Source organism: Dermochelys coriacea, chromosome 6 (assembly GCF_009764565.3).
Source record: "Dermochelys coriacea isolate rDerCor1 chromosome 6, rDerCor1.pri.v4, whole genome shotgun sequence".
In the NCBI taxonomy this organism is placed as follows: Eukaryota; Metazoa; Chordata; order Testudines; family Dermochelyidae; genus Dermochelys; species Dermochelys coriacea.
In genome coordinates, this window is record NC_050073.1 from 129,559,218 (window position 1) to 129,847,575 (window position 288,358).

The 288,358-nt window shown below is 46.6% G+C and overlaps 1 protein-coding gene across 7 annotated transcripts; it reads right to left on the reverse strand.

The window, feature by feature from the left end:
* Positions 1-75,855: 75,855 nt before the first annotated feature.
* LRFN5 (leucine rich repeat and fibronectin type III domain containing 5) lies at positions 75,856-234,068 on the reverse strand. 7 transcript variants are annotated; one of them, XR_005293759.2, is made up of 6 exons: positions 233,762-234,068; positions 92,035-93,442; positions 90,528-91,240; positions 87,687-88,187; positions 82,173-82,226; positions 75,856-76,258 (listed from the first exon to the last, which is right to left on the reverse strand). XR_005293759.2 is itself a non-coding variant. In XM_038407830.2 (5 exons), exons 2-4 carry the CDS (start codon positions 93,420-93,422, stop codon positions 82,213-82,215), a joined length of 2,115 nt encoding a protein of 704 aa, XP_038263758.1. In that variant the 5' UTR covers positions 93,423-93,442; positions 233,762-234,053; the 3' UTR covers positions 75,856-76,258; positions 82,173-82,212. The 7 variants fall into 7 exon arrangements, 5 of the variants coding, with proteins under 5 accessions (XP_038263758.1, XP_038263757.1, XP_038263749.1 ...); XR_006282098.1 differs by lacking the exon at positions 233,762-234,068 and adding an exon at positions 233,327-233,577 and having other exon boundaries at positions 87,687-91,240; XM_038407830.2 differs by lacking the exon at positions 87,687-88,187 and having other exon boundaries at positions 233,762-234,053.
* Positions 234,069-288,358: the final 54,290 nt, after the last annotated feature.

Sequence of the window (288,358 nt, forward strand, 5' to 3'; positions counted from 1 at the left end):
TGCGCTGACTCGAGATTCCCTTGCTTATGCATCCCAGGATGGCATTTGCCTTTTTGGGTATTGGCCTGTCCTTCCCCTGCTGCAGTATCCCCCATGCAGCTCAGCTATCTGGGGCCTTTCTGCTCTCCCCTACATCACGCCCAGTTCACAGTGCCATTTCGGAACAGCCAGCCAAGGACTCCAGGCCAAATCATCCTTGGGTTGGGTGCTTTGTGCCACCTTGCACTCCCCCTACCTTGTGACCTGGCCCTATGGGATGCTGCTGTAGCCACGAATAGCCAGGCCAGATGACTGTACTGGCCACACCAGCTCCTCCCCAACCCTGCCCCTGCACATCCTGCTTGGGGGATTGTGCAGGGCTGGCTATGCCAAGTGTCTCTCTGCTAGGGACAAGGAAGGAAATTCCCTGGGGGGGCGAAGCTGGCATTTACCATGGTGATGACCATGAGGACGACTATCCCATGTACACAGAATACTTTCCCTTTGTTGACAAAGCAGAAATAGGCTGGTGCACAGTGAATTTCTGGATGTGCACAATATGGCATCAACTACCAGTGGAAACATTTTCACCTCTTTGTAAATGCGTGTGTGCGCATGTGTGTGTGTGCATTCGTGTGCTATCTCTGAATGCAACATCTGTCTATTCTTGCCACCTTGTATTGGTTTAAAGCATGATGCAGCAAACAGTGTAATGCTACCTGATTCTCCACAACTCAGCATGGACTCAGCTTGTTGGGGATGAGAGCTTGTCTATATGTCCAGCACCACCGCAATACTTAGGGAAGAACCTACCTATGCTGGCCGGAGAGCTTCTCCATAGGCGTAGAGACTCCACCTCCCCGAGAGGGCTATGTTGACGGGAGAAGCCCTCCTGTCGATGTAACACTGTCTACACCAGGGGTTCGGTTAGTAGAATTGTGTCGCACAGGAGCATGGGTTTTCCACCCCCACCCGAGCAGTGTCATGACACTGATGTAAGTCTGTAGTGTAGAACAAGCCTACGGCAATTCATTCACCATTCTGTAAAACAGGATACCAACAGATCTGGATCTCTAGGACCTACCCTGTCTCTTGTAGATCAGCTTTCAGGTTCCATCCTCTGCATTACACACAGTTTGTGGGACAAGGAAGAGAGGGAGACGATATTGTGTGTTAGTACTTTTCTAGTTCTCACAGGGAAAAAAATATTTGTATTAAAGAGAAACATGATGAAAGAAAAAATAAAAAGCACTCTGAAGAATATTGCTGGAAGGCATAAATTACTACTCCGTCTGCTAGGATTTTATTATAATCAGTGATGTAGCAACTTTGTTAAATAATAGGCCAGGTGTTAGGTGAGTAAGCAGGAATGCACAAAGCTCCTTATAGTTGGCATTTCACACTCCAGTGCTGATATTTCTTACATCTACAACTAATTGTTGGACTAATTAAGAATTTTGTCTGGGTTTTAAAACATTGCTAGGTAATGTCCTAATAGCCTTGGCAAAGCTCCTTTTGGCACCACACTTTCAAAGATACTATTTGGTGCAAACTGGCTTGTTTGAGATGAAGTTAAGCTACAAAAGTGCATGCTCGAAGGAATTGCGTTCACCTCCTGCTTTGGCTGATTACCTAGGTTTGGCATTAGCAGTTCCTTATAAATTCACCCTCATTGTACAAATACAAACATGGTAAGGAATCAGTACAGAGTATTATTGTTACCCAAACACTTGGATGTAAATTCTATACCCAATTTGTATTATTTTATTGTTCAACGCATTCCCAAAGTGACATTTAACAGGGTCGTAAACACAGAGTTTTTGAGCAATGAAATGGCTTTAATCAAAAATACCACAGGAATCTATCTACCTATTTTTTATTTTTTCCAAAGGTCAGAGAGTAGATGGGTCAAAGCTCAGTGGTCAGCCATCTAGCAGGGACCGTTTCAGCATTCTAAACCAAGAGGTCAGCTTTGGCCAGGATTGTCCTTGGAGGTTTCTTACAATAAGCAACAATAAAACACCAAAAATAATCAGTCATCATCTGCTTCTCAGTTAAAAAGAACCTTAATTTCTTCTCCATAGCAGGTTTCCATGTAATATGCAGCCCCAATAATAGCAGTGTACCAGACAGTTATGTATATGTCTCTGTACATGATATCATAATTTACAGAAAGCAGCAGCTGGTGTTACTTTGCTCACCTGTACTGAAATTATGAGCATATGGCAATTCACACAGCAAGATTTATTTCTTAGACTGGAACATAGCAGACAAACTAAGCCTATCGAGAACAGCAAGTTCAAAAGGGTGATGATCTTGCCTCATTAACTTAATTGGAAATAAGTCTGTGCCTCCAGTGGTGTGCCGTCTATCTATGCAATGCATGCGTTGCATACCCAACCAGCTGTGCATTGTCCAACTGGATCCAACCTGTGGGAGGATTCTGTCTGGCCCCTGAACACACATGTAGAACAAAATGTCATCCACTGCACAGCGTGATCTCACAAGCACTGTGCGTGCAAGGTCATGCCACATGGAGAATGCCATTTTGCAGGTCACATCTTGCATGCAAAAAAGTTGTGGTATGCTTACTACAAATGTCATGACACACCACTGTTGCCCTCTCCACCACATGTTAGAGAGTGACGACATGTAAAATCTGTATATGGCATAGATAAGCCCAAATTGAGAAGAATATGACAATGCTGATAACAATGCAGGAGTGTATTAGAATAAATGGATAATCCCTTACCAGGGAGCAGATAATTCAAAAGTGTCTAATATAGACCATACACTATAATTGCATCTTTCTTCTTCAGTCTCAATAGTTTTTAATTACTCTCTGGGGGCCAGAGGAAATGCTCTAGGAAATGCTCAGAGATGGGTTCTGGTACAAAAAGAGAGGCAGAGTAGATTGATAACTGGGAGGATGGCTACGCAACCTGTGGGATTTGGGTTACACAAACTATGCAGGACAAAATTCCTACATTCTGAACATTCTTTAGAACCAAAATCTGTTTGAAAGGTGAGATTTAGGGGGTCATTTGTGCTTTCACCCTAGTTTCAGGGGAAAATTATATTAAATACAAACTATATTCTCAGTTACTCTGATGTCAAGGGGATGGAATGAGAAAATTCATGGAATCCGTCTCAAGCTTCTAGTCAGAAGGAGAGTAAGAGAAAAGGCTGGTTCTGCAAAAGGGGAATAACTATTAGCTGGTCATCCATCCTTTGAAATAATGCTGCCAGGCGTCTTGCCTAAACTTTCACAAACTGTTTCTCCTATAAATCTTCCTTTTCTCTTTCCCTCAGTGATTTTGAACTGGATGTAAATTTGAACTAAGACTCAGGTTCCTGCAAAACAGACTAAGACCTTAATATTCCATAAAGGGAAGAAAATCAAATGGACTTTGTGGTAAAGGAACTGTGAAAAAAGAAGGTATCACACTTTTTCTATCCAACAGTGCTACAGTTACCCAAAAGGTTGTGAATGTGGGAGACCGAGAAGTGCCAGTTCCTCCTGTTTTCCCCCAAAATGTCTATGTGTCTATTGCTTCAAGCAAATGTTGTCACTTTGTCTCATGCAGGTTATAGCATTATGAGGAACAGCCTCTTTGGGGCATCACTATATGATCAATATTTTACTCTGTTGGCACCTAAGGAGTCAAATCATTGTCCTAGGTATCGTCCATACACATGAGATAGTCCAAGTCCCAGAGAGCTCATGATCTAGAATTGTGGACAAATCGCAAGAAGTGAATAAGGAAAAGGGAGGAGGAGGGGACGGAAGGATGAAAATTGTGTTTACCAGGTACTCCCCACTTTAAATATTTTCTTAACGATAAAAAAAGAGTCAGCCGGATCACCAGCACCCTGCTGAGGACTTGTGTCTTGACATGCAGTGAAACCACTCTCCCCAGGATGGCAGCAATGGGAGAGGGCTATGCTTGTATTTTCATACCTGGGAGTGTGTGCGTATGCGCTTTGTGCTATGCCTCATTTGCATACATTAAACCAAGTGAGACATTCCATGTTTCTCAGATTGAACTTTAACCAATGAGCTGGAGTGGGATGAGAATCATCCTTCTTTCCCACCTCCCCTTGTTCCCCATTGGAGTCTCGGTCACATTATCAGGCTGCTCCAGATTCCTGAGCTGCTCAGCAACATGCAAATGAAATTCCCCTCTGATTGTGTTTTTGCACAGAGTGCAAGAAAAGTGACAACCCAGATTTAATGTAAAATCTTGTCAGTGAAATTTCAGGAAATTTCATAGTTTTTCAAACTTCAAGATGTACCTGGAAACTGAAATAGATTTTACTTAATAGATCACAAGGAATGGGGTTGCATAGTTCTATTTCACTAGGCAGAAAGGACAGGAAGCCATTAGAAAGAAATAACCCCCATCAAAAAAAAAATCAGTTGCACTTGTTAATTCCTCCAAAGAGGTCTGAGCATTTTAAGTTCATCCTTTTTTTAAAGGAATCACTGCTGAGCTGGGTTGGATTTAAGGCATGAATCATAAAACGTATTCCCATGAACAGGAAGCATGGTTTCCGATTTTGTGAATCTTGCACATCATAGAAGCTAAAGTGAGAGTGTGAATCAAATGGAAAAATGCTGGAGGTGGAAGAGCTGTGGGCAGTTTCAAAGCAGGGTTCAGGGAGCCATGCACGGCAGGCACTGGATGGTAGGGCTGGCTTGGTCAAAGGAGCATAAGGGAGCGAGGCACCAGAATTCCAGTGGAGGTTGGATCCCAGTCTGCCTGCGTCATTTCTATGAACAAGGCAATGTATGAAATTTCTGAACTGGATCAACACTGATAAAGGCAGAAGCTTTGCTAACAGCAGACAGCCGGGGGGGGGGGCGGAGTTTTATAAATGCTTAGTCTTAGTATTCCCCTTGAATGGAGTAAATGGGCCTAGCTAGGCCAGAGGAAATACTGGCATGTCAGAATAAAAGGGAACTGTGTGAGTATTGAGCAGAGGTCCGAGGATCCTTCGTTTTGGCCGGCATGCCTCGGTTGTTATGGGATAGCAAGTTGATGTCATCTGCAAAGTCAAAGTCCTCTAACTTCTGTGTGAAAGTCCATTGTATGTCCTTGTCTTTCTCATTACTCAATCCACTCCCAGTAAAAAGGTCATGGGTGACACAGACATCCTTGTCTGATGGCCACAGTAACCTGAAATGGCTAAGGCAGTTCATTGTTCTGTATTTCTTAGCATGTTATATTTTCATAGACTCTCTAAATGATGTTCACAAATTTTGGAACAATTCCATAGTGGCATAGCACCTTCCATAAAACGGTTCTTTCCACTGTCTCAAAGCCTTTCTGGAAGTCTGTAAAATTAATGTAAAATGGTAACTGCCATTTGATCAATTAGTAGGGTTGAAAATCAGCAGCAAGAAAACTAAAACCATGAGAATCAACACACAACAAGAAACACCACTAATGCTTTCTGGAACTGACTTAAAAGAAGTCTGATATTTCACATATCTTGGCACCATTGTCAGTACAACAGATGGAATAGCTGAAGACATTTAAGCCAGAATAATGAAAGCCAGACGTACCTTTGTAATCTAAAAATGACCTGGAGAAACAGAAATCTTGCCCTCCAAACTAAACTTCAAATATTTAACACTATTGAAAAGTCAGGCTTACTAGATGGAGCTTAAAACTTATTATGACCTTAATATCTAAACTCCAAGTTTTCATAAACAGCAGCCTGAGACAAATCCTCAATATCAGATAGCCAGAAAAAAAATCACAAATGAAGAACTCTGGATGAGGACAAAACAGAAACCGATAGGACAGAAAATTATGAAATAAAAATGGGAATGGCTAGGACATACATGGAGGAAAGATCTAAATAACATAACAAGACAGATATTGGACTGGAACCCGCAGGGCAAGCGGTGATGAGATAGAGCAAGGGTAACGTGGAAAGTCATAAAGAAGCAGAATTGAAAGATATTGTAATGACACAGGAAGAAGCTAAGACTGCAGCAGGAGACTGGCAAATGGCAGTGGTGCAGGCCCTAGGTTCTGCCTGGGACAGAGAGGCGTGAGAGAGTGAGAGCACTCTGATGTTCTATGATCAAGACAGAGATAAAGCCAAGTCCAGAAAACTTCGCAACTGAGAGAGCTGTCTGCAATGATTGTTAATGCCAGTAACTTGCCTCACACTTCACAAAACTGAGTCTATGAAGTCTCTTATCAGCCGGGCCAAAAAACAACACTGTGTGTGAGCTGTTACGATAACTGGGCCTGCACATTTACCTTAAAAGTGAGCAAAAGTTCATAAGACATCACAATAACCTGTAACAAGAAATGTTGATGGGAAAAGGTACAAAAGAGAGAGGGCCACTCTGAGGACAAGGATATGTGGGCTGAATGAGGGGTTCCTGGTGGAGGGGGGATGCCATCAGGTCTCTGCTGCACTCCAGGGACTTTGTCTTTTGCCCCTGGATCCTGAAAGTCATCACATCATCGTGAAGCCCAGACCCCAGCGAGGATATCTGACCAATGCCACCTCACCAGTGGAGACTCCAGAAAGAGATATGAGAGATCCTGCTGTGTTTCTCCTTCCCTTGTCTGTTCCATTCTGCTCCACTATTTTCTCCTGTCCTGTCTTTCTCTTTCTCTCTTGGATTTTCATCTGATCATGAGGTCAACTGTGCCACACAGCACAACGAGAGGAGACGGCCCATCCAGATCTATCCAGTGCTGCCCATCCTAAAAGAGACCGGTTAAAGAGGAGGGACCATGCCAGCTAGATGATGTCCCAGCTTGTGAAATGAGCCTGAGCCCAGGACAACTGCTGCTATGGTCAACCTGCCAACACAGAGCATCTATCTGTGACAGACCTACTGCCTGGAATCCTGAAAACATCAACAAATGCCACATTTCTCCTGCTTTTGTTGTCCTTTCCCTTCTCCCTTCCATGTCCGTATGTTTGTCAAAGGCAAGAAAAGTGACCATCCTTCCCATCTCAGAGCTGAGCAACAAAACTCACCAAGACGGGTTGTTCAGTGAAATAAAGGACTAACCAATATCCTCTCATATCTTCTCTTTTAAGAGGGATACGTTTGGGTTAAGTTTGTTCTAAATAATCATTCACTTTCAGTTTTAAAGTGCTCTATAATTTGTTTCTCTTGTAAATTGTCTTGAGGCAAGTGCACCCCATCACCCTGGGAGTGGAGTAAGAGTGTGGTAGCCCCATGGTTAAGTCTATGTGGCTGGCCTCAGCCTCAGGACTGTGTGGTCCAATGGTCGGCACCAATGGGACTCCATTGGGGAGTGCGGCCCAATGGCCAGAGTGAGCAGGAGGGGGTGTGGTGGGTCATTCCCCTTTTGGGGGGGTGGCAGGTAGGGGAACGTGGGCCCTCCTTGCTCCACTGGGTCCCAGCCCAGGGGCCTGGTAGTGGAGAAAGGGTTCATCACTAAGGGAATCTGGGGTCCCTGCAGCAATCGGTGGGGAATCTGCCCGCAACACACCGATTGCTGCAGGGACACTGTCTAGTCCCTCCCTGGACTAATTCCTACCGTGACTCCTGCAGTTGACGCTGGGGTGTCTTTGGAGTCTCTGGGCTCCTCTGGAGATGATAGCAATCTTCCTGGGGTACAGCTGTCTGGGTGTCTGGCTGGGCCTTGATGTCTCCTGCTCCCACGGTCTGGGATCCAGACTGCTCCTTCCTCATCAGCAGTCAGCCCAGACTGAACTAGGTCTCCCACAGTATTCTTGCCCCAAGTTAAAAAAGTATGGATTGGATTAATGGATATAAGTTGTATAGAAAGCTGGCTAGATTGTCGGGCTCAATGGGTAATGATCAATGGCTTGATGTCTAGTTGTCAGCAGGTATCAAGTGCAGTGCCCCAGGGGTCAATCCCGGGGACAGTTTTGTTCAACATCTTCATTAATGACCTGGATGATGGGATGGATTGCATCCTCAGCAAGCTCTTCAGAAAAGGATTTGGGGCTTACAGTGGATGAGAAGCTACATATGAGTCAGCAGTGTGCCCTTGTTGCCAAGAAGGCCAATGGCATATTGGGCTCCATTAATAGGAGCATGGCCAGAAGATTGAGGGAAGTGGTTATTCCTCTCTATTTGGCATTGGTAAGGCCACACCTGAAGTACTGTGTCCAGTTTTGGGTCCCCCACTACAGAAGGGATGTGGACAAATTGGAGAGAGTCCAGCAGAGGGCAACGGAAATGATTAGGGGGCTGGGGCACATGACTTACCAGGAGAGGCTGAGGGAACTGGGGTTATTTAGTCTGCAGAAGAGAAGAGTGAGGGGGGATTTGATAGCAGCCTTCAATTAGCTGAAGGGGGGTTTCAAAGAGGATGGAGCTCGGCTGTTCTCAGTGGTGGCAGATGACACAAAAAGGAGCAACGGTCTCAAGTTGCAGTGATATTACCAATAGTCATATATACATTTGGCAGTAGTCAATGGGAGTTAGGCCCATAGACCTTTGCGAATCTGAGCCTAAGTGTCACACAGGAAGCTGGTGATAGGGCATGGATTTGAACTGAGGTTACCCAAGTTCCAGGCCAGCTCCCTAGCACTGACCCACCTTTCCTTTACACCTCTTACAAAATGTAGGTGCATGAGCTGAAAATGGACCTTATAATAGATCTTTCCTTGCTATCATCTCTCCATAACACTGTGTTCACGTGGAGATGGCTCTGTTGTCTGAGTTCACAGCTGCTGGTGCACCTCCCTAAATTGCTCCAGTGAGAATGTAAGGACGCAATAGCCTGGATGCTCCTGGATTCACGGGGGCTGTGAGGATCTCTTGCCGATAATTATTGCCCTAACTCTTCCTGCTGTCACTCATATTTTTCAGGTGAGCAATCAGAGGCTGCAATTTTGTAGCCCATTAGACTATCAAATAAAACTTGTATTTTCACCCAGCAAAGGGATCTGAAAAAACCTGCTATGGAGTGAAAACAATAATAAAAGAAAAAATAACATTTGAAACAAATTTTTGTTAGTGCATAGCATGGTTTACATGGCCACTGAGCAGCCGGAGACCAGAGGAGCTCTGTTTGGTCCACGCTGTGATGCTGGTAGACTGAGAGACGACAGCATTCAGAAGAGATCTGATTTCTAATGTTTCCCATTTGGGTACATGGTGGGACAATGGCTTTGCACACAAATCTCAGATTTCCAATATCCAACTACCCAGTGACCTTTGGGATGCAGGACAAATACAGGGAAGCAATAAAGAAAACCATGACCAAAATCAGCTTGCCTGGAAATAGCCATTCTTCTGGCAGGAAGAGGTTACAGAAATCTTTGTTGCTAGTGTTAGGAGTGCTAGAAATAACGTAGGATTCAGGCCTGTATTTTTGCCCGAGATAGAATTGTAGGTCTTGTTTGCCCATTTGATTCTTCATACACTTATATTCTTAACTAATGTGTGTGAACAGAGTACAAAGACACTGTGTGTGTTGCTTCTGCCTGGCCAGAGGGTTTGTTCATATAATGGGAACAGATAAGAGCAGTTAACTTCATAGTGGGTGTATAACATACAAGTACACACTTGAAGACTGCCTCTACTCCTATCTCAAGGCAAGGTCAAGCAACTGGTCAGGAGAGGAAAAGGGGAATTGTGTGTGGGGGGGTAAAACACTAAAAGGCCAAAGAAATGCATGTCCCTGACTGCAGCACAACTTCACTCTGTACCCCTCCCATGGGGTACAAAAGAGGGGGATGAAGACCCCAGACTCACAGAACATGACCATAAGTTGTAAGGGGTGGGACCGAGGGTGTGCATTTCAGGGATAATTATGCCTGCTAAGTAGCAGGGCAGACAGGACACTGGGAAACAAGGCTCTGCAACATCAGAGTTATGGACATGCTTGCTGGAAATTAACCCCAATAAATATTGCATTGCCAGCACCTCGGACTTGGGGTCTTCTGCTTTCTGTCTGCCTGACAAGAACCAAGGGAGGAGGTGAAGGGAAAGCCTCTAACAGATAGGTTCCCCCTCAAACATTCAGGTGTGCTTGTTTTGAATACAAGTACTTCTAGGTTGTAACCATGAGAAACTTCTCTATGATGTTGGTATTCTCCAAGAAAAAAGATCGTATCATGGGCCCTAAGTTGGGAAGTGTCACATTACAGTGAATGGAAATTGTTTTAGTCATTTCTGCATAACAGCTGAAATTGAGAACAATGGATCGCTGACAGACTTGAGATCCCCAGATGCTACTGTAATGCAAATAAGTACTATGCATTTAGAAATGAAAGCTAAATAAGAACTGTGCTTGATAAAAAACAAAACAAAAACAAAACCACAACCTCCGCAGAATTGTTCCTTATTGTGTATGTCCTACTACTCTGGATTCATTTGCACCTTCTAAGTGCCAAGCGACAGAAATAGGGCTGGTATTCTGTAATATAACAAAAGTGGAGACGTTTTAACCAAAGCTATGATGTGCTGTGTAATGAGCTAATAAACAGGATACTTTTTAAGTACTGAGGGTTGCATTCTGTCTTGTGGTGTTACTTTTGCATTCATTGTGTACACATTTGCTTTCCATACAATGGACTGCACATTCTCTCAGAGGTAGAGATGATTTCCATGCAGTATCTCAAAGGGGATTTCTGGTATGATTTAATGGATCTTTCTCCAAGCTCAGCATCACAGAAACTGTGTTGGTGCAATGAGAGTAGAGACTTTATTCCATTGAACTAGCTTATATTTTATATGCTGCACAAAAACAGTTCCCTGTCCAAGTGCTGCAGAAACAGCTACAATGTCCTCATTAAAAAAAATAAATGAGCAGACCCCTCAGTGCGTTTACCACCCAGTGCAAACAGAGCCACACTTTGGAAGCCTTCCTTTTTCAGGCAAGTATTTTTTTTAACTTGAGTTTTCCTTTACTGCAGCACATAGAAGGCTTTGCATATTTCACTTGGCCACTGTTCCAATTATTGCTGTTCCAGAAACGTTATCAGCAAGAATATTGTTCAAAGTTCATTTTTCTCCACGAAAAAACATGCCCTGGGTTACCTCTGCATATTTATGTGACTTGATCATAAAAAAGTCCATCCTCATGTGGGTATATATATTCAGAAAGAAGATTGCTTTCTGACCTCCATGTCATATGCCTCATGGCAAGAATGTTCATAAGTTTTAACACTTCCATGACAGCAACTCCTCTTTTCCACTGGTTCCAGCTGAATTGCAGTGGACAGTACTGCAAGGGGAAATACTCCAGACAGGAATTTAAAAGAGTAAAAAGGAAAGCAAGGAACAACGGGAACATCTTTGTGAAAACTCTCAGATGTGGAAGCAGCTCAAAGAACCAAGCAGGCCTGTGAAAGAGACAATTAACCCTTCCCTGGCCACCCCCAAAATAAAACAAACAAACAAACAAACAAACAATTTCCTCCAATTTCACCATCTTATGAATCTAAGTATGAGACATTGTGTTCCAGGGAAAGGCCCACAGGACATGGACAGCGGAGCCAAGGAGCTCCAACATGTTCATTGCATGGGGTTTCCTGCACAGTCTTCTTTCAAGCTTGAGAGACATGACTTATCACTCGCATGGAGAGAACTTTGGAGAACACTGCAGCCTTCCTTGTGGACCGGAGCGCCCTTCCAAATCTGCCCTGCTGCTCCCACTACCCCCAGTTTCCTGCTCATGTTATAGAAGGAGCCCTACAGGGGTAAAGCTCCTTAGCAGGTGTAAGCAAGGTTTGAATGAGCTCTCCCCTGACAGCTAGTGATGAGCTGGGGAGGGGAAAAGTCTTCAGGACCAGACTGTATTTACATGAACACATCCACTCAGCCTAGGTCTGAGCAGACACAGCTGTGTTGGCAAAGTGACCACTTTTGACTGGTGTTGGGTTGCGAATCACTTTAGAGCATCTATTTAGAACACATCACCAGAGGCCAGCAATCCCAAGAGAGATGAGCTGGAGTGTCATTGAGAAACAAAGCCAGGAAAGTAACTGAAATACTTCTCTGGTGGATTGTATTTACTGAGGGACAACCTATCCTAAATTCTGAATTACTGAGGGACAATCTATACTCATTGCTGTATTTGCTTTCCACAACCTACTCCTAGTATAACTTTTTATGAGTGATGAACCAGGATATTTGGAAGCTAATATTTTAAATTTATTGTTAAATTTATTAACCTTAATTTGGAATAATAATAATAATGGGGGATATCAACTATCCCCACATTGACTGGGTACATGTCACCTCAGGACGGGATGCAGAGATAAAGATTCTTGACACCTTAAATGTCTGCTTCTTGGATCAGCAAGTCCTGGAACCCACCAGGGGAGAGGCAATTCTTGATTTAGTCTAAGTGGAGCTCAGGATCAGGTTCAAGAGATGAATAGAGCTGGACCGCTTGGTAATTGTGACCATAATATAATTAAATTTAACATTCCTGTGGCGGGGAAAACACCAGAGCAGCCCAACACTGTGGCATTTAATTTCAGAAAGGGGAACTACACAAAAATGAGGAGGTTAGTGAAACAGAAATTAAAAGGGGCAGTGCCAAAAGTGAAATCCCTGAAAGCTGCATGGAAACTTTTTAAAGACATCATAATAGAGGCTCAACATAAATGTATACCCCAAATTAAAAAGAAACATAGTAAGAGAACAAAAACAAAGCTGCCGTGGCTAAACAACAAAATAAGACAGGTTTCAGAGTAGCAGCCATGTTAGTCTGTATTCACAAAAAGAAAAGGAGTACTTGTGGCACCTTAGAGACTAACAAATGTATTTGAGCATAAGCTTTCATGAGCTACAGCTCACTTCATCATAATGCATCCAATGAAGTGAGCTGTAGCTCACGAAAGCTTATGCTCAAATAAATTTGTTAGTCTCTAAGGTGCCATAACAAAATAAGAGACACAGTGAGATGCAAAAAGGCATCTTTCAAAAAGTGGAAGTTAAATCCTAGTGAGGAAAATAGAAAGGAGAATAAAATGAAGTATAAAAATATAATTAGGAAGGCCAAAAAAGAATTTGAAGAACAGCTAGCCAAAGACTTAAAAAGTAATAGCAATTTTTTTTAAGTACATCAGAAGCAGGAAACAGGAAACAACCAGTGGGGCCACTGAATGATCAAAGTGCTAAAGGAGCACTCAATGACAATAAGACCATTGTGGAGAAACTAGATGAATCCTTTGCATTCTTCACAGCTAAAGATGTGAGGGGGATTCCCAAACCTTAGCCATTCTTTTTAGTTGTCAAATCTGAGGAACCGGCCCAGAATGAGGTATCATTAGAGGAGGGTTTGGAACAAACTGATAAATTAAACAGCAATAAGTCACCAGGACCAGATGATATTCACCCGAGAGTTCCGAAGGAACTCAAATGTGAAATTGCCGAACTACTAACTGTGGTTTGTAACCTACCATTTAAATCCACTTCTGTACCAAATGACTGAGGATAGCTAATTTGATACCAATTTTTTAAAAGGTCTCCAGAGATAACCTCTGCAAATACAGGATGGTAAACCTTACTTCAGTCCTGGGCAAACCTAGTTGAAACTGCAGCAAAGAACAGAATTGCCAGACACAAAATGAACATAATTTGTTGGGGAACAGTCAACATGATTTTTGTAAAGGGAAATAATGCCTCACCAATCTACTAGAATTCTTTGAGGGGGATCCAGTGGATATAGTTTACTTAGATTTTCGGGAAGCCTTTCACAAGGTCCCTCACCAAAGACTCTTAAGCAAAGTAAACTGTCATGGAATAAGAGGGAAGGTCCTCTCATGGATTAGTAACTGATTAAAAGATAGGAAACAAAGAGTAGGAATAAATGGTTTTCAGAATGGAGAGAGATAAACAGTGGTGTCCCCCAGGGGTCTGTACTGGGCCAAGTCCTATTTAACATATTCATAAATGATATGGAAAAAGAGGTAAACAGTGAGGTGGTAACATTTGCAGATGATACAAAACTACTCAAGATAGTTAAGTCCAAAGCAGACTGTGAAGAGCTACAAAAGGATCTCACAAAACTGGGTGACTGGGCAACAAAATGGCAGATGAAATTCAATGTTGATAAAAGCAAAATAATGCACATTGGAAAACATAGTCCCAACTATACCTATAAAATGATGGGGTCTAAATTAGCTGTTACCACTCAAGAACAAGATCTTGGAGTCGTGGATAGTTCTCTGAACACATCCTCTCAATGTGCTGTGACAGTCAAAAAAGTGAACAAAATGTTGGGAATAATTAAGAAAGGGATAGATAAGAAGACAGAAAATATGATATTGTCTCTAAATAAATCCATGCTGCATCCACATCTGAATACTGCATGCAGATGTGGTTGCCCCTTCTCAAAAAAAGATATATTAGAATTGGGAAAGGTTCAGAAAAGGACAACAAAAATGATTAGGGGTATAGAACACCTTCCGTATGAGGAGAGATTAATAAAACTGGGACTTTTCAGCTTGGAAAAGAGATGACTAAGGGGGATATAATAGAGGTCTATAAAATAATGACTGTTTTGGAGAAAGTAAATAAGGAAGTGTTATTTACTCCTTCCTATAATACAAGAACTAGGGGTCACCAAATGAAATTAATAGGCAGCAGGTTTGAAACAAACAAAAGGAATAATTTCTTCACATAACGCACAGTCAACCTGTGGAACTCTTTCCCAGAGGATGTTATGAAGGCTAAGACTATAACTGGGTTAAAAAAAAAAAGTAGATCAGTTCATGGAGGCTAGGTCCATCAATGTCTATTAGCCAGGATAGGCAGGGATGGTGTCCCGAGCCTCTGTTTGTCAGAAGGTGGGAATGGGCAACAGGGGATGGATTACTTGATGATTACCTGTTCTGTTCATTCCCTCTGGAGCACCTGGCATTGGCAACACGACAATATCAAACTCGACAACATCACTTTTGTCAGAGGAAATAACCTCAAGCCCTTCCTTCCTGTGTGCTGTCCTGGTCTGCATTTATACAGGGCTACAGACAAGCTTCACGTAAGTACATACATTCCAAGACCAGAAGGGACCATTATGAAAATCTCATCTGGTCCCTTGCCAGGCACAGGCCCCAGAATTTCTGCCTGTGAGTTCTGCATCAAACCCAAAACATGTCGGCTGTTGATGAGAGGAAAGTATTGCCCCATGGTTAGGGTGCTATTCTGGGGACTCAGCCTATGGTTCAAATCTCAGCTCTCGCCCAGGCTTCCTGTGACAGCTTGCACAAGTCACTTTGCCTCTCTGTGCCTCGGTCTCCCATCTGTGAACTAGCGGAGGGGTGTTGGGTGGATGAATAAATCAGAAGGTTGCGAAGTGCTCAGATTTGATGGTGGCGGGGGCCATGCTAGTGCCTTAGGTAGGTAATGAGATGCCGAAGTACATATGCAGACTAGCTGTGGTTTCTCATGGTTCAGTAATTCCCCAATTCCACCTGAGGCCGGTGACCTGAGAGATGTCTCCTGACCTGGGAGAGGCAGGGAATGGCCTGGGGGGTGTAATGGGGACTAGCCGGTGCCTCCCACCTCCACCCCCTTCCTCCGGTTCATAGAATCATAGAATCATAGAATATCAGGGTTGGAAGGGACCCCAGAAGGTCATCTAGTCCAACCCCCTGCTCAAAGCAGGACCAAGTCCCAGTTAAATCATCCCAGCCAGGGCTTTGTCAAGCCTGACCTTAAAAACCTCTAAGGAAGGAGATTCTACCACCTCCCTAGGTAACGCATTCCAGTGTTTCACCACCCTCTTAGTGAAAAAGTTTTTCCTAATATCCAATCTAAACCTCCCCCATTGCAACTTGAGACCATTACTCCTCGTTCTGTCATCTGCTACCATTGAGAACAGTCTAGAGCCATCCTCTTTGAAACCCCCTTTCAGGTAGTTGAAAGCAGCTATCAAATCCCCCCTCATTCTTCTCTTCTGCAGACTAAACAATCCCAGCTCCCTCAGCCTCTCCTCATAAGTCATGTGCTCTAGACCCCTAATCATTTTTGTTGCCCTTCGCTGTACTCTTTCCAATTTATCCACATCCTTCCTGTAGTGTGGGGCCCAAAACTGGACACAGTACTCCAGATGAGGCCTCACCAGTGTCGAATAGAGGGGAACGATCACGTCCCTCGATCTGCTCGCTATGCCCCTACTTATACATCCCAAAATGCCATTGGCCTTCTTGGCAACAAGGGCACACTGCTGACTCATATCCAGCTTCTCGTCCACTGTCACCCCTAGGTCCTTTTCCGCAGAACTGCTGCCGAGCCATTCGGTCCCTAGTCTGTAGCGGTGCATTGGATTCTTCCATCCTAAGTGCAGGACCCTGCATTTATCCTTATTGAACCTCATTAGATTTCTTTTGGCCCAATCCTCCAATTTGTCTAGGTCCTTCTGTATCCTATCCCTCCCCTCCAGCGTATCTACCACTCCTCCCAGTTTAGTATCATCCGCAAATTTGCTGAGAGTGCAATCCACACCATCCTCCAGGTCATTTATGAAGATATTGAACAAAACGGGCCCCAGGACCGACCCCTGGGGCACTCCACTTGACACCGGCTGCCAACTAGACATGGAGCCATTGATCACTACCCGTTGAGCCCGACAATCTAGCCAGCTTTCTACCCACCTTATAGTGCATTCATCCAGCCCATACTTCCTTAACTTGCTGACAAGAATGCTGTGGGAGACCGTGTCAAAAGCTTTGCTAAAGTCAAGAAACAATACATCCACTGCTTTCCCTTCATCCACAGAACCAGTAATCTCATCATAAAAGGCGATTAGATTAGTCAGGCATGACCTTCCCTTGGTGAATCCATGCTGACTGTTCCTGATCACTTTCCTCTCCTCTAAGTGCTTCAGGATTGATTCTTTGAGGACCTGCTCCATGATTTTTCCAGGGACTGAGGTGAGGCTGACCGGCCTGTAGTTCCCAGGATCCTCCTTCTTCCCTTTTTTAAAGATGGGCACTACATTAGCCTTTTTCCAGTCATCCGGGACTTCCCCCGTTCGCCACGAGTTTTCAAAGATAATGGCCAAGGGCTCTGCAATCACAGCCGCCAATTCCTTCAGCACTCTCGGATGCAATTCGTCCGGCCCCATGGACTTGTGCACGTCCAGCTTTTCTAAATAGTCCCTAACCACCTCTATCTCTACAGAGGGCTGGCCATCTCTTCCCCGTTTTGTGTTGCCCAGCACAGCAGTCTGGGAGCTGACCTTGTTAGTGAAAACAGAGGCAAAAAAAGCATTGAGTACATTAGCTTTTTCCACATCCTCTGTCACTAGCTTGCCTCCCTCATTCAGTAAGGGGCCCACACTTTCCTTGGCTTTCTTCTTGTTGCCAACATACCTGAAGAAACCCTTCTTGTTACTCTTGACATCTCTTGCTAGCTGCAGCTCCAGGTGCGATTTGGCCCTCCTGATATCTTTCCTACATGCCCGAGCAATATTTTTATACTCTTCCCTGGTCATATGTCCAAGCTTCCACTTCTTGTAAGCTTCTTTTTTATGTTTAAGATCCGCTAGGATTTCACCATTAAGCCAAGCTGGTCGCCTGCCATATTTACTATTCTTTCGACTCATCGGGATGGTTTGTCCCTGTAACCTCAACAGGGATTCCTTGAAATACAGCCAGCTCTCCTGGACTCCCTTCCCTTTCATGTTAGTCCCCCAGGGGATCCTGGCCATCTGTTCCCTGAGGGAGTCAAAGTCTGCTTTCCTGAAGTCCAGGGTCCGTATCCTGCTGCTTACCTTTCTTCCCTGCGTCAGGATCCTGAACTCAACCAACTCATGGTCACTGCCTCCCAGATTCCCATCCACTTTTGCTTCCCCCACTAATTCTACCCGGTTTGTGAGCAGCAGGTCAAGAAAAGCGCTCCCCCTAGTTGGCTCCCCTAGCACTTGCACCAGGAAATTGTCCCCTACGCTTTCCAAAAACTTCCTGGATTGTCTATGCACCGCTGTATTGCTCTCCCAGCAGATATCAGGAAAATTAAAGTCACCCATGAGAATCAGGGCATGCGATCTAGTAGCTTCCGTGAGTTGCCGGAAGAAAGCCTCATCCACCTCATCCCCCTGGTCCGGTGGTCTATAGCAGACTCCCACCATGACATCACTCTTGTTGCACACACTTCTAAACTTAATCCTCTGACCGGCTGGAGAGCACAGCTCAATGCTGAAGCCTGAGTGACTCCTGGACATGCCCGTGCAGGGAAAGCCCTGCAGGATGGCTGGAACCCCACGCTGGGCTGGGGATGTGTTCATGAAAAAATGAAAGGAAAGTCCCATGCATGAAGCATTCTCCTGTGGAGCCGAGTGGGCTCCTGAGTCTGTCTTGGAGGAGCCAGGAGGAGGAGCTCACTCCCCAGACCCCTGATATCATTAATCTATCAACAGTGGTGGCAGCGACCTGTCCCCACAGGCCAGCATGGAGCACCAGTTCCTGCCTCGGCCAGTTTGATAGGGAGACCCAGCTTTTTCTGCAGACCCAGCCTCTCCAAACCCTGCGCCAGCTCCCCCTGGCCGGCTCTGTTCCCCCATGCCTGCCTGCCTCCCCCTGCTACTTGTACCAGCACCTAACAGTACTGCTCAACTGCCCCACCTCTACGAGACTGCTTCTTCCCCCACCTCTGGCTCAGCTCGCCCATGCCCCAGTCCTTGCTGAAAGCATCCAGACAGACAGCCTTTGCATGGATCGCTTGGGGGTATGGACGTCTCCAAGGCCATCAGGCTATCACAGCTTCTCCCCCTACATGGGAAACAGTGACAAGAGCTAGAGGTTGTGAACACCCCCAGTTGGCTTCTGCAATCCTTCTAGGGCTGCACAGCAAAGCAACTTTGTAGGAATGTTGCAGTCATGTGTGGGGTGCTGATGGTGGGAGCTATGAACAATAAACAGCAAAAGAGCTTGATGTGGAAAAAGTTAATGTACTCAATGCTTTCTTTGCCTCTGTCTTCATGAACAAAGTCAGCTCCCAGACTACTGCACTGGGCAGCACAGCATGGGGAGGGAGGTGAGCATCCCTCTGTGGAGAAAGAAGTGGCTGGGGACTATTTAGAAAAGCTGGACAGGCACAAGTCCATGGGACGGGATGTGCTGCATCCGAGAGTGCTAAGGGAGTTGGCGGATGTGATTGCAGAGCCATTGGCCATTATCTTTGAAAACTCATGGTGATCGGGGGAAGTCCCGGACATCTTAAAAAAGGCTAATGTAGTGCCCATCTTTAAAAAAGGGAAGAAGGAGGATCCTGGGAACTACAGGCCAGTCAGCCTCACCTCAGTCCCTGGAAAAATCTTGGAGCAGGTCCTCAAGGAATCAATTCTGAAGCACTTACAGGAGAGGAAAGTGATCAGGAACAGTCAGCATGGATTCACCAGGGCAAGTCATGCCTGACTAACCTAATTGCCTTCTATGACAAGATAACTGGCTCTGTGGATGAGGGGAAAGCAGTGGACGTGTTATTCCTTGACTTTAGCAAAGCTTTTGACACGGTCTCCCACAGTATTCTTGCCAGCAAGTTAAAGAAGTATGGGCTGGATGAATGGACTATAAGGTGGATACAAAGTTGGCTAGATTGTTGGGCTAAATGGGTAGTGATCAATGGCTCCATGTGTAGTTGGCAGCCGGTATCAAGTGGAGTGCCCCAAGGGTCAGTCATGGGACTGGTTTTGTTTAATATCTTTAATGGTCTGGAGGATGGCATGGATTGCACCCTCAGCAAGTTTGCAGATGACACTAAACTGGGAGGAGAGGTAGATATGCTGGAAGGTAGGGATAGGATACAAAAGGCCCTAGACAAATTAGAGGCTTGGGCCAAAAGAAATCTGATGAGGTTCAACAAGGACAAGTGCAGAGTCCTGCACTTAGGACGGAAGAATCCCATGCACCGCTACAGACTAGGGACCGAGTGGCTCGGCAGCAGTTGTGCAGAAAAGGACCTAGGGGTTACAGTGGACGAGAAGCTGGATATGAGTCAACACTGTGCCCTTGTTGCCAAGAAGGCCAATGGCATTTAGGGCTGTATAAGTAGTGGCATTGCCAGCAGATCAAGGGACGTGATCGTTCCCCTCTATTCCACATTGGTGAGGCCTCCTCTGGAGTACTGTGTCCAGTTTTGGGCCCCACACTACAAGAAGGATGTGGAAAAATTGGAAAGAGTCCAGTGGAGGGTAAAAAAATGATTAGGGGGCTGGAACACATGACTTATTAGGAGAGGCTGAGGGAACTGGGATTGTTTAGTCTGCGGAAGAGAAGAATGAGGGGTGATTTGGTAGCTGCTTTCAACTACTTGAAAGGGGGTTCCAAGGAGGCTGGATCTAGACTGTTCTCAGTGGTAGTTGACGACAGGAGTAATGGTCTCAAGTTGCAGTGGAGAAGGTTTAGGTTGAATATTAGGAAAAACTTTTTCACTAGGAGGGTGGTGAAGCACTGGAATGGGTTACCTAGTGAGGTGGTGGAATCTCCTTCCTTTGAGGTTTTTAAGGTCAGGCTTGACAAAGCCCTGGCTGGGATCATTTAGTTGGGGATTGGTCCTGCTTTGAGCAGGGGGTTGGACTAGATGACCTCCTGAGGTCCCTTCCAACCCTGATATTCTATAATTTTATGATTTTATGATTAATAAGGGCTTCCTCCATTTGTAGCATTCGTTGGTACAATGTCACGTTGCCACTTCTACAGTGGAGACGAAACTTTTAGCTTATGGGTGCAGAGTTCAAAGGGACATTTCCCACTGAAGCTCCCACTCATCCAGACACCATTCGCTCTCACCTGCAAACATTCAACTAAAATAACACTTAATCATCTCCAGCTGCTATCGTTGAATAGCAGGTCTGATGGGCTTCTGCTGTTATTCATTTAGAGAGATAAAAGCAGAGACAACTTTGCACAAAGAGAACACAAAAGAGACCAGTGGCATGGCAGAAATGACTCATCCAGGCACAGAAGAAAAGTGTATATATGGATTCTATCAAGCCAGCCAGGACCAAGTGTGAACCTCTCTCTCCACTTCACTCTCCCAACTTTGTTGTGAGAACTTTTTATTGATTTGCATAAAGAAACAGCCATGACACATAACAAAAGGTAAATAACTTAGAGCTTGTACATGCTTCCAAATAGCACACAATTCACAAGCTCTCCAATAGAATTATGGAATGACAAAATTTTACAGCATGTCAATGCTGCAAGATGAAGCAATACAAAATCAGACAATACTGCATAGACATCTCATATTAGGGCAGGGCGGACAGTGATAAAATAGGAGACGGCATACATGAGAAGGGAGAGGACGGGAAAAGGGGACTGAGGGAAGGAAAGAGGAGCATTAGGTGGAAGGGGGGTCTGACATGCTTTGAGCCATCTCAATATGTATCTGGAAACAGGGACCAATTCCTACAATTGCTCTGTGGCAATAAGCTGTTCTTTCTTTGGCTTCTAACTCAGACAGCTCCGATTATTCTGTTTTATTCTGGGCATAAGCCTCTTCTTCCATTTCCGTAACAGTGTGTGCTTGGTGGCCATTGCAGCCCTCACAGACCAATGTCTTAGTGGGGGAGTTAAACCCAGTTTAGCTGGTAAATAACCTAGGCAATAATTTTCAGTGGAGGTTTGGCTACTGAAGCTGAGCACTATTTTAACTCTTGTGCCCACCATTTCGCACAGCTGTCTGACTGCTGGACAGGCCACAGCATTGGCATCAGGGTTCCCTTTTCCTTTTTACAGCTCCAACAAATCTCAGATGAAAAGGCCTTTTGCTTGTGAAATCTCTGTACTTTCCAATACATTTTGAATGAAATCTTTTGTTGTTTCAAGTGTAGCCTGAAAGCCACAAATCATTTTTAAAATTACAGAGATGTAATTACTATAAGGTGGGTACAGAGCTGGTGAAAGACTGAACTCAAAGATTATTTGTCATAACTATAAAGGGAAGGGTAACTATCTTTCTGTATACTGTGCTATAAAATCCCTCCCGGCTAGAGGCAAAACCCTTTCACCTGTAAAGGGTTAAAAAGCTAAGGTAACCTCGCTGGCATCTGACCCAAAATGACCAATGAGGGGACAAGATTCTTTCAAATCTGGAGTGGAGGGAACAAAGGGTTTGGGCTGTCTGTGTGATGCTTTTGCTGGAAACAGAACAGAAATGCAGCCTTACAACTCCTGCAAAGTTAGTAAGTAATCTAGCTAGAAAATGTGTTAGATTTTCTTTTGTTTAATGGCTGGTAAAATAGCTGTGCTGAATGGAATGGATATTCCGGTTTTGTAACTTAAGGTCTTGCCTAGAGGGATTCTCTGTGTTTTGAATCTGATTACCCTGTAAGGTAGTTACCATCCTGATTTTACAGAGGTGATTCTTTTACCTTTTCTTTAATTAAAATTCTTCGTTTAAGAACCTGAATGATTTTTCATTCTTCTTAAGATCCAAGGGTTTGGGTCTGTGTTCACCTGTGCAAATTGGTGAGGATTCTTATCAAGCCTTCCTCAGGAAAGGGAGCATAGGGCTTTGGGGGATACTTTGGGGGAAGACGTCTCCAAGTGGGTTCTTTCCCTGTTCTTTGTGTAACACGCTTGGTGGTGGCAGTGTAGGGTTCAAGGACAAGGCAAAGTTTGTACCTTGGGGAAGTTTTTAACCTAAGCTAGTAAGAATAAGCTTAGGGGGTCTTTCATGCAGGTCCCCATATCTTTACCTAGAGTTCAGAGTGGGGAAGCAACCTTGACAGTACTTATCAATGGTTCACTGTCAAACACAGAGGACATGTCTAGTGGGGTGCCACAGGGTCAGTCTTGGGTTTAGTACTAGTCAATATTTTCATTAATGACTTGGATAATTGTGTGGAGATGTAGGTTAGATATTAGGAAACACTGCCTAAATCTCAGGGGAGTTAAGCTGTGGAACTGGCTTCCAAGGCAGGGTGTGGAATCCCCTTCGCAGGAGACTTTTAAGAATAAGTTGGACAAACACCTGTCAGGGATGATCTAGGTTCACTTGGTCCAGCCACAGTGCAGGGGGTTGGACTGGATGCTCTCTCAGGGTCCTTTCCAGCCTACAATATGCTCTGCCACTGGGATTCTTTTAAGAGCTGTGATAAGTTCCCTTGCCGTGCTTTCACAAAGAACTCCAGCCGCATGGAGCTCCTCTTGATCAGCCCATATGGGTCTGAGCAGTTAAGCATCTCTAAACTTCCCAGTAGACCTCGGGCCTTGGCCATCCTAGGTCATCCCCCAACCCCAACACACCAAAGGGACCTTCCCCAGCTCCTATGAGGTGCTGCTGCTGTTATCCATGGAAGGACACCTGCATGGTTCAGGCTCAGCCAGGGTTTAACTGGTGAGACTGGGAAGATATGAGGGATGGAGTGAGACCCAGTAGATATCGAGGAGGAGGAGGGAAGTAGAGGGGCTCCAGTGCATGAAGATGGTGATGCGAGGTAGGGATATTCTCCTCCTGGCCACACATAAATATTGGCCTTCAAGACTCTGAGTGACCTGACGAGGAGCCATACGCTGAGTCTGTACTGGGTGGTGTGGAAGGAAGAGGACTGTGGCACAGGAGGTCCAAACCTTTGGGAAAGAAACACCTTTGTGGGTACGGGCACAGATTAGCCTTAATTATGTGTGCACGCTAGGAGGGAGCTCTCCAAGGACTGGGCCCAATTCTGTCTGCATCTGCTGCACTAACAGGCCCTCCCCTGTCAGAAAACTGCCCTTCATGTAGGTGCTTGTAGACTGTGATCAAGTTACCTCTCAAGCGCCTCTTTCTCAAGCTAACCATATTGAGCTGCTTTAACCTCTCCCCGGGAGGTAGGGTGTCCAGACTTCAGATCATTCTTGTGTCTCTTTCCTGAACTCTTTCCAACTTGTCTGAAGGGTGGACACACAGTATTTCAGTAGTGGTCTCACTAGTGGCACACAAAGAGGAAATGCCACCTTCCTGCTCCTATTATTCCTCTCTTTACACATCCACCCATTCCAGTAGGCCCCTGGGCCATCACAGTGGGAGCTCAGTGGAGACAAAGGCATGATACGATCCAAGGGCTGGAAACTGAAATCAGCAAAATGTTTAATACTTAATAAAATAAAACCAGCAAATTGCAAATCAGACAGACATGTTTAATAGTGACAGTAATTAGCCATTCCAACAGCCGTTCCCAAGGGATGTTGAAAATTGTCCACCCCTTGGAGGTTTTAAATTGAAATTGGACACAATTCTAGAAGGATTGCTCCAAAAGCAACCATATGTTACAGGGTTCAGTGCAGGAATAGCCAGGCAGGTTCTCTGGTCTGACCAGCAGAAGAGGAGCTCAGACTGGATTACCACAAAATTCCCTTTGGCCTTAGAGCTGTGCATATAAAAGAGGATGTGACCAGAGTGTCGCAGCTCACCTTCACGGCTATAGAGTGAGAGCTCAGTGTGTTAGTGCCCAAGGAGATTATTTCTGGATGCATCAAGTTTCTCGCTCTCCCGTAGCAAAGGGTCATAAATACAGAGTATTTCCTTGTATTGTTTAACTCTCTGACACGGTCTGGGACACCATGTGGAAGGCATCCCACACAATAAAGTTGTATTCTAAATGATCCGTGTGATTGCTTTAGGATAAGCTGATTTCCCCTCCCCTACAAACGCTGAGGTTCAGCCCTGAGCACGTTTCACAGCTGCCTTTCAAACCCCTCAACAATGAGGTTGATAATGGAAATGCCGCATGATCCTTAACTACAATGGCTCGTCTTGTGCCACTGTAATTATCATCATAAACTGGCAGGTCTCATCCGAGTCACAGACTGAAGCAGGATGGCAAGACAGGCAATTCGTAATGCTCAAGCTAGACCTTACCCTGGGGTTAGCATGGAGGAAATTGGTACTGAATTACCAGTACAAGTAAGACATAGGAATAGCCTCTACCCTCTCTCAGTGTAATAACGTGCTGACACACTGAACACCCTGGAGAATTGTGACATTCTGGGCTGCACGGGTTGGACAAAAGAGGGGCAGATCAACCCACTGAGGCTCCTTTCTGATGCCACTTCGCTGCCTCTTCTCCCAAATGTTCACAACAAAGCCTCATACTCGGTTCATTCTGGTGCAGGTTCAGCTCAGAAGGTTAACTGTCTGGGAGCAGAAGCTAGACAAATTCAGAGCAGAAATAACTGAGGGTAATTAAACATTGGAAGAATGCACCTAAGGACATAATGGAAAGAATTTAAAGACTGGGTGTCTTCTGAAAGATCCACCCTGGTCAGCCAGTAGGTATGGGCTTGATGCAGGAATCCCTGGTTGCGGGTCTGTGGCCTGCATTATGAAGGAGGTCAGACTGAATGATCAATATGGCCCCTTCTGGCCCTAAAATCTATGCATGTGAGAAGAGAGATAAATAAAGTTGCCCTCTTTGACCGCTGAATATCTTCTCTCCACTTAACTTTAAAACAACCCTCCCTTCTGTCCATTTTGACACAGGCCCCCTTTTTTTTTTTACTTTATTCAACCCACCCTCTGTGCCCTCAGGAATTTGGGTGCTTCTTTATTTTTATATTCAGCATCTTCTGCAAAGGCTATATCCTCTCCTCATTCCAATCTCTTCTCAGGACACTCTGTTTCCACGAAGCCTACAGGAAACAGCTCAGCAAATACTGGCTAGGTTGGGGAAATTGGATATAGGGACTGTGTCTCAGAAGTGCAGATAGAAATGTAGATATTTGACCATTAAGGCTATCAATATTAAAGTGCTTTGTTATTGCTCAAGAGTCAGCCAATACTGACAGCATTGGAAGGCAGTGAGGGATAATAAATGGGCCCTGCTCTGGGAGTCACGGCACCTGGGTTCTATTCCTGGCTCTGCAACTGACGGGCTGTGTGGCCCTGAGTATGTCCCTTCCCCTCAAGTCTGTTTAGATTCTGAGCTGTTTGTGGCAGAGACTTTAACTCTGTGTCTGTGAAGCGCCTAGCACAGTAAGGACCCACAGTGCTACTGTAATAACAAACAGTAATCATGCTAGACGAGGATAAATGCTGCAGTAGCAGTAGCGTGTTGCCCATGTAGCAGAATGGCAGCTGTGGCTCCCAAAACTGCTTCCAGGCTGTGGGGGTGGCTCTTTCAGAAGTTATTCTCTCTCGTCCTGCAGTGTGGAGGAGTACTTTTTCCTAAAATGGATTTTAAAAATATCCCTAATTCTGATTGCCTTTCCCAGTCACATCACCATGCAGTGGAATCTCACTCCTTCAGGTTCAAACCTTCTTTTACTTGGAGACGACTTGGCCAAACTAAAACAGCAGTGCTGGTTGGATTTTGGGGAAAAAATCTGTTATCTGGTAAATGTTGCCTGAGTTCATTATGAGTGAAATCTATCCCTGCGCGGAGAGCCAGCATAAGGCCCATTCACCACAAAAGTCCTCAAAATAGGGCTTAAGAGTGACTTAAATAGTGCCTCGGTCTTGCATTAGTCCCTCTGCACAGGAGAGAATTTCACCCCCAGTAGACAATAGTGCTCCAGGAATATTGACCAGTCTGTATAAAATATGGAGCAGTTCACCAAGAACTCTTCTGCAAAGCTAGATGGATTTAGAGTCCAGTGTATAGTACAGACCCCCTCCCCCATCTCTGGTCCTTCCCTGTGCCCTCCCCTCCCTTTTCACACTCTGCTCAGCATTTCCCTCTGCATTAGGACCTGGAGCAACTTTCAGGAAGCCACCTACTTCAGCCTCTTTGGGGCCTCAGCTTGCACCATTTTCTTATTACTGGAGCATCATTCCTAAAACCAGGAAGCTCACCTGAAGGATGATGGGATGGCGTGTATGAGTAGGGGCAAGAGCTTTTCTGCGTAGTTCAGCTGGTCCCCAAAACATCACATCTCAGGGGGTCCAGCCCTCTGGTCAACATGTCTTGAAGTGAATTGACTGGTTATCTAAAAGTCGCCCATAAGCTTTGTAGTCCACCAGGAGCTGACAGCCCGTAGTGGGTTTATATTTTTAAAACATACAAAGTCTGCCAGGGCTCTAGGAGCAGGGAATGCTGTGGAGTCATGTCTGTTTTTCACACATACACACACAAGCAAGAGAAAACACGGGCACCAAGCACACATGCATTAGCTCTCAAATGCTCTTCCCGCTCTGACCCAAACGAGGGCACTGCCCCTGCTTGTAGGAGTAGGAAGGTGCACTACAGAGAGAAAAACAAGTCACAAATGACCTAGTTACAGACAGCCCCGGGCAGGGCATTCAAACCCAAAGGAAGGAAAGGACACCATGCATACTTCAAACTCATCTCCACTACGCAGAGTCCTGGAGTGTGATGAATTGGTGTATTGATTAATTGATGAATTGGTGTGTTGATTAATCTGTTAGACCACTAAGAGATCAATAAGGGTTTGGTCTCCTGAGTGGCTATAGCATCAGGGAGATTAGAAGTATCATTAGAGTGAGAGACCGGAGGAGCACACCAGAAACAGTTGCAATTTATTTTAAGTACTTTTATTAACAAATCCACTAAGTAGCTAAATAATCCCACAAACACTGAAATATCACAGCAGGCAGAGAAATAGAGTTCAGAGTATTTAGCCCTATGTGATAAATAAGGGGGGAGTAGCGCTCTTTGATGGACACCCAGCCAGCCTGTTCGCTGTAAAATCCCTCTTGGTAGCTGTTCTTTACTTGCTTTACCTGTAAAGGGCTAAAAAGTCCCCCAGGTAAAGGAAAAAAAAAAGGGGGCACCTGACCAAAAGAGAAAGTAGAACTTTTTAAAATTGGGAAAGAAACTTTCCCTTTGTCTGTTGTTCTCTGGGCTGGAAGGACAGAGCAGCCATGCTGTAAGCAGCTTAAGCCAGGTATTATCATAAATCATCAGATCATGCCTAGAACTACTTAGGTGAACTCCACATGTGTAAGTAGATCAGAATGTTTAGCTAGACAGGATCAGGGTTATTTCTTTTATTTCTCATTGGCTTGTGAATCCTCTGTGCTAACCCCAGATGCTTTTGTTGGCTTGTAACCTTTAAGCTGAACTCCCAAGAAAGCTATTTTGGGTGCTTGATTTTTGGAATTGTTCTTTTAAAATCAAGCAAAAGCCTAAGTTCCAGATGGATTTTCTTTCTTTTTGATTTTAATAAAATTTACCTTTTTTTAAGAACAGGGTTGTATTATTGATGTCCTAAGAGGTTTGTGCATGTTGTTTGATCAGCTGATAGCCACAGCTAATTTCTTTTGTTTCCTTTCTCAGCTCTTCCTGTGTGTGCCTGTGTGTTTACCAAGCCAAGGTCAGAGAAAAGCTGTAACCTTGGGAGTTTAATACAAGCCTGGAGTGGCCAGTATTAATTTTTAAAATCCTTGCGGGCCCCACTCTGCACTCAGAGTGACTAAGTGGGGATTCAGCCTTGGCACCCTTACAACTGGGATCACTCACATCTGATGCTGGAAGTGTGAGTCATTATCTTCCTCTTCATCGTCATCATCCTCAACAGCAACTGTCACCGTGGTGTCTCTGCAGACACACAGACTGGAGTACAGCTTCTATAACACATTACTGTGATGGGGGGGCTAGGCCCAAAGGGCCCCCCCTTCTGGAAACCTCATGGTCCTGCCACACCCATCCCAGGAGAGAAGCGGTGGCACTAAGTCCTCCAAGCAGCTTATAGAGACTGTGCAAGAAAGCAGCCAATCAGGGGGAGGCTGCAAGGGGCTAGCCAATCAGAGGGTTTCAGGCTAGTATAAAAGGGTCAGAGTCAGTTCCTTGCTAGAGTAAGAGAAGTGCACATGGTGCTTCCAGCTGGTTAAAGGGAACTGTAGCACCCTGGATATCTCATTGTGGGCAAGGGGCAGCAAGGAAGAGCTCCTGTCTGGGCCTGAACATAGATGAGCCCTGAGGTAAGGATGAAGCTTCGGTGAAGGCTGGGGCTGTGGGGAAGTGGCCCGGGGTGCTGAAAGCAGGCTAGTTAAAGGGATTTGGCACTGTGTGGCTGCTATTCTTAGGATCCCTGGGCTGGGACCTAGAGCAGTGAGCAGGCCCCCCCATAAGTTACTGGGGAACTGGCCTACAATTGGACAGGAATAAACCCTCATGGGGATCTGGACTGTTAAGAGGCCGAGCTGGGGCCAGAACAGACCAGAGTCGGTGAAGAGTCTCCAAGGAGGGCCCTGGGTGTATGGCCCTCTGTCACACCCTGACAGCCCCCTCCCTCAAGGAGTCCCCTGGGAAGGTGCATCAGCAATGTATATTGCTAATGCTGTTACTCACGTAGCAAAGCATTTTGGGGAGGGTCAGAAGTGTATGAGTGAGGAGTGGAAGTTTCCTTTGTAGGTATGAGGGGTTGAGGGGGGAGAGAAAGAAGAAAGCTGAGAACGTGTTAATTCAACACTGCAGCTAGCAAGATCAGTCTGAAGATAAGAAGCCGATTCCAGTCTAAGGCCAGCTGCTACCTGCCAAGACAGAAAGGGGGAAGTCCAAGCCCCCCCAACCAGCTGTGAGAAAGGAGAGTTGTTGTACAAAATGCAGGGGCTGGGAAAAGGAGCAAGACGGTGAAGGCCAGCCAGGAACGAACAGAACTGTCTCCCGGCCCTCAAACCAGGTGCTTTGGGAAAGGGAAAGAGAGCACGGAAAGTCGGTTTGGACTGGCACAAAGAGCACCAGGAACAGAGGTTGTGGAATGGAACAGCCCCAAAGGAGCCCAGGACTTAACACCCTCCTGAGAGCTGGAACAACTCAGAGCAGAGCAGATCCTTGGACGGCCTGGGCCAAGGACAGCACTCCTGTCCACCTACCCCATCTTCTTCTGACCAGTCTGGGTTGTGCGTGTGTGAGTATGAAAGTGGGTTAGGGCTTGGGGCATTAACACTTTCTTTCTTCCCCTGAATGACGTTGGAGAGTTCCTAACACTCTCTGCTGTTGTTTTATTATTTTTATTAATAAAGCTTTAAAATGTAGACACTTGGTGTGCCTTGTCATCTCCTCCCCAGGAAGATCCTGTGGCCCCAGCCTCATCAACTGTGGGCCCCAGGCGGATTGGTAATGAAAATCTGTCACACCCCTAGCAGAGCCAGGACTGCTTAAAGACTTTGTTGGACTAATACCTTGGAAAGGATCTGTTTGAGTTGTGTTCCATACAAGGCAGTGCGTGACTCAGCCGGCGAGCTGAGTCACTGAAACCACCAGAACAGGCACCAGAAATGGGGAGAAGTGCAGATGCACGTCACCAGAAGGGGGTGCTCATGAGAGGTGAGTGCTATGCTATTACAGTTACACTGATGCCCACTGGGGTTCATAAATAGTTATGAAGGGTTCAAAACCTTTTCCTTATTTGAATTTCTACAGCCCACTACTTTTGGGGTGCTCTGTTTTGGTTTTATAGGCTAACTTGTTAGTTCCCCTTATACTCATTAACATTTATGTAACTCAATCACCATAAGAACCTGTGGTTACCACACTGCTGATACCCTATGTCACTGTGCCTCCATGGGTCACAACTGAGAACACCAAATTCAAGACAAACTGCTGAGAAATAGGGCAGATATGCCCCAAAACTGGTGTTTATTCTCCCATAAGATATACCAAACCAGCAACAAAAGTGAACATCTGTTTCACCACTCTGGCTAACAGAAGTCAGGAAAGCAGTCTCCTTAGGCATTTCAGTCCCTGTATCATCACCAAAACAAACGTCTCTGGTTGCTTCCAAACCATTGGAAGGTCCTCAGTCCCTTGGTTAGATGCTCCCATTAGTATAAGTTCATAGTCCAGAGGTTTGAGCAGGAAAGAGGCAAAATGGAGATGTTTCTAGAGCCTTTTATAGCTTCTGCCAAGTGAAGGGAAACCCATTGTTCTCACTCTGGAAAATTACAGGTAACAAGATGGTGTTTGGGGTCACATGGGCAAGTCACATGCTCACGCATGATTTCACTTTGTCACAGCAGAAGCCATTACCCATACTCCAGATAGAATGTTCATAGGAAAGTCCATTAAGTGTAGATAGGCATCTCCCATGGTCCATTGTGAGTTGTGTTCCTTGATGGGCCATTCAACTTAAATAGTTCCTTCACAATGGGCTGGCTAAACACCTCCTTGGTGTTTCCACATGAGCAAACATTTGAAATGCAGGTATAGAACCAATACCCATAACTTCAGATACAAAAATGATACATGCATACAAATAGCATAATCGTATTCAGCAAATCATAACTTTTCTATTGACACCTTACTTGACACACTTAATATAAGATCTGTTGCAACAATGGTAGCTACAATGATCTACATGGTCATATTTTAATCAGATAACGTCACACCCTTTGTCTGCAAAAATCCTCAGAATATTCTAACCAGTTTAACTGGTACATTGCGGTATGTATTTCCTAAATATCATCAGCTAGTACATCTGTTCCTGTGACTGTTTCATCTTGTGTTATAGGGTAACTCAAAGGCTGATGTGAGTAGTTAACCAATCTTTAGCCACACAAGGCCTCAGGCCAAAGCTAAATATCTAACAGGCCCAAGGGCTGTGGCCCTGTGTTGCAACATTAAATTAATGCTTATTTTTCACCTCTATATCCTAAACATACCTGATGGATTTTAGCCTTGGCTACACAGGTGGGCTAAAACAGTGGTGACAATATGAACAGTATGATTTTTCCAGAACTGTGCTGAATGGATAGCAGGAGGGAAGTCTCAGTTTCTGGTGTGGGGAGTTTGGGGAAGGAGGTTCTGGAAAGTCAAAATCCCTACTGGAGCAGAGTTAAGGTCATGGTGTGTTGTCCGCAATGTATGGCGGTTACTCTAATGATGAGTGTATCTCTGGCTGGAGAAATAAAAGGCATGTCAGATTAGATGACTTCACTTCTCATTTCCATAGGTTTTGTGTGAGGAATGTTGCATATCGGGAAAAAAAAAACTAACTCGCACAATTTAGTGCTTGTGGGTACAAATTAAAGCCGCTGTATATGAGGCAATGCATCTTTACGGTTTAAGGCCACCCTGAGAGTTTAAGGCCCTCACCCTGCATAACTTTAGTTTGACCCCTCCCCATATTCACTGTGAGATTGGGGCCTAATGGACAAGGTAGTCAAGCCCAGAGCTATTAAGTGAGTTGCCTAAGGTCACAAAAGAGACCGTGACAGAGTTTACAGCTGAAGCTCTCTTGACCAATCTTCCTGTGAGCTAACTGCAGGATTTCATGAGGGAGGGATGGAACCACCCCAGATTAAGAAAGAACTGCACTAAGAACTACTGAGGAAAACCAACTGATGAGGGGAAATGCTTTAAAGTTTGGGCACTATAATATATATTAACCTTTTCATAGAAACATTACAATTGTAGGAGGAACCACTGGGAAAATAATTCAAAACTTTTCTGATACAAACCAGTATCCATAGTGCAGTGAACACTTACAGCATGTATTGCATATTACTATATTTACATCACTTATATAATGGAGAAGAATTAGCCTTACCCCCAGACAAAGATGTCAGAATAATCAGTCTGTTGAAATGCCACCTGCTCTTTGAGTGTGTGTGTGTGTGTGTGTGTGTGTGTGTGTGTGTGTGTGTGCAACTCTAATTACTGAAGGAAAAACCTGGCTAAGGGGTTGGTTTCTCTCAGGTAAAGCATGGTGTGACCAGGGCAGGTTTTTAAATGGCAAAATGAGGCTCTCTTAATCTTTATATAACCAAAGAGCTGACAGCAATTCAGCAGGCTGAACTCATTCTGATGGTGCTGCAAGCCTCAGGGGTGGGGCTGATGACACTTTGCAGCTTGCACTGTCTGTCTTTTATGTGCTGTGCATAGCATGAGTTAGCACAAGACATTTAATCAGGACTCCTAATAGCCCCCCAGACCAGGAGTAAGGCAACACTTTCATTATAGTACAGTCGCATGCATCCCAACGCTCCTTCTCTCCATTCAGCTACCGTTATCCTGGAGTAGGCTGAAAGCAGCGGTGAGGCTTGATATTCCTATATCACAGCCAACATTGCTGCCCCAGACAGCCACCCAGGCTGATGGAGAGAGACATGCTCACTCTCAATGGGTACATCTACACAGTGAAGCTAAGAGCCTGAGTCTACAGACTTGAGCTTGTGGGGCACACTACGGCACAAAAACCAGCCGTGTAGATGCTCAGGCTCTGAAGCCCAGGGAGGCAGGCGGGCGTCCGAGAGCCATCTCCCACCCAAGCTGCAATGTTTAACAGCTATGTTTAGTGCTGTAGCACAAGCCCCAGCCTGTCAACGTGAGCTCTGAGATTCACTGCCACGTACTGCGTAGACTGTCTGAGTCCTTTAAACTAGTGTCAGCTGGACTCACTGCTAAAATCCTCTGGTTTGAAGCCAACAAAAAATGGCCATCCTGTTTCAGCCCAATGGTCCAGCTAGCTCAGTATCCTGTCTTCTGACAGTGGCCAATGCCAGGTGCTTCAGAGGGAATGAACTGAGCAATTATCAAGTGATCCATCCCCACGCATCCACTCCCAGCTTCAGGTAGTGAGATCCTGGCTGTGATTTCCCGGGCCTGAGAATCCCCAAACAGCAGCTGCATGGGTGCCAAATTTCTAATCTGCCCAGGCCCCACTCACGCCCTGCTCCTTCTCACCCCTGCCCCGCCTCTTCCCAATCCCGCCCCACCCCTTCCTGCCCAGTGCCACCCCCTCCCCCGAGTGCGCTGCCCCCTCGCTCCTCCCCTCCACCCCCGTGCCTCCTGACACCGCGAAACAACCGATTCACGGCAGGCGATAGGCGCTGGGAGGGCGGGGAGGCGCTGATCAGCAGGGCCCACCAGCGGGCAGGAGGCGGTGGGGGGAGGGAGAGGCATTGATGGGGGGGGGGGGCTTCTGATGGATGCTCAGCACCTATGAGCTGCTGCATCCTGCCCGCCACCCAAAGTCTGCTGAAATCCAGTGGGCCGATGAGATACTATGACAATAGAGTCATACAAGACACCACCCATGGGAGCTCTGAGTGGAGGATCACCTAGCTCCACCCACTGGTCCAACTACCCTATTTAAGGCAGAAGGAGGCACAGTAAGCTTGTCTGAACAACCAGGTGATTTCCTGTTGTGGCTGCATTGGACCCTGACTACAAGATCTTTCTTGAGTGGTAATAACAAACTTGGATCCCATTCGGAATGCAGAGTTGGGATTCTGTTTTCCAGTATACCTTACTTCGCAGTTATCAACATGGAGTTTGATCTGCCATTGTGTTGCCGAGTCACCCAGGGTTGTGAAATCCCTTTGTAGCTCTTCACAGTCTGCCTGAGACTTAACTATCTTGAGTAGCGGTGCATAGTCTGCAAGCTTTGCCACTTATTCACCCCCTTTTTCAGATCATTTATGACTATGTTGAACCGCACTGGCCTCTGTACAGATCCTTGGAGGACCCCACTATTTACCTCTCTCTATTGTGCACACTGATCATATATTCCTACTGTTAGTTTCCTGTCTGCTAGCCAGTTACTGATCTGGAGGGGACCTTCCCTCCTATCCCAAGCCTGCTTACTTTGCGTTAAGAAACTTTGGTGAGGGAACTTGTGAAAGGCTTTAGAAAGGTCCAGTTACCCTATATCCGTTGGATTACCCTTGTTCACATGCTTATTGACACCCTCAAAGAATTCTAGTGGTTGGGGAGGTAGGATTTCTCTTTTTAAAAGTCATCATGACTCCTCCCCAGTATATCATGTTCATCTATGTCTGATAATACTGTTCTTTATTATCATTTGAACCAATTTGCCTGGTACTGAAGTTAGGCTTACTGGCCTGTAATTGCCAGGAAGGCCTGTGAGCTCTTTTTTTTTTTTTTTTTTTTTTTAAACAATGGCTGTTACATTAGCTCCAGCAATATAGTGCAGAGTCTGATTCAAGCAGTAGGATACCTACCACCGTTAGTAATTCTGCAATTTCATATTTGAGTTCCTTTGGAACTCTTGGGTGAATACCATCTGGTCCTGGTGACTTATTACTGCTGTTTTATCAACTTGTTCCAAAAGCTTCATTGATACCACAATCTGGAATAATTCCTCAGATTTGTCATCTAAAAAGAATGGCTCAGGTTTGAGAATCTCCCTCACATCCTCTGCAGTGGAAACTTAGGCAAAGAATTAATTTAGCTGCTCTGCACTGGCCTTGTCTTCCTCAAGGAGCAGCGAACAGCAGAGAGGCTAACAGAGGGAGTTTGCCTGGGAGTTTGCCCGGGGAGAGCCCACTGAGGCTTACATCTTGCTGGCTTCTCTGAGTAGTTACTACAACTTCTGAGGAAGCTCGTAGAAGGAAGGTAATATGGATGGGGAGTGTTCAGCTGTAGTGACCTGCACTGCATGTGCCATGTTTGCCTTTCTTCCACAGGACAGAGGCGACTTTGTCTGTACAAAGTGCAAGCTGATCTCCATATTGGAAGAGAAGGTTCAAGATCTGGAGCAACAGCTATCGAACCTGCATTTGCATAAGAGAAACTGAAGATTTCCTGGACAGACATCAGGATAGGCTTCTACAGACACAAAGTTCTGAAGATTCAGAGCAGGCTGCACTGCGGGGACAGGAGAATGGTGAAGAAATCTGGCAGCATGTGACCTCCAGAAGAAGAAAGAGGAGCGTCCATGTACTAGCAATGCAGATACAGGTAAGCAACCGTTTTCATGTTCTCTCCACAGGTACTAATGCGGAGTGTGGACTAGATGATACATCTGAGGGAAGGGAACAGAAGGAGACTCCACCGATTGGAAGGCATGAGATGCCCTGTCCTAGGGATGGGGGTTCCACGACCACCGCTCCTAAGAGAAGGAGGCGGGTGGTGGTGGTCGGGGACTCTCTCCTCAGGGGGACTGAGTCATCTATCTGCCACCCTGACCGGGAAAACTGAGAAGTCTGCTGCTTGCAAGGAGCTAGGATTCACAATGTGACGGAGAGACTGCCGAGATTCATCAAGCCCTCGGATCGCTACCCCTTCCTCCTTTTCCACATGGGCACCAATGATACTGCCAAGAATGACCTTGATCGGATCACTGCAGACTACGTGGCTCTGGGAAGAAGGATAAAGGAGTTTGAGGCGCAAGTGATGTTCTCGTCCATCCTCCCCGTGGAAAGAAAAGGCCCAGATAGAGACCATCGAATTGTGGAAGTCAACGAATGGCTACGCAGGTGGTGTCGGAGAGAAGGCTTTGGATTCTTTGACCATGGGATGGTGTTCCAAGAAGGAGGAGTGCTAGGCAGAGACGGGCTCCATCTAATGAAGAGAGGGAAGAGCATCTTGGCAAGCCGGCTGGCTAACCTAGTGAGGAGGGCTTTAAATTAGGTTCACCGGGGGAAGGAGACCAAAGCCCTGAGGTAAGTGGGGACGTGGGATACCGGGAGGAAGCACAAGCAGGAGAACGTGAAAGGGGAGGGCTCCTGCCTCATACTGAGAAAGAGGGACGATCAGCAAGTTATCTCAAGTGCCTATACACAAATGCAAGAAGCCTGGGAAACAAGCAGGGAGAATTGGAAGTCCTGGCACAGACAAGGAATTATGATGTGTCTGGAATAACAGACTTGGTGGGATAACTCACATGACTGGAGTACTGTCATGGATGGATATAAACTGTTCAGGAAGGACAGGCAGGGCAGAAAAGGTGGGGGAGTTTCATTGTATGTAAGGGAGCAGTATGACTGCTCAGAGCTCCGGTATGAAACTGCAGAAGAACCTGAGAGTCTCTGGATTAAGTTTAGAAGTGTGAGCTACAAGGGTGATGTCGTGGTGGGAGTCTGCTATAGACCACCGGACCAGGGGGATGAGGTGGATGAGGCTTTCTTCCGGCAATCAGCGGAAGTTACTAGATCACAAGCCCTGGTTCTCATGGGAGACTCCAATCACCTCGATATCTGCTGGGAGAGCAATACAGCAGTGCACAGACAATCCAGGAAGTTTTTTGGAAAGGGTAGGGGACAATTTCCTGGTGCAAGTGCTGGAGGAACCAACTAGGGGCAGAGCTCTTCTTGACCTGCTGCTCACAAACCGGGAAGAATTAATAGGGGAAACATAAGTGGATGGGAACCTGGGAGGCAGTGACCATGAGATGGCAGAGTTCAGGATCCTGACACAGGGAAGAAAGGAGAGCAGCAGAATACGGACCCTGGACTTCAGAAAAGCAGACTTTGACTCCCTCAGGGAACTGATGAGCAGGATCCCCAGGGAGAATAACATGAGGGGGAAAGGAGTCCAGGAGAGTTGGCTGTATTTTAAAGAATCCTTATTGTGGTTACAGGGACAAATCATCCCAATGTGTAGAAAGAATAGTAAATATGGCAGGCGACCAGCTTGGCTTAACAGTGAAATCCTTGCTGATCTTCAACACAAAAAAGCTTACAAGAAGTGGAAGATTGGACAAATGACCAGGGAAGTGTATAAAAATAGTGCTTGGGCATGCAGGAGTGAAATCAGGAAGGCCAAATCACACCTGGAGTTGCAGCTAGCAAGAGATGTCAAGAGTAACAAGAAGGGTTTCTTCAGGTATGTTAGCAACAAGAAGAAAGTCAAGGAAAGTGTGGGCCCCTTACTGAATGAGGGATGCAACATAGTGACAGAGGATGTGGAAAAATGCTTAGTTTTTGATTCTGTCTTCACGAACAAGGTCAGCTTCCAGACTACTGCACGGTGCAGCAAAGCATGGGGAGGAGGTGACAGAAATGTTTTGGGACTATTTAGAAAAGCTGGACAAGCACAAGTCCTTGGGGCCGGATGCACTGCGTCCGAGAGCGCTAAAGGAGTTGGCGGATGTGATTGCAGAGCCATTGGCCATTATCTTTGAAAACTCATGGTGATCAGGGGAAGAGGGGAGGGATAGCTCAGTGGCTGAAGGATTGGCCTGCTAAACCCAGGGTTCTGAGTTCAATCCTTGAGGGGGCCATTTAGGGATCTGGGGCAAAAATTGGGGATTTGTCCTGCTTTGAGCAGGGGGTTGGACTAGATGACCTCCTGAGGTCCTTCTAACCCTGGTAGTCTATGACTGGAAAAAGGCTAATGTAGTGCCCATCTTTAAAAAAGGGAAGGAGGAGGATCCTGGGAACTGCAGGCCAGTCAGCCTCACCTCAGTCCCTGGAAAAATCATGGAGCAGGTCCTCAAGGAATCAATTCTGAAGCACCTACAGGAGAGGAAAGTGATCAGGAACAGTCAGCATGGATTCACCAAGGGCAAGTCATGCCTGACTAACCTAATTGCTTTCTATGATGAGATAACTGGTTCTGTGGATGAGGGGAAAGCAGTGGATGTGTTGTTCCTTTGCTTTAGCAAAGCTTTTGACACGGTCTCCCACAGTATTCTTGCCAGCAAGTTAAAGAAGTATGGGCTGGATGAATGGACTATAAGGTGGATAGAAAGCTGGCTAGATTGTCAGGCTCAACGGGTAGTGATCAATGGCTCCATGTCTAGTTGGCAGCTGGTATCATGCAGAGTGCCCCAAGGGTTGGTCCTGTGGCCGGTTTTGTTCAATATCTTCATAAATGATCTGGAGGATGGTGTGGATTGCACCCTCAGCAAGTTTGCAGATTACAATAAACTGGGAGGAGAGGTAGATAGGATACAGAGGGCCCTAGACAAATGAGAGGATTGGGCCAAAAGAAATCTGATGAGGTTCAACAAGAACATGTGCAGAGTCCTGCACTTAGGACGGAAGAATCCCATGCACCGCTACAGACTAGGGACCGAATGGTTAGGCAGCAGTTGTGCAGAAAAGGACCTAGGTGTTACAGTGGACGAGAAGCTGGATAGGAGTCAACAGTGTGCCCTTGTTGCCAAGAAGGCCAATGCCATTTTGGGCTGTATAAGTAGGGGCATTGCCAGCAGATCGAGGGACGTGATTATTCCCCTCTCTTTGGCACTGGTGAGGCCACATCTGGAGTACTGTGTCCAGTTTTGGGCCCCCCACTACAGAAGGGATGTGGAGAAATTGGAGAGAGTCCAGCGGAGGGCAACAAAAATGATCAGGGGGCTGGGGCACATGACTTATGAGGAGAGGCTGAGGGAACTGGGATTGTTTAGTCTGCGGAAGAGAAGAATGAGGGGGGATTTGATAGCTGCTTTCAACTACCTGAAAGGGGGTTCCAAAGAGGATGGATCTAGACTGTTCTCAGTGGTGGCAGATGACAGAACGAGGAGTAATGGTCTCAAGTTGCAGTGGGGGAGGTTTAGGTTGGATATTAGGAAAAACTTTTTCACTAGGAGGGTGATGAAGCACTGGAATGGTTCCCTAGGGAGGTGGTGGAATCTCCTTCCTTAGAGGTTTTTAAGGTCAGGCTTGACAAAGCCCTGGCTGGGATGATTTAGTTGGGGATTGATCCTGCTTTGAGCAGGGGGTTGGACTAGATGACCTCCTGAGGTTCCTTCCAACCCTGATATTCTATGGTTCTAAGTTCTTCTGTAGCATTTCACCACAAAATACATTGGCAGGGTGATTGTTATGTCGTAGGCCATATCTGAGCACCTAGACCATGCATTACAAACCCCTCTAAATGCTCACCTCTGCGTTGAAAGCAACACTGGAGTTTTAGGTGACCTTTATACAGTATTAACTCTGTATTTACACCCATTCATGGTGCTACCTGTTTTGGTTAAATCCCTACATCCTGCGTCATTTGGTTACATGAGAATCTTCCCTTTCCTTTAAAAATATGAAACACAAGTTTCTAGCCCTCCTAGTTTTGGAGAAGAGCCTGAAAATCTGGTCCCTAAAGTCTCAAACAAGAAGGGAAGGAAAAAGCCCGAAAGTTATATCTTTAAAAAAAAAAACCCCACAACCCTCCAAGTTTTTAAGTCAATTTCTGTGTACTTGGGGTGTCAGTGGTGTTTGTGGCCGAGGTTCCCCAAAGTACATAGGCACCAAAACCCCTATTTAGGTTCCACTGTGATTTAAAAAAACCTGCTGAGCCCTGTGTGGATCTAACTCCCTCAGCACTTGTGTTTCTGCCTCTCCACATGTGTACCTCTGTCTCCTTCTTGGTGCCCAGATGCCTAAACCCCAGAGCAGTTCACAAACCAGTGTCTAATGGATGTTGATCCATGTAAGTCGCCTGTGGACCACAATCCAATAGGGGCCTGTGAGTATGCCTACTGGTTTGGGCCCCTCTCATGGGTTTACACAAAACAGCCTGTTGGGGAGGCACTCCCTCCTAACTTTTATCCCAGTGGCTCGGGAACTCACCTGGGATGTGGGAGACCCACAGTTCTAGTCCCCCCACCCATGTGCTGAGGATCTGGGAAAATCTTTAAACGTTGAACTACGGGATATTCTGGTTTGGGGCTCCCTCTCCTTTTGAAGCTGTTCCACTCTGGATAAATAAAAAGTGAGTGGTTGGAGCAGGGAGCCTGGATCTGGGGTTATCCACAGCCTGGGCGAATGGTCTAACCGCTAGGCTAGGGAATCACTCATACTTCTGTGTGCTCTGGCTGTCTCTGCCCCACAATGATTGTTTCCTCCTTCCTTGCCCCCAGCTTCTTGCAAAACAGGATAGGCTCCTGACTTCAGAGAGGGCTCCCAGCTGTGGATCACAGCAGCCTGGATTTAGGCACATAACTTTGAGGGGGTGGGGCTTAGCCTATATCCCTTTTGATCAGCATCTCCCATTGGCTGCTTGGGCAGCTCCCCACTGAGCATGCTGCGTTCCGTGAATCATGGTCTAGGGTACCTGTCTCTCCCCAGTCACTATACAGGGAGCCTGGGCACCTAACCCAGGCTTTGAGGACCTCAGTGTGTTCCTGGGGTTTTCTGGGCCTCTAAACATTAGGTGCTTTGGGACTAAGCATCACAACTCCTCACTCCTCTTGCATGTCCAATCTGCCATGTCTTTTTCCCACCCTCCTGGCTATTTTAAAATCTAATCAGATCTTATAGTTGGATCAGGACACTAGCTGGTCTTGCCTTGATATTTTTCTACTTCTGTAGCAGTTATAGAACAACTGTATCCGGGGTAGAAAGATGGATGTCACTAGTCATAACCAGGGACAGGAAAGGTTAGGGAGGTACTATAATAATGCCTGGCATATCTGTTTTAATAAAGTCAAAGTAAAAGCCTCTGACTGCCAGATGCTTGGACTGAAAGACATTCAATAATTGCCTTTTCTGTTCATTCCCTTGAAACATCTGGCACTGGCCCCTGTCAGAAGACAGGATACTCAGATAAACGGACCATTCATCTGACCCAGTATGGCCATTCTTCTGTTCTTAAAGTCTCTATAATACCAATTATAAAGGGAACACAGTTTAGAGTGAGTTACCAAAGAGTCATACTTTGCTGCTCCCTGCCACAGTTCTTGTAATAGTGTTGAAACTGCCTGGAAAGTAAGGGGCGGGGGGCCGGGGAGAGGGGAATCTCCTAAAGCAGCACAGTGGGAAGTGTCAAAAGTAAGAGATTAAAGGAGAATGCTACTACACACTCACATATGTGACAAAAGGGGCTCTGCTCATGCAAAGTGATCCATAGTCTTGCTGAGCTATGTAAGCTCCAGAAGATTGATGAATGCTTCACACCCAGCCTAGTCATCTGAAATAGGACTAGGTTATTGAAACATTTGTGTGTGTAGATCCAGGCAGGGAGGGTTGGAAAGGTTTCGCATAAAATTTCCTACCTAAAGTAAAAGGATCTGAATGTCTGCCTTTGCCTACATAAAGTGGTTATTTTACATAACATGGAGGATTTCCTGAACTACAGTAGTAAATCATGAGTTTCTGAAAAATAATACAGTTTTCTAAAACATATTGTACTGCACACAGCCACTAGGGAAGCCATCGTGATACAGAGAGATGAATAAATCACTAGTCTGCAAGCTGATGGTTGCATAGGAACCAGCGATCATGACCTGATTACATTCAATATAGGCAAGCAGAGGAGAGTCACAACTAGTAAAATATATATGTGGGGGTTCAAAAGGGCTAGTGTCCCAAAGCTAAGGACAATTATGAGCAAAACTTACTGGGAAGAAAAATTTAGACAAATATAAATGGAAATTGGGAGTTCTTAAAGAAGAGTTTATTAAATAGTCAAAAACCCATGATTCTCCAATCAAGAAAGAGGATAACTTTAGCTAAAAGCCCATTCTGGACCTGTGATGAAGTGAAGAAAACAACTAGAAATAATAATAAAAAGCAATATATAACACATGTGAGGTGGGGGGGAATATAGGTAACAATCAATATAAATTAAATGTTATGAAGTGTAGAAAATAAGGGAAACTAAAAGCATATCTCGATGCATTCAGATCAAGGCTGTATGCCTTTCTTGAAGATATAGTCAAGCAAGTTATTAGACTCAACATGGAGGCAAGTGGGTTTCTTTGTCGTGGTTAAACGGAGGTCAGACTAGGAGATCTGATGGTCCCTTCTGGACTTAAGAGCTACAGTATAAACTCAAAGGTCTCTAGTGTGTGTTTGTGTTAGTGTTACCAATTTTGGATGCAGTCTTCCACCGTTGACATCCATGGGATGTCCATCCATCACCAGCAGCAGGGGGGGGGAGGAGGAAAACCTTTCATGGCCACAAGCAAGGTAGGCTAATTCCAGCAGTTAACAAGAATATCAGAAAGAAAAGGAGTACCAGTGGCACCTTAGAGACTAACAAATTTGTTAGTCTCTAAGGTGCCACTGGTACTCCTTTTCTTTTTGCGAATACAGACTAACACGGCTGCTACTCTGAAACCTAAGAATATCAGAGGAACAGTGGGGGGTGGGGTGGGAGGGAGAAATACCATGGGGAAATAGTTTTACTTTGTGTAATGACTCATCCATTCCCAGTCTCTATTCAAACCTAAGTTAATTGTATCCAGTTTGCAAATTAATTCCAATTCAGCAGTCTCTCCTAGGAGTCTGTTTTTGAAGCATTTTTGTTGAAGGATAGCCACTTTTAGGTCTGTGATCGAGTGACCAGAGAGATTGAAGTGTTCTCCAACTGGTTTTTGAATGTTATAATTCTTGACGTCTGATTTGTGTCCATTCATTCTTTTACGTAGAGACTGTCCAGTTTGGCCAATGTACATGGCAGAGGGGCATTGCTGGCACATGATGGCATATATCACATTGGTAGATGCGCAGGTGAACGAGCCTCTGATAGTGTGGCTGATGTTTTCCTCCTTCCCCCCCCATGCTGCTGGTGATGGCTTATCTTAAGTGATCACTCTCCTTACAGTGTGTATGATAAACCCATTGTTTCATGTTCTCTGTGTGTGTGTATATAAATCTCTCCTCTGTTTTTTCCACCAAATGCATCCGATGAAGTGAGCTGTAGCTCACGAAAGCTTATGCTCTAATAAATTTGTTAGTCTCTAAGGTGCCACAAGTACTCCTTTTCTTTTTGCAAATACAGACTAACACGGCTGCTACTCTGAAACTAGCAAAAATATTTTATTTGTGATTAGTGTTAGGAATAGACATTCAGGCCTGTGGGTAAAGGCCTAGACTCTGAGCATGTAGGTGTGTTCTTCTCACGTGGCTAGTTCCAGAGGAATAAAAGAGAGAATCAAAATCACCGTCTGCCGGTGTCAGGGCCTCGTCTCCCCGCGACAGTCGGAGGCCCTGTGCTTAGGCTCAGGCCTTTGGCTAACGGAGGCAGCCATAAGCTGGGAAGCGACCGGTCACCTCGTCCCATTGAAAGAAGGTGCTATGGGGCCGTTAGGATACAATTCTGTCCTGAGAACGCCCATCGCCTCCAGAGAAAGGGAAGTGCCTAGAAGACGGAAAAGGAAACTTAGTTTGGTAGCATCCTGCCTGGCAAGAACGCACTTCTCAATAGCTGGGACGTGAAATCCTCATTTCTGTGTTCTTCTATCACTGTCGTCCCCATTTCCCCGTTGTTTGTCTGTATAATCTCTGGCTGGTTCTGGGATTGTTTCTGTCTGCTGTATAATTAATTTTGCTGGGTGTAAACTAATTAAGGTGGTGGGATATAATTGGTTAAATAATCATGTTACAATATGTTAGGATTCGTTAGTTAAATCTCAGGAAAATGATTGGTTAAGGTATAGCTAAGCAGAACTCAAGTTTTACTATATAGTCCGCAATTAATTAAGAAGTGTGGGGGAAATGGGAACAGGGAATGGGGATGGGGAAATTGGAATCATGTTTGGCTAAGGGGGAGAAATGGGAACAGGGACACAGGTAAGGCTCTGTGGTGTCAGAGCTGGGAAGGGGGACACTAAGGAAGGAAACTGGAATCATGCTTGCTGGAAGATCACCCCAATAAACATCGAATTGTTTGCACCTTTGGACTTCGGGTATTGCTGCTCTCTGTTCATGCGAGAAGGACTAGGGAAGTAAGTGGGTGAAGGAATAAGCCCCCTAACAATTAGTAGCCTGCTGTATCACTCTGAAATATATCCTATGTCTTAAATAACTAGCTTGTGTTTTAGTTGTTCATTTAATGCTGTCTGGAAATGGGAAAAAAAAGGATAATTGTGCACTCTATTTACCTACTATACTGGGAAAGACAAATAATACACGTCAACCCTGTTAAAATACAGCATATTTAATGTTCTGTAGCTAGCTGCTAAAGATTATCAGATGCAAATGACTATCAGTGCAATAAGAACAGGAGTACTGGTGGCACCTTAGAGACTAACAAATTTATTAGAGCATAAGCTTTCGTGGGCTACAGCCCACTTCATCAGATGCATAGAATGGAACAGATAGTAAGAAAAAAAAAAAATATATATATATATATATATATACAGAGAAGGTGGAAGTTGCCATTCAAACTGTAAGAGGCTAATTAATTAAGATGAATTATTATCAGCAGGAGAAAAATCTTTTGTAGTGAAAATCAAGATGGCCCATTTAGACAGTTGACAAGAAGGTGTGAGGATACTTAACATGGGGAAATAGATTAAATATCTTGATTATCACTGTTTCATTCAATGCATCCGATGAAGTGGGCTGTAGCCCATGAAAGCTTATGCTCCAATAAATAAGAAAAGGAGTATTTGTGGCATCTTAGAGACTAACACATTTATTTGAGCATAAGCTTTCGTGTTAGTCTCTAAGGTGCCACAAGGACTCCTGTTCTTTTTGCAGATACAGACTAACACGGCTGCTACTCTGAAACCTGTCAACGCAATAGAGACTAAAATAGGGATCATTACAATTCTGCTTTTTAGCACATAGTTTTTTTAGCAGAGATGACTTGGTAATTGCGGTAGTGGGACATATTCAGTATTTCAAAGCCCTATTCCCCTCACTTCTCATTGTTAGTGAGATGCTCTTGGGGGTCAGCTTACTGGGCTGAAAGCATGCCAGGGCTGTCACTGGTTTAAGGGCTGATGGTGCAAGGAAAATACTGTCTCTTCTTCTGTAGTTACCCAGTTGCAATTCTTGACCCTGCACAAGGGATCCCTGATAGGCCATGTCTAAACCAAAACTAAAAATGAACTTTCCCTAAAACTTAGAACCAATAGAATTCACTGCTGTCTTTTATTGAAAAACCACACATTCTGAAGGCAAGCCAGGTTTTGCCATTATTTATAAATAAGCATTCCCCTAAAGTGTTCCATATCTAGACACAAAAATGGCTAAACCAACTATTCCATGCTGACAGAAATGCAAACACAACTTTTATTTTTAAAATTCTTTTGGTTTTAACAGCCTAAGGTAAGTAAGTAAACATGGTGAAGCAGAAAAACTGCCTGCCAGCACAGCAAAGGTTAAAGAGGGCCTATGGGCCCAACTAGCCCCACTCCATTATACCAGCAACTAATGCCAGGTCTGGGGAGAGCCTGGCTCAGTTCGGGGCTACCTGCCACCCAACTAGCCTGCCAGCCAAGGCAGCAAACATTGTATCCCGAGCCAAGGAAGGCTGCGGAGGAAACCTAAGCACCTCCTGAATGTGAGGTAACTGGGTGAATGAAGCCCAGAGACATTGAAGTTCAGCCTCACCAGTTTGCAGCTGCCCTGCCCAAAGGAGCCTGGTACTACAGCCGGCTGCTACCCAATGATCCGGGAGAGGGCGCTACGGGAGGTATGCCACCCAGCAAATAGGACGAGAGCGACCACGCCCCAAACCGAACACACAGGGGGGATTTGATAGCTGCTTTCAACTACCTGAAAGGGGGTTTCAAAGAGGATGGCTCTAGACTGTTCTCAATGGTAGCAGATGACAGAACGAGGAGTAATGGTCTCAAGTTGCAATGGGGGAGGTTTAGATTGGATATTAGGAAAAACTTTTTCACTAAGAGGGTGGTGAAACACTGGAATGCGTTACCTAGGGAGGTGGTAGAATCTCCTTCCTTAGAGGTTTTTAAGGTCAGGCTTGACAAAGCCCTAGCTGGGATGATTTAACTGGGACTTGGTCCTGCTTTGAGCAGGGGGTTGGACTAGATGACCTTCTGGGGTCCCTTCCAACCCTGATATTCTATGATTCTATGATTCACTGCTAGGAAGTAGCCTAGAGCACTGAATTTAACTCTCTGATGGGAGGGCTCCCCCCATTCAGGGCTTGATACCCACAGGGCCGGGATCCCTCCCCTGCTCTTCCCTTGCCTTAAAGACTGACGCTACTGAAGCAAGCAGGGGGCTGAAAGCCCAGTGCTCCAACCACTATGCCTGGCCCTCCAAGTCCCTTCTTACTGCAAGAGATTTTTCTTTATAAATTTTTTTAAACATGACAGTGTCTCAAGCAAGCCTGTCATTCACATTTTGTTTGCATGTGCAAATATAGCATGGCTGTAGATCCTTTCATTTGCCTACACTAATTGCTCGTGTGCCCAGAACCAGAGGCAGGTTAGTTTCAAAGGTTCTCAAAGCCAGGGAATGACAGACTCTTAGAAATGTAGGGCGAGATCTTAAGAAATCATTTTGTGCAGCCCCCTACACTGAGGCAGGGTCATGCAAGGTTCAACCATCCCTGACAGGAACGGTATCATTGGTGGACATGGAGAACAATTGATCACAGTCCTCTTGATAAACAGCCCTGAACATACATGAACACCATTATCAGCCCCCACCTCTCCAGTCTTTTCTGAAGATGAAACGTGCTCCATTTCTCTAAGCTTTCCTCAGAGATTTGGTTTTCTAACCCTTCCATTGTTTGTACTACTCTCCTTGGGACTCTCTCCAGTGTGGCCACATCTTTCCTACAGAGTGGCGCTCAGAACTGGACGCAGTGTTCCTGCTGATGCCTCACTGGTGCTGAGCGGAGAAGGATAATGACCACCCATGCCTTATGTACAGCGCTCCTGGGAATGCACCCCACAATGACATTAGCTCTATCACAGCTGCATGAGTTTGTTGACTACTATTCAATTTGTGGTCCACTATAATCCCCAGATCCTTTCTCAGCAGTACTGCCCCCAAGCCAGTTATTCCCCACTTCGTGGTTGTTTTTCCCCCCTTCCTAACTGCAGTACTTTGCATTAGTCTTCATTGAATTTCATCTTGTTGATTTCAGACCAAATCTCCAACTTGTCAAGGTCACTCTGAATCCTAATTCTGTCCTCCAATGTGCTATTCCTGATGATACAGTGACCCTCTAGCAGCTGACTGAGCAGATGGAGCAATTTCACAGGCAAGGTGACCCTTTCATAAGGATGGCCAAGGATGGTACTTGCAATGCCACAGGGAATCTGTAAGGAGTTGGCTTACCGAGTCCTTCCTCAGCAACCATTTGCTTTACTGCGGTGGGTGTTTGGTACCCTTGGCCTTCCGGATGCAACAGGGTCCTCCCCTTGCAGGGCTCAACAAGAGTACAAACACCAAAGGTCCCTTCACCCACCTGGCTCCAGAGGTTTACACTCTGCAGCTCCCGGTGGCTGAACTGAGAGCCTGTTCACTGCTCGCACCCAATCCCTCTGCAGAGAAGCAGCATCCACCCCAGCCCCCCTACCAGAGTTGGCCAAAAAAAAAACCCACTTCAAAAAACAGTTGTTTGCCTGTTTCAGGTTTTAAAGCACAGAGTTATAGATTCCCAGGCCAGACGGAACCATATGATCATTCAGACTGACCTGCTGTATCGCATAGGCCAGACAACTGCCCCAAAATCATTCCTAGAGCAGGTTTTTAGAAACAACGGCCAGTCTTACCACCACAACCCTGGGTAAACGGTTCCAGTGGCAAATCACTCTCCCTGTTAAAACGTATACCTTATTTCCAGTCTGAATTGGTCTAACTTAAACTTCAAGCAGAACCACTTTAAACCATTTTTCTCCCTCCGTGTTTCCTTCCTTCACTCTAGTTTCTCTTACCTTCCACAAGTTTTGAAAAATTACTAAGCTGGAAAAGAAAAAAGGATGAGGAAAATAGAAAAAAGTGAAAGTGTAAAAAAACTCCTCTATAATTCACTCTATTGCATTCAGTAGCAAAAAGCACCGAGGTGGGGAAGGGAGAGAGATTTATATTGCTAAAACTAGAAAATAAAAAAATAAAAAATAATCCCCGAGGCTTTTTGTAAAACTTTTTAGTTAAAAATAAAGGGGCATTTTCCATGCCAATTTTTTTTCAAACAAAAATTCAGCCCCCTGGACTCAGTATTCCACTGTCCCGGGGTTACCTTTACACCCGGCTTTCCTATTTCCCTTGTCCCCCTCCACAGACAGCTCCTTTCTAACTGAAAACCCCAGTGCTGGTCCTTCCTAGGCTAAGGTCATCACCCTGCTGGAAAGCTACACCAACAAGCAGTTCTTCTACCCCTTCCCTATGTAAGTAGCTTGGCTTTTATCCCCACTTCTTCTCCCAGCAGGCCCTGCAGAAGTCCCATGGTCTTTGAGGAAACCAAGCACAGCTCATCCTGTGACCGAATCCTACAAATAATTAAATAATTCCACTGATAAGATACGAACACTCATGCTTTACTTCTATACAGCATCTGGAAAGCAAACACCTAATTAAGCCACAGTTTTAGGGTGAAATCCTGGCCCTGTTAACTTCAGTCGGGCCAAGAGTTCACCTTCAACGTATGAAAGCCTATGTAGAGCTAAGAGTAGCAGCCGTGTTAGTCTGTATTCGCAAAAAGAAAAGGAGTACTTGTGGCACCTTTAGTCTGTAAGGTGCCACAAGTACTCCTTTTCTTCATGTAGAGCTAAAACACCCTTCTGTCTGCTTGTTACCTTACACACAGGTGCAGACCCATGGATACTGCCAGACGTGTGGGGAGCCAAGCGCGTGCTGCATGGCAGGCTTGGAGTTCCTCCCTGGAACGGCACAAACCGGACGTTACACGGGAGAGGCTCTTAGCCCACGAGGTGAGGCAAATAGAACAGCCCAAGACTCCCTGCTAGTTTTTTGGGTGCTGACAGAAGTTGCCGACGCACTTGGGTCTGACCTAGCCCGATTGGCCTGCGTTTTATTGGCCCTGCTGCTGTTCTAGGAGCACTTAGGTCACTGCAGAGACGTGCTTAGAGACACAACCATCCAGTGTGTCTCAGCTTTCCTTTGCACATGTGGCAACACATTGTGTGGGGTCATTGCCACTTTCCCTTGTGTGCTTGGTCAGGCCACACACTGACAATGGGTTCTGCTAGCACAGACCCTCACACTCAGGTCATGTCACTTTAGCACCCAATCCCATGAGCCTCCATCCTCCCCTGCAGAAACCTGCTCCTTGGCCTGTCCTGCTCTCTGCACATGCAGCCCATGTCTCCCTCAGCCCCAAATCCACAGTGGGCCACCCCCAAGTTACCCACAGGCTTCTTTCCTGGCCAGGGAGTGGCAGGTCTGGCTTCCGACCCTTCTCTCCCTGGCTGCTAGGGGTGCCTGGCTTGGGACTTCATTGTCCCTATGCACATGCTGGGTAGGAACAAAGCTATACAAAGCACAGAGCTGTTGTGGACACTTTGTTGCAGCAGGTGTGTTAGGCAGACTGAAGGCCAAAGCAATGCAGCCTGTCTCTAGGAGTGCTTGCTGGTGTATCCAAGACCCGCTCTGGGCGGGCCTTGGTCCAGCTGGAGAGGGAGCTGGTGACTTACTGCCAATGTAGCATTGTTACTTGCGCTCCTTGGGGAGTGTCATAGGTTGCACCTCCGGGGCACCCTCGGGGGTGAGTAGCTCTCTCCTCCCAGACATTCCCCTCTGGCTGTAGGTCTTGCTGTAGCGCCTGCCTGGAGCACAGGGTGGTCTCCCAGCTCTAGGTTTTAGGGAGGAAGCTCCCTCTTCTGGACGTGACCCCAGTCCAACACAACAGAAAACACAAAATAATCCTGCAGCCCAGCAAGCAGCCCATGCTCACGCCAGTTCCCTGCAAGGCAGAAGGTAAATAGCCTCTGTGAGAGGGGCTGGGTTCCAAACCCCAAGCGTCTGGGAGGCCCAGGCTGTGCACCCTGGACTCACGAAAACCAGCATGAAGATGGTTCCTGTCCCGTTCCCGGGGGGGCCAGCGGCAGAGAGTCGTCAGCAGCTTTGTGGGTAAGCAGCCCCTGCTCTGTGGAGCAGGGAGCTCGGCGTGCTGATCTGCTTCTCTGTGCCCTGCCCAGCCCTGAGCAGGGGCCCGCCATGTTCACCAGGCCTCACAGGTGCACCGCGGGGTGGGGGGCTGGCTGTGCTAGACAAGGCAGGGAGCGTGCCACGGTTGACGTGGGCCTATCCCAAGGCGGAGCGGACACAGCAAGGCCTGAGGAGGCCTGGCAGGCAGGGCTTGTGTTGCCAGAGGCTGTGGGCTTCAGGGAGTTGAACTACATCAGGCACGCACAAGGCTGCTTCATGCTCAAGGCCCGTGGTAGCGAGGTTCCTCTTGAGCCGGGGGAGCACTGGGAAGGGCCACAGTGGGATTTCACACGGGCCTCCCTATGTGCATATTTGCAGGCTCTGAATTAATGGTGAAAGGATGTATTCTGGCTTATTTAGTTTCTCTCCGAATTAGCAGGTGCTGCACTTTCAGACACTAAGAACTGAGCCAGGGCTTGCCACAGCTGAAAGCCGGGGTCTCTACACTTGAACAAGTAGCCAGGGGCCGTAGCCGGGGCTGTAACAAAGTCGATACGCAGACCAGCGAGTTACATCAGCACTGACCAATGTCTCACAGAGCCAAGGGAGGATGCTGTCTGGGGTTTTCCTGTGTCAGTGAGAACAAGGATTACATGATCCTTGAACTTTCAAGAGTGCTGCCAGCACTGTGGGAATATCCCCATAGCACCACATGTGGAACCGAGGTCTAGTTCTTGATGGGCATATTATCCTTCATTTCTTCCATTTGCTGGTGCCATCCAGCTTCCTAATGTCTGTGCTGCAGGTGGAGCCGGTCCTGAGTGAGGCCTGCCAGGGTCCTGTAGCCTGTATTAACCGAGCTGATGCACTGGGTCCCTGGGGGAAGATAATAACCACCCTGGCAACAAGTGCCCTTCAAGAAGTGTTAATGTGAGCTTCAAAGCAACCTGCTGCCTCTCTCCCTGAGCCCAGAGAAGTGTGAAAAAAGCCACAGGCACAAGAAGAGTGCCAGGGGAAGAGGAATTAGAGGAAGAATCTTTCCAGGACAAAGCCCCTTGAGTTCTGCCTTCATTGCGGGTTTCCACAGGCAGTTCAAACCCAGGCCAAATGGCACCATGGGCCCACCAGGATAAGGTGGGCGAGCTGCCATGCCTAGCTTAACCAGGAGAATGATGAAAAATCTGTGGCAGTGCCCAGCCAGGACAGCATCCAGTGAGGTCCAGCCTGGTAGTGACCTTTACCCTGCTGCTGTTCAGAGAAGTACAGTCCAGACACGGCTTTTCATTCTGCTTCTGCTTCAACCACTGCTGACCGAGCATCTCCCTTCCCCTCTGCACCCTTGGCCTGAGACTGTCTCTGCTTTCCCTGGCAGAAAGAAATGCTGATGTCACCGCAAGATCACAGACACTTTCATTTATCCCTCTTTGCAGGGCCAGTTCTTGAACTGCAATTGCAGCCTGAGGATTTATCATCATCAGAGAGCAGAGCCGTGGAGTAACCAGAAACAATTAGAAGTTGATTTGAGAGACCTGGCAGCAGCATATTTGCCCATTAAATAGAACTGTGTACAGGAGTGAGGTTTTTAGGCTTCTGGCCAGTGGAAAGCAAGTGTGTTGTGGAGGTGAGGCACTTAGTCTGCGGTCAAACCACACGTGTTCTGTGCTGTGCTCAGCAAATGGTAAGTGTGTCAGCTACTTTCCTGGGGAAAAGTGCTGCTACTGCAGCTGCCAAAGAAATGCAGAGAGAGCTGGGGCTGTGGAAAGAGCAAATGAACGGACTGAACAGTGGAGGCCGAAGCAAGGCTGGCAGAAGGAAGTGCCTAGAGCTGCTCAGAACGCTGACAATTGTAACGTTTGTCAGTTAAAATACAGGACACACTTTCTGAAAAAAAAATTGCAACAACTGTCAGGCACGTGCGTGTTTTCACGTGACAAGGTGACACAATATTGATCTTCACAGCGATGTAACAGCTCTTGCATCTCTGCTCTTTTTATGGCTGACAGCGAGGTGCTCTGTCCACTGGCCTTCTGGAGCTATCCCTCAGAGAAAAATGTTAATGCACAGATATTCCAGGCAAAATCTGTATCTTTTCTAGTAAAAGCAGCTTGTGAAATCTTCCCTTCCCTCTCACCAAGGTGGTGGAGAAGGAATGAAGGGTGTGCTTTGATCCGCCCTCCCGCATTGCAGATAACACACAAGCCAGCAGCTTTCCTACCAACCTTTTAGGAGGGACCTGGCCTACCACAGGCACTCTTGTAACTCCTGCATTGCTTGATTTGTACATGCAGAGAGGGAAAGCAGCATCCAGCGGGTCCCGGCGGGGAGCTGGGCAGGGGAGGGGGAGAGCTGGCACTGTTCTCCTTCCCCACCCCATGCCTAACGCTAAGTCCTTCAGCCCTGCTCCCTGAACCTGCCCCTGTGATTCCACTTCTCCAGCCATCACCCCTCTCCCTCCTCCCTTCCCTGCCTTCATCTTCACCCTTTCAGTGCCACCTCCTTTCCCACGCCGGCTGGGTCTCCCCTCTTCTGACTCACCCTTTACTGCCCCCCACTCCCATGGCAAGGGCCTTGAACTGGCCGGCTGCTCCTGCTCCTGCTCAATGTCCTGTCACTCCCCTGAGCTGACTTCTGCCTTCTTCAGTCCACAGAAACTGCCCTCAATACAGCTACTGCCCATCTTTCCTCCCCTTGTTCCCGCGCTCATTCCCCGGGGTGTCTCTGCTCCCGGGGGCCTTGGGCACCATCCTTGGCTCCCTGAGCCCAAATTCCTCTGGGTAATTCATGTTGCTGCCTCTACTTCAGCCATTCCTCCGCTTCTCCCTTGTGTAGACGCTTGCCTGTGCTCTGTCCCAGTCCCTTCCCTTCCCATGCCAATCGCCCCCACCGAGATTCTCAGGTCATTAGCTACCATCGGTATAATGAGGGCTTTCACCCCCAGTCGCCTGCCCCAGGTAGCATCAGTGCTCACTGCTGTCTCTCTGCAGCACTCAGCACCGGTGCAGTCCCTTCCTTACACTCCTAAGAGTCCCAGCAAACTTCCCAGCAAACCGGCTTTGCCCACGAGGAAGCCACCCTGGCCTCCCAAACTCCCCAGCCCAACAGAGTGAGCCAAAAAACTGGGAAGAACCACCCCACTTCTCAGAACCAGTTCCTGTTCCCATCCCTGCACAAGTCTTGAGATATTGGTGCAGCCCTTCCCCGCCCACATACCCTTAGAACTAGGTCAACACATAGGGGACCCTTACCCTGGCATGGCTGCTGCTGGGAATAGAACTATTGTCACTTAATCAAATTAATTACAAATGAACAAAACCATTGTCGCTGTTACCTTAGGTCAGGCTCATCCCTTACCACTCCGTGCCAGCCAAAGGCCTGCGTGCCCTAGCAATGCCGCCCAGAGATATGCTAATCCTGTGTCTCCCTTGGCATGCACATGGAGAGGCACAGAGACCACGCTCCAATGGCCACCACCAGCTCTCAGCACTGGTACCCTGATGGAAGGAACTGGGCCCCTAGTCTGGGTGCCTACAGCCTGATACGGGGAACGGATCCTTTGCATATTAAAGTATCAACCAAAGTGTTAATACCCAGCAAAGGTTTCAGCAGCTAACCTTTGAGAGAGGTACAGTTCCAGGAATGCAATATCCATTTTGATCATATTTGTCCTTCCAAGCTGTGACAGGGCAAGATCAGTCCAGCAGCCCAGATTAGATTAAATTTATTTGAAAATTCAGTTGGGTTTTATGGCTCTAAAGGTCAGACCATTTGTTTGGGATGAGCACTCCTAAATAATGAAGACAAATATTAGACCACTTAAGGGGGAGCAAGCGTGTAAGAGCTGTATAATTACTGTCATCTCGAGGCATGATCAAAGATGTAGCCCCGTATATCTTGTAATCTAAAATAGCTCCAGAAGACTAAATTGTTTCTCAGACAATTAGTAAAGATGCTGCAGGGTCATTAATGTACAATAAAATGTCTGCATTAGAGAGGTGGAATGAACATGCTGATTCCTCCTTATCATATAAACCTTGAACTCTCTTACCTACAGACACCAGCACCTGCATAGTTAATAAGGTTATAGCTACAGTAGCTTCCTTCTCTGAGCCTGATTTTAACATCCATAACCCGTTTATCTGGGTCAAAACAGAGCTGACCCACCTGAAATTTCATATATATGAGTTAAACTTATGGAAGAAATTTTCTGGATAGTGTGGGGCAAATCAGATTAGATGTTTGAAGAATACGGAGGTTCAAAAATGGAGGTAAAGAGCACTCAGGGTTATTTTCCTTTTTTTTCCCCCTAGAAATTCTACATGTCTGTTCATGGTCAGGCTGGTAACTACTGGGGCACCCACTCATCAGCCCCTGTTCACTTTACAGAGCTCTGGCAGCCGTGATGCATGCCATACAGACCCCTAGTCATGGCCCCGCATGCTGCAGAAAACACACCTGGGTAATACAGAATGTGTTAAAGCCAGAGCAAGTCTCAGAAACATGACCTACAAGGAAAGATGGTAAAAACTGGGTTTGTTTAATCTGGAGAAGAGGAGCCTGAAGGGGGGGGGGCATGACCATAATCTTTAAGTACGTAAAAAGCTGTTACAAAGATGAGGGTGATAAATTGTTCTCCTTATCCACTAAGGACAGGACAGGGAGCAATGGGCTTAAATTGAAGCAAGGGAGATGTAGGTTCAACATTAGGAAAAACTTGCTAACTGTCTGGGTAATTAAGCACTGAAACAAATTATCCATACAGAGGTTGTGGAAGCTCCATCACTGGAGATTTTTAAGAGAAGATTAGAAAAACACTTGTCAGGGATGATCTAGATAATACATAGCCCTGCCACAGGGAAGGAGTCTACGCTAGATGACCTCTCAAGGTCCCTTCCAATTCTATATTTCTATGATTCTCTGACCAATTCAGGGGCTCTATATGGAGGTTATGTCCCAAGGGGTGTGTGCTCCTGATGTGCAGCTTGTGAAGGTGACACCCACCTCCTCAAAATCAGCTGCCCATGGCCTAGAGAAACAAGCACAACTGGGAGCCTGTTGGTCCCGTGAAGTCTGTTCCCACCTCTTCTTCTGAAAGGGGTTCACCCTTTGCAGGCATTACTTAGTCAGGTCCCCCTGCAAGTTAAACGTTCATCATTAGCCCCATTCTGCAGCTGGTGCTAAAGCTACGTGGGACAGGGTCTCCAGTCCTCTCCTCTTCAGCAGAGCAAATGTGAGAGAGAACTTCCACAAGTCCCTTGCTAGGAACAGCCAGGTGTGGCAAAGTCTCTAGCTAGTGGAGCCAGGCTATCTGCCCTGCCCCACTCCTGAGTATCAGGGGCCAGGAGGGGCGTGGTCAAGTGGAGAGGAGCAGGCAGGGGTCTACACTGTGGCTAATGCCAGCATTGCCCATAAGTGCAATATGCAAAGGAACTGCATTTTCTGGGACCTTTTCCTCCTTTTGAAATGAATGCTAGCTTCCTGCTGACTGTCTGGGCACTATTGTTTATACCTGCCTCTAGTGCTGCCAGAAATTGGCCAGAATATCATGAGGCTCCAGCCCACGGACCATGCGAACCACAACAATTGCCTTGGCATATTCTGAGGCTGAATACTGAGTGCAAGTGTGGTCTCACAGCAGTCACACTAAACTCCTTGATACTCAACTCAGTAATGCCAGGAACATAGTGACAGGGATGCTCAAATTGACTCTAGTTCGCTGACTTCTGGTCCTATTGCACATCCAGCCTCCACAGATGAGAAGAGCTGCCCAGACATCTCGCTTTCGCAACCATGTCAACACAAACAATGAGGATCCTGCTGCACCATGATCTGCAGAACCCACCAAAGACAAGATTAAAATCCCGCAACCCTCTATGGAACCGCATCAAGACCCTTACACTCAACTTCGATGCTGAGGCTCAATGGAGAGTCACATGGAGCATTCTGACTGCTCAAAACAAACAGCTCCTCACTGACCGTGCCGAGGAGCCCCCGGGTTTTGATTTATGTTGGAGAGACTGGTGCAAATTGAATCACATCAGGACAGCTCGTGGGAAAGGTGACAAACCCTCTTTAAATGGAAAATGAGGCAAACACCTGCCTGCGACTGTGCTCACCAGGCACAAACGATGGAGCACGTCACAGCTGATTGTCCCCTTCGTTCTTTTGCTGGGGGCCTGAAGGACATTCACCAGCTCACTCCTGCAATGTGCTGGCTAGCAAATTTCAATATGAATTTGTAGTTGTTGCTACCTATACCATACGCAAGAAGACATGCTGCACTAGGGCATTGGGCAGGCATTGTGGGCAGTGGCTGCAATTACACTGTTGTCATTTGTCATTTGAAAGCCAATATTACAGGAATTCCCTACCTGAGACAGGCAAGTGGGCCATACCTGGTGCTCTTCAGAGCAACACCAGAAGGATAGTAATCTGAGCACCCTGTCCCTTCCTGATAATGAGACTCTGAAGAGAGTGAAGGTAAATGTAAACTGCTTATTAATGTGTGGGGATGATCCATTCTCATAGGAGTAAGGTGGTTTTTAAAAAAAGAAGCCAAGAGCACTGTGCTGATTGCAGATGGATTTCTGCTAACCATTCTCCATAAGAATGGTTTCGAGTGTACATTGCTCTGGCGACAGCTTCCTCACAGGCTGTCATGCCACCAGTTTATATTTCCCTTTCTTCCCATATACTTCATTTTAAGTATGTGAACTAAATTCAGCCACTGTCCTGTTAAAAGTATTAAGCCTGAATTTTATATTCAGCAGTAATTTTATGAGTGTCAGCACTGGCCACCTACCTATGATGATTCCAGTTGTTTACCTCTGTACAAAGCCATTTAGTCTATTTTTAAGATCCTTTGCCCTCTTTCCTTTTTGTAAGCCAAATAAGCTGTAAGCAACCCTTTCATGTGGATTTAAAGAGGCAAAAACAGCATAGAATCATGGCAGTGTAGGACTGGAAGGGACTGTGAGGGGAGGGCTCCTGCCTCATACTGGGAATGAGGGGCGATCAACAGGTTATCTCAAGTGCTTATATACAAATGCACAAAGCCTTGGAAACAAGCAGGGAGAACTGGAGGTCCTGGTGATGTCAAGGAATTATGACGTGATTGGAATAACAGAGACTTGGTGGGATAACTCACATGACTGGAGTACAGTCATGGATGGTTATAAACTGTTCAGGAAGGACAGGCAGGGCAGAAAAGGTGGGGGAGTAGCACTGTATGTAAGGGAGCAGTATGACTGCTCAGAGCTCCGGTACGAAACTGTGGAAAAACCTGAGTGTCTCTGGATTAAGTTTAGAAGTGTGTGCAACAAGAGTGATGTCATGGTGGGAGTCTGCTATAGACCACCGGACCAGGGGGATGAGGTGGATGAGGCTTTCTTCCGGCAACTCACGGAAGCTACTAGATCGCATGCCCTGATTCTCATGGGTGACTTTAATTTTCCTGATATCTGCTGGGAGAGCAATACAGCGGTGCATAGACAATCCAGGAAGTTTTTGGAAAGCGTAGGGGACAATTTCCTGGTGCAAGTGCTAGGGGAGCCAACTAGGGGGAGCGCTTTTCTTGACCTGCTGCTCACAAACCGGGTAGAATTAGTGGGGGAAGCAAAAGTGGATGGGAATCTGGGAGGCAGTGACCATGAGTTGGTTGAGTTCAGGATCCTGACGCAGGGAAGAAAGGTAAGCAGCAGGATACGGACCCTGGACTTCAGGAAAGCAGACTTTGACTCCCTCAGGGAACAGATGGCCAGGATCCCCTGGGGGACTAACATGAAAGGGAAGGGAGTCCAGGAGAGCTGGCTGTATTTCAAGGAATCCCTGTTGAGGTTACAGGGACAAACCATCCCGATGAGTCGAAAGAATAGTAAATATGGCAGGCGACCAGCTTGGCTTAATGGTGAAATCCTAGCGGATCTTAAACATAAAAAAGAAGCTTACAAGAAGTGGAAGGTTGGACATATGACCAGGGAAGAGTATAAAAATATTGCTCGGGCATGTAGGAAAGATATCAGGAGGGCCAAATCGCACCTGGAGCTGCAGCTAGCAAGAGATGTCAAGAGTAACAAGAAGGGTTTCTTCAGGTATGTTGGCAACAAGAAGAAAGCCAAGGAAAGTGTGGGCCCCTTACTGAATGAGGGAGGCAAGCTAGTGACAGAGGATGTGGAAAAAGCTAATGTACTCAATGCTTTTTTTGCCTCTGTTTTCACTAACAAGGTCAGCTCCCAGACTGCTGTGCTGGGCAACACAAAATGGGGAAGAGATGGCCAGCCCTCTGTAGAGATAGAGGTGGTTAGGGACTATTTAGAAAAGCTGGACGTGCACAAGTCCATGGGGCCGGACGAATTGCATCCGAGAGTGCTGAAGGAATTGGCGGCTGTGATTGCAGAGCCCTTGGCCATTATCTTTGAAAACTCGTGGCGAACGGGGGAAGTCCCGGATGACTGGAAAAGGCTAATGTAGTGCCCATCTTTAAAAAAGGGAAGAAGGAGGATCCTGGGAACTACAGGCCGGTCAGCCTCACCTCAGTCCCTGGAAAAATCATGGAGCAGGTCCTCAAAGAATCAATCCTGAAGCACTTAGAGGAGAGGAAAGTGATCAGGAACAGTCAGCATGGATTCACCAAGGGAAGGTCATGCCTGACTAATCTAATCGCCTTTTATGATGAGATTACTGGTTCTGTGGATGAAGGGAAAGCAGTGGATGTATTGTTTCTTGACTTTAGCAAAGCTTTTGACACGGTCTCCCACAGCATTCTTGTCAGCAAGTTAAGGAAGTATGGGCTGGATGAATGCACTATAAGGTGGGTAGAAAGCTGGCTAGATTGTCGGGCTCAACGGGTAGTGATCAATGGCTCCATGTCTAGTTGGCAGCCGGTGTCAAGTGGAGTGCCCCAGGGGTCGGTCCTGGGGCCCGTTTTGTTCAATATCTTCATAAATGATCTGGAGGATGGTGTGGATTGCACTCTCAGCAAATTTGCGGATGATACCAAACTGGGAGGAGTGGTAGATACGCTGGAGGGGAGGGATAGGATACAGAAGGACCTAGACAAATTGGAGGATTGGGCCAAAAGAAATCTAATGAGGTTCAATAAGGATAAATGCAGGGTCCTGCACTTAGGATGGAAGAATCCAATGCACCGCTACAGACTAGGGACCGAATGGCTCGGCAGCAGTTCTGCGGAAAAGGACCTAGGGGTGACAGTGGACGAGAAGCTGGATATGAGTCAGCAGTGTGCCCTTGTTGCCAAGAAGGCCAATGGCATTTTGGGTTGTATAAGTAGGGGCATAGCGAGCAGATCGAGGGACGTGATCGTTCCCCTCTATTCGACACTGGTGAGGCCTCATCTGGAGTACTGTGTCCAGTTTTGGGCCCCACACTACAGGAAGGATGTGGATAAATTGGAAAGAGTACAACGAAGGGCAACGAAAATGATTAGGGGTCTAGAGCACATGACTTATGAGGAGAGGCTGAGGGAGCTGGGATTGTTTAGTCTGCAGAAGAGAAGAATGAGGGGGGATTTGATAGCTGCTTTCAACTACCTGAAAGGGGGTTTCAAAGAGGATGGCTCTAGACTGTTCTCAATGGTAGCAGATGACAGAACGAGGAGTAATGGTCTCAAGTTGCAATGGGGGAGGTTTAGATTGGATATTAGGAAAAACTTTTTCACTAAGAGGGTGGTGAAACACTGGAATGCGTTACCTAGGGAGGTGGTAGAATCTCCTTCCTTAGAGGTTTTTAAGGTCAGGCTTGACAAAGCCCTAGCTGGGATGATTTAACTGGGACTTGGTCCTGCTTTGAGCAGGGGGTTGGACTAGATGACCTTCTGGGGTCCCTTCCAACCCTGATATTCTATGATTCTATGATTCTATGACTTCAATAGGTCATCTAGTCCAGTCCCCTGCACTCCAGGCAGGACTAAGTAATAACTAGACTAGACCATCCCGGATAGGTGTTTGTCCAACCTACTCTTAAAAACCTCCAGCGACAAAGATTCTGCAACCTCCCCAGGCAATTTGTTCCAGTGCTTTACTATCCTGACAGGAATTTTTTCCTAATTTCCAACCTAAACCTCCCTTGCTGCAATTTAAGCCTATTATTTCTTGTCTGATCCTCAGAGGTTAAGGAGAACAATTTACCTCCCTCCTCCTTGTAACAACTTTTATGTACTTGAAAATTGTTATCATGTCCCCCCTCAGTCTTCTCTCCTCCAGAGTAAACAAACCCAATTTTTTCAATCTTCCCTCCTAGGTCATGTTTTCTAGACCTTTACTCATCTGTGTTGCTCTTCTCTTGACTTTCACCAGTTTGTCCCCATCTTTCCTGAAATGTGGCACCCAGAACTGGACACTCCTAATCAGAGGCCTAATCAGCATATGGGCAGGTATCTTCTAAAATAATAGTCTCCACTGGAAGGACCTTGTCATCGTTCAGAAGTACTGATATAGCCCTTGATCCAGCAAAACACTTAGCATGTGAACTGAAGGCCTTGCGTGTCATCACCTTTGTGTTTAAGTGATTTACTGGACTGGGGCCCAAACTGCCGGCTGAAATCGGGGCAGCATTATCCTATCCACCCACTGGGGAGGGGCGAAGTGATCTGATGTGCGTTTTCCTAAATAAAATATTTCTGCTTCAGAATCCCCTATAATCATCTAGTCCCATTGACCTCCAAAGAGTCTCCTGTGCAGAGAACCATGAATATTTCTGTACCACAAGTTTCAACACCCTCCAAACATCACTCAGACTCCACATTGGACATTTGTAGTGTCCCTAAGGTAACTGGCTGGAGGCCTCCCTCACACCCAATCACGGCCTGGACTGGCTCTGTCGTGACTCCCCCACATTTCCCTCCTTGCAGTTCCACAAGAATTCCACAAAGGAGTATCTGTCTGTCACCCCCTTCTCTATTTTTTATTTTGTTTTAGTTTTCTGGTGCTCAGCCCAATGCCTTACTGCTGTAATTACCGCTGCTGTTTCTGCTTGCTCTGAGCTGATAGGGAACCACTCCCGGGCAAGGTGGCAGGGTAGAGGAGTGACTGCAAACAAGCAGTTGCTATTTCAGCACATGGGAGGGAAGGCAGGGAGCTGTTAACCAGGCTCAGCAGCTGTTTCGAAGCTGGTGTGGAAGTTTTCATTAAGGGGAGATATTCCTGCATGTGCACATGTACCTCTTGGTGAGAAGCTGGAAGCTCCTGCCCAGTTGGTAATGAATTCTCTCAGGGGTACAAAACTGGCAGCAATGCAGAGTGCCAGTGAGATCCAACACAGCCCTGCTGGCAGCTGCCAGGGTAATCCAGACTGAATCTGTGGATTGGATTTCAATACAGTTTCCTGTAATTGTACAGAAGTCAGTGGGATTGAGACAGGGAAAATGCTTTGAAGGAGGAATTGCAGGCTGAAGGCCAATGTCTTTGTGGGCTGCATCACATCGTTGAACCAAAGACACTGTGTGACTAACTGCAACAGAAATTGTCACTTTTCTTTTTTGCCATGGTGTATATGCTCAGTACCAGGGATGCTGAAAGAATTGGTTATATGGTACCACAAAATGTCTTAACCTGTCACTATAATACCCCGGGTGAGCCTACGTGAAAGCCAGACATCTCTGATTGTCAAACTATTTCCCCATGGTATTTCTCGCCCCCACCCCACCCCCCACTGTTCCTCAGATATTCTTGTTAACTGCTGGAATTAGCCTACCTTGCTTGTCACCATGAAAGGTTTTCCTCCTTTCCCCCCCTGCTGTTGGTGATGGCTTATCTTAAGTGATCACTCTCCTTACAGTGTGTATGATAAACCCATTGTTTCATGTTCTCTGTGTGTGTGTATATAAATCTCTCCTCTGTTTTTTCCACCAAATGCATCCGATGAAGTGAGCTGTAGCTCACGAAAGCTTATGCTCTAATAAATTTGTTAGTCTCTAAGGTGCCACAAGTACTCCTTTTCTTTTTGCGAATACAGACTAACACGGCTGCTACTCTGAAACCTGTCAAAAGTGTGAATCCATGTACTTCTTTGCGGAGGTTTCCGTATATATTTTAGAGTTTAGGCCAGTTGGTATATTTCTCACTTTAAAGGGAAATAATAAATCTTGAGTGAGTGATGTTAGTCTAGCTAGGGTGTGTTGTAACTGCTGTGCGAAAACAGTTTGTCTTTGGAGTGACGAGGTAGGTGAGGGAATACCTTTTATTAGACTGACGTTCTGCTGGTGTGAGACCAGCTTTTGAGCTTACACGAAGCTCTGTGTTGCTTGAAAGCTTAAATCATAGAATCATAAAAATGGAGGGCTTGAAGGGACCTCAAGAAGTCATCGAGTCCTGTCAGGTCTGAGGGCTTTTTCTGCAGCCACATTAGGACAGCAGCCACCAGGAGCTAAAAAGCAGAAAATCGCATCCTCACATTCCATCTAAATTACATGAAAGCAATGAAATAGCTGGCTGTAAAGAAAGCACCTGTCCTACTAGCACCCACCATCATCAGATAGAGAAACAGATTTTAAGATGTTTAAAGAAAACTTTGTTTGACAGCATTCTGTCAAGGCAAGGAATCACTTATCAACAATTGTGATTGTAAAATCTGTGATTGTGATTGTAAAATGCTTCTTTATTTTTTTGCATTTATGGTCCCTACTTCCCTATTGTTTAACTCTATGGTTTCTGTCTGGTTCTTTGATTGTTTCTGTCTTTTGCATAACTAATTTTGCAAGGTTTAAATCAATGAAGGTGGTGGGGTCTAATTGGTTAAAGAATTGTTTTGCAATATGTCAGGATTGGTCAAAGAATTATTTTGTAGTACTTTTGTTTAAAATGATTGGTTAAGGTACAGATAAGCAGGACTCAATTTTAATGATATAAAAAGGGGTCCAAAATGAAGTTCTTTGATACCTAATTCCATGACATAGTCCAACATCAGAGCTGCCAGACCTCAACACCCTGCCAACCATATCATGCAGAAGCTGGAGTCCCCTGAATGACCTGATCCTGACTGGCCAGCAGGAAAAGTCCATCTGCCTAATTGGGAGTGGTGAGCATTGTCTGCTTAGCAGGTGCCTTCTGGTTTAGTGATTGTTAATAAATAGAGGTTAAGGATATTATTGTGTAAGGCTCTTTCACTGGTAAAAGGCCCCACAATCCCCCAGAAGATTATGTCCTGAGCCCTAGGAACTGGGTATGGGTGGTCTTTAGCCTTATGAACTGGGTGAGGATAGGTGCCTTTCGCCTGGAGCCCTAGGAACTGGTAAAGGATGAGGATGTCTAAATTAACCGGGTTATGCCTTGAGCCCAGGAAAGGGTAAAGGCAGGGTGCCCTAGAGTGTGAGGGTAACAGTCCAGCCCCAGGCACTGTGGCAGGACCAAGTAAACCTAGACCCCCGACAGGTGTTTTTCCAACTTGTTTATAAAAGCTTCCAATGATGGGGACTCCACAGGGACTCTCTTGGAAGCCTGTTCCAGAGTTTAACGACCCAGAGAGTTAGACAGCTTCTCCTAATCTCTAATCTAAATCCCCCTGGCTACAGATGAAGCCTGTTACTTCTTGTCCTATCTTCAGTGGACATGGAGAACAACTGATCAACACCATCTGTGTGACAGTTCTTAACAAATTGGAAAATTATCAGGTTGCCCTCAGTCTCCTTTTCTCAAGACTAAACATACCCAGTTTTGTTTAACTTTTTCTCATAAACCAGGTTTTCTAAACCTTTTATCATTTTTTGCATTCTTCTTTACTCTCTCCAATTTGTGCCCATCTTTCCTAAATTGTGGTGCTCAGAATTGGACACTGTGCTCCAGCTAAAGCCGAGGAAAGTGGTGTGATTTCCTCCCGTGTGTTACATCCAACACTCCTCCCTTTTTTGCAGCCACAGCAGATTGACAACTCATATTCAGTTTGTGATCCACTATAACCCCCAGATCCCTTTCAGTTGTACTATCACCTAGCCAGTTATTCCCCATTTTGTAGCTGGGCATTAGATTTTTTCCTTCCTAAGTGAAGTACTTTGCACTTGTCTTTACTGAATTTCATCTTGTTGAATTCAGATCAATTCTCCAATTTTCCAGGTCATTTTGAATTTTAAAACTGTCCTCTAAAGTTTTTGCAACTCCTCCTGGCTTGGTGTCTTCTGAAAATTTTATAAGCATCCTCTCTAATCCATTAACCAAGTCATTAATGAAAATAATGACTTTGTCTCCTACCAACAGAAAGTTGGTCCAATATATTACCTCACTCACCTTGTCTCTCTGATATCCTGGGACCAACATAGCTACAACACTGCATATCTTTGGAGTGTCTTTCAGTGAAAAGAAATTTGAAACTACTAATTGTGTGTGAACTGTCTTCTGGTAAAGACTGGTACTGGATTTCTAAGAAGAAAAAGAAATAAAATGAATCCTATTACAATTTCCACTTTTAGCATTTAGAGGGTTCCTATAGCAAATCCAGCTGTAGTTTCTTCCAATAGTATGAATTCATGGTCTGTGCAAATACCCTGAATCAGATAAAGAAGTTTTCTAATACAGAATTGGTAAGTAAATCAGCTTACCTCCACTTGATGTAGGTTACATGTCCGGCAACACCACCCCTTCTTGAGGTCAGTTTATCAATATAAAAGACACTCAAAATTCAGTCTCTTCCTGTCCAGTCTCAACCTGGGCACAGCTCTCCGAGCTCTGTCTGGCTTCACACTCCCAACCTGGGCACAGCGTTTCAGCCCTTCCCAGGCTCTGCTTTGTCTCCTCACAACATGCCCTGGGCTCCCATGGGTCACTCCCTGCTCTCTCTGAGCAGCCACTCCCAGGCCTTGCTCCCAGGGGCCTTTCACAGGCTCATAGTGTCCAAGTGTCTCTGCTGGCCTGACCCTTCCCCTGGGCAAGGGTTTCCTGCAGGGGCCTCCTGTTCTCTGTAGCCTTTGCTGTGGCTTCTTCATTCTTCCTCAGGGCTCTCCCTAGGCCTGGCCCAGTGGAGTCCCAGTCTGCCTGCAACATGGCGCATGTGCTCCACCTGGGGAGGTGAGATCGGCTTCTGCCTCACCTGTGACAAACTATCTCCCTTTAAAGGGCCAGCTACCCTGTGATACCCAGCTGCCTAGAAGACTTAATTCCATGGGAGGGAGTTTGTCCCAGTGGTTAGAGTAAGGACTTAGGACCAAGCTTCCTGGATTCCCTTCCTGACCCAGCTGCTGATGTGCTTCGCATCCTTGAGAAAACCCTTCACTCAGCTGTGCCTCAGGTTTCTCATAAAATAGGTCTCCATCCCTATCTCACAGGGTTAGTGTGAGGCTAAAAAATCAGGTAAAGAGCCTCCTTTGTTAAAAGGTGTCAGTAAAATGCAAGAGTGATTAATTAGTATTATTATTGAAACCAAAGCTGGCAATGGTCCCAGCTTGAATTTTCATTTCATGGAAAGTTCTGAAACTTTGGCTTTTCGTTCAGATTCAGAAGAACAGCGGCAGCAAACCTGAAATGTCAGAGTTGCTTCCAACTCTGCTGCAAATCTGCTGGTGTCATCATACCAGCTACCACATCTGAACCCAGAGGAAGCTGTATGTTGATGATAGGGGAAGTGGTCCCTTGTATATGGGGGCCCATATGCAGCCATAGTGGTGCAGGGAAGTACAAATGACACCCTCTGGCATCATTCTGGCCTCTTGTGTCCCAGACTTTTGCCCTCAGGGTAGGGCAGGTGGTGGAGTCCCTTAGGGGGTACCTACATAGATCACAGCTTTAGTACTTAGGCGCTCCAGACACAGAGGATAATGCATCGCCCAGGCACACTAGCCATGACCCCTCCCTGCCAGCTTCACCCATTCTGGGCACTGCTGTGGCCAACTGTGGCCCAAGCCCTATCTGGCAAGAGGGATGTTGTGGCTGCTTTGTACTGCTCCCTTCCTCTGATGGACTCTCCTTTCCTGGGGGCTGGGAACTGCGATCTGCTCTGGCTGCTGGCGGACACGACTCTGGGGAGCATCTTGGGCAGACAGGGATATGCTGACAGTAGTTAACAGGAGTCTCCCGCAAAGTCTCCTTAGTCTGCAGTGTACCGGGGGCCAGGAGGAGGTCAAGTGCTGTCAGAGGGGAGCCAGGGCACCTGGTCATTTGTTTCCGTCTGAGCCAAGAGCAGGGGGTTGGCCCCCACCTGCAGAACAAGCAGGTCACGCTGCACTGCCCTCACCTGGGCAGGTAGAGTGCAGTGCTAGGAGATGCTCAGTGAGCCAGCAAGGGGCACCGGGGCTCGCCTCCCCTCAGAACTGTGTGCACGTGGTCACTTTACATCCCTGCAGCTGGCTGAAATCTGGCCCATTCCAGGGCAACCAAATGCTCTTCTGACTCATGTGGGAAACAGGGAGCTGTAGCTCCTGCCCAGGCACAGAAATCACCCCGTCCCTCCCCATTAGTAGGAGCATTGCCAGCAGATCGAGGGATATGATCGTTCCCCTCTATTCGGCACTGATGAGGCCATATCTGGAGTACTGTGTCCAGTTTTGGGCCCCCCACTACAGAAGGGATGTGGACAAATTGGAAAGAGTCCAGCGGAGGGCAACAAAAATGATTAGGGGACTGGAACACATGACTTATGAGGAGAGGCTGAGGGAACTGGGATTGTTTAGTCTGCGGAAGAGAAGAATGAGGGGGGATTTGATGGCTGCTTTCAACTACGTGAAAGGGGGGTTCCAAAGAGGATGGATCTAGGCTGTTCTCAGTGGTAGCAGATGACAGAACAAGGAGCAATGGTCTCAAGTTGCAGTGCGGGAGGTTTAGGTTGGATATTAGGAAAAAACTTTTTCACTAGGAGGGTGGTGAAACACTGGAATCCGTTACCTAGGGAGGTGGTGGAATCTCCATCCTTAGAGGTTTTTAAGGCCTGGCTTGACACAGCCCTGGCTGGGATGATTTAGTTGGGGATTGGTCCTGCTTTGAGCAGGGGGCTAGACTTGATACCTCCTGAGGTCCCTTCAACCCTGATATTCTATGATTCTATGATTCCCCGCAGTCTGGTGGCAGAATTGTGAGCAGAGGCCCCTAGGAGCCTGCTTCCACCCATGGCTGTCTGTGAGGCTGAGGCATGCAGGAGAGCAGAATCAGTGCGGATGGATCAAGGCAGGAGAAGTACTTGTTGTCTGGAAGTGGTGGGAAGGGGAATCACAAAGTTTGCTGCATGGAAAGAGATTTTAAAATTGAAATAAAATCCCACCAAACTGCCAGCAAAGCTAGTGCCGGTGTGACGGTGACACAAACCGACCTGTAAAACAGACTGCTCAGTGAGATGCTCTGTTATGACCACTCTCAACGAGGCACTTGCAAGCCTGCATCACCCGTAGGATAACAAGATGTCCTATTTTATAGGGACAGTCTCGATATTTGGGGCTTTGTGTTACATAGGTACCTATTACCCCTACCCCGTCCTGATTTTTCACACTTGCTGTCTGGTCACCCTGCTCACCCGGCACATCTCCTGCATGGCTGAAGAGCAGAAATCATTGTGCAGTGTGACGTGCTTTGGCCGTGTCTGGTTTATAGTGGGTGGGTTGATACCTGGTAAAGTAAAAGCTCCGTTTTGATTCATTAAGGAAGGAAAATCTCCACCAGTGTCCTTGTGATGAGTCCTCTGGCTGGTTCTTTGGCTTTTCCAATAGAACTGTTAAACAGGCAACATGCACACAAGGTGGAGGGGAGAAGCATGAGAACATGTTTTCAAATCTTCCTTCAGGTACAGGATCTGAATCTGAGGGTGCAAATCAAGTTGCTGAGTTAGCAGTTACCAAGTGCCAGGTTTTGCACATACATCCGACCCTTTGGAAAAGTCCCATAGAATTCAATAACAGTGACAACGCCATTATGAAATCCTAGAGGATGGTTTAAAACCCCATGGAAAGAGTCTAATCTCAATTGCATCCTTTAGATTTTTAGAAAATGTATATGGAACCTTGTTACATTTCTATCCACCGCTATAGTTTTCTCATCCCTATTACATTATACAGGACTCATTCATTAGGATGCATATACCAAGCCTATAACTGTTTCCAAACTCAGTCATTTCCCAGTGTTAATCTCATGTATTTGGCCATGCAAAGCTGTGACATCCGTATTTGGATAGGGAAGGTACAAATGCATGTTTTGCACACACAGGAAAATGAAGACTTGCTGAACAATTGGCCTTTGGAGTTAAGGTCACTGTGTTCTGCTAGAAGAGTTGGAGACGTAGTTCAAAGGCACCTGAACATTATTAAAAAAGCCTCTTTTTATTTTTTTTTAAATAAGTTTGGTAGAAAATGGTGGCAGTGCCTGAAGACTCCCCTGCATTCAGTGCTAGCTGCAGCAGCAACATGGCCTCTCCCTTTCGGAAACGCTGCACGAAGGCCTCTCGCATTGGGACTTCTGGGAGGAGCTCCCAGCCTTCGCAGACAAAAGCCCAGCTCTGTTACTATGCAACAATATATTCATCAGCAACTCGTGAATAATTCACAGCAACAGACTAAGAGAAAAGTTATAAGTGAAATCAGTTTGGATCTGTCAGGTTAAACAGCCAGCACGGCCGTTTTCTCCTGCCAGGATTCATTGGCGTCTTCGTCTTTTCTTCTTCTTTGTGGTGACTCTGACCTGCAGGTTGTTGATTGCCCGCTTCCACGTTTGCAGTCGGGACAGAGTTGGAACCTTCCCCTCTCCTGTGGACACCCGTCAGTGTGACAATACTTCCGACGGAACTGGCTCTCGCTTCCTCTGGTTTGCCTGCCCGCTTGCCTGGCAGGCCGAATGCTGGAAGCGAACTGCTCTGCGATTGGCGAGCGATGGCTAGCTCTGGTATAAACCCAGAGGCCAGTTGAATAAGTGGTTGGGGCCAGTCTGGCAGCAGTACAAACCAGGGTCCAGTGGAACAGAGGGTGGCCCTGCTGCCCTTATAAAATACCACAAACGCAGAGACGGTACATGTAGGGCCACCACAAAATAAGCCTGTGGCATGTGACTGGCCACAGTGGTATGTGACTGGTCTTCCAGAAGGGACTCTGTGAAGACGGGTGAACCTCGAGGGGTCCAAGGCCTTGGCACACAGGAGAGAGCTGGAGGCCTCGCAGTGAACCTCTGTCCGCTAGTGACTCACCAGCTGCCAGGATTACTGAGCTGAATGGAGGCCTGGCACTGAAACCCTTTCCTACAAGCACATGGGTCAGTGCTCCCAAGTGACAGACGGTATGGAAATCGCCCAGCCCATTATTGATTACAGCTTTCCTAGCACTGAGCAAAGGCCAGGCACCGCAGCCCACTGCCCCGCCCCAAAGCTAAACATGTGGGCCTGCTCCTGGGCCTCCCTTTGGGAGTTTGGAGCTCAGAATCATTGGCGGGAAGTGGCCCTGGGTGGGGGGCCCAGCAGGAGATCTTAGCTCCAGCAGCCCTGGGCAGGGGACACTCAATGATGAGATTCTGCCCACACTTTCTTAGAAAGATTTTCACACCCTTTCCCTCAGACACACACACACACACACACACACACACAGAACCACCCTTGCCCTTGGGCACACACACGGACATGCATGCCCCCCCACACATATGGACATGCATGTGCACAGACACACACACAGATCTACACACACACAGAGCCATGCACACACACAGAGACCTACACGCGGACATTCACACACACACAGAGCCATGCACACACACAGAGACCTACACGCGGACATGCACACACACACAGAGCCATGCACACACACAGAGACCTACATGCGGACATGCACACACACACAGAGCCATGCACAGACATACACACAGAGCCATGCACAGACAACACACACACACACAGACCTACATGCGGACGTGCGCACACACACACACACAGCCATGTACATACACACAGACTGGCATACACACACACACAGACATGCACACACATATTTCATTGCAAATCAGAGGTCAAACAGCTGGCGCTCAGGAAGAAGGATCGCAGAGCAGCCTTTGGCGTGCATGGCACCAGTGTGATCCCTCACTCCCAGGGCGTGAGCTTTGACTCTCTCCTTCCCCAGACCGTGCTGGCTGGGAGTCTGGACAGCTGAGCCTCCCCCTGCCCAAACCTGCTTGTCCCACAGGTCTGCACTGGTTTAAATTAAGCTCTCTCCCCTTTCCCTTCATCCCATTTCTGGTCCCACCTTATCCAGTTCCCAGCACCCCCGCCCCCTTGTACCCACAGCTCATGGGGCTCTCCTTTGGCTGTACGTGATGTGCGCCCGCCATGCAGAGAGCCTGATGCACCAAGTCATGCATGCCACGAGGCTGCATTGGGCGCCCCCGGGGGGAAGCCCTGACAGGCAGGCCTGTGTGTGTGTAGGGCACAGGCTCGTGGGGCCATGGGATCACTGCTCTTGTGATGAGAGAGTGCCACCAGGCTGTAGCGTGAACACACGCCCACCCAGGGTGCAGGTGCTCGATAGTGCTCAGGTGGCTGTGTTTGCCAGTGTCACCCTGGGCACCTCCAGCCCACAGAGACACCAGGGAACAGGAGGCGAGAGGCTGGCCCCTCACACAGGTGAGTCATGTCACATGCACTCCCACGCTCTCCCGCACACAGCGAGGCAGCCCAGCTCAGGCCCGAGCTCTGAATCACTGCAGGGGGAACCCAAACTGGCACCTGCAGGGACTCTCCACTCTGCATGGCGCGGCTCTGGGCAGCCATAATCGCAGGTCGGCCCGTGTTCCTGGGGCCTGGGGAAGCAGTGCAGGGGCTGTTTGCAAAGCTTGGAGCTGAAACTGGGCCCCCATAGTCTGAGCTGGAGCCAGTGTCGTCACCGCCAGGGCTTTCACTGCTCCCGGTGTAAAAAGGGTGGGGCCGTGTGCTCCCCTCCCGCCCCCAAGAGCCCCCCAAGAGGCGAGATCACTGGAGGCAAAGCCCAGCTGAGAGGCAGCTCCCCATTTCAGCACACGTGACTTCTTCGTAGGAAGGACACAGCTTCCCTTAAGACACTCGATTTTGCAGGTGCGCCAGAGCCGGACTTGACTGATTTGCTGATGGCTGGAAAGCCGCCTGCTCTGCCCGTTGCAGGGCTCCATCGTGCGGCTCTGGTTTTCCCAGAGCTCTTTCGCTGCTCAGTGGTCACTGCTGGGGCCCTCAGCACCGGGGTGCCAAATGCCCCAGGCTGCAATGTCCCAGCCCTGGTGCAGCTGGCTCAGCGCAGGCCCACACCCGGGCTGAGTATGCTGCCGCTTGGTATCTGTGGGTGCCACACGCTGGGTAGTCGTGGGACGCAGGGGGAAAGGGGCTGGCTCTTCATTCGCCCTGTGTAGAGCTGAGCTCGCCACTGGCATCTGATACGCAAGACAACAGCAAATCCCTGTTCCTTCACAGAGCAGACAATGTTTGGAACAATGACTCATCGGGAGCACTTGGTGCCATCCTTTCTGTCTTGAACACTAACTCCCTTGCTTGTCCCTTACCCATCTTATCAATGATCTCCGCTAGTTCTTCTGACCCCTCGCCCGCTGCTGACGAAAGTGTCTTCCCGTTTCTTTGCTGGGGGCATCTGAGTATTGTTGGCACAATAACCACGCCCATACAATGGGGCTGGTTTCACTCCGCCACTCATAAATGAACCCAGCCTAGTATGTAAATAGCTATAGACACAAATTGGAGCCCTGTCCTGCTCCTCAGTTACTCTGTGGCAAAGCCTCCAAGGGTGTGAGATCAGATGTTTCTATGAAAGCTGGTGAATGTTTGGGGATTGACTGACTCACATGGGGCAGGTGGGGCGAATCCAGCATGGGTGACTGACTCAGCCCCAGTGAAGGGTGCTGTGATGACTCTCACAGGCCTGGGTCTTTGCTCCTGCCACATGATGTAATTTGCAAGGTTTGCCAATAAATATGCCACTAAAGGGTTACAATCCACAACAGTGGAGTTGTTCTGTGGTAATCTGAGGAGTGGGAAGATGAGGCCCTGTAACATAAACCCTTGTATCAGAGGCCCAGTATGAGACCTAAAGCAATGGTCAAGACTTTGCTGACATAAAGCACAGTTAAGCTGTGAGCCAGAGGCAGGCCCTGCTCACAGATAAAGGCAAGGAAAGGGCTGATGTTGCAAAAATACACATACCTGAAAGGTCCTGGACATTAGCGATACCAGAACACTCAGATACTTGCACATTCCACACACATAGAATCATAGAATATCAGGGTTGGAAGGGACCTCAGGAGGTCATCTAGTCCAACCCCCTGCTCAAAGCAGGACCAATCCCCAATTTTTGCCCCAGATCCCTAAATGGCCCCCTCAAGGATTGAACTCACAACCCTGGGTTTAGCAAGCCATTGCTCAAACCACTGAGCTATCCCTCCCCCCAAATAACAAGGGACAGGCCGACCCATCCCAAAGACAGGGGCAAAAGGGTAATATGATGGATAGAACTGCTTGTTTTGAACCAACATGTACAAGGTGAGAGGCAGCACCTTGCTACGTAGAGGGGTTGCACCTTGTTACATAGAAAGAAAAGGAGTACTTGTGGCACCATAGAGACTAACAAATTTATTTGAGCATAAGAGATTTATATACATAGAGAACATGAAACAATCTCCCCACTGTATTTTCCACTGAATGCATCTGATGAAGTGAGCTGTAGCTCACGAAAGCTTATGCTCAAATAAATTTGTTAGTCTCTAAGGTGCCACAAGTACTCCTTTTCTTTTTTGCGATACAGACTAACACGGCTGCCACTCTGAAACTTGTTACATAGAGGGGTTGCACCTTCATATGTCAGGAGTGAAGTGTAACCTGTTTGTACCTGTGTATAAGAATCCATCACTGGGGGATGTCTTTGTCTGGCCTAGGGGACAGTGGAGAGTCCCACCATGGACTGAGCCGGTCCATTGCCAGGGGGCACATATTCGTAGTATGCCCTGTAGAGTCTGCGGAGACTATTCCTGTGCTTTGTTTGGCAATAAACCTGGCCTGGTGCCTTCGTACCTTATCAGAGTCTGTGGTCATTGGGGGTTCTCTCGGGGTCTGCTGTGTCAGCGATCTGCGTGGAGCCGGAGCAGCACACAGAGGGAACACAGGCACCCGGCCGACTGTTATCAACATTGAACAGAGCAGAGCACCACATTGGTGACGTCTGACAACATGAGGATGCAGCCCGAATCTGAACAAGTGCCCAATGTGTAGACGTGATTTGAGCCCGTTCTAAACAGCAGCTGTCCAGGGTCACCAGTACAGCAGCAAACTTGCTAATTATTATTTGCCATCAGAATGTGGTCCTCAAAAAAGTGCTTCACATTTCTCCATGCAAATACTGATTCGTGACTCCAGCAAAGCCTGCTGCTACAGAAGGTGGCTTGCTAACTAATACCGAGCTGATGGGCAAGACTTACTTTGACAATTAATTAAACGGCTATAAAGAAGAATCAGCAAGTGAAAAGAAATGCTGCTATGTGCATGAACGCTTGAAATTGAAGCTATGGAACAAGGTAGTAACATGATATTAATGTGAAATGAAACCCTGAGAGCTGAGCTGGCCCGTGCCTAGAGGTCTGGGAGCTAGGGTTTTGCTTGAGTAAAACTTTCAGCAGCTGCACCGTATTGGGGACTGACAGAGAATTTCAAAGGGAGGAAATCCAGGTCTGATCCTTTCTCGAGAAATCAGGACTTTGGAGCAGAGTCCAGAGTTGGAGCCCAGAGCAGCTCCGGAGCAGTGGAGCTGCAGGTTTTTGTCTGGAGCTGGAGCAGAGCCGGAGCACAACTCCAAAGCCCTGCTAGAAATTGTGGGTTTTGGCTCATAGATTCACATCTTATTTAGTGATGCATTTGTCTTGGAGGCTTGAACAGCACTTGTCTCTTTGGCAAAAGATCCTGTGCCCTGCAGCTCCTGCAGTCGTCTCCAATAAGAGATGTGGTGATGTGTGGGCACCAGTTTCTATATTATACAATTTAAATACTTTTCTTGGCAAAATTAACATACTCCCTTTTTCAGACTGGAGACAAGCACACCCAGGCAGTACGGCATCAAACCCATGGACACTTTCTGGTATTTCCCAAGGAACAGGTAAATACCATTATTACAATCCATGTAAAAACGCAGTGTGGGCCGTGACACCGATTGCAAGCGTGAGGGTGGTAGGTTCAATTCCAGACCCAAATTGTAATTACATGTTGCTTCTCTAAATTCCTCTTGAAATGTCAAGTGAATATGGTATTTTTCTGCCTATCCTCTCCTAAAGGCCAGCCCTTTCCATTGTTCACTCTTTGGGGCAGGGACTGTATTGTCAATATGTTTGTACAGCAGCAAGTACAACGGGCCCTGCCCTAGGCAGGCCCTGAGGCATTAGTGCGACACAAACAGGAATAGTACTAGTTACTCGGATGCTTTCCTGAGCTGTCTTCTTTCCTGTGGCTTGTGCAGACACTGTATGGCGTCAATAAGGCTGTTTGAGATTCTTGACAAGAAAGGCGCACGCATCCCGAAATCCACTATTTGAAAAGTAATCCACACCTCGAACCATTCAGTGTCTCAGGGCACCCGCAGCCTGAGCTACTGGCCTGGCACGTGTGGAATGCAGGAGGTCCTGCACACTAGCCCCAGCTCCCCGGCTGACGGGCTGTGTCTCCATGCGGGAGGCTGTATAATAGGCTCACGAGACACCGGGGCATTGGGAGGCTTCTTAGTTAAGCATTCATGTGGAACGTTCAGCAAGTCACGTACACCGCGTGAGCTCGTGGTCTCTGTTGTCAGAGGTGCCACCATTTGGCTGAGATGTAACCCACAGGGCTGACCATGGCGAGAGCAGCGGTGTTAGCCCTGCTGCCCAGGCCACACGGCAACCTTATTTAGTGCATGGTCAGTGGCTTCCTCACTACCTACTTTTCCCCTGCAGTATCGATGGGATGCAGTGCTCTCAGCCCTTTGCAAAGGGAAGGGAGGAGGACTCGGGGCACACCTTGTGCTGGGAAAACAGATGGAAAATACACGACACCCCAGTGCCACCCAAAGCACCAAACAGCACAACAAACGAGCTCTTCTGCAGGCTCTTCATGAGCCAAGGAGAAGAGCTGCTCCTGGCACAGATGGCTCAGTACTGCCCAGAGAGGGAGGAAGGGATCCGCTTGCTACTGAGCGATTCTCCCGGAAAGAGCAAAGCGTAAATGGTGGACAGGTGCTGTAGGGAGATAGGCTGAATTCCAGGGGAGCCAGGCGAAATCCTGCTAGTGCCTCTTTAAATGCAAACACAGGACACGCTTCTTCTCTCTACCTTAAACCGGGCTGTTGTGTTGCACAAACAGCTGCCACGTGCCAGCCCCAGAGGGGGAAGCATACTATTGGGGGGAGGGGGTGAATTGATTACTGTTTATGAAGTTTCAGAGTAGCAGCCATGTTAGTCTGTATTTGCAAAAAGAAAAGGAGGACTTGTGGCACCTTAGAGACTAACACATTTATTTGAGCATAAGCTTTCATGAGCTACAGCTCACTTCATCATCAAAGCTTATGCTCAAATAAATGTGTTAGTCTCTAAGGTGCCACAAGTACTCCTTTTCTTTTTGTGAAGTGTGTAGGGCTCCTTTGGCATCACAGACCTATGACAGTCAGTTAGCATTTACCAAGCCCTGCCTTGAAAAATCAGTCAGCATGCAAACTCTGCCATAGTAAAATGTTTATTTGTTAAGGTGATATAAGTTACTGAGCATTTTATAGTCTGTGAATTCACCACTGGCAACATTTAACACGAGTTCATATGGGAGCTGTTGCCACCATATTATTTATTTAAAAAAATTTTTGAAGGCCAGAAAAGATATTTATAATGAATGTCAAAGTTGGGGGGTAGGGAATCCAGGAACTGGGAAAGCATGTTTATCCAAGGGAGCCAGTCTCCATGTCCTTTTGGTGTAGGCTGTAGATGTCAAATGAGAGTTTCTGCAGGGGTGAGAATTGGTTCAACAGCTTAATCTTCAGTGAGTTGGATCATGTTGTTTTTTTTTCTGAGTGAAAACATCAATAGCAACACTTTTTGAAGGTGGCGTTCTTCAGCTCAATTCCTGCGTCTGTGAAAAGAACCAAAACAAAGGCAATAAGGAGATAAGGGGGTATGGCTTAGCCTGTCAGTTAATCACATGTCCTAAAAATGCAGGGCCAATGGGAGGGTGCAGAAAGACTTTTCTGACAGATATAGTCCAACTACCATCGCATAACCCGCACACCACACTCTGTGCCTGCCATTTAGCCAGCCACAGCTGGCCAGTGCTTTTCAGCACAAGGAGAGGTTGAAAAGAATCCCTCCGGCACTATTATAGGATGGCTGTTTGCAAACGCAAATGCCAACACATGGCAAGCAAAGCCAGGTGAATAATGAAGAAAAAACAATTAATGGAATAAGTTATCCCCCCCCAAATTGCAGCATTAATTGACTACAGTATTTAACTAGCCCCTCGTATTCAACCAGCAGTAACTGAAAGGCAGAAGCCACAGAGTGGTGGAGCCCGCTGCAGTACAGATTACTAGGACAAAACACATTGCTCTGCAATCCATCTTATGTTTGCAAATTCTAGGGCTGTTCCTTGGCTCATTCAAGCCAATGACAGAACAGTCACTTGGTTCTGTGGAGGGAATCCCACGTTTCATGTGCTTTGACTGATTTGTACCGAATACCTCCCCCCCCCCCCCCCGCACACACTGTTCCAACAACAAAACTTCAAATGACCCATTCCTTTGCGGGTGTCACATGAATTTAAAAAAAAATCACTTTACAGTCATGTGCAAGTTTACAGCTTTCCCAGCCCAGCACCTGCCGATCCTTGGATCTATCCTGAGAAGCTGTTCGAAATGCACTGTGGCACACTTGAAACAGAGCCGTATTTTTCTGAAAGCTGCTAGTGAGCTCATCTAGTGCCCCGTTGGGTGGGGAAGAGGAAGGAAATTTTAGACACTAGTCTAATAACTGACATTTTAAAATGCCATGTTGTATGTGCGGCAGTTTAACAGGGCCTAGAGTGTTTTTTAAAAACTGCTTTCTAGTTTGCTGAGGTTTTCAGAGGCCTTCAGCCTGCTCCCTGAGATCAGTTATTCCAGGTCCAGCTGTCCCATCTAGCAGGCACAGTCTGCAGAAGGCTGAAGCTGGCCTGTGTTATCCAGTCCAGTGGGAATAGGATGGGATATAGTGACAAAATGCCTCCAGCTTTCTACCCAGGGGATTCCCATGGCTCCAGCAGAGCTCCAGCTCTCCATTGCTCCCCCAGTCCTGCCCTGCACCCTCACCAATGCTGTGCAATGGGTGTGAATCCCAGGGCTTGTAGGTCTGGGGGGAAATGTCATGAAGCTTGCTGGAAATGAGGGCTAGGAGCATGACTGGGCCAAAGGCACCCTATGCAAATGGGGAAGGGGTGAATTTTCAAATGCCCTCCTGGTTCTGACATGAAGTAGGTGACATTTCCATGGAGGGATCATCATTACAGCCACTGTTTGTTTGTCTTGCTGTAGCACTCCATGGCACAACAAAGGGCAGGGCCCCATTGGGCCAGACCCTAGATACACACAGGGAAAGGAAAGATGGTCCTGCCCTAGGGTGACCAGACAGCCAGTCTGACAAATTGGGACAGAGTGTGGGGTAATAGGCGCCTCTATAAGACGAGGACTGCCCCTATAAAATGGGGACGTCTGGTCACCCTGTTCTGCTCCAAAGAGCTGAGTCTAAGGCATGTGACAATGGCACATGTGAGAAATGCACATCACTGCAAAGATGGGGCAAGAGTTCTACAGGCAGGGAAAACAATCTCCTCTTCTCAGCAACATGGCAGGTGCATGGCATCGCTAGCTTCCAAAAACCTGCTGCTGCTCTGGGCCTGGCTGGGTGTTTGTGCGGGGTGCAGTTTGGTTCAGCGTTCTTGAAGGCAGATGAATGGAAACACAGAAATTATGTGGTATTTTTACAGGAAGCCGGCAGTCTGAAAGAAGCAAATGAGTGTGCAGCCAGCTAGCTGTGTTATCTTAGTCCTAAGTGCTGGCTTTATCAAAAAACAACCTGTCTCTAAAGTGCAAAAGTAAGATACAGAGCTCTTAAAAATCTCCTTATGCAACATAGCGTGTCTCAGTGGATTCAGTGCTTGTGTGGCAGTGCATTCTCCAGGAGCAGTCAGTTATCATCTCTGCAGATTAAGCTTTCTCCTTTTTTATGACATCATCCTGGGCACCTGACTCTTGGGAGTTGGCCAGTTGCATCCAAAGTGTCCTGTGAGTAAGGTGAGCAGGATTCATAGATACTAAGGTCAGAAGGGACCATTCTTATCATCTAGTCCGACCTCCTGCACAACGCAGGCCACAGAATCTCACCCACCCACTCCTGTAACAAACCCCTCATTTATGTCTGAGCTACTGAAGTCCTCAAATTGTGGTTTAAAGACTTCAAGGAGCAGAGAATCCTCCATCAAGTGACCCATGCCCCATGCTACAGAGGAAGGCGAAAAACCTCCAGGGACTCTTCCAATCTGCCCCGGAGGAAAATTCCTTCCCGACCCCAAATATGGTGATCAGCTAAACCCTGAGCATATGGGCAAGACTCACCAGCCAGCCCCCCAGCAAAGAATTTTCTGTAGTAACTCAGATCCCACCCAATCTAACATCCCATCACAGGCCATTAGGCGTATTTATCATGAATACCAAAATCATGTTATCCCATCATACCATCTCCTCCATAAACTTATCGAGTTTAATCTTAAAGCCAGATAGATCTTTTGCCCCCACTGCTTCCCTTGGAAGGCTATTCCAAAACTTCACTCCTCTGATGGTTAGAAACCTTCGTCTAATTTCAAGTCTAAACTTCCCGATGACCAGTTTATATCCATTTGTTTTTGTGTCACATTGGTACTGAGCTTAAATAATTCTTCTCCCTCCGTGGTATTTATCCCTCTGATATATTTATAGAGAGCAATCATATCTCCCCTCAACCTTCTTTTAGTTAGGCTAAACAAGCTAAGCTCCTTGAGTCTCCTTTCATAAGACAAGTTTTCCATTCCTTGGATCATCCTAGTAGCCCTTCTCTGTACCTGTTCCAGTTTGAATTCATCCTTCTTAAACATGGGAGACCAGAACTGCACACAGTATTCTAGGTGAGGTCTCACCAGTGCCTTGTATAACGGTACTAAAACCTCCTTATCCCTACTGGAAATGCCTCTCCTGATGCATCCCAAAACCGCATTAGCTTTTTTCACAGCCATATCACATTGGCAGCTCATAGTCATCCTATGATCAACCAATACTCCAAGGTCCTTCTCCTCCTCCATTACTTCTAATTGATGCATACCCAGCTTATAACTAAAATTCTTGTTATTAATCCCTAAATGCATAACCTTACACTTTTCACAATTAAATTTCATCCTATTACTATTACTTCAGTTTACAAGGTCATCCAGCTCCTCCTGTATGATATCCCGATCCTTCTCTAAATTGGCAATACCTCCCAGCTTTGTATCATCCGCAAACTTTATTAGCACACTCCCACTTTTTTCCCGAGGTCAGAAATAAAAAGATTAAATAAGATTGATCCCAAAACTGATCCTTGAGGAACTCCACTGGTAACCTTCCTCCAGCCTGACAGTTCACCTTTCAGTAGGACCCGCTGTAGTCTCCCTGTTAACCAATTCCTTATCCACCTTTCAATTTTCGTATTGATCCCCATCTTTTCCAATTTAACTAATAATGCCCCATGTGGCACCGTATCAAACGCCTTACTGAAATCTAGGTAAATTAGATCCACTGCGTTTCCTTTGTCTAAAAACCTGTTACTTTCTCAAAGAAGGAGATTAGGTTGGTTTGGCACGATCTACCTTTTGTAAAACCATGTTGTATTTTGTCCCATTTACCATTGACTTCAATGTCCTTAACTACTTTCTCCTTCAAAAATTTTTCCAAGACCTTGCATACTACAGTTGTCAAATTAACAGGCCTGTAGTTACCCAAATCACTTTTTTTCCTTTCTTAAAAATAGGAATTATGTTAGCAATTCTCCAATCATACAGTACAACCCCTGAGTTTACAGATTCATTAAAAATTCTTGCTAATGGGCTTGCAATTTCATGTGCCAATTCCTTTAATATTCTTGAAGATTATCTGGGCCCCCCGATTTAGTCCCATTAAGCTGTTCGAGTTTCGCTTCTACCTCTGATATGGTAATATCTACCTCCATATCCTCATTCTCATTTGTCATGCTACCATTATCCCTAAGATCCTCTTTAGCCTTATTAAAGACTGAGGCAAAGTATTTGTTTAGATATTGAGCCATGCCTAGATTATCCTTGACCTTCACTCCATCCTCAGTGTTTAGTGGCCCCACTTCTTCTTTCTTAGTTTTCTTCTTATTTATATGGCTATAGAACCTTTTACTATTGGTTTTAATTCCATTTGCAAGGTCCAACTCAACTCGACTTTTAGCCTGTCTCACTTTATCCCTACATGTTCTGACTTCAATAAGGTATCTTTCCTTGCTGATCCCTCCCATCTTCCACTCCCTGTAGGCTTTCTGCTTTTTCTTAAGCACCTCTCTGAGATGCTTGCTCATCCAACTTGGTCTATAACTCCTGCCGATGATTTTTTTCCCCTTTCTTGGGATGCAGGCTTCCGATAGCTTCTGCAGCTTTGATTTAAAGTAATCCCAGGCCTCCTCTACCTTTAGATCCATAAGTTCTTCAGTCCAATCCACTTCCCTAACTAATGTCCTTAATTTTTGAAAGTCAGCCCTTTTGAAATCAAAAACCCTAGTTGCAGATTTATTTTTGTTATTTTATTTTTGTTATTTGTTAATTTGAACTGAATTAGCTCATGATCACTTGAATCAAGATTATCCCCGACAACCATTTCTTCTGTGAGGTCTACACTATTCACCAAAACCAAATCTAAAATGGCATCCCCTCTAGTTGGTTCAGCAACTACTTGATGAAGGAATCCATCAGCTATCGCATCTAGGAAAATCTGAGCCCTATTATTATTACTAGCACTGGTCCTCCAGTCTATATCTGGGAAGTTAAATTCTCCCATGATCACACAGTCTCCGTTAGTATTTACTTCATTAAAAACATTAAAAAGGGCTCTATCCATATCCAAATTAGATCCCGGCAGTCTATAGCACACCCCAAGCACTATCCCAGGGGAGGCTCTAATAGTTTTCTTCCCCAATGTAATTTTTGCCCAGACGGACTCTGTCTTATCCATTCCATCGCTTCTTATTTCTTTACATTCTAACTCATCGTTGATATACAATGCTACTCCACCACCTTTACTTTTATTTCTGTCTTTCCTAAACAGCACATACCCTTCAATACCTGTAGTCCAGTCATGACTGCTATCTGTTTCTGTTATCCCTATAATATCTGGTTTCACTTCCTGCACCAGTAGCTCTAGTTCCTCCATTTTGTTACCTAGGCTCCTCGCAATGGTGATTAAACATCTTAATTTTTGCAGTTTGGCCTCGCTCACATTCTGTACCCTATTAGGCACAGTCATTCTACAGCCAGTATAACCTATTAGAGTGATACTGCCACACTGCCCTTCCTCCTTATATACATTTTCCTTCCCACGGCTGTATCCTTTCTTACTTCGTTTTCTTCCCTCTCAATGCTAAAATCCAGCATGGAGATTACCTGGACATCTACTAACCATCTCCCCCAAATTCTATCCACTCTGCTAGATGTATTTACATAGGCAGGATGACCAGATGTCCTGATTTTATAGGACAGTCCCAATATTTGGGGGTTTGTCTTATACGGGTGCCTATTACCCCCCAGCCCCATCCCAATTTTTCACCCTTGCTATCTGGTCACCCTGTATAGGTTCTCCTGTAACCAAAATCCCCTGCATGCCCTGTTTCCCCACTGCAAGCAATGGTGGATTTGGGTCCCTCTGGAAAACAAGATCAGACCCACACTGGACTGTAAAAAGGAGAATATGTAACTGGTACAAATTGTTACTTACAGTATTGATTTACTCTGACCGTCAAAATCTAATGGCTAATTTATCTTCCTAGCCCTGTATAGAAAAAAGAAAGAATAACAGTATCACTCTTCGCAGGTGTCCCAGTTCGATAGGCTGCAGAAAACAAAGTAAGGCTAGAATGTTGTGAGTGCGAGAGCTTGTAATTTGTTGCACCCACATGATCTGAGGTGGCACTTACATTGTGAAAGGCGAGAATAAAAAGGATATGAACTCTACAGGCAGGACTATAGGTGGAATCAAAGTAGAGCAACTTCAGGAGAAACCACTTACCCATGACATAGCCCAACACTGGTCTGGAACTGCAAGCAAGTGCCATGATGCAGGAAGTGTGCAGAAGCAGAACCCAGACATTTGTAAGTGCAGGAAATGTAATGCATTTTTATGTTTCTTACTTGAATGAACAGAAATCTGACATCAGGATTCATAACATTCAAAAACCGACAAGAGAACACTTCAACCTCTCTGGCCACTCAGTAAAAGACTTAAGGGTGGCAATTCTGCAACAGAAAAGCTTCAAAAAGAGACTCCAACGAGAAACTGCTGAGCTTGAATTAATATGCAAACTAGAAACCATTAACTTGTGCTTGAATAGAGACTGGGAGTGGCTGGATCATTATACATATTAAATCTATTTCCCCATGTTAAGTATCCTCATACCTTCTTGTCAACTGTCTAAATGGGCCATCTTGATTTTCACTACAAAAGTTTTTTTCTCCAGCTGATAATAGCTCATCTTAATTAATTAGCCTTTTACAGTTTGTATGGCAACTTCCACCTTCTCTGTATGTATGTATATAACTTCTTACTGTCTCTTCCATTCTATGCATCCGATGACGTAAGCTGTAGCCCAGGAAAGCTTATGCTCTAATAAATGTTTTAGTCTCTAAGGTGCCACAAGTACTCCTATTCCTTCACTCTGCTTATAGAACAGATTTAAGTTATATCTGTCAACACCTCTGGCACAAGGGGAGACAATGGTCCCCAGAGACAATTTCCTAAAAAGTTCAATAATACACAGTAAAGCGCAGCACAGCTAGGAAAAGACAACACAGTCATTTATGTGACTACAAGAAAACAGACGATGACCCAACCGGAAGCTAATGAAAGAGGTGGCACATGGGGCTGCCTCACTCACTGATAGCTTCTATAGCAAAAAGAAAAGGAGTACCCGTGGCACCTTAGAGACTAACAAATTTATTAGAGCATAAGCTTTCGTGAGCTACAGCTCACTTCATCGGATGCATTCTATAGCAAACTTTTTAGTGTAAATGATACTGCACCTGTCACACCTATTGGTATCCTAAAAGGCCTGTAGGCGCCTGCCTGCAAATGACAGGTTTCCGAGTAGCAGCCATGTTAGTCTGTATCCGCAAAAAGAAAAGGAGGACTTATGGCACCTTAGAGACTAACACATTTATTTGAGCATAAGCTTTCGTGAACTACAGCTCACTTCATCGGATGCATTCAGTGGAAAATACAGTGGGGAGATTTATATAGAGAGAGAACATGAAACAATGGGTGTTACCATATACACTGTAAGGAGAGTGATCACTTAAGATGAGCTATTACCAGCAGGAGTGGGGGAGAGGAAGAAAAACTTTTGTGGTGATAATCAAGGTGGGCCATTTCCAGCAGTTGACAAGAACGTGTGAGGAACAGTTGAGGGTGGGGGGAAATAACATGGGGAAATAGTTTTACTTTTTGTAATGACCCATCCACTCCCAGTCTCTATTCAACCCTAAATTAATTATATCCAGTTTGCAAATTAATTCCAATTCAGCAGTCTCTCCTTGGAGTCTGTTTTTGAAGTTTTTTTGTTGAAGTATAGCCACTCTCAGGTCTGTAATTGAGTGACCAGAGAGATTGAAGTGTTCTCCGACTGGTTTTTGAATGTTTTAATTCTTGACATCTGATTTGTGTCCATTTATTCTTTTATGTAGAGACTGTCCAGTTTGACCAATGTACATGGCAGAGGGGCATTGCTGGCACATGATGGCATATATCACATTGGTAGATGCACAGGTGGACGAGCCTCTGATAGTGTGGCTGATGTGATTAGGCCCTATGATGGTATCCCCTGAATAGATATGTGGACAGAGTTGGCAACGGGCTTTGTTGCAAGGATAGGTTCTTGGGTTAGTGCTTCTGTTGTGTGGTGTGTGGTTGCTGGTGAGTATTTGCTTCAGGTTGCGGGGCTGTCTGTAAGCAAGGACTGGCCTGTCTCCCAAGATCTGTGAGAGTGATGGGTCGTCCTTCAGGATAGGTTGTAGATCCTTGATGATGCGTTGGAGAGGAATAAATGAACACAAATCAGACGTCAAAAATTTTAACATTCAAAAACCAGTCGGAGAACACTTCAATCTCTCTTTGTATAGAGGGGTTCAAATAATGGATTTCACAGTTGGCATGGTAACAGCGAAGAAGCAGACTTTGCAACTGAGCCAGTAAGTTTTGATACAAATTTAGTGAGGCTGCAAACTGTAGTAATTCTGCTGAACAGCAACTTCTAGAGTCGACATTTGCTTTTAATAAGTACGAGGCAATGGGAAATAATAACCATGACAAACACTAATACTATATTATGAGAAGGCCCTGTGTATAAACTCCCCTTCTGCTGCTTGTTGCATTAAATAATTAGGAAAAAACAGTTTCTCCCGCCTCTGCATGGTGCATATTGCTGCTATTGTCATCAGAGTTGCTGCTGGTGAAACAGACAGGGAATTCCACAGAATGATTCCCATTGACTTTGCAACATCAGGGACATAGTAAAATGTAGCACAGTGTTTGCTACATGCAAAAGCAAGCGTAAGCATAATATTCTGGGTCAAAGCCTCAGCTTGTGTAAATGGGAGTAGCTCCATTGACATGACGATTTACACCATTTGAGGATCTGATTTGTAACGTAGTTTTCAGCCTTCTGAAAGGTTATTGTCTAAACAATGGACAATAAGAGCACGAAAAATAGTTGCCAGTTCTTTTCAATGTTCCTTGGGAAGTAAGACCATGTTTTCATTAGCAGCAAAGCTAAGCCTTCTTACAGCATTGCAAAGAGAGAGCAGGCTCAAGGCCTCACTCTTCCCAGATTGTTTAGCAGATTGTTACTGGAAACACACATTATGCACCAATCAAAAGGCAATATCCCAATTTTGATTTCAAACTTCACACACAAAAGCTTAATGCTGGTTAGAGGAGCGCTCTGTTAATAGTGCAGCTAGGGGCTCCATTTTCTGCTCAGTTCAGAGGGGCCCGTGGCTTCTGCAGTTTTCAGTGAGGTATAATACAGCATCGTAGGAGCTGCTTTGAATTAACATGCTAGCAAACCTTCTATGATTTGGCACCCTATATTTACAAGGCACGCTCTCAGGTCATAAGGGGGAGCTATGTTCAGTTTACAGGGGAAAGGGGTTGATCTAGACTTGGCTGATTTTTACAAGTTGGCATAAACAAAAGAGGTTTGCAAAACCACCAGTCAGTGACCAAGAGCCCGGTATGAGCGTTCGTCTGGTAGGCACACTGAGAAAGTGTATTTCTACCTAAAAGTGGGTGACACTCATGATGCACCTGGCCACTGCAAAAGAGGTGGGTCAAAGGGTTTCCGAACTGTAACAATGACCTCACCTGGGTCTTACGGACAGACTAGGCAACAAAACATCAGGGAGCTGAGTTTTCCATGGGACGGACAAGATTGGGTGATTTAGGAACAGTCTTAATAATGGGATAACCATATGCATCCTTGAGAGGCTGAATCTTCTCCAGTACCCTTGGATACTAACACACCCAGCGGCATCTACCGTCTGCTTTCCCAGCTACACAATTCTGCATGCGGACCATGCTTCACTTGTGGGCCCTTGTCTCTATTTTCTGCATTCCCCGAGAGGCGGGGCAGAGAGCCAGAATTTGGGCTAAAGGACAACATGGAGCTGAATGGAAGCTCAACAGGCTGACAGCTGGGACTCCATCTTTTCCTGAAAAAAGAAAAGGAGTACTTGTGGCACCTTAGAGACTAACAAATTTATTAGAGCATAAGCTTTCGTGAGCTACAGCTTACTTCATCGAAAAGCTTATGCTCTAATAAATTTGTTAGTCTCTAAGGTGCCACAAGTACTCCTTTTCTTTTTGCGAATACAGACTAACACGGCTGCTACTCTGAAACCTGTCATCTTTTCCTGGAGGGGGTGAGGCTGGGACATGTTGTTCCAGCTGATTGTTCTATTGTTGCTCTTTTGCATAGGAGCGTGAGGAAAATGGATTGTTTTCAAGCCAATAAAAGCAAAATGGCACAAGTCAAGCCACATCTGCCCCAAGAACTGAACTGTCCCATATTCAGCCCAGAGCAAGGAACCCCCCAAAGCACAACCAGAAAGGCAGCACAGAGAACCTCTAACTCAGCAAACCCTCTCTGCGCCCAGCACTGTTTCTCCATCCAAACCATGACAGCAACCCCAGTGCCTGTTCTTTCAGCAGAACAGTTAATTTCAGAAGGGTTGGGAGAGGAGGTACATGCCAGCAATTTTTAGAACCAATAACACGCTTTTGAATTTTTTCCCCTCTGGTGATTATAAGAGAAGATACCATTTCAAGTGGAGCTCTTAGCACCGGAATCCGGCTCGCATTGCCCCTTTGGAACAGGGTCTGTATTTTACAAGCCACAGTTACCTGAGGTGATTCATTATGGAAAGTCCTCTGCTGGCTAAGTGCTAAGCACAATCCCTAGTGTGGTCTCAGTGGGTGAAAGGCACCCATGCAGGGATCCAGTACATGAGATAGGTGTCATTAAGTTCCACTTATTGCCCAAGGACTTAGTGGTACCTAGTTCTTATGCTGGCCTCCTTGCACAGGGGGGATTTCACCAGCTCTTGTTAACCATCTCTCTTCTTTTCTGAAAGGTTTCCAGGAGTTCACACTGAGTATGTGTGTGTAAATTTTGTTCTTCTGAATAATGAATGCCTTTGTCCGAGTACACTCTGCCCCAAGCAATTAACACAGTTGGCTTTGCAGAATTGGAAGAATACAGATTCTCCTCCATCCTAGGGTGTTCCACACTTTGGAGGAGTCAAGCCCATGGAAAACCTGAATAAAATGAAAGGTCCTGTTGCATATTTATTACAGTGGAAAGGCAGACATTTTATGCCCAATGCATATATTTCAGATGAAGAGAGAGAGAGCCATGTGAATAACCTTCTCTGATATCCAAACTAAATATTCCTGTAACGTTACCATAGAATTAAACCAAACTGTGCCATCTGGTACCCGAAAGCCTATGATAGAAATGCACGGTGGATGGAGTTTTTAGCTTTAGTGTTTACAAAACTGACTCTTTAGTGTAAAAAAGAAAAACCCAGGAAGCTATTACTATTTTGGCATTTGCACAGCACATTAGATACATGTTAGTTCCAATTTCAGACAACATATATAGCATTGTAGTTTTACTTTTAAACTGCACATGATTGAAACAAACAGATCAGTAGAAAACCCTGTAAAGCTATTTCTCACCTATGCCCAGGTTCAATACACTGGCTCCATAGTTTTTTATTCCCTCAGTACAGACCACACAGTATTTTCTCTTAACCATGTCTGACAACACCTTCGCTTTAAGACTACGGGAATTAGAATAAATAGGTGGGGATCCTTTGTGACACAATGTTTTAGCAGCTATCATTGTGTGCCCCTGCCGAAAGGGACCTATAATGCACGGATGGCAGAGAAACCCAGAGGTTTTTAACTTGCACATTGGGAACTGAATATCATCATTTTGGGCTTAGGTTTTCTTGTGGGTCTCTGCAGTTGCATGGGAATATATTTTTTTTTTTTTAAAAAGAGGGTTTCTCTCCTTCCAGCCCAGAGTGAAAACATGGTCTTTCTTCTAGTACACTCTGATGGGCCCTTTCTGGGCCCAATCCGGCAATGTCTTTGCAGATGCAATCCAGTGATGGCAATAGGAACATCGCAGGATCGGCCTGACGAGGGGCTGAGCTGATGCAGAACAGGGCTGTCCTGTAACAGATCATTGAGAATTATTTGGTTTCAAGCACCAAACTACTGGGTATAAAATAACATTTTGACCAGAGAGCAAAATCTCTCAATCGGTTACTGTAATCCTCCAAACACCATTACTGCTAAGGAAAAATGGCCTACTACCTTAACTACTGGATAGGTATGATTTGTTGCCAAAGTGAGGCTAAAACTATTGACTTACATTCAGTAGCATATTAAAATTGTCATGCCATTAAAATATCTCTGATTTAGACACAGAGAACAAATGAGCTGAGACGAAGTGAAGAGTGGAATGTACTGGGGGGGAACGGACACAGCAGAGCAATAGAAACACTTGTTTTCCTTGCGAAAATGACTGTTTCAATAGTTATGCATCTATTTCCGCATATTTATGTGTTATGCAACAGACTGGAGTGGCTCTCTCAGCAGTTCTATCCCGCCACCCCTTCACAGCATCGCTCTTCTCTCTTTGTTTCTAATCGTGTCATTGAAAAACGAGATTTAAATCCCAAGGCACAACAATCGGATAACAGGTGAGTTCATGGCTGGGACTGCCTTCCATGTCCCTTATTATGCCCAGGCAGTGGAGAAATCTCCAAACAGCATGCGAGCGTACAGAAATGACAACCATAAGAAGCACCAGGGCTGGGAAAGGATTGTATTAATTATTAATTATTAGTTAATATTATTAATTTGCCAGAAGATGATACACCTGCCTAGTCCCGCTCTGCAGCCCCAGAGGGATTTATCTTAATGTGAAACGGAGAGCGCCTTCCTTTCAACCATCACTGCCTTTCATGCTATGCACTCACGTCTAATCTAAGGCACTGGGCCTGTACTGGGGACTGTGTCTTGGCACATCTACTATTTCCCATGCATGAGAAGCAGTAGGTTGTCATGATGAAGGGTCATGGAAGGGTTCTAGCACCCAGGACCCAGGCCGCTCATTTCAGATGGCTGAACTAAGCGCTGGTGTTGCCTGGCTCTACAGTGTTTGGCTGGGGTACTGTGTCCAGGCCGCCATCCTGACAGGTCCTTGCTAAAGTGAGGATGAAGACTGGGCAGGTTTCCTGCTAGTGAGGGTGGCTGCAAATTTCTGAACCCGACACTCCTGCGCTTGCACCCATAGCCCCCCATTGCAATCACCACGTGTCTTTACTGATTAGGGACGGCAGCTCTGGGCCCTGCATTATTGTTTTTCTCCATTTATTCTGAAACTAACAAACCTGTCATGCTCAGACCCCATGCTGCCCCCACCCCCAACACACATCAAAGCCCTGAATGCAGACATACCTGCATTTGGGATTATGGCTCTGAGCCAGGCTCTGTGGGTGTACAGGCATTGTCACTGGCTGGGGTGGAGCAACACCCATCTCCACCAGCTGAGGATCTGGCCCTGGGTCTTCATTCCCACACACTCAAACAGAGCCTTTACTTGCACCAGAATGCTGAGGGCATCTCCTTTCCCCTCCCCTCCCTGCACCAGCTGGGTAACATCAATACCAGGGAACCCCTAAGGCATCTACACCAAGAATGCTGCTTCAAAGGGGACTTCCTTTAACACTGGCTGGGTATACTTATTGAGTATTTTATTTTACACAACATAACAACACAGAGTTGTTGTTTCTGTACAGCATTTGCCTAAAAACAAAGGCAACACCATTGTCACTGAAAAGAAACATACAGTCTGATCATTTTAAAAAATATCATTTTACTGACTGATCCATAAGTTGTCTTTTGTTAGCTTGGAGGAAAGAGCATTTCCTTTAGAAAAGGCTTTTTCTGTGAAACTCTCTTTTGTTTTCTGCTACTGCAGAACCAGGAAGCCAGTCCTAGAGTAGGGGAAGGCACTGGTGCTGTTTCATGCTTTTTTCCTTTAATCATTTTATCTTTGAATGTTGCCTTCGGTTGTTATATTAAATAAAATAAAATAAACATAACAAACCCTGTGTGCCCTGGGCAGCTCACACACAAACCTGCATGGACAAGCCAGAACTCAGCGAGACAGGAGTGGGATTCCAAATCCCCATCTCCCAGCAGCGAGGTCTCAGACAACGTTTGCTGTTTTGTTTTTCATGACAATAAAATAAAATACACTTTAAAAAGCAGGTCACACAGTGCTTTCCAATATCCACTCAGAACTCGAGAAAGTTGCTTTTCCACTATCCACATCAGAATTGTCTGACTGAATTAGCATCCCATTCATAGACATGCTCCTTTTAGACCATAATCCACCTGTGTTCTGGGAGCTACCATAACAATGGTATGCCATTAATTCTCCATTCAGGGAGTACCTGCGCTTTGCTCTGGATGTTTCAGTTGGCAAAGTGAGAAACTTACTTGGCTTTGATTGTGCTCTTTTGTAGGTGGGGGGCCCTTTGGCAGAGTCCGGGGGACGACTAGCTAGCTGCAGTGCAGTGGAGTTATTTCGGTTAGTGTTCTGGGACTCGATATTTGTGAGAGCTTCGCTCGGTGGCTCGTTGCTTGGCTTTGGCCCAGGCTTTCTCTTCTGCTTTTGGGAGGCAGAAGCACTGGAAGTCCACGTGTGAGGCAGGGCAGAGGTAGTGGTAGTGGGGTCCTGGCTCGAGCAAGTGTCTGAGGACTGAGTCACACTGTCCTTGGAGACTCTGGAGCACTGGACGCTCTCCTCATGCCCGACGGCCTGTTTGGACATCGACGGGGGCATCGCACCACTGCAGCCTTGTATCTGAGCCCCGTTGGTCTGAGAATAAACATTGCTGACCTTGGTCACCTTGTGCTGCCCACTATTGTTACACACCTTGTAGCGGATCATGAGGATGATGATGAACACGAGCACGGAGGCCACGATAATCCCACCAATGATGATAATCATGGTGCCACCCAGGAACTGGGATTGCATGAAATGGCAACGGACATAATCCTGCTCGGTAGTAAACTGTATGCACCCGACGACCCTGGTGGCCGTGAGGGAGGTGATGCCGTCGTCATAGATTGCCAAGACACACAAGTCGTATATAGTCCCAGCAGCCAAGTTGTTGACCAGGAAGGTTTTGCTCGTGGGAGGTATCATTCTGGGGGACAAGGGAACTGGTGTTATTAAACAAGGCACTCACAGTCATCTCCCATCCCCAGCTCTCAAGTCAACCGTGAAGACAATCGCCCCCAAGAGGCCAATCCCTTTGGCACTAACACACGGCACCCGTGCAGTCTAAAGTTAGCAGAGCCAATTCAAATGGCTCTGAGCCAGTGGTGGATGTGGCCCTGCATTAGCAGTGCTGCCTCTCCTATTGGCAAGCCCACTAATTGCCTTGCTCGGCAGCACAGAGCTCCTTAGAACAGCCACTGCTAAATAACAAAAATCATTTATGACAAATTGGTTTTGAAAGGTGGGACTGTTACATTAGCTGACTTGGAAACAAATCCACTTAGCACATAAAACACCTCTGCAGGCACTGCAGCAGGCTGTGTGGCAGAGAGACTGAGGATAGCATTTGAGGGCCTTAGTGAACATACATTATGGACATCTTTCTCCCAGGTTTTCAAAACCTGAGGGTGTAAGAACCATTTAACTCATTTAACTTTACAATCTTTCTGCTGATCAGATTACCACAGGGGATAAAGGTCAGATTGGATTATCCAAAAATAAGACTATTCAAAGTAATTTTCCTATTTGTTAGTTGAAAATTGCATTAGTCTTTCACAAGCCCTGTGCCATATGCTTCCGAGGACAGTATTCTGATCAGGTGAAGTGGTATTGTAACCACTCCTCAGTAATGGACTGCAACGAAACAGTGCATTAATAAATCAATAGGAAACAATTTGATGGAGAGCTAAGTGCAGATACAGATGTGGTTGGATCTCTTACCTGTAAACAAGTGAATCATCATAAGTACCATTGTACTGGATTTGAAACATACGTATTCCAGGTATATTTCTTTGAAAATTAAATTTGAGTAGCACAGTGGATGATGTTGCTTCTGCTACTACAACTTTCTTATCCTGGCTGACTTTAGTATCCCCATTATTACTACTCGCATTTGACCCTGACTTGGTGGAAGTTGAGATGTCCGAGGAACCAGGGTCAGGCTCATGAATGTGGTTTGTACTGTTTAACAAATGAGGAAGTTTGATTATGTGAAGATCCACCATTTGAGTGGCTTCTCCTGCAGGGTTCGATGCTATGCAGGTGAAGGAGCCTGTATCCTTCACAGTTGTTATAAGTATGTCTAGCGTTCCATTGTCGTACACCAGCGACCTTGTTGCATTTGAAATAAGTTTGCCTTCTGGTGAAATCCAGTGAATGGCTGGCTCTGGATCGCCCCGGGCCTTACATCTCAGAGTTGCCCGCTGACCCTCCAGCACTCTGAGCTCATGGGTATGTCTAGTAATGAGAGGGGGTTCACACAGGAACTCTTCCTCTGGGATTGACCAAAAATACCGACCAGATAACAGTGAAGGAGAAGCGCAAGTCTCTAGGTCATCTTCTCTGGTAAGACGCCTCAGCCACAGGAGTTCACAGTTGCAATGCAAAGGGTTTCCACCAAAGCTTAATGCAAAAGTAGAGGGGCTGATGATTCCTGAGGTTGCTAATACCTGAGCTCGTTGAAAGAGAGGATCAGGTGGCAGCTTCTGCAATTTATTTGATGTGACATCTAACCTGGTCATCTTGTGGAGGTGGGAGAAAGTCCCCTTAGGAATGTGATCAATCATATTGTGGTCTAAACTGAGTGTGTGCAAGCTAACCATCTTCTCCACAGCATCCCAAGGGATAGTTTCTAGATTGTTATAGGACAAATCCAGTTCCTCAAGAGCTAAAACATCATCAAACGCTGTGGAAGAAATTAAAGTCAGCTGATTGTTGTTAAGTATCAAATGGTGCAGGTTGGAAAGCCCACTGAACATGTCATTGGTGATCTTAGTCAACCTGTTGCTGTTCAAATGCAAAGCTCGCAAATTGCGCAAATCAGAAAATGCATGAGGTGTAATAAAACTTATTGTATTCCTGGATAGCGTCAGGTCCACGAGGCTGGTCATGTTGGCAAAATCTTTCCTTTTGATATTTGTAACAAAATTGTCTGCCAGTCGCAGTTCCACAGTCCTTCTGTCAATGTTTGGGGGAACAAATAAAAGCCCTTTCTTGGCACAAAGGGTTGCAAGATTTGGAGACAAAATCTGACAGACACAGCGCTTGGGGCAGATCTGGGCTCTCACTGCTACGCCAATGAACAGCAGATACAAAAGCAGTTTTTCCATTGTAGATCAGGTTTCAGAGCCTGCAAGAGAGTGCAAAGCACATTGTTAATATCCCCCATGTGGAACACAACCCATGCGATAAAGAGGCAAAGAAAGGAAGGATGGACTAGTGGTTACAGCACTGGGCTGTGGCTCAAGGGATCGGGATGCTGGGGGAGTGGCTGTCTCTCAATACATGTCTGTTCGCTGAGACGTACAATGAGGCCATAATCTTTGGTACTACCACAGGAAAAATGATGACACCAACAGGCGATGGTCACATTAGGCTGAAAAGAACCCCAATACAAAGAATACATGATAACTATGATGGACAGTCATAAGCCGTGGGTTTACTTTTTAATGGGGACAGGTGTCATCCATTATCAAACAGCAGACCAGTACAGGATTCTTCAGTGGTTTATATGTTATTTGTTCGGTCTTATGGAAATAGCAGTTGGATAACAGAGGCACAGAATTTTACATACTATCAGCAGCATGTTTTGAAGACCCTGCCAATGCAACTCATTCTTGGACCTGCACCACCCAGTTATGCCACTCCTTGGCCTCTCCTGAGTAGACATTGTCAACTCCTTCATTTTGATGTGACTTTGTGATACTGTTAAGTAGTCATCTGGGTGGAAAAGGAGTCTTGCACTTGTTTGTACAGACCTTGCAGCTGTTTGGCCAGTCTCCCTAAAAACGATAAGTGGAACACACAGGTCTACCCAACACCTAAGCCCTTAGTGTTATGTGCAGAATAAACTCAAAGGAGTTTGTTGTCTACCATTCATAAATTGTTAACCATTTTGTTGGCAGAAGGCTAGATAAATAGGGAACACAACCAAATTTTAGATGATTATCACTTTCTCCAACTCCCTGGGCAACAACACTGTATTCCCTTCACGCCCAGAAAATTCTGCCAGTACAATTACAGTCTTAGTCTTAGAACTGGGTTCTAGCACGTCTGCGCACACCAGAATTACACAACCACTTCACCAGCCCCATAAATACACTACCATAAAGACACTATATTTTAAATGGCCATAAGCACACAGAGACCGGGGGGGGGGGGGTGAACTAATAGCTTTTACTGAACCAACTGTTGTTGGTGAGAGAGACAGAACTTGGTCTAGTATCAAATAGCACTTCACCCACCTTGTCTCTCTAATAACCAGGGACTGACATGGCTCCCGCCCCCCTGCATATGCAAACATACAAGATGTTTCACAGCTGTCCCAGGCTCAAAGCTTGTGAGAGTTTTTAGGCAAGCCCAGGGAACTTTGAATGGGAAATAGTAATCCGGTCTGTCCATGAACTGGGAAATTAAATGGAATAAGAGTCTGTAAGATGCAAAGACAATCAGTAAGACAATATCAAGCCCCTAAGAGTTATTCCTCAGAAGCGCTGAGCACCTACAAGTCTTTCCGAACCTAACATATGTGGGAGCTGTTCCAAACCTCTGACTCAGACCCCCGAGTCCCTCAGACAAGAGGGCTTCTTCACCCGACAAATTATAGTTTAAAAAAGTATGCAGCCTTGAGGGTGAGGTTGATGATTCTTAGTGCTGATGACCATCTTCAACACACGATAAACTCCTGCAAAAGGTTTGTTTCTAACAAACAGTCCATATACTGAGCTACCTGGTTATGATCTTGAATTAAAAAGTTCTTACTCAACATAAACTGTTGCTATATTATTTGTTACCCAGACAGTATTTGCACTTCTATGTAGGTGCTGAGGTTTTCCCCTCTAGCAAATTCCTTTTAGGCAGGTTGTATTTTTAAACAGAGAAGAGCATATCACCTGGGGACTAGAAAATGGTCCTTCATCACTGAATCAATCTCTCAGCCAATGGCTCTCCCATAATACATGCTCTAGAGAATCAGTATTTATCTGACAACTGGAAAAGGATATAAAAACAAATTTATTTTTTACAGCCAGCTGAGAGTGTAATTCTTTCTCTATAGAATCCAATGTTACACCAATTTATACTGGTCTCCTTCAGAGACAACTGGCCATTCTTGGACTATAAATGCACCAATTAAATTAGTTCCCTTTTCTGCTAGCCTTAAACTCATATGAAGCAGTCTGTTCCTGTCAAAACCAGTAAAATTTTAGACTAAAACCTTTTGTAGCTCCATGGAGCATCGTTTTTGCATTAATTTTGACAGCAAGCAAACTTCAAGGGTGACATTTAAATACATTTTGAGGATTAAATTTCAGGCCTTTTTATGCAGGTAATTTATGTTGGAAAGATTGTACTCCTGTAAATGGAATCAACGCGATGGAAATTCAGATACTGAATAGGGACTAAATGAACACCACAATAATAACCTTTCTAGTCAATAACTTAGAAGCTTAATTCACGATGATGCTTATTTGCACCTGTTTAGTACATTTCATGTTATTTACTATGCAGCATGATTTAGCGTCCATAAATCTTTCCTCTGATATTGTTGTGTTGAGGCCAATAGCTATTAGAGCATGTGTGCATGTTTTCAACTAACATGCATCCAGGCAGCTTTGTTTTCATCCTGCATCCTAAATATTTTCATCATTGTTCGTGTGTCTAAGCATGCTATTATTTATATAATAAAGCAATGACAACAATGTGCTAGGCATGTACAGATACCCAGCACGCACTGCACAGAAACACCTGGAGCACACGGCACAAATACACCCGGGGCACACTGCACAGACACACCCAGCACACACTGCACAGACACACCCGGGGCACATTATCCCTGCTCCAAAAAGCCAGCACTAGAGTAGCTCTCAAGAGGAGCAGGAGTGCACAGGTGCTGGCGGCTGCCCTCCCTAGTCCCAGCATTCCCCCGGGTGAGGGGGGCTGCCTTGGCAGAAGGAAATGCAGGGTGGAGAGCAGGGGAGAATTGCATCTGAGTGGAGTTCTGTCCCGATGCAGGCCCTGCAGCCTGTGTGTGGACCGTATGCAGAGCAGTGACCACCCAATGTCTGCAGCTGCCCCTAGTGCCGTTGCATCCGTTCTCACCAGTGTCTGTGTAAATGTGCTGATTGGACAGAATTGAACTTTCCCCGGCACACGTCAAATCTGTCAACACATTCAATGGAAAGCGGGCTGGGCTTTGGGCGGGTCAGGAACCCGGGGCACTGCCTGCCCGCCCTGCCTGCCAGCTCCCCTGCCCGGTGGCCAGGCAGCTGGGTGCTGAAACGGATGGTTCCATTTGGCAGGAAATCCCGCAATGTCGACACAGAAGAAAGAAAGTGAAACAAGCTGTCAACGTCCCAGAATTCCCATGAACCAGAGCTTCCCTTTCCTGGCCAGCTCCCGCTGCCACAGCACGGGATACGTTTACGCGGGTGCTGGGGCTGGGATTCAAAGAGGTAAACCTGCACTAGATCTGCTCTCATTAGCATGCTCAAAGCAGAGTGTAGCCAAGGCTGCATATGGGGTTAGCTGCCCCCTGTACGTACCTAGCGTTCCAGACAGGATTGTTCTTGGGGTGGCTCTCCCCTCCCACCACTCACACTGCTGCAGTTACACTGCTAGTTCTAATGCACTAGCTTGATTAGAGAGCGTGCAGGCAATTCTCCTCGAGCCGGAATGCAAACCACCAGGGGGAAGTGTAGACGCAATCTGGGACTGGACTGGAAGGAGATTCTGTATTGGTATAAAAAGCCAAGGGATGGGGCTGCTGCTCCTCACCCAGAAAATGTGGATATTGCTGAAGCCAGTTTGCAAGTCAGAGGGAAGATTCTGTGTTAAACCTCTCTCATATGTATGTGTAACGTTTCCCACTGGCAAGCTCGAAGCCAGGAGAACCTCTGGTTCCAAACTCCCTCGGCTATGCCCCCGCTTGCCCTGGGCCATGCACGAGCACCCCAAAGGCCAGGGGCAGTGATGTGAACACAAACGCAGCCAAGGGGGTGATAGCACTGCTGTCGGCACCCACAGGCCGGGGGCTCGGGCCTCCTCCCACACTGCTGTGACCTGGTGGCCAAAAGCAACCGTGACTGGCTAGTTCTCTGCAATGGTTTGCTACCAGACTATTTAATAACATTTTTAAAAATCCCAGTCTCTTGAGTGTTCTGTTATTTCTCTTCCTTTCCTGGCCCTTTCCCTCCATCCATCTCTCGTTCAGTATTCCTGATAATGATCATTTCTTCCCCACTTTCATGTGCCCAGCCCCCTTCCCCATTGCCACTGCTCCCAACTCACCACAACTCCTGGCCCTTGGGAAAACAGCGACCCTTTGTACTGGTAATGTGCCGTACCTATTTTGAGCGTTGTGCAGACTTACAGATACATACAGATACGAGTGAGTCACTGCTGGGAGACCTGAGGCAGAGAGTGAAATGACTTTCCCAAGGCCACATGGCACCTCAGTGGCAGAGACAGGGTTTGAAATCAGAAGTTGGCCTGACTCCCAACCCGATGCTCACTCCCCAGAGCACAGTAACTCTGTTGCTAGCTGCGGGCTGGGGCCTGGGAAGGGTGCCTATCAGGAAAGCCTGGCAATCATCACCTCTGCCCCCGTCTTCTCCTCGCATGGATTCACAGGGAGAATCCACCATGACCCCTGGACAATTGGTCCAATGGCTAGTTCTTCTCACTGGTATAAAATGTATCCTTTACTTCCAGCCCGATTTTGTCTAGCTTTAGTCTCCAGTCATCGGATCGTATTACATCGTTCTCTGCTAGATTGAAGAGACCACTACGAAATATTTGTCCCTGTGCAGATACTTACAGATTTTGATTAAGTCACCACTTCACCTTCTCCTTTGGCATCAGCATCAAACCCGGAGCTCGTGTTCAGCTGATTATTCACCATGACCCCCACATTTTTTCAGAGTCGCTGCTTCCCAGGATAGGATCCCCCATCCTGTAAGAACAGCCCACATTCTATGTTCCTACATGTATACACTTATATTTAGCTAAATTAAGTCACATTTTGTTTGCTTCTGCCCAGTTTACCAAGTGATCCAGAACACTCTGAACCAGTGAGGTGTCATCTTCATTAGTTTGCACACATCCCCAATTTTTTGTTATCTGCAAACTTTATCAATGATGATTTCATGTTTTCTTCCACATTATTGATTAAGATGTTAAATGGCATAGGGCCAAGACCCAGTCCTTAAGAACATAAGAATGGCCACATGGGGTCAGACCAAAGGTCCATCCAACCCAGTATCCTTTTTTCCGACAGTGGCCAAAGCCAGGTGTCCCAGGGGGAGTGACCCTAACAGGTAATGATCAAGTGATCTCTCTCCTGCCACCCATCTCCACCCTCTGACAAACAGAGGCTAGGGACACCATTCCTTGCCCATCCTGGCTAATAGCCATTAATGGACTTAACCTCCATGAATTTATCCAGTTCTCTTTTAAACCCTTTATAGTCCTAGCCTTCACAACCTCCTCAGGCAAGGAGTTCCACAGGTTGAGTGTGTGCTATGTGAAGAAGAACTTCCTTTGATTTGTTTTAAACCTGCTGCCCATTAATTTCATTTGGTGGCCCCTAGTTCTGATATTATGGGAACAAGTAAATAACTTTTCCTTATTCACTTTCTCCACACCACTCATGATTTTATATACCTCTCTCATCTCCCTCCTTAGTCTCCTCTTTTCCAAGCTGAAAAGTCCTAGCCTCTTTAATCTCTCCTCATATGGGACCCATTCCAAACCCCTAATCATTTTAATTGCCCTTCTCTGAATCTTTTCTAATGCCAGTCTATCTTTTTGAGATGAGGGGACCACATCTGTACACAGTATTCAAGCTGTGGGCGTACCATGGATTTATATAAGGGCAATAAAATATTCTCGGTCTTATTCTCTAGTCCTTTTTTAATGATTCCTAACATCCCGTTTGCTTTTTTGATTGCCGCTGCACACTGCGTGGACATCTTCAGAGAACTATCCACAATGACTCCAAGATCTTTCTCCCGATTAGCTGTAGCTAAATTTGAAACACACCGCTCAATGATGATTCCTCATTTACAATTACATATTGAAACCTATCTATTAGCCAGCCTTTAATCCGTTTACTGTGTGCATTGCTAAATTTATATAGTTCTAGCTTTTTAATCAAAATTCATGAGGTGCCAAGTTAAATATCTCACAGAAGTCTAAATGTCTTACATCAACACTCTTACCTTTATCTACCGAACTTGTCATCTCATAAAAAAAAATCAAGTTAGTTTAACAGGATCTGTTTTCCAAAGCCCCTTTTGATTTGCATTAATTACATTAATCTTCTTTAGTTCACTATTAATTGAGTCCTGTATCCCTTATTTTGTCCAAGATCAATGTCAGGCTGACAGGGCAATAATTACCTGAGTCATCACATTTATCCTTTTTAAATATTGTCGCAACATTAGCTTTCTTCCAGTCTTCTGGAACTTCCCCAGTGCTCCAAAACATATTGAAAATCAACACTAACAGTCCAGTAAACTCATCAGCCAGCTCTTTTAAAACTCTTGGATGAAAGGTATCTGTGTCTGATGATTTTAAGATGTCTAACTTTAGTTACTTCTGTTTACCATGCTCCTGAAATATTAGTGGAATGGACTGAATGTTATGACCATACCATGAGACTGCATCATCTGTCTTCTTCCCAATTACAGAAGAGAAATATTTATTGCACATATCTGCCTTTTCTGCATTATTATTGATAATTCTTCCATGTCCTTCTTGTAACAGTCCAGTACCAGTGTCAGGATTCCGTCCCCCCACAATATATTTTTAAAAATTCCTTCTTATTGTCCTTAACTCTGATGATCATAGATTTCTCCTTGTGTCCCTGTTTCCCTCATCAATTTTCTACATCTAATAACTTTTGATTTACATTCATTACCATCAACTTCCCCTTTCTGCCATTTGTTATATATTATTTTTATTCATGTATTTTTTACAGTTACCTTCACTTCCCTTCTAAACCAGGTCAGTTTTTTAGCCAACACAGCCTCCTTCCTCAATTGTAAAACTATGGCTCTGGGGGCATCTAACAGTGTTCTTATATGATTTTTAATGATCATTCTGCTGATTAGATTCTTCCTCCCAGCTGAGGTGGTTCATAATTGTTTTTAGCGTTGTGAAATTGGCCCTATTAAAGCATCACATAGACGGATCATTGGTCCAGACTATATTCTTTTTGCACATTATAAATGTGACAAGGTCATGATCGTTTGTACCGAAGTTACCATTAATTTTCAGTGTTGTGACCAGTTCACAGATCAGAACTCCCAGCATGGCAGGAGGTGAGGGAGGAGCACACTGCCCTCTCTCCTAAATGCCCATCCACTGTTTGGTTTTACAACGGAGGTGGGATGTCTCCAGCTCTGCTGCAGGCAAACCAACTTGCAGCGACACCGTGCTCTGCCCTGCACACGCGACAAGAGCAGGCACTCCCTGAGCTCCAGGACTGTGACTGTGCAGGGCTAGCAGGGCTTGACTCACGACATGGGCAGAGCTAGCTAGGCAGAGGCTGGCTGGGTGTGCAACACCAAAAGCAGTGAGGTAACTTACTCCCCTCCCTGCAAAGAGGAATTGAGTCTCCGCTCTGTTCCTGGAATGGTGCAGCTAGGCACTGCCCCATCCTCTAGGCACATCACAGCAGGAGGAGCTAGCCTATTGACCTCCCAAAAAGTGACCACTGGGAAACAACACAAAGGGAGTTTCAGTTGGTGACTCCAGTACGAGGACTAAAGGTATCCAGCATGTGCCTTTTGCCTTTGATTTAACCCCCTCCTGAGACTGAGCCAGAGACCTCCAGCGCTGAAAGCAGGAGTCAGGCTCTGTAGCTGGGCTGTAACAGAATCACATCCTCTGAGAAACGGGCCCAGAGGGAGACGCAGAACATGCACTGACCTGTTGGCAACACCTTCACTTGTCTACCCAAGTCATAAAGAGTTGGAAGCCAGGATGTCTGGGGTCTACCACTGGAGTCTCCTCCAACTAGGAAGGCTGCTGAAAAGCAGGTCTCTGTGGACTCCTCACTGAGCTATTGCAGCTGCAATATTGCTCTGGAGGATTCACAATGATTGCTTAAAGAATATCCTACACTGTAATATAAGTGCAAGCAATGCTTGAAATGAAACCAAGTATTTACACAACTCCATGCCTGTGGTTTACAATCTGTAGATCCTGCAAAGATTTGCTGACATGTATAACAAGAGATCTTTGCTTTCTTCAGCTAAAACACATATCTTTGCCAGGCAACCATCACAGTCAGGAACCTGTGACTAGCTCGATCTGCCCATGACATCATTTCTTGGCTGTAGGAACGGAAGCAAAAACCTTCAGCTTGCTGAAAGAAAGCAGAGGATTTTCTAATAGGAATTTTCTAGTAATGATGAAGAAAGGAAGGCATTCCAAACAGTGTCTGAAGTAACGGCTCAGATGAGCTATGGAGGAGTAAAAGCGCAATAATGATTCAGAGCCGAACCTTCTGTACCAAAAACTGAACAAGCTTGGCCCAGGTCCCCAAATGAGACAGCTGTAAACTCTGATATACATTCTCCAGTTTGTTTCTCTCCTCTTCACTTCCAATCCTCCTCATGCCCCTTGTTGTCATCGATAACTCACAGATGCAGCATCACTGCAAAGCACAAGAACCATTTCAGAAAAGAGCTCATGGGTCAAAGCAAATCATAGCTTTACTGCTGCTATCCATTTTGTAAACAATATATTTTAAAAAAAACAACGTTCCCCTAAGTTAAGGAGACACACCGCTTTCATTTACACTCACATTGGCAGTCACACAAAAGGTTTGAGAATCTCAAATTCCTGAACTGATATTTGTAATTCCAATAAAGAGGCCATGAAAATAAAATGGATTTTTAAAAAATCAGTTTCAATATGACATCTGATACTTTAAGCCATTCAATCTGTGTATTAAAAACTGAACTACGGCCACATTTACACTGTCTTATAAAACAGTCCTCCTCAGAAGCAACATGATAAAATGAACCAACAGTCACTGGTTTGCCTTTTAAATAGCAGGATGTAAGAGTTTCAAAAAGCCAATGTGCTGTCTTCTGCCAAATTCACAGATTAAAAAAAATAGTCATGATTAATTTCAGTTTTAATCACACTGTTAAACAATAATAAAATACCAGTTTAAATTTATTATAAGTACTTTGGTTGTTTTTCTGCATTTTCAAATATATGGGGGAGGTTTAGATTGGATATTAGGAAAAACTTTTTCACTAAGAGGGTGGTGAAACACTGGAATGCGTTACCTAGGGAGGTGGTAGAATCTCCTTCCTTAGAGGTTTTTAAGGTCAGGCTTGACAAAGCCCTGGCTGGGATGATTTAACTGGGACTTGGTCCTGCTTTGAGCAGGGGGTTGGACTAGATGACCTTCTGGGGTCCCTTCCAACCCTGATATTCTATGATTCTATGATTCTATGATTCTATATTGATTTCAAATTTCAATTACAACACAGAATAGAAAGTGCACAGTGCTCACTTTATATTATTATTTTTGATTACAAATATTTGCACTGCAAAAAAGATTAGTCGAGGCAAGTCAAAGCATGAAGGAGCATACGAATGTTTAGCACATGTGGCACATAAATACCTTGCAACACCAGCTACAACAAAGCCATGTGAATGCCTGTTCTCACTTTCAGGTGACATTGTAAATAAGAAGCAGGCAGCATTATCTCCCGTTCATGTAAACAAACTTTTTTATCTGAGCGATTGGCTGAACAAGTAGGACTGAGTGGACTTGTAGGTTCTAAAGTTTTGTTTTTGAGTGCAGTTATGTGAAAAAAAATCTACATTTCTGTTTCATTTTCATGACAAAGAGATTGCACTACAGTACTTGTATGAGGTGAATGGAAAAATACTACTTCTTTTCTTTATCTTTTTTACAGTGCAAATATTTGTAATCAAAAATAATAATATAAAGTGAGCACTGTGCACTTTGTAGTCTGTGTTGTAATGGAAATCAATATATTTGAAAATGTAGAAAAACAGCCAAAAATATTTATAATAAATTTAAGTTGGTATTTTATTGTTGTTTAACAGGGCAATTAAAACTGTGATTAATTATGACTTTTTTAATCTAGTTAATTTGTTTTGCACTAATCACTTGAGTTAAATGCGATTAATTGACAGCCCTAATATATATAAACTATGTTATAAGATTGCCAAAGTTGCAAAATCAAGCTCTTAGAAATCAGGAAATGACAGAATTACAGTGGTCTGCTCAACCTTAATTCAGCCCCATTGTACGCATGCATTATGATGCAGTCTATAACTACATGATCTCATGACTGGAGCACTGTCATGGATGTGTATAAACTGTTAAGGAAGGGCAGGCAGGGGAGGAAAGGTGGAGGAGTTACACTGTATGTAAGAGAGCGGTATGATTGCTCAGAGCTCCAGTATGAAACTGGAGAAAAGCCTGTTGAGAGTCTTTGGGTTAAGTTTAGAGGCAAGAGCAACAAGGGTGATGTCGTGGTGGGTGTCTGCTATAGACCACCGGACCAGGGGGATGAGGTAGAAAGGGCTTTCTTCGGACAACTAACAGAAGTTTCCAGATCACAGGCCCTGGTTCTCATGGGAGACTTCAATCACCCTGACCTCTGCTGGGAGAGCAATACAGCGGTGGACGGACAATCCAGGAAGATTTTGGAGAATGTTGGGGACAACTTCCTGGTGCAAGTGCTGGTGGAACCAAATAGGGGCCGTGCTCCTCTTGACCTGCTGCTCACAAACAGGGAAGAACTGGTAGGGGAAGAAGAAGTGGGTGGCAACCTAGGCAGCAGTGACCATGAAATGGTCAAGTTCAGGATCCTGACACAGGGAAGAAAGGAGAGCAGCAAAATATGGACCCTGGACTTCAGAAAAGCAGACTTTGACTCTCTCAGGAAACTGATGGGCAGTATCCCCTGGGTGGCTAATATGAGGGAGAAAGGAGTCCAGGAGAGCTGGCTGTATTTTAAAGAAGCCTTATTGAGGGCACAGGAACAAACCATCCTGATGTGCAGAAAAAATAGCAAATATGGCAGGCAACCAGCTTGGCTTAACAGTGAAATCTTTGGTGAGCTTAAACTCAAAAAGGAAGCTTACGAGAACTAGAAATTTGGACAGATGACTAGGGAGGAGTATAAAGATATTGCTAAAACATGCAGGGATGTAATCAAGAAGACCAAGGCACAGTTGGAGTTGCAGTTAGCAAGGGATGTGAAGGGTAACAAGAAGGGCTTCTACAGGTATGTTAGCAACAGGAAAAAGGTCAGGGAAAGTGTGGGCCCCTTACTGAATGGGAGAGGGAACATAGTGACAGATGATGTGGAAAAAGCTGAAGTACTCAATGTTTTTTTTGCCTTGGTCTTCACAGACAAGGTCAGCTCCCAGACTGCTGTCCTGGGCAACACAGTATGGGGAGGGAGGTGAGCAGCCCTCGGTGCTGAAAGAACAGATTAAGGACTATTTAGAAAAGTTGGACATGCACAAGTCCATGGGTCCAGATCTAATGCATCTGAGGGGGCTGTGGGAGCTGGCTGATGTGATTGCAAAGCCATTGGCTATTAACTCTGAAAACTTGTGGTGATCGGGGGAGCTACTGAATGATTGGAAAAAGGCTAATGTAGTGCCCATCTTTAAAAAAGGAAAGAAAGAGAACCCAGGAAACTACAGATTGGTCAGCCTCACTTCAGTCCCTGGAAAAATCACGGAGCCGGTCCTAAAGGAATCCATTTTGAAGCACTTGGAGGAGAGGAAAGTGATCAGGAACAGTCAACATAACATGGCTTCACCAAGGGCAAGTCATGCCTGACCAACCTGATTGCCTTCTATGATGAGATAACTGGCTCCGTGGATGAGGGGAAAGTGCTGGATGTGATATATCTTGACGTTAGCAAAGCTTCTAATATGGTTTCCCATGGTATTCTTGCCAGCAAGTTAAAAAAGTATGGATTGGATGAATGGACTATAAGGAGGATAGATTAATAATTTTGCCACCCCTAGGCCCTGAAATAATTGCCACCCCCATACGAACTTTGAACGGCACTAACTGATACAACAAAGGAATCTATTTTGCGCATTTTTGCTATCATTTCATTTTTCCTTTCTTTCTTTCATAGAATCATAGAATATCAGGGTTGGAAGACACCTCAGGAGGTCATCTAGTCCAACCCCCTGCTCAAAGCTTGCTTTCTTTCTTTCTTTCTTTCTTTCTTTCTTTCTTTCTTTCTTTCTTTCTTTCTTTCTTTCTTTCTTTCTTTCTTTCTTTCTTGTAGCATTTTTTTTTTAACTGAGACCCGCTTAATTTCTCCCTTCTGGTCATATTATTAACGTTTAGGATTGTCGCAAGTATGTTTACTTCATGGTGTTGCACCGTCACTGGTGGTTTCAATATGCTCTATGATTGGTAGAGTTGCAGCATGACAGAAGCTTCAGTTTGGTGAGCAGTTACAATATGGACAAACGACGATACAGGCAGCCGACAGACTGTGGACTTGTGCAAAAATGTCATGATTACAAAAATGCTCTTATTATAAATTTGCTGCCCTAGGCCTAGGCCTTATTGGCCTAGGCTAATACGCCATCGATTGAACCCTCAGCAAGTTTGCAGATGACATTAAACTGGGAGGAGATGTAGATACACTGGAGGGTAGGGATAGGATACAGAGGGACCTAGATAAATGAGAGGATTGGGCCAAAAGAAATCTGATGAGGTTCAACATGGACAAGTGCAGAGTCCTGCACTGAGGACGGAAGAATCCCATGAACCGCTACAGACTAGGGACTGAATGGCTCGGAAGCAGTTCTGCAGAAAAGGACCTAGGGGTTACAGTGGACGAGAAGCTGGATATGAGTCAACGGTGTGCCGTTATTGCCAAGAAGGCCAATGGCATATTGGGCTGTATAAGTAGGAGCATTGCCAGCAGATCGAGAGAAGTGATTGTTCCCCCCTATTCGGCACTGGTGAGGCCACACCTGGAGTATTGCTTCCAGTTTTGGGGCCCCCACTACAGAAAGGATGTGGACAAATTGGAGAGAGTCTAGCGGAGGGAAATGAAAATGATTAGGGGGCAGGGACACATGACTTATGATTCTATTCTATATTACTTTTTTCCACAGGACACTGCCTTAGTGCACAAGATGGAGAGTGCTCACTGACTGGGTAGCTATTCAATATATTTTAATTCTGCATAGTCAATGTGTGGCCCCAGATCTGCTGGCAATGCTTCTACTAAAACAGCCAAGTATGCCCTTAGCCTTCTTGGCAACAAGGGCACACTGCTGACTCATATCCAGCTTCTCATCCACTGTAACCCCCAGGTCCTTTTCTGCAGAACTGTCGCTTGGCCAGTCGGTCCCTAGTCTGTAGCGGTGCATGGGATTCTTCTGTCCTAAATGCAGGACTCTGCACTTGTCCTTGTTGAACCTCATCAGATTTCTTTTGGCCCAATCTTCCAATTTGTCTAGGTCACTCTGGACCCTATCCCTACCCTCCAGTGAATCTACCTCTCCTCCCAGGTTAGTGTCATCTGCGAACTTGCTGATAGTGCAATCCACGCCATCCTCCAGATCATTGATAAAGATGTTGAACAAAACTGGTCCCAGGACCGACCCCTGGGGCACTCCACTTGATACCGGCTGCCAATGAGACATTGAGCCATTGATCACTACCCGTTGAGCCCGACAATCTAGCCAGCTTTCTATCCACCTTATAGTCCAGTCATCCAATCCATACTTTTTTAACTTGCTGGCAAGAATACTGTGCGAGACCATATCAAAAACTTTGCCTATGGGGTGACAAGAATTGCATGCAGTATTAAAGTGTGTATATAAATCTCCCCACTGTAGTTTCCATCGAATGCATCCGATGAAGTGAGCTGTAGTTCACGAAAGCTTATGCTCAAATAAATGTGTTAGTCGCTAAGGTGCCACAAGTACTCCTTTTCTTTTTGCGAATACAGACTAACACGGCTGCTACTCTGAAACGTATTAAAGTGGGCATACCATGGATTTACATAATGGCATTATGATATTTTCTGTCTTATCATTTATCCCTTTCTCTAATGATTCCTAACATTGTTACTTTTTTTTTTAAAAAATTTCTGCTGCACACTGAACAGATATTTTCAGAGAACTATCGGTGGTAATGGCTAACTTACATCTGCACATGGTGTATGTATAGTAGGAATTCTGTTTTCCGACATGCGTTACTTTGCACTTATTGCAACTGAATTTCATCTGTCATTTTGTTGCCCAGTCACCTAGTTTTGTGAGATTCCTTTGTAACTCTTTGCAGTCGGCTTTGGACGTAGCTGTCTTGAGAAATTTTGCACAGTCTGAAAACTATGCCTTACTGTCTCGCATGGTCTTTTTTTACTGCTAAAATGGAAATTGAAGCCAAATTCCCCCTAAAACTTAATGATGGCTGAGAACGAGTCCATGGAGCCAGGTGGCTTTGATGCTGATGAGGTTAAGTTGTGGCTCCATCACAGCACAGACCAAAGGGCTCCCTGTAAGCAGCGTGCTATGGAAATAAATGACTAGCTGCTGCCTTAATAACAAACTGAGGTCATATGAAAAGCTAATGAAATTGAAATTATGGTCTGGAATCAATTCAGTGAACAGGGGAATGAACTATCACGAACACCACCGAGAAGTAATGCTCTTTTTCACTGTGCCGCTTACCTCTAGTATTACTTCATCTCCCCCCCCCCCAGCCTCCCACCTTTTATCAGAACAAATCTATTTCATTTGATGCAGCAGCAGCTGCCATGTCTCTGTGTTGGGAAGTTTAACACATTTTCATTTTGTGCATCACAACCGAGGGAGTCAAAGGGAAATAGCTCGTTAGAAGCCAACCTAGAAAATTAACAAAATAAGCCCAAATCCTTTAGAGCAAACATTTTAGGTAGCTGATGTGATCTGAGCACAAGGGGGGTCTCCCTGCATTGGAGACACATCGCAGAAGCAGGTGTTCAGCAGGAATGAAACACTGGGGGATGGAGGGCGTTTCACTTCGCCCCACCCCAGGACTCAATCCCCGCTCCTGCATGCCTGGCCCCGCACAGGTTCCTCTGTGGTCTGAAGGAAAGGGGAAAGAATGGTGCCCCTCCCTTCCATGCCAGAGCGAGATCAGGGTGTAGGGGGCGTCCCTGGGAGCATAGTGCAGCCCCAAAGGCCACATTCGCTGGCATGCTCTGGATACTTCAGGCTGCTCCACTGATGCAAAGCAGCTGTACATGGTGCTCCGGAGGCCAGTGAGACTGGGTGTACACATTGCTATGAATGGCAGCACAAGGTAGCCAGGTAGCTATGGCAGTGTCAGTCAATGAGCTGCTGTCCTGCTAACACACCTCACACCTAATCCGTCTCCTGCTGAAGAGTAGCAATTGAGCAACGGTTGTCTCCTGCACCCCACTCACCAAACAGGGTCTGAACTCTTCTCACCGGGGACGTGTACCTTCAAAGCCTGCTTGGTACCATGCAGTGATGATGAGGAGGATGGAACACCTCACACTTCTATAGCACCGATGACAAGAAGATCAGAAAGTGGTGCTGCTGTGCTAATTTAATTCACTCTTACAGCAGACCCATGAGGGTACATCAGGTCAACTATTTTTTCCATAAAGAAAAGGAGTACTTGTGGCACCTTAGAGACTAACACATTTATTTGAGCATAAGCTTTTGTGAGCTACAGCTCACTTCATCGGATGCGTGTAGCTCACAAGAGCTTATGCTCAAATAAATGTGTTAGTCTCTAAGGTGCCACAAGTACTCCTTTTTTTTTGTGGATACAGACTAACACAGCTGCTACTCTGACACCTGTTTTTGCCATGTTACAGATGTGCAATGGAAAGAAAGCAATTACATGACCAGCCTGAGGTTACCCAAGTTAACAGGGGAGCTGGAACAGAATTCAGGTCTCTTGCCTGCTCTGCCCGTGCTCTAATCTCTAGACCACATTGACTCCCATGTGTCTTTGCCCATTCTGCGTGGACCAGGAAAGATATCCTCAAACCATGTTAAAAGAGGTTCAGCTAAACAAGCTTATTTTTTCAATGGAAATGGGGCCTTTAATGCTACCATTATTTAACATGGGCAATTGGAGGCCTCAGGTCAGCAAACCACTTGAACATACGATTGAATTTCATCAAAGGCAACAGTACTTAAGCACGTGGTAAGTGTTTTGCAGAATCAGAACCTAAGAAACAAATCACAGCTGAAGCTAAATCACTTTTAAAGTGTTGTTGTTGCTGTTTTTGCACTAGGCCAGGCTGTTTTTTGATAGGTAGGGTGTTTTGGGGGAGGAACCATGGCTTGGACATTTCCAAACAACAACAAGAGCAACTTTCAGCAGTTAAAATTAGAACTAAGTGCCCAGATCACCAGCTGGCATAAGCTGGCTGAGATCCACTGATGTCTCCTGCACCACGCTGATTCACACCTTATCAGTATCTGGCCTAAGATGCACAAAAGGATTTGAGATCCACAACTAGAACTTTCAAATCAATACCAGGTCTTCAACATGGAAACTTTGGAGATATCTCTCAATATTGAGAAGGTCCAAGGGAATGGAGAGGTGTAGGGGGCATGTGTGGATGGCAGCTTGGCCCAACCTGTAGGAAAACCAAGCTTACCCACAAAGAGTTCTCCAACCATCCGCGGAAGACATATGATTCTTGTTGGAGATTCAATACTTAGAAGAAGCAAAAAAACATTCTCCCAGGGACAGGCGGACAAGAGGACAGTGTGCTGACTTCCCAGAGGCACGGCATAAAACATCACTCTAAGATTGCATAGGCTTTTGAAGTCTATGGGCATGCATAAACTGGTGATAGTTCATGTTGGCACTAACGACACTGTGTTATGAGATATCTTGCAGATAGCAGATGACTTCAGAGAACTCAGAAGCAGGCCGAAGAAGAAGAATGTCCAAGCAATCTTCTCTAAGATCCTTCCTGTCCCACAAGCAAAGGAAGGCGGAAGGCAGAAGATTCTGGAAGTGAACTGCTGGCTAGAGAAGAGGTGTAGGGTGGAGGATTTGGGTTTTGTGGAACTCTGGTCCACCTGCTATAGGGAGAGCGAGCTGGATAGTTTGGATGGCCTCCACTCACTAGAAGATGGACCAATCTCCTTGGGGACAGACTGGCTTCAGTAGTCAGGAGTGACTTAAACTAATAGCAAAAGGAGAAGGTAAAAAGAAGGAAGATATGAACACTCAGCACAAAATCAAGATGTTGAGAAAAAAACTAATCAAGAAACAAAAAGAACATGAACAGAGAAATACTGAATTGCCTATATGCCAATGGTAGGAGCTAATATAGCAACACAGGAGAAACAGGAAATGTTCATTAATTAGCATAAATTCAATCTTGTTAGCATTACTGAAACCTGGCGGAATGATTCACAATATTGGAATGTTGAAGTCAATGGTTATAATCTATTTAGAAAGCACTGAGTGGGCAAAAGGGGAGGAGGAATGGCACCCTAATTGAAAAAAAATGGCATTTTCTGTTTCTGAGTCACTGATAACTCAGAAGAAAAGGATCCTGAATGCTTATAGATCTCTGTCCTAACAGATAAAGCACAAGATGGGGTTGTGATGTTGCACTCCATATGTTTTATGGAAATATGCATATGAGTGTGAATATGATGTAACTGGAACATGCTTTATGCAAAAGGTCTTTTGTAAGGTATCATAACAAAGGTTATAATCTACTGAATATATTCTTCCTATTTGTATGCATGTATCATTTTTGTATCTGAAGCTAGGAATATAAAGTATAACTCTGAGGTTCTATTGTAATTATGCAAAGTGTGGGCCATTAATGGTAGTTTAGAATCTTGATGGCTCCCACTGACTAAGACAATTGGATGTAAATGGCTCTGTTTACTTGCAAAACTTCCTGTGTATGCGTGGACCAGTCTTGGAAGAATGGAGGTTGGGGTTTCACAGGACATGTGACTATGTCACATGATACTGGAATCCATCTCAAATCTGGTACTTTTCCATTTAGGAGGGGTGGGGACCCAGGGAGACACAAGATTCCCACCTTATGCCAAAGCTATAAAAGGGGGTGGAACAGGACAAGAGTTTTTTCCAGTCATGAGAAAACCCCTGCTTTCCACATAAGATGTCTGCTGGAACTAACAAGGACTGTACCAGGAGAAAGGATTGGTCCCAGACTAGGAAGGAGTCTAGTCTGTGGAAGAAGCTTATTGGAACATCTCTGAGGATGAGATATTACATGTAATCACAGGTTTCAGAGTAGCAGCCGTGTTAGTCTGTATTCGCAAAAAGAAAAGGAGTACCCGTGGCACCTTAGAGACTAACAAATTTATTAGAGCATAAGCTTTCGTGAGCTACAGCTCACTTCATCGGATGCATTTGGTGGAAAAAAATGCATCCGATGAAGTGAGCTGTAGCTCACGAAAGCTTATGCTCTAATAAATTTGTTAGTCTCTAAGGTGCCACGGGTACTCCTTTTCTTTTTACATGTAATCAGTTTCTTAATGTATTAGGCTTAGACTTGCATGTTTTTGCTTTATTTTGCTTGGTAACTGACTTTCTTCTGTCTTTTATTACTTGGAACCACTGTTTATACTTAATAAAATCACTTTTGTTTATTAGTAAACCAGAGTAAGTGATTAATACCTGGGGGAGCAAACAGCTGTGCATATCTCTCTATCAGTGATATAGAGGACGGACAATTTATGAGATTACCCTGTACAAGCTTTATACAGAGTAAAATGGATTTATTTGGGGCTTGGGTCCCACTGGGAGCTGGGTATCTGGGTGCTGGAGACAGGTAACCTGCTGAGCTATTTTCACTTAAAGCCTGCAGCTTTGGGGGAGTGGCCCAGACTCTGAGTCTGTGTTGCAGCAGGCTGGTGTGTCTGACTCAACAAGGCAGGGTTCTGGAGTCCCAAGCTGGCAGGGAAAATGAGCTCAGAGATAATTTCAGCACGTCAGGTGACAGTCCCAAGGAGGTCTAAAACTACTGTTAAGTTTTAGTTCTGTGATCAGTTCCTCTTCATCTGGTAGAACAAAGTCTAATATAGAACTTCCCTGTGTTGCCTGCAGCACTTTCTGAGTTACGAAATTGTCATCTGTAACATTTAGAAATTCCGAACTTGTTTTATTACTGGCAGCATGAAACCTGAGCATATGTCACCCAAATTGAAGTCCCCAATTATCACATATAGATAGGTGTCATCCTGTTCCCTAGTACGCTTTGGGGGTCTCTAGCAGTCACCAACTAATACCTCTGTGACGGGTTCGGTCACAGAGATCATGCATTGATTGCATTTATAATGTACAAGCAGAATAAAGGCCAGATCAGTAGTATATATCCTGGTGCTTTAATAGGGCCAGTTACAGAAAGATGAAAACAGGTATGAGCCAAATCAGCTGGGAGGAAGAATTTAATCAGAGAAATGTGAACAAGCATTGGAAATCATTTAAGAAGACCTTACTAGATGCCCCCAAAGCCACAACTCCAAGGAGGAAGTCTGTGCTGGTTAAAAAAGCAACCTAGTTTAGATGGGAAGTGAAAACAGCCCTGAATATATATATATATATAGTAGATAGTAATGAATATAAATCAGAACTTAAGAACTGTAGGAAACTGACAAGAGAAACCAATGGGCACAAGGAGAAATCGATGTCCAGAAGAGTTAAGGACAATAAGAAGTAATTTTAAAAAAATACATGATGAAAAAAAAATCTTGACTATAATATCGGTCTGTTACAAGATGGAGATGGTAGAATTATCAACAGTAACACAGAGGCGTTCAATAGATATTTCTGTTCTGTAACTGGGGATAAAACAGAGGATGCAGTCTCATCATATGGTGATGATAACACTGTTTCCATTCCACTTGTATCTCTGGAGGATGTTACCCAGATGTTACTAAAGTCAGACATTTTTAAATCAGCAGGTCCAGATAATTTGCATCCAAGAGTTTTAACAGAGTTGGCAAAGGAGATGATTGGACTCTTCATGTTGTTTTTCAATGTCTTGGAACACTGAGGTATTTCCAGAAGACCTTATGTTGTGCCAATATTTAAAAAAGGTAAATTAGATGATGCAGATAATTTATGATGCAGCTTGATATCGATCCTGGGCGAGATACTGGAGTGGCTGATATGAGACTCAATTAATAATGAACTAAAGGAAGATAATGTAATTAATGCAAATAAATATGGGTTTACGGAAAATAGATCCTGTCAAAGTGACTTGATATCTTTCTTAATGAGATTTCAAGTTTGGTTGATACAGTTAACATTGTTGATATATTTCAGATTAGCAGCCATGTTAGTCTGTATTCGCAAAAAGAAAAGGAGTATGTGTGGCACCTTAGAGACTAACAAATTTATTTGAGCATAAGCATAAATAAATTTGTTAGTCTCTAAGGTGCCACAAGTCCTCCTTTTCTTTTTATTGTTGATATAATACACTTAGACTTTTGTAAGGCATTTGCCATTGTGCTGCATATTTTGATTTAAAAAATTGAATGATGTACAATTATCATGGCACACACTAAATGGATTAATAACTGACTAACTGATAGGTCTCAAAATGTAACTGTAAACAAAGAACCATTATTGAGCAGGTCTGTTTTGGGGGGGTTCTACAGAGTTCAGTTCTTGGCCCTGTGCTATCTCACATTTTTATCAATGACCTGGAACAAAACATAAAATTGTCAGTGATAAAATGTACAGATGATAAAAAAAAATGGACGGAGTGCTAGATAATGAAAAGGGCCAGTCATTGATACAAAGTGATCTGGATCTCTTGGTAAACTAGATATAAGCAAACAATATGCATTTGAATACATCTAAATGTAATCTCGATAGAAAGAATGTAAACCATGCTTACCAAATGGAAGACTCTATCTACAGATACGATGACTGAAAAGGATTTGGGGTTGTGATGGATAATCAACTGAACATGAGCTCCCAGTGTGACGCTGCGACGAAAAGAACTAGTACAATGGTGGGATGTTTAAACAGGGGATTCTCGAGTAGGAGCAGAGAGGTTATTTTACCTCTGTATTTGGCACTCGTACAGCTGCTGCTAGAATACTATGTCCTGTTCTGGTGCCCAAAAACCAAGAAGGATATTGATAAATTGGAAAGGGTTCAGAGAAGAGCCACAAGAATGAGTAAGGATTAGAAAATCTGCTTTGTAAGACTGGAGGTGAGCAATCTATTTAGCTTAACAAAGAGGAGGCTAAGGGGTGACTTGATTACAGTCTATAATTATCTACATGGGGAACAAGCCAGCAGAGGAAGGTGTGACACAATCCAACAGCTGGAAGTTGAAGCTAGTCAAATTCAAACTGAAAATAAGGCACACGTTTTGTAATGGTGAAAGTACTTGATCGATGGAACCATTTCCCAAGGGTTGTGGTGGACTCTCCATCACAATCAGTGTTTTAAATCAAGATTGGATGTTTTTCTGAACCCTCTGCTCTAGGAATTATTTTGGGGAATTTCTCTGGCCTGTGCTATGCAGAAGGTCAGACTAGATCAGGATTCGGCAACACGAGCCATCCCCCGGGGCAGGATGAAGAAGCTTGATCCTGCTGGCTGCTGCTTCAGGGCAGGCAAGGTCCCCCCTCCCCCGGCTCTTCCCCCAGCCTGCTGGGTCCTCCCCCTCTCCCCTCCCCCATCTCTTCCCCCAGCCTGCTGGGTCCCTGCCCCTCCTCTCCCCCCTCCCTGCCCCCGATCAGCTGATGGGCCTTGCGAGGGAGGGGGAGAAGTGGAGACCCAGGCTGCTCCCTGCTCCTGGGAAGGAGGCAGAGACAGGTGGGGACAGGGCCTTGGGGAAGGGGGGTGGAATCAGGGCATATCCCCTCCAGCCCCCTGCCCCACACCCCCAACCCTCTGCCCTGACCCCCCACACACACCCCAGCCCCCTGCCCTGACCCCTGCACCCCCACACACCCCAGCCCTCTGCCCTGACCCCTGCACCCCCACACACCCAGCCCTCTGCCCTGACCCCTGCACCCCCTCACACCCCAGCCCTCTGCCTTGATCCCTGCACCCCCCACACCCAGCCCTCTGCCCGACCCCTGCACCCCCTCACACCCCAGCCTCCTGCCCTGATCCCTGTACCCCCCCACATCCAGCCCTCTGCCCTGACCCCTGCACCCCCCGCACACCCCAGTCTCCTGCCCTGACTCCAGCACCCCCCACACATACACAGCCCCCTCACACCATGCCCTGATTCCTGCACCCTCCTCACACACACCCTGCCCTGACTCCTGCACCCCCACACATACCCAGCCCCCATGCCCTGACTCTTGCAGCCCCCACATTCCCACCCCCACCCTCAGCACCAAATGGGAGCTCCTGCATCCCCACCCCAACATTCCCACTTGCACCCCTCACAGCAAATGGGAGCTGCCCAGGTAAGCACTCACACCCAAACCTCCTACCCCAACCCTGAGCCCCTTCCCTCATTCTAGCTCCTGGCCAGACCCTGCACCCCAATCCCCAGCCCTGTGCTCAGTGCACTCCCACCCTCAGCTCAGTGCAGAGAGAGAGGAAGAGAATGGGCTAGAACCAGGGAGAAGGTCGGTACCCACTGTACGTGGGCCGGGATCCCAGACTGGCAGCAGGCTGAGCAGGGTCTGGGGTCCCGGCCGTCGGCCCCACTCAGCCCACTGCCGTCTGGGTTTCTGGCTGCCGGCCCCTTGCCAGCCACGGTCCTGGCCGCAGGCCCCGCTCAGCCTGCTGCCGGCCTAGGTGAACGAACCCCAGACCGGCAGTGGGCTGAGCGGGCCGGTGGCGTAAGAGCAGCATTTTAATTTAATTTTAAATGAAGCTGCTTAAACATTTTGAAAACCTTGTTTACTTTACATACGACAATAGTTTAGTTACATGATATATAGACTTATCGAGAGAGACCTTCTAAAAAACGTTAAAATGAATGACTGGTGCGGGAAACCTTAAATTAAAGTGAATAAATGGAGACTCGGTATGCCACTTCTGAAAGTGCCATTTTGTGCTATCAGGATTGTCCATCACATTTGCAGTACACACCTTTTGCACAGGTACAGGTATCTTGATGTTTAATAACTGCTTCTGAACTCACTTCATTCCACATTGGATTATGATCCTGCATACTGGCATTGTACGCACTTCATACTGTGTGTTTCAGAGTCATATGAAAAGGCAGAAGTTTCAATAGTTTCTGACTCAGACTCTTTGTACCCAGTATAGTATAGAGCTTACTAAAATCTTTTCTTTGAATGAGAAATAATTATGCCCAAGGTAATTTGAGTATGCGTAAGAACTGGTGTTCAGTTGCAATGATATAGCTTGGGGTTTTTTTAATCCATGCAGAATATACCGTGAGCTTTCATCACTACAATGTATATTATTGAGGCCAACCATTTAACAAGATTTTTAACAGAAATATGAATAGAACAATGCTCAAGCCAACCTTAACTGAATTAAAAAGTTACAAGAGATAAAATTCTCATGCTTCAGGGCATCCCTGTTTGTGTGTGCCCCATGTCACAGCTGCAGATTGCACAGCTGATCAGGTTCATGGTGGGAGGTTGGATCCTGTGGTAAATAATGAAGTATAAGCCATTGCTGGAGGCAGGATAATGAGGCAGTCTGTCTAATGGTCTGTTCCAATGTAGCGATTCTCATGTTACTACAACCTTAGTGCCACAAATGATGCACATTCAAAACAAAACGAAAAACGTGCATTTGAAAGCAGCCTGTGAGACAGAAATTTCTCCCAATATCTAGCAACATTAAGATGAATTATAATAATACATTAAAACTACAGCTAGAAACAGGACAAACATCCAGAGTGGTGACGGTTACTGCAGTGCTTATTATGGCCTATTCTATCCGGTTTGACTATTCCAGAATGGAACATGGTGAATGCTAAAGCCTGTGTTTGCTGAGCACTTTTGGAAGTTTAAGTGGGTGCTTAAGTCCCATTGGAGTGAATAAGGTTTCACCATGTGGTGAAATGCTTTGCTGAGCTGGGTTGTTAATCCTGCATGGAGCACCAGGCGCAGCCCAGCAGACAGCACACCTGCCGGGGCAGCAGTTTTGCAGAGAGCTGGGTCTGAATCACGTTTGCTCAGGAGGGAACCTGTGTGCATGAGCAGGCACATACCAGACCATTCAGACCACGGCCTCTGCAGGGCCGGCCAGCTATTCAGCCCACTCGTGCCACATGGCACAGGGGTCTGTGGCATGGAAATGGGCTGACGGCACCAATGGACTCACGCAGACAGACGCCAACCCCCAGCTAGCTGGTAATAGCGGGCCTGTGTCTGGCGCAAACCCATGACCCAAGAGCCATCTGCCTCCCAGGAGCAATGCTCTGACACGTCCCTCGGAAGCCTGTTTTTCTGGGCTAGTTTGCACCTAGGTTCTACAGAGGTGTGTGGGGCACTGGAGGGCACAGGGACCTAATCCCACCCCTGGCCACGTGGCCCATGGAACAGCAATGCATGACTGCGTTTCCCATGCTCAGGGGGGCAGAGACGTGCTTACAAGGTCACCGTGATGCCCAATGATCTTCCTACGGTGACCACCCATCCCAAAGTGTGCGGTACAGTTCCGAAATGCAGAGTTCGAGTCCTGGTCCTGGACTGAATGACTCCGGGACAGCATTTGTCCCAGATTCCCTGCAGGGCCTCTCCATGTCTGCCTGAGGCTCAGGGACAGTACCAGCCTCTTCCCAGTGGGGGGAGGGGGCTGAGATGGGCCTTAGCCCCCCCTCACCACAGGCCTCATCACAGGTGGTCGACCTAGGCCTGCCCTATTCCCCAGGGGTGTGTGTCACGGAGTGTGGGGGAGTCCAGGGCCTGCACCCCTCTTCCTGGGATTCACCGTGACTCTCAGCCAGCCATAAAACGGAAGGTTTATTGGACAATAGGAACACAGCCTAAAACAGAGCTTGTGGGTACAACCAGGACCCCTCAGTCAAGTCCTTCTGGGGGGCAGTGAGCTTAGACCCCAGCCCTGGTGTTCCCTGCGTTTGACCACCCAGCCCAAAAACTGAAACCAACCCCCCCCTTCCTCCTCCCCCTCCGACTCCTCCTCCAGCCTTTGTCCAGTTTCCCAGGCAAAGGTGTCACCTGGGTCCAACCCCCCCAGCTCAGGTGACAGGCTCAGGTCTCCTCACTCCAGTGGAGTCACCCCCTCTCTCCCACCCCCGTGCAGACAGTCCCAGCAGAACTAGACGCCATTCCCTGGTCAGTCCTCCCCGCTCCCTGCTGCGTCCCATCTCTCCCCACTTCGAGACTGAACTGAGCGGGGTCGCTCTGACCAGTCACCTGGGGAAGTTCAGGGCCCCTCTCCAGGACAACGCATCTGCTATCATGTTGGCACTTCCCTTTACATGGACCACGTCCATGTCCTAATCCTGCAGGAGCAGGCTCCACCTCAGGAGTCTGGCGTTGGCTCCTTTCATCTGGTGCAGCCAGGTCAGGGGAGAGTGGTCGGTGCACACGGTGAAGTGTCGCCCGAAGAGATATGGCTCTAGTTTCTTGAGGGCCCACACCATGGTCAGGCACTCCTTCTCGATGACCGTGCAGTCTTGTTCCCAGGGTAGCAACTTCTTGCTCAGGTACAGAATGGGGTGTCTCTTCCCCTTTTCATCCTCCTGCATTAACACCGCCCCTAGTCCCGTGTCTGAGGCGTCGGTGAACACCATAAAGGGCTTGTCAAAGTCTGGGTTTGCCAGAACTGGGCCACTGGCCAGAGCCTCCTTCAGCGCCTGGAAAGCCTCCTGGCACTGCTCGGTCTAGACCTCCTTGTCTGGCTTCCTCTTCTTGCATAGCTCGGTGATGGGGGCGGGTATGGCGCTAAAGCAGGGCACAAACCTTCGATAGTACCCCGCTATCCCAATAAAGGCTTGGACCTGCTTTTTGGTGTGGGGAGCGGGCCAGTCTCCGATCACCTCCACTTTGGCTGGTTCCGGCTTTAGGCGGCCGCTCCCCACCCGATGGCCCAGGTAAGATCCTTCAGCCATCCCCACCTTGCACTTCTCCGCTTTTACAGTCAGCCCAGCCTCCTGGAGTCAGTCCAGCACTTGTCTAACCTGGGACACATGGTCCTCCCAGGTCTGGCTAAAGACACAGATGTCATCAATATACGCCACGGTAAAACTCTCCATCCCCCTCAGTAGCTGATTCACCAGGCGCTGGAAGGTGGCCGGCTCTCCCTTGAGGCCGAAAGGCAGGGTCAGGAACTCATAGAGCCCCAGAGGGGTGATAAAGGCCGATTTCAGCCGGGCATCTGCATCCAGCGGCACTTGCCAGTAGCCCTTTGTAAGGTCCATGGTGGTGAGGTATCGAGCTCCTCCCAATTTGTCTAGGAGCTCATCAGGCCTGGGCATGGGGTAGGCATCAGATACAGTGATGGCATTGAGCTTCCGATAGTCCACACAGAACCGGATCGACCCGTCCTTTTTGGGGACCAGCACCATCAGTGAGGCCCAAGGGCTGGCAGATGGCTGGATCACCCCCAAAGCCAGCATGTCCCTGACCTCTTTTCCCAGGTCCTGAGCCGTTTTCCCTGTGACTCGGAAGGGGGAGCATCTTATCGGCGGGTGCGACCCTGTCTGCACCCGGTGGACAGTCAGATTAGTGCGTCCAGGCTGGTTGGAAGACAGCTGTCGGTACGGATGCAGCACCCCCCGATCTCAGCTTGCTGGGCAGGGGTGAGCTGATCCAAGAGGGGAATTGTTTCCAGGGGGGAACCAGCTCTGGTCCCAGGGAATAGATCTACTAAAGGGTCATCTCCCTGCTCCTCCCAATGTCCACACACGGCCAACACCACATTCCCCTGTCTTAATATGGCTTCACCATATTCACATGGTACACACGGCGGTGGTGTGCCCGGTTCGACAGCTCCACCACATAGTTTACCTCGTTTAGCTGCTTGACAACCTTGAAAGGGCCCTCCCAGGCGGCCTGTAGTTTGTTCTTTCTCACGGGGATGAGAACCATCACCGGATCCCCGGTGGCATAGGCGCGGGCCCGCGCTGTGCGGTCATACCAGACCTTCCGCTTCCTCTGGGCTCTGGCCAGATTCTCCCTGGCCAGGCCCATGAGTTCAGCAAGTCTCTCTCGGGAGATCAGGACATACTCCACCACTGACTCTCCATCGGGAGTGGCCTTCCCCTCCCATTCGTCTCTCGTCAGGTCCAGGGGGCCCCTCACCCTCCTTCCATATAATAGTTCGAAAGGCAAAAATCCGGTAGACTCCTGGGGTACCTCCCTGTACGCGAACAGCAGGTGAGGTAAGTACTTGTCCCAGTCCTGCGGGTGCTGGTTCATAAAGGTTTTCAGCATCATCTTTAGCGTCCCATTGAACGTCTCTACCAGCCCATTGGACTAGGGGTGATATATGCTGAGGCCCAGTTGAGCCAGACCCCACATTTGTCCCACAAGCAGGGCCGAGCAGGGCTGACATGAAGTTGGATCCTTGGTCTGTCAAGACTTCCTTGGGGAACCCCACTCGGCTGAAAATGGTCAGCAGCGCATCTGCCACGGTGTCTGCTTCAGTGGAAGCTCAGGGCTCTGCCTCGGGGTAGCGGGTGGCAAAATCTACCACCACCAGAATGTATTTCTTCCCCGACAGGGTCCCACTATGTCCATGGCCACCTTCAGGAAAGGTTCCTCTATGATGGGCAAAGGTCTCAAAGCTGCTTTCCCCTTGTCCCGGGCCTTCCCCACCCTCTGACAGGGGTCACAGGATCGGCAATACTGCCGGACAGTGGTAAAGACCCCAGGCCAGTAAAAGTTCTGCAGCAGCCTCAGCCGGGTGCCCGGATTCCCTGGTGCCCTGAGAGGGGGATGTCATGGGCCAGGTACAGGAGCTTGTGGCGATACTTCTGGGGGACCAGCTGCCTCCTGACCCCACAGGACTCCACTTCCCCTGGGGGAGCCCATTCTCGGTACAGGAACCCCTCCTCCCACAGGAACCTCTCCTGGCAGCTTCTCCCCATGGTCCGTACCACACTGAGGTTGGCCAGGTCCCTGAGCTTGCGCAAGGAGGGATCTTTCTGCAATTCAGCCTGGAACTCGGCGGCTGGGGAAGGGATGGGGCCCGGTTCCCTCTCGCTGGCCGGGTCTGAGGCCACAGCCTCTCTGAGCCTTGCCCCTCGGTGCTCCCTCCCCTCTGAGGTAGGGTCCTGCACCTCGGGAAAGATACCCTCCCTGAGGTCAGGGCACAGTGCCCCTGGTTCTGGCTACGGGTCACGACCAGGGTGGTCTGGGGGTTGCTTGGCCAGTCCTCCAGGTCCCATCCCATTAACACCTCAGTGGGCAAATGTGGTGCACCCCCAAATCCTTGGGGCCCTCCTTGGCCCCCCATTTCAGGTGTACCCTCGCTATGGGCACCTTGAATGGGGTCTCGCCCACACCTGTCAGGGACAGGTAGGTGTTGGGCATCACCTGATCTGGTGCCTCCACCTCGGGCTGGGCCAGCGTCACCTCCACGCCCGTATCCCAGTATCCATTGACCTTCCTCCCATCCACCTCCAGGGGAACAAGGCACTTGCTCTGCAGGGACAGCCCCACACCCACCCTGTAAATGGAGAACCTTGAGTCCGGGGCATCCAGCCCCGCAGAGAAGCTGGCCTGGGGCCCTCCCCCCTCCTGAGCAGTTGATAAGCTGCCAGCCCCCCTTGCCTGGGAAGCTTGCCCTTCATCTGGCTGGGTTCCTACCCAGTTAACCCTGTGTGGGTTCAGTCTGCTCAGTCTGTCCCAGAGCTTGGGGCACTGGGTCTGTATGTGGCCTCTCTGGCAACAATAATAGCAGCTTATGTCCTGTTGGTCTCCTCGAGCAGGTCTGTTGGACCTCACGCTCGATGTTCCCCTTGGGAGGGGGTTCTCCATATTTCCCCACTGGGAGGTCCCATGGTGACTCTCTCTCTGCATTGTGGCGGGCCTGTTCCTTTGGGACTCCTCCCTGCCACCCCCTGTCCAGCTCTTCACAAACTCATTGGCCAGCTATCCTGCATGTTGTGGGTTCTCTGGCTTTTTGTCCACCAACCATAGCCTCAGGTTGGATGGGCACCACTCATACAGTTGCTCTAGTACAAACAGTTTAATCAGGTCTTCCTTCGTCTGGGCCCCCTCAGCCCACTTGGTGGCTTATCACTCCATGCGGACGGCTAGTTGGAGATATGAGGCCTCAGGGGTTTTATGCTAACTCCGTAACCTTTCCCAATACATCTCAGGAGTCAGCCCAAACTCACGGAGCAGGGCCTTTTTGAATAGTTTGTAGTCCCCTTCCTCCACCCCTTCCTGTCGGCAGTACAATGCCACGGCCTTGGGGTCCAGTAAGGGGGTGAGAGACCGGAGCCTGTCCACAGGATGAACTTGGTGCAGCTCGCAAGCTGTCTCAAAGGCATCCAGGAAGTCATCCATGTCCTCCCCCTCCTTATGCTGGGCCGTCCAGGGTCCCCCATCACTCACTGCAGCCCGGGGCTCACTACTCCTCAACCTGGCCAACTCCAGCTCATGCTGTCTCTGCTTCTCTTCATGTGGCCTCTGTTTCTCCTTCTCCTCCAGCTCATGCGGATGCTGCTTTTCCCGCTCCTGACACTGCTTTTCCCACTCTTCCCGCTCCTCCTGCAGTTCCCGCTGCCTGAGCTCCAACTCTCTGTTTTAGCTCCTTCTCCCATTGCAGCCGTCTCAGCTCCAGCGATGGGGAGCTCTGCCGGGAGGATCCCCTGCTGGCCTCAGGGGTCACAGTGCCCTCAGTATTTGCTTGGCTGCTCCCGGCCCTTCCCCTAGGCATAGGTAGGAGGGGTCTTGGGAAGCCCTCAGCAGCCGCCTGTTCACTCCCCGCTGGGACAGACACTGGTGCCTGCACTGCATCTGCCAGGCTGCTTCCCTCAGAGACAGGGATCGGTTCGTTCCAGCGATCTCCCTCCTCCAGCTGGTCAATCAGCTGTTCTTTGGTGAGCCTCCCAATGCGCAGCCCCCTCTGCCTGCACAGCTTCACCAGATCGCTCTTAAGGTGCTTGTTATGATCTCCTTGCTGGCCACTCGCAGGCCTGTGTGCTTGCCACTCCCCACGGTTTCCAGGGAGAACCCCTAGGGTGCCAGCCCTTCTTGAGGTCACCACCTTTTTGCCAGGGTCAAGCTGCAGACTCCTCTGCCCCTCGCTGCAAAAGTCCTTCTCGCTGGTCACACGCTCCCAGGGGTAACCGCCCCCCTGAAACCGCTTCTCTCTGACCCTTCAGCATGCCTGGTCCTCGTCAATCCCTCTTTGTTTTACTTCTCCCCAGGCACTTACTGCAGGAAGCGCCATCCATGGGGTGCAGTAGATCCCAGTGCTGCCTCCAGTTGTCATGGAGTGTGGGGGAGTCCGGGCCCTGCACCCCTCTTCCTGGGATTCACCAGGACTCTCATCCAGGCCAGTAAAATGGAAGGTTTATTGGACAATAGGAACACAGCCTAAAACAGAGCTTGTGGGTACAACCAGGACCCCTCAGTCAAGTCCTTCTGGGGGGCAGTGAGCTTAGACCCCAGCCTTGGGGTTCCCTGCGTTCAATCACGCAGTCCAAAAACTGAAACCAAAACCTCCCCTCCCCCAGTCTCACTCCTCCTTCCCCCGGCTCCTCCTCCAGCCTTTGTCCAGTTTCCCGGGCAAAGGTGTCACCTGGGTCCAACCCCCCCCAGCTCAGGTGACAAGCTCAGGTCTCCTCACTCCAGTGGAGTCACCCCCTGCTCTCCCACCCCCATGCAGACAGTCCGAGCAGAACTAGACGCCATTCCCCGGTCAGTCCTCCCCGCTCCCTGCTGCGTCAGAGTGTGCAGTGCTCACAGGGGTGTGCAGACACAACACTCTGGGGGTGGAGGCAGGGCCTGTTATCCCCCTGCACACACAGAGGGGCTAGTGCTGCACTGGCCCAGGGCAAGGGCAGAGCTGAGCCCCTGGAGGTGCCTGTGAAGCTCATGATCCAGATGCAGCAGGCGCAGGATTAAGATCCAAGTGGGATTTTCAGACAGCAAGAACCAAAGCCGCTACCCCTCGCCCAAGGCAAGGGGGAGCAGTGAGGTGCGGGCCCATTGTCCCTGTTGCTTTCCAGAGCAGCCTGAAGCCAGGAGCCAGGCGTGCTGCATGGGCCCGGGGGAATCAGGGCTAGGTCTCAGATGGAGGGGAGCAGCCATGCAATAGGCCTGGCAGGAAAGTGAGGATCCTGGGGAGAAAAACAAGCCCTTCCTGAAGGAAAATGTTGAAGCCAGACGTCTTGTGGCTTAGTCCCCCAGCGGCACGGCCCAAGGAAGCCAGCCCTCAGGCTATGTGTGGAGGGTGTTTGGGGCATGGATGACCGGAGGGGGGGAGGAGGAGGCAGAAACTGAGGACAGAATTTCCTAGGGTAATGAGGTCACTGAGGCTCTATGCCAGCAGCCCCGGCTGAATATCCCTAGACCACAGAGGAGGGCCCATTAGGAAGCACCTAGGCCCACAGTCAGATGCAGCAAGACAGTTCGCCCTGCCCCCATATATTGCTCCTCAAACCAGCCCAGTTGATTCATTTCCATCCCCTGTGTCCAGGGACAGAACGGGAGGAGGTTGGGTGGCTTATGGGAGCCACAGCAGCTCCCTGTGAATAATTTATGAAATGAATAATCTGGATCGAGAGCCCAGAGAATAGGGACCTCGCGGTGCCATCACAGAGGTTCTGTAAAGAGCAGGCTGCTGGCTGCAGTGTGCAGAGGCATTCGGCTCCCGGGAACATCGCTACCAACACTTCCTATAAACAACCAGGGAACCTCAGAAAACAAATGCGATTTTTTTCAGAGCAGCTTTTCTCCCTCCCACAGCACCCTTCATGGCAGCCAATTAACTGGCATTTGCAGAGAAGGAATAAGGAAAACAATAGCAGAGGGTATGAAAGCCACAAATCCGGAGCTGTGTTCAGTCAATGAGGACATCTGCACTGGTAAAGAAGCACTGAGAGGAAAGCAGCATCGAGAATGAGAAGAGATAAGGCAGAGTAAAGAAGAGGAATACTTGACAGTTAAAGTTAATGGGGCTGCTGGACTCATAAAGGGTTTATTTCGGCTTCAGTGGTAGCCAAGTGCAGAATGGAACTGGATTGTGCTGCATGGACAGAAGAGCGGTGTAAGCACCTTCCCAGCCACACAGTCCAGCTCCACATCAAGCTGGCCAGTCCTGAGGCCCGGACAGCCCCGTGGAGCGGTGTCACCGAGGAGCTCTCTCCTGTACTCATCTGGAGCAATGGAGCAGCAGGAACAGAAGCCTCATGCAGATGGGCTTCCCACCCACTCTAGCAGCTCTTGCAGGATCCCAGGTCCTTTCTCTCCTGTGCTCGCCCCCCCTTGGGTACAGCTGCCAGGGGAGAAGAGAAAATGGGATTGGACCAGGCCCCTTATACAGCAAAACATTAGAAAGGCCTTGACAACCGCTTGGGGCAGGTAGTGAGAAGGATGGGTTATTTCCAATGGGCCCTGGCTCCCTTCCTGCCTATCCGCTCTCTTTCAAGTATCATGAATTAAGAACGGTCCTGCTGCAGTTCAGAAGGGGAGGAGCGCAGCCTGGGAAGGCTTCATCAGCCAGACTACAGAGACCCATCACACAGCTTGCTGCAGTTCTAACGACATGTAATTTATTTCTGCACATAGGGACACAAGGTGCTAGAAAGATACACTGAGTTGGGGAGATAATTCATAAAAGAGCACCATCCCTGGAAGATTTATTTTGCCCTGCATCTTAGCACTCTTGATTTGGTTTATTCTGTCTGATCAGCTCTTGTTGGGGCAAGTTACTCAGAAGTGTGTCATATGGGATGGCGGGAGCTGAGCACAAAGACTCCAAAGACTCTGAGAATGCAAAACTCGTAATTTAAGGGCACAGAGCGGGTGCATGTTCCGGACAGAGACTCTGCTACTCATCACATTCCATAAATTGGGCTTGAGGAGAATGTTCTAGAGATTAGACACACAAAGCCGGGCATTAAGCGTAATCTTCTCCTTTATAGATTAAATCAAAGGCCATTGTGTGTCCTGTCTTATTGCCATGCACTGAATGCAGCCTTGAGGGGGCAGGGTCCCCGTTCACTGTGCAGCTTCAACTCTGCAGCTCCTATTAATGCCACTGGGAGTGGTGACTTGGAACTCCGTTTCTCAGAATATGGGAATTAACTACCTCAGGCTAATGCAGTAACATCACTAATTATGAATGAATAAATCTGAAGACTGAACAGCTATGTTTCTAAAGGAGGCTCTAATGAGTCAGTGGCATCTCAGGCAACCAATCCTCATCTCTCTGTGCCTGCCCTACTCCCACCACTTCTCTTGCAGGCGACCTTGATATATCATGTGTTTTAGATTAGGGTTGCACCATGCAGATGGTTATAATGAAACATAGCAGGACAAAGGGCCAAGTTGGTCAGGACATAAACCGGAGATGGCATCACTGATTTCACGTGGATTAGGGTTGCCAGGTATCTGGTTTTCAGTGGGAACACCCAGTCGAAAAGGGACCTTCCCCAGCCCCGTGAAAATGAGCATGTGTGTGAGAGTGCTAGGGAAGATACGGAAAAGCTAATTCACATGGTCTCACACTAGCTTCCCTGGCTGGGATCTTGGCTAGATGGTGGAGGGGTTTTCCCACCTCTCTCTCTAATTTGTTTCTAGTCTCTTCAGCTCCTGAGGTTTCTGTTTGCACAGTGCAGCTTCTGGAGTTGTCACAGATCAAGCTTCTTTTTTCTTCTTCATTTTGAGACTGTTCCTGCAAGAAACTGCCCTACGAGATTACACACCCAGCAATGGAGCTGGTAGGAACTGGAAACTTGGGAATAGTTCTGCAACTCTTCCCCTTCATTTCTGCCTTTTCCAAACTTCCCCAGCAGTTCCAGAGATCAGATTTAATAGATGCTTTTGGAGTTATTTTTTCTTAGTGTTTCCTCATAATTTCTTGCTGTACATTATTTCTCAGCTGTCTCCCTCTCAGCCATGAACATCCATGCTAATCTCAACTCCAGGGGATCTCCCACATGACAGAGGCGAAACTGCTCTCCAGTCACAGCAGGTGCGAATAGCAGAATGGAGCAGATTGCTTTGTGCAGTATCTCATCATATCGCTTCCATCCGAGCCCTGGCGGCATTTCTGGCCTCAAGTCAGCTTCTTACATTCCTTGTAACAAGAGCATCATTGATATTCTCTCCGCTCCTGCAAACGGGTGACCCGCACACTGGACCTGCTGTATTCCCAGACAAAAGCCTTTATTGTGAGGCATTGGTAGCTACTTTCTGCTGCTTTGCTGGCCCACAGGGGAACCCACACTGATTCTGTCCTGTGCCTTCAGGCTTGTCTACACAAGGAAGCTGTGTGCACCGGAGGGCTGTAAACCGTAGAGCAGTGTCAAGTATTGCATGATAACTGTAGACCCTGCTGACAGCCTCTAAAAGGTGCCTCGCACCCGCTGATGCCGCCCCAGCACGACAGCAATGTGCCCAAGGTACCTTTTGGAGCCTGTTGAGAACACCACACTTTCATAAGCTCTACGACTGCCGTCCCTCCAGTGTGCACCGCTTGGGAAACAATGTCTTAGCGCCTTCACCTTCATTACCTATCCCCATCCCACCCACCTGACCACCACACATCTTCTCTACCTCTAGTTTTTGTCTTTCATTGAATCATAGACTATCAGGGTTGGAAGGGACCTCAGGAGGTCATCTAGTCCAACCTCCTGCTCAAAGCAGGACCAATCCCCAGTTTTTGCCCCAGATCCCTAAATGGCCCCCTCAAGGATTGAACTCATAACCCTGGGTTTAGCAGGCCAATGCTCAAACTGCTGAGCTATCCCTCCCCCCTTTCTTAGCCTGGAAGCTCTTTGGAGTTGGGGCTTTGTTTTGTAAAGGGCCATGGCTATCCATGGTGCTACTTAACTAGTAGTTATTAACAAGAATGAACATAGGAAACGGCCTGAATGTGCAGCATGCACTGTACTTGAAACTGAACATATTTTTTTGAAAATAAGATAAATGGACTTTGCTATGAATTTCTGGACAAACTTTTTCATAATGGCTTAAAGTAGAGAATTATATTCAAATAATTCAAAATCACATGCTCACACGTTTACCTTAACATAAAAATCTGGAAGCATGAGGTGAGGTTAAGCCTTTGATTCCCAAATATTGCACATTACAGTCAAATCCTTTTTGTCTTATCATCACCGTCTGTCTTTCCCTGCAGGACACTGTCATTATGGGAGGTATTCGGGATTCTCTTCCGTGGGTGCTTACCAATTTTCTAAGATACACTTTGCAATGAAATCTTGCTTTTAAAAAGGGGTTGCCTTCACATAATTTAAAAACTGCAGTCCTGACTTGCCAAAGCAGTTGTGATGTGTTATTAGTATATGACTTGCTAAACAGCTGGCAACACTGAGAGGAGAATATGTTTGGACCATTTGTCTGGCAGATCTGAATTACAATTCAGAAAGGAATGGGCATTTACATGGAAACAGGAATATCCAGACCAGACTAGTAAATCTTAAACAAAACAAATGAGCATTTGTAAGGGCCGCAAACCCTCCTGCTTCAGGACCTGAGCTGCCCTCTAACTGCTGGAGATCAGATGGGAACTTCCTGCAGGGCAGGTTGACCCATAAAAGCAGCTGTGGGGTTTCTTGCACCTTGGTCTGCGGCATGTGATACCGGCCACTATCAGAGAAATTATTCTGGACCAGATGGACCTCGGGTCAGAGCCAGTGTGGGAATGTGTATGTTTCTATATACAGCAACCACATTGCAATCGATCCCAGAGATGGTGCGATAGTACTCATCTGAACAACCCGAAATTCAGCAAGTAAGGCCATATACATTCATATCACAGCTCTTGAATATCAGCCCAGCCCATGTAAACCCCCAACACTGTCCTATGGCACTGGGCCATGGCTTTCCCCTCTTGCCCTTATCTCATCTGAAATTGATAATCTACTTTATTGATTTATAGGACAAGGAAGCTTGCCTACAATTGTCCTTCCGACTGGCTGTAGCTCTATGATTGGACTAGATTTCCTTCTCTTGTGTTGTGGCTGGCTATGGTCTCAGAGTGACATGGACCACTTATGCATTAAAGTACATCCCTACCTTGAACTTCAATTCAGAGCTGCTGCAGGGAGAAAGAGAGCAGTCAGTGATATCTTAATTTGTGCTGTAAATAGGTGGTCTACGAACCAATATATTTTATTTTATTCTTTTAAGTCTCCTAATTAAATGAGATACATGGATTCAGATGGTTGTTAGCAAATTTCAGGCCACAAAAACACAGCACACATTTTTTACACTGAACTGCTCAGGTGTTGCATATGTTTTCATTTACAAATGTGCACACGGCATTACAGTTATGCACTTGCTCTCACAAAATGAGCCTTTCAATTTATTTTCTTATTATTTGTAATGGAACAGTAAGTTTTGCTCACTTTCTAGGCTTTATTGTTTCAACTCATGTAGCCCATCTAAAACTAATTTAGATGTTTCACTTAAACATTAGTTTTCTCCACATTTCAAGGCAATCACAGGGAAATGACTTATGAGTGTACATGATCATGGAAAAGCCATTTCACAGCACGGAGACAAAGCTTCACAAGGAAAATGAAGTTATGCGCAGGACTGGGAGGATAAGGTTACAGTTCACATCCTGCCTCCTGCATCTAGCCAGGGGGTCACTCCTGGTCCTACTAGACCCTCATCTGCCCACAATGGTCCATACATCTATAGCCCACAGTGTCAAGTCCTGTAATACCTACCCTGGGGAAGGAAAGCCGATGGCCTGAGGAAGGCATCAGCTCCCCAGCTCCCCATTCACCACTCCCTGCACTGGCTGGTTACAGAGTCCGCTTCAAGGTCACTTCATTGATTTTCAAAGCCCTGCAAGGTGCTGGCCCCAGAGATGCCTCTCCTTCTACAACCGTGATCTTGTATGACAGCTTCCTTCCACAGCAACAACAGGAGAAGATGCATATTGACAAGACGCAGACACATTCCCACAGCATCCAGCTATATGGAACCCAGGGCTGACTGACATAGGACCAATCACTAACCCAGCTGCACTGAGAGCTGGATGCAAAGTCACAGCTCTCCTGCAATACCTCGCTCTCACACAGATCAGCGGCCACCCATATTAGAGGCTTTGTCTTATGTAGGCAACTATTGCCTCCCCCGGTCCTGATTTTTCACACTTGCTATCTGGTCACCCTACTCTGTGTGCGCATACACACACCCATGCCCACCAATGGAATGAATCCCAACAATAATTTTAAGCTTGCTCATGCCATCGGGATAGTATCATCTCCATATAGGGGGCACGAGTGAGACGTTACCGAATACTGGATGCTGTTCTGGGGTCCACACTTCACAAGGATGTTGACAGACTGGAAGAGATTCATAAAAGAGCTACAACAATGACCTGAGGTCTGGAAACCTGGCTTTAGAGTGAGAGACTAAAGAAGCGCGATCTATTCAGTTTATCCAAGAGAAGGTTAGAGGTGACGTGACTGTGGTCCATAAGAACATACATGGAAGGGATTTCTGATACTGGAGAGTCCTTGAATCTAGGAGAAAAAGGCAGAAAAGGGAGCCAGCTGGTGAGAGTTGAAGATGAAACTCAGAACCGAAATAAGATACAAATGTTTATCAATGAGGCTAATTAAGCATTGGAAAAGCTTCCCAAAGTACGTGGTGGATTTGCCATAACTTGAAGTTTCTCAGTCAAGACTGCAGGTCATCATAAAAGATCTGCTCTGGCTCAAGTACAAGGTCTAGGCCGGATTCAGGAGTCTCCAGGTGGAATGCTCTGGCCTGTGCTATACTGAGGTCAAGCCAGATGATCCCAATGGCCCCTTCTGATCTGTGAATCGATGAATAGTTTCAAACCAGGCACTGATTCTACTCTCACTTATATTGGTGCAAATCAGGACTAACTCCACCAAAGCCAAGTGAGTTACACTCACGTCTAATTGTTATGAGGAAAGGGGACTTGTTCCTGAGATGGGTAAGCCTTTTTATAGGGTTCTTTGGTTTCAATGTGGAACACAATACACGTACCTGGCTCTCCCATGCTGTTTCAGCCGTCTCACCACCACAGCCTCTAGCTCACTTGTTCTCTCTCACATCCAACCACTCTTAACTGCAGCTACCTTGTAAGAGCCGAGCAGTTGTCTACTCCCTCACCTTAGACTGCCCGCTGGGCAGCTACCTGGCCAGCTCCTTCCTCCTCAGGGAGAGTTGGCTGGTTCACTTCCCACCTCCTGCTTCTTGATGGGAAATGACTCTGGTACCTTGCCTGCCAAACACTGCACCAGTGGGACTGAGTTTATGCTCAAGAGCATTTCCTTGTTTTTCATTCACAGTTGTTATAGACCCTACACTGATGCATTTCCATAAATATTCTCCACGAACTCAGCCTGAGAGTTTCTAATGCAGATTTTGGGTGTCTTTTCAGGACACCTTCTTAGGCATCAGATTAAGAAGAGGGTTCTATATTGGATTGTTCTAATGGCAGCTTATTACGTTTGAGCATCCTTTCCGCACAACTCTCAGCTGTCACTCTATCTGGGAGAAGATGTGCCAGAGCAGGAGGGGTTGTGGTATTGTAGCAGTTGATTTCTCTTTTCACAGTTCATCTGCTTCATGAGAAACTCAATTTCTCTAATTTATTTGTAATCCTCAGTGTAATTTGCAAGTTTAAACCCCTGCTACTTGTGCATCTTTTGTCTGCTAATTTTGCTGTAACCCAAAACATACACACACATGCACTCAAAGTGCGGTGAGCCTCACTTTGATGATATTATCCAAGGCAGACCCGGTGGTTTTTTATTGACAGGCACACAAATATTTATGGCTTAAGCCGTATGGGGAAGAGAAACCACAACTTCCCCACTTTCCTGCGGCAATGAGCTCTAAGAGCAGTGCTAGTGCTTCCCTCACTGTCACCCACCCCTTCGTTACCCCCTAGCCTGGCTGGCAAAGCACCTTGTTGGGGAACTTTCCTCCCACACAGGGAAGGAGAGCAGGTTCTGTGTGCTGGTGCGCAGCTGCATTATTTGTTCTGAAGAGCAGAACGAGTGTGTGTATTGTTCAGTGATCCTGAGCTGTTTGTACCACTAAGAGGCAAATTGGCTTGGTGAGGCCAGTAACTTCTCTCTCTCTCACTGTAGACCAAGGAAAACGCCCCCTAATGCAACTTCATTAATGCAAAGTTAAGGCTGAGGATTTAAACACTGTGAGTAAGCTGAGCTCTGGCCTGGTTTTCATAAGAGTACCAGTCCGGACAGAAGCTGGTCCAGTTCTCAGCTCAGATCCCCAAGACATTTTCCACTCTAGCCATGATGCCCCTATATTACAACAGCGTCTTGCTGGTCAGAATCGCATGCACTAGATCATTTACAACAGGCACATGCTGTGGCAGCATGGGGCATCAGCAAGGGGGTAACTTACTGCTCCCTCAGAGCATCACTGGGCTGCAGTCCTGGGCCATGCTCCCCACACACTCCCATGCCCGGCCGTTCCTCGCCTTGGCAATCTTCCCAACCCAGTTGCCACCCCCTTAAGCCACAGGAGCAAGAACGACGACATGAGAGTCAGAATATCATTCCCAGCTCAGCCCATAGGCGGAGCGCCCCAAACAGGATGTTATGAGGGTATCGGAGGAGCTGATGGGGCTAACTGCGTTGAGAGGAGGCTTCCCCGTCAGCAGCAGGGGTGCTCTGTGGAGGGGGCTCCCCCACTCTCTGTGACTGCAGGAACCTTCCTCCAGAGAGCCCTTGCCCTTCCTCTATCAGCATGAGTGTGAGCGCCGGGAGATGGGGCGGGCTGCTGCTGGCCCTGCTGAATGTTATGGGGCCTCCCTGGTGTGAGGCATTGTCCCTGGAAAGTCTTGCAGCTGGCGAGGTTTCCATGCTGTGCTACGTGCCTTGAGATGCTATTGCCATAAAGAGAAGAGCTGCAGCCATGGGCCTGCCTCCATCCGCACAAAGCGGGGTGAGTGGTACCTGAACCAGCCCCTGGGCTCCCTGGCTTGGGAGACTGGCAGAGCTCAGGGAAGGTTGATATTTGGAGCAAACTGGTTCAGGGAAACCTACCTGAACGGTGGGCATAGGGCAGGAGCAGACTGGGGTGGGAACCTGCATGCAGCGAGACCTAAATGAATTCAGTGTTTAAAACTCAGTCTTCACTTTCCAACACCAGGTATTTTCTTGAGCAGAGACCATACACCCAGCACAACTTCAGTTCCAGTCATCCCCTCGGGGTCTCCTGCAGGAGCCCCCCCTTATTCTCATCTCTCACACACGAGCTCACTTCTGGCCAAGCTGTCCTGCTGGCTCTGGGAGCTTAGACATGGCTCGCTCTGCACGCTGGTAACATGGACTCCCGGTCAGTGAGAAGGGAAATACTGGGACATGCCTCCCGTCTCAGAGAGGGAGGGTTCCGCAGGGATAGAGAAATTCAGAAAAAGAGAGTATGGTGCCCCCGAGTAACTCAGAGTCTCTGACTGGGCTACTTTAACAGGTCCACATAGATAAGTGCTGACCCAAGCGTCTTTCTGACCTCAAACCTTTCTCCTCCCAGCAGCCCCCTGGGACAGAGTATTCTTCATCGATTACCTCTCCCCAAGGAGCCACCCAACACCAGAGCACAGACAATACACGTCTTGGTCACTTGTACAGGCCGCACTGAGCACATAAGCCAAGGAAAAGAGGGGGAAGGTTCATAATCAAACCGCTACAGCCATGGTGAGGTAACTTGCGTGTGATCACCCCAGTCAAACATTTGGCTCTGCTTCGACACTCTGCACCCCTGATTTATCAGCTGAAAAGCAGCACTTACTCTGAAAGAGCAGAACAGATTGTGGAGGGAGGAAATCATCCTGATTTGCATCTGCTTACTCCTCTGATTGCAGTAATTGTGATTGATACTCACTGATACCAAAAAAGAAAAGGAGTACTTGTGACACCTTAGAGACTAACAAATGTATCTGAGCATAAGCTTTCATGAGCTACAGCTCACTTCACATTTTCCACCGAATGCATCCGATAAAGTGAGCTGTAGCTCACGAAAGCTTATACTCAAATAAATTTGTTAGTCTCTAAGGTGCCACAAGTCCTCCTTTTCTTTTTTGGGAATACAGACTAACACGGCTGCTACTCTGATCACTGATACCAGTAACCCGGGAAAATAGGATTTGCTGTACAAGATCAGATCACTGGGCCATCTAATCCAGTATCCCACTTCAAGCAGCGACCAATATGTGATGAAGAAGTGGAAGGAAACCAACACAAATAACATGAACATGCACATAACCATTTTGCACAAGGAGGGGAATATACCTTCCAGATACCTCTAACTCATCCGTGCATGCCCTGAAACATGGGCTAGGATTACCCCACCTCAGCTTGAACTGATAGTAATGGTGATAAATTTACCTATGCTTTGCGGAAACCCTGCCTCCGCTTGGCCTCTCAGCCCTCCTGCAGCAGTGAATTCCACAGGGTGACCATACAGCACAAGGAGAAATCTTTGTACTTGTCTTAAAATTTAGTAGCTATTAAATACCTGATAGGTTTTCACGACATCCTTCATAATTCTCAACACCACAGTCAAACCCCTTTGCATGCTGGTATTTCCCAATTCTCTTCTGCTTCAACCTCGCCCATCACACTCCCAGCCACCAATGGCACTCATCTGCGTCCTTTCTCTCTACCACTGCCGTCTGCACCCCTACAACATATTCACTTTCACAAGTCCGTAGAGCTTAGTAATCCCCAGGGCAGCTTCCTATGCAGAATGCTCACTTCCATCACTGCTCTTCCTCATATGGATGTGGAAATAGTCAAAATAAATCGTGTTAAAGAGAGAACCCTGGATTGTCCCACATATCATTCTCTTACGGCACCCCTAGTTATCCTAGGTTTTGACCAGGTGCTGAAACCCCACAATAGTAGATGTCTCAACCCTCATTCCTTGGATGGACCCTACTAAAATCCACTGGAGTTTGACCATTGGACTGGGTCTAGTGACATCCGAGGGTGCTCTCGTCACCCAGCGGGAGCACTAGCACCTCACCATCTCGTATCCTTCCAGCTAGAGAGGGTAGGGGAGCTAACTGAACATCTCCCTGGCCTGGCCTCAGAGCCTCTGCCCCTACCCCTGTGCATCTGGGGCATGCATACTACCACAAATAGCCATGTTTTGGACAGCAGGTTTCCCAGGTGTGCACACATCTGGGAATATTTTAAAATGTCTGTGTTAATTTCACTACCGCTTCGTCCACAGAGTCTTTTCAACAATGCAGCAAATGAACACAAGTGCTCATGGAGCTGGCCTGCCACCTATCACTCCAGCCTTTTCATAAATCCTGTGAGGACTTCCTAGTCCAATTCAGTGGATCACTGTGATGGGCAGTGTACACAATCCACATCCATCTTAATCCCGGCATTGTACCAAAGCTTGTGGGAATTTTTCTAGAATCCAAAAAAATCAAAGGCCTTTTACTTCCGCAGCTCATGTGCAAATCATATGAATTCCTCCTTGCATAGCACAGGACTTGAAACGCTGTTAATGAGGGGTAGCAGTCACTGAAAACAGCACAGCATACCTCTTGACCTGCCAGGCCCCAACAGGGGATGCAAGGTCTGATAAAAACCCAGAATGAAGGATACAAAAAGAGAGTTCCCAACTGTCACAATTTTATTACACATCTTACAACATTTGGTGTTTTTCCTGAGAGTATGTCTACCCTAGAAATTTTATAGTGGGACAGCAGCAACGGAAGGAGTAAATCCACCTCTCCAAGAGTGGGTACCTAGGTTGATGGAAGAATCATGGTGTTTACACTGGTGCTTAGGTCAGCTTAATTACATCACACAGGGCATGCAATTTTTCACAGCCCTGAGCAATGTAGTCAAGCCAACCTAACTTTGCAGTGTAGACCAGCCCTTAAAGCCCCAGCTTCTTGAGTCATGTGATTACATGAAAAAAATCAGCTTTCATTTAAAATAATATTTCTAGCCCTCATGTTTGCAGAGAAAAGCTTAAAACCGTAACTTGAGTGTCCCCCTGAAGCCACAGAAACCAGAAGGCAAATACAAACGAGCTCCAAACTTATTTATTTGTTAAATGTCATTATTTTGTAGGTCTAGTTATGATTTTTCAATGTTTGTGGTTGACAATACCATGTAAGAATCACTACTGCAGGGAAATTAACATGCTGCGGGATATCTTCCTTTAGTGCAAATAACTCTCTGTGTAACCTCAGATTCATGGTTTATTATGTCTTGTGTAAATAATTTTCACCAATAAAAGTGAAGAAGTATACACTTTGGGTAGAATGTCATTAATGTGGGAATTAAAATGGATGATGTCCCCCAAAATGAGGACCAGAGGAGAAGTACGCTGCATGTCAAGTGACTTGGAAGGGCATTGCTCTTTGTTCTTTTCAGCTGTTGGGAGATCTTGAAATGTTTTCTTTTTGTCCCAAAATAAATCAGTGGGAGACAACACCATTAGGGAAATGAATCCTGCTGTCAAAATTACACCGGCATGTGTTTATCTGTTTGTCCATTGATGAAAAACTGGTAGCCATGACAAAAAAGAACAAAAAGGACACTTTTAGTCACGGAGAGACTACTTACTTCTTTCAACTTTTGTTTCCAGAAGAAATGTCCTTTTGACATGAGAGACAGAGCTAGTGATGAGGCACTTTATTTTGTTCAAAGATTCATAGTTTTCAAAGCTGGAAGGGACCACTGAGATCATCTAATATATCCCCTGTATAACACAGGCCAGCGAACTTCCCCAAAATAATTCCTAGAGCAGATCTTTAAAAAAGAAGAAGAAACGAAATACGGACAATATAAATATAGACTTTTACATATTGTGACAAAATTCCTCCTCTACCTTGGTGGGTCTTGCGCTTATTGGTGGATTTGCTCACCTTGGAGCTTCATGGCAGCCCTCAGCTTGGCCGTTTTCATGAACCCACAGTCCAGGTCGACTCCTCCTGTGTCTGACCAGGAGTTGGGAGGATTTGGGGGGAACCCGGGCCACCCTCTACTCCGTGTTCCAGCCCAGGGCCCCGTGGAACGCAGCTGTCTAGAGAGCCTCCTGGAACAGCTGTGTGACAGCTACAACTCCCTGGGCTACTTCCCCATGGCCTCCTCCCAACACCTTCTTCATCCTCACCACAGGACCTTCCTCCTGGTGTCTGATAATGCTTGTACCCCTCAGTCCTCCAACAGTCCACGTTCTCACTCTCAGCTCCTAGTGCCTCTTGCTCCCAGCTCCTCACACACACACCACAAACTGAAGTGAGCTCCTTTTTAAACCCAGGTGCCCTGATTAGCCTGCCTTAATTGAATCTAGCAGCTTCTTGATTGGCTGCAGGTGTTCTAATCAGCCTGTCTTAATTGTCTCCAGAAGGTTCCTGATTGTTCTGGAACCTTCCCTGTTACCTCCCAGGGAAAAGGGACTTACTTAACCTGGGGCTAATATATCTGCCTTCTATTACTCTCCTATAGCCATCTGGCCTGACCCTGACACAATATAAATATAGAATGTGATAGTTCTTGCCAGCACAAACAGAGAAAGAGAAGGTCTTTGCAATCTAGTTCAAGCACAATGGGGGGATTATCCAGTGTTCAGATCAACTCTGCTTCCTTCCTTTACTACAGACTTCAATGGAAGTTGAGTCAGGCCAATGCTGAGTGCTCTAGAGTGCCCCTTCCCCCTCCTCCACCGACATACCTAGCATGGGCCAGATTGGTGATAACCTGAGCAGTAAGGTGAAGAAGTAGAGATGCGGTGTTTTCAGTTATTTCAATTTGGTTTTGGTTTTGATTCTCCTTCCCTCTCTACACCACTTATGTCCATAAACAAACAGCAGAAACATCTTTCTTACCCTACATCTTTCTCACCATTAACCCCCTGCCTGGACTCCATTACTGGTGGGCACGTGATAGAGAATATCATGATAATTCATCCTCACTAGGAAATGAAGCCTTCTGGAATGTCTGGAACGTGCCTGATGGGGTCATTGTCAGAACACCCCACTTTGGGACAAAGTTAATAGACATCAAAAGAACAGTGTACAATACTGTACCTCTTCCCTGCTAATAACGAGCTAAAATTAATACATTTGAAATTTAATAAACCAAATATGGAGCAATGCACAGAGGAAGGAATATTCAGCTCGACAAATCTAAATGCAGGCAACTCATTAAGCAGTAGCATCACAGAAAATGAGCTCGGAGATACATATTGAATGAGTCATGGCAATAGTCTAAGAACAAGATAAAAGCTATGTTGGGTTGCAGTTTATTAATAGCGGTATCATAAGCAAACCAACCAAGGTAATCACTCCTCTCTCCCTCTTTATAAGACGTCTGACTGGTAGGGGAACCATTCAGATACTGCAATTAGTTTGGGGAAATGCAATTTTAAAAAGATGCAGACAAATTGGAACTGTTTCAGAGAACAACAAAAGTGACAAATGTCTTGAAAAGAGAGATCTACACAATAATGAAAAATAAAGAGATCTGGCCATGTTCATTCGAGACAAAAAGGCTGACTGAAAGACAGTAGACACAAACAAGTGTCACAGAAAGGGCAGGAACTGGTTAGTTTTGTTGGTTCAGGACAGAATAAAAAATAATGGGCTTAAGATGCAGGTAGGGAAATTGTGGTTGAATCTAATGAAGAGCTGTGTCAGTTCAAGAACAGTTGAGAGACAGAGTACACTGCCAAGAGGGGCTGTGGAGCTGCTTTAATTTGAGATAATCAAGGACCCTGGGTGGTTTATGGCCAAAGAAATCACTTGCTATAATGCAACTGGAGAATACATGGCCCACTGGACAGCCATCCATTCTAACCCTAATATGTTAGGGAGGACAGTTATGCAGAAGCTAATATTGGCATAAAGAGCCTTTGTCTTACAGGTGTCCAAAGAAAAAGCCTTTAACCAACCCTTACCACTTTGGGCCAGGACTATCTTGGTCCCCTTTCTTCTCATGTCTCTGCTCCATAGGGAGTGGCCAAAGACAAAGGAACCAGACTAAAACCTGATGCTGCAGAACTGGGAGTGTCAGCTATCTGAGACCTGTCTCTGAGAAAGAGAGATCTGCCCACTTTCTTTACAAAGGGCAGGTCTGGTTAAGCAAAGCAGGTATCTGTTATTTCACTCTATTTCTCTCATGAAGGTTCTTAATCGAATAATAACTTTACAGCCTATGTGATACTACAGCTCATTAGGCCCAAAAGGTTTGGCTGTATAGCTGGACTTCTCATGGCTTATTCTAACCAAGCCCTTCTTAGTTTGCCAGTTGCTAGTGCTTAATACATTTCTCAAAACTATCCAGAGAATTTCAAATTGTTATTAACATCTGCATCACTCATTATTTCACAGCAGTGCTACATCAGCTCTTACCATCCACATCCTGCCTCCAGATTTATAAATAAGCAGGTCGATTATCATTTGGAATGTTTTGTTATTCTGCTACATTGAAATACACTTTGCTTTGAGAAAGTATTTGTTCTCTCAAGTACATCTGTGCCTCCCCACCCAGTATCTGAGCACCAAGACTCGGTGTTTCTCAGCATGCTAACTCTGGAGGAAACTGCCTATTTCATCATTCACATTTTAAAGAGGAAGGGTCAAATTCTAATTGCAAAGCCAGATTAATTCCATGGACTTTCATGGCATGGATTCTGATGATGGTGAATCTGGCCCCTGGTGCTCATGCTGATTTTTCCCAGCTCCTGAAATAGCACCTCCCAGTGATTCATCTGTGCTGCTAGAGAAGCAGTGGTCTCGGCAACCAAATGAACTTCTAGAACAAGACTAAGACATTTTATAACAACAATTATCCACTAAGGAATGATCATATCAGTAAATTAGACAGTTCCAATGCACGTGCCTGTATATCTACAAGAAGGCAACTATGGCTCGTTGGACTTGGAACCGTGAAGACATTGCACAGACAGAATACAAAACGTGGAGTTCAAGGGTTGTAATGGGGTAGGAACTGACCTGGGTTACATAAATCGAAAACAGGGGATTTACAGCTCCTTCTTTTCTGAAACTCTCTCAAAAGCTCAGCGATGCCTTTCTAGAGAACACAGAGGACTTAGACTCAGTTGTATCACAGAGTGAAGATGAATCTTGCCCAATTTGTTTTTGCTCAATACTGAGGAAAATTGTTCAAGTGGACACCAAGTGCGAAGAAGACTGGGGCTATGTGAATTTAAGGAATACCCTTGGCATAGAACTAACTGAGCAAGTGCCATGCTGCGAGCAGAAAAGATCTGTTGTACCTGTTTCTGTTCATGTTGTCCTTAATCTTTGTCTTAGGGAGAAGATTTCTGAAGATTGTGAAGGTTGTATTATAGATATGCCAGGCCAGCAGTATCATGACTGTGTGAATGGGTCTTCAGAGGATAAAAACTGCAGGCTTCAGATCCTGCGTGCTGATCCGTGTTTAGAAAGCTTATTAAATGTGGATATTGCAATAGGCTATGCAATGCATGATCTGTGCTTAACCCAGGAAAATGCTGTGCAAAGCATTCACAACCCTAACAGTGTTTTAAACCAAAATTACCGAATCAAAGGACACCCACTTCATCTATTATTTTGATCACCTGATCTGCACAAAAAGTAACAGAACCCTGCTCAGGAAAACCCTTATTGACTAATTTATATTTATATGAAATCTAAAATGATTAAGTTAGAGACTGGTGAGGGGACAAACAGGAGATAAAATATAATAAAACTTGATGTCTGTTAGTAAAAATACCTATTGAACAGCTTTTGTGAATATCTGTTTCTGTAATTTACAAGGTCTGTGTGGTCCTTAAATAAAATGAGGGGTTTGATGTGACATCTTGCTTTGTTTTCAAGGGCTGAATGGCTTTTAAATAAAATATTTTTGTGACCCCTGCTATTGGGAAAAAACGGCCACTTTACAGCAAAAACCTGAAATGCAGGTAGGAGAAAATAAAAAAAAAACTGTTAAAAATAAATCAAAAGCTTTATAAAACATGGAGATTTGAGACACCTACTTGAGTACAATCAAGATGACTCAACCCCACTGAACTGAACTAGTTTAGCTACAACCTATTGAAAAAGGGATGTTGTGTGGAACTATTGCCTCTAAATGCAATCACCCACCTGGGGCCCCCTTACCATCTCATCAGAGTTAACGATACTGTGCCTCATGGAGGCTGCAACTTTCCCACTACACAAGTTTGATGAATGCTCAGACTGAGCATCCCCAAAGGCAGGGGGATCTGCACGGAGAAGTATCAAACATGTAGGATTTTGTAAAATGCTATGACTCATTCTTCCCAGGAATTCAAAAAGACATGAAAAGTTTAAAAATAACTTATTTCCAAAAAATAAACCCAGGACTAAGCTATAACATGCAGAGAGACCTCAAGCACTGTGTAAAGCAGTGGAGTACATATGACAAACATACAGAGATGGAAATAAAAAGATGTGGGGCGACTGTGACATATCTAAGAGGTCAGGGCCTTCGAAAAGAAGGATAGCCGGAGAAAAGGCTGCAGCTAGGGATTGGTGACAAGCCTATGTGACTAGCTGTATTTCTGCTACAAGGCCTGTGCGGGGCTGTAATTCAAAAGGTGGTCAGAGGGATTTTCAAGGAGCTATATGTCTTTTAAATAAACATAAAGAACTAGGAGTACTTGTGGCACCTTAGAGACTAACAAATTTATTTGGGCATAAGCTTTCACGGGCCAATGGCCACTTAATCAGATGCATGCAGTAGAAAATACAGTAGGAATATATGTATATATATATATATTCCTACTGTATTTTCTACTGTGTAGAATATATGTATATCTATGTATATATATATATATATATATAACAGAGAACATGAAAAAATGGGGGTTGCCATACCAACTCTAATGAGACTAATTGATTAAGGTGAGCTATTATCAGCAGGAGAAAAAAAACTTTTATAGTGATAATCAGGATGGCCCATTTCAAACAATTGACAAGAAGGTGTGAGTAACCGTAGGGGGAAAATTAGCATGGGGAAATAGTTTTTAGTTTGTGTAATAAGTCCGCGAGCTTTAGCCCACACAAGCTTATGCTCAAATAAATTTGTCAGTCTCTAAGGTGCCACAAGGACTCCTCGTTCTTTTTGCGGATACAGACTAACACGGCTACCCCGCTAAATAAACATAGTTGGCTGTGTCTGGCAACCTAATTTCAACCAAAAGCTAACGTTTGCAGTGGAATCTGAAGGAAATAAAAAAGCCATGAGTATAAAATTAAACAAAGAACCGCTGTACTTCATAACTTTATAAAACATGATGTTTGAGATGTGCTTGAGGACAACAGCGCTCACTCAACCCCAGTGAAAAGAACTGGGATAGTTTGGGCTTACCCACGTCCTACTGAAGTAGCCAGAGTGACTGTATTGCCCTCGGTCACGCTGCAAGCGTTGGACTTGCTATGATAATCCACCCAAGTTTCCTTAGCATTCCGCCAGAGTTAAAGATATTGTGACTTCTTGGCGGTTGGAAAAATGATCAGTAAATAGGTCTGATGAATCCACCCGCAGAAACACTAGTCAATAAGTTTGATCACTGTTCAGCCACAGAAAAGGGACTGTGCTGATTAATATTACATTAAATTAAACCTCAGGAGTTTGTAGAATGCTATTGGTCAATCTTTCCGGCAACTCAAAAAATGACAAAAAGTTTACAAATAATTTATTTTCAAAAGTAACCCCTGGTCTCACCCAAAACTGAAAAGCTGCAGGGAGCCACAAACCATCACTGGGTTTATCAACAAAAGCACCCTATCAAAAATTTTAAAGAGGAGGGTCTTTGGGTTCATTTTGCTACTTAATACTAAACAGATAGCACATTCTATGTCCATTTATTAGTTTAAAAACAAACAAAAACTTTAAGCACATATGAAATATGATTAAGATTGGAAAAACAAAAACCATGAGACATTCATTAGCAATTGCAAGGTAAGCAGTCAGGTGTGAGGGTACAGAAACATTCAGGATTGTTGGGTCTGGTGATTTGCTCTTTAATATTGTCTGAAGGCTCTGTAGTGCTCTGCTTTTAATTGAAACAGAAAATATATTTTAATTAAAAATTAACCCAAAGCAGTCCTGTTGTGTAGACAAAGTAATTGTCACGCAGAGATCATAAAAGGAAATGTTTGGGGTAGGGTACATAAATTCCTTACTTATCTATTAATTAAGAGCTGGAGTCAAATCAATCTGCTAATTGCAGACATTGACATCTATTTGAAAAAAAGAGGTAAGCTAGTATAAAAACCTAAGCTTTTCTGGAGACTGTCTTTTTACAACAGAAACCATCTAACAGAAGGGCTGCTGCTGGACTGCAAGAGGAGGTAGGTTGCTTGTTTTAGAACTGTGAATACATACATACTCTTACTCTTCGTATATGCTGTCCTTACCAATAACCATATGCCTTTACTGCAGTGTGTTTTGTTTAGTATAGAAACAGCAACCTCAAGCTGAAATTCACCAGAGCAAGCTAACCCTCTGTTTTAACTATGGCTAAAATGATTTAGGACAAACACGATGCTTTGTTCAGAAAACCGATGGACAGCGTATCATCCGGGGGTCTAAAGGAATGGGTAACTGGAAACTGTCAGCAACGCCCAAGCTCTTGTGGCTGACTTTGAGAAATATCTGTTTTCGATAGCATGGTTCTGGTTCTGAGCAGGTCTGACTAATCATGGAAAGGGGCATGGGTAGAAGGGGTATCCTCCAGAGTACACATCAGCTGTGGGGAGACAAACGGGGGGTTGGCAATTGTACCTTCAGGGTGTGGGGGACAAACAGATGGCTGCCAAAAAGCTATGACCCAAGATTATTGATTTTTTTTAAAAAAAGAGAGGTGATAAGAAGAGAGGAAAAAAGAGGCTCCCTAGTGGAGACTTTCAAACTGCCATGCCAGAGAATGAGGACCAGCCAACAAGTAAGCTCAAGAGGTTGGTATTTCTAGCCTATACCTATTTTGATTGGTATGCCTTTCCCTTCAGGAAGAGTCTAGGGGGCTAACACCCACTCTGATTGGTTGAAGGCAACGAGAGGTATTCGTAGAAGGGTCTTTAGAGGGGTCACATGCTACCCCTTGCTTCCAGACACACACCAACCTCTGCCCCGAAAGTGATATCCCAGGGGGGGTCATATGGGAACAGGGGGCAGGGCCCAAATGGTCAGGAAACGGGGTCAGCATTTGATGGTAGACCCTTTAACTACTCAGATGTTCTAAGAGGTTTGCTTACTCTAGTGTGGAAGGTAGCTCAGATCTATAAACACATTCAAGTGTACAATGACAGACTGCTATTCCTGCCCGAAGTCTATATCTTATGTGTACTACAAAGTGCTTTTCCCCCATCTATGCCACCAACTGCTCTTCATATGACTTTATCTGAAGAAGAAAATATGGTGTAATTTTCTTAATGATATTATGTTAATATAATGCCAGCTTTCAGAGAACAAGATCATATTCCAGCAATAAGGCACCTATTTTCCTCTTCATAAATCAGGATTTATATGCATAACTCACCATGTGTTGAGATGAGATTATGACCCAGGGCCCCCTCCAAGACTTCTGTTACCATTCTGACTGTCGCATAATGCTTAAATTTTAGGTAAACTAAATAGTGTTGCACTTGTCAGACTAGCCTATTGCACAGATGATGCAATAGATGATGGCTTCTCTGTCTGACACATCAGGTAGCAGTGCATACGCCCAGGCAATTTCCTGCTCCCAAAGATACCATGTGCTCTCTACAATGATTGCCAGCTTTAAGCACGACAGGACTCTTGCTATGTAGTTAACACAGGCATGGAAAGCATTTAAGAAGAACGTTGGCAAGCTGGGAGGCACCGATATAAGGATGTGCACCGCTACCCACATGAAAGCTTTCCCCAGGGAGGGGACAGCATGACTGTCAGAAGGAGTGACACAAAGGGAAGCATAATACTGCACATATGCCTTGGACTGACACAGTAGAAAGCCAGGCCAAGGGAGCGGATGCCTGAGGACAATGCCAGAACTCTACGAACACCCGGAGGACTTAATCTCGTTACAGTAAGCCACTAAGCACCCAATGTAAATAACACTAATGGAGCCTGCCGAGGGTGGCCTGGGGATGCGTCCCCTCCAGCTGCAGGTCCTGGGAAAGGTGGACAACTTTGGGCCATGACTCTAGAAGGCCGCGCTGACACCAAGTGCACAGTGTGGGGCACTGAAGAATCAAAGAACTCAGCTTTCCCTCAGTAAGTGCTTCATTTTTATTTGGCTACAGAAGGAAGATTCCAAGAAGGTGGAGATTGACCCGCCCGCATTACCAGCTTCCAGGCCGCTCGCCAGTTGCTCTAAGGACAGCTCTGCCCAGAGCATTGGGGTAGCGCTACAGGATTTGAAAACAAACCACTGAGCTCTTCCTGAAAACAGAACATGGCAACATACAGGACCCACTAAATTATAAAACCTGACACTGGCAAAGCGCAGAGCTAACTGCACTCCCCACCGCAGCACAACCAACACCCCAGCTTCCTCATCAAGACACAGAGAGGGCAACACGGATGGATACTTACTTTTAAACAAAATGCAAATCAGATCTGTAGTGGCGGAGTTCCTCTCTCTCCTCTAAGTCGGGAAATAATGTCAGTAACAGCAGTGTGGAGGAAGCACACAAGCAGGGCTCGCTCACTGGGACGCTCCATGAAGGACACCGATCCCCCAAACCCGGAATTGCAACACTGCTCCTTCCCCAGTTTCCCAGACAGCCTTTCCAAGCTACAGGCACCAGTAACACCGAGTGTACAGGTCTCAGTCACTTACCATCTGCAAACACAGGACACTGTGTGTCATTGGACCCAGGCCTTTAGTCATTAGACCTTTATTCCATGGTTTCCCCTATCCCCTGATCCCAGACTAACCCCTCTCTAGAAGAAACAAGGAACCAATCTTCATTCTTTTGCTTCCATATTAATCCATGTAACTCTCATTTTTGTTTTTTCCTTGCAGTTGCTTTGGTCTGCTTTGCTCTAAGACCTGCCTGCCATTAAAATGTGTTAGCTGGCTCAGAAAGGCAAGCAAAACCTGTAGTGTCATGGCTCTGTGCTCCCATATTCTCTGCACTTTTTTCTTTTGCTCTTTTAAAGTCAGATCTTTATATAAAATGGAAGCCTCAGGTCCCCGGGCAACTGAGCAGCTAACTGTACATATCGAAGTGCCACAGCTGTACATTCAGCATGTGCAAAGGGGTAAGCATCTGTTGTGAGAGTTGCTCAGACAATGAAGTTCTGTGTCATGGAATTTCTGATATTTCAAAATCTGGTTTCATTCCAAATAAGAACAACAAGTAAACTGTGATGGGACGTTAGATGTGGTGGGATCTGAGTAACTACAGAACATTCTTTCCTGGATATCTGGCTGGTGAATCTTGCCCACGTGCTCAGGGTTTAGCTGATCGCCATATTTGGGGTCAGGAAGGAATTTTCCTCCAGGGCAGATTGGAAGAGGCCGTGGAGGTTTTTCGTCTTCCTCTGTAGCATGGGGCACGGGTCACTTGATGGAGGATTCTCTGCTCCTGAAGTCTTTAAACCACAATTTGAGGACTTCAATAGCTCAGACACAGGTGAGAGGTTTTTCGCAGGAGTGGGTGGGTGAGATTCTGTGGCCTGCGTTGTGCAGGAGGTCGGACTAGATGATCAGAATGGTCCCTTCTGACCTTAGTATCTATGAGTTTATGAAACTTTGAAAAATGTTGATTTGGAAACATCAACATGTTAAATTTTAATAGTGTAGAATCATCATAACATAAAATAAATATTAAATCTATAATAGAATTAATATTGCAATGTAATATAAAAGTCAAAACAAAACTAAATGAATGATATACTTGAAACAAAATGTTTTATCTTATCAAAACAAAACCTTTCAATGTTAACAAAATTACATGTTTCCACATCAACAAAACAGAGCAGGAAACTTGAAGTGATTTTGCTTCAACACTTTTCCGTTAAACTTTTTTCCAAAACTCACCATGTTTCTGTGAAATGTTCTGATTTTGACAAAACTGCACTTTCCGATGGCGAACTGTGCCACTGTAAACTTTCCGACTAGCTGTGCCTGTGACAAATGTGAGGGTGCTCTTGGGTATTCTTATTACTGAATGGGGACCTGTCAACAGTTGTCTCTCCCATATACAGGGATGGATATTTCACCCTGGGGCAGCGGGGCTGTCTAGATAGCAGAACATACACACCTAGCGAAACAGGAAGGTGTTGCTAATGGTCACTAAACAGTTTACACTTAATGGTTGTTAAGAACCCCATACCAGATCAAGTAGCTACAGGAGTCTAGCCTGGTCTCTTTGGGCAGCATCCAGCCCAGTTTTGAAAGGGTAGCTCAAGCAGAGAGCTGGAGTGAGAGTCACATGGACTCACAGGAGGAGCTGGGCTGGGTAAGCTAATTTTTGAAGAAAGCTGACCTCATGGAGCGTGTAGGGAGCCTGTTAGATTATATGAAACATGCCTGGAGGCTCCTCATTGTTTTAAAATCCTTTATTCTCTGATGCTTTTTCCAACTGCTAAGTAAAGATACTTTGGTCATTATTGCTGGTCACAGGTTCCCAAAGAGAGGAAACCCCGGTGCCTGAACCCAGTCAGATCTGTAGGCTGATGAATGGTTGGTGCACAGGGCAGCATACCCAGCCTGGTCTAAGAGTGGAAGAATCATTAGATTTCCACACTTCCTCCACCCCCCGAGGCAGGTAAGGGCAAGAGACTGGGAACGGGGCAGAGATGCAGCTAGTGGCATAACCATGACTCATTGAAACAGCTCATTGCACAGCGGGCTGCCCAGTTTGGGTGTGTATGTGCACACCCAAAAGCACTTGGGTTCCCAAATTTCTAAAAACATAACCTGGACAATCTGAACCAAATAGACTTGAAATTAGACGAAGGTTTCTAACCATCAGAGGAGTGAAGTTTTGGAATAGCCTTCCAAGGGAAGCAGTGGGGACAAAAGATCTATCTGGCTTTAAGATTCTACTCGATAAGTTTATGGAGGAGATGGTATGATGGAATAATGGGATTTTGGTAAGTAAATATTTAAATATTTAAATATTCAGGGTAAATAGGACTAATCCCCTGAGATAGGATATTAGATGGATGGGATCTGAGTTACCCAGGAAAGAATTTTCTGTAGTATCTGGCTGGTGAATCTTGCCCATATGCTCAGGGTTTAGCTGATCACCGTATTTGGGGTCGGGAAGGAATTTTCCTCCAGAGCAGATTGAAGAGGCCCTGGAAGTTTTTCGCCTTCCTCTGTAGCATGGGGCATGGTTAACTTGAGGGAGGCTTCTCTGCTCCTTGAAGTCTTTAAACCACGATTTGAGGACTTCAATAGCTCAGACATAGGTGAGGTTTTTCGTAGGAGTGGGTGGGTGAGATTCTGTGGCCTGAGCTGTGCAGGAGGTCGGACTAGATGATCAGAATGGTCCCTTCTGACCTTAATATCTATGAATCTATGAAAATATGTTTGATGAAAGGAGCTGAAAAGTTCCTTAAGAGCAGCGGTGAATGGCAGTCTGTCAAAGAGGACAGATTTCAGAGTAGCAGCCGTGTTAGTCTGTATTCGCAAAAAGAAAAGGAGTACTTGTGGCACCTTAGAGACTAACAAATTTATTAGAGCATAAGCTTTCGTGAGCTACAGCTCACTTCATCGGATGCATTTTCACGAAAGCTTATGCTCTAATAAATTTGTTAGTCTCTAAGGTGCCACAAGTACTCCTTTTCTTTTTGCAAAGAGGACAGAGACAGACATGATCGGGGATTTTCGGTCAAGTGGCTGCAACTTTCTTAATAAACTGTGCAAGTTAAGCAGGATAACTCCTCAAGACAGCCCGGCTAGCTAGCTGTAAGGAGCAGGAGTGAAACAGTCACCCAGAGCTATTGCCGGCTGGATCAGATTAAGGCACAGGCACCATAGCCCCATGCCGTGAGTCCCTATTCCTGGAGCCATGAGCTCATTGCAGAACCTGAACTCATGGTCATTATTATTTACTTTCTAGCGCCTCCTAGCTGGAAAATGGGAAACAAGCATAACAGATGGTGTGATGTCTGCCTGAATCTGCAGAGAGCCTGAAACAGCTCTGCATGGCCTGAACTGCCCCACACCTACAGCTATGTCTTGATCAGCCTTGGCTCCAGCCTAGGCTACAACATGCCCCGCTATAAGGAGCTGGAGGGCCACCTGCTCCTGCCATTGCTTTTGTGGGCATGAGAGCAGAGCCCTGCTACTCCCAAGGAAGGGCCCTGGCTGCCACTCCTGGGGGAGGGAAAAGGGCCTCCCCAGTTGTTCCTGGCTCATGAGAATCCTAGAATATCCGGGTTGGAAGGAAGTCATCTAGTCCAACCCCCTGCTCAAAGCAGGGCCAATCCCCAATTTTTGCCCCAGATCCCTAAATGGTCCCTTACATATTGAGCTCCCAATCCTGGGTTTAGCAGGCCAAGGCTCAAACCACTGAGTTCCCCCTCAGGAAGGGACACCGGGCCATGGAACAAGGGTTGGACCCTAGGGGCTGAGCCACAAGGGGGGCCATGTTGTGTGTTGCCCAGGGCCCCAGGTTACCTTAACCCAGCCCTGGCCACTAGCCTGTCTCACCTTTTGATGCCAAAGCATCCCAGTACCCTGAGCATAGCCCAGCGAATCAGAGCAAGGCTTAAACCCCCAAACAGGCTCCTCCCCTTGGAGAACCACTGGGCTTCAGCAGAGGTCAGCCATTCCTGCAAACCGAACCACTTTCTCACGGCAGGTGGGCTGATGCCTATTTCCCATATCGCATCCTATGCAGCACATCTGCAGCCATGGAAATCAGCTACCACAAAATAGCCAGCACAGGTCATAGCGGCAGTGCAGATAGATTTCTTTAGCTGTGCCTTGGAGGGAGAGACATGCTGAGCACCCCTGGTTACAAGGGGCTGCTAAATCCGTATCCCGGGGGCAAATGTACTGAAAATCCTGGTGCCCACACACTGCAGGTGATAATTGGACCAACCAAATAATCTGCTGACTCTGACAATACTATTAGGTGGGGACCTAAATGGAGGAAGCGCAGCGAGACAGGCTGGGCCACAGTCATTCAGGACTGAGTGTGAGGCAGTGACATTTGAAATCAATACGAGATTTGGAAAGATGCCAAAACAAAGACTTTCAGACAGAGCAATATGCTCGGGCAGGCAAGTGTCTTGAAGGATAAGAGCAGCTGTATATTGAATCTGCTGCATCTTCTATCGAACGTGAAGGGAAGCTCCTGAAAACAAAGTATTACAGTAATGTAATCTTAAGAAAACAAAGGTATTTGTCAGCGGCTCTATATCTGCTTTGCTGAGCTCTGTGTCTCACAGAAGGTTAAAAACAAATCATAATGAACCCAAGCTGCATCTCCATCACTAGGCCTGAAGCTAGTCTAACACCCAGACAGTTTCTGCTTGCTGATGGAGTCAGTAATACATTATTGAACAGCATTGTGGGGGTGGGAGCGCACTTAGTCACTGCTTAGCGCTGATAAACAAGGGCTTCAGTTTGGTTTGGATTCCACTTTATAAAGCCATGGAGCAGGCAGCAGTGAAAATCCCTTAAACAAATAGTCAGGGCAGGAACAGCGTGACAGCCCTTGGACAGAAGAGCGGATATATCTCAGCATCACCAGCACCGCTGTACTAGTACCAATGACACCGCTGTACGGCAGAACGGAGTGGAAGAATGGAAACCGTAGGGAGAAGTGGCCATAGTGAAGATTCCCCCAGGGACACTGGAAGAAAAGGAGGCAGATTCTCAGGTCTATACTGACCTTCCCCAAGCAACCTGGTACAAAGCATTTAAGCCATACGGAGATACACCAAACAGCCTCAAAATCAGCTGCACAGGTGCGAACAGAACTCTCTCACCACCCCCGCTAGCCCTCCGCAGAGAGATTGGAGACACCCATGGTGACAAGGAGCCAGCTTCCACCTCAGTGGGAAATCACAGTGGTGAATCTAATGGAGCAAGAGGAATAATGTTGTTTACGACGGTTGGCATTGCTCAGATGTGCCGAGCAAGGACGCTGTCGGACGCGACTTCCTCTGGATGCTTGCGTGCAGCAGTGGCATTCCTCAGAACAGCAGCAGTTCTGCTGCTCTGCCAAGTGATCGCCTCTGGCCACCTAGGATATGTCTCTCCCCCTCGTCCTGTGTGCAGTAAGGAGAGCTCCCCGCCGCAGGCTCTGCACCTGTTCCCAAGGGTGCTGTGGCAGGCACATCGCCGGCCCATTAGCTCAAATCACTCTCTGCTTTTACCAGGCTCGTGGGCTGGATTCACCTTCGCTGGTGTAGGTCTCACAATGGTGCCTCCTTGTGCCCCAGCCAGGTGGCCTGGCCACAGTAACTCCTCACAGCCAGCTCCCGCACCAGGGTCGCCGCACTGGGATGGATTCTGCCAGAAGAGAACCTGGTGAATTGATCCCTATGTCCCACTACGGGAGTGGCTCCTACTGACGGCTCTCATTGTTCTTGTATGGACTTCAGGCAATTTCGCCAATAATTAACGGGGATGGAGATTTTCCACCGGAATAATTATGTGAGGGAAAATGCAGTTTCCACAAAACGAAAGTTTCCCACAGGAAAAAGCTCAATGTTTCAAAATGTTCTTGATTTTCCATCAGAGGAAACAAAATTCAATATTTTATTTTCAGTCAGTTTGACCCAAAAAGGAGCATTGTTTTAAACTAGACTGAACTGTTTTGTTTTGAATCAGTTCAATGAGCTATTAAGCTGCAGTTCCTTGCCAGTTCCTTGCAGTTCGGAGCTGTAGTTCGGCCCCCCGTTCTTCCATCTGGGCACACTTCCAGGAGGATTACCCTACCACAACATCATGCAGATTTCCCTCTGACCAAGCTCCGAGCAGTTCATTGTGGGAGTGATGACACTCTTGGAAGATCATGGGAGATGCAGGCTGGCCAGGGAGCTGAGCCCACCGGGGAGAATAAGAACATCCGGCTGCAGAACTATAGCCTCCATGAGTCCATGTGCCTGCAACACAGACACCCATTGGTGGCTCACTACTCTGTGTCAGCAACTCTTGCCAGTCTGACCTACTCACTGCACCAAACAGACTGTTGCCATAAGCTGTATCCTACACAAACCAGTAACATGCTGATCCCAGAAATCACTGCCTGGCATCCAGGGTGCACTCAAAGAGATACACAAATATGCGGGAATTATGTTCTCAAAGTGCCTGGCTAGCAGGGCACAAGCCCAGCCTGGCCTAGACAAAGAAATGGGCACTGGCTTGTCTCACCAGTCTGCTCATCAGGCGAAGACAATGAAAGTCCATTTACATGCAAGGTAAACAAAGCCCTCAAACTAAAAAGTAGGGGAGGAGCCAGCATGAGGTCCTCACCAGATCACAAAGCATCTCTTCCCAGCCGGAGTAAAGAGTTGCATTTATGAATCCATTGCAAAGGTTTACTGGGCTATGGAAACGAGGGGGGGGTCTGTGTCTCAAGTGATAAGCGATTGAATCACAGATTGCACGCAATAGTACTGTACTAGAAAAGTGCATTGAGTAAGGTGTTTTGTGAAGGTCTGTGACACACTGGTGATAAAGGGCACTGCGAAACGCACGCGGTAACACTCTGCAAGGAATAACAGCTACTTAGAAAGGCAACCATGCTGTGATTGACATTATTTCCCAGCTTAGAGAGTTACAAATAAGAGATTTCAGAGTAGCAGCCGTGTTAGTCTGTATTCGCAAAAAGAAAAGAAGTACTTGTGGCACCTTAGAGACTAACAATTTTTTTAAATTTAAAATTTAAAAATTTGTTAGTCTCTAAGGTGCCACAAGTACTTCTTTTCTTTTTACAAATAAGAGAGAGAGGAAACCCCCATGGCATGATTTGTATTTTTTAAATTCTTAAATTTCAGCTTTTTGTCCTGATTTGGGACAAACTCAAATGTTGGAGTTTCCCATGGGATGGAAATTCCAATTTTCACTCTGCTTTACTAACAATCTCACCATGTCAAGGGCTTTGGGCTCATCCCAGGGGGGAATGGGGAGCTCAGTGCCTAGGCGCCAGCCTGGAACTTAGGAGACCTGGTTTAATGTCCTGTTCTGCCACAGGCTTCCTGTGTAGCCTCTCGCAGGCCTCAGTTCCCCTAGTGACATGGGGATGATGGCACTGCCCTGCTTTGCAGGGACCCTGTGGGGATAAACACAGTTCAGGATGGCCAAGTGCTCCAACACTATCAGAATGGAGACACAAGGCATGCCCAAGATAGAGATGGAAACTGCACCATATACCATACTGGGAATTCACCTTTGAGGACGGTGTGTGGCTTAGATAGCTTGTCACACCAAATGTATGTGCTACCCCCTAATGTGAGTATTTTTAAAGAAAGGGTATTTCTGGCTCCTCAGCAATTTATTCAATCAAAAAGAGTTTCTGAAAATGGAACAGGTTGTGGTGCAATTTTCAACTCAAATACCACTTGGAATAGTGCATCAGGATCTCCATCTCCACCAGAGGACTGGTATCTGCTCTCACAGATCAGCTTTTCAAATACACCACAAAGTTGAGTTCACCCAACGCTAGCCCCCTAGCTCTCCCAGCATGGGCCGGGCAGCTCTTCCCAGCCCATGCCAAAACAGATCCCTGAATATCCCCCTTCCTCAACTCCCACCCCACAGAAATGGAGGGCAGTGAACAGATCCATGGATTTCCAGTCACTCGGGTCCCTATTTCAGGTGGAGACTGTGTCTGTAACTTATGGGATGGTTCTAGAAACGGATCAGCTTGGCAAAGGCACAATGGCATGCACTAGAGATAGCGTTGTTGTTCCTTTTCAATGTGCTTAGCCGTTCTCTCTCAGCCTTAACGATGCTCACAAGTTGCTTTCCCCCCCATTAGTGACTGACCAATTAGTACAGGTGAGGGTGGTAACTGGCAATGCCTATCCGCTGGACCCTTATCTGATAAGCACCCAGCACTGCAGAGCTTAGCAGATCAGCCGGGGTCCCTCTCCACACACACCCAGATATGCAGCAAAACCTCTTTGATTTTTATATTTTAACCATGGCGGCCAATCTAGGTTCCACCAGGGTCACGCCTCCCATTGAATCCACTGGGCACCAGATTGGGCCCTAAGGTACTTACCTGAGCAAGGTCATTCCTACAGGCAGGGTTCCCCCAGCATAGGGGATGTGGAACTCCTTGAAACTGGACTTAATGGAAACTGAATTCCATGGGGGAGAGGAGGAGGCTGTCGGGACAGCCTGGCTCACCAGATTCACATGAGCCTGTAGATTTTCAGAAAGCCTTTGACAAGGTCCCTCACCAAAGGCTCTTCTGTAAATTAAGTTGTCATGGGATAAGAGGGAAGATCCTTTCATGGATTGAGAACTGGTTAAAAGACAGGGAACAAAGGGTAGGAATAAATGGTAAATTTAGAATGGAGAGGGGTAACTAGTGGTGTTCCCCAAGGGTCAGTCCTAGGACCGGACCTATTCAATAAATGATCTGGAGAACGGGATAAACAGTGAAGTAGCAAAGTTTGCAGATGATACTAAACTGCTCAAGATAGTTAAGACCAAAGCAGACTGTGAAGAACTTCAAAAAGATCTCACAAAACTAAGTGATGGGGCAACAAAATGGCAAATGAAATTTAATGTGGATAAATGTAAAGTAATGCACATTGGAAAAAAATAACCTCAACATGCAATACATACAATATGATGGGGGCTAATTTAGCTACAACTAATCAGGAGAAAGATCTTGGAGTCATCATGGATAGTTCTCTGAAGACGTCAGCAGTCAAAAAAGCAGCAGTCAAAAAAGCAAATGGGATGTTAGGAATCATTAAAAAAGGGATAGAGAATAAGATGGAGAATATCTTATTGCCCTTATATAAATCCATGGTAGGCCCACATCTTGAATACTGCGTACAGATGTGGTCCCCTCATATCAAAAAAGATATCCTGGCATTAGAAAAGGTTCAGAAAAGGGCAACTAAAATGATTAGGGGTTTGGAATGGTTCGCATATGAGGAGAGATTAAAGAGGCTAGGACTTTTCAGCTTGGAAAAGAGGAGACTAAGGGGGTATGATAGAGGTATACAAAATCATGAATGGTGTGGAGAAAGTGAATAAGGGAAAGTTATTTACTTGTTCCCATAATATTTGGATAGACTGACAGGGGAGCATAAGAAAACAGGATTGCATTGGCCAGCCTGTGAAGACAGTGGTCTCAACACTTCAGCAGCCTAACTGCTGTCAAGTTTTTTGTGGGCCTCACAGCAAAGGAGAGTTTTAAAGATGGTTTGAAGGAGGATAAGGAGTTAATTTTGTGGATGTTTATGGGGAGCACCCCCCAGGCTGGCAGGGCAGCATGGTAGGAAGCACAAACATGCTTGTTTGAAAATTTAAGAAGTGGACTTTCATGGGGTAACTACTATTGATTTAAGACCCAGTGAGGTGTAAGAGCAGTTTATTTTTCCCCTACAATGTGCATTACTTTGTATTTATTGACAATGAATTCAATTTGCATCGCCTTGCCCATTCACCCAGCTTGTTTAGGTCTCTCCGTAGTTCCTCACAGTCTGCTCTTGTCCTAACTAACCTAAATAAGAACATAAGAACGGCCATACTGGGTCAGACCAAAGGTCCATCTAGCCCAGTATCCTGTCTTCCAACAAAAACAACGAGGAGTCCTTGTGACACCTTAGAGACGAAGAAATGTATTTGGGCATAAGCTTTCGTGGCCTAAAACCCACTTCATCAGATGCGTGGTGTGAAAATACAGTAAGCAGTATATATATCACAGCACATGAAAAGATGGGAGTTGCCTTACCAAGTGGGGGGTAAGTGTTAATGAGGCCAATTCCACTAAGGTGGAAGTGGTCTATTCTCAACAGTTGACAATGAGGTGTGAGTATCAGCAGAGGGGAAATTACTTTTTGTAGTGACCCATCCATGCCCAGTCTTTATTCAGGCCTAATTTGATGGTTTCCAGTTTGCAAATTAATTCCAAGTTCTGCAGTTTCTCTTTGAAGTCTGTTTTTGAAGGGTTTTTTTGGTTGAAGAATTGCCACTTTTAAGTCTGTAATTGAATGTCCAGAGAGACTGAAGTGCTCTCCTACTGGTTTTTGAATGTTACAATTCTTGATGTCTGATTTGTGTCCATTTATTTACTGTCTTCCAAAAGTGGCCAATGCCAGATGCCCCAGAGGGAATGAACAGAACAGGGAATCATCAAATGATCCATCCCCTGTCACCCATTCCCAGCTTCTGGCAAAGAGAGGCTAGGGACACCATCCCTGCCCATCCTGGCTAATGAACTTATCTAGTTGGTTTTTTTTTTGAACCCTGTTATAGGCTTGGCCTTCACAACATCACAAATACAACACAAATAACTTTGTGTCATCTGCAAATTGGTCCAGGGCAACACTGTGTCTCTCAAGCCCTGACTTAGCCTCTTTGTCATAACCTTGTCAAAAGCCTTTAGAAAGTCTAAATACATTTATGTCAACCACCCCTCCCATTTGCACTTGCTGGGAATAAAAACATAGCAAGTTTTTTCAGAGAGTATCTTATAGCTCTGCAATGCAAATGCCCAAACTTACTCCTCAGATTTTCATTCATGTCTCAGCTGCTGGGAAGGAGACACAAAGTTTTAGTTTCACTTTGGTTCTACTTCAAGGGACTGTGAGTCAGGACTGCTGAACTGAGCCACTGACATGCTGCAAGACTTTAGTGAGATATTTAATCTCTGCTTGGGTATAATCATGTCCAGAAGGACCAGAGTAACACTGCTTGACCTCTCCCAGGTGTTGGGAGGCTTAAACAATTTGAGATCCTGCCTCATTATGTTAATGCAAACTTGATCCCGTTATTCCTGGGGGAAGGTGGGGCCAGTTTCTAGGATCTGAAGGTGGTCCGAAATTGGAATAGGATAGGAAGAATATGAGCTGTTTAATGATGTGAAAATCAAAAAGGATTGCTACAAAAAGTGGAAACACGAACAAACCGCCGAGTACAAAAAAATAGCACAAGCATGTAGGGACAATATAAAACCAGCTGAAGCACCAAATGTGTTACTCCAGCAAGGGCGTTAAAAGAAGGGTTCTTTAAATACATTAAGAGCAAGAGAAAGATGCAAAAAATGTAGGGGGAACAAAGAGGACCCGTCAGCCTAACTTTGAAACCTGCCCAAATACTGGAACAAATTAATAAACAATCTGTTTGTAAATACCTAGAGGGGATTAGGGTTATGAGGAATACCGAGCATGGATTTGTCAAGAACAAATTGTGCGGAACCAACCTAATTCCCTTCTTTGACAGTGTTTGTGGCCTAGTGGATGGGGATGGCAGGGGGAAGCATTAGCTGTGATAGATCTTGATTTTAGGAAGGCTTCTAACGCAGTCACACATGACTGTCTCATAAGTAAACTAGGGAAATATGTTCTAGATTAAATTACTCTAAAGTGGGTGCACAACTGGTTGAAAGGCTGTACTCAAAGAGTAGGTTTCAGAGTAGGTTATCAATAGTTCACAGTCAAATGCAAAAGATATATCTAACGGGGTTCTGTAGGGATTATTCCTGCTTGCCATACTTGTCAATATCTTCATTAATGACTTGGATAATAGAGTGGAAAGTATGCGTATAAAATCTGTGGATGACACTAAACTGGGAGGGGTTGCAAGCACTTTGTTTTAAATTCTAATCCTGTCCTCCAATCTTGACAAATTGTAGAACTGGTCTGAATTCAACAAGGTGAAATTCAATACAAACAAAATGCAAAGTACTAGGCTTTGGAAGAGAAAATCAAATGCAAAACTAAAAGATGGGGAAGAACTGGCTAAGTGGCCGTACTGCTGAAGAGGATCGAAGGGTTCTAGCAGATCACAAATTGAATACGAGTCAACTCACAATGCAGTTGTGAGAAAAGGCTCCTTTCATTTTGGGCTGAATTAACAGGTATGCCACACGTAAGACACAGAGAGAACTGTCCCGCTCTGGTGAGGCCCCAGCTGTGTCCTGTTCTGGGCGCTGCACCTTAGGAAAGAGGGGGACAAAATGGAGAGAGTCCAGAGGAGAGTGAGACAAATGATCAGAGGTTTAGAGAACCTGAGCTGCGAGGAGAGGTTAACAAAAACTGAGCATGTTTAGTGGAGAAAAAGAAGTCTGAGGGGGGTCCTGATAAAGGTCTTCAAATATGGTAACGGCTGCTATCATGAGGACTGTGATCAGTTGTTCTCCATGTCCACTGAAAGCAGGACAAGAGGTGAAGGGGTTAATGTGCAACAAGAGAGGTTTATGTTAGATAGTAGGAAAAACTTTCTACTATAAGCACAGTTAAGCACTGGGATAGGCTTCCATTGGATGTGGTAAAATGCCTGTTCTTGGAGGTTTTTAAGAACAGGTTGGACAATCACCTGTCAGGGATGGATTAGTTTTATTTGGTCCTGCTGCAGTGAAGGGGGCTTGACTTGATGACCTCTTGAGGTCCCCCCAAGCCCAACATTTCTATGATCAGCTCTCTCCCTTTTGAGATTTCATGTCCAGCTTCCAGTTTTAAGTGCTGGGTTCCATTCTCACGTTCTTCCAGCGAAGTCTCTTCTCCGAGATGCGTTAACAAAGTGGACTACAACACTGCGCAACATCATGGGCAGCATAGGAACAAATCAACATGCACAGGGCATGGATTGCTTATCCTCCACATAGCCCCTGTGATTTATAGAAGCAATTCTTATTCACAGGCCAATGTTGCCCTAGGCAGGCGTAACATAATGCAAAACACAACGTGTCCCATAAACAGGGACTGCAGAAAGGCCACTCCTCATCCCATGTAATGCAGAAAGGAAGGCCTAGCAAAGAAGCAATTCACTATTTTATTCTGCATACGAGTGGCATCTCACTAATTTCTGGCAAAGAGCTGGCATCTCTGCACAGCCACACCTGAAACCCAGCCTGTCCTATCTCAATATGTCACTGAAAGTAAACAAAAAGAAAAGGAGTACTTGTGGCATCTTAGAGACTAACAAAATTTAACTATAATAAATAACTCCTTTTCTTTTTGTGAATACAGACTAACACGGCTGCTACTCTGAAACCTGAAAGTAAACAGATGAAGGAGCCAGTGGGAACTGCAAAGCCCAGACAACAGCTGAGGGTACGCTCCAGTACAGGAGTGGGGACATAATGCACAAAGGGAATGCTCGACTTCAGGGTGAGAAAACCAACAGGCCACAAGCATGCTCTTCAGACCCTGTCAGAATAGCCCTCCTTGGAAAACAGACACTTTGGGTCTCCTCTGAGTCCAACTCACCCCTGTGCAGAGGGGCCTGGGCACCACCTAAGGCCTATTTTGAAGGGTTAAGTGTGTAGCGCTTGTAGCAGTCTCTGCACAGGGGTGAATTTCACCCTCTCAGAACTTCAGTTTCCTCTCTGAGGGCCCCAACCTGGGAATGCTGAGTGCTCATAGAGCACGTGAACTTCTCAAGACTGGGCTCTTCATAAGAAATCAAACATTGCTACTTCTGCATGGAATTATTCCAGCACCGGGACAACCAACAGGGCTATAATGTAATGTCACATCTGAATGAAGACAATCCTCACCTTTGCCCAGCACTGAATCTAGAATCTGGCATGGTCTAGATCAGTGGTGGGCAACCGCTGTGCTGGCCGCTGCTTCCCACACTCCCATTGGCCGGGAACGGTGAACCACGGCCACTGGGTGCTGCAGGTGGCCGTGCCTGGGAACAGTCAATGTAAACAAACTGTCTCGTAGCCCACCAGTGGATTACCCTGACGGGCTGCAGGTTGCCCACCATTGGTCTAGAAAATACTTAGTCCTGCCGTGACAGCAGGGGACTGGACTAGATGACCTCTTGAGGTCCCTTCCAGTCCCATGGTTCTACGATTCTTTCTCCCTCTCTGATCACTGATCAGAACTGTCCAAAGAATCTTGGGAACTGACCAAGCATCAGAGCTTGTTCTACCAGTTTAGCACCTTTGCAGAAGTCTTTTGCAGAGGATTTCAGCAGCCACCATCTCACAAACGTCTGCGCTCAGAGCTAAGTGCCTGACGCGGTTTGAAAGCTGAGATTCCATACTGTTCAAGCGTCTGAAGAAGCTGATTGAGCTGAACCTTGGAGTCTGAGGTGGGTCACAAACACATTTCCTAAGGCTCATGTCTTCTGCAGAGTATGTGCTTTTGTTTTCTTTCTCCATTTCACTCAGGGAACAGCAGGGCAGGCCACTGGGACTGTAAAAGAGCTGCTCCCAACCCCGCCTCTGCCTCCCAACCACTGCCTCCCAACCCCACCCCCCCACAGCTGAGTGGAGTGTTGCTGCCTCAGTTTCCCCCCAAAGAGGTCTCTTTAGCCACCCAGTCAAGGAGAAGCCAAATACTCAACTTCAGTGTAGCTCTATTTCCTAATGCATTCGGGAAGGAGCACTTCTGTCATGGTTATCTCCGAGCCCAGGCAAATGTCAATGTCCCCAAACCACACTGCCAGAGTCGGCTCAGACAACTTGTCAGAGAGTGAGGCCAGGACCAGTGCCCTGGCCAGGTGTGCCACTGCCTGAGCAGGAGTCTCAGCTTCCACTAGCAGCAACAGCGACTTTAGTCACACGATCCCAGACGTTTGTGCCACCAGAATAGCTTTAGAGTCTGTCCCTGCTTGGTCAGGGGCTCGCTCCTGGCTCCCTGCCTGTAATCCCATCTCTCTCTTTTATCCTGATCCCTGTGTGTGTGTGGTGGGGGAGGTTAATCACTCAGATCCTAGGGTGGGGCAGACCCTTGTTGATTGTGCCCAGGCTCCAGCCTGTTCCTGATAGGGATAGGACCCTTTCTCCAGCACTGGCACCTTCACAGTGACCATCCCCTGTGACGATCCACAGCTGCACACTGTCCTCACATCCTTGTGCACCTACACACAGGCTGACGTTGCCCATATTTTACTGTGCCTTGTTGAGTTCATGCTGCACGCATTTCTTTTCTCACCGAATCCTACTTGCAAATAGGCAGAAAAGCAGGAATATGAAAGTGACCTGGAGGCTGATCATAGAAGCAAAGTGGATATGAATTTGCAACGCTTTTGCACAGTAAAAGAGGCTGAAGTAATCAGCTACATCAGGGAGAGGATTTACATCACTGAGCGGAGATGCAATCATTCTTCTCAAGGCAATACTGGCCAAATGGTCTGGAATATTGTGTTCTGATAGATTCACAGATTTTAAGGCCAAAAGGTGTGTGTATTACAACAGAGTCTGATCTCATTCATTGCACAAGATGGTGAATTTCACACAGTGAGTCCTGCCTAAGCTGGAGCAGGTCTTTTAGAAAGAGGCATCAAGTCATGATTTAAAGCCTTCATGTGATGGAGATGCCAAACATCCCAAGAAAAGTTGTGCCAGTGGTTAATGACCCTCAGTGTTAACAACTGACAAATCATTTCTAGTCTGAATCCGTCTAGTCCCTGAACCCTGCTTCCAGCCACTGAACCCTGATGTGCCTTTTGCTGCAAGATTAAACAGCTGCCTACTATCAAAAATCTTCACCTCATTTTGACACTGTTGAGACAGACATCTCTTCGCCTTGTGCTGGATAAATGTAACGGGACTCAGCTTCTTTCGTCTCTCGCTTTTGGACAGGGTTTCAAATCGCTCTTCCTGCTGTTTTCTGAAACCTTCCGAGTTTGTCCACAGCCTCTTTGACCTGCAGACCCCAGAGCTAGCCACAGTCTCCAGTCCTGGTCTCACTAATGCCACATACAGAGGTAATGGCAACTCCGACTCCGACTTCCCAGTCCCAGCTTCACACATCCCAGGATCACATTTGCTCTCTCAGAAAACTCAGCAGAATCCGAAGCCCTTCCAGGGTCAGTGATTTCCTGGCTCCTGCCCTCTAGTGACCTTGTAATTGCTTGTAGTTCAATGCAGTTAACTCACTTCAGTCACGTTCAGTTAAACTTTAAGCAACTCAGCACTACAAACGCACTGACAGATTGGAGGGAATTCATTGCAGATCAGATTGGTGGATGGGAGAGGCCAGAAAAGAAAGAAATAAGAAGAGTTCAGCACATACACCTTGGGCAACTGATAGTGTGTGAAAGGCTGCAGGTGGAGCGGATGTGAAGGGCTGCGGGAGGAGGAGGGCGTGTGTCAGGTGGTGGAAGGAGTGTGTGTCGGGCTGCGGGAGGAGGGCGTGTGTCGGGCTGTGGGAGGAGTGGGTGTGTCGGGCTGCGGGAGGAGTGAGTGTCGGGCTGCGGGAGGAGGGCGTGTGTCGGGCTGTGGGAGGAGTGGGTGTGTCGGGCTGCGGGAGGAGTGGGTGTGTCGGGCTGCGGGAGGAGGGCGTGTGAAGGGCTGTGGGAGGAGTGGGTGTGTCGGGCTGCGGGAGGAGGGCGTGTCGGGCTGCGGGAGGATTGGGTGTAAAGGGCTGCGGGAGGAGTGGGTGTGTCGGGCTGTGGGAGGAGGGCGTGTGAAGAGCTGTGGGAGGAGGGTGCGTGTCGGGCTGTGGGAGGAGTGGGTGTGTCGGGCTGCGGTAGGAGTGGGTGTGTCGGGCTGCAGGAGGAGGGCGTCTGTCGGGCTGCGGGAGGATTGGGTGTAAAGGGCTGCGGGAGGAGTGGGTGTGTCGGGCTGTGGGAGGAGGGCGTGTGAAGAGCTGTGGGAGGAGGGTGCGTGTCGGGCTGTGGGAGGAGTGGGTGTGTCGGGCTGAGGGAGGATGACGTGTGTCAGGCTGCGGGCGGAGGGCATGTGAAGGGTTGTGGGATGAGTGGGTGTGTCGGGCTGCGGGAGGAGCGTGTGTGTCAGGCTGCGGGAGGAGGGCGTGTTTTGGTCTGCGGGAGGAGGGCGTGTCAGGCTGTGGGAGGAGGGCGTGTGTCAGGCTGTGGGAGGAGTGGGTGTGAAGGGCTGTGGGAGGAGTGGGTGTGTCGGGCTGCGGGAGGAGTGGGTGTGTCGGGCTGCGGGAGGAGGGCGTGTGAAGGGCTGTGGGAGGAGTGGGTGGGTCGGGCTGCGGGAGGAGTGGGTGTGTCAGGATGCGGGAGGAGTGGGTGTGTCGGGCTGCGGGAGGAGGGCGTGTGTCAGGCTGTGGGAGGAGTGGGTGTGAAGGGCTGTGGGAGGAGTGGGTGTGTCGGGCTGCGGGAGGAGGGCGTGTGTTGGGCTGTGGGAGGAGTGGGTGTGTCGGGCTGCGGGAGGAGGGCGTGTCGGGCTGCGGGAGGAGGGCGTGTGAAGAGCTGTGGGAGGAGGGTGCGTGTCGGGCTGCGGGCGGAGGGCATGTGAAGGGTTGTGGGATGAGTGGGTGTGTCGGGCTGCGGGAGGAGGGCGTGTTTTGGTCTGCGGGAGGAGGGCGTGTCAGGCTGTGGGAGGAGGGCGTGTGTCAGGCTGTGGGAGGAGTGGGTGTGAAGGGCTGTGGGAGGAGTGGGTGTGTCGGGCTGCGGGAGGAGTGGGTGTGTCGGGCTGCGGGAGGAGGGCGTGTGAAGGGCTGTGGGAGGAGTGGGTGGGTCGGGCTGCGGGAGGAGTGGGTGTGTCGGGATGCGGGAGGAGTGGGTGTGTCGGGCTGCGGGAGGAGGGCGTGTGTCAGGCTGTGGGAGGAGTGGGTGTGAAGGGCTGTGGGAGGAGTGGGTGTGTCGGGCTGCGGGAGGAGGGCGTGTGTTGGGCTGTGGGAGGAGTGGGTGTGTCGGGCTGCGGGAGGAGGGCGTGTCGGGCTGCGGGAGGAGGGCGTGTGAAGAGCTGTGGGAGGAGGGTGCGTGTCGGGCTGCGGGCGGAGGGCATGTGAAGGGTTGTGGGATGAGTGGGTGTGTCGGGCTGCGGGAGGAGGGCGTGTGTCGGGCTGTGGGCATGTGTGTCGGGCTGCGGGAGGAGGGCGTGTGTCGGGCTGTGGGCATGTGTGTCAGGCTGCGGGAGGAGGGCGTGTGTCAGGCTGTGGGAGGAGTGGGTGTGAAGGGCTGTGGGAGGAGTGGGTGTGTCGGGATGCGGGAGGAGTGGGTGTGTCGGGCTGCGGGAGGAGGGCGTGTGAAGGGCTGTGGGAGGAGTGGGTGTGTCGGGCTGCGGGAGGAGGGCGTGTCGGGCTGCGGGAGGAGGGCGTGTGAAGGGCTGTGGGAGGAGTGGGTGTGTCGGGCTGCGGGAGGAGGGCGTGTCAGGCTGCGGGAGGAGGGCGTGTGTCGGGATGTGGGAGGAGGGCGTGTGTCAGGCTGTGGGAGGAGTGGGTGTGAAGGGCTGTGGGAGGAGTGGGTGTGTCGGGCTGCGGGAGGAGGGCGTGTCAGGCTGCGGGAGGAGGGCGTGTGTCGGGATGCGGGAGGAGGGCGTGTCGGGCTGCGGGAGGAGGGCGTGTGAAGGGCTGTGGGAGGAGGGCGTGTCAGGCTGTGGGAGGAGTGGGTGTGAAGGGCTGTGGGAGGAGTGGGTGTGTCGGGCTGCGGGAGGAGTGGGTGTGTCGGGTTGCGGGAGGAGGGCGTGTGAAGGGCTGTGGGAGGAGTGGGTGTGTCGGGCTGCGGGAGGAGGGCGTGTGTCGGGATGCGGGAGGAGTGGGTGTGTCGGGCTGCGGGAGGAGGGCGTGTCGGGCTGCGGGAGGAGGGCGTGTGTCGGGCTGCGGGAGGAGGGCGTGTGTCGGGCTGTGGGCGTGTGTGTCGGGCTGCGGGAGGAGGGCGTGTGTCGGGCTGTGGGAGGAGTGGGTGTGTCGGGCTGCGGGAGGAGGGCGTGTCGGGCTGCGGGAGGAGGGCGTGTGAAGGGCTGTGGGAGGAGTGGGTGTGTCGGGCTGCGGGAGGAGGGCGTGTGTCGGGCTGCGGGAGGAGGGCGTGTCGGGCTGCGGGAGGAGGGCGTGTGTCGGGATGCGGGAGGAGTGGGTGTGTCGGGCTGCGGGAGGAGGGTGTGTCGGGCTGCGGGAGGAGTGGGTGTGTCGGGATGCGGGAGGAGTGGGTGTGTCGGGCTGCGGGAGGAGGGCGTGTGTCGGGATGCGGGAGGAGGGCGTGTCAGGCTGCGGGAGGAGGGCGTGTGAAGGGCTGTGGGAGGAGGGTGCGTGTCGGGCTGTGGGAGGATGGAGTGGGCCGAGCGGGTGTTTTGGGTTGTAGAAGGAGGGCGTTAAAATCAGGATCGGACTTTTTCTAACAGATCTGTTCTGGGAATTATGGTGGGGAGGTCTCTTGCCTGCAATGTACAGGACCTCAGACTGGGCGATCACAATGGTCCCTTCTGGCCTTGTCATCTACGAATCCTCTCTCTATATCACTGTACCAGGGAAATCATTTTCTCAGAAACCTGGGAGCCAGTTGGGGATGCTCTGACGCACATACCGATTGACAACAATATGCTGCATTATAGCAACATTGAGGACACTGGGCACACCGAGCAGCAAGGCTGAGGTTCTGCTATTGGGCAGGGGAGAAATAGGAGATACATTTTTAGTTAATAAATGAAACACTAGCCCCAGCCGACTGTCCCAAGCACATCACCACATCAGTGCTCCAGGAACCGAGGCCAGACTCTTACTGCAATTCTCTGGCATGTGTTGACAACCTGGAAAAGGTTACAGTGGACAAGAAGCTTGATAGGAGTCAACAGTGTGCCCTTGTTGCCAAGAAGACTAATGGAATTTTGGGCTGTATAAGTAGGGGCATTGCCAGCCCATCAAGGGATGTGATCGTTCCCCTCTATTCGACAGTGGTGAGGCCTCCTCTGGAGTACTGTGTCCAGTTTTGGGCCCCACACTAGAAGAAGGATGTGGAAAAATTTGAAAGAGTCCAGCAGAAGGCAACAAAAATGATCAGGGGGCTGGAGCACATGACTTATGAGGAGAGGCTGAGGGAACTGGGATTGTTTATTCTGCGGAAGAGAAGAATGAGGGGGGATTTGATAGCTGCTTTCAACTACCTGACAGGGGGTTCCAAAGAGGATGGAGCTAGACTGTTCTCAGTGGTAGCAGAACGAGGAGTAATGGTCTCAAGTTGCAGTGGGGGAGCTTTAGGTTGGATATTAGGTTGGATATATGAAAACTTTTTCACTAGGAGGGTGGTGAAGCACTGGAATGAATTACCTAGGGAGGTGGTGGAATCTCCTTCCTTAGAAGTTTTTAAGGTCAGGCTTGACAAAGCCCTGGCTGGGATGATTTAGTTGGGATTGGTCCTGCTTTGAGCAGGGGGTGGGACTAGATGACCTCCTGAGGGCCCTTCCAACCCTGATATTCTATAATTCTATTATTCTATAAGCAAAACCAGACTGGGTCAGAGCAATGGTCCATCTAGCCCCGTATCCTCTCTTCCAATAGTAACCAATGACAGGTGCTTCAGAGGCAATGAACTGAAGATGGCAATTATCGAGTGATAAATCCACTCTCGTCCACACACAGCTTCTGTCAGTCAGAGGCTGGGGACATTCATAATATGGGGTTGCATCCCAAATCAACTTGGCTAATAATCATTATGGACCTATCCTCCATGAACTTATCTAATTCTTTTTTTGAACCCTCTTATACTTTTGGCCTTCACAGCATTCTCTGGCAAGGAGTTCCACAGGTTGACTGTGTGTTGTGTGAAGACATACTTCCTTTAAAAAAAGAAAAGGAGTACTTGTGGCACCTTAGAGACTAACAAATTTATTAGAGCATAAGCTTTCGTGAGCTACAGCTCACTTCATCGGATGCATCCGATGAAGTGAGCTGTAGCTCACGAAAGCTTATGCTCTAATAAATTTGTTAGTCTCTAAGGTGCCACAAGTACTCCTTTTCTTTTTGCGAATACAGACTAACACGGCTGCTACTCTGAAATACTTCCTTTAGTTTCTTTTAAATTTGCTGCCTATTAATTTCATTGGATGACCCCTGTGTCTTGTGTTATATCAAGGAGTAAATTACACTTCCTTATTGATTTTCTCCAGATCATTCATGATTTTATAGACTTTTTATCATTTCCCATCTTAGTCGTCTCTTTTCCAAGCTGAAAAGTCCCAGTGTTATTAATCTCTCCTCATATGACAGCTGTTCCATACCTTTCATCATTTTTGTTGCTGTTTTCTGTGCCTTTTCCAATTCTAATATATATATTTTTAAGATCGGGTGACCAGAACTGCACACAGTATTTGATGTGTGGGCGTACCATGGATTTATATAGAAGCAATACGATACGGTCTGTCTTATCTATCCCCTTCCTAATGATACCCAACATTCTGTTTGGTTTTTTGTCTGCTGCTGCACATGGAGTGGATGTTTTCAGAGAACTGTCCACAATGACTCCAAGATCTTTCTTGAGTGCTAACAGCCAATTTGGACCCCATCATTTTATATGTACAGTTGGGATTATGTTTTCCAATGCGCATTACTTTGCATTTATCAACATTGAATTTCATCTGCCATTTTGTTGCCCAGTCACCCAGTTTTGAGAGATCCTTTTATAGGTCTTTGCAGTCTGCCTGGCACTTCACTATCTTGAGTAGTTTTGAATCATCTGCAAATTTTGCCACCTCACTGTTTACCCCTTTTTCCAGATCATTTATGGATATGTTGAATAGGACTGGGCCCAGTACAGATCCCTGGGGGACACCACTATTTACCTCTCTCCATTCTGAAAACTGACCATTTATTTCTGCCCTTTGTTTCCTATATTTTAACTAGTTATAGATCCACAAGAGGACTTTCCCTCTTATCCCTTGACAGCTTACTTTGCTTAAGAGCTTTTGGTGAACGAATTTGTCAAAGACTTTCTGAAAGTCCAAGTACAATATGTCCATGGGACCACCCTTGTATAACATACTTGTTAACACCCTCAGAGCATTCTTGCAGATTGGTGAGGCATGATTTCCCTTTACTAATACCATGTTGACTCTTCCCAAACAAAGTCTATGTGTTTGACAATTCTGTTCTTCACTAGAGTTTCAACCAGAGGCTGATTTAAGCAATAGGTTACAGACCATAGTTAGTAGTTCTGCAATTTCACATTTCAGTTGCTTCAGAACTCTTGGGTGAATACCATCTGGTCGTCGTGAAAGGAGCATAAACTCTGGCAAGTCAAGTATAAAATAGAATTAGGCAGGTCAAAAAAGAATTTGAAGAACAGCTAGCCAAACACACAAAAACTAACAGCCAACATTTGTTTTTAGTACATCAGAAGCAGGAAGCCTGCTAAACAATCAGTGGGGCCACTGGACAATCAAGGCACTAATGGAGCACTCAAGGAAGACAAGGTCATTGTGGAGAAGGTAAATGAAATCTTTGTGTGGGTGTTCACTGCAGAGGATGTGAGGGGGATTCCCAGACCTGAGACATTCTTTTTAGGTGAGAGATCTGAGGAACTGTCCCAGATTCAGTTGTCAGTAGAGGAGATTTCAGAAGAAATCAGGGACATGCACAAGGGTGGGGGGAAGCAGAAGAATGGGCCCGCACAATAATCATCGGGGGCACAGAACTTTTCTGGCCTCAGGGCTGTAGAGACATGAAAGATGTAGCTTCTGCTTGGGCTGGGGCAGGATGGAAGGGGAGCTGTGAGCTCCTCCCGGAGGATGTGGAACGGGGGGGCAGCGAGCTCCTCCCAGGTTTGGATTGGGAGAGGGGCACCAAGCTCCTTCCAGGGCAGGGAGGGAGGGGGCTAGCAAACTTCTGTTCCCTCCCCCCCACAAAAAGGAGTCAAATTTAAATTCTTGTGCACATCCCTGAAACAAATTGATAAACTAAACATGAATAAGTCAAGACGAAGAATTCATTTACCTTCTCCACAATGACCTTGTCTTCCTTGAGTGCTCCATTAGTACCTTGATCATCCAGTGGCCCCACTGATTGTTTAGCAGGCTTCCTGCTTCTGATGTACTAAAAACAAATGTTGACTGTTAGTTTTTGTGTGTTTGGCTAGCTGTTGTTCAAATTCTTTTTTGACCTGCCTAATTATACTTTTATACTTGACTTGCCAGAGTTTATGCTCCTTTCTATTTTCTCAGTAGGATTCAATTCCAGTTTTTAAAGGATGCCTTTTTGCCTGTAACCTTTTCTTTTTCTTTGCTGTTTAGCCATAGTAGAACCTTTTTGGTACTTTTAGAATGTTTTTAATTTGTGTTTGCTTTAATTTGAGCCTCTATTATGATGTTTTTAAAAAGTTTCCATGCAGCTTCTTGGGATTTCACTTTTGTAACTGAGCCTTTTAATTTCCATTTAAGTAGCTTCTTCTTTTTTTGTGTAGTTCCCGTTTTTGAAGTTAAACAGTCAATATGGATTCACGAAGGGCAAGTCATGCCTGACCAAACTGATGGCCTTCTGTGATGAGATAACTGGCTCTGTGGATATGGGGAAAGCAGTGAATGTGATATATCTTGATTTAGCAAAGCTTTCGATACGGTCTTCCACATTATTCTTGCCAGCAAGGTAAAAAAGTATGGATTGGATGAATGGACTATAAGGTGGATAGAAAGCTGGCTACATTGACAGGCTCAACGGGTAGTGATGAACGGCTTGTTGTGAGGTTGGCAGCCAGTATCAAGTGGAGTGTCCCAGGTCTGTCCTGGGGTTGGTTTTGTTCAACATTTTCATTAATGATCAGGTTGATAAGATGGATTGCACCCTCAGCAAGTTCACAGATGACACTAAGCTGCGGGGAGAGGTAGATACTCTGGAGGATAGGGATAGGGTCAAGAAGGACCTAGACAAAGTGGAGGATTGGGCTAAAAGAAATCTGATGAGGTTCAACAAGGACAATTGCAGAGTCCTGCACTTAGGACAGAAGAATCCCATGCACCGCTACAGACTGGGGACCGACTGGCTAAGTGGCAGTTCTGCAGAAAAGGACTTGGGGGTTACAGTGGACGAGAAGCTGGAGATGAGTCAGCAGTGTGCCCTTGTTGCCAAGAAGGCTAACAGCATATTGGGCTCCATTAATAGGAGCATGGCCAGCAGATCGAGGGAAGTGATTATTCTCCTCTATTTAGCACTGGTGAGGCCACACCCGGAGTATTGCATCCAGTTTTGGCCCCCCACTACAGAAGGGATGTGAACATATTGGAAAGCATCCAGTGGAGGGCAACAAAAATAATTAGGGGTCTGGGGCACATGACTTACGAGGAGAGGCTGGGGGAACTGGGGTTATTTAGTCTGCAGAAGAGAAGAGTGAGGGGGGATTTGATAGCAGCCTTCAACTACCTGAAGGGGGATTCCAAAGAGGATGGAGCTCGGCTGTTCTCAGTGGTGGCAGATGACAGAACAAGAAGCAATGGTCTCAAGCTGAAGTGAGGGAGGTCTAGTTTGGATATTAGGTGCCATAAACATGCAGTTGAGTGTAGCATAAATCCCTCCTTTACCTGTAAGGGGTTAAGAAGCTCAAATAACCTGCTTGGCACCTGACCAGAAGGACCAATGGGGAAAGAAGATACTTTCAAATCTTGGGGGGGGAGGGGTTGTTTGTGTTCTCTTTGTTCTCTCAGGACAGAGAGGGACCAGGGCAGGAAAAAACATCTCCTAAAACCCTATTTGAAATAAGCATCCAAGATTACAAAAATTGTAAGTAAGAGCAAGGCAATGTGTTAGCTTATCTTTTGTTTTAGCTTGTGAAATTTCCCTATGCTAAGAGGGAGGTTTATTTCTCCTTCTTCCTGTGACACTCACATTTTTTCATTGCTCTGAGGGTATCTGGGAGGCATCTGGGCCTGGGGACCTTTGGTGTGATTCCGGTGTAATGAACTGAAGTCTGTTGGGGTTCTTGGGGCAGTTGGCCTTCACATGCCCCAGCTCATTACATTTAAAACATCCCACCAAGTGGCAGTGATACTGTCCAAGGACAACGAAGAGCTTGTGCCTTGGGAAAGTTTTTAACCTAAGCTGGTAGAAATAAGCTTAGGGGGTCTTTCATGCGGATCCCCACATCTGTACCCCAGAGTTCAGAGTGGGGAGGGAACCCTGACATTAGGAAACACTATTTCACTAGGAGGGTGGTGAAGCACTGGAATCGGTTCCCTAGGGAGGTGGTGGAATCTCCATCCTTAAAGGTTTTTAATGCCCGGCTTGACAAAGCCCTGGCTGGGATGATTTAGTTGGGGTTGGTGCTGCTTTGAGCAGGGAGTTGAACTAGGTGACCTCCTGAGGTCTCTTCCAACCCTAAACTTCTATGATTCTATGATTCTAAATGCCACTATGGTGGGTGTGTCTGGTGTCCCCCCAAAAAGATATTAAATTTAATTATATTATGGTTACTATTACCAAGCACTTTAACTATATTCACCTCTTACATCAGATGCTATGCTTCACTTAGGATGAAATCAAGAATTGTCTCTTCCCTTGTGTGTGCCAGGGCCACCTGCTCCAAGAAGCAGTCATTTATGGTATCAAGAAACTTTACCTCTGCATCCTGTCCTGAGATGAGAGGTACCCAGCGAATATCAGGATAGCTGAATTCTCCCTGTATTAAGTTTTCTATTTTTTCTACCTCTCTAATCTCCTGGAATGTTTCTCAATCAGCATCACCATCCTAGTCAGGAGGTCGGTAGTGTATCCCTACTACTATAGTCTTATTATTTAAGAGTGGAATTTCTATCCATAGAGATTCTGTGGTACAGTTTGATTCATTTATGATTTTTACTATATTTGACTCTATGCTTTCTTTCACATACAATGTCACTCCCCCACCAGCATGACCTACTCCGTCATTTCTATATATTTTGTACCCTGGTATTACCATGTCTCATTGATTATCATCGTTCCACCAAGTTTCTGTGATGATTATTATATCTATATCCTCCTTTAATGCCAGGCACTCAAGTTCACCCATCTCAGTATTTAGATTTCTAACTTCTGTATATAAGCACTTATAAAAATTGTCTCTTTTTAGCTGTCTGCCATTATGTGATGTAATTGAATGGGACTCATTTTCATTTGACTGTTTCTCTTCAGTTCCCAACTGTACTTTATCATATTCCATCCTTTACTCCTTACTAGGACATAGAGAATGTCCACTAATAGATGCTCCCCATGGATATCTCTGTCCAAACCGTGTGCTTCTCTGCACTTGTCCACTTTCCCTCAGCCCTTAGTTTAAAAACTCCTCTATGACCTTTTTAATTTTACATGCCAGCAATCTGGTTCTGTTTTGGTTTACATGGAGCCCATCCTTCCTGTATAGGCTCCTCCTTTCCCCAAAGTTTCCCCAGTTCCTAATAAATCTAAACCCCCTCCTCCCTACACCATCCTCTCATCAACACATTGAGACCCTGCAGTTCTGCCTGTCTAACCGGCCCTGAATGTGGAACTGGAAGCATTTCAGAGAACACTACCATGATGCTCCATGACTTCAATCTCTTTCCTAGAAGCCTAAATTTTGCCTCCAGGACATTGCTCATACCTTCTCTATGTTATTGGTACCTACATGTACCATGATCACCGGCTCCTCCCCAGCACTGCACATAGGTCTGTGTAGATGTCTTGAGAGATCCGCAACCTTCGAAGCCAGCCGGCAATTCACCATGAGGTTCTCCTGGTCATCAGAAATGCAGCTATTTATGTTTCTAATGATCAAATCCCCCATAACTATTGCCTATCTCTTCCTAATAACTGGGGTTCCCTGCCCCTGGAAGGGTATCCTCACTGTGGGCAGATACCACGGCATCATCTGGAAGCAGGATCCCAACTATGGGATCATTTCCCTCTGCTCCAGTTGGATGTTCTCCTTCCCTGCAACTGTCATTCTCCTCAGCAGCAGAGAGGCTGTCAGACCAGGGGTGCCCCAGAAAGGCTCGTCTGTCTCCCTTAGCTCCTCCAGTTCAGCCACTCTAGTCTCCAGAGCCCATAATTGGTCTCTGAGCGTCGCGAGCTGCATGGACTGAATACACACATACACCACCTGTCCAAGGGCAGGTAATCATACATGCTGCATTGAGTGCAATAATCTGGATAGTCCCCACTCTGCTGCTGGACTCCTGCCTGCATCCTCTTTACCCCTGAAGCTTTTTTTTGTTGGTTGTCATTGTTGTGTTTTGATTTGGTTTTTTTGGCAGCGGGGGTGTTATTTGTTCTACCTTTAGAAAATGTTAATCAAGTGTATCTAGCTCTCACATTCCCTCTCTAAACTCCTTCCCCACACTTGTTAGCTGCTCCTGTTTGCTAGCCTTAGGTTTGCACTGAGCCTGTTTAGATATGAAGGGCTCATCAGAGATCCTGATGCAAAACCCACAAAGTCAGAGGAAAGATGGACCAGCTCCCACTGACTTCATTAAGTTTTAGATCAGCCCTGGACTGCACCTCTCATTGAGAGAGAATCTATCAGCCAGGATCTCCAAACTGAACTAGAAAACGATTTTTTCTATCCAAACAGCCTGGCTCATGGTAACTATTAAACACACACACACACACACACACACACACACACACAACTTAGGCCAACATTTTACACATCTGGAACTTTCATAGAATCATAGAATATCAGGGTTGGAAGGGACCTCAGGAGGTCATCTAGTCCAACCCCCTGCTCAAAGCAGGACCAATCCCCAACTAAATCATCCCAGCCAGGGCTTTGTCAAAAGCCAGACCTTAAAAACCTCTAATGAAGTAGGTTCCTCCACCTCCCTAGGTAACCCATTCCAATGCTTCACCACCCTCCAAGTGAAAAAGTTGTTCCTAATATCCAACTTAAACCTCCCCCACTGCAACTTGAGACCATTACTCCTCGTTCTGTCATCTGCTACCACTGAGAACAGTCTAGATCCCTCCTCTTTGGAACCCCCTTTCAGGTAGTTGAAAGCAGCTATCAAATCCCCCCTCATTCTTCTCTTCCGCAGAATAAACAATCCCAGTTCCCTCAGCCCCAACCCCCTGATCATTTTTGACCTTCACTGGATGTTTTCCAATTTTTCCACATCCTTCTTGTAGTGTGGGGCCCAAAACTGGACACAGTACTCCAGATGAGGCCTCACCAATGTCAAATAGAGGTGAACGATCACATCCCTCAATCTGCTGGAAATGCCCTTATTTATACATCCCAAAATACTATTGGCCTTCTTGGCAACAAGGGCACACTGTTGACTCATATCCAGCTTCTAGTCCACTGTAACCCCTAGGTCCTTTTCTGCAGAACTGCTGCCGAGCCATTTGGTCCCTAGTCTGTAGCGGTGCATGGGATTCTCCCATCCTAAGTGCAGGAATCTGCACTTGTCCTTGTTGAACCTCATCAGATTTCTTTTGGCCCAAGCCTCTAATTTCTCTAGGTCTCTCTGTATCCTATCCCTACCCTCCAGCGTATCTACCTTTCCTCCCAGTTTAGTGTCATCTGCAAACTTTCTGAGGGTGCAATCCACCCCATCCTCCAGATCATTTATGAAGATATTGAACAAAACCTATAAGGTGGATAGAAAGTTGGCTAGATTGTCGGGCTCAACGGATAGTGATCAATGGCTCCATGTGTAGTTGGCAGCCGGGGACAGACCATTGGGGCACTCCACTTGATACCGGCTGCCAACTACACATGGAGCCATTGATCACTATCCGTTGAGCCCGACAATCTAGCCAACTTTCTATCCACCTTATAGTCCATTCATCCAGCCCATACGTCTTTAACTTACTGGCAAGAATACTGTGGGAGACCGTGTCAAAAGCTTTGCTAAAGTCTAGGAACAACACAGTTGTTCACTTTCCGGTGGAACCTTCTCAGCCAGCAGCTTTAGAGGAACCACTGCTTTCCCCTCATCCACAGAGCCAGTTATGTCATGATAGAAGGCAATTAGGTTAGTCAGGCATGACTTGCCCTTGGTGAATCCATGCTGACTGTTCCTGATCACTTTCTTCTCCTCTAAGTGCTTCAGAATTGATTCCTTGAGGACCTGCTCCATGATTTTTCCAGAGACTGGAGTGAGGCTGACTGGCCTGTAGATCCCCGGATCCTCCTCCTTCTCTTTTTTAAAGATGGGCACTACATTAGCCTTTTTCCAATCATCCAGGACTTTGCAACCAGACTAATGATATTTTAACATTGTGTATTTCTGTGTGTAATATACAAAGGGAGGAAGCCTCGGAATCCCCTGCTCTGCCACAAACTCCCTGTGTGATGTGGGGAACATCACATAGGGTCAGATTTTCAAAGACCTTTAGGCATCTACCGATGCAGATTGGAGACGAGTGGGATTTTCAGAAGTGCCTTTCTGCATCTTCTGGTGCCTAAATACCTTTTAAAAATCTAGTCCTTAGCTTCTCTGTGCCTCAGTTCTCCAGCTGCAGAATGGGGACTGTTGCTCATCCCCACGTCCCAAGGAGCTGTGAGGATAAATACACTAAAGATGGTGCCCAGATACCCTGGGAATGGGGGCCAGATCAGTATACAAACCCGACAGAGCATTTACCAGGAAGAGTGTGTTACATGTAATCTCCTTTTAAAGAAAAATAAACAAAAAGAAAGAAAGCAAGTTATCCATTGCCTACTGCATCTTACACACTAGTCCTGATCAGTACTTATAACCTTCATAATTTCTAACCTTAATGCCATGACAAAAATATAATTTAATTATCCCGGATGTTTGCTTTCCTAAGTACAGCAGCTATTTGTGACACTGCAGCAATCTTTACATGCATCATTTTACTCTGCCGGCAAACCTCCGTTATTAGTCTCTCAGGAGTGTGGGATGAACCTGACTCAGGAATAACACACCTCAGGGAAGACTGTTCATCATTATAGAAGCAAAGCTGATCTGGACGCACAACACCGCGGTATGTCAATTTTAAACAATACTTTTCACTATGCATCAACCCGACACTTGTGAGTAATATTCACAGTTGCTGCAACTCCAGGTTCTTCATTATAATGAAAAACAATAAGAAAAAGTAAAATCATCTAATTAGGTGGTATTTTAATAACAAGGCAGCAACTATTAGGCTGGGGACAATAGGAGCATCAGGGTGATATGGACAGTGACTGGCACAGATGCACCGCATATAAACACATGATAATTGCTACAAAGTGATGAGTCTTGTTGACATTTGAACCCTGGATGCAGGGAGAAGACTGCAGCCTGAAGAGAGAGACATTTTCCACCATTAAAGTCTACAAACAATTCCCCCACCCCCACACACTCATGCTGCCTCCAGAACAGCCAGTTCTTCCACATGAGAGACCTAGATGACAGTGGATGATATGAGCTATAAACAGAAGGGCAGGGAAGGAGATGGAAGGAGTAGGCATCCCATGGGAAAGGTGTGAGAACACGCAGGGAATGGTGACCGATGAGCACACTTTCCGGTGGAACCTTCTCAGCCAGCAGCTTTAGAGGAACTAAAACACCTCAGGGGCTTCTAGTCTGGAGGAGGCTTTGGACTCTCACATTCACAATAGTTTAGAACCCTGCAGCACGTATCCTTATTCACACCAGGATGCACCTGGCAATATGCCAGGAGTACGGGAAATAAACAGGAGGGACTGGAAGTATTAGTATATAAGCTAAATTATGGCTTAATTGGCATCACAGGGACTTGATAGGATAAACTGCATGACTGGAACATTGGTACAGAGGAGCATAGCTTGCTCAGAAAGGACAGAGAGGGAAAAGGAAGGAGGTGTTGCATTATATGTCCCGAATGTATACACATGTTCTGAGGTCTGGAAGGAGGTGAGAGGCAAACCAGTTCAAAGTCTCTTGGTAAAGATAAAAGGGGAGAACTAGAGGGGTGACATCACAGTTTACAGACTATTACAGACTGCCAGATCAGGGCCCGAAGGTGGGGGAGGCATTTCCAGAACAAATAACAGACATGAGACCTGGTAGTACAGTAAGGGGGGAGTTTAACTACCCAGACATCCGTTGGGAAAGTAACACAGGAAAACACAACATTTCATATTGGTCCTTTGGGGACAACTTTTTGTTTCAGAAAGTGAAGGAAGTACCGGGGGAGGAGAGTGGCAGCCATTTTAGACGTGGTTCTGACCAATGGGGAGGAATTGGATGTGACTCTGAGGATGGATGGCAGTTTGGGTGAAAGTGTCCATGAAATGGTGATTTCATGATTCTACAGGAAGGAATGAGTGAACAGAGCAGAATAAAGACAATGGACTTCAAAAGAGCCAACATTAACAAGCTCAGGGCACTGGTAGAAAATCTAAGGGATCAAGCATTTCAGCCGAGCTGGCAGGTTCCCAAGGAGACAATAATAAAGGCACAAGTGCAGCCTACCCCAATGCAAAGGAAAGAGAGGAAGAACAGGGAGAGGCCAACATGACTCATCAGGAGTTCTTTAATCACCTAAAATCAAAAACTGGAAACATGGATGAGTTGCAAAGAAGGAGCAGAAAAGAACAGCACACGCATATAGGGACAAAATCAGAAAGGCGTAGGCATAGCATGAGTTATAGCTAGACAGGGACATAAAAGGCAATAAGAAGACATTTATATGAGCCAGAGGAGGAAAATGAAAGGGGCCAAAGAGGCCAGGCACACAGCAGGTGTAGAACCAGACAGTGCAGATAGATGTGGTGGTAACTAGACCTTGTGTTTGCCCAAGAGAGCTAGGCAGCGCTGACAGTACGTAGCATATGCCTTGGCAGCTGGAAAGCAGGAAATAGTGAAATTATTCTTGTCCAATAAGAAGTACTTTATGCCTTGTTAGTTCTTGGCATCTGTCCCTCTTAAAGGATGGAAGGGGGAGTGTTATCAAATGTTCAAGGCTGTGGAAGGCATTCACATACTGTAGCAATAGGGTCATGTACGAATTTAGTGAGCGAGATAGATATGTACATTGTTCATGTCCAGACTAATTGATTGTTTTATGATGCACCATGTCAGTAGCCTGGGACTCCATTTCTTTCCCCATAATAACTCACTGTAAACATGATTTAAGTAGGGAAACATTTAGAGTCCAGTTCTGCATTCCTCCCTCATGTTGGAATTCTCTGAGAGTAGGGTCCTGAGGAACGGTGCTAAGATCAGGCTCTTACTGATTCATAGAATCATAGAATCATAGAATATCAGGGTTGGAAGGGACCCCAGAAGGTCATCTAGTCCAACCCCCTGCTCAAAGCAGGACCAAGTCCCAGTTAAATCATCCCAGCCAGGGCTTTGTCAAGCCTGACCTTAAAAACCTCTAAGGAAGGAGATTCTACCACCTCCCTAGGTAACGCATTCCAGTGTTTCACCACCCTCTTAGTGAAAAAGTTTTTCCTAATATCCAATCTAAACCTCCCCCATTGCAACTTGAGACCATTACTCCTCGTTCTGTCATCTGCTACCATTGAGAACAGTCTAGAGCCATCCTCTTTGAAACCCCCTTTCAGGTAGTTGAAAGCAGCTATCAAATCCCCCCTCATTCTTCTCTTCTGCAGACTAAACAATCCCAGCTCCCTCAGCCTCTCCTCATAAGTCATGTGCTCTAGACCCCTAATCATTTTTGTTGCCCTTCGCTGTACTCTTTCCAATTTATCCACATCCTTCCTGTAGTGTGGGGCCCAAAACTGGACACAGTACTCCAGATGAGGCCTCACCAGTGTCGAATAGAGGGGAACGATCACGTCCCTCGATCTGCTCGCTATGCCCCTACTTATACATCCCAAAATGCCATTGGCCTTCTTGGCAACAAGGGCACACTGCTGACTCATATCCAGCTTCTCGTCCACTGTCACCCCTAGGTCCTTTTCCGCAGAACTGCTGCCGAGCCATTCGGTCCCTAGTCTGTAGCGGTGCATTGGATTCTTCCATCCTAAGTGCAGGACCCTGCATTTATCCTTATTGAACCTCATTAGATTTCTTTTGGCCCAATCCTCCAATTTGTCTAGGTCCTTCTGTATCCTATCCCTCCCCTCCAGCGTATCTACCACTCCTCCCAGTTTAGTATCATCCGCAAATTTGCTGAGAGTGCAATCCACACCATCCTCCAGATCATTTATGAAGATATTGAACAAAACGGGCCCCAGGACCGACCCCTGGGGCACTCCACTTGACACCGGCTGCCAACTAGACATGGAGCCATTGATCACTACCCGTTGAGCCCGACAATCTAGCCAGCTTTCTACCCACCTTATAGTGCATTCATCCAGCCCATACTTCCTTAACTTGCTGACAAGAATGCTGTGGGAGACCGTGTCAAAAGCTTTGCTAAAGTCAAGAAACAATACATCCACTGCTTTCCCTTCATCCACAGAACCAGTAATCTCACCATAAAAGGCGATTAGATTAGTCAGGCATGACCTTCCCTTGGTGAATCCATGCTGACTGTTCCTGATCACTTTCCTCTCCTCTAAGTGCTTCAGGATTGATTCTTTGAGGACCTGCTCCATGATTTTTCCAGGGACTGAGGTGAGGCTGACCGGCCTGTAGTTCCCAGGATCCTCCTTCTTCCCTTTTTTAAAGATGGGCACTACATTAGCCTTTTTCCAGTCATCCGGGACTTCCCCCGTTCGCCACGAGTTTTCAAAGATAATGGCCAAGGGCTCTGCAATCACAGCCGCCAATTCCCTCAGCACTCTCGGATGCAATTCGTCCGGCCCCATGGACTTGTGCACGTCCAGCTTTTCTAAATAGTCCCTAACCACCTCTATCTCTACAGAGGGCTGGCCATCTCTTCCCCATTTTGTGTTGCCCAGCACAGCAGTCTGGGAGCTGACCTTGTTAGTGAAAACAGAGGCAATTGATTGATTGATCCAGACCTGATCTGAATTCCACTATATGGCCACAGAGATGGGGTTTGCAAACACTTATGCATGTACTTTGCTTTAGACATCTGAATAGTGCAATTTAAATATGTGCATAATTTATTTACACACTTGGGGCCATAATTTATATGCATGTTGCTAAGAATACAGCACAGCCAACACTTTTCCAGAACAGTATGGTCTACAATAAGAAAGAGTTGTGTGAATGAAAGAACAAAAAATGTCAGGTGTATCCTACATGAACAAATATGACTTGCATCAAAAATATCTTATGCTTTGTATTAAATTTAAATCAAATCTCTATTTACTACTTTTAAAACATAAGTATGATCTGAATGTGATATTCTGAAAATAGAAGAAAGTTCACAAAACTAACCGTGAGATTCTGAATATTATATACAAGAAAATTAAATCTTGTTTTAACATAATTAAACTTCCAAATCTAAATATTTAGTGGGTTTTGTCAAAATGTTGTAAAACTAGTTTGCAGTCCCACTGCCTCATGTATGCACACTTTGCAAAATTCAATCCGAAAACTAACGCTGATTTAGTTGAGTGTTCTTTATTATCTTAATAAAATGTCTTGCAATAAATATAGGATTAACTGAAGTCTATTCTTCTCCTAGTGGCTCTATTCATTCATACACATAAATTAAATGATACAAGAACAGATGAACATTTATTATGACTCTCCACATACCTGCCTGTGGCATCATTTGTGGATTTGTATCATAAAATAAGCTGGGGTTTTATTTTTCACCTTCTTTCTCAAGTTTAATTTAACATTAGCTAATACTGGTATCTATGTGTAGCTTTCTCTTCAGGGCGAGTATATGTTTGCTATCTGGGCCAAACCATTTCATTGAGAAATCAGGTGACTCACTGCAAGCTCATACTACCATAGACAATACTTGGAATGGTCTCAGGGTATTAAAGCCTCATAAATACTGAAGATAAAGTCAAGGAATCCCAAGGAGATAAAGTATTTTTATCACAATAAAAAAATTCAGCTTAGGTAAAATACATGTATCAAAACAAGGACAAGAGCTGGAATGGAAATTTATCTGGCAGAAGCCAAGAATGGTAAATGATTTATAAGCACTTATTTTAATTTATTTTTGGGCTCAGTGCAATTTATCTTAAGTCATCAAAAATTAATAAGCCACAGAGAAAGGAGTTTTAATAAACTGAAACTTAGGGGCAAATAATGAGCTCAGCTCCCCTGAATGGATATTAGCATTTTACTGTCTAATTAATCTGTTGTGTTGTCTCAACTGTCCTGACAATACCCTCTTTCTCCCAGAAACCCATCAATGACAGAGAGTTGCCCACTGGTCAGAGTGATGATACAAAAAGAATTTTCCATGTCCAATACCATTAAGAAACCATCCAAGGCTAGGCTGGGTCCTTCACTCAACACAAGTGAGTGGCAAGTGGCATTTGGACTCTGAATGAATCTTTCTTGATAAACTCTTCTGGTCCCTCCTAAGTAACGAGTTTCACCCATTCAACTGATCCGTCATTGCTCCAGATGCTGCCCTGGGCCCCCCTCCCTACAGCATTTGGCTCTGTTTGCTTTCTGGACAAGGACAAATCCACACACAAACTGCCCCACCCCTCTATATGATGGAGCACGTGGGAGGAGGCAGGCGGGTGAAGGGGCGTGTTTGTGGAACTCCCTTGTGAGGGTATGTGATGGGCCCTGCCGTGCTGATCCACAGAGGATAGGGGTTGTTACCGCCCCCATATCTGGGGGCTTGACTCTTCAGCTCAAGCTCCGGCAGCTCACGCTTTTAACTCTGGAGGCCCCTGGTTCAGGCCCTCGGGTGTCGGCCATCCTGGCGGCCCTGCAGCAAGTAGAAGAGCAGCGATGCGTGAGGCTCCAGGCTGCTGGGAGGGGGTAATGGCAGAGCTGATCTGCCCTGCCTCGGAGCAAGCGTCCTGGGGAAACCTGGGCAGCTGCTGGCAGAATTCCCTGCCAGGAGGGTGCGGAAAGCCTATTCGCTCTCTGTCCAGAGGGAGCAGTCAGCAGAGCTCACAGCTTGGTGGCCATACAGAGCAGACGCTAACACCCTGCTGCAGACCAGGGAACCCTCAGCTGTACAGAGCCCTTTCTTTTGAAATGTGAACTCCAGAACTGGGCACAGTATTACAGGAGGGGCAAGTAACAGTGTAATGCCATGTACAGAGGCAATGTCACCTCCCTTTGCCTACTTGATATTCCCCTGCTTATGCATCCAGCAACCGTGTTTGCCCTCTTAGCTACAGCAGCACAATGGGCACTTGTTTTCAATCGGTATGTACCAGGACTCCTTAGGTTTTTTTCTGTCGCTGTTTTCCTAGATGCAGTTGCCTACCTTATAACTGTATATAAAGATATTGAATAGCATTGGGCTGAACATGGATCCCTGCTGGACCCCACTAGAAACATCTTCACTGGAATACTATTCGATGCATATTGATTTTATATAGTGCTCAGGTGTTCTTTGTCTTCCCCAATCAGAATGTCATGAAGGACAAAGTTGAATCCCCTAAGAAGTCAAACTATATAATATTAACACAGTTACCTTTGTCAACCAAACTTATAATGACATCAAAAAATGATATACAATTTGTTTGACAAGACCAATTTTCAACAGAACCATGTGGACAGGCATTAATTATGTACCCACCCTTCAAATCTTTACTGATCCTGTAGATCCATTAGCCTCTCCATGATTTTGCCTGAAAATGGTGTTAGGCCTCTAGTTACCTGGGTGATTCTATTTATCCTTATTTAAATATTAGCGCAACATTAGGCTGGGTTTTTTCCAGTCCTCTGGAACTTCCTCAATGTGCCAAGATTTGTTAAAATTAAATTTTAGTGGTTCAGAGTGTGTGACAGATATTGCAATTTCCTCAGTACCCTGGACAAAATGTACTGAATGAAGTTAAACCTTACAGAATTACATTTAAGTCACTTAGCAGCTCATTATACTAAAAATGCACGTTTATATGTCATTGTGAGATTGTGTGCAACTTGTCTAGGAGATGTGACAATAGAAAGCCTGGAAGTATTATGAGCTTCAAAGAACTCTTGTAAACAATGCACTAAGACAAGAATGAAATGTGAGTTGAGTGGGTTTCCTAGGAAATACTTGGAAAGAGAAGAATGCCAAATAGGCACCAATGGATCCATCCTTTAGCAGCTTCACCCTAGGGAGGGGACCTCTGTCTATGCATTACCAGCTCCCAGGATCAAAAGGCCCAAACAGCAAAAAAAAATAACTCACAGATTAACCGGGGGGCGGGGAGGGGGGTGGGAGAGTGTTCTGAGCAAAAGAAGTGATGATCTTGTAATCACAGGAAAAATCCTGGTTGGGGTTTGAAGGATTGTTCACCTGCCAGCCCTTGTTGGAGCTGGGGCAATCTCTGGTAAGTTGTTTAGCATGCATGTAGGGCCTTTTATTATTTTTAATATGTTTCCCCTGTAATTCTTTTACCTTAAGAATAAATGGGCTTGCTTAGAAAGAGCTGTGTGGTAACTTAACTGTGACATTTATACTGTTTACAGTCCCAAGGAGAAACATGGAGAAGGCCGGCTTAGGCAGTCTGACTTTGCCGAGAGATCCACAGCATGGGCCAGGAGCTGTGCAGCCTGGAAATATCCCAGTCAGCAGGGAGAAAGGCGTGTGTCTGCCCAAGAGAGGTGATGGCTAGGGAGCCAGAAGCCTAGGAGCAGGTGCCCTTGCTGGACAATAGAAGGGGAATACAGGTTCAGTTGCTCTGAACTCTGTCAGAGAGCTCCTCAGCCAATTCCTTTAATACTCCTGGGTGCAAATTAAGCAGTTCTGCCAATTTAAACATGTTTTACTTTAATAGACACTATTTAATATCCTCCCTACAATAGAAACAATTTCATTATCTTTGTAAGATTTCATCATCCTATTTCTTTCAACATACAGAAGAGCTACAGTTATAGAATCCTTCTCCTTTTCTGTGTAATGATTGACAAATTTACCATCATTATCTAATATTTGACCTAGATCATGGTTAGGATTTTATTTGTTCCTGAAACTGGGTTATTTTTACGTACATAAAGCCTGAAATTTAACTAAAAGACTTACATTGACTTAGGATCAGGCCCACAGAATGTAAAAATCACTGTGAAACTTAAATATGTTCTCCTCAGGGCTTAGACAAAGCGTAACCAAATGTCAGCCAGAAAGAAATTCGCTTCAGAAAATTATGTGCAACTGCAGGAAAAAAGGAGGTTAAATAAGAAAGGCTGTTGGAATTCTCCCTGAATTGCAACACATGCTACCCCACCTGTTCTGCTCAGAGTGTACAAAGAGGAGACCTGCATTTCCAAGGAGACTGGCACTGCATTTGTGCCTCATTGTTGGATTGAACCAGGAAAAGCTGTTTTATTCTGACAGTTTTAAAAAGGTATTTGACTAAGTGACTGCATCACGACTTCATTTGTTAATTAGCTATTTTTCCACCCTGTATTACATCACATAAATAAACCTTGTTGTTTAGTCTAGGCAGGATAAGAATCTACGTAAGTGTTTACTGGTCATTAAGCACTGAGGTTTTGCTAATTAATAAAGTATCCAGCTGAAATTAAGGTCAGTTCCTTCAACAGAACTGCAGCCCAGTCCTTCAGAAAGGGGTTACTGGTTAATAACTTAACTGAACCATGCACAGGATCTAGAGTAATTATTATTAGAGACCCTAACCTAATCTCTGCATTACAGTTTCTGAAATTAATTATTGCAAATCATTTTAATTAATCCAGGAAGGGCTCATAGAAAAGTATTCTATCTTCCTCTGTCTTTTCAAAAAGACTCATCAAACATCTGACCAGGTGAACTGGGGAAAAAAAAGAAAAACACACAAAAAAAAAACCCCAACAAAAAAACAAAACAAAGCAGGCTTCTTTTTAACTAGACAGGCTCAAAATCTGCAAGAAACTTTTTTGGAATGGGAAAACATCCCAAACTCTTAGTTCATTTTCAAGGCACCTTTCTTAGCAAGTATAATTATCCCAGAAAGACTCTTTCCCCACCTTTACTCTGGCGTGTATAAAAACTCTTATCAGATCCACATTGTGAGATTGAGGAAGTTTACAGGTTTTATAGCTATTTTTTCTACACCAGAGAATTTTATTGGTCTCTTGGTGCTTATGTTCTTAACTCAGCAACATGTCTGAGCATCATAGATAAGAGACATACTTAAAGCTTTAGCAAGGAAGAAAATTTTAGATTTTAATTGCACCATCAAAAATTGATCAAGGGTGTTTCTGTTGCAAGGTCTTAGTACGTGAACTCAGTAAGCAATAACTTTAACTGGGACACTTATAAAGCCCCAGACTTTCTCCTACTGTACTCAATTTAAGTACAAAGATGAGCAAAACTAAAAGTATTTATTTCATTTTATAAGTTTGATACGTCAGAATAATCTAGTCTGGGTGCCATACATGTGGTGGTTATTATTATTTCATAATTTTACTCCTGGCAGGATCAGTGCCCGATTTTGCTATAGGTGCTATACAACAGACACGGACGAAGACATTCCCTGTCTCAAAATACTTGCAATGTAAGGACCAGCCTCACAATCACCTACACATGTGACTCGAATGAGCAGTCCCATAGACTTCAATTTTACTCATGAGTTTGCAGAATCAGGCTGTAAAACTTAAACCTAAATCCTGTGGCTTTGGGATGTGTTCCTATAGCTTATATATCATTCTCCGTATTGATTACAGGTGAGAGGACATGACCGCTCTGAGCAGAACGTTGGCCTCAGGGAGTGATTCACTGAGGACAGCCGCCCCAATCTCTGGGCTCTCTTGGGTTCTGTGGGAGGCTGTCCCAATTCCCACCTTATCTCAGTGCATGACAAACTCTAATCGCTTGTTCTTACATCTCAAGTGCTAAATTCAGGCTCTCAGTGCTCTTAGACACCCGCACAGGAACATCAGCATTCAGGCAGGCATAGACCCAGACCAACCACCCGCAGGCAAACTGCCAGGAGGCATCCATGCAGGCCTAGCTCACTGGAGGCAGGGGGCTGTCGGTGCTCAGACACAGAGACCTCAGCCCTGCTCCCGAATGCCTCTTGTTGGGCACAGGTCACGGAGGACCGGTACAGTCGGTGGCCTCCACACGTCAGAGAAGGTGAGAGTGAGGCTCAAACATTCTGCCCTGTAATTTCCCTTTATGGCCACATCCTGGAATATTTGGATTTCTCTCTGATCTTCCCCGAAAAAGGTCTCACAAACTTTATACAGGGAGAACTTCATGCACAATGAACCCCAGTGCTAACCTAAAGGCAACTGATAGTAAAAAGTTCCCAGATTTCTGGGACTCAAAGCACTCAATAAGAATATTCATTCTCCCTTGCAAAGATGATCCAGCATCAGGACATTTCCTAACTGTGAATGGTTTCCGCCCACCAAAGTATTTTTCCTGATGTATCAGACGGGCGGGTTTTCATAAAAGGCCTTTGTAAACTTCATCATCTTGTCCAGGCACTTTAGAGCCTTTACAGCTCATCGTGTGAACCTGGTTGCATGATGGTTTTATGCAGTTTTGGTTATAAAACAAAAGGGCCCAGAGATGTCATAGGACTGTCTGCTACTGAGCTCAGCAGAAGCAGAACTGGGCCCTGCCCCAGACCGAGGGCCTAGAACCCGAGACAGGAGGAGGCCCAGAGACTCAGTGGAGTCCACCAGGGACTTGGAATTGTTGCCAGTGATTTAACATAGTACAAGAGCAGGCAGCAGCACAAACCCGCAGGGGAGACAGACACCAACAAAGATGATTCTGACTGAAATAATTTGGCTTCTTTTCCCCCAAGTGCTTCCTCTTCCTCAGGGCACCCACCGTCCACGGAACCCAAAGAGCCAGCCAGAAGAGACACTCCTGCAGGGTCACAGATGTACCAGAAATGACTGGAGATTAAAACGAACAAACCCTCACACTTGGGTGCATTCATCGTCCCAGCAATGACCAGCTCAGACCATGGCCCCCCTGATGCCACATGCTCAGCGCCCCATGGTGCCTCTGGCAGGCGAGGGGCAGCGGGACCCAGGAAGCCGCACAGGCTGCTCCTTCCCCGCTGCAAGTGCCACTAAACCAACAACTCTCCGTCTGATGACGTAAGAATGTCGTGGACAGTCCCTAGTGTTACAAAGGTGTTGAACCTACACTCTTTATACAGGCCCCTTCCTGCTGGCCTCACATGGCTTTCTGCCTTTGCATTAGCGTAGGTTTGAACACAGAGTCAGTAATGCTACATTTTATTTCCTATGGGTGGGAATCTACTCGAGTCTAATTCATTTATTTTAAACAGTCTGTTGTAAATAACAGACTGGTCATCTCCACTTTAGTCTACCATCTACGGACAATTTCTCTGTGCGCAATCAGCTATAGAGACATTGTAAAAACTACTAGCCATGCCAGGTCTAACTGTGATTGAAACTGTACATTGTTAAATAAAGTGAGTGCATGCATATACCTGTAGCTTTAAGTCTTTCTCAGTGGATTTAGTTATTGTGTAAAAGCAAATGGATATCTACTGTATACTTCTATGGAAGCTAATATACTAGCTACTTATCAAGAACATGCACATAGGAAACCACAAAGCAAGTGTGAAAAATCATGACACTTTTTTGGGGGTGGTGGGAGGGTGGCATAGTAGCATGTATAAGATAAGCCTATAATATCAAGATAGTCCCAATAATATCAGGACATCTGGTCACCCTATATGCACATGACTCAATGGCTGGGCACAAGACTATTATGTGGTCTGGTATCTTTCAAAATATGGAGACTCCAAAATCTTATTGGAATTATTGGTTACATTTCAAAATTATCTGAATCTGGAATATCTATTTAGAACAGGGGTAATATTAAAACATATATTTAAATATATAACTTCAACATTAACTATTCCGGCCGTGAAAAAGCCTAATGCAGTACTAGGATGCATCAGGCGAGGTATTTCCAGTAGAGATAAGGAGGTGATAGTACCGTTATACAAGGCACTGGTGAGACCTGACCTGGTATACTGTGTGCCGTTCTGGTTTCCCATGTTTAAGAAGGATGAATTCAAACTGGAACATGCAGAGAAAGGCTACTAGGGTGATCAAAGGAATGGAAAACCTACCTTGTGAGAGGAGACTCAAGGAGCTTGGCTTGTTTAGCCTAACCAAAAGGAGGCTGAGGGGAGCTATGATTTCTCTCTATAAATACATCAGAGGGATAAATACCAGGGAGGGAGAGGAGTTATTTAAGTTAAGTGCCAATGTGAACACAAGAACAATGGATATAAACTGGCCATCAACAAGTTTAGGCTTGAAATTAGGTGAAGGTTTCTAACCATCAGAGGAGTGAAGTTTTGGAACTGCCTTTCAAGAGGAGCAGTGGGGGCAAAAAACCTAACTGGCTTCAAGGCTGAGTTTGATAAGTTTTTGGAGGGGATGGTATGATGGGACTGCCTACAACAGCATGCAGCCGATCTGCGACTGCTAGTAGCCAGTATCTCCAACAGCAAGAGAGGAGACACGAGATGGAGAGGGCTCTGAGTTGCTATGGAGAATTCTTTCTCAGGTGTCTGTCTGGAGGGTCTCGCCCACATGCTCAGGGTCTAACTGATCAGCATATTTGGGGTTGGGAAGCAATTTCCCCTCAAGTCAGATTGGCAGAGACCCTGGTTGCTTTCGCCTTCCTCTGCAGCATGGGGCACGGGTCACTTGCAGGTTTGAACTAGTGTAAATGGTGGGTTCTCTGCAATGTGAAGTCTTTAAACCATGGTTTGTGGACATCACTGACTCAGCCAGAGGTCCAGGGTCTGTTACAAGAGCAGGTGGGGTCTGGGGCCTGCAACATGCAGGAGGTTGGATTAGATGATCATGATAGTCCTCATAAAGTCAATGAGTCTCTGAGACTCCAGGCAGTGGACACCGGCCCTAATCCTATAATTCATGGTATTGAGGGCCTGGCTACTGAGAAACAGAACACCATTTACAATGTGCAGGACTTTACTACACTGTCTAATAAAACACAAGTAAAAATTAACAAACTAGTTGCAGTAAACAATGTGAAGGCAAACAAAAACTGGTTTCATAAAGAAATTATTTATACTGCTTATGGGAGTTACATGGTAATTACCATAAAATACATGTTAACTACCATAACCAATTCATTAGGGAACACAGAAAAAGGAAAATGGCTTGATCTGTTTAGTGATGAACAGTCAGGGCAATACAAGTTAGCTGAACGTGTAACAAAAATATGGGTAACTGGCAACACGTTGAATCTTGCAAACAAATTCCTTTTAGTACCAGTCATAATTTGGGACTAGTGACATGCTAATCAAGGAATATGTTGTTCACAACAATGTTGCTCAGTATCTGGTTCCACATACATTTCTTTTGTGGTATCACTACCAATACCAGATCGTGACACAGCAATATTTGATAAATTGGTTACTGTCCATTCAGTAGGTTATCTGGACAGCAGCACTTAGAAGAAACAAGTGGATCTATGTCAACTACTGGTGTATCACTCAGCAATGCAAACATGAAGAGCACTGCACCCAGCTTGTTATGCCAGGGATGTTTTTGATATTGCAACTCCAGTGTGTGGCTCAGCCTAGCACAATGAGACAGAGAAACCAGCTGCTCCTGTCTCCTGCCCGGGAAAACTTTCCAAATGGTGACAACCATAAGGATGGACAGTACTGGGTAGTAACTTGTTACAAGAAGTTTATATATGGAGGCCTCACTTGTAATGCCATTACTCCAAATTTTGCTTTTACTCATTGTGTATGGCGCTCAGTGGGGCACACGATAATAAAGCCAATCCCAGTTTTTTCAAAATGGATCTATTACCCAAAGTCAGACCCAATATCTGGGTGAAGTTGAAACTTATCTACCAGTTTTAACCTACATAATAATCATTTTACATTTTAAAATATTACTAAACAAAGGAGCAACACACATTATTTAGATTAGCAGTGACATGCACAAGGCACAAAGACCCTTGAATGACTTTAGCCATGATGGGGATCTTGAAATACTAATTTCCCACCCCTGAATAAAAAATTCATTTAAGGTTTCACTTGCCTTACAAGGTGTATTAGTTTTAGCTGTGTTAATTATGTATTGCCACTTACGCAGTTTGTTAAAACACTTTAAATCACATACAAAGACCTTCATCACTAATTCATGCATTAATTTGGCAAAGGTATCGCCTTGACTATAACAATCATCACGGTGACAAGTGGGCGGTGGAGGACTGTTGACTAATATATGCTGGCTAGTATATAAATAGATATAGTAATAATATGTATTATCCACACCCTATAATATTAGTATGTATTAAGCACCAATAACATTAAGCACAAATATTCTAACAGTGATATAGCCTAATCCGGCCTATACCATCATCCTATTCACTTATGCTAATATCCCATAACTCCTTTCATTTGCTGAAGTGACCATTTGGCACAAGGTGAAAGGAATCTTGTTAAAATCAAGATACGTTTGTTCTAAGTCTAAGCTAGGGAAATACCTTCACTGACCAGAACCTGGAATTCTAGTATCCAAACAAAAGATAAGGAGGAACACAACAGCAAGTTAGGGAACAGGGGCAAACTGAAGGGGTAACTTGTAAAATCATCATATAAGTAATACCAGATGAAATGTGTACCTTGGGGAGTGCATAAGGTGAAAGTAATATCACAGTACAAGATGGCTCCACAGAGACTGGTGTCATATAGAACCTTCTTCCTGTACCATATCAATAAACCTGATTGACACTGGCTATTTGGTCTCTTGAGCATATTTCATAATGAACCAAAGTATAGTCAAGCAACTGACTGTAAAATTTATCAACACTAGCTTCTCAGACATGTGTGCTCTTCCAGTTTTGGTGCTACACTCACACACATTTGAAATCACATTTGAGCCCAATGTACCCTGAAAAGAAACTGTTACAGACAAAAGGAGAGAAGACTGTATGATACATGTAATGATGTATAGTTGCACTATAATATTCAGCCACTAGATGTCTTTATATGCCATGGAAAAAGGTTATGGTCCCTGGTGATAAACAGAGACAATGCTAGAGCTCAAGCTATGTGGAAGCATGTTTCTATAGTTGTAGTTGTTTTCTAGAATAAACACCAGCTGTTTAATGGCTGTGATGCCAGATGTCATGAATCATAGAATCATAGAAGATTAGGGTTGGAAGAGATGTCAGTCATTTAATCCAACCCCCTGCTCAAAGGAGGACCAACACCAACTAAATCATCCCAGACAGGGCTTTGTCAAACTGGGCCTTAAAAACCTCCAAGGATGGAGATTTCACCACCTCCCTAGATAACCCATTCCAGTGCTTCACCACCCTCCTAGTGAAATAGTGTTTCCTAATATCCAACCTAGACCTCCCCCACTGCAACTTGAGACCATTGCTCCTGGTTCTGTCATCTGCCACCACTCAGAACAGCCAAACTCCATCCTCTTTGGAACCCCCCTTCAGGTGGAAGGCTGCTATCAAATCCCCCCTCACTCTTCTCCTTTGCAGACTAAACAATCCCAGTTCTCTCAGCATCTCCTCATAAGTCATGTGCCCCGGACCCCTGATCATTTCTGTTGCCCTCTGCTGGATTCTCTCCCATTTGTCCACATCCTTTCTGTAGTGGGGGGCCCCAAACTGGATGCAGTACTCCAGATGTTGCCTCACCGGTGCCGAATAGAGGGGAATAATCAGTTCCCTCAATCTGCAGACAATGCTCCTACTAATGCAGCCCAATATGCCCTTGGCCTTCTTGGCAACAAGGGCACACTGCTGACTCATATCCAGTTTCTCGTCCATTGTAACCCCCAGGTTCTTTTCTGCAGAACTGCTGCTTAGCCAGTCAGTCCCCAGCCTGTAGCGGTGCATGGGATTCTTCCGTCCTAAATGCATGACTTTGCACTTGTCCTTGTTAAACTTCATCCGATTTCTTTTGGCCCAATCCTCCAATTTGTCTAGGTCACTCTGGACCCAATCCCTACCCTCCAGTATATCTACTTCTCCCCCCCCCCCAGCTTATTGTCAGCTGCAAACTTGCTGAGGGTGCAATCCATCCCATCATCCAGATAATTAATAAAGATGTTGAACAAAACCGGCCCCAGGATTGACCCCTGGGGCACTCCGCTTGATACCTGCTGCCAACTAGACATTGAGCCATTGATCACTACCTGTTGGGCCTGAGAATCTAGCCAGTTTTCTATCCACCTTGTAGTCCATTCATCCAATACATACTTTTTTAACTTGCTGGCAAGAATACTCCCACACGAGGACACATGTATGTTTGTATACCTCAAATAGTTGACAAACCCAGTGTTCTTGGTTTGTTGTGGAGTTGCAATACAAGGGTAATTTTAACAATGTCTGAGCCATTGTTTTAACACACAACAGATCATCAGCATTCAAAATAAAAACAAAGAGAATTCATACAATTTTAAGGCGATATAATTTGAAGCTCATCAGTCTTAATAGGTCACTCTTTGTTAATCCATACATAAACTTTTTCCAACTCCAAAATTCTTAAAAAATCATGCATATAAAGCAGATAGTTATAAAATATTTTGCAGTCTGTGTCCCTTAGCATCTGGTAACATCAGCTGATCAGTGCAATATCAGTTACTTGGGATTCCTGCCATTAAAATTATCTTTACCTTTGGGGATATTTTTAAACTGTTTTTTCCACTGAATATATTTTTGTATCATTTGCACTTATATTAATTCATATCAGCACAATAAAACAGTCCATTTTTCATAAAGGCAAAGGAATAACGTAACATGTGACAGTGCTTGTTGAAACAACAGACCAGACCCTCAGCTGATAGAAATCAACAGAGTTCCACTGAAGCCAATATAGCTATGCCAAATTACACTGACCGTAGGTTTCAGAAACCAACTAAGCTACTTCAGGGCCCCCCAAAAGGTCGTATTTAAATATTTATTGCCCTTTTTTCATAACAAGGCTGCCGTCTGCAGAAAAGATTTTGGGGTAGGGAAGAGGCGGGTGTGTCCCTCTCTTTGAGCAGTCAGGAAATTTACCTGACATGCCTGTAACACAGAGAGCTGCATGTGCCAAGGATTTAGATTTACTCAGAGATTCCTCATTCTTTCCTCTTGCGGCTCAGATGTTACTCAGATTTGCATGAGAGAGAAAAGAAAAGAAACCGAGGAAAACTGGGCTGTTTCTCCTTGTGAAATATGCGTCACTTCCTGCTCATGAATTAAATAGCAACAATTAATTGAACTTCAAAGGTCTGCAAAGTCTGTGGGGGCAGGGAGGCCTGGCACAGAAAGAGTTGCTGCAGTTCAGTTGGCTTACGGCTTTGCAGAGGTTAGCTGGCAATACAGGTGACAAGAGATACCCCTTCTATTTTGGAGGGGAGGGGCAGGGGCATGGAAAGAGGCTAACATTCATTTTTATCTGTTTTTTTTTTCAAATAAGGTTCGTGGCCCATTGTGCTTGTCACCTAACAACACAGCACTGTTCATCAGCCTGCAAACATACATGATAGACAGAGATAAAAGTCCATAGGCATCATTCATAAGGGAACCTACATGGTTAAACTCACATCTACACCAATTGCATGTTACTAACCCTGCATTATCTTCATCTGCCACCATGCTGCCCCGAAAAAGGGCAGCAGGAAGTAGGGGCTCTTCAGAGGAAAGACGGCTCAGTGGTAGGGTGACCAGACAGCAAGTGTGAAAAATCGGGATGGGGGTGGGGGGTAATAGGAGTCTATATAAGAAAAAGCCCCCCAGATTGGGACTGTCTCTCTAAAATCAGGACATCTGGTCACCCTACTCAGTGGCAAGGGCCCCCAGCGTAGGACTTTGGAGTCCTGGGGTCAGTTCCCTCCTCCCCTGCTGGAGATTTCCAGCATCACCTTAGGCAAGTCACTTAGCCTCTCAGTTCCCCTCTGTAAATAATAGCCCTGCCCCACGGCAGTGTGAGAGGATAAATTCCTCATTATGAGGTGACCAGATACTATGGGAATGGCGGTTGTGTAAGTTTCTAAGAATGAACAATAAACATGCTGCCCAGCTCATCCAAAGAGTCTAGTCCTGCCTTTTGCATTGCTAAATCTCAGTTTAGGTAGAAGGGGAGATGACAGGCTCACCTGAAACCAGCCAGGCAGCTCAGTGCCTGGCCAAAATGACTGTGGACTGGTCTCCGAGATCAGCATTTTGACTGAGGTCTGAAGCCGGCCAGCCACAAGCTGATATCTAGCACGCCCAGGGATTTTGTCTGTGTCTTTGTTGCCTGGTTCCAGGCTGAATGATGTCCTTGTTGCACCTACTTGCCTGGTTCTTGAAAAGTCAACTTCGAGGGATAGTGTACAAGGACACAGGAAAATGTACCTGGTTTTCACACATCAGCTGTTGTCTGCAGAGCGAGCAGAACACTCCAAGGGAAACCTCGCCAGCACCCAAGGCCAGGCTTTGCTGCAAGCTCTTTCTCTGTGTCTGCCTTGTCTGCTAGGCACGCACCCACAATGTGTGTGTGAGGTGGAGGAAGCTCCATTTAGAGTAAAAGATCCAGCGCACACATTGTTCTGGGGAAATACAGCCCTCACTTGCCATCTGGGAACACTGTAAGGGCTAGAACATTCCAGGGCTGCAGCAATTTAATTATGTCAGAGCTGTGAAGAGTCAGAGCTCCTGCAATTATGCAAATGGCTGGAGAGGCTGTCAAAAAGCAGATGCCCGCCCCAGGCGCTCTCGCTACCAGTGACGTGCGTGCAGTGTGCAGAAAGCTGCCACAGGACCAGCCACAAAACTGACCCTGAAAAGCCACAGAATTCAAAGCACCTTCACGAAAAAGTCCCCTCCAGAAATACAATGACAGAGCGAGTGTCCTTGTTTACAGTGCTACGGCACTATACTGCAAAAGTGCAGATTTGCTGTATTGCAGCTGCAGTACTTTGGGTGATTACTACACAAATACAGCGATTTTATGAAATATTACAGTGGTGGGATCTTTTCTTTTACTGTACAAAAGATAACAGAAAAAGCAGAATCAAGATTTCCCCCCATCCTTAATGTCCTCCAACATCCCACAATTGCTTTCTCACAGGCTTTACTTTCGGTGTCTACAGGCTTGAGCTGATCACATCTTTGTTTTTTTGAAACATTTTTTCCAATAAAATAATTGCCTTTTTTCAGAAACAAAAATGTTCAATTTCCCCCCAAAACCAATTAAGGGTGTTTTATTTTCTTTATTTTTCAATTGTCAGTTTGGGGTTTGTCCCCTTTCCTCTCTTTTCTCCTTTTTATCCCCATCACCTCCCTGCTTTATAAGTAGGAAGGAAAAATACATTTTCTATTTCCAGTATTTTTCACCAAACAATTTGAAAACAAACGATTATTTTTTAAAATATCTATTTTTAACTACAGAAAAATAGAATCATAGAAGACTAGGGTTGGAAGAGACCTCAGGAGGTCATCTAGTCCCACCCCCTGCTCAAAGAGAAATCATCCCAGCCAGGGCTTTGTCAAACCGGGCATTAAAAACCTCTAAGGATGGAGATTCCACCACCTCCCTAGGGAATCCCTTCCAGTGCTTCACCACCCTACTAGTGAAATAGTGTTTCCTAATATCCAACCTAGACCTCCCCCACTGCAACTTGAGACCATTACTCCTTGTTCTGTCATCTGCCACCACTGAGAATAGCCGAGCTCCATCCTCTTTGGATCCCCCCTTCACGTAGTTGTAGGCTGTTATCAAATCCCCCCTCACTCTTCTCTTCTGCAGGCTAAACAAGCCCAGTTCCCCCAGCCTCTCCTCGTAAGTCATGTACCTCAGACCCCTGATCATTTTCGTTGCCCTGCGCTGGGCTCTCTCCAATTTGTCCTCATCCCTTCTGTAGTGGGGGGCCCAAAACTGGATGAAGTACTCCAGATGTGGCCTCACCAGTGCCGAATAGAGGGGAATAACCACTTCCCTCGATCTGCTGGCAACGCTCCTACTAATGCAGCCCAATATGCTGTTAGCCTTCTTGGCAACAAGGACATACTGGTGACTCATATCCTGCTCCTCGTCCACTGTATCCCCTAGGTCCTTTTCTCCAGAACTGCTGCCTAGCCATTCGGTCCCTAGTCTGTAGCAGTGCATGGGATTCTTCCGTCCTAAGTGCAGGACTCTGCACTTGTCCTTGTTGAACCTCATCAGATTTCTTTTGGCCCAATCCTCTAATTTGTCTCGGGCCCTGTGTATCCTATTCCTACCCTCCAGCGTATCTACCTCTCCCCCCGCAACTTAGTGTCATCCATGAAGTTGCTGAGGGTGCAATCCATCCCATCATCCAGATCATCAATAAAGATGTTGAACAAAACTGGCTCCAGACCCAACTCATGTGGTACTCCGCTTGATGCCAGCTGCCAACTAGACATTGAGCCATTGATCACTACCCGTTAAGTCTGACAATCTAGCCAACTTTCTATACATCTTATAGTCCATTCATCCAATCCATACTTTTTTAACTTGATGGCAAGAATACTGTGGGAGACCGTATCAAAAGCTTTACTAACATCAAGATATATCACATCGACTGCTTTCCCCATATCCACAAAGCTAGTTATTTCATCATAGAAGGGAATCAGGTTGGTCAGGAATGACTTGCCCTTGGTGAATCTGTGTTGCCTGTTCCTGATCACCTTCCTCTCCTCCATGTGCTTCAAAATGGTTTCCTTGAGGACCTGCTCCATTTTTCAGGGACTGAGATGAGGCTGACTGGCCTGTAGTTCCCCGGATTTTCCTTCTTCCCTTTTTTAAAGATGGGCACTACATTAGCCTTTCTCTAATCGGCCTCCCCCAAGAGCCACGATTTTTCAAAGATAATGGCCAATGGCTCTGCAATCACATCAGCCGACTCCCTCAGCCATGGATTTGTGCATGCCCAGCTTTTCTAAATAGTCTTTAACCTGTTCTGTCACCACTGAGGGCTGATCACCTCCTCCCCATACTGTGTGGGAGCTGACCTTGCAGTCTAGACAAACTCTAAGTCGCACTGACTTTCGATGACACGTAGGCTCCTAAATTCCATTTTATAAATGAAACTGGGGCTTTCTTATTACATCAGAGACATGCTTTATGATCACTATATTGCTATTTAATAAATTTATATTTTATTTATATAGGAGACCTCTCATGAGAGTCAATGAGCTCCAAATTATTTCATGTGCATCAGTCATTTCTTATAATAAAAATTACAAGAGCAAAGATGGCCTTGTGGGCCAGGCATAGACTGTGGATGCAGGAGATCTAGGTTTAGTTCTAGGTTTAGTCACAAACTCCCTGGGGAGGTCAGTTAATTGCTCTGTGCCTCAGTTTCCCATCTGTTAAATGGGGATGAAAATCGGTTTTATCTGTTCAGGGCAGGGTGCATCTCTCACTATGTGCTTGTGGGGCCTCCATCTCAGTGAGATCTCCTGGTGTTTCTATCATAACTAATAATAAAAAGGGAACAATTGCTAGATCCTCATAGCTCTGTGTCGCCCACTCTGAAAATAAGCATCGTGGAGAGGTTTATCCTCTGACAGCTCCTTTTCCAGTGACATTATTCCTGACTCAGTAACACTCCTTTATTATACAATTTTTTTCCACTGTGAAGATGGATTCTCCTTAGAGGAAAATCCCTCACAAGAGGCTTTTTTTCTGTATTGGCAGCATTTTGTGAAATAGAAGAGCTGAATATTTTTCCTGCACCAGACCAGAATCCCTCTCGACGTATCTAACGCACATCTCCTGACCTGTGAGATGGGAGAAAGCCACGGCACATTCATCACATTGCTGTATTGCACCATCTCCAGATCAGCTTGGCCTATCGGAGCCCCATTACACTAATGACACACTAATATTCTAAACTGAGCAACCTGCCAATTAATATCGGAATTGTTTAGAAGCACCCATTGACATCGGCCTTGCTACTGTAGGAATGAGATCACTTTCCACATTAGGACTCATTAGAAACAGGCTTAAAACTAACCTGTTAGAGGGGAGAGACCAGAAGGTCAATTACTACTGAAGGATCAGGCCCTTGTTACTGCTCAGACACTCGGAGGGGTTTAGATTTATTAGGAACTGGGGAAAGTTTTGGGAAAGGGAGACTCTATACAGGAAGGATGGGCTCCACCTAAATCAAAATGGAACCAGATTGCTGGCACATAACATTAAAAAGTTCATAGAGCAGTTTTTAAACTAAGGGCTGAGGGAAAGCCGACACGGAGGAGGAGCACATGGTTCAGACAGAGACATCCCTTAGGGGAGGATCTATTAATGGAGATTCTCTATGTCCTAGTAAGGAGGAGAGGATGGAAGATGATAAAATACAGGTAGAATCTGATGAGAAATAGTCAAATGAACAAGAGTCTCATTCAATTACATCATGTAGTGGCAGACAGCTAAAAAGTGATACGTTTTTAAAGTGCTTATAAACCAATGCTAGAAGTCTAAATAATACAATTGGTGAACTACAGTGTCTTGTATTAAATGAGGATATTGATATAACAGGCATCTGTCATAAATATAAAGGGAAGGGTAATCACCTTTCTGTATACAGAACTATAAAATCCCTCCTGGCCAGAGTCAAAACCCTTTCACCGCTAAAGGGTTAAGAAGCTAAGGTAACCCCACTGGCACCTGACCAAAATGAACAATGAGGAGACAAGATACTTTCAAAGCTGGAGGGGGGGGGGGAAGAAAGGGTCTGTCTGTCTGTGTGAATCTTTTGCTGGGAACAGAACAGGAATGGAGTATCAGAACTTCTGTTAAGTTAGTAAGTAATGTAGCTAGAAATGCGATAGATTTTCTTTTGTTAAATGGCTGGTAAAATAGGTTGTGCTGAATGGAATGGATATTCCTGTTTTTGTGTCTTTTTGTAACTTAAGGTCTTGCCTAGAGGGATTCTCTATGTTTTGAATCTGATTACCCTGTAAGATATTTACCATCCTGATTTTACAGAGGTGATTATTTTACTTTTTCTTTAATTAAAATTCTTCTTTTAAGATCCTGAATGCTTTTTCAGGGTTTTTAAGATCCAAGGGTTTGGATCTGTGTTCACCTATGCAAATTGGTGAGGATTTTTATCAAGCCTTCCCCAGGAAAGGGGGTATAGGGCTTGGGGGGATATTTTGGGGAAAGACGTCTCCAGGTGGGCTCTTTCCCCGTTCTTTGTGTAACATGCTTGGTGGTGGCAGCATACTGTTCAAGGACAAGGCAAAGTTTGTACCCTGAGGAAGTTTTTAACCAAAGCTGGTAAGAATAAGCTTAGGGGGTCTTTCATGCAGGTCCCCACATCTGTACCCTAGAGTTCAGAGTGAGGAAGGAACCTTGACAGCATCACATAAACTTAGTGGAATGAGGATAATCAATGGGACACAGTAATACCTGAGTACAAAATATATCAGAATGAGGGAACAGGTCATAAAGGTGGGTGATTGGCATTATATGTGAAAGAAAGTGTAGAATCAAATGAAGTAAAAATCTTACATGAACCAATCAGTACCATAGAATCTCTATGGATAGTAATTCCATGCTCAAAGAATAAGAATATAGCAGTAGGTATATATTACCGGCCACCTGACCAGGATAGTAATTGTGATTGTGAAATGGTCAGGGAGATTAGAGAGACTATTAAAATTAAAAAAAAACTCAATAAAAATGGGTGATTTCAATTATCCCCATATTGACTGGGTGGGTACATGTCACCTCAGGACGTGATGCAGACATAAGTTTTTTGACACTTTAAATAATTGATTCGTGTACAACCTAGTCCTGGAACCCACCAGGGGAGAGGCAATTCTTGTTTTAGTCCTAAGTGGAGCACAGGATCAGGTCCAAGAGGTGAATAGAGCTGGACTGCTTGGTAATAGTGACCATAATATAATTAAATTTAACATCCCTGTGGTGGGGAAAACACCACAGCAGCCCAGCACCGTAGCATTTAATTTAAGAAAGAGGGACGACACAAAAATGAGGAGATTAGTTAAACAGAAATTAAAAGGTACAGCGCCAAAAGTGAAATCCCTGCAAGCTACATGGAAACTTCTTAAAGACACCATAATAGAGGCTCAATTTAAATGTATACCCCAAATTAAAAAACACAGTAAGAGAACCAAAAAAGTGCCACCTTGGCTAAACAACAAAATAAGAGAAGCAGTGAGAGACAAAAAGGCATCCGTTAAAAAGTGGAAGTTAAATACTAGTGAGAAAAATAGAAAGGAGCATAAACTCTGTCAAATGAAGTATAAAAATATAATTAGGAAGGCCAAAAGAGAATCTGAGGAACAGTTAGCCAAAGACTCAAAAAGTAAGAGCAACTTTTTTTTCAAGTACTCCAGAAGCCAGAAGCCTGCTAAACAACCAGTGAGGCCACTGGATGATCGAGGTGATAAAGGAGCACTCAAGGACAATAAGGCCATTGCGTAGAAACTAAATGAATTCTTTGCATCGGTCTTCATGGCTGAGGATATGAGGGAGATTCACAAACCTGAGCCATTCTTTTTGAGTGACAGATCTGAGGAACTGTCCCAGATTGAGGTGTCATTAGAGGAGGTTTTCGAACAAACTGATAAACTAAAAAGTAATAAGTCATGAGGACCAGATGGTATTACCCAAGAGTTCTGAAGGAACTCAAATGTGAAATTGCAGAACTACTAACTTTAGTTTGTAACCCATCATTTAAATCAGTTCCTGTACCAAATGACGGAAGAATAGCTAATGTGACACCAATTTTTAAAAAGGGCTTCAGAGGTGATCCCGGCAATTACAGGCCAGTAAGCCTGACTTCAGTACCAGGCAAATGGGCTGAAACTATAGTAAAGAACAAAATTGTCAGACACCTAGATGCACATAATTTATTGGGGAATAGTTAACATGGTTTTTGTAAAGGGAAATCATGACTTACCAATCTGCTAGAATTCTTTGTGAGGGTCAATCAGCATGTGGACAAGAGGGATCCAATGGATCTAGTGTATTTAGATTTTCAGAAAGCCTTTGACAAGTCTCTCACCAAAGGCTAATAAGCAAAGTAAGCTGTCATGGGATAAGAGGGAAAGTTCTCTCATGGATCGGTAACTGGTTAAAAGATAGGAAACAAAGGGTAGGAATAAAAGGTCAATTTTCAGAATGGAGAGAGGTAAATAGTGGTGTCCCCCAGGGGGCTGTACTGGGCCAAGTCCTATTCAACATATTCATAGATGATCTGGAAAAAGGGGTAAACAGTGAAGTGGCAAAATGTGCAGATGGTACAAAACTATTCAAGATAGTTAATTCCCAGGCAGACTGCAAAGAGCTACAAAAGGATCTCTCAAAACTGGGTGACGGGGCAACAAAATGCCAGATGCAATTCAATGTTGATAAATGCAAAGTAATGCTCATTGGAAAACATCATCCCAAATATACATATAAAATGATGGGATCTAAATTAGGTGTTACCACTCAAGAAAGAGATCTTGGAGTCATTGTGGAGAGTTCTCTGAAAAGATCCACTCCATGTTCTAGACTGTTCTCAATGGTAGCAGATGACAGAACGAGGAGTAATGGTCTCAAGTTGCAATGGGGGAGGTTTAGATTGGATATTAGGAAAAACTTTTTCACTAAGAGGGTGGTGAAACACTGGAATGCGTTACCTAGGGAGGTGGTAGAATCTCCTTCCTTAGAGGTTTTTAAGGTCAGGCTTGACAAAGCCCTAGCTGGGATGATTTAACTGGGACTTGGTCCTGCTTTGAGCAGGGGGTTGGACTAGATGACCTTCTGGGGTCCCTTCCAACCCTGATATTCTATGATTCTATGATTCTATGATTCTATGTGCAGCGACAGTCAAAAAGGCAAACAGAATGTTGGGAATCATTAAGAAAGGGATAGAGAATAAGACAGAAAACATCCTAGTGATTCCATATCAATTCATGGTACACCCACATCTTGAATACTGTGTGCAGATATGGTTGCCTCATAGCAAAAAGAGATATATTGGAATTGGACAAGGTTCAGAAAAGGACAACAAAAATGATGAGGAGTCTGGAACGGCTTCCGTATTATGAGAGACTGGGACTTTTGATCTTGGAAAAGAGGAGACTAAGAGGGGATATGATAGAGGTCTAAAAAACCATGACGGGTGTGGAGAAAGTAAATAAGGATGTGTTATTTACTCCTTCTCATAACACAAGAACTAGGGGTCACCCCTAGTTAATAGGCATCAGGTTTAAAACAAAGAAAAGGAAGTATTTTTTTCACACAATGCAGAGTCAACCTGTGGAACTCTTTGCCAGAGGATGTTGTGAAGGCCAGGACTATAAGAGAGTTCAAAAAAGAGTTAGATAAGTTCCAGGAGGATAGGTCCAGCAATACAGGGGCAGTGAGTTATATGGGCCCTTGGTGCCCGGGCTCCAGCAAATTTAGGGCACAGGGGCCAGCTCCACCAATGTTTGGGGACAGGTCTCTCCCCTGGCTCCGCGGGCCTCACCCGGAGCATCCCTGCCTGTGCTCTGGGCAGTGGGCGGCTGACCTGCCGCTCCGCGCTCCCTCGCCGGCCGCTACACAAGGGAGCAGCAGGCAGCAGGCTGAGACGGTGATGAAACTACTGCCTGTGGAGGGAGGAGGGGAGGGTGGGAGCACACATGATGGCAGCCCCCCCCAGCACCCAGCACAGGGGGGCGAGGGGGTCTCCTCGAGGCTGAGAGGGGCCCAGCCCCTAGGCGCACATGCAGTGATGGCGCCCGGTGAGTGTCCTGCTGGGGGGGAGAGGGTGGGGGAGACTGTGGAGTCCTCCTCTCTGGTCCCAGCCCCAGGGCAGTCTGTCTGCAACAAAATCCTCATCCCCAGCCCCGCCCCACCCCCACGCCCACCCCTGCCACCAGAACCCTCACCCCCCTGCACCCCAACCCGCTGCCCCAGCCCTGAGCCCCTCCAACACCCCAAACCCCTCATCCACATCCCCACCCCAGAGCCCACACCCCCTGTCAGAGCCCTCACCCCCCTGCACCTCAACCCTCTGCCCCAGCCCTGAGCCCCTCCCACACCCCAAACCCCTCTGCCCCACCCCAGAGACCTCATCCCCTTCCAGAGCCCTTCCCCCCTTATTCCAACCCTCTCCCCCAGCCCTGAGCCCCCTTCTGCACTGTGAACCCCATCCATGGCCCCATCATACAGCCCTCACTCCCTGAGCTCCCTTCCACACCCCAAACCCCTCATCCCCAGCCCCACCCCAGAGCCCTCATCCCGCCCACTCCCCCCACATTGTTCAATATAGGGAAACTATTAAACGCTTACTGTTTCCAGTTCATTTTTACATTATTTTAAAAAATATATATCAGCTTACAAGGCTGGCGTGGGGAGGCAGGACTTGGACTTGATCCGGGCACCACCAAAAATTATACAAACCTGCCGCACCTGCATCATTGGCTATTAGCCAGGCTGGGCAGGGATGGTGTCTTTGCCAGAGGCTGGGAATGAGCATCAGGGGATGGATCACTTGATCAGTACCTGCTCTGTTCCTTGCCTCTGGGGCACCTGGCACTGGCCGCTGTCAGAGGACAGGAGACTGGGCTGGATGGACCTTTCGTCTGACCCCGTAGGGCCGTTCTTATGTTTTTCTTATGTTCTTAAAGTCACACTGAAAGACCCTTTCCCATTAAACATTTGTCTCTTGCCAGTTTAATCCTGGTTAGTTATTCTACATAAATTGACCACGTTTCTCCGGTGTGATCCAGACCTTTACCCTGCCCAATACCATGAAGTAGCGGCACTTTGGGGGGAAACTGCTGTGAATGACTATCCCCAGGGCAAGCTCAGATAACAGGGAAGGAGCCATCCAGGCACACATGTAGATGGGTTCCTAGGACAGCACACAGCTGCTGAAACAACACTGCTGGTCTCTGCTTCAATCACACATTTCTGAGTCTGAGAAATAGCAGCTTGCCATTCCCTACCCCCAGCTATACACACTCTCTGGCAATTAATAAACCAAACCATCAGAGAAGCACTCCGGCATGCCACGCCCAGCCCCACATCGCTGACTGTGGTAGACACACATTATTTCTTGACCACTGCCTGGCCTTTCACAGCTTTGGACTGGCTGAAGTATAACAACTGGTGGGCTATGAGCTAAAACAGAGGGCAGAATCTTACCATCTGTGCTCAGCACAGCGCTTCGAATGGACAAAAATAATGTTTGTCTGCAATCCCGGCTGGCCCACGGAGGTTTCCTTCCACAATGATGAGATGTAACGTGAATGTCCACCTCTCCTAGTGCTCCCTGAGATCTTTCTGTTCCTCTGTCCCAGCTGGCAAACCCTCTATTCACAGCTGACTCGTCACACAGTGAGAGTAGGGTACCCTATACCATTCCCCAACTATTCACACCATACCGCCCAGGTCCCTGCACTGCCACCTGATATCATTGCCTAGACCCCTCACAGAACCCACTGCAGCATCCTCTCTTTGCATCCTGCTCATTTATCAGGGGAGGATGGACATTTCCAACTGCTGTCATCTATGTATGTAACCGATCATTTCAATCAGCTTTGGGACCAAATGACGGGAGGGGAGCTAATGTGATGCCAATTTTTAAAAAAAGGTTCCAGAGGTGATCCCGGCAATTACTGGCCGGTGAGCCCGACGTCCGTACCAGGCTAACTCACTGAAACTGCAGTAAAGAATCGAAATGTCAGACACATAGAAGAACATGATTTGTTGGGAAAGAGTCAACACATCTTTAGTGAAGGGAATCATGCCTCACCAATCTACTAGAATTCTTTGAGTGGGTCAACAAGCAAGTGGACAAGGGGGATCCAGTGGATATAGTGTGCTTAGATTTCCAGAAAGCCTTTGACAAGGTCTATCACCAAAGCCCATCCAGGTACCTAGACTAGATTAATAAGAGTGGGACTTTTCAGCCTGGAAAAGAGACGACTAAGGGGGGATATGATTGAGGTCTATAAACTCATGACTGGTGTGGAGAAAGGAAAAAAGGACGTGGTATTTACTCCTCATAACACAAGAACTAGGGGTCACCCAATGAAATGAATGGGCAGCAGGTTTAAAACAAACAAAAGGAATAATTTCTTCACACAGCACACACTCCATCTGTTTAACTCTTTGCCAGAGGATGGTGTGAAGGCCAAGACTATAACAGGGTTCAAAAAAGAGCTAGATACGTCCATGGAGAATAGGTCCATCAATGGCGATTAGCCAGGATGGGCAGGGCTGGAGTCCCTGGCCTCTGTTTCCCAGAAGCTGGGAATGGGGGACAGGGGATGGATCACTTGATGATTCCCTGTTCTGTTCATTCCCTCTGGGGCACCTGGTACTGGCTACTGTCAGAGGACAGGAGACTGGCCTAGATGGACCTTTGGTATGACCCAGTCTGGCCATTCTTATGTTCTTATGCTGACTCCAACTTTCTCCGTTAGCACTGAACATCTTCCTCAACCCCCTGTGCACTCTTCCTCCAGGCTGTGCTCAGCTGTGAAGCGCTCTGAACCCACCTCCATGCCAAGCAATGCTGGTCTTCTCTGGCAGATAGTTGCTCTGAAAATACTGATGGCTTCTGCCTACTTAGTTCCCATCTCTCCATTTATCATCAGCCACAGGAACCACGATAGGAAACCACCTGAAGCCTTCCGACCCCCCATCTTCACTGACATTCCCAGGGCCACCGGGGCAAAGAAAACAGAGCATCTCTGTCCTTTGCTGAGTCACTTTCCCATCAATCTGACTTGGATCCTTAGCACCCCTGTGAAGAGAGTCCCTACAAGAGAAGACCTTTGGATACCAATACAAGGGGAAGCGACTCTTACCCTCAACTCTCCCAACAACCCCTGACACGGGCAGAACCCTGCAACATTCCTGCCTCTCCTAGCCCACCTGGGAACCCTGTTAACTCGTCTCTCCAAGCAATTCAGCTGTAGAACCCACCCCACTTTCTCAGGTGGCGGTTCCCGGCAGCAGAGAGACTTGAAATTAGCCCTTTGGCCATTCGGCAACTTGCATTCCTACTGCTGGTCCCTGCGCCTCAAACCCCATCTCCCCACACCACCATTCCCAGGCCAGCTTCCCTGTGCCAGGTACCTTCTGGTGGAGCCCCAGAGCCCTGAGGCAGAGGAACAAGGCTCATAAAATCTGTTTCCAAGGCAGCAGGCAGTGTTGCTAGTGGCACCGATTTTTCCAGAATAATTTCTCAACTAGATTTCCAGAGAAATACGGCTTCTTGGGCCCAGCATCCCAAGGCTACAGCCCTCTTGGAAGGAAGAGCTCTGTGTCTCTTTCCTCTCTCTCTCTCTCCCAAACTGCAAGGGAAGAGGGGCAGGATGGGAAGAGGAGGAATGGGAGAGAAGGGGAGGACAAGTGAAAGGCAAGGAGTGAGCGGTGACAGAAAATGTGGGGCCTGCAATGAAGGAGGAAGGATTGTCACTGATGTGGTAGGAAGCAGAGAGGAGGAATGAATAGAAGGGTACAAAACACAGGCACCACGAGGGGTGGTGGAGGGTCAGACTAACTTGACCTTTGGGAATCATTTGTTCTGCTTACAAGAAAGAAAGAAAGAAAGAAAGAAAGAAAGAAAGAAAGAAAGAAAGAAAGAAAGAAAGAAAAAGAAAATATTGGCTGCCATCAAGTTTTGAGAGCTTTTTGAGTGGGACATGACAAGAAAAGCAATGTCCTACTTAAAGGCCAGGCTGGTGAAATGTTACTGCTAAGAGGAATGATATCTAGAGCCCAACACTGAGACAACCGAGGCAGTGACAGCATATGGAAATCACAAGCTCTTGGTCATGTCGACAGAGGAAATAGCATTCCTCATCAGGTAATGGTTTTACAGTGGGACAAGCATGTTTATACCATTTTCCAAATGTTCTATCATCATCGAAATTGCTTTTCTAACTTGAGAAAATGTGTAAATGTTGTATTTTATTTCTAAACAATTGGCCTGAGGTTCTTATAAAAGACTGGACAGCCCAGAATTAGTGGCATTAGAACCAATTGAGAAACTCTTCAGGGTCGTGTCTGTGTCTATCTGAACCAAGGCAACACACAATGCAGTGCTGCGGCCACATAAATCCCTCACAACAGCAACAGCAGAAATATCCCCTGGCAGGAGCATCCTCCACATGCAATTAGTTCAGAACGTCATTTATGTGCCTTAGAAGCCTAGTAATGATGCCACCATGTCCAAGCCAGATCCTAAGTATGAACACACACACACACAGATGACACACATGTACACAGATCTCACATACACAGAGATGATACAAATGCATGCAGATGACACACGCACACACACAGCAGAAACGTGAAGTGCTGCCAGCACATATTGCCATAGTTGCTCATTTTGGATGCACATTAACTTTTAAGGTGGCTCATGGGAAATGTATTCCGTATAAGACGGGGAAGTTAGACCAACACACTACAATGGGTAGCTGAGCATTTATCTGCTTACACATCTGAGAGAGGGGAAGGAGCTACTTTGCTATTTGGAATCAATATATTCTGCATCTCATTGTTTTCCAAAGCTGTCTTTTCTCTCAATGCGGAGCTGCTCTCCGCACATGCACTCCACCACCCCACAGTGGGAAATATACTGGAAACGACTGTTTTTAACATAAAGTAATTTCCCTGCTAGGTCTGGTGCCTCTCAGTAACCAAACCCAAGGAAATAACGAAGAGGGCCACAGAGACGATAGGAAGCCTCAGCTGTCAGATCTGATCTGCATAATGACACACTGTAACAGATCGATGCAATGAGCACAATCTGCATTACTAGGGAAATAAACATAATCACTCAAGGAAAAGCAATAAAAAGTCATTTACTGACGCATTACAGCGCGGCCTGGGAGAATGTGCTGACCTGAGCTGTCAGACGCAGCCATTCTGGCTAGAACTTGGGCACTTGGCAATTGCACTGACGGTGGATTGCTGACAGACACAACCCGCATACTAATGCTGGGCTCATTACCCTCCTCACTCCCAGTCCAAATACGCACCCTGGCCTGATTTACCCCACTTCCCAAAACATCAGTCTAATCAACACTTGAGAGAAAACAACCCAGATTTAAAGTATTAATAAGAGTTCCGCAGGCCAGCCCAGAGCAGCACCGGCCAGCCCTGCCTGCTGCACCAGCCTGTGTATGTATCACAGACACACATCACAGGCTGGCATCAGTATAGGAACATCTGCTGTTCCTCTCTGCACTGACAGGCAGACGGACCCCCGCAGAGCCGGCCAGAAGGTTTGTGAGGTTATATTAAGTGGCTGGAGGCCCTGTCCAGTTGGGCACAGTGGGGATTTTCTAAAGGCTTTATGACAACTCTTTATTCTCCGAGATTAGTGCCCTAAGGGGAGGAGTCAGGCAGTGTGGAGCAGTGGGCAGGCCCCTAGGCTAGGAGACCAGAGTTCTGCTCCTGCCATTGCAATTGACCGGCTGTGGGCAAGTCACATCCTCTCTCTGCACCTGTTTCCCCTCTCACCCTGTGTCTGCCTTGTCATGCAGCCCATGAGCTCTTCAGGGCAGGCACCATCTCTCACTATGTGTCTGCACAGCATCCAGCGCCTGATCTCAGCTGGGACCCCGCCGAAGGAGATGGGCGTGCCTTCCCTCCTCTCCCACAGGGAGCAGACCTGCACCTCAGACTCCTGCAGAGCCAGAGAACTGAGGAGGTTGGAGTGCTGCCAGCAGATACATCCGGCATTTTGTCCTGAAATTCGGTGGATTTCTCTCCATGCCACTGAACTGCATTTCAGCAGGGGCCATTGATCCTGTGGAAAGACACCATGTTATTACCCTGTGCTTTGTGTGTGCAGCATATTGCAGGTGGACGGGACACCTGGGTACAGAGAGAAGCCCCACAGCAACACACAGCAGCTAACGGAGCTGACAGACCCCCAGGGCAGCCCGGCCTCTGGGAGCCACCCTTTAATATGGCCAGTGGGCTTGCTGCTCAGCTGACCCAGGACCTCCTCCAAAGGATGAGAAGTGCTGAAATTCTGAACAGCTGGAGAGGGGAGGAGACTGCCCCAGATGTGTCCAGGGCACCCGCTGGCTGCTGGAAAACGTATGTCAACACAACCCCGTGTGACAGGAGGAGAGTCAGGGCAGAGTGCAGCCTTCCTGAGTGAGCCCCCAGCTCTGCGACTCCCTGCAGCTGAGCCCTCCCCACCTTCTGCTCCCCCTTTTCTCTCCCGCTCCCCGTCCTCCCGGCAGTGACCAGCTGAGCCGGACAGCACAGGGCAGGGACGGGCAAGGCAGCTGCTGGCTGGGGAAGGCAGGCAGGAAGGTACCTGTTCAGGCTCTCATGGGATAGAACTGGAGTGTCAGGCTTTCCCCTCAGCTGCACAGTGTGAATAGAGACGAGGGGCCAGACAGGGATAATCTCTGGGGCAAGAGACCCTCCGTGCCTGTCGCCCTCTCAGCTGCACTCACACTCACACTCACACATGCACACTCACACACACTAACACTCACCCACACGGTATTGCTCTAGCCTGTGTGCGAGGAGTCTCTAGGACACTAGGTCTGTTCTCCCACTGCGTGCGCCTCTCCCTTCTGCCAGCAGAGACAGGATATCAGAACAGCCCCTGTGGGCATGATCAGGCCGCAGCGTTGAGCGGGCTGATAGGACACGCTACTAACCTCTGGAGGGCTGGCGTTTTCCCAGGAGTTGAAACGAGAGGGGGTGTTTGAACTGATGTGGTTTTAATGGGCTGTCGGGAATGCTGGGAAATGGCACAACCTTGCTGTGGGTGACTACACTGCAATCAAACACCCATGGCTGGCCTGTGCCAGGTGACTCGGGCTCGCAGGTCTCAGGCAATGGAGCAGTAAAAGTTCTGTGTAGATGTTCAGGCTCGGGCTGGACCCTGAGTTGGGGGGCCACCATGAGAGGGGAGGGTCCCAGAACCAAGGCTCCAGCCCGAGCCCGAATGTCTACACAGCAATTGTCCAGCCCTGCAGCTGGAGCCCCGCAATCCTGAGTCAGCTGAGCTGGGCCAGCCGTGGGTGTTTGATTGCAATGCAGACTGACCCGTCTAACCAGATAGTTATGAGTAGTTTTGTAGTGCGAGGGGGGTGCCCATGGCACTGGGCACAGCAGGAACAGCCCATGGCCTGAGGAGGCAGTTCTGTTAGTGCCGACACGGGCTTAGTGCCCGGCACACAGAGAACACGGATTAGCTGCAAGAAGCCAGTAGCGGTAGGAGCTTTTTAGCGCTAGCATTTTGGAAACCCTGCTTTAGAGCACAAGGCATTTCTAAACACCTCTGTGGCATATCCTCATCCCATCCCCTGGGATCCAAACACCCAATCTTTTGCCCATTTTCTGTTTCTGGGTGTTTAAATAACACATACCAATGTAATACTGTAACGTCTATTGCTACACTCCTTAACGCTTCCTAGATGCACATCTCTCATGGAGAACAGCCAAACACAAATCATAAATTACCTACCTGTATTAATGGTGCTGCCTTTTAAAACCTGTCTCTCTCTCTGTATTTTCTCTGAAGTCTAATCACCCTTCTCTGAATCCTTATATGACAGACTAGCCCTCCCCAGCTCAGACAGGGCCTCCCTGTGCACTGGGGATGGTGAGATACCAGGCCTGCCTAACGACGGGGGAAATCCTGCCTGACCCCAGACTGGGGGCTAGCTCCTTCTGAGCACATGGGGACCTCGTTGAGCAGCACGGCCAATGCCTCCCTTGGAACTAGAAGGGCACAGTGAGTCAGCGCAAATGCCAGCATGGCACGGTGCAGGCCGGCATGGTGCGGTGAGCTGGCAGCCCCCACCCCAGAGAGCACCCAGTCTTGGTTCAGGAGGATGACAAAAGATGGGGGGGCGGGTTGCAGAGTGAGCAGCATTCTCAGCTCAGCACCAGCGTGGCCATTGTCAGCAGTCGAGTTCTGTGGCCATCCTGGCTAATGCGAACCTTGAGGAGGGCTTTGGGGGAGACACGGTGATGGACACGGCCGTATGGATATGGGAGGGAAGGGGTGGGCGGGGGAAGGTGCGAAGGTGCCAGTGGCAGAGGCAGGCTAGCAGGAGAATAAGCCAGGTGCAACGAAGCCAGCGGTCAGCCTCCTGCCTAGACAGCAGGGTAGAAAGGGAAAGTATCGTTCCACTGTAACAGACCCTGGCAGCAAAGCCAGGAGCTTGTTAGATGTGGTGGAGGAAGGGGAGCCTGGAAAGCAATGCAAACAGGGCACCAAGGCGCCAGGGCAATGAACCAACCTTGTGTAGTTGGGGGAAAGGTGCAGCAGTCAAAGCCGGAGAGGAGAAAACTGCTGGAGGCAAGGAGTGAAATAGGCCTGAACAGAGGACAGAAAGGAAAAGCTGAATCCCAGAGACATTTATGCACAAAGGAGCAGAAAGATTTAGACATGTCCCAGAGAGGCGGGCCTGCAGGGAGGGCTGATGTAGAGATGACGCCCAGGGAGGAGATAGAGATCCATTTTAAAGTGAATCAGTAACAGCCACTGTAGAACTACTGTTAATTCCACTTCCCCCTGCCCTCATAACAATGGCCATAGTGGGTCAGAGCAAAGGTCCACCTAGCCCAGGGGCCTGCCTGCTGAGAGTGGCCAGTGCCAGGTGCCCCAGAGGGAACGGGGAACAGGTTCACTCACTCAATAATGGGCTGACTTTCCCGCCAGCTTTTATTTTTTTTCCCCTTGACATACTTGCAAAGGGTCCTCTTGTTCCCCTCCACCCCTTTGGCTGTCATGAACTCATTTGTGCAGCCCTTATCTTTTCCGGGCAAGCGCCAACTGGTAACCGTATGCATTACTGAGACTGCTGTTCCAGGATGCCCAGAGGATCTACACTTGTAATGAACTTCATCCTGGAACGGCTTCCCAGCCATGAACATGGATTGGCACCTGATAAGTTTTTAGATACCAACTTACTGAAACATGATTTTATCTTATTCCCGTCCAACCCACTTTACTAGTGTTACTGGGATCCCAAAGTGATGTACAGCATTAATTACCTGCGCATACTAAGAGCAACAATAGGGCACGGGCCGGCAGAAAAATCAGAGATGACTTTACGCCCCCCGAAGTGAGAAGGGAAAGGCACACAGAAGGTCAGTTACAGTTTGCTGCAGGTGTGTGATACTCCACATCCATCCTTTGAGCTGAGCTGGCCTGCTTAGCTGTGACAGGTCACACAAACCCCATGCTATTGTTTCTGTTCCCTGACTGGAGGAACGTATTCTTATGCTGATAAGAAAGGCTGGAAGCAGCTGCTGGGGTGCGAAGCATCTCCAGCAGAGGGAGCAGAGAGGGATGCTGGCAGGAGGTTGAGAATATTTTAAACCTTCTGAGCCCCACCACCGAATTGAAGGGCCAAGGGACTGGGGCTGCTATAAAGCGTGCTGGCGGGGGCAGAGGTTCAGCTGACTCTCAGCTGCTGTAAATCGGAACAGCTGCATCATAGCCAATGCCAATTTACACCTGCTCATGGGCTGCCTCCAGCCTGTCTGCTCCCAATTCCACTCCCACTGGAGTCAGCAGGAGCTTTGCCATTGACTTAAACAGGAGCCGGACTGAGACCCTTCTTGTCGCTCATCATCGTCACACAAAGCAACGCACATTGGTGTCCGCCTCGTCTGTTTCATTTCATTGTCTTGGGGCCAGGGCTCTGGCGAGGGGCTTGGAGAAGTTCGTCCCCTCATTGCATCAGGGCTGCCATGTGCTACCCACCAGCATGTGAACAAGTCTGCTTTCTACAAGCATCCCCAAGCACCTTCTCTGCAAGATTCCCCCGGCTCCCCACTGGAGTGTCCCAACCTTTCCTGCCACTGCCTGCACCACTTCCACAAGGGAGGCGCCTATGCAGAGATTGCCCCTGCACAGGAGAGACAGGGAGCTCTTGGTGCACCACAGCATCTGGCTGCACCAAAACGTACACTTGTTTTCATTGAATGCAGCTGAAAATCGTCACCTGCATTTTGTGATCAGGTGCCTTTGCCACCTGCCTCAGGGCAGCTCTGCCATACAACCTTCTGACACCAGGCTGTGCTGGCAGGAGCCTGCAATGGCGAGACTCCTCAGAAGGGAAGCCTGCCCGGCCTCCCAAACAGGTGCTACTAAAAGCCTCTTAACGCACCAGTCACGTTTTGCCCATGTCTCAGATTTCAGAAGAAAAAGCCATTTTAGAAACTTTTAGACTTTGGAAGAATGTTTCTGACACTATGTTTTGTAACACTTTGCCTTTCACACTTGGTTGCCTTAGTTACAACATAAAGGCCTCAGAGTAACTGAAAAATTACAGCTAATAAATTTTCAAAAAATTTAAACATTTTCTGTCAGTGGTGTTTATGGAAATCAATCTGCTGATTTTTAGATCCAGCATCTCACGCCTGCTAGGGCTCGAAGGAAATGGTTTCTGCCATTAACTGGAATCCCAGTTCTCAGACAGGAGTCAGCTTTCACTTCCAGCTATGGCGGCTTGTACCCTGACACTGGTCCATGAACGAATGCAGCAATGCTTGCCTGGGACAGCCAACAAAATATATCAAGGAACAAAGAACGCAGGCCAGACCTATAGGAAGCGGGGCTCTCACCTGGAAAGCAGCGACTTTGAAAAAGAATTGGGGTCCTGGTGGATAATCAGCTGAACACGCGCTCCCAGTACGACGCTGTGGCCAAAAGAGCTAACACGATCCTGGGATGCATAAACGGGGGAATCTCGAGGAGAAGGAGAGAGGTGATTTTATCTCTGTATATGTCACTGGTATGACCATTGCTGGAATCCCGTGTGCAGTTCTGGTGCTCCAATATAGAAGGATGTTGATAAATTGGAGAAGGTTCAGAGAGGAGCCATGAGAATGATGAATGGATTAGAAAACATGAATAACAGTGATAGACTCAAGGAACTCAATCTATTTACTTTAACAAAGAGACAACTAAAGGATGACTTGATTACAGTCTATGGGTATCTACATGGGGAGAAATATTGAATAATGGACTCAGTTTAGTAGAGAATGGTGTAGCACAATTCAATGGCTAGACGTTGAAGCGAGACAAATTCAGACTGGAAATAAGGCGTGGGTTTTGGACAGTGAGGGTAATTAGATACTGGAATAATTTACCAAGGGTCATGATGGATTCTCCGTCACTGATAATTTGTAAATCAAGATTGGATGTTTTTTTTTTCCCCAAAGATCTTCTCTAGGCATTATTTGGGGGCAGTTCTTTGGCCTCTGTTATATAGGAGGTCGGATTTGATGATCACAGTGGTCCCTTCTGGTACTGGGATCTATTAATAAATGTGTTTTACCATCTCTTCTTTAACCTGCTCCCCAAATGAAGTCTGGAGGGATTAGGAACTTCTTTTATCTTCAGTTCCTTTTTTTGTTTCTCCTTCCTTAAATAAAATACAGCAGCAGAACTATTGACAAGTTTGAATGGTTATTCTTGACAGAGGTTAATGGGCAGAATGCCGGTAAGAAGTAAATGGTGCAAATTAAATGTAATTTATTCCATGGATTACATATTATTCCTTGGTTCTGGAAGTTTATTTCCTTGTTCTATCTTGGTGATTATATGGCCGCATAACAGCAGTATCTAAATGCCTGAGATTGTTGTAGAAATGAAGTGATTTGTTGCAGATTAGTATGCTCAGATAGATAGATAGATAGATAGATAGATAGATATCCCTTCACATTTGCACTCACAAATTATATATAATCCAACACTACTATTCTGTGGTACCTGACCAATACATATTACCAGGTGCTGAAATTAGGTTGGCAGCATTTCATGGCAGGCACCTTTGCTTGAGAATGAAACTTTAGAGTAATTCAGCAATCTCAGGGATTCAAGATCACTTTAATTTCATAGAATCATAGAAGATTAGGGTTGGAAGAGACCTCAGGAGGTATCTAGTCCAACCCCCTACTCAAAGGAGGACCAACACCAACTAAATCATCCCAGCCAGGGCTTTGTCAAGCTTGACCTTAAAAACCTCCAAGGAAGGAGATTCCACCACCTCCCTAGGTAACCCATTCCAGTGCTTCACCACCCTCCTAGTGAAATAGTGTTTCCTAATATCCAACCTAGACCTCCCCCACTGCAACTTGAGACCATTGCTTCTTGTTCTCTCATCTGCTACCACTGAGAACAGCCGAGCTCCAGCCTCTTTGGAACTGCCCCCCCCTTTCAGGTAGTTGAAGGCTGTTATCAAATCCCCCCTCACTCTTCTTTTCTGCAGACTAAACAAGGCCAGTTCCCTCAGCCTCTCCTTGTAAATCCTTGTAATTTAATCATAGAATCATAGAATATCAGGGTTGGAAGGGACCCCAGAAGGTCATCTAGTCCAAACCCCCTGCTCAAAGCAGGACCAAGTCCCAGTTAAATCATCCTAGCCAGGGCTTTGTCAAGCCTGACCTTAAAAACCTCTAAGGAAGGAGATTCTACCACCTCCCTAGGTAACGCATTCCAGTGTTTCACCACCCTCTTAGTGAAAAAGTTTTTCCTAATATCCAATCTAAACCTCCCCCATTGCAACTTGAGACCATGACTCCTCGTTCTGTCATCTGCTACCATTGAGAACAGTCTAGAGCCATCCTCTTTGAAACCCCCTTTCAGGTAGTTGAAAGCAGCTATCAAATCCCCCCTCATTCTTCTCTTCTGCAGACTAAACAATCCCAGCTCCCTCAGCCTCTCCTCATAAGTCATGTGCTCTAGACCCCTAATCATTTTTGTTGCCCTTCGTTGTACTCTTTCCAATTTATCCACATCCTTCTTGTAGTGTGGGGCCCAAAACTGGACACAGTACTCCAGATGAGGCCTCACCAGTGTCGAATAGAGGGGAACGATCACGTCCCTCGATCTGCTCGCTATGCCCCTACTTATACATCCCAAAATGCCATTGGCCTTCTTGGCAACAAGGGCACACTGCTGACTCATATCCAGCTTCTCGTCCACTGTCACCCCTAGGTCCTTTTCCGCAGAACTGCTGCCGAGCCATTCGGTCCCTAGTCTGTAGCGGTGCATTGGATTCTTCCATCCTAAGTGCAGGACCCTGCACTTATCCTTATTGAACCTCATTAGATTTCTTTTGGCCCAATCTTCCAATTTTGTCTCCAAATGCTACATGCTCTAAGGCCACGTCTACACTACCCACTGGATCGGTGGGTAGTGATCGATCTATTGGGGATCGATTTATTGTGTCTAGTGTAGATGTGATAAATCAATCCCCGGTCGCTCTGCTGTCGACTCTGGAACTCCACCACAATGAGAGGCGGAAGCGGAGTCGACGGGGGAGCGGCAGCCGTCGATCCCGCGCCGCGAGGATGCGAAGTAAGTGTTTCTAAGTCGATCTAAGATACGTCAACTTCAGCTACGCTGTTCTCGTAGCTGAAGTTGCATATCTTAGATCGATTCCCACCCCCTAGTGTAGACCAGGGCTAAGTCACACACATGCAGCTTCATTGAATTGAATGGGTTTGCACATCTATATGTATCTGTCCAAATCTCTGCACTGGTATATGTGTTTCTAACATGCCCATCCCTGTAACCCCTAGTTTTCATGTGTCACTTGACCAAAATTTGTTCCAGTATCTCTAGGCACACGTCAGTAGGGGCACATGCACTCTCTATTGGAATGGGAACTCCCTGACAAAATGTTTTGAATTAGAAAATGCCAATTCATCAAAAAGAATTCTCAGTTCCGGATGGAATTTCTGGTTAAAATCAGAAAGAGGGATCCCAGAAACTGCTCTGACCACCAGGCTAGTCACCTGGGAGGTGGGAGACCTAAATTCAAGTGGCTAGTGAAGTTGGGTTTCCCAAATTGCAGGTAAATGCCCTGACCACATGGCTATTATGGGATGGGTGGGCATCCCCTTTTTTGTGAACAATTCCAAAAGGTCTAGGTTTCGTTCCGTATTGGAACGGAAACTAATTCCAATACCCTGACTTTCTTTGCAAAACAGAAATCTTGTTTTCCAGTAAGCTCCAGTCTGTATTGAAAACCTGTGACTGACCACGTGACTTAGGACTTGAAGACTTCTTGTGACACCACACCCTAACATTTGGGATCTAAGCATGAGGGACAGACATTTACCCCACGTTGCCATTTCAGGTCTGATATGCTCCCAGTCTGTAGTATGCCTCAGTTAACCACAGCGCATGCTATGAAATACTGCAATCCTCCCCCATTTTGTGCCAGTGGATTCCATTCTGTGGTGTTCTCTCGGACATGGGGTTCTGAAACCATTTAGTAAAAGGAATAACACATTACCTCGCCTAGTAACTTCTAGTCAATATTGGGGTGTGGGAATGGAAATTTCAGAGCAGGACTTCAGGACTTTGTGCCATCAGATGTCAGACCCTGATCTGCCCCCCAGGTCTGGGACCCAGCCACAGTCAAACCCTGAAAAAGACAAATTTCCTTTCCTCTGCCCTGCACCCTTTCCCTGTGACATGGATTTGGCCTTTGGGAGCGTCTCTGCTGCACAAGCCCGTCTGGGTTGCGTTGTTCCTGTAAGGGTCTCTAGCAGCAGGGAGCAGATGAGTCAACAGTGTAACACTGTTGCAAAAAAAGTGAACATCCTTCGGGGATGTATTAGCAGGAGTGTTGTACACAAGACACGAGAACTACTTCTTCCTCTCTACTCTGCGCTCATTAGGCGTCAACTGGAGTATTGTCTCCAGTTCTGGGTGCCACGTTTCAGGAAGAATGTGGATGAATTGGAGAAAGTCTAGAGAAGAGCAACAAAAATGATTAAAGGTCTAGAAAACATGACCTAGGAGGGAAGATTGAAAAAACTGGGTTTGTTTAGTCTAGAGAAGAGAAGACTGAGAACGGACGTGATAACAGTTTTCAATTACGTAAAAGGCTGTTACAAGGAGTAGGGAGGTAAATTGTTCTGCCTAAACTCTAAGGACAGGACAAGCAGCAATGGGCTTAAATTGCAGCAAGGGAGGTTTAGGTTGGACATTAGGAAAATCTTCCAAACTGTCAGGATGGTTAAGCACTGGAATAAATTGCCTAGGGAGATTGTAGAATCTCTATTATTGGAGATTTTTAAGAGTAGGTTAGACAAACACCTGTCAGGATGGTCTAGACAATACTTAGTCCGGCCATGAGTGCAGTGGACTGGACTAGACGACCTCTCGAGTCCCTGCCAGTCCTATGATTCTCTGATTCTATGTGTGTGTTGGGTGGGTGAGTACTCAGACCAACTACCACTCTGGAGTAGCCTGGGGGGGGGAGGGGTTAGAGGTGGCAGTAGAAAGATCTTGTTACTACAACACACTAAACAAAGACAGTGGGAGAACAGCCAGCTGTCACCCCCTAAAGAGCCCCACAGGAGCTTGGAGGCCCATGGTCCCTCCTTCCAGAAGACAGTAGCCCCTGAGCTGGGGTGTTGGAGGGCAGAAGGGGAGGCCAGAATTATGGTCCTCTCCCAGGATGAGCTGTTCTCTTGAGATTTCTGCCATTTTGCTTCAGATGCCAGAAGCAAATCTGGATCTGTCCACCTGGCTGGGACTGGGTCGAAAGCAGAGCTCAAGACTCTGATCTGGCCAGGTTCTGCATCCTGACACCACCAGGTCATGTCAGCCTGTCGCTAACTGAATTACAGTGGGATTACTTAATGAACAGAGAATACTCTCCAGGCTCTATTGGGGTAATCCATTAGTGGGTTTAGCAGCACAAAGTCCCCCAGCGAATGTCCACCAGGATGCCCCTGAGCACTGGATTTGCGAGCTGGAAAGAGAAAAATCACATGAAAATATAATCCGTGCCCCATAGATTATGCATCTGAGCAGACTCATGTGCATTAATTATCTCATCAAACACAATGGAATATATTTTTTCTTGTGAGGTATGCCAGTGATAAGCTAGCCTCAGACTGGAGTATGCAAATAACTAATGCTGAGTCATTAAAAAAATAGCAATTTTGGTCAAATCTTATTCAGTTGGAAGACTCTTCTAGCAGAAGCATGTTAGATCAAAGTAACTGACTTAAGAGTAACACATTTTATGAAGGACAAAAGTGTCTAAACAGTTTTGGACAGAGACTTCAGATAGCAGAGACACGTAGGTTACTTCACTTTTTGATGCTCTGAATGTATGGCTTTGAGATCACAATCAAGCCCTTGATACTAAATATGCTTCTGCACCTGGGTATTCAAGTGTAACCTCTAGTCTTTGCACTCTAGGTAAATCAAGAGTGAAAGAGAGCACAGTGTGTGTCACCAGGGAAATGCATGTTATACAGCACAGGTTCATTCACCTTTCAGCACACAACATTTGCTGTTCTTGTGGGTCAGCACATGGACATAATCTGATCACTGGATGTGATACGGGTTCCTCCAGCAAGCTGTTTTTGTTTAGTTTCACTGATGTCCAACACTTCCAAGGTATGACTTATGTGATAACTCTCATGTTTTCGCCCTTCACTCCCATCCTTCATCCTTCACCTTTCTGAACATTTTGACACAAATCAAGGAAGCATTAATGAATATCAGGGAACCATTTGAATATCTGATTTCATGTATACCCAGCTTGGCAATGAGTCTAGTTTCTGCATTGCATTTTGGGAGTCTTCACAGCATTTAAATGGCCAGGATTTCACTTCTGAATTTTTTCTGCTGGTTATCTTAATGGACCAGATTCATTTCAAATACAGTAGAATTGTATTTACATGGGGTTTTTCATTGCTACTTACAAGGAATTATGTTTACTTAGTCCAGTTGTTTGTATTCATCAACAAGAACTTAGCCGATAGTAAAAAATAAGAAGTAGTACATTAAATAATGTGAAGGTTGTGACACAAATGAACAGAGCTAATGCTGACAATGTAGCCTGATCAACAGCTCTATAAACAAACAATAATGTGTCGTATACTCGAGCTGTCTATTTTTGGTCAGTGCAGGGTACTATTTTAATAGTAAAGCTATTTCAAAATATTTGTTTTATGAATTTTCTTGGAAATTGTTAACATTGTATGGATATTTACAAAATATCTGTCATTTTTAAGAGTGACCTGAATGGCAAACAGATATTTTGTAAATATCCATACAATGTTAATACAGGTAATTTCATATTACCTGTCACTAAACCCTTGAAAGCCAACGCTTTGCGGGATGTCTTCTTCCTTGTTATTTTTAAAAGATTCTCAATAGAGCTGCTTTGGAAAATAAGCTTTCGTATCTCAGTTCCTCTCTAGGTCAACCCTTTCAGCACACATCAGTGTTCCAATACCCTGCATTCACATGGTCCGTTGTGTTCGTTATAACAAAAAATTTTTCACCCAAGTCTTGGCCCTGCAAACTCTTACCAACATGTATTGCATTGAAGCCTATGGCACTACTCACATGGGTAAAGTCAAGCATGCGCATACGTGTTTGCAGGAACAAGGCCTAAGAATGCAGACACAATAGGGCTTTGATCCAAAGAACACTTAAGCAAGTGATACTTTTCAGCTTGTGCATAGCCCCATGGACTGCAACAGGTTTATTGATGTGTTTAATGTTAAGTACGTGCTTAAGTGCTTTGCTGGATCAGGGCCTAACCCATCAGTGAAGCCAGGAATTCAATGAGGATTCAGTCCCAGAATGCAATGAGACAAAGGGCCATATTCGGCTCCCAGTTACATAAATGTAATTTTGAAATAGCTCCAGCAGAATTACTGAAGATTTACACAGCGGGAATTGAGAAAAGCACCCAGAGGTGCTAAGCCCTCCCAGGGAGATAAAAAGATATAGTTAAAAAAAGAACTGCCTTTGTATTCTGCGTACACTTGTCTTTACATTTTAAATCATATAAACAATCACAGACATGTCTGGCTCTAACTGCAGCTAAAAGCTCCAGAGCTGTTCACTGAAGAAAGGGGAACTATCACAAGTTTTGCTACTACTAACTGTTTTCCGTACAAAAAAAAAATGTAAATAGCCTTCTCCTGTTCCAAATATGAGCAATTCTCATTGGCCCTGTAAAATCATTATCAGCGTACAAGCCACTGGATTCATTCCACGGCTTATTTGTAATCAAAGCCAGACCTCCAGGGAGGGATTCCTCATGCTTGGAGGCCCACATGGGTGAGGGTGTAGGTGGGTGGGGGGTGCTCAGATCCCACACAGATCCTTAGGTGGATTCATTCACACCAGCTGCCTAGAGCATGAATACCGGGGCTCTATGCAAGTAGAGCACAGAGCAGCTGGGGAAGTGAATCAGCCCTGGGAGTGGAAGTTAGACCCATGCAGACTGGCAATAAGAAGTACATTTGTAATGGTGTGAGTATTTAGCCATTGGAACAATTTACTCATGGTCTCCATCAGTGACAATTTTAAAATCAAGGCTGGATGTTTTTCTAAGGGATCTGCTGCAGCAATTCTTTAGGGTCATTCTCTGGCCTGTGCTGGATGATCGCAATGGTCCCTCCTGGCCTTGGAACCTATGAAGCTATGGGAAAAAAAAACAACCCCAAACCCCACAACCCAGAACCAGCTTGCCAGGCTGCAGCTGTAGCTCCACAGCATGCCAGGCACCGGAGCTACTGCATTCCTGCCTGCGAGGCCAGGCCTATCCCCAGCCTCCCTCCATGAGGGTCTTGTGCACTGGACTACACACAACCAGTATGAAAAGGAGTACTTGTGGCACCTTAGAGACTAACAAATTTATTAGAGCATAAGCTTTCGTGAGCTACAGCTCGCTCACGAAAGCTTATGCTCTAATAAATTTGTTAGTCTCTAAGGTGCCACAAGTACTCCTTTTCTTTTTGCGAATACAGACTAACACGGCTCCTACTCTGAAACAACCAGTATGGAGATCCCTGTGCAGCCAAATGCCAGCGCTGCCCGAGTGGTGGGAAGGACCACGGGCTGTTCCTCACACCACAGATGACCAAAAGCAATCCAAGGCCCCAATCCTGCATCAGGATGTGCCAGCAGAGAACCCTGCGCTGGCACAGAGCCCCACTGAGACCCCACACAGACTCAGGGGTCTGTGCTAATGTATAGGAAGGCAGGCCTGGGGACCAGATTGGGATCCATGTTTTCAGATGCTGCTCTCTTGACCTGCAGTGTGAAACTTCTTCTTTGGGATGGCTGATTTGGAGTGCTCCTTTGGGTCAGGGCATTCAGAGTTCAGCCAGCTCCTCCGACCTTCCAAACACCACTTGCCTTCTCTGTGTCTGCAAATCAGCAGCGTTGTTTCGGAAATAGCCAGAGCAGCACTGATTTGCTGCTTGGAGAGTACAAAAATCACCCACTTTGCTGCTCCACAGCCATAATGCAGCAAAGCGTTAGCCCAGTGGACCAGCGTCCATAGCGCAAACCCTCAGATACACACCGGTACCACTGACTGGAGCTACTCAGAGAGGCCCTGCGCTATGCAGAAGGGAAGATTAAATTAAAACATTGTATTGAAGATTCACAGGCACTTCCATAACCCCAGGCACCAAACGCATAAAGTGAGTCTTTCTGCGATACATCAATAACCACTTTGTGTGATGCTGGCAACATCTGAAGACATGGCCCTCAATCACTTCAGTAGGGGACTAGCTTGTGATACTTGCCAATCAAACCCTGCAGCCCTCACCTCGTCAAAACTGACCACCAGCTGAATGTGCCTCTTGCATTCCTGGGAAAATTCACCCCAAATTGGCCAAGTAAAGACCTCTGGGAAATCTCAGTTCACACATGCTCAGTAGACACGTGTTAGAGTTTGGCAATTAAATTCTCTAAAGCTTCCATCTGCACTGAGCATGCTCCAGCCCTTCCCCACTGACTGCACCACACAGGCTCTATGCCCACAGGGTGACGGAGCATGCTCCGGCCTGGGGGTAGGCAGGATGGCAGCTCGGAGCCCCTAGGGCCATTGTGGTGCCAGGCCCCAGAACCGGGAATAGGGAGCCTGTCTCACCTGGGCTTCTAAAGCTCCCTCTGCTGGGCCCAGGCAGCAGTGAAGAGGAGGAGGAAGAGGAAGAAGATGTCTGATTGGGATGCAGCTCGGGGGCCTGGGGTGAAAGGACGGGGCAGGGAGTGGATTGGGACAAAGAGCCTGTGCGAGGGTGGGGGGCTGGGACTGGGCTACGTGTGGGGGGCAGACATACTGGATGAGGAGAGGGTCAGGGGGTGGGGGAACTGAGAGTGGCTGGCAAGACACCAGGACAAGGAGCCGGGTCGGGGTAGGGGAGGCTGGGCTGAGGCGGCTGAGGGTAGGGACTAGCAGCTGGTGTGGGGGCACAGCTGGGACTTGGATGGAGAGCTCAGAGGGTGAGAGTGGAATGGGCTGTGCAAGGAGATGGGATGAGAAGCCTGAGGAGGACCAGAGAGGGCAGGACTGGTATGAGGAGCCAGGAGGGGAAGAGACAAGCCTGGGGGTTGGGGCAGAAGAGGTCACACTTGTGGACAACAGGGACAGAAGGGTCTGTGCCCACTAAAGCATGCTCCCTTTACAATCTGGAGTGGATCCAGGATTCCTGAGTCTCACCATTCCTCTGCTGCCAGCAAATATCAGTGAGATCCACTGGCAAAGGGTGTCCCAGCCCCCTCTAGTGTTGGTCCAAACAGAGGATGACAACCTACTACTGCTATCAGTTATTCCAGGAGCTCCAGTGGCTGATGTCTGTGCCATGGATCTAAAGGGTACGATCTGCTGATGAACCATGTGGGTGTCAACATGGTGCCACACGATGAAATTGCTGTCTTTGCACTTTGTGTTGTTAAAATCTCCAAACTTGCACACACGCTATGTGTGTGTTCACATTACCACAGCAGCAAACATAAGCACTCACAAGGTAGGGAATGCCAGAGTTAAGTTAGGAATACAGAAAATAGGAGCAGAAGGGCCCTCCTGGGTCCTGAAGTCCCATCCCTGCTATCGCAGACAGCACCGTCAGAGCATCCCCTTCATAGACTTTTCATACTCTGTTCTCAGACTAGATAGGTCGTCTGTCCCCACGGTTCTAGAACCGCATCGCTCTGAGGGATAGAAACCATCTAATGTCCAGTCAACATTGATTCCCGGTCAGTTTATTCCCACGTGTTCTCATGCCAACACCGTCGTTTAGCTTCACCAGCTCTTCTCGCTCCTGGGTGTTTACTCCTCCACCGCCCCATGCATTGATAGACAGCCAGCAGCTCCCCTCTCAGCCTTTATTGGGCAAGACTACCCAAGCCAAGTTCCTTGTGTCTCCTCTCCTGAGATCGGCTCTCCATCCCCGTGAGCAGTCCAGGAGCCCTGCTTGACTCCAGGTTGACCCCCTTCTGCATTATGACTCAGTCTTTAACTACATAATCACAACTATTTTTCCACAGGGAATCTGCCTCATTCAGTGCCCAGGACTGATGGTTGTGTAGAGTTGTGTAGTGAAGGAGCCATTGTTTGTAGGACCCCCGCCCCCTGTGTTTCAGGGACTGAGGAAGGGGACTACAGGAAGAGAAAGGACAGTCTCAGACTTCCTATGTGATGCTGGGCAAGTCACTTACATTTAAGTCTTTCATGGATGGCCACGAATTGTGCTTTCCTAGCTTCCTCGCTGCCCTGGAGTCTGATTGGCAGAAGTGCTGAGTGCTCACAGCTGCAATTGAAGCCAATGTGAGTTGCTCTTTGAACATATAGAATGCAAAGGACTACGAAAAGACAGGTCCTTGCCATCTCAAACTGGGCACCCAAAAATGAGCAGACACTTCTGACTTTCCTCTTGCTGTTCCTCAGGTCCCTATCTGTAAAATGAAGATAATACCACCCTCATCTTCACAGGCATAGTGAAGGTCAATTCATTCGTGTCTGTGAAGCACTTAGAGACTAAGTAATGAGTGGTACAGAAAAACACATGAGGAAATAAATAATTGTGTCTTCAGCAGAGGGTTTGAATAGTGCGCTTTCAATGCGGAGTGGGGCTACATATGAACTATGAGCACAAACAAAATATTGAAGAGCTGCTCATTAAATGAGTTCTCCTCATCCAGTGCAATGAATGAGGCAAGGTCGTGTGGGGAAAAAATTGCATGTGATCAAGTAATTAAGGACTGTAGCATAAGGCATCTCCACAAGGGGGCTGAACTGTGGTTGTACAGCAAACCTTAATTCTGGCATTTCCTACCTTTGGAGGGCTTCCCTATGCAACCTCAACAACAATCATTAAGATAGTTCTTGGTGTGTGTAATATATACCTTGACTGAGCGGGAGGTTTCATAGGGCAGCTTGCATTAGTGACAACTGAGAACAGCTATGGGGCTTTCCCCAAGGTTTTTGCACTTGCTGAAAGACCCATAGGCCATGGAGTGGGAGGGGATTGGCCCACACTTTTAAGCAGTGGTCCTGCACTAAATCAGTGCCGCTGCTGGCAGGGCAGTCGGGGGCATCGCTCTGGCTGCATGGTCCCAACACCACTGAAATCTGACCCGGGCCATGGCCATCCATATGGCAGGGCAGCCAGGCCAAAGCTGCTGTGACTAGGGGCACGGGGAGTCTCTTCCTGGATGGCACAAGGGTGCGGCGATGAGGGAGGAGGTCTGCCAGGGATCTGCCTCCTGGTGACATTGGCTCATGCGCTGTGTGGGTAAGAGAGATGGGGACATTCCCTGGCTAAGGGAGACCTGGGGTCTCTGTGCGGGGATAAGGGATGAGAACAGGATCGCTTCCGAGGTTGCGGTGGAAGGAGAGAAATTCCCCCACCCCCAGGAAATATCTGAATTGACTCAACTGACAAATTAACACCCAGTTGTAACTGAAAGCCAGTGGGAGCAGAGCAGTCATCTCCATGCCTGCCTTGGAAAATAGCCCTGTTACTTCACAACAAACAGTATTTCAAACACAGGCCAGCCTCCAACTCCACTGGGAATGCTCCCTGAGCCTTCAATACAGCTGCCATTAAAAAGCATGTCTGGTAAATCTACCAAAGGACTTTTCACCCTGCATTACTTATTGCCTTGATTGGTTTGCAGTTACAGTATCCTACTGATTCTCATGCTAAGCCAGGTGTGCAGACATCTGACCACATTCCAGTATGTCATTGTGACAGGGCCCCTCTGACGTCTTCTGCCTGCTGACTTATCTCGGCATTTATATTACGACCATAATGAGCCCCTTAACTGCATGGAGGTTTCTATCTGGCTTGCAAGTAGAGAGAAATATCCAAAGATCATCAGATAAGTGGCCACAAAACAGAGCTGAGGCAAAGTATAAATGAAGAGAGTTTTACCTGTCGCTAGTCCAAAAATATACATCACTATCACAGAGAAGATAGAACAGACCTTTCAGAAACAAAAACACACAAGTTTAAAGTTAACGAATTATCTACTTATAAGAAAATGATTTGCTGATAAGTCGTGCCATCTGAGCAACGTTGTAACTCACTAAAGAGCTTTACAAAACAAGGAACTGAGCATTGATTTCCTAGTGGCAGGCATTGATTTCTAAGGCTTGGGGTTACAGTTGGTCACGGATGAGTCAATACGTAATATATTCACTCAATTTTGCCAATTCTGATGACTAAGTTATCTAGCAAATCATCTTTTGCATTATTCAGCCTGTTGTTTAATTGGTCAAATACTGCTTTAGAATAATAGAATATCAGGGTTGGAAGGGACCTCAGGAGGTCATTTAGTCCAACCTCCTGCTCAAAGCAGGATCGACCCCAACTAAATTATCCCACCCAGGTCTTTGTCAAGCCTGAACTTATAAACCTCTAAGGAAAGAGATTCCACCACCTCCCTAGGTAACCCATTTCAGTGCTTCACCATCCTCCTAGTGAAAAAGTTTTTCCTAATGACCAATCTAAACCTCCCCCACTGCAACTTGAGACCATTACTCCTTGATCTGTCATCTGGTACCAGAGAACAGCCTAGCTCCATCCTCTGTGGAACCCCCCTTCGGGTAGCTGAAGGCTGCTATCAAATCCCCCCTCACTCTTCTCTTCTGCAGACTAAATAACCCCAGTTCCCTCAGCCTCTCCTCATAAGTCACGTGTTCCAGCCCCCAAATCATTTTTGTTGTCCTCCGCTGGATTCTCTCCAATTTTTCCACATCCTTCTTGTAATGTGGGGCCCAAAACTGGACACAGTACTCCGGATGAGGCCTCACCAATGCCGAATAGAGGGAAATAATCATGTCCCTCGATCTGCTGGCAATGCTCCTACTTATACAGTCCAAAATGCTGTTAGCCTTCTTGGCAACAATGGCACACTGGTGACTCATATCCAGCTTCTCGTCCACTGTAACCCCTAGGTCTTTTTCTGCGGAACTGCTGCCGAGCCATTTGGTCCCTAGTCTGTAGCAGTGCATGGGTTTCTTCCGTCCCAAGTACAGGACTCTGCACTTGTCCTTGTTGAACCTCATCAGATTTCTTTTGGCCCAATCCTCTAATTTCTCTAGGTCCCTCTGTATCCTATCCCTACCCTCCAGCGTATCTACCTCTCCTCCCAGTTTAGTGTCATCTGCTATTAAACAAAGAACAGGAATAGTTGGCAAATAAATTACTCTTTTTATTAATTAATATTATTATTATTCAGGTACGGTTGGTAGAGCACAGAACTGGGAGCCGGACTCCCAGATCATCTACCAGCTGACTCTGCAACCTTGGGAGATCACTGGGCCAACTGATTTGTGGAGGCCCAAATTGGGCCTAATTATCAGAGATGCTGAGCACCCCAAAGTCCCACTGACTTCAACAACAGTTGTGAGCACTCAGGACACCAGCCCCAAATAACTCAAATCAGATCCTGCAAAACTGAGTGATCTTAGACCACTGGCCACTTTTGAAAACGATGGCCATAACCTCTCGATACTCTCTTTCCTCTATTTGTGAATATTCATCCTGACATATCTCCCCCAGTGCTGTGAGGCTTGTTTAGTGCTCTACAATCCTCCAGTAAAAGATGCTGGAGCAGAAGTGACAATTATTATCAGTATTATTCAGGTATGGACCATAGACCAATGAGACCGATGTTGATATTATGCATGTACCTCAGCTGGGGACAACTGAGCCCGTTTTGGGGTTGGTAAACATACTAGGGACCCTCTGCTCTTTTGGAAAGTCCCATGGGATCTATATCTGCTACCAGACAAATGTACCTTCCCACAGCTGTAACCATTACCGACTCCTTTTGCAGAATAGACGTACTGAGACTGTGAATGCATCGGTATCATGACCCTCTCTTTCACACCTGGGACAGGAAAGGCCAGCTTTCCAAGGAAAATACCTGAAAGTAATCATTGTTACTTTTATCTTGATAAGTGATCAGATTGCTTCTCAGAATTACATCCTTCAGGAGTAATTCACTGCAGTAGTTACTTTAACCATCCCATGCAGCATTCACACAAGACTGTAGGGCAGTACAGACAATAGATTGGAGCTTGAGCACTAAGGTGGGTGTTTAACCCGTCACTTTCTAGCTAAGAAGCAAAAGTGCTACTAACTTCCAGTTTATTCATCCAGGAAACAAGCCCTGATTTCTTTTAGTGTATATCCTAGACACAGAGATGGTCTACTCTTACTTCAGTTCTCTGATGTCATCAGCCTTCAGAGAACTTTCAGGTGAGCATCAACAGGAACCCAGAGACTCTGTGTTTGTTAAAGGTAAAGGATGGGTCCCACTGCAACTGCATATAAATGCAGGGAAGATGAGTGGTTAGCTCAAGGTTTGCCATTTTGTTTGCAAACAGGCCTTTAAGACTTAAGGACATTAGAGACAAGATAGTAAATGAATGAGAAGCATAAATTTCTTAGTGTAAAGTACACATTTAATTATTGAAAGTGAAGCTTCAGGGGAGTTTGTTGTTGTTGTTTTAAAGATGGGTTTTTTGTTTTGTTTATTACACAAAAAGTAAGGAACATAATCCCTAGATTCAATGGAGAAGTTCAAATGTTCAGATCTGGATTTTTAGGCTTGCACCAATCTCCAGTTTTGTTTCTGATCAACTAATTTTCTCCTCTGCAATAGATTTGGATGAACATAGTGAAAACGTGTTCATTTTCTAAGCATTTTGGAGAATTAAATTAAGATTAATTTGATGTAAAGCCACACTCATGTCCCTTAGTTCAAAAAAGTCATCAAATGGGTTCAACGGTGCATTTTACATATTAATGGGACAGCGCTAACAGTAGTTTTAACTCCAGCTAGTAACAGGTCTCTGAGGACCATGTGGAATACATTTAGACACATCTATATAGAACAGATTCAGTGATGTCTGCTCAAAGTAGCACCAATTTTATCTAATGCATGGAACATGGTTTCCTAAAATGCTACAGTAGCATTTAGACAAATCTTTCCTACTTGGCTCAGGTTGTGCTTGGCCTGTTAATGGCAAAGCTCTTAGAATGATTTTCTGGTCTGGATGTTTGTTCAGAGAGTAGTCAAAAGGCTGTTCTATAAAATTGAACCTGTTGTCAAGCCTTAAAGCAGAGGAAGTATTGATCATCTATAGAGGGCCATGAGCTCTTCATTGTTCTGCAGACATTTCTAAACCACACTTGGGTGTGGGTGTGGGTTAAACTCTGCTAGCTTGGGAACATCTTCACCAGCTGGTCTGCTAACTTCATGTCAGCAGAGGACCCATTCAGCCTCCTTTGAGCCAAATGGTTGAAAATTCTCACTCTGACCTCTGACCTGTCTTTTCACCTACAGAGGCTCTAGACCCCAGGAAAGCTGCTTTGAGGACCCCCCCCCCACTCCACCACCACCACCTGCATTTGCCATTTGCTGTTCCTTCAGATGCTGTCTGGGAAACATGTTTTAGCCAAGTTCTCAGGCTACAATTCATGGGACGCCTAGTTTCTCCTCTTCTCTCCAAAGGCCTAATGACCTCGGCTCGTCAGTGGCCATGCACGTACTGTGAATTGTACTGACGCTCACTAAGATCACCACAGAAGTTAACAGCCTGGGGGGAAATGAACCTCTACAAATCTGTAAGATGACAAATACTCCAGTTCAGCGTGTACGAAAGCATCCAGTCCATGGGTTCATCACAAATGGAACATCAGTTAACTCTCTTGCTACATTGCCACTCACAAGCCTTTGAGCTCTGTCTGATTCAATGATGACTGAACTAAGAGGGATAGCTCAGTGGTTTGAGCATTGGCCTGCTAACCCCCAGGGTTGTGAGTTCAATCCTTGAGGGGACCATTTAGGGATCTGGGGCAAAAATTGGGGATTGATCCTGCTTTGAGCAAGGGGTTGGACTAGATGACCTCCTGAGGTCCCTTCCAACCCTGATATTCTAAGTAGCAGTAACTTTGAATCCACTCCAGTAACAGCTGACCTTTTCAGGAAACTTTGCAATATGTGGAATGTTCTAACTAAACAGTTATTCCAACTTGGAACTAGTTTACTTGGCACGTGAATGATCCAAGATCTACTTAACATTCTATTTGTTGCTATAAAATAATTGACAGCTGTTATCAATGTATGAACAAAAGGACGATGGTTGTAGTGAGGCTACTTTCTAAATAAGGGAATGTAGGATCTGGTCCTGCGTGAAGAGATCTTACACCACAGATGGTTAATATAGCTACTGAGTTGGCATTTAGAACAAAGGTGTTATTCCTGAGTGCAATATTTTAAAATGTGCTAATTGGATTCCAGTATTACAACTACTAAAGGGTCAGCCACCCACACCTTTACTCTTGGTGACTAGAGCCTGACTCCACAGATCGTTCCGCTGCAGGCAATGACAGGCCTTGTGCAGTAAAGTGCCACCATGGTGAGTACATCAGGAGATCAGATTAATAGTGATTAATAATCTTAATATGACCTATCTATGCCCTTCTATGGCCCTACCCAGGTAGTATCTGTGCATTGTTGTACAACCAAAGAAGTGTCCCCACACAAATTCCAGACAACCACTGCTCCTCCCATGAGGGTTTGACCCTAAGTCTGCAGGCCTTACTCATGGTGAGTAACACTTACAAGAACAGTTCCAATTAAGTCAAGTGTAAGTGCTACTCAATGAGCATAACAGTTGCAGAACTGGGCCTTTGACTGGCGTTCCTCAATCCCTGCAGCTGGGCATCCTCATCTTTCATTTCCTCCCAGGGGGACTCACTGGGTCTTCTTCTCCCTGTTGCTCTGAGGAACAACGGGGTGTTCCCTGCTCCTCAAGTCAACATGGCTGCAACTTTCCCAGGCGCTATTTCCCAGCTGTGATGTCCTTGTTACCAAGGCCTTTCTTTCTCCTGAGCCTGTTTTCCACAGAAATACACAGGAAAAGCAAGAGGCCTGCCTGGGGGACGCTACCCCAGGAGAGACTCACCGCCCAACCCTTCCAAGCGCCGAAGGAGGATGGCTTCTTTCTTTTTAAACAAAACACAAAATGGCTCCTCCCTTCTCTGCGGGGAGGAGAGTGTCTCAGGGAAACTTTGCAAAGAGGAAAGGGGTCAAAGGGAAGAGACAGGCAGGAGAAGAGCTTTCCCCACCCTGCAATTTGATCTCTGTAGGGCTCCAGCTAGTGCACTGTAACACCCACGCCCCCTCAGCTGGGAGGCAGGGGGCAAATACCGCCCCGGGCTGCCATGGACGCTGTGGGCTTTGCTCGAGCCGTTTATCCCGAGCCCTGTAGCCTCAGCTGCCCCCGGCTGGGATCTGCGCCCCCCTCCCACCCCCGCCTTCCGCAAGGAGCCACTCGCAGCCGCACCGAGCCAAGCCCTTCCCCGGGGGAGCTCCGCCAGCGGGGCAGCGCTAGCTCCAGCCCAGCCTGAAGCGCCTCCCATCGGCACCGGCCTGCAGCCCGGCTGCCGGCTCGCTGCCTTGCACCCGACAGAGCGGCCGAGCTCGCCAGGCTCGGGGCTGCCCCGGCAGGACGGCGCCCAGGGGCTGGGTTACACGCATCCCCCGTGGAACAGATGGGGCTAAACTCTGCTCTGACTCGATCCCAGGCCGGTCATACCCCTCCCCGGCCCCAGGGAGCTGCCCCTCCCTGTGGGCCCCCTTCCCCGCCAGAGCCAGCGGCGGCCAGAGCCTCTCCCCGCCTCCATCGCCAGCCTGGCGCACGGGAAAACTCTGCGCAGCTACAAAACCGGAGCCGGGGCGCACCGGGGCGCCTCGCCGCGGCTACTGGAGAGCGGGCAAGGGGCGGATTAGCGCCCGGGAGCCCCTGGCGGGTCCCCGCCATCCAGCAGGGCCATCCCAGGGGAGCCGACAGTTTGGGCCAAGCTGCGGGCTCCGGCCGGCTCGCTCCACGGGGTTCACACCCGCAGCGTCTCTGCCAAGCCCCGGCCACGGGCCCCGAGGGGAGCCGCAGGCAGGAGGCGCCGGGCTCGGGGACCCAGAGCCCTGGCCACACGCAGTCCCCAAAGCCCCCTCCTGCCGCAGGCTTCACAGCCGGGGTAACCTGGCCACAGCTTGGGGCAGGCGCGGAGCCCACGGGCCTGTCCCCTGTCCTCCCCCAAGGGCCTCGGCCGGTCCCCTTCCTGCGCCCCGGGCGCTGTGCTCCGCCGGCTCCGTGGCACCCCCGGCTGCGAGCGTCGGAGCGCGGGCTGCCCCTGCCATCGCCTGGAGAGCGGCAGAAGCGCAGCTGCCGGGGCGCCAGGAAAGCCCCGGTGCAGCCGGGGACGTGGCAGGCTGGGGGCCGGGCAGCGGCTCCCCCCGCCTCCCCCTCCAGCCGGGGACAGGGAGCCGCAGGCGCGGCGCCCAGCTGAATTAAGCCCGGCTTCACTATGACATGAAACCGGGATGGACTCATCGGGCAGCGCTGCCCCCGGCAGGAGCCAGGGCGCTGTCCGAGGCTGGGGGAGCCGCCCCGCGCCAGCCCCAGCCCGCGGGTCCCGTCCCTGCCCGGCGGCCCCGCCGCACCAAGCGGACAGCGCAGTCCGGATCCAGCTCCCGGCGGGCAGGACAGCGGCTGTGCGCATCTGCTCCGCTACCGGGGACCTCAGTGGCCCGCGCCCCCTTCCGCCCTGGCACCCCGGGTGCGCGCCCCTGCCCCGCCGAATCCAAGTCCAGTCTCTGTTCCCCGCCGGCGCGGCGAGGAACCCAGCCCCGGCCCGAGGGGGAGCGAGCCCCGGGCGGACACAAGCCTGGCACCGGCGCACAGCGGTGCCCCGGGCAGCGCGGGGAGCCCTGCCCGTGTCCGGAGAAGCTCCAGCACCAGCGGCCCCAAACGAAGGAAAGGCTCCTGCTCAGACCCCCGGACGGGCTGCCCCTGCCTGCCCTGGACTGGGGGGAGGGTCGCCCCCTCCGCCCAGCTGTGCAGGGACGGCGGCGCCTCCCGGAGCGGCGCCCGCGGCTCCCCCCAGCCCGCAATGCAGCGCAGAGCCCGGCGCGGGAGGGTCGCGTTACCTGGCGCCGCTAGCCGGGAAAGACGGGGCCGGGGCACTTTCCCCGGCAGGTGCAGCGGCGGCGGCTCCAGGCTGGCTTCACAGGCTGGCGGCGGGCTGGCCGATCCCTGCTCCGCCCGGTGCCATGGCTCCGCATACGCATCCTCCGGAAGGCAGGCGGCGGCCGGCGCCCGCGGGTCCGGCTGGGGGGTCGCCCGCGCGGCTCGCCCGGTGCAAAGCGGCGGCTCCGCTCTCGGGGAGCGGGCACAGGCAGGGCGGCTGCACAGGCGCGCACGGCGCCAGGCGGGGGGAGGAGGGAAGGAGGGAGGGAGCGAGCCGCGCGGCCCCCCAGCGCACACCAGGCAGGGGAGCAGCCCGGCCAGCCCGCCGCCAGCGCCCCTCCACCGCCCGGACCCCGGACCCCGCAGCCGCGCCCCGCTGACCTCGCAGCGTGTACCTGCGCCAGGGTAATCCGAGCCTCGCCGGGCTTCGCCGAGCCTCCTCGCTGTGCTCACCTAACGCCGCCCCGTGCGCCGGATAATCCAGCGCTGAGCCCCGCGCTCCGCCTCTGGCCAGCCCGGCTCAGGCACCGGCCGGAGCGCCGCGGGCCGGGGACGCGCTGCCCATGGCCCCGGGAGGCGGGCGCTCTTCCTGCGCTCGGGGAGCTACAGCCGAGCTGCGCGGCCCGGCTCCGTCCTCGGGCTTCTCCCGCCGGCTGTCCGCGGCGCAGCCATGCACACGCCCGCCAAGGGACACCGACCCACCGGGCGCGGCGCTCCGAGAGCCGGGTAGCCTCAGGCGGAGCAGCCGGAGCCCCGGGCGCTGCAGGGGGGCGCAGCTGGCTGCACTGGGTCCTTGCGCGTTTCCTCGCTGGCCGCTGCTGGCTCCATCCTCCCCGCGGCGCGCTCCGGCGGCTGCCGCCCGGCCCCCGGCAGCCGCGGCGCTCGCTGCAGCATGAAGCCGGCTTTGCAGCCTGGTGCCAGCCCGAGCCGCCGCCTGCTCCGCGGCAAGACGAGCGATGGCGCGGCGCAGCCGGGAAAGGCAGCTCCAGCCGCAGCAGCCGGGCGCAGAGCGGCGCCGGGCGCCCCCAGCCCGGCTAATCCAGAGACGTGTCTGCGAGGAGCCACGGGCAGGGGCGCGCTGGGCAGCTCGCCAGCGCCGGCGGGGACAGGGCTAGCGCTGCCCAGCCGGTGCGCGGCGAGCCGGGGCCGCCGGGACTGGGGGCAGCCGGGGAGCGTGTGAGCAGCGGCTGCGCCCTGGCGCGGGGAGGCGCTGCTGGCGCAGGAGTGGGCAGGGAGGGGGCGTGTCGCTGCGCCCTTTCCTGCCGGGCCGGAGCCGCTGGCAGCCGCGGGCCGGGCTAGCCCCGCATCCCTGGGCCGGGCAGAGCGGGGGCGCAGCCCGCTCCGCAGGGCTAACAGCGCTGCCTCCGCCAGGCCACTCCCCTGGGCTGGAGAACTGCGCCTCCGGCTCCGGGGCCGGCGCGGCGGATCCCCACCCCGGGGGCCGGGCAGCGGCTGCAGCCGGAGGGCTGCGCTTGGAGCGGTGTCAGCGGGCAGCGGCCTCTGGTTGCCGGCTCTGCCCGGGCGCTGGAGGCGCTCGCTGGGGAGGAGGCTGGCAGGGCGCGTCCGGGGTTACGGCGCACAGGGGCTGCTCCCCGCGCAGGCCGGGCCCACGCTCACGTCGGAGTCCCCGTGGGTCTCCCCGGGGCACTTGGAGGGACTCGCTCTCCTCGGTCTGCCCTCGGGCCCAGGGGCTGCCGCGGGCTCCGCCGTTGGGGGCCAGCCCCCGTCCCGGGTGCGCTCGGGGGCGGGGAGCGGAGAGGGCGCGGAGGTACCTGCGCCAGCGGCGGGTCCCCCTCCCAGCCCGGCTCGGGGGTGGGGGCAGGGGCGCCGCCGAGACGAGGGAGCCAATCAGTTAAGCAGCAAAACCGGGGAGGGGCCGAGGCGGAGCCGGAGTGAGCGCGGCGGCGGCGGAGCCGGTGGCTGCGAGGGGCCGTGCGCGCTGGTGCGGGGTCCCGGCGGAGCGCTGCTGGCGCAGCGGGCTGGGTCCCTGCGCTCTTCACAGCTCTCGGGGCTGGCGGGCAGCAGCCTCGCCTGTCTCCCCGGGGCTCTCTGCTCCTCCCGGGGCAGCGGGGTCCGGGGCAGCCAGCCCAGAGCGCCCGCGGGGGGCTGCCGGAGCGGGGAGAAGAAGGGGGTCTGTGGTCCGGCGAGGAGGGCGCCGCTGGCCCCACCGCGCTGTCCAGGGAGCAGAGAGGGGCCGCTCGCCGGTCCTGGGAAGCCGCCCCCTTGTCTCGGACCCTCCTGGGGACATGACGTGGATATGGCTGGAAAGCGGCGCTTGGGACCTGAGGCAGCTTTCGGGGACCGTGGTGAATGCGGGCTGACGCAGCTGGGGCTCAGGGAGCGGACTTGGAGCCTGGCTTTGGGGATCGTGTCTCACTTTCCGACAGGGCGCTCTCAGGGGGTGACAGTGTGATGGGCTGGGTGCGTCTCCGTGCTTGGCTTTCCCGCTGTCCCCTGCCCAGCTCTTGTGCTGAGCCCCTGGCCCGTGGCTGCTTTGCATGGTGGAGACAGACTGCTCATGCACCAGTGACCCCCATGGCCTAGGCCCTGTGAGCTGGGGGCTCCTGTGTCTGTCCCTTCGGATCCTTGAGAGAAGCTCTGAGCAGAGGCTGAGAGGGGGCAGGGGGCATCGGAGAGAGGGGGCCAGGGCAGACAGGGAAGGTCCCTGGGCTGGGCAAGGCAAGGGGACTTCACCAACCACACAGGTCCCTCAGCAAACCCTGCCCCTCTTGCCGAGCCCCTGCCCTCTGACAGCATGGAGTGGCTGGCTGGGCTGGGTGCAGGGCTGCCCAGGGAGTCACACGCTGCTGGGTGTGATTGTCTGACTCCAGCCAGAAGTGAGGGGAGCGTTCCTGTGCTGTGAGCTGTGCTGCCAGGTTTCTCCTGGGGAGCACAAGGTGTCCAGACACACGGGAGGCCTGTGATTTCGGTTGCGGTTGCACAGAGACAAAGCATGGGGCTCTGGCATCGTTCAGGGGGCCAGACTCTACCCAGTGGAGTGACTCGCTCTCTGTCCAACATGGCCTAGAAATCAGGGCTGCGGTATAGGCAAGAGGCTTTGTGCTCATCTAGCCATCCTCCGGTGTGTGGTACAACAGAGCTGAGGGCAAATTCCCATCCACAGGGCCTGGGAGGCTGATTGGGTGAGTGCGGTTTCACTATGAGGACGTTTCTTGTACTCTGCATCCTGAGGTGAAAACGTGCTGGAACCTACAGAAATTCCAGCAGCAAATACAGATGCAAGGTGGGGAAGATAATGCAATAACTAGTGTAATGAGACTGCTACTTGGCTTTGCACCAGCTTCGGGCCCATAGGTGTTCACTGGACAAGGTGTGCACCAGGTCTACTGAAGTCAACAGAATAAGAAATCGCAAACTTCACCTAAAATAACTCACAAGGGATCATTTCTTTCAGAATTTAACAGCCTGATTTTGCTGTCCTTAAGCAGGTAACATGTCCCTGGGTATTGCAGGCAGACATCAGTATATGCCTGATGTCACAAAGGGGCCTGGGTCCTGCTTTCCAAAAGTGGCTGGTGGTTTGCTTGTACCTTATTTGGATCCACAACTAGAGATGCCTTAAAGTGGCCTTTTTTCTTCGAGACAGTGCTGAGCCCCACCCTCTGAAAATCAGGCCTTTCAAAGGGTCTAGTTGCAGGCCCAAAATTATAAATCATGCTCGACAATGTAGGCCTCAGTTGTTAGCTGATAACCTAATACAGCAGCAAAGAGGAGTACCACTGACGGCCTCTAGATTCTGAAGCGTTTATGCCAACCGCCAGACTTTGTTTTGTTCATGTTCTAGCCTTAGTGCCATTCTGGGGGGAGGAAAAAGTAAATACAATTTCAAACTTAAGGGTAGTGCTTTTGTTGGGGGGTGCATGCTCCCACAGCAGCATCAGGAACACTTAGGACCCTATCCTGCATCCTCTTCTGACCCAGTCTGCCAGCGCTGAGCCAGGCCCATCTCTAGTGGATGAGTAAATAAGTAAAGGATTGACAGCAGTAGCTTATGTCTGTTTATGTTGACCTCATTATTTATCTGACAAACCTACCTGCAGAATTAGCTTACAAAGTCACAGGCATGACAGGAGAGAGAAAGTGACAACAGTGTAAATACTTCTAGAAAACCATTGCTGGCTTTCGTGACTGATTAATGTCTGTGCATGTAGTTTGCATAAACAGGGCATCTTCCTGGGTCACTTTTCCCCATGATTGACAAGTCTGCTCCTCCTAGGTCAAATGACCCTAGTAAAGAGCTGAATTGGAGATTCAGAGGGAAGACAATCATCTTAAATTCTTCTCTCTATCAAGACTAATAGGAAAAGTGATGGTTTGGAGTAGGCTCTGAGTTCCATGGCAACCATTTGATACTTCAGTGACAATTTCTGGAGCTCTAACCGTTTTGAAAGTGTGTGTGGAGATTGTATTTAGATTTAACTCAGCAAATTTTGGAGTAATATTAGTTTGAGCTGCCTGGCTGTACCCCCTATAGCCTAGCAGGTAGTTGTACTTTATAGTGGGCAGAATTTTTTCACTGTTAGACTTCCATTGCGTGACTCTAAGCAAAGTAAGCGTTTTGTAGGGTTGTTTCTTACCAACTGACTTCAAGTGTAGAAAAATGTCAAAGATTTCTTTCATGACACTAAGTGGTTTTAACATATCTGTGCTGATTCTTAAATGATGCATGCTTCAGCATTATGAGAACTAAACAGAAAACATTAACACACATACACACACAGGGGTAATTGTCTCCTGAAACCACCAACACATGTTCCTTCCGGTACTGTGTTGCTAGACGTGCTCCTCCACAGAGCTGGTCAGGAAAACGGGCAGTTCTTTCTCCAGACGTTTTAAGTGAAAACCTAAAACTTGTGGCTGAAAACAACCAACCAAAGAACTTTGTTTGATAGTGATTTTTTGTTAGTGGAAATAGACAGCCTGTGCAAAAGTACCAGTTCCTCAAAAGTACCATTTCCCCTCTGGAGTGTGTGAAATCTTTCACCAGCCTCACACTCACACCACCTGCTCCCCTCTTGGTGCCACTTGAGGGCCAAGGACACCCTGGGCCTGCCAGGGGCAGGGCAGGACCTTCACCTGCTCCCCAGATCTGAGAAGGGGGATGGGAGAGGGGCAATTGCTGAGGGGCAATAGGGGCAGGGGGAGCAGCTCCCCAGCCATGGCAGAGTGCTCCATGGGTAGGGGGAGTGGAGGGCAGAAGCAGGCCCTGGTATATGCAGCTGCTCTGACTGGCTTCCTTTCCCCAGCTTGAGGGATTTCTTATGGGGAGTGAGACACCCCAGTCCTGAGGAGGAGGACGGAGGGAAAGCCAGATGGGCTGAGCCGTGCACTGGCACAAATGAGGGAAGATTGTGGCCCCTGATGTCACACTTCTACATATCCACAAGAGAGATTTCGCTCTGTGCTGGAAAAGGCCCCAGTGGCAGCTCTTTGGTACGGACCAGGGCAACCGCTTGTGACCCAACCCACACTGGGACCCAGCTCTTCAGCAGCAAAAGGCGAGAGCTTCAGGTGGCCTGGTGCTGGCAGACAGCTGCCAGCTCTGCTCTACCTCTCCATCAGAAGGAGTTAGCAGGGCTCTGCTACTGTTCCCGCAAGCCTCACTCATCTTGGAGTTTGCCTTAAAGCCCCTGCTGCTAGAGACAGGGCTGGTTGGTTAGTTTTTCAATAATGCAGTTTCTTGCCCCCGGGGGAGCAGGGGAAACTTGAAGCTGTGAACCCCAAAGGACCTAAAGCCAGAAGGAAAATTTAAAAAACAAAAAGGGGGGTGTTTTTTATCTCATGATTTATAAGCCAATCCCCTGGCTCTTCTGGTAGCAGGTGTGTGGGAGGGGAAGTTTGACTTGATCTGTAAGGGTTGGGGTTGGCACGACTGAACTCGTGAGCTGTGTGGAAAACTTCCACAGGCCCCAGCTCAGCATCCTGCCCGATGGCTGCAGGCCAGGGGCAGGACATGCTGCTTCAGGTGCCCACGGTCAAGTCTTTTTGGGAACTAACCTGTCCCCTGTAGTCTTTACCCCCATCTCTTCAGCTCAGCTTCGGTCCACCCTCCTTCCCTCTCCTCCCTGCCCTGTGCCTCCTACCCCTCCCCTTCCCATTCAGCTGATCCCCTCCGAGCCCCCCCCCACTGCCCCAATGTATTATCATGACATTTGCTGCCCTCCCACTGTTCACTCTGTTGGCATGTCCCATCCCCCCGTGTCCATCCAGTCGAGCTATGCTGTAAGCACCTCGGGGTGGGGACCTCTGCGGTTCTACAGCACCGAGGCCAAGAGGCTTTGGCATGACCCTAGTACACACGGATAATTCTAATGTAATGCTGAGAGCCACTTTCCAGCTCTGAAACCACTGAACCCTTCTCCCTGTGCATCCCTGAGCAATGGCCCCTGCTTTGGCTCTGTTCCCTTCACCGAGGTTTGTGGTGTTTGGGGTTTTTCAAATACAATGTTCCCCATCAAAATGTGACCATCACCTCTGCAGGTGGGACAGTGCTGGGGGCAGCTGTGTGCTCTCAGTGGGCACCCGGCCACTCAGATGGTGGGCCCCTGCTGATGCCCTGCTCCCACTCCTGGTGCCTGCATGGGGAGGAGGTGGGGATGTGGTTAGCTGCAGATGGGACAGGCCCACAGGTAGGGGTGTGTATCTATGGGGCTGGAAGGGAGGGAGTGGGGAACTGAAGCGCTGGAGATGGTAGAGAGGGAAACAGAAAAGCCCTTCAGCACATCAGTGACCATGTCCAATATTCACTCCCTCAGAATCCTACTGCCTGTTACTTAGCATCAGAGAAAATGCTTACCTTGCTCTTCTGCTTCCTGGTGACAAAGGGCTGGGTCAGGCCGCTGGCCTGAGTTAGTGCTGTCGAGTTTGCCCAAAGCACTTCTCGGACCTCCCGCTCAGTCTCTTCTAAAAACAAACGTTGTGGCCTTCCTGAATTATTAGAAAACAACACGGAATTTGTGCCCAGAGAACAAGCTGTGGGGCGAGTAGAACTAACCTGAAACCCTTCTCAGGCCCAGCACTGGAACTGCGACTGACTCTAAGGACCCGCCCCAGATGAGATTCACCCCACCCCTGCCCTGCGCACACCCTGACAAACGTGGCAGGCAGGGAGCCGGGGTGTGTGTGTTGGGGATAGAATCGACACCCAGCATGGAGGCAGGTCAGCTGTTCTTCCAGCCCCATGCCTAGAATAAAGGCCTTGACCCCTGTGTGCTCACTACCCCGCCTCCCCCAGCCAATGGCCAATATCATCCCCTGTGGCTGGAGTGCACAGACCCCGGTGTGACTGTCCATGGGGCACTGGCTCCCTCATGTGAATCCATCCAGCCTATGTAGCAGAACTGGTGCAATTCCATTGCATTGGGGTCTTCTGGGGCCCCTAACTGGCTGTGTGGGTCTCACAAAAAGGCCAGGTCTCCAGCAAAGACAATATGCCCTGGAAAGATGGGACCATCCACCTCACTGCTGCTACCTCACCATTTCTGGACCCACCCTTCATAGCATGTTGGGGGGTGCCTGGCACCCCACTGCCCACAGCCTGACCCTTCCCTCCACAGCCCCTCTCTGTTCGCTGGCTGGGGAGGCCAGTGGAAAAGAAGCATGGGGACACCCAAGGCAGGGGGCCCTGCACCCCCTAGAAAGTCGCTCTGAGCTTCTGCCCCAAACATTCAGGGCCCGTCAAGATCATAGAATCATAGAATCATAGAATATCAGGGTTGGAAGGGACCCCAGAAGGTCATCTAGTCCAATCCCCTGCTCAAAGCAGGACCAAGTCCCAGTTAAATCATCCTAGCCAGGGCTTTGTCAAGCCTGACCTTAAAAACCTCTAAGGAAGGAGATTCTACCACCTCCCTAGGTAACGCATTCCAGTGTTTCACCACCCTCTTAGTGAAAAAGTTTTTCCTAATATCCAATCTAAACCTCCCCCATTGCAACTTGAGACCATTACTCCTCGTTCTGTCATCTGCTACCATTGAGAACAGTCTAGAGCCATCCTCTTTGAAACCCCCTTTCAGGTAGTTGAAAGCAGCTATCAAATCCCCCCTCATTCTTCTCTTCTGCAGACTAAACAATCCCAGCTCCCTCAGCCTCTCCTCATAAGTCATGTGCTCTAGACCCCTAATCATTTTTGTTGCCCTTCGCTGTACTCTTTCCAATTTATCCACATCCTTCTTGTAGTGTGGGGCCCAAAACTGGACACAGTACTCCAGATGAGGCCTCACCAGTGTCGAATAGAGGGGAAAGATCACGTCCCTCGATCTGCTCGCTATGCCCCTACTTATACATCCCAAAATGCCATTGGCCTTCTTGGCAACAAGGGCACACTGCTGACTCATATCCAGCTTCTCGTCCACTGTCACCCCTAGGTCCTTTTCCGCAGAACTGCTGCCGAGCCATTCGGTCCCTAGTCTGTAGCGGTGCATTGGATTCTTCCATCCTAAGTGCAGGACCCTGCACTTATCCTTATTGAACCTCATTAGATTTCTTTGGCCCAATCCTCCAATTTGTCTAGGTCCTTCTGTATCCTATCCCTCCCCTCCAGCGTATCTACCACTCCTCCCAGTTTAGTATCATCCGCAAATTTGCTGAGAGTGCAATCCACACCATCCTCCAGATCATTTATGAAGATATTGAACAAAACGGGCCCCAGGACCGACCCCTGGGGCACTCCACTTGACACCGGCTGCCAACTAGACATGGAGCCATTGATCACTACCCGTTGAGCCCGACAATCTAGCCAGCTTTCTACCCACCCTATAGTGCATTCATCCGGCCCATACTTCCTTAACTTGCTGACAAGAATGCTGTGGGAGACCGTGTCAAAAGCTTTGCTAAAGTCAAGAAACAATACATCCACTGCTTTCCCTTCATCCACAGAACCAGTAATCTCATCATAAAAGGCGATTAGATTAGTCAGGCATGACCTTCCCTTGGTGAATCCATGCTGACTGTTCCTGATCACTTTCCTCTCCTCTAAGTGCTTCAGGATTGATTCTTTGAGGACCTGCTCCATGATTTTCCAGGGACTGAGGTGAGGCTGACTGGCCTGTAGTTCCCAGGATCCTCCTTCTTCCCTTTTTTAAAGATGGGCACTACATTAGCCTTTTTCCAGTCATCCAGGACTTCCCCCGTTCGCCACGAGTTTTCAAAGATAATGGCCAAGGGCTCTGCAATCACAGCCGCCAATTCCTTCAGCACTCTCGGATGCAATTCGTCCGGCCCCATGGACTTGTGCACGTCCAGCTTTTCTAAATAGTCCCTAACCACCTCTATCTCTACAGAGGGCTGGCCATCTCTTCCCCATTTTGTGTTGCCCAGCACAGCAGTCTGGGAGCTGACCTTGTTAGTGAAAACAGAAGCAAAAAAAGCATTGAGTACATTAGCTTTTTCCACATCCTCTGTCACTAGCTTGCCTCCCTCATTCAGTAAGGGGCCCACACTTTCCTTGGCTTTCTTCTTGTTGCCAACATACCTGAAGAAACCCTTCTTGTTACTCTTGACATCTCTTGCTAGCTGCAGCTCCAGGTGCGATTTGGCCCTCCTGATATCTTTCCTACATGCCCGAGCAATATTTTTATACTCTTCCCTGGTCATATGTCCAACCTTCCACTTCTTGTAAGCTTCTTTTTTATGTTTAAGATCCGCTAGGATTTCACCATTAAGCCAAGCTGGTCGCCTGCCATATTTACTATTCTTTCGACTCATTGGGATGGTTTGTCCCTGTAACCTCAACAGGGATTCCTTGAAATACAGCCAGCTCTCCTGGACTCCCTTCCCTTTCATGTTAGTCCCCCAGGGGATCCTGGCCATCTGTTCCCTGAGGGAGTCAAAGTCTGCTTTCCTGAAGTCCAGGGTCCGTATCCTGCTGCTTACCTTTCTTCCCTGCGTCAGGATCCTGAACTCAACCAACTCATGGTCACTGCCTCCCAGATTCCCATCCACTTTTGCTTCCCCCACTAATTCTACCCGGTTTGTGAGCAGCAGGTCAAGAAAAGCGCTCCCCCTAGTTGGCTCCCCTAGCACTTGCACCAGGAAATTGTCCCCTACGCTTTCCAAAAACTTCCTGGATTGTCTATGCACCGCTGTATTGCTCTCCCAGCAGATATCAGGAAAATTAAAGTCACCCATGAGAATCAGGGCATGCGATCTAGTAGCTTCCGTGAGTTGCCGGAAGAAAGCCTCATCCACCTCATCCCCCTGGTCCGGTGGTCTATAGCAGACTCCCACCATGACATCACTCTTGTTGCACACACTTCTAAACTTAATCCAGAGACACTCAGGTTTTTCCACAGTTTCGTACCGGAGCTCTGAGCAGTCATACTGCTCCCTTACATACAGTGCTACTCCCCCACCTTTTCTGCCCTGCCTGTCCTTCCTGAACAGTTTATAACCATCCATGACTGTACTCCAGTCATGTGAGTTATCCCACCAAGTCTCTGTTATTCCAATCACGTCATAATTCCTTGACATCACCAGGACCTCCAGTTCTCCCTGCTTGTTTCTTGGGTGGGGATCCTTCTTGGGTGGCGGGGTTTGGCCATTTGCATGCATCAAATGTGGTGCACGTCCCACCGCTCTGTTACCAGGGCTGGCAGCTCCCCTGTGAATCCAGGTTCCCCAGACATGGACACGGCCCTCATCCGGCCTCGGGGCTAAGGCCAGGCTGGCTATCCAGGCACAAAAAGTAACCGCAACAGGTCGAGGGGCAGGACACTCTAGTTCCCATTGAGGTCCCTTGCTTTGAGTTAAAGGATTATAGAATCATAGAATATCAGGGTTGGAAGGGACCTCAAGAGGTCATCTAGTCCAACCCCCTGCTCAAAGCAGGACCAATCCCCAACTAAATCATCCCAGCCAGGGCTTTGTCAAAAGCCAGACCTTAAAAACCTCAAAGGAAGGAGATTCCACCACCTCCCTAGGTAACCCATTCCAGTGCTTCACCACCCTCCTAGTGAAAACGTTTTTCCTAATATCCAACCTAAACCTCCCCCACTGCAACTGGAGACCATTGCTCCTCGTTCTGTCATCTGCCACCACTGAGAACAGCCTAGATCCATCCTCTTTGGACCCCCCTTTCAGCTAGTTGAAAGCAGCTATCAAATCCCCACTCATTCTTCTCTTCCGCAGACTAAACAATCCCAGTTCCCTCAGCCTCTCCTCATAAGTCATGTGTTCCAGTCCCCTAATCATTTTTGTTGCCCTCCACTGGACATTTTCCAATTTTTCTACCTCCTTCTTGTAGTGTGGGGCCCAAAACTGGACACAGTACAACACTGGTGAGGCCTCATCTGGAGAATAGAGGGGAATGATCACATCCCTCAATCTGCTGGAAATGCCCCTACTTATAACTCCCAAAAATGCCATTGGCCTTCTTGGCAACGAGGGCACACTGTTGACTCATATCCAGCTTCTCGTCCACTGTAACCCCCAGGTCCTTTTCTGCAGAACTGCTGCCTAGCCATTCGGTCCCTAGTCTGTAGCGGTGCATGGGATTCTTCCGTCCTAAGTGCAGGACTCTGCATTTGTCCTTGTTGAACCTCAGATTTATTTTGGCCCCATCCTCTCATTTGTCTAGGGCCCTCTGAACCCTATCCCTACCCTCCAGTGTATCTACCTCTCATCCCAGTTTAATGTCATCTGCAAACTTGCTGAGGGTCCAATCCACACCATCCTCCAGATCATTACTGAAAATATTGAACAAGACCGGCCCCAGGACCGACCCTTTGGGCACTCCACTTGATACCAACTGCTAACTAAACATGGAGCCATTGATCACTACCCGTTGAGCCTGACAATCTAGCCAGCTTTCTATCCACCTTATAGTCCATTCATCAAGCCCATACTTCTTTAACTTGCTGGCAAGAATACTGTGGGAGACCGTATCAGAAGCTTTGCTAAAATCAAGGAACAACATATCCACTGCTTTCCCCTCATCCACAGAGCCAGTTATCTCGTCATAGAAGGCAATTGGGTTAGTCAGGCATGACTTGCCCTTGGTGAATCCATGCTGACTCTTCCTGATCACTTTCTCTCCTCTAAGTGCTTCAGAAGTGATTCCTTGAGGACCTGCTTCATGATTTTTCCAGGGACTGAGGTGAGGCTGACTGGCCTGTAGTTCCCAGCATCCTCCCTCTTCCCTTTTTTAAAGATGGGCACTACATTAGCCTTTTTCCAGTCTGGGACCTCCCCCGATCGCCATGAGTTTTCAAAGATAATGGCCAATGGCTCTGCAATCACATCTGCCAACTCCTTTAGCACTTTCGGATGCCGCCCATCCGGCCGCATGGACTTGTGCGCATCCAGTTTTTCTAAATAGTCCCCAACCACTTCTTTCTCCACAGTGGGCTGGTCACCTCCTCCCCATGCTGTGCTGCCCAGTGCAGTAGTCTGGGAGCTGACCTTGTTTGTGAAGACAGAGGCAAAAAAAAAGCATTGAGTACATTAGCTTTTTCCACATCCTCCGTCACTAGGTTGCCTTCCTCATTCAGTAAGGGGCCCACACTTTCCTTGACTTTCTTCTTGTTGCTAACATACCTGAACCTTGTTACTATTAACATCTCTTGCTAGCTGCAACTCCAGGTGTGATTTGGCCTTCCTGATTTTACTCTTGCATCCCCGAGCAATATTTTTATACTCTTCCCTGGTCCTTTGTCCAATCTTCCACTTCTTGTAAGCTTCTTTTTTGTGTTTAAGATCAGGAAGGATTTCACTGTGAAGCCAAGCTGGTCGCCTGCCATATTTACTATTCTTTCTACACATCGGGATGGTTTGTCCCTGTAACCTCAATAAAGATTCTTTAAAATACAGCCAGGTCTCCTGGACTCCTTTCCCCCTCATTCTTCCTGGGGATCCTGCCCATCAGTTCCCCTGAGGGAGTCAAAGTCTGCTTTTCTGAAGTCCAGGGTCCGTATTCTTCTGGTCTCCTTTCTTCTCTGTGTCAGGATCCCGAACTCAACCATCTCATGGTCACTGCTTCCCAGGTTCCCATCAAGTTTTGCTTCCCCTACTAATTCTTCCCGGTTTGTGAGCAGCAGGTTGAGAAGAGCTCTGCCCCAGTTGGTTCCTCCAGCACTTGCATCAGGAAATTGTCCCCTACACTTTCCAAAAACTTCCTGGATTGTCTGTGCACCGCTGTATTGCTCTCCCAGCAGATATCAGGGTGATTGAAGTCTCCCATGAGAACCAGGGTCTGCAATCTAGTAAGTTCCGTGAGTTGCTGGAAGAAAGCCTCGTCCACCTCATCCCCCTGGTCCGGTGGTGTATAGCAGACTCCCATCACGACATCACCCTTGTTGCTCACACTTCTAAACTTAATCCAGAGACTCTCAGGTTTTTCTGCAGTTTCATAGTTGAGCTCTGAGCAGTCATACTGCTCCCTTACATACAATGAAACTCCCCCACCTTTTCTGCCCTGCCTGTCCTTCCTGAACAGTTTATATCCATCCATGACAGTGCTCCAGTCATGTGAGTTATCCCACCAAGTCTCTGTTATTCCAATCACATCATAATTCCTTGACTGTGCCAGGACTTCCAGTTCTCCCTGCTTGTTTCCCAGGCTTCTTGCATTTGTGTATAGGCACTTGAGATAACTTGCTGATCGTCCCTCTTTCTCAGTATGAGGCAGGAGCCCTGCCCTCTCGTACGCTCCTACCCGTGCTTCCTCCCAGTATCCCACGTCCCCACTTACCTCAGGGCTTTGGTCTCCTTCCCCCGGTTAACCTAGTTTAAAGCCCTCCTCACTAGGTTAGCCAGCCTGCTTGTGAAGATGCTCTTCCCTCTCTTTGTTAGGTGGAGCCCGTCTCTGCCCAGCACTCCTCCTTCTTGGAACACCATCCCCTGGTTCCAAGTCCCGGATGACTGGAAAAAGGCTAATGTAGTGCCCATCTTTAAAAAAGGGAAGAAGGAGGATCCTGGGAACTACAGGCCGGTCAGCCTCACCTCAGTCCCTGGAAAAATCATGGAGCAGGTCCTCAAAGAATCAATCCTGAAGCACTTAGAGGAGAGGAAAGTGATCAGGAACAGTCAGCATGGATTCACCAAGGGAAGGTCATGCCTGACTAATCTAATCGCCTTTTATGATGAGATTACTGGTTCGGTGGATGAAGGGAAAGCAGTGGATGTATTGTTTCTTGACTTTAGCAAAGCTTTTGACACGGTCTCCCACAGCATTCTTGTCAGCAAGTTAAGGAAGTATGGGCTGGATGAATGCACTATAAGGTGGGTAGAAAGCTGGCTAGATTCTCGGGCTCAACGGGTAGTGATCAATGGCTCCATGTCTCGTTGGCAGCCGGTGTCAAGTGGAGTGCCCCAGGGGTCGGTCCTGGGGCCCGTTTTGTTCAATATCTTCATAAATGATCTGGAGGATGGTGTGGATTGCACTCTCAGCAAATTTGCGGATGATACTAAACTGGGAGGAGTGGTAGATACGCTGGAGGGGAGGGATAGGATACAGAAGGACCTAGACAAATTGGAGGATTGGGCCAAAAGAAATCTAATGAGGTTCAATAAGGATAAGTGCAGGGTCCTGCACTTAGGATGGAAGAATCCAATGCACCGCTACAGACTAGGGACCGAATGGCTCGGCAGCAGTTCTGCGGAAAAGGACCTAGGGGTGACAGTGGACGAGAAGCTGGATATGAGTCAGCAGTGTGCCCTTGTTGCCAAGAAGGCCAATGGCATTTTGGGATGTATAAGTAGGGGCATAGCGAGCAGATCGAGGGACGTGATCGTTCCCCTCTATTCGACACTGGTGAGGCCTCATAGAATCATAGAATATCAGGGTTGGAAGGGACCCCAGAAGGTCATCTAGTCCAACCCCCTGCTCAAAGCAGGACCAAGTCCCAGTTAAATCATCCCAGCCAGGGCTTTGTCAAGCCTGACCTTAAAAACCTCTAAGGAAGGAGATTCTACCACCTCCCTAGGTAACGCATTCCAGTGTTTCACCACCCTCTTAGTGAAAAAGTTTTTCCTAATATCCAATCTAAACCTCCCCCATTGCAACTTGAGACCATTACTCCTCGTTCTGTCATCTGCTACCATTGAGAACAGTCTAGAGCCATCCTCTTTGAAACCCCCTTTCAGGTAGTTGAAAGCAGCTATCAAATCCCCCCTCATTCTTCTCTTCTGCAGACTAAACAATCCCAGCTCCCTCAGCCTCTCCTCATAAGTCATGTGCTCTAGACCCCTAATCATTTTTGTTGCCCTTCGTTGTACTCTTTCCAATTTGTCCACATCCTTCCTGTAGTGTGGGGCCCAAAACTGGACACAGTACTCCAGATGAGGCCTCACCAGTGTCGAATAGAGGGGAACGATCACGTCCCTCGATCTGCTCGCTATGCCCCTACTTATACATCCCAAAATGCCATTGGCCTTCTTGGCAACAAGGGCACACTGCTGACTCATATCCATATCATCTGGAATACTGTGTCCAGTTTTGGGCCCCACACTACAAGAAGGATGTGGATAAATTGGAAAGAGTACAGCGAAGGGCAACAAAAATGATTAGGGGTCTAGAGCACATGACTTATGAGGAGAGGCTGAGGGAGCTGGGATTGTTTAGTCTGCAGAAGAGAAGAATGAGGGGGGATTTGATAGCTGCTTTCAACTACCTGAAAGGGGGTTTCAAAGAGGATGGCTCTAGACTGTTCTCAATGGTAGCAGATGACAGAACGAGGAGTAATGGTCTCAAGTTGCAATGGGGGAGGTTTAGATTGGATATTAGGAAAAACTTTTTCACTAAGAGGGTGGTGAAACACTGGAATGCGTTACCTAGGGAGGTGGTAGAATCTCCTTCCTTAGAGGTTTTTAAGGTCAGGCTTGACAAAGCCCTGGCTAGGATGATTTAACTGGGACTTGGTCCTGCTTTGAGCAGGGGGTTGGACTAGAAGACCTTCTGGGGTCCCTTCCAACCCTGATATTCTATGATTCTATGATTCTATGGTCAAAGACTCCAAAGCCTTCTCTCCGACACCACCTGCGTAGACTTCGTTGACTTCCACAATTCGACCATCTCTACCTGGGCCTTTTCCTTCTACGGTGAGGATGAATGAGAACATCACTTGCGCCTCAAACTCCTTTATCCTTCTTCCCAGAGCCATGTTGTCTGCAGTGATCCACTCAAGGTCATTCTTGGCAGTATCATTGGTGCCCACGTGGAGAAGGAGGAAGGGGTAGCGATCCGAGGGCTTGAAGAATCTCGGCAGTCTCTCCATCACATCGTGAATCCTACCTCCTGGCAAGCAGCAGACTTCTCGGTTTTCCCGGTCAGGGCTGCAGATAGATGACTCAGTCCCCCTGAGGAGAGAGTCCCCGACCACCACCACCCACCTCCTTCTCTTGGGAGCGGTGGTCGTGGAACCCCCAACCCTAGGACAGGGCATCTCATGCCTTCCAATCGGTGGAGTCTCCTTCTGTTCCCTTCCCTCAGATGTATCATCTAGTCCACTCTCCACATTAGTACCTGTGGAGAGAACATGAAAATGGTTGCTTACTTGTATCTGCGTTGCTGGTACATGGTCGCTCCCCTTTTTTCTTCTGGAGGTCACATGCTGCCAAATTTCTTCACTGTCCTCCTGTCCCCGCTGCACAGCCTGCTCTGAATCTTCAGAACATTGTGTCCGTAGAAGCATATCCTGACGTCTGTCCAGGAAATCTTCAGTCTCTTATGCAACGCAGGGTTGATACTTGTTTCTCCAGACCTTGAACCTTTTCTTCCAATATGGAGACCAGCTTGCACTTTGTACAGACAAAATCATAGAATCATAGAATATCAGGGTTGGAAGGGACCTCAGGAGGTTCTAGTCCAAACCCCTGCTCAAAGCAGGATCAATCCCCAATTAAATCATCCCAGCCAGGGCTTTGTCAAGCCTGACCTTAAAAACTTCTAAGGAAAGAGATTCCACCACCTCCCTAGGTAATGCGTTCCAGTGTTTCACCACCCTCTGATTTGTAAAGTGCTGTAGCATGTTACTCCTTTACTGTGCCAGGTACCCCCTGCTAACACGCTCTAAAAGGAACCGAGTTCTCATTCACTAGGGACCCAGTAGAGCACCTCACAGGCAGTACTCGGGGTAGTTCGAGCACAGCACTCTAGTGTGCTTTACAAATCATACCCATCTGGTGCGCTTTGCCGCACCATGTAGACAAGCCTTTCCCCTGGATGTGTTCAGTGCCTGGCACAACGGGGCCTGTGTCTGAGTTGGTATCACCGGGTGCTAGGGTAATGTCCATAGTTAATCACAGTGATAGTGCATGCTGACAGTGGGAGAATCACACACTAAAATTCCTGCAAGAGAGAATCCATTCCAAACCCTGAACAGGAGAAGTGGGTAAATGTAATTTTCTGCACAATACACTGCTGAACCTCATCAAAAACTAGTGGAAAACCACAGCATTTACTCATCCTTGCAAGAAGCACATTCATCCCTAATGATCAAAATGTCAACCGCATTGGTCTGCAGAGGAGGTGGGATTTTGATTTCTGGTTGGTTGTTTTTTTAGCTTTTCTCCCAAAGTGGCAAGTTTGGAATTGTAAAACATTTCTGGCACAGACAGCCTAGTGATTTTCTTTTTCTCTAAAATAAAAGCAGTTCAACATGTTGAGTTCCTCCAGTACTTTCCCATAGAAGTTTTTTCCCCACTTTAAATTCTTCCTTCTGTAAGTTGGGGGAGCTGTTGCATTGTACAAAAGTGAAAACTGTGGCTGGATCATACTAGCTACTCAGTACTATATTTTCATTAACCTGTTTGCGGTATGAATTAGGCGTAAACCCTTTCAGAGTGTACCACATGATACTGTAACTAGTGTATGCTTCTCTCCGAAATGACGTTTGTTCACATTAGAGCCTCCATGTATTATAGTTATCAGCCAAGGAGGAATTGCTAGAAGTATAGACCTAAATTCCAGCTCTGACAGACAGTTTTCGAGATGAGAAACCCCTTCTGCAAAGTTACTCCTCTTAATTTTATTTTAAGCAACTGTATATCAAATTACTCATCTGGGCTATATTTATCCAATGTTAATACATCATTATCATAGCTTGATTTCACTCTCCTATCCAGGGTGTTGCCTAATGGCACTATTTATGACGGACCAATCATGTTAATGTGTCAGTGTATTGTACTGGGGATACAAAATGTTGATGAGGTTGCCCCAGGGATGAATTTGGCCTTACACACACTAAAGAGCAACTGAAATTGAAATCTGGTAATGTTTGAAAGCAGATGCTTTACATCTGAAGTGCACCCCTGTACTTGTCAGAGTTAGTCCTTATTTTAAAATAAAATTTAATCTGTATATCCAATCTTCTTTTGAACTGCATGTGTTACAAATTAATGATTGGAAAAATTTGTACAGTTTCTGCTTGAAAATGAGGATATTCCAGATGTATTTGTTTGTGAGAAACAGTCCTCTGAATGAAATAAAATACCTGTGTATCCATGTTTCTACACACCAGAATTGTCCTGACATACTCATATAATGAATATTTGCAAATTTCTGTTAATCTTTTCTTAGGCTTCTACCAAATACAATTTCTTAGCTCTTTCAGGTTTTGTTAATTTTTAGACATAAGCTTAGAAACTAATCAAATTAATGCTAGGTTTCTATGAATAATAAATATCAAATTCATTATGATTTCATTTTATATGGAAGATAGTGAAATTGTACTGATTATATGGCAGTAAACATTTGTTTTTTTCTAGTTATTAAATGGCTACCTTTCTTAAATGTTAATGTTGTTAAACTTTTTTTTTTTTAAATCCCTTCATTAGATTAACACTTTTTTTGGACACTCAGTCATCAATTTAGGAAACGGAGACATTTCTCAGTAATAAATAATTAAAGCTTTTGTTTAAAGTAACTTTCATCTAAATGACTCACCCAAAAGGATTTTGAAAAGTGAACATTATTGGCTTGGCAGCTGGCGTAAAAGTAGCTTAGACTCAGCTGTGCCATAGACCCACTTCCTGTCCTAAGGAAAACCAGGGCACACTCATTCTGAATGGCAGCATGTGCTGTCATTGGCTCAGACAGACACTCTCATACCGTAAGGACTTTATTCTCATTTTGAACAAAAGTATCAAAAGTCTCCTTCTCCTCACCATTATTCCCATGTCAGTTCCATCTATGTTGCTTTTGTAGCCTTAGGGAGGGAGGTTCCAGTTTAGAAAAGTTTGATCTGAGGTTAGTCTAAGGCCCGCGATGACCCTTTCTCCCGCCTCAGGACCACAGTGAGCATGTACAAGATGGCCCTGATGAAATCCTATCTCCCACAGAGAAGAGCAGCTCTGAGGTGGGCCTAGTGTAGCGATGATCGGGGATTGCGATTCTCCTTGCCATTACCCCCACACATACTTGGCTGGGGGATGCTGTTTACCAGGGCTGGTTTTCTGGTCCCTGCATCCATGCAGTTTGGCTCCCAGCTCTATGTTAATGAGACCATTCATATCCAAGACTCAAGCAGGTTGTGTTCTAGGTTGGAGGATTAGAAGAAGGAAGGAATTGGCATATGGAAACCGTGCAGCCAAGTGAGAGAGAAAGTGACTCATTGGCATAGCAGTGAGCACTTCAGTAGGATTGATTTATTTATGTAACGTTTGTGCATTCGCTGAGCCAATCAATAGCGTTTTTAGCAGCCAAGTATAGCTTTCGGAGCCCATCGCTGAATTGGGCTAGCGGGCACACCTCGACAATGTGTGTCATTGTTTGAGTCATGCCGCAGCTTGGATTGTTTTGAAGACCCCAATGGTGCTGGTTGGCTGCACAGAGGCCTGGCCCAGCCTGGAATCAGTTCAGAAGGCCCCACTGACGATGTGGCAGGTTGAAGCTGGGGGCGGGTGGTGGGGGAGGTGAGCAGCAGGCTCTGTGATGAGGAACTAATTGGTGCTTGGTGTTAAGCACCAGTCTTCCCGCCACTGGGGCTCTGCTGTCATGCACTAGGGTGGCAGCTTCAACCACAGTGGGTGTCGTGATGAAAGATGTGTGGCTGCTGGGATAGAAAGATCCCTGAACAAGGGCAAGTGTGGGTTGGCACGTACCTTCCCAAGCAGCTTGCCAGCTGCGATCTCCCTTCTGATGTAAGGGGGAGCCATGGAAGATGAGTCGGTTGGAGAGTTTCCATGATGATGCACATTGTTGAATTGAGTTGTACGTCAACAGGTTTGGTGTGTGCCAACCGACTTCACACTGGTTCACAGTACTCTGCTACTGAGTACGAGATGGTGAGGGTTGAGGTCCTTAGGGTTGGAGCAGCTGCTCCCCATAAAAGGTGGCGAGACCAAAACCTTTGTTGAATTCCAAAACAACAATACAAAACAACACACACCAATATTACCAAGGAAACCCATCAACCAATCAGATAACTGTTTTCACAATTTGATAGTAACTTTTCCTAGCCATACCTCAACGAAACCAGTACATGCATCCATAGGAAGGAGAGTTTTCAAAAAGTACAAATGACCCTCAAACCGGGGATCTGGTGCATGAATGCAATAATGTTTTTAGCAAAAAAACTACCCTCTACCTCCTAATATACAGAGTGTGGCTAATACGGTGATCAAAATGCTAAGATTGATATTCAGCCTGCACGTTGAAACTACTAGCACAGGAGAGGGACCAGCAGTTGTCCAGCTTTCATGGTGGTACCCTTGTTAGACCTCACAATCTCATGGGATAAGCCAGTGATTGGTAAATCTTTGGGCAAGCGGATGATGGTTCTGGGCTCTCATTGCCTCAGGCCTGCCAGCATGTCAGGCTGCTCATTCAGGGTTGTCCACCAGTGCTGTGTGGTGTGCATTTTACCTAGGTCCCCAGCTCTAATACACATTGACTGCAACTCAACCTCCTGCTATAGACAAAAAGGGGCTCGTGCCAAGTCAGAACACACACAGCCTCTTTCCCGACTTCTTCCTCTCATTGACCAGCCCAGTCCTGCCCCTGGGAACCCTGGGCCCATGGATCTTTTCCTTTCTAAAGCTAGGACACAACTTTTTTGAGGCTCCTTCCACTTGGCTGCTAGTGACCAAGCAGTTGTGTGACCGAGCGGTTGTGTGTGTTTGTGGCCAGCGGGCTCCAACCACCAGTGCTGGGACATGACCAATAATACCATGAAAGATTGTTCAGCTTGCAATATTTCTACCTGTACATCTCAAGAACCCAAACATATGGCTCACCTTCCTCCCCTGTGCCCCATGCCTCTGCACCGGTAGATCCATACCAGCCTAGCCCAGCAGAAAGAAGCAGGTTGTGTCCCTCAGGCCTGGCACGCACAGGGGTGTGTGGAAGAAATGCCCGTTGTCATTCAGGCCACCTGTAATAAACTGGTGTCTGGGCCCTCTGGCAGCCTGCACATCATCCCACCAGTGGAGTCTTCTCAGCACTTCACTCGGTGGCCGCCTGTCACCCTGGTGGGCTGGGACAATGGAACACGCTCGGTGCTTAATTTGTGCCGGGGCTTGCCAGGGCTGAGCCCCGACACCTCCAGACTTGGCTGTTCAGGGCCCCGGCACCTCTGGGCCAGGCAGTTCATAGCTGCGGCACCTCTGGGCCTGGCTGTTCAGAGCCCCGGCGCCTCTGGGACCGACAGTGCAGAGCCCCGGCGCCTCTAGATTTGGCAGTTCAGAGCCTGGCACCTCTCAGTCTGGCAGTTCAGAGTCCTGGCACTTCTCAGTCTGGCAGTTAAGAAAGTAAAAATATTGCTTGAGCCCCAGCACTTCTCATTTCAAATTAAGCGCTGGGAACATGCCCCTTTGTCCTGCTTAATCACTCACAGGGCAAGATTTGGGCCTATTTTTATTAAATGATTAAATGAGAATATTTAGTTGCTGAGGTCAGGGCTTTCTGGGCTGCAGTTGTCAATTCTCTCCCAGCACCCCTCTTGTTAATCGAGTGGGAGTTTGATGTAATGATGGCTTTTGTCCAGTTTAGTTCTTTCCTATCTGCACTTTCTTCCTGCCCCTAGGTTCTTATTTCTTTCAGCCCTCTGCCAACTTTGTATCCTCTATTCCTCCTGTAGCTGTGTAATAAAAGAGCTGAATCAACGCTGCCAGCCAGTTCCATGTCCCTTGAAAACGCGGCATGTAGAGCACCATCCCTTTATGCTCTGGAAGGCCGCTGAACGTTCTGAGAGTCACCAAATGAACTAGTCACTGTGGGATAGTTTTGGTCCCTTCTGCTGGATTCCCCATACCTGCACACTGAAGATTCTTCTTTGCAGGGTCCTTCTCCTCTCCGCAAGAGTAAATGGCCTGAAGTGCACATTTCACAATTCAATTCTGACTTCCTGCACAGCCCAGGCCAGAGGGTTTCACCAGTGGGTAAGGCTACACATCAAGGGAGTGTGTTTTGGTCTCTGATGGGCACATACGCTAGGCATCTAGGTCATGATGCCACTCCCACCACAGGTACATTCTGGTTTTTAGCAAGGTAGCTCAATGAGAGCTAGCATGAGTCTGTCTGGAGCTGGGTATCACGCTTCCAGTGCCAAGTGTAGATGTACCCAATAGTTCCTGCATTGAGCCCAAAGCTTATATTTGAGATACAGTGTATCTTTAGAAAATGAGACACTGTCTTGGGTTAGAGACTGGGAGTGGTAGAGAATCCAGCACTCTTCTTTTGAGTTGTTCCAGTGCTTAATTACTCTCACTGTTAAATGTTTGCCTTGTTTCTAGTCTGAATTTGTTCAGATTCACCTTTCAGCACTAGGTTTTGTTCTGTCTTTGTTTGCTAGATTAAAGATCCACCTTTAATGGCTTTAACACAGGGGAATGTGTGCTCACCATGTGGGTACTGAGCCTAGTGGCCTTCTAGGCAAGGTTGAGAGCTGGGAGCTTCTTAACGAGTCTTTGATCCAAAAGCCCTTTAGCCCCCATCAACCCTTAACGAGGGGGCAGGGCTACACAGGAAGACCAGGCCTTTAAAAAGCCTGCGCCTAAGCGACCAGAGGAGCTAGCAAATGGGAGTTTTGTGCGGGAGTTTACAGAAGGACTGTGAGGGGGGCTCAACACACATACCATTCCTTAAACTGCTTTAAACTCAAGCCAAAAAACACCCCAATAAAAACAAAACAACAACAAAGGAATGAACTACAGGAGTGAAAACAGGATAGAGGCAGAAGCCCAGCAGCAGAGTGGGGCTCTCCTGTTTATTGCGCTCAGTGTAGCATGTCTGATTACCTGCCCTGTGGGCAGGTGACATATCTATGCATTGGGTGCAAGGAGCTCCTGGCCCGCAGAGACCATGTATGGGCTTTGGAGACGAGAGTGGCTGAGCTGGAGGGGCTAAGGGAGACAGAGAGGTACATAGATGAGACTTTCCGGGACACAGTAGAATGGTCCCATCTCTGGTCTGACAGCCTCTGTGATGTTGAGGAGGGTGCCTCACCAATCTACTAGAATTTTTTCAGGGAGTCAACAAGCATGTTGACAAGGGAAATCCAGTGGATATAGTGTACTTAGACTTTCAGAAAGCCTTTGACAAGGTCCCTCACCAAAGGCTCTTAAACAAAGTCAGCTGTCATGATATAATAGGGAAGGTCCCCTCGTGGATTGGTAACTGGTTAAAAGATAGAAAACAAAGGGTAGGAATAAATGGTCAGTTTTCAGAATGGAGAGAGAGGAAAATAGTGGTAACCTCCAGGGGTCTGTTCTGGGTCCAGTCCTATTCAACATATTCATAAATGATCTGGAAAAAGGGGTAAACAGTGAGGTGGCAAAATTTGCAGATGATACAAAACTACTCAAGCTAGTTAAATCCCAGGCAGACTGTGAAGAGCTACAAAAGGATCCCTCAAAACTGGGTGACTGGGCAACAAAATGGCAGGTGAAATTTGATGCTTATAAATGCAAAGTAATGCACATTGGAAAATATCATCCCAACTATACATGGGAAATGATGGGGTCTAAATTAGCTGTTACCACTCAAGAAAGATCTTGGAGTCATTGTGGATAGTTCTCTGAAAACATCCACTCAGTGTGTAGCGGCAGTCAAAAAAGTGAACAGAATGTTGGGAATCATTAAGAAAGGGATCGATAAGACAGAAAGTATCATGTTGCCTCTTTATAAATCCATTGTACGCCCACATCTTGAATACTGCATGAAGATGTGGTCACCCCATCTCAAAAAAAGATCTATTGGAATTGGAAATGGTTCAGAAAAGAGCCATAAAATGAGGGGTCTGGAACAACTTCTGTGTGAGGAGAGATTAGTAAGACTGGGACTTTTCAGCTTGGAAAAGAGATGACCAAGGGAGGGTATGACAGAGGTCTATAAAACCATGACTGGTGGGGAGAAGGTAAATAAGGACATGTTATTTACTCCTCAGAACACAAGAACTAAGGGTCACCCAATGATATTAATAGGCATCAGGTTTAAAACAAATAAAAGGAAGTATTTTTTTCACACAACGCACTGTCAACGTGTGAAACTCCTTGCTACAGGATGTTGTGAAGGCCAAGACTATAACAGGGTTCAAAGGAGAACTAGATAAATTCATGGAGGATAGATCCATCAATAGCTGTTAGCCAGTACAGGAAGGGATGTTGTCCCTAGCCTCTGTTTGCCAGAAGCTGGGAATGGGCAATGGGATGGATCACTTGATGATTCCCTGTTCTGTTCATTCCCTCTGGGGTGCCTGCCATTGGCCACTGTTGGAAGACAGGATACTGGGCTAGATGTACCTTTAGGCTAACCCAGTGTGGCCCTTCTTATATTCTCCTATTAGAAATTTTTTCCTTGTGTAGGTACTTGTAAACTGCAATCAAATTGCCTCTTAACCTTCTTTTGGATCAAACAAATAGATTGAGTGTCTTTAATCTCTCACTAGGAGTTGGATTTGCTAGCCCTTGAATTATTCTTGTTGCTCTTTTCTGAACACTTTCCCATTTTTCAAAATCCTTTTCAAAGTATGGACACCGGAACTGGACACAGTATCCAGTAGTGATCTCACTAATGCTGTTTACAGTAGTAACAGGTTTCAGAGTAGCAGCCGTGTTAGTCTGTATTCACAAAAAGAAAAGGAGTACTTGTGGCACCTTAGAGACTAACAAATTTATTAGAGCATAAGCTTTCGTGAGCTACAGCTCACTTCATCGGATGCATTCAGTGGACAATACAGTGGGGAGATTTATATACATAGAGAACATGAAACAATGGGTGTTAACATACACGCTGTAACCAGAGTGATCACTTAAGGTGAGCTATTATCAGCAGGAGAGTGGGGGGTGGGGTGGGGGGGAAAGCTTTTTGTGGTGATAATCAAGGTGGGCCATTTCCAGCAGTTGTCAAGAATGTCTGAGGAACAGTGGGATTGGGGGGGGGAGGGGATAAGCATAGGGAAATAAAAAGAAAAGCAGTACTTGTGGCACCTTAGAGACTAAGAAATTTATTAGAGCATAAGCTTTCGTGAGCTGTAGCTCACAAAAGCTTATGCTCTAATAAATTTGTTAGTCTCTAAGGTGCCACAAGTACTGCTTTTCTTTTTGCGAATACAGACTAACACGGCTGCTACTCTGAAACCTGTCATAGGGAAATAGTTATACTTTGTGTAATCACTACAAAAAGCTCCTCTGCCCATCCCCCCCACCCCCCCCTTGCTCTCCTGCTGAAAATAGCTCACCTTAAATGATCACTCTGGTTACAGTGTGTATGGTAACACCCATTGTTTCATGTTCTCTATGTATATAGATCTCCCCACTGTATTTTCCACTGAATGCATCTGATGAAGTGAGCTGTAGCTCACGAAAGCTTGTGCTCAAATAAATTTGTTAGTCTCTAAGGTGCCACAAGTCCTCCTTTTATTTTAGTAGTAACAACATCTTCCTTCCACTTGCTAGTCCCCTTCTTATACAGTCAAGGATTATATTGCACTATTAGCTACAGTGTCACATTAGGAGCTTGTGTTCAGTGCGTAATGGCATTATGATGATAGCTCCCCACTGTGCTTGTACACATTTACAATAAAAGACCGTCACTACCCCAAAAGACCTTGCAGTCTATCCAATCTCCTATAGGAGAGAGATCAGACGGGTGGAAACACAAAGTTTTGGATCTCATGGAAAAAACTTACTGTTAATGCCCTTTGAGCAATGATTTGCTACAGTGGCTCAAGTGTACCCTGGAGTAACTCCATTAAAATCAATGGGTTACACCAGGAATTAATTTGGCCTAATACTCCCAGAGCAAAATTGTACTCTTATCTGCATTCAAGAGCTGATTTTTGGAAGGTATCTTGTTCAGCAAAAATGGAGTGGAGCATTCCATTGGATGAGGGGAATGAAAAGGGAAGAGGCTTAGCAGCCACTGAGCATCCAGCACCTCATCGATGTGGGAAGTTTCTAGTTTGGAAAAAAAAATGGAAAAGGAGGCCAGTAATGACAACCCTACAGAAGAGAGATTTGGACACAATCTGGTAAGGGCTCCCTCTCTTTCTCAACAGCTACAATTGAAGCCAACAAACTCAGATCTTTTACAGACAGTGGAACAGTTTACAGACAATGGAATAGTGTTAGCAGGAGAGGTTGAAAGACTCCTGCCCAGGCTAGCAAGAACCGGGTGGTCAAGCTACTTATATAAGAGGTGAGAGACCTGGGTTCAAGTCCCTGCTCCAAAATCAGGCAGACAAGGGTCCTAAATTTCAGGCTGCCACCTCCCTGTTGAGTGCCCAAACACCAGGCTATTGAGTATAACGGGGCCCCACATCCGCTCCTCCTACATTTGGTGAGCCTAGCCTGACATTTTGGATTGATTGATTTCTTTTGACTAAACCAAATTGCCAAAATCAGCACAAATCCATGACATGTTTACATTGACTCAAGTGTGCATTTTTGAAGGGAAAAATGTTTTGGCTGAAAAGCAGTGTTTAAATCATGACGGGACTTGACAGGGCTTATCCCTGGCACCTCTAGGCATGGCAGTTTGTAGCCCCGACACCTCTGTGTTTGCTGTGTCACTTATGAACGTAAAAAAATTGCTTAAGCCTTGGCACCTCTGATTCCAAATTCATAGACTCCTAGAATTGTAGGACTGGAAGGGACCTCAAGAGGTCATCTAGTCCAGTTCCCTGCATGCAAGCAGGACCAAGTATTGTCTAGAGTAGACCATCCCTGACAGGTATTTGTCTAACCTGCTCTTAAAAACCTCCAATGACCGAGATTCCACAATCTCCCAAAGCAATTCATTCCAGTGCTTAAACACACTGAGTTAGGAATTTTTTTCCTAATGTCCAACCTAAACCTCCCTTGCTGCAATTTGAGCTGATTGCTTCTTGTCCTGTCCTCAGAGATTAAGAAGAACAATAATTTTCTTCTCTCTTCCTTGTAACAACCTTTTATGTACTTGAAAACTGATCACACCCCCTCTCAGTCTTCTCTTTTCCAGACTAAAGAAACCCAGATTTTTTCAATCTTCCCTCATAGGTCATGTTTTCTAGATCTTTAATCATTTTTGTTGCTCTTCTTTGGACTTTCTCCAATTTATCAACATATTTCCTGAAATGTGGCACCCAGAACGGGACACAATACTACAGCTGGGGCCTAATCAGTGCAGAGTAGAGCAGAAGAATTACTTCTGGTGTCTTACTGACAACACTCCTGCTAATACGTCCCAGAATGATGTTTGCTTTTTTTGCAACAGTGTTACACTGTTTAGTTTGTGATCCAGTATGACACCCCAGATCCCTTTCTGCAGTACTTTCCTAGGCAGTCATTTCCCATTTTGTATGTGTGCAACTGATACTTCCTTCCTATGTGGAGTACTTTGCATTTGTCCTTATTGAATTTCATCCTATTGACCATCATACCATTTCACCATTTGCCCAGATCATTTTGAATTTTAATCCTATCCTACAAAGGATTTGCAACCCCTCCCAGCTTGGTATCATCTGCAAACTTTAAAAGTGTACTCTCTATGCCATTATCTAAATCATTGATGATGATATTGAACAGAACTGGACCCAGAACTGATCCCTGCAGGACCCTGCTCAATATGCCCTTCCAGCTTGACTGTGAACTACTGATATCTTCTCTCTGGGAACGGTTTTCCAACCAGTTTAATGCACCCACCTTAAAGTATCTGCATCTAGGTTGTATTTCCCTAGTTTGTTTATGAGAAGGCAAGACAATACCAAAAGCCTTACAAAAGTCAAGATATACCACATCTACTGCTTCTCCCCATCCACAAGGCTTGTTACCTTGTCAAAGAAAGCTACTAGGTTGGTTTGACATCATTTGTTCTTGACCAATCCATGCTGACTGTTACTTATCACTTTATTATCTACTAGGTGTTTGCAAATTTATTGCTTAATTATTTGCTCCATTATCTTTCTGGGTACTGAAGTTAAGCTGACTGGTACCTGCTGAAAATTGTAAACTGCTGAAAAGTTTTGCCCAGCTCTACTTCTAAAGTACCTATTTAGTTGATTTCAGTTTGTCCAGCTAAATTTAGCATGTTAGCTCCCAGCCAGTTCTATTCTTCTAGAAATTATAATGCAACGGCAACGCATGTGTGAATTATTTTGTGAGAAATGATTGCTTCTAAAAATAGAAAATCCATTTTTCCATAGGCTCAGAACACAGGGGATTATGAAAATACAAAACATTAAAGTCAGAGGGTACATGGTAAATACTCATTCAATACATTGGAAAAAATAAACATGGAACAGCAAAGGGAAATTATAGTTCTGGAAAAGGTGAGACATTGTTTTAAGATGAAAAGCAGCCACAGTTTAGTAGAAGAATCATTGTTCATGTACAGTCAATGAAAGAAAATGGTAGCTGTCTCCCTTAAGATGAGCGTCTTTCCAGAAGGGGGTTTTAATGATAACATCATTTAAATATACCTTTCCCGCTACAGATGGGGGATGCTCTGCCACAGCTGCAGAATTGCAGTCTCAGCCTTGCCACTTGCAGCTGTCCATGTTTCTTTCTGAGATTCAGTATGAATTTTGCCTTGCCAAAGGCAGGCGGGTTTAATGAAAATCATCTCCCAGGCAGCAGCATCTTCTATTTCAGGTTTTGTCACAGCAGTTTTCCTGATTAGCCCCTACAGGAGCTGTCACTCGGTGCTGAACTGAAAATCCGCTCTCCTGATTTCTGGAGAGGAATAACACAGGGCTACGGTTTACTGAAATTTGCACACTCAACATGAGAACCACTTTGGGTTGGTTTAATCACCTGTTACACTTCAAATGGCCACAGAGGATACACGATTTGCACCGCAGCTGTACATTCACTGTTAGGTTCGTGGTTTATTATGCGTTTCTGCCCACTAATGCTATACAGATCACAAGTCATAGAATGAGGAGACAGGCAGCAGCAACTGCCTGCAGGGTTCCACTCTGATCTTTGGTACTTAATCACAAGCAGCATTTAATTTTCCAGGAGATTATTTTTATGCAGCCCGACAGGTGCTTGCTCTGCATTTCCCATACAGAAAATGCACAGCAGCACTTGGGGCAGGGCCTTGCTTAGCCTGGGTTATAACACATTTTCACATATTGCCCTGAGGAAAAAAACACCCGGCCACACGCTCTGGGAGGGTGAAGCAGTAAAATCTGGGTGTGCCATCGACCCTGATGTTGATTCGGGATCAATGAGTTAATATTTATTATTTGTGTGAGGGTTGTACCTAGCGATCCTTGTTTAGAGTGGGGCTCCTTTGTACTAGGTCCTGTACAAACATATAGAATAAGAGACAGTCTCTGCCCCAGAGAAATTACAGTTGAAATGGACATGTCAAAGAGTGAGGAAAAGGCAGGATTATTATCCCCTGGTACAGGTGATGAGCTGATCCCCAGAGACCAGAGACTTCCCAAAGCTCACAGAGGTGTCTGCAGTGCAGCCAGCAGTTGAACAGTCTAGTGCCTTAAACACAAGAATAGCCTTCTTTTTGAAGGCCTGATCCATAACCCATTGCAATCAGTAGGAGTTTTCCCACTCCCTGGCTTTTGGAGCAGGTCCTAAATCAATCAATCCGTTTTATCCACATGTATCAAGACAGGTGTTGGTCATGGCTCCATAGCTGAGGATCTGTTCTGAAATGGTGCACCCATTTCTGTTTCTCTCCACAAAATGGAGGTCTTTGGGGGTGAATTTTCACATCTTGTTTTTGTGCCCTTTGAATTTTCTTCAGTAGTTTTGTTTAATTTATTTTCATCCATTTTAATACAAAGTGTTTGCCATTGGTGTCTTGGTGAAATTCATGTCCCTGGCAGTGAGATTTTTTTTTTTAAACTGACATTTTATTCTTTCAACAACAAAAGCAATGGGCACATTCTGAGGCATGGCAAGGCCCCTTCAGACCACATGGGCAGTGTAAAGGGGCCTTCAAGTGGGTAACAATGACATTTACACCCTCTTCAATACCCGTTACACTGTCTGAATAGTGAGAAGGGGATTTCCTGTCAGAGAATCAGCCCCTTGGCCTACCTACACAAAAATGGATTACAAACTGGCTAACTGATAGGTCTCAGAATGTAACGGTAAATGGAGAATCATCATAACCTCCTCTGCATGTAGATTAGTAGATACATTTAATATGACTCACTTGGCATCAGAGAGACTTAGTGGGATACGTCTCAAGACTGGAATATTGTTATAGAGGGGCATTGTTTGTTCAGGCAAGCAGGGAAAAAAAGGGAGGAAATGTCACATTATACCCAAATAACACATACACTTATTCTGTCATCCAAAAGGAAGTTGGAGGCAGACTGGTTGAGAGGCATTGGGGAAAGATAAAAGGTTAAAAAATAAGGGTGACATTATGGAAAGGGTCTACTAGAAACAACCAGAAAAGAAGGTGGGTGAGGCATCTCTAGAACAGAAAATCCAAAACACAAGCATCGATAGTAATAGGGGACTTGAACTATCCAGACATGTCTTGGAAAAGTAATATGGAAAAACAAAGTTATCAATAAGTTCTTGGAATGTGTTGGGGACAAACTTTTGTCCCCCAAAGTGGAGGAAGTAACCAGGGAGACAGCCATTTTAGACTTGATTCTGACCAATGGGGAGGAATTGGTAGCTAATTGGAAGGTGGACGGTAATTTGGATGAAAGTGACCATGAAATGATGATTTCATGATTCTACGTGAAGGAAGGAGTAAGAGCAGCAGAATAAGGACAATGGACTTCAAAAGAGCCAACTGTAACAAACTCAGAACTGGTATGTAAGGTCTAGCAGGAAGAAAATCGAAAGGGAAATGGTGTTCAAGAGAGCTGGCAGTTTCTCAAGGAGACAATATTCAAGACACAACTGCACACTATCCTGAGGTGAAGGAAAGGTGGAAAGAATAGTCAGAGGGCTCCAGCTGGATCTCTTTAATGACTCCAGAATCAAAAAGGAATCCTACAGAAAGTGGAAATATGGACAAATTACTAAGGAGTACAAAAGAGTAGCACACTCGAAGGAAGAAAATCAGAGGTGCCGAGGCAAAAAATAAGTCATCCCTAACAAGGGATGTTAGGGGGTTTATTCTTTCACCCACTTCCCTGGTCCTTCTCGCATGCACAGAGAGCAACAATACCTGAAGTCCAAAGGTGCAAACAATTTGATGTTTATTGGGGTCAACTTCCAGCAAGCATGATTCCAGTTTCCTTCCTTAGTGTCCCCTTCCCAGCTGACACCACAGAGCCTTACCTGTGTCCCTGTTCCCATTCCTGCCCTTAGCCAAACATGATTCCAATTTCCCCATCCCCATTCCCTGTTGCCATCCACACACCCACCCACTTCTTGACTGACTGCAGACTATATAGTAAAACTTGAGTTCTGCTTAGCTATATCTTAACCAATCATTTTCCTGAAATTTAACTAACCAATCCTAACATATTGTAACATGATTTAACCAATTATATCCCACCACCTTAATTAGTTTACACCCAGCAAAATTAATTATACAGCAGACAGAAACAATCCCAGAACCAGCCAGAGATTATACAGACAAACAACGGGGAAATGGGGACGACAGTGATAGAAGAACACAGAAATGAGGATTTCACATCCCAGCTTTTGAGAAGTGCGTTCTTGCCAGACAGGATGCTACCAAACTAAGTTTCCTTTTACATCTTCTAGGCACTTCCCTTTCTCTGGAGGCGATAGGATACAATCCTGTCCTGATAATGCCCAACAGCCCCATAGCACCTTCTTTCAATGGGATGAGGTTGGAATGTGAGGAGGTGACCGGTCGCTTCCCAGCTTATGGCTGCCTCCTTTAGCCAAAGGCCTGAGCCTAAGCACAGGGCCTCAGACGGTCACAGTGAGAGAAGGACCTTACACCGGCAGACAGTGATTTTGATTCTCTCTTTTATACCTCTAGAACTAGCCATGTGAGAAGAACACACCTAAATTCTTAGAGTCTAGGCCTTTACACACAGGCCTGAATATCTATATCCTAACAAGGCAATGTTGTTAAAAGGCAATGTTGTTAAAATACGTTAGGAGCAAGATCAAGATGAGAGAACGTGTAGGCCCTCTACTTGGCAGAGAAAGAGAGAGACTAACTGATGACATGAAGTGAGTTGAGATGTTTAAAGCCTATTTTGCTTCAGTTTTCACTGCAAAGGTTAATCGTGACCAGATATGCAACACAATTAATTCCAACAAAAAGGGGAAGGAATTCAAGCCAGAACAGGGAAAGACCAGATTACAGAATATTTGGATAAATTGGATGTATTCAAGTCAGCAGGGTCTGATGAAATTCATCTTAGGGTACTTAAGGAACTAGCTGAAGGAACCTCAGAACCATTCACAGTTATCTTGGAGAACGTCTGGAGGATGGGTGAGGTCCCAGAAGACTGGAGAGGGGTAAACATCATCGGTTTCGACTCTGTGGGTGCTCCAGCCCTGGAGCACTGACAGGAAAAAAAACAGTGGGTGCAATAGTGGTGCTGCAGCCCCAGCCACGGATCAGCAGCTCCTGAGCAGCCCCGCCTCCACCGACCAGCTGGTAGGCTGCTGTGCTAATCCACTGTTTGGGGAGCTCCCCTGAATGCAGCCCCACCCTGCCTATCAGCTGTTCTGCAGCCCCTGTGCTGGCTGCAACAGAGGCTGACCCAGCCCTACTTCATCCCTCAGTGGGGGATAGGGCCCCTCCTCCAGCAGCCTCAGGAAGCTGCTCCAGCCAGGGTTGGGGTGGGCGAGGGGGGAGCACAGGGCTTCCTCTGCTCTGCAAAAGTCCAGCCTGATCAACAGCGGGAAGACCTTGCTCATCTGGGCTGGGAGGCCACATGCCCTGAATAGATCTCCTGGGCAAGCTCCAACTGCAGACAGCACTAGGTGAGTCCAGGCAGAGGGAGCCTGGCTGCAGGTGGGTGGTGCCAACTGCAGTGTTGGGAGAGGGGGAGGGGAGTCCACCATGGGCCCCCCAACCTGAAGCACATACTCACCAGCAACCACACACTACACAACAAAAACACTAACCCAGGAACCTATCCTTGCAACAAAGCCCGTTGCCAACTCTGTCCACATATCTATTCAGGGGACACCATCATAGGGCCTAATCACATCAGCCACACTATCAGAGGCTTGTTCACCTGCGCATCTACCAATGTGATATATGCCATCATGTGCCAGCAATGCCCCTCTGCCATGTACATTGGCCAAACTGGACAGTCTCTACGTAAAAGAATAAATGGACACAAACCAGACATCAAGAATTCTAACATTCAAAAACCAGTCAGAGAACACTTCAATCTCTTTGATCACTTGATTACAGACCTAAAAGTGGCAATTTTTCAACAAAAAAACGTCAAAAACAGACTCCAATGAGAGACTAGTGAATTGGAATTAATTTGCAAACTGGATACAATTAACTTAAGCTTGAATAAAGACTGGAGTGGATGTGTCATTACACAAAGTAAAACTATTTCCCCTTGTTTATTTGCCCTCTTACTGTTATTGTAAAGTGCTGAAAATGGCCCACCTTGATTATCACTACAAAATGTCCCCCTCCCCTCCCCGCCGGTAATAGCTCACCTTTCCTGATCACTCTTGTTACAGTCTGTATGGTAACACCCATTGTTTCATGTTCTCTGTGTATATAAAATCTCCGCACTGTATTTTCCACTGAATGCATCCGATGAAGTGAGCTGTAGCTCACGAAAGCTTAGGCTCTAATAAATCTGTTAGTCTCTAAGGTGCCACAAGTACTCCTTTTCTTTTTATGGATACAGACTAACATGGCTGCTACTCTGAAACTAGTTCCCCTGTTATCCTAGGTTTTATTTGGACTAGCAGGTGTCCTCCTGCTGTAATATTGATTGCCAATTGCTTGGTAAATGACTGTCAATGCTAATCTAGACTCAAACATTTGCAGAGTATCAGGACATGGGGATTCAACCTGGGGCAAACCACAAAACAGAACAAACATTTATGGAGAGCCTCAGTTATCAACACAATTAGCATTTATGATCAGTTAGCTCAAATTATAACAGGACCATCAACTCTAGTCTAGACAAAGTCAAAGCATGAGTCCCCCAGGCTAGGCAGGACCTGGATTTTTAATATAAAAGGAGGCAACATAAATGCCTCTTTCCTACCCAAAACAAACATATAAACAACAAACAAAACATCTAGGCCCCCCAAATCTTCATGCCTTCTTTACACATCCAAAGAAAATCAAAGAAAGGCCCAGTCTCAGTTATTGCCCGTTTACCGATCACCTTTAAAAATGAAATGATCCTTTACATTCTTAATTCCCCAAAATCAGGGTAACTGCTGACTTTGTGGGCCTGAAAGACTGGATCTGGGTGTGAAAATTTATCTGCCTACCGTTGCATGTACATATAGAACAGATGCTGGGAGCATCTGGTTAGGGTAAGAGAAAGCTGATTAGGGGAAAGAGCCCCTCAAAAAACCTTGTATTCAAAACAGCCCCAGGGTTGGTTGATTTGTCAAGATTTTTGAGGTCATTTAAGTGAGATACAGTCTCACTAAAAAAAATTATGTAACATTCAAATTTCACTTCTTATAACTTTTTTCTACACATTCTTGCGGCTCAAACTATGGCTCTGATGCTGATACTATTCTCTCAGGATCAATTGTGGATAATTTCCACCCACTTCCCTTTTGGGGGAGCAATAATTAAAAAGCTATTCAGGGCCTGGGTTAGAATTTATGGTGCAAATTTAGGTCATTTGATCAAGAGGTTCCAAATATTTGTCCTCTCTCTGCATTTGAGCTTTTTAATTTTCAAAGTACTCTAAAATCCACATGCATAATGAGATTATCTAGGATATTCGTATGCCACAACAGGGGCAATGGTGCAAGTTTGGAATAATTTGGTTCAGGCATTCCTTAGTTACTGTCCTCTGCAATAAGAAGAAAATTGTAATATTCTAGTTACTCTAAAACTGACATGCATAGTGAGATTACCTTGAACAATGGTATTTGTCATAAATATAAAGGGAAGAGTAACCACCTTTCTGTATACAGTGCTATAAAATCCCTCCTGGCCAGAGGCAAAATCCTTTCACCTGTAAAGGGTTAAGAAGCTCAGGTAACCTGGCTAGCACCTGACCCAAAATGACCAATGAGGGGACAAGATACTTTTAAATCTGGAGGTGGGGGGAAAGCCTTTTGTCTGTCTGTGTGATACCTTTGCCAGGAACAGATCAAGGATGCAAGCCCTCCACTCCTGTAAAGTTAGTAAGTAATCTAACTAGAAAATGCATTAGGTTTTCTTTGTTTTAGGCTTGAGAAATTTGCTGTGCTGTAGGAAATGTGTATTCCTGTTTTTGTGTCTTTTTGTAACTTAAGGTTTTGCCTAGAGGGATTCTCCATGTTTTGAATCTGACTGCCTGTAAGATTATCTTCCATTCTGATCTTACAGAGTTGTTCTCTTATCTTTTTTTGTTCTTCTAAAGAAGTTCTGTTTTTTAAGAATCTGATTGGGTTTTGGGGGTCTTAAAAATCCAAGGCTGGTTTGTGCTCATCTTGTTTATTCTCAAGCCTTCCCAGGAAAGTGGGTGTAAGGGCTTGGGGGGGATATTTTGGGGTAAATAGGAACTCCAAGTGGTCTTTTCCCTGATTGTTTGTTAAATCACTTGGTGGTGGCAGCGTTTTACCTAATCCAAGGGCAAAGATTTTGTGCCTTAGGGAAGTTTTACCTTAAACTGGTAAGAATAAGCTTAGGGGGTCTTTCATGCGGGTCCCCACAGCTATACCCTAGAGTTCAGAGTGGGAAGGGAACCCTGACAGTATTCCATAACTGAAACTGAGGTAGAAGGGAACTCCCATTGAGATGAATGGGTCATTTTGCACCACGCAGAGCTATTGTGTTAAACTATTTGTCTCTTTGGAGCACTCTAATTCATCTGAGCACACCCCACTGAGGTGAACTAGATACAAAGTCTGGGGCTCCCTCCTGTTCCTCTCACTGCCTCATAAAACTAGGTGACAGGTTTCAGAGTAGCAGCCGTGTTAGTCTGTATCAGCAAAAAGAATGAGGAGTCCTTGTGGCACCTTAGAGACTAACACATTTATTTGAGCATAAGCTTTTGTGGGCTAAAACCCACTTCATCAGATGCATGGAGTGAAAAATACAGTAGGAAGATGGATAGATATACACACACAGAGAACATAAAAAAATGGGTGTTGCCATACATACTATAATGAGAGTGATCAATTAAGGTGAGCTATTATCAGCAGGAGAAAAAAAACCTTTTGTAGTGATAATAAAATAGGTGACTGGGCAACAAAATGGCAGATGAAATTCAATGTGGGGTACAGCTCCAAGAGCCAGCCTCTAAGGGCCCACCATGAAGCTACTCATAGAAAAAAAATAAACAGTGGAGCACTGGCCCAAAGACTATGCTGATGGCATGGTCAATCATAGTGGGAGGCTGCAGCGATTTCATTCAAGGGGAGTTGTAATTTTGAAATCAAGTAAATGAGTTACATTTTAGGAACTAAAAAGCAGCTTTCACCTTGCTCACCTGATTTAGAATCACAGAATCTCAGAACCATAGGGTTAAAAAGGACCACAAGGGTCATCTAGTCTAAACCCTGCCAAAATGCAGGATGTGTTGTGTTTAAACCATCCAAGACATATGGCTATCCAGCCTCCTCTGGAAAACCTCCAATGAAGGAGATCCCACGACTTCTCTAGGCTGTCTGTTCCAATGTCCCACTGTTCTTATATAGTTAGGAAGTTGTTCCTGAGATTTAATCTAAATCTGCTCTGCTCTAATTTGAATCCATTGCCTCTTGTTCTGCCACTGTGGCAAGAGCGAACAACTTTTCTCCAGCTTTTTTATGGCAAACTTACAAGTATAAGATGATCACTATCTTACCCCCACTTAAGCTCCTCTTTTCCAAACTAAATATACCCAGTTCCTTCAGCCTTTGCTCATATTCCATCTCTTTGATCAGCTTTGTCGGATCCGTTCCAGGTTTTCTACATCCTTTCAAAACATTGGTGACCAAAATTGGACACGGCCCAGCTGAGGCTTAACCAGCGCCGAGTAGAGCGCTACTATCACCTCCTGTGACTTCCATGCTCTGCCTCTGTTAATGCAACTTAAAATTGCATTTCCTTTTTTTGCAACAGCATCACATTGCTGACTCATGTGGAGGTCATGATCCACCTCAACTCCCCGATCCTTCTCAGCAATGCTGCAGCCACGCCAGCTATCCCCCATTCTGTATTTGTGCATTTGATTTTTCTTCCCTAAGTGTAGCACCTCACATTTGTCTTTGTTGAATTTCATTTTGTTGTCTATAGCCCTGTTCTCCAGTTTATCAAGATCCCTTTGACTTTTAGTTCTGTATTTCAAAGTGTTTGCAACCCCCCAGCTTTGTGTCAACTGCAAATTTGTTCTGTAAACTCTATTGACATTCAGGTCATTCGTAAAGATGTTAAATAACATTTGACCCAAAACATATCCCTGTGAAACCTATGTGGACATAAGGCAAATGTCTCCATTTTATAAAGCTGCTTCTTATGTACACATTTTTGGTAAATGTCCCCTATCTAAAGGAAATGTGTGTGTTTGCTTGCTTTGGATTTATGTAACAGGATACCCAGAAAGAAAGTCTTTTACATTTGTTACAGGATTGAGCTGTTGATAATGCAGATAAGTCTTAAATATATTAAGGATTATTATGGCTATGTGCTTCAAGCACTTTTTAATTGCAAACCAGGATAAAAAGTTGAGATGGTATAAATAAGAAATTACTTAAAGACATTATTAATAGTAACTGAAATCACTTATTTTGTAAGGAAACACAATATAATTGATGTAAAAGAGGTTTGTTACATAATGCTCCACTAACTTCCTGGGTAGCATGCTCATGCAAAGGAAAACAGTTTGTATAGGGCAGTGGCACTCAACCTTTCCAAACTACTGTACCCCTTTCAGGAGTCTGATTTGTCTTCTGTACCCTCAAATTTTACCTTACTTAAAAACTACTTGCTTACAAAATCAGACCTAAAACCACTGATCTAGTCCAGATACCTGCACTCATGGCAGGACTAATATTACCTAGACCATCCCTGACAAGTGTTTGTCTAACCTGCTCTTAAAAATCTCCAGTGAGGGAGATTCCACAACCTCCCTGGACAATTTATTCCAGTGCTGAACCACCCTGACAGTTAGGAACTTTTTCCTAATGTCCAACTTAAACCTCCCTTGCTGCAATTTAAGCTCATTCCTTCTTGTCCTGTTCTCAGAGGTTAAAAAGAACAATTTTTCTCCCTCCTCCTTGTAACAAGCTTTTATGTATTTGAAAACTGTTCTCATGTCCCCTCTCAGTCTCTTCTCCAGACTAAACAAACCCAATTGTTTCAATCTTCCCTCACAGATCATGCTTTTTGATATCTTGAATCATTTTTGTTGCTCTTCTCTGGATGTTCTCCAATTATTCCACATCTTTCCCAAAATGTGGTGCCCAGAACTGGGCACAATACTTCACTTGAGGCTTAATCAGCACAGAGTAGAGTAGAATAATTACTTCTCATGTCTTGCTTACAACACTCCTGCTAATACATCCCAGAATGATGTTTGCTTTTTTGCAGCAGCATTACATTGTTGACTCTCATTTAGCTTCTGATCCACTTTGACCCCCAGATCCCTTTCCGCAGTCATTTCCCATTTTATATGTGTGCAACTGAATGTTCCTTCCTAACTGGAGTACTTTGCACTTGTCCTTATTGAATTTTATCCTGTTTTCTTCAGACCATTTCACCAGTTTGTCCAGAACATTTTGAATTTTAATCCTACCCTTCAAAGCACTTGCAACCCCTCTCAGCTTGGTATTGTGCACAAACTTTGTAAGTGTACTCTCTATGCCATTATCTAAATCAGTGGTTTTCAAGCAGGGGTACATGTACCCCAGGGGTATGCAGAGGTCTTCCAGGGCATACCTCAACTCACAGATATTTGCCTAGTTTTACAATAGGCTACATCAAAAGCACTAGTAAAGTCAGTACAAACTACACTTTCATACAGATAAGGATTATATACTGAAATGTAAGTACAATATTTATATTCCAATTGATTTTTTTATAATTATATGGTAAAAATGAGGAAGTAGTATTTTTTCAATAGTAGTATGGCTATGACACTTTTGTATTTTTATGTATGATTTTGTAAGCAAGTAGTTTTTAAGTCAGGTGAAACTTGGAGGTACAGAAGACAAATCAGACTCCTTGTGACAGCATTGGGGGAGACCCTGTCCAGTGTGGGGCAAATGCACCCTATCCCCTTAAGGGTGTAGGGGTGGGGCATAAGCAGCCCATGTTCATCTGTCTGTTGCCAACATCAATATACTTGCCCTTATTAGCAGGACACTAAGGCCTAATGGTCAAACTCAATGTATTCACCCTTATTAGCAAGGCAGTACAGCCTGATGACCTGAGTCAATAGATTCATCCCAGGCAGCCAGGTAGCAAGGACTAGTGGCCAATGCCAATAGATTTGCCCATTAGCTGTGCAGTAGGGTCTAGTGGCCAAGAGGCATCAGTCAGGGGGGCTGCCACACACAGAAAATGGGGTGGTGACAACCCAGGAAGGGGGGCCTGGGCCTTCCCTCTCCACTGGGCCCTAGTCCAGGGCCCTGGTAGTTGCAAGAGCACATGCCACTGAGTCAGCAGGGTCCAAACAAAATACACCAACTCAAAGTTCCAGTTCACTAACTGAGCCACTGCCTAATTCCTCTGTGCTGCTTCCTACCATGGTTCCTGCTGCTGCATTCTGGGTGTTTCCACCATCTCCAGGCTCCCCAGTTTGCCCTGTCCCTGGCAACTCTGGACTCTGCGGGGCCTCCGTGGTATCCTGGTGCCCGCCTGGATTGCAGCATCACCGGCTCCCATGGCCTCAGGTTTGGCTGCTCCCCAACTGCAACATGCATCCTTCCTCTCCAGCAGTCAGCCCCAGCTGAGCTGGTCCCTTTTATATTAGTGCATTTGGAGCATGCCCAGTAGAGTTGTGGGGGGCGTGGTTTCCTCAGCTCACAATGTAGGCTTAACCCTTCCCAATCCAGTGTGGGGCAAGTGCGCCCCATCACACTCCTGAAAGGAGTACAGTAGTCTGGAAAGGTTGAGAGCCGCTGGACTGGATGACCTCTGGAGGTCTCTTCTTGTCCTTTGAGTCTATGATTTCTGATCAAAGCACACATGAAAGGAGAGGGATAATCATATCATGAGGAACAGTAGCATCTGCCATGATTGGCATCATATTTTGGCATCACAAGTGGGTAGAGACTGGGTAGCACATGGGAAAGCATCCCTCGTTTTTCTCCGGTCTGACTCCTGCACATCACCATAGTAGCTAAGCTCTGACACACAGTAAAATAAGAGCAGCAGACATGCAAATTATCAGTGTATTACACCTGCCTCGGACTGGACTCCTTATGGAGAATAAACAGCAGGCCAAACTCCAACTCCACTCAGGGCAAGACTTGGCAAGGCTGGGTAAGAATGTTTGACAGTGCACTACCAGGGAATGAGAATCAGCAGAAACACCTACAATTAATTAATGCCCTAATTATGATAATTCAGCCAGACTATGTCTGACATTTCCTCTCTTACCGTGAGGTTTATTGGATTACCCTGCTAAGAACTTTGCAGCCACCTGACATGTAAAGAATTGAATGATGTACAAGCCTTGAAAGTATGTGTCTCATCCAGAGAGTGCTACCATTTTTCAAAGTGCAAATGCTATTTTATGCCTACAGTTGCTAATGTCATTAATTTAATGCAATCCCTCAAAGGCACCGTTTTTGTCATATGATACATTAGGTAAGATTTGCATATTGCCTATAATAGACTTCTCCTCCATAATGCCATTCAATACCTCAGTAGTCAAGGAAAAGTCTTTATTATCCTGCAGTGTTGTACAGCTCTATTTAGTCAAGTATCTCCTTTACATCTTAGAAAGTTTCCTGCCTACATTTTTACTTAAACTATCCCCCTTTTCAGGCACTCAGAGCTGACCACATGGCAACAGGTGTCATATTGCTGCTGCCCAGCCGGCTGGAGGCACCCTACCTTGTAACCAACTTCACTTGCCTTATGCCTGCTGTGAACACATATCACTAAGGGCTAATATGCTGCATATTGTATGCAAAGAACATCTGAACACAGTGGACGGTATTCATTTCTTTTAAATACTTCACAGAATTTTTCAAAGATACAAAAATTGAACTTATTTTTTGGGAGGTGGGGGTCAGTTTTCAAAACCTCTTTTTTTCCCTGAGTATTTGGGGTGCCACTCTTTTCGCTCCATTTTTTATGACTGAAAAAGGGGGAACATAAGAACAGCCACACTGGGTCAGACCAGTGGTCCATCCTGCACAGTATCCTGTCTTCCGAAAGTGACCAATGCCAAATGTTTCAGAGGGAATAAACAGAACAGACAATCATCAAGTAATCCATCCCCTCTTGTCCACTCCCAGGTTCTAGCAATCAGAGGCTGGGAACACTCAGAACATGGGGTTGCATCCCTGACCATCTTGGCTAATAGCCATGATGGACCTAACCTTGCTTAACTTATCTAATTCTTTTTTCAAACCACTTATACTTTTGGCCTTCACACCATCCCCTGGCAATGAGTTCCAAAAGTTGATAGGTGTTGTGTAAAGACATTTGTTACGTTTGTTTTAAACATGCTGCCTGTTAATTTCATTGGGTAACCCCTGGGTCTTGTCTTATGCGAATGGGTAAATAACATTTGCCTATTCACTTTTTCCATGCCATTGATGATTTTATATATTTCTATCATATCCCCCTTTAGCTGTCTCTTTTCCATACTGAAAAGTCCCAGTCTTATTAATCTCTCCTCATATGGAAGCTGTTCCATGTTCTCTGTATGTATAAATACCTTCTTACTATAGGTTCCATTCTATGCATCCGATGAAGTGGGCTATAGTCCATGAAAGCTTATGCTCAAATAAATTTGTTAGTCTCTAAGGTATGTGACAGGGTCGGGCCAGATGGCTATAGGAGATTAATCCTATTGGGATCCAGGAAGTGGGCAGGCAAAGCTCGTCCACTGCTAAAGGATCTCCCCCAGCCTAAAAGGGGGATCCACAGGACCTAGATGCCAAAAAATTCTGGGGGACAACTAATGAAATAACAGGGACAGGAATGTGGTCAAAGGGTCAAACGAAGGGAACCAGATGGGGACACCGAGCAGAGAACCCCGGACAGTGCCCACTGCTCCTCAAAGGCATCAAGGGAGTCAGAGGATGCTGCCCAGAGGAACTCTGCCCGGATACGTGAACGGACCGAGGATCGGAAATAGGCCCCACAGTCACAGGAGACTCCATCGGCCAACCTCCTCACTCTGGTTTTATAGATGGCCATTTTAGCTAAGGCCAGTAGGAGGTTGACCAGGAGATCCCGTGACTTTGTGGGGCCACGGATAGGGAGTGCATAGATAAGAAGGTGAGGGGAAAAGTGCAACCAAAAGCGTAATAAAATATTGGTGAGGAGCCGGAATAGGGGCTGCAGCCTGGCACTCTCCAGGTATGTGTGCCAGGGTTTACCTCATGCGGCAAAAGGAGCAGGTGTCTGGGATTGAGGTGAACCGCACCAAGTACACGCCCGTGCTCACGGATCCATGAAGGAGCCGCCAACTGACATCCCCGGCGGGCCTCGGGACTAAGATGGAATATAGGCTGGCCCACCGGGGCTCCTCACCCTCCAAAGGTGGCAGGAGGTCTCGCCATTTTGTATCGTGGCGGAACATGAGGGCGAGGGCATGAAGGGTGTGGAGCACGAGCATGTTTTCTTGGCACGGTTTGAAAGAAGACCAGCTGCATCTTGTGCAACCAGCTTACAGTGAAGGGGTGAGGGGGTCAGTTGGGTCCATGGGGCAGGGGTCCAATTAAAAAGTCCGGTGGGCCTGGGTATGCAGGAGTGTAATAGAAGGGATAGATGTTGGTCCCAAGTTAAGCAGGTCCCTTTTCCCTGGGTAAGGGAACAGGGAAGGTTCCAGAACAATCAGGAAGCTTCTGGAGACAATTAAGACAGGCTGATTAGAACACCTGCAGCCAATCAAGAAGCTGCTAGAATCAATTAAGGGAGGCTAATCAGGGCACCTGGGTTTAAAAAGGAGATCACTTCAGTTTGTGGTGTGTGTGTGTGTGAGAGGAGTGGGGAGCAAGAGGCACTAGGAGCTGAGAGTGAGAACGTGGACTGTTGGAGGACTGAGGGGTACAAGCATTATCAGACACCAGGAGGAAGGTCCTGTGGTGAGGATAAAGAAGGGGTTGGGAGCAGGCCACGGGGAAGTAGCCCAGGGAGTTGTAGCTGTCGCACAGCTGTTCCAGGAGGCTCTCTAGACAGCTGCATTCCACGGGGCCCTGGGCTGGAACCTGGAGCAGAGGGTGGACCCGGGTTCCCCCCAAATCCTCCCAACTCCTGGTCAGACACAGGAGAAGTCGACCTGGACTGTGAATTCAGAAAAATGGCCAAGCTGAGGGCTGCCGTGAAGCTCCAAGGCGAGCAAATCCGCCAATAAGCGCAAGACCCACCAAGGTAGAGCAGGAACTTTGTCACAGGTGCCACAAGTACTCCTGTTCTTTTTGCTGATACAGACTAACATGGTAGCTACTCTGAGTCTTAATCATCTTGTTGCCCTTCTCTGTATTTTTTCCAATTCTAATATATCTTGAAGGAGATGAGGTGACCAGGACTGCATGCAGTATTCAAGGTGTGGGCATACTATGGTTTTATATAATGGCATTATGATATTTTCTGATTTATTATCTATTCCTTTCCTAATGGTTTACATTCTGTTAGTTTTTTGACTGCCACTGTATATTGAGCAGATGTTTTCCTAGAAAAATCAGCAATGACTCCAAGCTCTCATTTTTGATAGGTAATAGCTAATTTAGATCCCATCATCATGTATGTATAGTTGAGATTCTGTTTTTCAATGTGCGTCACTGCATTTATTCACACTGAACTTAATTGGCCATTTTGTTGCCCCGTCACTCAGTTTTGTGAGATCCCCTTGTAACTCTTCACAGTCTCCTTTGGACTTAACTATCTTGAGTAATTTTGTACCGTTTGTAAACAGGTCATTTATGAATATGTTGCACAGCCCTGGTCCCAGTATGGATCCTTAGGGGATCATGTATTTATCTCTCTCCACTGTGAAAACTGACCATTTATTCCTATCCTTTGTTTCGTATCTTTTAACTAGTTACTGATCCCTAAAAGAACCTTTCCTCTTTTCCCATGTAGCTTACTTTGCTTTAGAGCTTTCGGTTTGGGACCTTGTCAAAGGCTTTCTGAAAGTCCAAGTTCACTATGTCCACTGGATCCCCCTTGTCCAAGGGCTTGTTGACCCCCTCAAAGAACTCTCATGGATTGGTGAGGCATGATTTCCCTTTACAGAAGCTATGCTGATTCTTTCCTACCATATTGAGTTCAGCTGTGCGTCTGATCATTCTGTTCTTTACTATTGTTTCAACAAATGTGTCTGGGTACCAAAGTTAGGCTTACCCTCCTGTAATTTCCAGGATTGTTTTTGGAGCATTTTTAAAAGAATAGGTGTCACATTAGCTATCCTCCAGTCATCTGGCACATAGGTTACAACAGCTTACATACCACAATTAGTGGTCCTGGTGACTTATTATTGTTTAATTTATCGGTTTGTTCTCAAACCTCCATCTAGAACAGTTCCTCAGATTTGTCCCCTAAAAAGAATGGCTCAGGTTTGTGAATGTCTGTCACATCCTCTGCCATGAAGACAAATGCAAAGAATTCATTGAGCTTCTGCACCATGGCCTTGTCTTTCTTGAGTGCTCCTTTATTACTTGATTGTCCTATGGAGCCACTGATTGTTTGGTGGACTTCCTGCTTCTGATGTACTTGAAAAAAAAATTGCTGTTAGTTTTTGTGTCTTTAATACTTGCACTTCAAATTCTTTCTTGGCCTGCCTAATTACACTTTCACACTTGACTTGCCAGAATTTATGCTCCTTTCTATTTTCCTCAGTAGAATTTGACTTCCAATTTTTAAAGGATGCCTTTTTTTGCCTCTAACCACTTCTTTTCCTCTGTTTAGCCATGGTGGCATTTTTTTTGGTGGTCCTCTTACTTTTTGTTGTTGCTTTTGTTTTTTATTGGGGTATATGTTTTGTTTGAGCCTCTATTATGGTGTTTTTATAGAGTTTACATGAAGCTTGCAGGCCTTTCAGTCTTGGGACTGTTCACTTTAATTTCCACTTAACTAGGAGTAGCATGTAAAAAGCAGTTGAGAGAACACAACCCTGAACCCATAAATCGTTTAGTGTTTGGATTTACCATCCAAAAAAGGAAGAAATATTGATAAAATTGTAAAATTTTCCATGAAAGTCATTGTTTCCATAAAAAATTATTCTTTGTATTTTTTTAATCAGAGCTCAAGCTATCACCTCTCTGAATTCACCATGCATGACCTCTCTTGCTTGTTGTCTTTTATAACATTATTTACTAGCTATTTGTCACACCTGTTGCTATGATTAATTACTCACACCATTAAAATTTACGCTTTATTTCTAGTCTGAATTTGTCTCGCTTCATCTTCCAGCCATTGGATCGTGTTAGACATTTCTCTGCTCGATCGAAGAGCCCATTTTAAATATTTGTTCCCTATGTAGGTAATTATAAATTGTGATGAAGCCACCCCTTAACCTTTTCTTTGTTAAGCTAAATGCTAGGTAGTCACCTCCATTTACATGGGGCAATTAGAGTGCAACTCACAAATCACCTCTCTCCCCTAGCCCACTTTGCCACGCTGTATAGACAATCCCTTAGTGGTTCTGGGAAGAAAAATAAGATGTGAGAACGCTGCTGTGTAGAATTCAAAGACATCTGAGTTCGCCAACATTCCATTAGAGAGAGAGTATCTCGTTAACTGTTTCCCCAGGTAGACATTAAACAACCTTGCTTGTTCTCTAATTAGTAAGAAATCATTTTGGGTTAAAAGCATGTTGTTGCAAAGCTGCTCAATGCCTGAATTAAGAATCATTACTGTACCTGTGTAAAAATAACAGAAAGACACAGGCCTTGTCCACACTACACAGGTTTGTTTTGCCGACAGAACAGTGGAAGTGTACACACCGCAAAGCTACTTTTGGTGGCAAATCTCTGCTGATTTGCCGACAAAATAAAACCCCCTCAAGGAGAGACAGGAGCTTTTTGTGGCAAAGTTAAAGGGATAAAGCATCAGTGCAGACGCTGTTGTTATGTTGCCATAACTGACCTCCCCCAGTGTCCCACAATGCCCGCCATGACGGCGCTGCTGTTTTGAAGGAGCTCACAGAGCTGCGGAGGAGGCTGTGGGAGAACTCGGAGGGAATTGGAGCCATAGGGAGGCAGGCAGAGCGGGCTGCTGCTGTGGGGTGAGGAGGGGAGGGACTGCTGTGCTTTGCAGGGTGGGGGCTGATGTTGGGGGGTGTCCACCTCCCCCAGGATTGGTTGCTCAGACTGCTGTCTGAGCTTAAAGAGACAGTATGACAACACACTCCTCCAACACGCACTCTCTCTCACATATACACTCCCCCCACACACACTCCCCTTCCTCCTCTCCATATACACTTCCATTGAAAAGCAGCTGTCGATCTAGTAGGGTATCCATGGAACAATGGGATTAAGAAACCCCTGCATCATATGACACTGTACCTGTCCCATGAGACATTGCAAACCCTCCCCAAAGCACCCTGTGGCCAGTTGCACAATGGGATACTCCTGCTCTGTGTGTGGATGGCAGAGCTGCTCGTGTGGAGTCACTCTGCAGACACAAGAAGCATAGTGTGGACATGCAACAGCAGGTTAATTAAAGCAGCATAACTTTTGTCTACAAAACTCTGTAGTGTAGACATTGCCACAGACATGGTATTATTTTGCAGAGGGGCATAAGCCAACATAGATGGCATGTTGAGAGCAATGTTAGGTGGAACACCAGGTGGGAAGCTATAAAGAAATGATTTTTAGAGTTATACTTAGTTAAAATAAAGGTGAGAGTCACTTGTGTTTTGGGAGACTCTTAGCCCACTGATCAGATGAAAAGTGCCCTTCCTTAACTCATTGTGGTAATTCTAGGGTTAACTTTGTTAATTGATGTAACTACTCATTGGTTAGCCTGGTAAATCGAACCATTGATCTACTGATTGAATTTCAATTGCAACCTTAATTTGCTCATTGCATTGTGTTATATTTGACTATTTTATGGAAATTAGAAGCTAATTAGTTAGGGATGTATTTGCTTAGCTTCATATTTCTTTTAATAAATTCATAAACCCACATTAGTCTTGTTCCTCTCTTAAAACTTTAAAGCAGGAAAACACCCTATTTAGAGATAAAGTCCTATAACCACTACACAGTACTGCCAAAGTGGGCAGTATGAATGGACAATCATGAACCTGCTACAGCTGACAAATTAATGCTAATATATACTAGTATTATTTTAGCATTAGGAGTATTAAAGTATTTCTTTGTCCTTTTAAAATCAACAGTCAATTGGTTTGAATGCGACTTGAGTAAGAAAGCTCAACACTCCCCAAAGAAAGGGCCAGATTCACCCATGATGTGTTGGTGCATTATAGACAGGTATTCAGTTGTACTATGGATAAATTTGCTGGCCCAGATTAAACAAAGGACAGTTTATCATTTTAGCACTGTAAGGCGCACCTGTGATCACAGTATGTAGGTATCAGCTTCAGCATTGGGAACTGCTTTGCCATCCTACAGTTCTGCTGATTCATTGCATAGAGAACACATTGCTTCCACTCGCATTGTTCTTCAGCTTCTGCTACTAATGGGTTTGCCCAGGCTCTGCAATGAAGCTGGGGCTAAAGGAAATGAAGCACTCTTACCTAGCAGCAGAGATAATGCCTGTGATCAGGTAAGACCCTAGTTTTGCTGTTTATACCCATGTACTGTACAAAAAAACTTAGAGAAAAATAATGCACACAATTCAGAATGGCCAGTTTAGGGCTAGATTCTGATCTCAGATATACCAGTGTGAATGCAGAATCTGTGCATCGTGGCCCATAGAAAACAAGACAAACAGTTGCAAATGCTTGAATGTTTTTTTCAAAAGTAAGAGTCATATTAGATGGTGCAGCACAAGTCAATTTTGCCATCGCTATGTATTGTCTGAAAGTGAACAGTGAGGCTGGGTGTTCCACTAGCTTGGCACTCGGGAGACTGGAGTGCAATTCCGTGCTCCACTTCAGACTCCCTGTGTGAAGTTTGGCATGTCACTTAGCCTGGCTATGTCTCCGTCCCATCGGTAAAACATCTTTGAGAAGTCATGGAAGATGGGAGAGATTCCAGAAGACTGGAAAAGGGCAAATATATAGTGCTCATCTATAAAAAGAGAATAAGAACAATCCGGGGAATTACAGACCAGTCAGCTTAATTTCTGTACCTGGAAAGATAATGGAGAAAATAATTAAGCAATCAATTTGCAAACATCTAGAAGATAAGGTGATAAGTAACAGTGAGCATGGATTTGTCAAAAACAAATTGTGTCAAGCCAACCTGATAACTTTCTTTGACAGGGTAAAAAGAAAAGGAGTACTTGTGGCACCTTAGAGACTAACAAATTTATTTGAGCATAAGCTTTCGTGAGCTACAGCTCACTTCATCGGATGCATCTGATGAAGTGAGCTGTAGCTCACGAAAACTTATGCTCAAATAAATTTGTTAGTCTCTAAGGTGCCACAAGTACTCCTTTTCTTTTTGGGAATACAGACTAACATGGCTGCTACTCTGAAATTTGACAGGATAACAAGACTTGTGGATAGGGTGGAAGCAGTACACGTGGTATATCTTGACTTAAGCTTTTGATAGTGTCTCGCATGACCTTCTCAAAAACAAACTAGGGAAATGCAACACAGATAGGGTTACTATAAGGTGGATGCAAAACTGGTTGGAAAACCATTCCCAGAGAGTAGTTATCAGTGGTTCACAGTCATGCTGGAAGGGCATAATGAGTGGGGTCCTGCAGGGTTCAGTTTTCGGTCCGGGTCTGTTCAGTATCTTCATCAATGATTTAGATAATGGCATACAGAGTAAACTTATAAAGTTTGCTGATGATACCAAGCTGGGAGGGGTTGCAAGTGCTTTGAAGGATAGGATTAAAATTCAAAATGATCTGGACAGACTGGAGAAATGGTCTGAAATAAATAGGATGGAAATTCAATAAGGACAAATGCAAAGTACTCCACATAGGAAGGAACAATCAGTTGCACACATACACAATGGGAAATGACTGCCTAGGAAGGAGTACTGTGGAGAGGGATCTGGGGGTCATAGTAGATCACAAGCTAAATGAGTCAACAGTGTAATGCTGTTGCAAAAAAAAAAAGCGAACATCATTCTGGGATGTATTAATAGGAGTGTTGTAAGCAAGACATGAGAAATAATTCTTCCACTGTATTCAGCGCTGATTAGGCCCCAGCGGGAGTATTGTGTCCAGTTCTGGGCACCACATTTCAGGAAGGATGTGGACAAATTGGAGAGAGTCCAGAGAAGAGCGACAAAAATGATTAAAGGTCTAGAAAACATGGAATATGAGGGAAGATTGAAACAATTGGATTTGTTTAGTCTAGAGAAGAGAAGACTGAGAGGGGACACAATAACAGTTTTCAAGTACATAAAAGCTTGTTACAAAAAGGAGGGAGAAAAATTGTTCTCCTTAACCTCTGAGTATAGGAGAAGAAGCAATGGGCTTAAATTGCAGCAAGGGCGGTTCAGGTTGGACATTAGGAAAAACTTCCTAACTGTCAGGGTGGTTAAGCACTGGAATAAATTGCCTAGGGAGGTTGTGGAATCTCCATCATTGAGGATTTTTAAGAGCAAGTTGGACAAACACTTGTCAGGGATGGTCTAGATCAGTGGTTCTCAAACTAGGGCTGCCGCCTGTTCAGGAAAAGCCCCTGGTGGGCCAGGCTGGTTTGTCAGCTCCCACTGGCCGCGGTTCGCCGCTCCAGGCACTGTGGGCTGCGGGAAGGGCGGCCAGCACGTCCCTTGCCCTGCGCCACTTCCTGCCGCCCCCATTGGCCTGGAGCGGCACTGCTGCCTCTGCTCCGTGCAGTCCAGACCGCTGCAGACACTGAAGCTAATCACAAATGTACATTATTGGGATAAGCTCACCAATTGCACCAGCTTCACATTAGCATCAGACCACCTCAAGACAGGCCTTGATAACTAGACTGAAATGAGCTTCATTTCCAGCATGCCAAGGATAATGCAAACAGAGCTCGGCTACTGTCAGAAGCAGCTCACCTGGAGAAATGATGCAGGAATTTATCTGCAATGGCTGGAGGCTGAAATCATCAGCTGCCTTGTCAATGATTATTTGAAAATGAGTTACATTTTATGCAGTGCTTTTGTTTTTAGTTTGGTGTCTCTAACCCTAGCCCTGTGCCATACCGGAAAGACATCTTAGCACGGCTTTGGCAACCAGAAACATTGAGCTGGGGTCAGAGTACTCACCACTTGCAGCCTTTTTTAGCTGAGCCACAGGCTCCCATCCTTCCCCATTCACATGGTTTTGGAGCCACAGATAAGAGTGTTACTGAAATCTTCCTTTGTCCTCCAGCTGGGCATAAAGCATGGGGGAGAGCTCTGCTGATGAGACCTGTGGAACTGGACCCAGTCCTGGTATGTGTGATGGGGTGCCTCCTCCACACAGGCATAGAAGTGGTTAATCATATCTTGCCCCAGAAGCAGCAATGGAGGTGAGTCCTCCAAACTGCCCAGAGAGGCTGCATGAAGCACAGCCAATCAGGGAGGAGCTGCAAGGAGCAACCAATCCGGGCCTGGCAGGCTCAGATAAAAGAGAGCTGCAGGGCAGAGCAGGTCAGTTGCTTCTGGCAGCCCAGGAGTAAGGACTGCATCTCTGGAGCGCTGAGAGAGCTGTAAGCCCCTTGGGCAGAGCAGTGACTGGCTGTGGGACTGAGCAGCTGAGGGGGAAGAAGGTGCTGGGGGCATGGGGAAGTGTCCCAGGGAGATAGAGCAGCATTGACAGAGGTTACAGAGGAGCGGCAGGAGGCTGCTATTTACAGGGTCCCTGGGCTGTCCCAAGGACTCCCCCCCCCCACCTCCATTGTGGAAGTGGCTGGACTGTTGGACAGAGACACCCCCACCCGTCTGGAAAGGGGACACTCAGAAGACAACCCGGTCAGAGGGCTAGGTCTCAAAGAGGGTGCTGCAGTTCTGGGAGCTGAGAGAGGAGCCGTAGGTGGGAGCAGACACACAATGCCGGTGTGCAGACCAAGGATGAGGGTGTCGGCCTCTAGCTAATCCCCAGCATGACCAGGAGGATACGCCACTCCGGCGGTGAGGGCTGCACCCTCTGACCTTTTGTTTTAGTGATCACATGAGTTTCAAGCAAGACTTTAGAAAAGACTTAATATAAGAAGAAAATCTCAGCTGTAACTTTACAGGGCTGCTGCCATATCAGCCAATTAGTTCTACTTTCCTCGTTTTCTTAACTGCTTTCACAATCGTATCTTAGTGCACTCCTGGAGCGTGCTTGAATGAGTGAGGTCAAAAACCCTGTACAGCATTAAATAGAACAGAACAATTGTTTTGTAAACACTTTGCTTTAGCAAAGGGAGGAAATGAAAATGTACTTTTTGCCTGCCCAGAAATGGCATAAGTGGAAGATGGGACCCACTCAGCAATTTCACAGATTACAGGGTGTTTTTTTTTCCAGGAATAATGTTTCACTGATTTGATTTTGAGAATTTTCTGTCTCATTTTTGGCCAACGCTCCACTCTGCTGGGCTGGTAGGTAAGCAATTTACAAGCTCAGGCAGAAGGGAGTACAACTGGAGATCTAGGTCACCTGCCAGTACATACCATTAGCTAGTCAGAGATTCCTAACATGGCTTTACTGATTTAGAAGCAGAGAGCACTAAAAACTTGGAATGAAATTTTAACGACTTATCTTAAATACATAGTTTTATGTAGCAAACTCTTGATTAAAGACAGGTTTAATATAGTATTGAAGTCTATGGACGACACTCAGTATTGAACAAGTGAAGTAGAATAGGATGGATTTTGCTAGTGGAAGTAGAGAGAAGTCAGCTACATAAAACAGAAGCATGACATAGAGCATCTCTGTCCAACCTGGTGCGCCTCTCTCTGCCTTAATATTCAGAGGAGATGAACATTTGATGGGAGAAGTACAGTAGAAAGGACCAGCGACCAGATCTGAAGGGATTTATCCTTTTGTGCTAATAAGGCAGGTTGGATAATAAAGTTTTTCATAGATTCTAAGGAGAGAAGGGACCACTGTGACCATCTAGTTTGACATCCTGCATAGCACAGACCCATAGAACCTTTCCAAAAATATTCCTTGAACAGATGTGTTCAGAAAAAAACATCCAACCTTGATTTCAAAATTGCCAATAATGGAGAATCCACCATGACCCTTTGTATGTTCTTCCAGTAATCAATTACTTGTACCATTAAAAATTTACACCTTATTTCCAGTCTGAATCTGTCTAACTTCAACTTCCAGCCATTGCATCATGTTATAACTTTGTCTACTAGATAGAATAGCCCCATATTTAATATGTATTTCCCTTATAGATACACTCTAATCAACTCACCCCTTAACCTTTCTCTTTGTTATGCTAAATAGATACTTTACTCACTCACTGTAAAGCAGGTTTTCTAATGCTTTAACCTTTCTCACGGCTCTTCTGAGCCCTTTCCAATTTATCAACCTGCTTCTGGAATTGTGGACACTGGACACAGTATTCCAGCAGTGGTCACACCGGTGCCCAATACAGAGATAAAATAAGACTCCTGCTTGAGATTTCCCAGTTCATGCATCCCAGAATCGCTCTGTGACGTGTTGGATCACAGAAACCCCCTTGGGAGCTGCCACCTGATGTGCCAAGACTACTTCTACTCCTGCTTTCCTGCCCTTTCAGCTTAGGACATCAGTGCCCTGTCTGGTTTGAGCCAGACCCGCTAGGCTGCTGCAAACCCAGACCCAGGTCTGAACCATGTCCCCTAACAGCTGTAGGCTTAACTGAAAGCAGCTTACAGAAGTGTTCCTGTCTTTGATACTCCTATGCCCAACTCCCAATGGGGTCCAAACCCTAAACAAATCTGTTTTACCCTGTATAAAGCTTATCCAGAGTAAACTCATGAATTGTTCGCCCTCTATAACACTGAGAGAGAGAGATGCACAGCTGTTTGCCCTCCCCCCCAGTATTAATACATACTCTGGGTTAATTAATAAGTAAAAAGTGATTTTATTAAATACATAAAGTAGGATTTAAGTGGTTCCAAGTGGTAACAGACAGAAGAAAGTGAATTACCAAGCAAAATAAAATAAAACACGCAAGTCTATGTTTAATCAAACTGAATGCAGACAAAACCACACCAGTTCCAGTAACCCTCCGTTTACAGACTAATCTCCTTCTAGTCTGGGTCCAGCAATCACTCACACCCCTTGTAGTTACTGTCTTTTGTTCCAGTTTCTTTCAGCTATCCTTGGGGGTGGAGAGGCTATCTCCTTAGCCAGCTGAAAACAAAATGGAGGGGCCTCCCATAGGCTTAAATAGACTTTCTCTTGTGGGTGGAGACCCCCTCCTCTCTCCTATGCAAAGTCCAGCTCCAAGGTGGAGTTCTGGAGTCACCTGGGCAAGTCACATGTCTATGCATGACTCTCAGGTTTTACAGGCAGAAGCCATTGCCCACCTGGCATCTTGAATGTCTCCAGGAAGACTTCTTATGTGAATTGCAGCCTTCCAAGATGCATTGTTCCTTAAGTGCTTCTTGATTGGGCACTTAACTTTGAGAATTCCTTTCTCCAGGAACTGACCAAATGCTCTACTAAGGTTATTTAGAAATCAAGCCAGTACATGGCCAATATTCATAACTTTTAATACAAAAATGATACCTGTATACAAATAGGATTAATAGATTCAGTAGGTCATAATCTTTACATAGATATGTTACACGGCATATGTAGCTTTTCCTTCCCCACTCTGAACTCTAGGGTACAGATGTGGGGACCTGCATGAAAGACCCCATAAGCTTATTTTTACCCAGATTAGGTTAAAAACTTCCCCAAGGTACAAACTTCCTTGTCCTTGAACTGTATGCTGCCACCACCAAGTGTGTTTAACAAAGAACAGGGAAAGAGCCCACTTGGAGACGTCTTCCCCCAAATCATCCCTCCCAAACCCTACACTCCCTTTCCTGGGGAAGCCTTGATAAAAATCCTCACCAATTTGCATAGGTGAACACAGACCCAAACCCTTGGATCTTAAGAACAATGAAAAAGCAATCAGGTTCTTAAAAGAAGAATTTTAATTAAAGAAAAGATAAAAGAAACACCTCTGTAAAATCAGGATGGTAACTACCTTACAGGGTAATCAGATTCAAAACATAGAGAATCCCTCTAGGCAAAACCTTAAGTTACAAAAAGACACAAAAACAGGAATATCCATTCCATTCAGCACAACTTATTTTACCAGCCATTTAAAAAAAAAGGAACTCTAACACATTTCTAG

Coding starts and splice junctions, on each gene's coding strand:
- LRFN5 (XM_038407821.2), bottom strand. CDS start 93,422: ATGGAAAAACTGCTTTTGTATCTGCTGTTCATTGGCGTAGCAGTGAGA. Junction 91,241..92,034: donor GATGATTCACTTGTTTACAG/GTAAGAGATCCA, acceptor CTTGTCCCCCAG/AATGATACCTCCCACGAGCA.